General features: G+C 33.7%; 3 protein-coding genes across 3 annotated transcripts in view; 2 read left to right on the plus strand and 1 right to left on the minus strand.

The window, feature by feature from the left end:
• Positions 1 to 1,565: 1,565 nt before the first annotated feature.
• Positions 1,566 to 55,944, plus strand: LOC129217046 (vacuolar protein sorting-associated protein 16 homolog). Its single transcript, XM_054851284.1, has 23 exons — positions 1,566 to 1,842; positions 4,388 to 4,476; positions 4,569 to 4,669; positions 10,836 to 10,970; positions 15,236 to 15,383; positions 17,201 to 17,322; positions 18,032 to 18,151; positions 18,785 to 18,840; positions 18,921 to 19,007; positions 25,692 to 25,786; positions 28,354 to 28,430; positions 31,610 to 31,741; positions 36,058 to 36,185; positions 37,070 to 37,214; positions 38,150 to 38,284; positions 39,716 to 39,824; positions 44,559 to 44,656; positions 45,743 to 45,847; positions 46,214 to 46,291; positions 47,652 to 47,821; positions 53,010 to 53,106; positions 55,565 to 55,668; positions 55,742 to 55,944. The coding sequence occupies exons 1-23, from the start codon at positions 1,790 to 1,792 to the stop codon at positions 55,884 to 55,886; spliced, it is 2,529 nt and encodes an 842-aa protein (XP_054707259.1). The 5' UTR covers positions 1,566 to 1,789; the 3' UTR covers positions 55,887 to 55,944.
• Positions 55,945 to 64,293: 8,349 nt separating this feature from the next.
• On the minus strand, positions 64,294 to 233,479 carry LOC129235146 (uncharacterized). The gene is made up of 11 exons (XM_054868837.1): positions 232,755 to 233,479; positions 199,601 to 199,687; positions 90,199 to 90,387; positions 87,950 to 88,108; positions 86,256 to 86,633; positions 84,700 to 84,882; positions 82,664 to 82,833; positions 81,909 to 82,056; positions 80,392 to 80,537; positions 67,770 to 67,893; positions 64,294 to 66,072 (listed from the first exon to the last, which is right to left on the minus strand). Exons 1-11 carry the CDS (start codon positions 232,807 to 232,809, stop codon positions 64,541 to 64,543), a joined length of 3,171 nt encoding a protein of 1,056 aa, XP_054724812.1. The 5' UTR covers positions 232,810 to 233,479; the 3' UTR covers positions 64,294 to 64,540.
• A 45,640-nt stretch (positions 233,480 to 279,119) lies between these two features.
• The window catches only part of LOC129216319 (leucine-rich melanocyte differentiation-associated protein-like), a 154,512-nt gene continuing 145,273 nt past the window's right edge, over positions 279,120 to 288,358 (plus strand). The window contains exon 1 of the mRNA XM_054850529.1: positions 279,120 to 279,325. Coding sequence (XP_054706504.1) covers positions 279,132 to 279,325 — 194 coding nt within the window. The 5' untranslated portion in view covers positions 279,120 to 279,131. The remainder of the gene's footprint in view (positions 279,326 to 288,358) is intronic.

The following is a 288,358-nucleotide window of genomic DNA, read 5'->3' on the forward strand; positions in this document are numbered from 1 at the left end:
AAATGTTCGATTAAAAGAAAAACATGCGTTGGCATTCAAGTCGTAACGTTTAAAGCAGTCTTACAATGCTAAACTGTATCATTTTCCAAAAAATAAAACACTTATTTTCAATCTAACTTATTGTTTTTTTTTAAATGTTTGTTTCAATCGCTACGCGAGATCTTCATTCCTTAATCAAATTCCATGGGTTACGAATAATTTTAAAGCGAATCATGTTGGCTAATGACAAAACACAGAGGCATGGTCTTTTTTTTTGGCGGGGGGGGGGGGCAAAAGGCTTATGCTGTTTTTTTTTTTGCTGTTTTTTATTACACATTGCTTCAATGAATAGCATTGGAAAACGAAGGCGCAACAGCTCGGTTGGTTGGAGTGTCGTGCTGTTTATCAGAATAGCGCCAATTTAAATCCGTGCCAGTAACTATCTCTTTTTTTCCGTCAGATGCTAACATAGGCAGGACTGTATTTGCCACAACCCGTTTTTTTTTTTTTTCACATGCACAATTACTGCTTTTCTCGAGTCACTCAGTCACACTTTTAATGATATTTATTTTTGCATTGAAAAAACGTACAGCCAAAAGGTGAGCGATGATCACAAGATCACAACGTTGTATTTAGAAATGTTGCTGCTGATGTCTTCAAATTACATGTCTTCTTTTGTGTGTTTACTTTTTTCCGTTTACTTTAATCCGTAAACTTTTCCCGATTCTTCTTCATAATGTTCTTTCTCTGCAATGTTTAAAGAGCGAAATGCCACATAAAAGGATTCGAAGCACAGTGCGGAGTTCCGCACGGGTCGACTAGTACTATAAGTTTTGATAATGTCACTGAATAGCTTAAACAAAGTCTTTTCCTTCCCCGAACCGGCCTCCAATTTCTTGAAAAAAGAGAAAAAGTACTTACTAAGGTGTGAAATTTTTTATACAGTGAAAAACTGGATAATCGAATATTCCGGTTTAAATATGGCCTCTAGATCCTTTCCCCATCAGCTGTCCGTCTGCGGGTATTTTGACCAATTACGTAGTGTCAGTAGCGCTAAAAAAACTAGTTTTTTTAAAAGATTACTGGACTTCATGCACATAATGAACATGCTTAGAGCTTATACGGACTTACGACTGCATGGAAAATGCCGAGAAAAGGGAAAAATAAAAAGAGAATTCGAGTTTTCACCATTTTTCTGATAAGGAACCAAACAGGCTTAAACCCATGAAAATACGGTAAAAAAAGAGAGTAGTTTTTATCAAATGAATCGTTCATCATTCTTTTACAACGTTTCTTAGTTAAAAAATTAAAAAACCTCCCATTTTAAATAGAAAGAAGAGTTTATAAGCCGCACAAAAGCAAGTGTTATTATACGCTGTAGTATCGGATTTTCGTTTGCTACAGTTCCCACAATGCACTGCAGTGAGGGTTTTGACCCGCAGTGACGTCAGATGAATACTGTCCACTCTCAAGAACGATGCGGTTAGTAACCGGTTACTCACCGGTCGACCGGTGAGGTTCATCGAACGCAAGCGAAATGAAGTGACTTAAAAACAAAAATATGATTGCTCCGTTTTGTTTTGATTTGAACGGTGATTTTTATTTTTAAGATAGCCCACCCCCTTTGATTTTGACAGAAATATCGAGAAGATCTTGAATTTAATTGAAACACAGACCGACAAGATTTTCGTATATATTTACGAAATATTGTCTATGAAGATGATTATATCCATCTCATAATATCGGAAAAACCTTAACTTTTGCCTTTTCATTAATGTCTAATTTTGTACATAAAAACAATTTGTAATCAATGGCATTGTACACAGCTGATTGGACACCACTTGGGAAAAATATATATTATAGGTAGTTATTATAATAGCTATTTTCTCTAGGATGATTAAAATAAGGGGAACTTGCCAAGTTTTATGTACATTATATGTTTTTTTAATTTACGATCAGAAAAATTCTTGGAATTTAAAAGGCTTTACGAGTGGGTGCAATAATACATTCATCAGATTTTTAAAAGGTTCCTGAAACTTTAGGATTGACCTGAATTTTCAAGAACAGGCTCCCTCGGGATTTATCAGGAATGACCAATTAAATTTTATTCATGGCTCGATATTGTACCTATTGTATTCTATTGTATTAAGTATTTGAAAATGTTACATTGTATTCTTTTAACTACAGTATAATGAAACAATGGTACCATGAAGAAAGATGTTCTTTAAGTAGGGCCATTTAATAGATTTTTGATTCCATGGAGAGTTAGCATTTTGACATGTAAGCTAATTAGGAAGCATGTGTTTCATAAGTATATGACTACAGACGGCCTAAAACTGCATTTTGGACACTTCATTTTCGAGAAGTTACTGGGTAGAGCCTAGACCCTTACCTGTATGAAAATATTATATTTATGATCTCCTTCTCTAAGTAATGCAGTCAAAATATGTGGTGTTGCGCTAACAGATGCAAACGTACGAGTTTGTGAGATTGAACTGATCTTCCTCGGATCCTGATTTACTGTTGCCTCCCTACCTTATATGTCCACTCATATTTTTGTAATGATTCCCTGCAAAGCCCGGATCTGCCCTTGCATTTTAGTCACTGTATGTATCATTCTATTAAAATAATTGGTTCACCTTTCACAGTTTAAAACATTCTGAATTGGTAGTCCCACAGTGAATCATCCAGGTGCTGTGTTAAAGCTCTGGCATAACCAGGATTTGACTTCTGGGGAAGGGAGACCACTCCTAACTTGCGTGTCCTTTTTATGATAAATGAAAATTGATCAAGTAAAGTATTGACTTTATTAACACCTGTCCCTCCTGACTTAGTAGAGACTTTCCTGACTCCTGACTTAGTAGATGCTGTTTACACTTTCGACAAAACAGCATCCAGCACACAACAAACTTCCGCTAACGGTCCCTCCTTCTGGGTAGCGGGGTCCATGCCCTCTAGTCCATGGGCCTTAAACATGTCCCTCCTCCTGGACGGTGGCATGTGTGAGTGTATAGGTGCATGCAGGACTCGAGGTTTTTGAAAAAAACTAGTAGCCAGCAGAAAATTCTGGTAGCCAGCAAAAAATTCCCCCCCCTCCCCGCTTTCAAATTCTTCAATTTTTAAGCTACATTTCTGTTACTTTAAAAAATACATGAAAATCATATACTTACAACTTGAAATGACATAAATTGGCAGGGAATTAAATGTATGAAGCAAAAAAAAGGGAGATGCAAACAAGTTTTAAGTTTCTCTTGAATTCTTCCTCCAGTCATTGGTTTGTTTGCTGCTTTTTTTGTCATATGTCCTTGTGTATGTCTTGATTTTGTGGATTTGAAAAACCATTTGTCCATAGCTCTTTGCGGGTTAAAGTCTTGAATTGAAGGACCATTCATGTGAACCATCAGAAGGTCCTTCAGTGTTGATGCTTCCATTGTGGACCGCAGATCTGTTTTAATTAAGTTCATGTGACTAAAACCACGTTCACAAGATAATGTTGAAGTTGGTAGAACAGCATTGATTTCAAAGAAGTGGCTAAGATGAGGAAATCGTTTGTAATTCAGAAGTATATTTTGTTGCAATTCTTCTATTTTTAATCCTTGTCCCAACACTTTAAATTCTTACCATTCTTTAAATTCATACCATTCTTTTATAATGAATTCAGATTTATTTCATATGGAATTCCATTGTGGGAGAAAAGATGTTTTTGGAAGTGCTTGGCAAGAACTGTGATTTCTGTTTCCCCGAAATTTTCTATCGGCCAAGTAAAGGTGTCAAACACTGAGGTAGCTTTTTTCAGTTCAGTATCATCATCTACATATCGTTCCTGCAGATAAATTATTCCACCATTGATTATTTTCTTCCTATCAGTCTCAAATATTGTGGTATCAACATTACTTAGTTGAATGCCTAAATAATTCCCATTCAATGTAACTGTCTTTAAAGTGATTTTCAAATGAGGCTGAAGTAGATTCTAATTCATGAAGTTCATTTAGAGCATGTTTAACATACAAATTAATTACACAAACCAGACTGGGGAGAAAAAAAATACAGCATGGGAAAAAAATAAACTGAAAAGCTAAAAACATAGTCGCCAGTTAAAAATATTTGGTCGCCAGTGGCGAACGGACGACCGTGTATCTCGAGCCCTGGGTGCATGTGTGTATCAGACTTGTGTGTAGGCTATGGATGCCACCGCCTAGGAGGAGTAAATTCCAGTGGGCGGTGGTGCTCTTAGAAACGCAGGTCCGAAAATGAAAGGAACATCAACTTTAGAGTAATAAGCAAATTGATTGCTTTAAAAAAGGAGATTGGGATGTCTCCTGCATTAATAAAAATAAAATGGCTAAAATATTGTTCTACTTCACACAATTTAGAAGTCAAAACATTATTATTACATTTATTTTTGTAGGAAAATTGAACTGTATTCTATGCAATGGGTTGATCAAGTAAATCTCTCAGACTGTATTATTGTGGCAGCTCCTTTTGGTGGACCAATAGGTTTGATTTTTTTTTTCTTATAGTGATGGGATTCTTGATTTCTGTTCTATTTGAATATTTATTCTTTTAATGACAAATGAATTTGTTTTTAGCTGTACAACAAGATGCAAGAAAGCTACAGAAAACTCAATTTGCAAACAAGTCAAATATTTATATATTTTCAGCCTCTGGGCAAGCAATATCGACTGTAAAAGTAGGTTTCTTATTATTTCATTTTATTCTTTAAAATTCTGTGTTTTTTAGCTGTTCATGTGACTTTCATATTTAGCCATGAAAAGTTTTAAACTAATGCCTTGAATCATTTTTTTGAAGTTACGAATCTGCTCTTTGTGATTGTTGCTTATTGACAAGTCAAAACTGTTCTGGAGGTGGGGGGAGAAAATACACAGGTTTCTTTTGTAACCTAGAACCATATGTACATATGTATGTATGTATGCATTATTTTTGGATTTATAACATCCCTTTTATTATTTATCAATGTACAAATTCTCAGAGTATGAGATCAAATAACTATTTATATCCATCATCTATTTGATTTTTTATTACAATCACAAAACCAATCCAATTTCATTCATAATTCAATTGATTAAAAATTGAAGCTGACTTTTAGAAAGGTTGAACTTGAAGCTTAATGTACAAGTTATGATTCAGAAGTTTCAAGACTGATCTCAGAGCTAGAAATTTATTGGACATTTAAGTACAGTGAACTAAAATTCTTTAAAATATGATCCATCAGCACAGCACTGTCAGCACATCTTCCATTGTTCATGGCCCTTCTAGAAGTCCTCGGGCGACATGCTTTCTGGGACTCTCGTCGAAGCCTACTGGACTGGTTTTTTCCCGTCGATGGAGTTGAATCGCTTCCATTTTAGACATGTTTGATTAGGGGAAGATGAAAAAGTCACTTGGAACCAAGTCAAAACTGTAGGGTGGCTGCGCCAGTGTTGTCACGTTAAACTTGATCAAAATTTTGTCGTCGACAAACAATGTGTGAGCTGGTTTGTTGTCATGGAGGAGAATCCAATCGCCCTTGATAGCCAGGTGGACATGGCAGATTCGATTCCTCAAGCGGCAGAGCACTCCAGCGCGAAAATCTTTTTTAGGCACACACTGACGCAGCAAGCGATGCGCACTCTCCAGTGTTCTGAAGCCAACTACTGCAGCTTTTGTTCGTTCACCAACACACCCACTACTTTCCCAGCTCATCTGCACCAGTCCGCGCACGCTCCCTTTCTCAGAAAAAAATCAGTCTTGAAACTTCTGAATCACACTTTGTATACCATGGGGCCTCGGGGACTCTGTGGTAGAAGCTTTGCTTTTTAAGCCGGAGATCATGGGTTTGATTCCTGCTGGTGCCTGGGTGTTATTTCCACTCATAGTGCTGCAAATCTTTCTTGTGTTGTTTTTTTCTATAATGAATAAGGAAATCTGTAAATAGATAAAGAAATCCAACCTCTCAAGGCGATGCACCACTCTTTCTGTTGTATTGGTTAACTATTGGACACTTAAACATATACCACACGGTTCCAACATTTTGTATTTCCTTAAAAGAAATTATTAATCAATTTGCTTCATCTTTGTGCCTTATTGATGATAAGAAATGAAAGTTCCAATTTATAAGTTAAATTGCAGAATAGCTACTCAGACAATACAAAATTATTGACTTATACAGGGTTGCCAACCTTGAAGAAACAATTTGAGGAGCAATTGTGCTGATTTTGAGGAGCAATTTAAAATTTTGAGGAGCATTTTGGAACATTACTTAAAAATCAATAAAATTAACTAAAACCACTAATCTAAAATTGTTTTAAAGCTTTAATAATCATTTTTAGCGCTACTATAAAAATAATTATTTTAAAATTAATAAAACACCTTTAAACACTATTTCAATCTTATATAGCAACATTTAAGCTTGAAAGCGTTTGGCTGGGAAATGCGGAGCAAAAGAACTTCTTTGTGGAGCCTCAGACATGGGCGGATTTATGGGGGGGCCGAGGGGGGCAATGCCCCCCCAGTTTTGGGAGGACTTTATGTAGTAACAACACATCTTCCAAAAATTTTTTAACATTATTTTTTTCTTTTTTGACTAGTTCAGAAGGGCATGGGTGAATTTATAGGAGGGGGCCATAGGGGCAATGCCCACCAGTTTTGGGAGGACTTTAAATAGTAACAACACATCTTCCAAAATCTTAAAACAAAAAAATCATTATTATTTTTTCTTTTTTTTGAATAGTTCAATGAAAATGAAGAGGATAGTGAATGTCCTTTTCTGATGGGAGAAAAGGAAAAAAAGAACATTAAATACAAATAGTACAGCTGTCACTGGGGTGCTGAAAATATGCCTAAATTCACTATTTTGGGCTGAAAACCATTTGGGCAAGTATACAAATGAAAATATAGTCAAAACGAGCTATGCATTCAGCTGCAACACTTATAACTGACGATTATTTTTAAATTAGAACCTAAAACAAAGGGAACCCCCCTCTCCCATTTGCGCTAAAAGAACGATCTGCTCGTTATGATTTGTTTTCTTTCTTTTCAGAATGTTTATTTTCAATTTACGTGATTTCAAAAACTAGATATTTTGTGCTGTTACAGACGAGAGGTTTTGAAGAACCTTCTGGATTCACACGTTCAGATTGGTAAAATTGTAAAAATCCTTTAACCGTAAAAACTGACGAACTTTCGTAAAAATTACAAAAATCTGCAGATAATAGGGCCGGATTTGCCTATAAGATAAACATGCTGTAGCTTCGGGCCACTGCTTTGAAGTGGGTTCGTAACTCGTAAAAAATTGCATGATTTGTTCCTTGAAAAATGGAAAGTGCTTGAAAAAACTAATTTCATCTTCAAGTGCTTGAAAACCTAGAATATTTGAAAAAGCGTGGCTACAAAAAATAATTTTAAATTTTTAACAAATGGTAGGGGAGGAATGCCAAAATATGTCAAATTTAGCTCCTTGCTACATCGTGCATCAAAAGTGTAAAAAACATGGTTCTTACGTATGTAACATATTACTTGAAATAAATTTTTGTGACTCACATGTTTCATATCTTGCTATTTATTTAATCCCGAATGCAGTATTTTGGAAATTCTTTTGTATTGATTGCTTTTATCTTGCATTTACTGCATATTGTTAATCTGTTTAGCCCGGAAAAAATGATACACTACCTCTATTCCTTTTCGTTTTCTGCACTGCTTATAATTAAAAAAAAAGGTTGTTGTAATGAGAGAATTCTAGTTTATTTTTTCGTTAAAACTTAAAATAGCTGTTTTTTTTTTTTTACAAAGTTTGAATAATACTGTACAACTGTATAATATAGTGCTTAATTTCAGAGATTAGAAAGTGCAAATGAAGTGCCTTAAATTATTAAATGTTCTAAAATCCTTGAAAAAAATTGGCACAGTATAACCTACTAGGGCTCTTGGGCTAAAACATCCAATCTAACCAACCAAACCTTGAAAATAATTAGACAAGTCTTTGAAACTCCAAAGCAAAGTGTGCTTCGATTTTATTTCTTATCAAGTGTATAAATTATGAATTGTTTTAATAAGTAGTATGTTACTCTCATGTTACATATTTTCTAATCATGTACAACATTTCTTTTAAAGTATTAACATACATCACAAAGCACATTTAAATCATAAAACTTTAAAAAAAAAAAAAAAAATGTCTATTTTTTCCCGATATTTTTGTTTTTCCAATTAACCCTTATTAGGCTTCAAAATGCACAATTTTACATCCATTTTACAAAATTTCCTCCGGGGGAACCCCTGGACCCCCTAAATTTGGAGATATTCTTTATCCCACTTAAAAGGGAGCCCTGCGTCACTCTCTTAAGGTCAATTCAAAAAGGACAGCAAGAAAACACACATTAATGAAAACGACACACCAAAGAAAAAAAAGAGTAAAAGCATGGCCTTATGCATCGCAGGAAAACAGACCAAAAACATGGGGGGGGAGGGTAATTTAAAATGTTGCTCAAAAAAAAAACCCTGCCTCCCCCAGGAACTCGGTCCTAAATCCGCCTATGGCCTCAGAGTTTCGCTATTTTCGCGGAGCAGTTGGCAACCCTGCTTATAGCTTAGAGAGAATTATTTTCGTACTACTCATTTGGAAATTTGGAATTGGCAAATAAAATGCAGGCCATTTACTCTTCAATGGCATAAAAGAAATTGACAGTGATGTTAAGCCATTTGCTGGAATTTAGTTGTTTGTATGAACTGTCCCAAGCAGGCAGGGTTGGCCGGATTGGGTTGGACCCAATGGGTTTTTTTTTTTGAAAAACCCATTATTTAGCCCACTTTTGGGTTTTTTAAATTTTTTGAGAAGTTTTTAAAAAATTAACAAATTTAAATAATTTTCCAATTAAAACTTCTTTTTTATTTATTCTTCACCACAGACAATGGGCATAAAAAATGAAGTTTGAACTTTAATAGTATTTCTTAACTCTTAACGACATTCAAAACACACTTCAAAGATTTTAAATAAACATATTTAACTTTTTTCTTTAACTGGTTAATAAATAACTCAAATTATCTTGACTAAGTCCTGCCACGTCTGATTTTCTCAATATTTGTAGATTGTACAGAGGAAAATTTTTTAGCTAAAAGGCTTTCATGTGAATTATTTTCTGCAAACCAGCACGTCACAAATCTCGAATAAACAAGGTATATTTTTTAGAAATTAACAGATTTACGAACAGTCAGACAGAAAACAGAATAGGATGTACAGTATTTTCATTATCTTACGACAAAAAAATTTAATATTTCTCACTCTAAACACAGAAATAGAAAAACAGGCAACATAAAATTCATAGAAATGTCTTGATTAAGCTGGATTTCAGTAAAAAGGGATTTAAACTACTTAAGGTTCTACTATAGTTTTGCATAACAAAATGAAATGCAATAAAGTAAAATGCAAACAAAAGATGTAAAGATGATGTAATTAAAAACGAACAATAGATTTTTTCACTCAAGAAGTTATTTTGTCTTGACTGTTGGTAATCATGGAAACTAAAAATCTGAAGCTTCACTATTCTTGGGTTTTGTCCTCTTTTATACGTTTCTTCAGAAATTGCTGAATTTTCCAGCTTTTTTTACCCCAAGACAATTTTTGTGCTTTGTCCATATACTTATGCTACAATAGGCTACAAGTACCCCACATTTTCTCTAAAAAAAGACAAAAAAAAAAACCCACATTTCTTTTTAAAAAACCTAGCTTTAGTTGGGTTTTATTTAAAAAAAACCCTGGGTCCTTGGGCTTTTTAAAAAAAACCCGGGTTTTTGCCAACCCTGCAAGCAGGGCCCGACTAAAGTTTCTGATGACACTGGGCATGAAATGTATTTGGTGCCCCACCCCCCCACCTAAGCTTTTTATATGGAGAAGCAGTAAAATATCTTGATACTTGCATATTAACATATCTGTACTAAATTTGGTGGAACCTTATATTACAAAAAATAGAAGTGACATAGTATTACGATAACTAAACATGACAATGTAAGATTTCGTCAAGCTTTGCCCGTTGGAAAAAGCCATTAATCAGGCCCAGATCTATATATTTTGAGCCCCCCTGCAACAAAGTCTTTAGGGTCCCTTCCCAGGGGCCATCAGTGTATATTTGCAACATTAATAAGTCTTTGTGTTAGTTTTTTTCTATTTTTTTTTCAAATTTCTTGGGGCGTTGTGCCCTTTAAGGACGTGGACCCCTACTGCACTGCGGGGTCTGCAGGTACGCAGATCCAGGCCTGCCATTAATATCAAAATTATCTATGGTATAATTTTAAAAAGTGTTGTAAATGTAGAACGAACTTGTAGTGGTTTTGGGATTGGTGAAGGAGGTTAAATTTTTACAGGGATTTTCTTTTCTAGATTTAATATTTACATCTTGCTATTGTGCGATATGGAATGAGTCCAAATTAAAATTTTACCTACAGATTTGGTGCCGCCAAATGTTGGTGCCCTGAGCTCGTGCCCCATGTGCCCATGCCTTAATCTGGCCCTGGTCCCAAGGTTTCAAATTGTTTATGGGCAGTTAAAGCCAAAGCGTCTTGATTTTTTCATTTTTGTTGTTACAATTGAAAAAAAAAAAAAAACCTTGAGCTGCTTTTATTCCTTCCCCTTTTGTAAAAAAGTACAGATCTTTTCTTTTGTATCAACAAAAGTAAATTCATTACAAATAAGAATAACCCAAAAATACTTAATTTGGATTTGAAAAACATTTACCAGAAGTCAAATTCAAAAACCTATACTATTTAAAGAAAGAATTTTTGCAAAATGTCCATACTTATCATTTGTTTTCTTAAATTATGAAAAAAAAAAAAAAAAAACAAGATAATGCTTTAATTTTCAAATCCAGTGGAACAGTGGTCCAATAGCTCCTTGCGGTCTTGGATGGTCTTCAAGTGAAGATTTGGTCTGTGTTCTAGAGGATGGAAATGTGATACTTTATGATATGTATGGAAATATACAGAAAACTACTTCAATGGGCCAGGTATATTTTGAAAATTTTTTTGAAGAATTCAGAGTCATTATTTTTAATTTTTATTATGGAATGAGCTGCTGATAATAAAATGATAAATGACAAATTGACAAAATAGTTTTTTTACATGCTGGGTTTTCATCTGAGAAATCTAGTTTTTGAATCCATAATATAAGTTTGTAATTTAGTATAAATCATTTTTTTATTGTAGCAAAAGAAGTTCTAGATACTTACAAATTCACGATGAAAATTAGTGACTAACGCAGCCAGAATGTACCTTCTGGAGGAGGTAGTTTGGTCATAAGAGCATGGCTGCTATTTTGTCCTTTTTTTGTAAAAAGTCTGGGACGCCGGAAGAAACTGGACGAAAAGAAAAATAATCTGATTATACATACATACATTTATTGTTATGGTTTGATAATATTAGCATATTATTCTAATACATTTTCTATTATGAATTAATTATTTAAATAAAATAGAATCATTAGCTTTAGAATTTCATTAAACAAAAAAAGATTACACATTGGTGCGGCTAATTTTATATAGATCATAATTTACTTAAAAGTAATAAAATTTAACTATGTGAATAAGCTATTGGGCATGATTAGACTAGTATATACAATAATAGAAAATAAATTCATTGGGAAAGTCAAATTGAAATTTATATTTTTCAAGTTTTTATTGATGTCACCCCATAGTAAAATATTTATGTACTCAGCATATTTTATGGATATGTTAATGTAATACATATTATTGCTTTAGTAGTGTTGTGAGTACTCAGAACAGTGTACCGGAAAAGGCTATAATAGGCAAGAGGGTAGATAGCTTTAAAAAAGCTAATAATCTTCATGGGGGACTAATAAAGTGACTAGGAACAGTCTAGTCAGAGCTTGTTGCTGATCATCACATTTGTAATGCAGGAACAGATTTCACTTCATGCAAACATTTCTTTTATTAATATCAAGTAGTTTTTCTTTTTTTTTTTTAAAAAAATATGGTTTTTAATGTTTTGAAACTCCAACCTTAAAAAACTTTTTAATTTTATATATGCACTCATTATGGGCAATAAACCTCCATGCCACAGATAAACATCTTAAAATTTACAGCTGATGTGCTTGTTTTATAAATACTATTACATGCATTATAATTTATTTTAACACTCATTTGATTTATTAACACTTACATAAACTTCAACTGATCTTACTTTTTTATATTTTCACTTTAAAATATTTTACAATCAATTGTTTATATACAACTATTTTTATATTAAAATATTACTTGAATAGGAAATATCTGTACAATTATTTATAATTTTCAAACTTCAAATTTTTACCTCAAAACTTTCAGTTTACTGTTGAAGTGGACAAAATGACATTTTGTCTGTGACGTTTTTTTTTTTTTTCCGGAATGGACAAAAAGGGACAACCCTGCATAAGAGTCCTCACTGTATATGAAATGTTATGTTAAGATTGGCAATAAATGTTGAAAAACAAGGACTGGTGCAGGGCTCCCAAATGGTCCGCTTTTCCCGCCAAAGTCCGTTTTTTAGGGTAAAGTCCGCTTTAGACCGCTTTTTAACATTTTGGTCCGTTTAGTCCGCTTTTATATTGTTTTTACTAAAAAATCAGATTTTAAAAATTTTCATTACATTAAAAGATTCTGTGTGCGGACTTATGTTAAGCTCGAACACGCTGCCGCGGCGCCGTTTTTCTATTGAACTTGACTTTCTGGTATTATTTCGCTTCAGATTTACATCATTACTCCTCCTCCCACCTCTGTTACATGGAAATCTAGCAAATGAAGAAGTTTGGGGGAAGAGTTATGACGTGAAATCAAAGCATTTTGCTACCGATATTTTTCACGGGTGCGTACGCACTTGAAAAAAATCAAAAATGTTTCATCAGTGCAATTTTCTGAACTTGTGTTGTAGCATCGCAAAAAATTACTTTCTGTGTTTGCGAGTTCAATCTTTTTGCATCTTGTTAATATTTTGATGTTTTTGACAATCAGAAGTTTCTTTAACATTCATTAACTTAGATTAGCTTATTTTATGTTTAATTACAATAGATAATAAACTTTTTTTTTGGGAACCATGATAACATCAAACTTTCTTGGACTTCGCCGAAAATTGCTTGCTGGGTTTTGAGATTTCAATCTCTTTGCATCTTGTAAATATTTTGATATTTTTGGCAATCAGAAGTTATTTTGACACACTCCACCATAGATTAGCTTATTTTTTGTTTAATTTTAATAGATAAGAGACTACTTTTTTTTTCGAAACCATGGCAACATTGAACAACTTACTCGCACCTCGCGATCTTTTTGCATCTTGTTAATGTTATGATATTTTTGGCAATCGGAAGTTATTTTGACATAACACCTCCTTAGATTAGCTTATTTTTTGGTTAATTTTAATAGACAATTAATTTTTATATTTTTGGTACCATAGCAACATTGGACTTTCTCGCACTTCGCGGAAAGTGCTTGTCGTGTTTGAGATTTCAATCTTTTTGCATCTTGTAAATAATTTGATATTTTTGTCAACCAGAAGTTATTTTGACACACTCCACCATAGATTAGCTTATTTTTTGCTTAATTTTAATAGATAAGAGACTACTTTTTTTCAAAACCATGGCAACATTGAACTTACTCGCACTTAGCGGAAAATTGCTTGTCGTGTTTGAGATATCAATCTTTTTGCATCTTGTTAATATTTTGATATTTTTCGCAATCGGAAGTTATTTTGGCATACGCCACCATAGATTAGCTTATTTTTTGTTTAATTTCAATAGGTAATAAACTTTCTTATTTTTGGAACCATAGCAGCATTGCACTTACTCGAACTTCGCGAGGAATTGCTTCTTGTCTTTGAGATTTCAATCTTTTTGCATCTTGTACATATTTTGATATTTTGCGCAATCGAATGTTATTTTCACATATGCTATCCTAGACTAGCATATTTTATGTTCAATTTTAGTCATGTTTAGTTTTAGAGAATTCTTTTTTTTTTTTTTTTTTTTTTGAAACTATGCCAACAGTGAACATACTTCGCGAAAATTTGATTCTCTTGCGCAAGATTTCAATCCTTTTGCATCTTGTAATTATTTTGACATGTGCTACCTCAAATTTTTTATTTAATTTAATTTTATTTTTAAAAACTAAAAAACTTTGTATCCTTATTTTTTTAAGTACTCATAATGAGTATTTTCAATTTGAAATTATAGCTCTATGAATCTAAACTTACACATTTATTTATTACATTATGTTATCCAGTAAAAGCAGTATATCAAAATGAATTCTCTTTAAACTGGTTATGGGAAAAATTTTGTAAACTACTTTGTACTAAGGTGTTTACTGTATCTAAAAGGTCTTTATTAGGTATGCACTGATTGATCGGTCACTTGGGTGATTATTTTTAACTAGCCAGTTTTTACCTGTTAAGTAGTAGAAAATTTATTTTACAATTAAAGTTACTCTGTAAGATGGTCAGTCACATGCTTGCTTGTCACTCCCCCCCCCCCCCCCATCCAAATGTTTGTGTGAATAATATAATTCAATGGATAAGAAGTTCAGATGTACAGAAGGTGATAAGGATTTATCATTAAAAATCATTATTTTGGTTAATTAACGAATTATCTTCATGTATTCATTGCCACGCAGCTAATTTGCCTTTTGGTGCTACCCTGGGTTTAACTATGAATGGTGCTCCCAAGGTCCTCTTTTTAATCCTAACTGGTCCTCTCTGGTCCCCTTTTTGATTCAAAATGGTCCTCTTTTACCCTTTTCTATGGCTAAAATGTGTTGGGAGCCCTGCTGGTGGGTTGAGCCCCAACCTTGGCCTTCTTTGCACGCCAGATTAACACTACCTCTAAAATTTACACTAAAATGAGAATAGTGCTTAAGATGCATTCTTAAAACTAGTGATCAAAACATCTCAAAGCTTTATGCAACATGCTGTTGAATTATTTTTCTTCAAATTGTGCTTTTCAGTTACTTTATATGCTATGTAATTTATTAATAAACATTTTCTGTGTAAAATGTTTGTTCTTAAAATTTTTAATTTTATAAATATGAATAACCTTTCATTTTTTGTTCATTTTTTCACATGCTTGTTCAGATAAGAAAACATTTGTTTAGCACTCTGAATCAGTTCCTATAAGCTTTAAAGAAATTCCATCAAAAAGTTGATTTTTTTTTTTGAAAAATGTATTTCTTTAGTTTTTTTCTTTACAATTGTTTAAAACATTGGTTTGACTCAGTATTTCTTTATTCTCTAGGATGTTAAAGACACTGGAGTTTTAGAATGCAGAATTTTTAATAACTCAAAATTTTATACTGGTGTTGCAGTTCTGACTGGTGCATTTAATATATTTCTAGTCAATAATATCAAAGAACCAAGAATCAGGAAAATGGCGACTGTACCAGGTCTGTTTTAAAAAGTAACTTATGTATCTAATTAAATGTTATTTGATTGAAGTTTTATTAGAGAGATGCTGAATTCTTTTTAAAATTATTTACTAAAAGTAATTTAACTGTCAGGGTCAGGGAAGAAATAACTTCAAATATGAAATGTTTGAAAAAATTATAAAAAAATATTGTCATCACACTATTAGTGGAGTACCTAATAAGGGTGACACCCGGGACGGTAATTTTTGGTCTCCTCCTCCCCCCCCCCCCCCACACAAACACAAAGGGGAAAAAAATGTACTAAACATGAAATTCATGCAATTTTCAGAAACAACTACATTTATGTTATAGCAAAATTTTATGTAAGCTAATGTAAGAAAAACAGGTAAAATGGGGGGGGGAGGGGGCCCTCTAGGGGGGGGGCTATGAAAATGTTCAAATATGTAGATTCAAAAAAATGCATTTTAGCTTCATATTTTTCAAAAACTTGCAATTCCACTGGGTGTCACCCCCCAGATGGGTGACACCCGGGGGCGGACCCCCCCCCCCCTCCTGGTAGCAATGCTACTGCACACTATGATATTTTAAAGCAGGGCTGGATCTAGATCCATCTTACAAATTCTTCTACATTATAGACCAACAGTGCCTGTAATTAGCATATGAAAATGGGCCATTTCGGGCCATTTTATTCAGAATATGGTAGCACTTAAAAATTTGTATTGGAATGAGTGTATATGCAAACCTTTGACAGGCTATAGTAGAAAAAGGTGTGTCAGCCATGCAAAAATTGATAACCACTACACCAAAAAAAAATCTAGCATTTATAAAGTTTCAACCTTAGTTTTAGAGTATTAAAAAGATTTTCAGGGTTCATCCGCCAGCGGTGGATACAATGGGAGGGTCTTGGGGGTCATGACCTTCCTCCCCGTAAACCGTCAACAACAGTATCCGGTTACATCCTGTTCAAACACTTTATGCATAAAATGTAAACAATTATTGTATCTTTTCAATTCATTAATTATTTTTGAAAATAAATATTTGAACTACTACTTCGTTTTATTGCTTATGAAATCATTTGCAGCATTTTTCATCAATTAGGTGCTTTTTATTGACTTCAAGCAGTTTCAGAAATGTTTTGTACCTAAAACGGTACGTTTGATGATGAGGGAGGGGGGAGGGGATCTTTCTCTTGCATGACCTCCCATAAAATGGTTTTTTGTATCCGCCCCTGTCATTCACAGATGGTATCACGCTTTGAGGAGGAGTGGAGTTCATGAAATTGTGACAATTCTTAATAGATATGAGAGAGGAAGGATACAACAAGAGGTGTGACATCACGCATTTTGGTTGAAATAAAAGCATTTTTTACTATATGTTTATGTAATGTTTCATGACATGTGACGAATAATGAAAAGTGATACTATGTGGCAAGGGGAAGGGGAGGGGGCGAGAGAGGTGGAATATGTTCTTAAAAAATGTAACATCATTTATGGACAGTCCTTTATTCTCTATTTGCATTACAGAGATTTTATTTTAGTAAAAGATATTATAAAAATGATATTTAGTTCAGTAAACAGTGATATTCCCTTCAATTTTCTGAGGGTATACTCCCGGTAATCCATAATGCACAATATGTGTATGCGATCATATATACACTATATGTCTAAAAAATGTTTGAGTGTATACGACATATATGGAGTGTATATACCTTATGGAGCACCCCTGTCGGTAAACATCACAATTTCATGACATGAAGCATTATTTCATGAACATTTACTTTTCATTCAGCATTGTTTAATAATGAAAGTTTTATTTTCTTTCTTTCTTTTTTTAAGGTCTAAGTGCTCCTCCAAGCAGTTGGGCTGTTATTGCTGAAGAACGAAATACTAAAGTTCTTGTTGCTAAAGATGCAAATCTGTACCTTTTAAATCAAAATGAAGATAAGTGTACTCAAGTTGTAAGTTTTTCTATGTTGTAATAATTTAGATTTTATTTATTTTTTGCTAAAAATTATCCTATTATAAGCCGACATTAATGTATAAATAATATTTGCAGCACTGACAAGATATGTTTTTCCTAAGTATTATAAATGACAAATGGTAAATATTTATATAAATTGCAATCAAATAAGGAATTTTGGATGAAAAAAATTCAGAAATAGCTAATATTGTTTTTGTGTTTTTACTGATAAGAATGCTTCTTTTAAATAGCCTTGGATACTAAACAAAATATAAATGTGTCTAGGATAGTTTTATAACCATAATGTCTTCCTAAGCAGTAGTTACGTTATTATAAGTTATGTTTGTTTGTCATGTGTCATCTTGAAAAACTACAGCCTTTTTTTTTTTTTCAGATTGGGGGAAGGAGGAATAATAATTATTATTGTTTGTAAAATGGTTACCATGTAAACATTAGAAGTTGTAGTACACTCATTCTGGTTGTAACTTTATTCATGTAGCAATTTTTACATTGATTCTCATAGTAATTTTGATTCATTAAAAAAAAAAAAAAAACCCTACTTAGTTTCTATTTGATAACACTGTTGATGATGTTTCATACTGTGTGTTATGTTTTTAAAAATTAATTTTGTTTCTATTAAGCATCAAAGTTTTATCCCTAACTCTTCTTACAATATGTGTATTAATGCGTTTTTACCCCTTCATTAGTTTCCAAAATTCAACACCCAGATAAATGCCATTATAGAAATGACTGTATCCTGCAACAATCAGAACATTGCTCTTTTTTCTGATAATGGTGCATTGTGGATGGGATCTGCTAATTTAGAAGTATGAGTTATTGTCTTATTTGTCCCTAGTAAATAGTAAAATTTAGTAAAATTAAGTCTGGTGATACTTGCTTGTGACTTCAGTGTATTTTTTTTTTTTTTTGTAACATCTATATATATTTTTAGATAAAGTGACTAAGTATTGTTTTTCAAAAGGAGTGCAGATTGTTATATGTTAAATATAGTGTTCAGAATAGTTAAAGAAATTGCCTTCTCTATTTTACTCTATATTTATTTAAAGTAATATAAGATTACTATAATCTTTTGTAAAAATTTAATGATCAATGTATATACTCTACATTCTGAAAACATGTGCTCCATTATGCATGGCATTTGGTGTCCTGAATATTACTTAAATCTGGATTACCATTACAGTTGAACTTCTAAGGAGTGTGAAGGGGCCGCAGATTGCAGTTTATTCATTATAAGCGAGTTATGCTCCCATGCACTTGTCCCATTCAGGGCTCATTATAATAAAGTGCAATTGTAATAAATATTTAAAAAAAATATATTTGCATTAACTAATTACATTTTGAGTTTTTGTGTATTGTCCTTAAATTTTCATGGTCATTTTATCCTACAAATGTGCAGTAAATTCTATATTTATTAACCATTGTTTAATTTTTCATTTCAGACAAAATACTGTGAATTTGACACTCAAGCAAAAACAAGACCTCATCAATTAGTTTGGTAAAAAGTTTAAAATATTCTGTACTTATTTGGTCTTGTAAATGAAGATACTCTTGTTATTTCTTCCTTTTCTGTTTTAGGTGTGGAAATGGTGCTGTAGTTGGCTTTTGGCAGGTTAATAAGGAGAATATCATGATAGTAATTGGCCCCGAAAGAGATTACATGAAGTATCCTTAAATATTTTAAAAAATAAAACAAAATATGTGTGTTTGTATGTCCTCAAAACAAATCCACAGTTTATGTCCGATCTCAACCAAATTTGGCAGGGAGGTACATGGGCATCCAAGAAAGAATGTAAGAGGATTTTCAAAGGCCAAAAAAGTACCAAACCATTCAAATTTTAATTTTGGGACCCGAGAAGTGCATTAAATAGCTTTTCTATCCGAAATAGTTATCCAATTGGTTTGATTTTAGTCTCATTCAAAAGCCTGCAAAAAGTTCCCCTTTAGAAGATTTTTTTTTCTCTAGAAATGAAATCACCAAGTCTTCAAAATCACAAGGAGAAAGTTATAAGTATTTTTAGGTAAGCAAAATTAAATTTTAAATCGGAAGTTTATTGTCTGCCTTTACATCAGTTTTAATTAGCATGAATAAAATTATTGAGAAGAAAAATCTGTTGCAATTCCTTTCTCGACTGTGAACAAACAAAATTCGTGCTTTTGTTTTGAGGCTTTTCTTGTGATTGGGGGATTTAAAATGTTTCCTTTTTGGTTATTTTTGCTCAATCTGTCTGGAAATTTTACAGATGTTTTTTTTTCAAGCCTGATTAGTAACACGCATCACTTGACAAAACTGTTATTTTCAAGTCAGGCCGTGCAAAGTCAGCTGACACAGTTAGTATATATATATATATATATATATATATATATATATATATATATATATATATATATATATATATATATATATATATTGGGTGGTCCTTATTTTTGAAGTTGTAGTTATTTTATACGACGCCCCCTCAATTTGTTTCATTATACAAATAAATGATCCATGCAAAATTTTAAGTCAATCCATGAATATTAACACGTGCCCCTAGGGCCCCTTTTTTGAGTTTTGAAGAAAAAATTGCGGATTTTCTCATTTTTATGTAAAAATATTCTTAGTTTTCATATTTAAAGTAATTTTGAACATCAATAGATGTTGCTACTTCCAGACCAACCATTCTCTCACTTTCATTCTGTAAAATTTTACATATTACATAGTGTACAAGTACACCAATGGCCATGGGATAGGCATACCGCTATTCGCGCTCGTTTCAATCCAAGCGGCAGGGGAACATTTCTTTCCACCAAGATGGACACAAGGGATTCTAAAGGCCATTAATGAATGACCTAGGCCATTTATGAATGAATTTTGACAACAACAAATTGCCTCCTCCAGGCTTTGGATGTGTTGATTTAGAAAATTTTCTGTGTATGTAATAGGTGTGGCAAATAGGGTCACTAGGTTTCCATGCTATAATAATAAGTAATGACAATTATATTTTAATTCGCTGTTCTTTAGTTATATACTTAAATATTTATACATTCTCATAATTTAAATTTTGAAAAATCCTCGATTACCCTACCATAAGAATAAACTCTATTTTCCATATCTAAAATATAAATTTTAAAAAATTCCAGATCGGAATAATGTAAAAATCTATACTTTAAACTATCTTCTATTTCAGTACATAGTCCTTTATTATCATCAAATTCCTCTTGCATTTCACAAGATTTAGAAACCGAAATGGGTATCTATCCTAACCTGTTGAACTTTTTTTTCTATATCTGGTCTACCACAATGCAAAAAAGCTTGACAACTATTGAGATCTGCTCGTATTTCATCAATGTTAGACAAATGCCATATTAGGGACATGCTGCTCATTCATTAACAGCCTATGTAGATGCAGTAAATTTAAATCCAAATAACCTTATGATCAATCGTACATCCCTTAAGAGAGCAAGAGAAAATCTTCGAGAGGTAAAATCAGATTTCATGAATTTAAATTTAGGTTTTTTATTAATTCCCCGGATACAAAGCTACATCCAGATGTAACTGGAAAAGAAACGCTCAATAGGGTTACCATGATAGCTTCAGGTTCCAATGTTGAACAGCTACTCAGAATTTCTGAGATATTTCTTCAGTTGTATATGATATCTTAGATGATTGCTGCTTATTGCTAACTGTTCAAGCTGTAGTGTTTTATACAGCGGCTTACAATACCGGCCGTATAAATTGTGCATGTATTTTTTTAGAGCAAAAGCTGAACGGTGATATATTGCATTTGTATTGCTATCATCATGCACTTGAAATCGTACTGCAGAGTGTCTTTAAAGAAGTTCTTGCCTTTCTTAGTTCTAGACTCGATATTCCATTATTTAAGCGCTTCAAAATTCAAAAATTACACATACCACTTAAATTCTAAAAGAAGAATTTGATGACATATTAATTTTTAAAAAAAACGGAATTAAGAAATATTACAGAGAATTCTCATAACGTGTACTAGTATTTCTTGGTAAAGTCCTCGCTCCTACTGGGATATGTTTTCGGCAACCTGGAGCTTATCTGTGAGCCAGATGGGTGACAAAAGAAATTTATTGTTTGAATATTTATATATTTAAGAAACAATTTAAATTGACCTTACATGAAAAGATTGCCCTGCTGTTTTACAGTTAAATGTTGTATGAAGATATAGTTTTTTGCAGCAACCCTTTCTAGGCCTTTTAAATTAGTATAAAGTCTAGTGTCTAAAAAACCTGCAGCGTACAAAATGATGACAAACATGCAGCAGAAGCAGTGATTGAAAAATTCATAAATCACTTATGGTACTTAGGGGATGAACTAGTAGCTTTGTCCGTACTGAATGAAGGAATTAACTTCGAAGATAGGAAAAGAAGACTTCAAAAAAATGCTTGCTGAATAGGAAGACATGTCTGATGACTGTATAAAAAATTTCAAATAACAGTAGATGATTTGGAATACTTTCTTAGTAAAGATCTTCCTCTTTATAGAATCAATTACAAGTGAATAAAACTGTTTGATAAGTTACAAACACCAAAAGATGTTTTCCTTTTTGATCCTGATTCATGGCAAAATGAAGGAATCTATTTAAAGGGAAGAGATATTGTTAAAATGCTGAAAGTTGTGAATGATACAACTGAAAGAGGAGCACAATTAATCAAAGAATTTCACAATCAATTTACCAAGTATGAGTCACAAAATCAATTTAGTATTTTACAGACACTCCAAGACTTTTGGGAAAAAAATGCACACGATTGAGATACATTGAGAAAAGCGTACGATTAAGGTAAAGTTTCTAAAGCAATATTTCATTCTTATTCAATGTAAAAACTTTAGACGATATAAAGTAATTAAAAAGATTAATTTTAGTGCTACCTCGCTGTAAAAATATTTTGCAAACATAGGAGAAATGATGTACGGGGTCTGAAGTAAAAACTCGAAGATTTGTGGGAAAATTATCAAAAGTGTTAAAGTTCAACGTCCTAGGGGCACGTGTTATTATTGACCGATCGAGTTCAAATTTTGCACCGATTACTTTTTATTATAGAGTCACAAAACTAGGGGGCGTCATTTGTTGAATTCCAAAAAAAAAATTTCCCGTATAAATAAGGACCACCCTAATATATATACGAGGTGCGGCTAGAAAAAAACCGAACTAGCACAGGTGAAACAATAAAACGAATGCAATAAGGCTGAAAGTCGCCTGGCCTATCACGTGACTCTTGCTCCGCCTACTGCTCAAGTTTCATCTGCCTCCTGCACTCAGTCTGCCCGTGGCGTCTGTTCTAAGTAGTTGACGTTTTGTCTGTGCGTCGGAAAAATGTTGAGTGTACAGAAAGAACAGCGTGTTAACATCAAATTTCTTTTCAAACTTGGAAAATCTGCAAGTGAAATGTTTGTAATGTTGCAAGAAGTTTACGGCAATGATTGTTTATCGCGAATACAAGTGTTTGAGTGGTTTAAACGATTTAAAGATGGCCGCGAAGACACAAGTGATGACGCTCACACTGGCAGACCATTGTCAGCAAAAACTGATGCAAACATTGAAAAAATCGGTAAACTTGTTCGAGAAGATCGTCGTTTAACAATCAGAGCAATGTCTGAGTTGACAGGAATTGACAAGGAAAGTGTTAGGCAGATTCTTCATGAAAGTTTCAACATGAACAAAGTGTGTGCAAAAATGGTTCCAAAGTGTCTCACAATTGAACAGAAGGAACGCCGAAGAATGATTTGTTCTGACATCCTAGAAAACATTGAAAGAGATCCCACCTTTTTACAAAATGTTATTACTTGTGATGAATCGTGGTTTTTTACTTACGATCCCGAAACCAAACGCCAATCGATGCATTGGAAATCTCCTGATTCTCCACGACAAAAAAAAGCACGAATGTCAAAATCGAAATTCAAGGCAATGATGATTGTTTTTTTTTGATGTCAAAGGGATTGTACACATTGATTGGGTACCAGAGGGACAAACAGTGAATCAGCATTACTACATTAGCGTCCTGACTACCCTACGTGAGCGAGTACGGAGAAAACAGAACGATTTGTGGAAAAAAAAGACATGGATCCTGCACCAAGACAATGCCCCAGCACACAATGCATTGTCAGTGAAGACGTTTTTAGCCAATCACAACATTCCCATCTTAGACCATCCACCCTACTCACCTGATTTGGCCCCCTGTGATTTTTTTCTTTTCCCTAAAGTCAAGTCAGCTTTGAAAGGAACTAGATTTGAGAGTGTTGAAGCAGTAAAAGAAAAAGGGACGGAAGTAATGTATGGACTTACCGAAAATGATGTGCAGCATCGCTATAAACAATGGAAAATTCGTATGGAGCGGTGTATAGACTGAGGAGGAGAGTACATTGAAGGAGATAACATCAAATTGTAAATAATGGAAAATAAAAAATTTTTATAGCATCAGTTCGGTTTTTTTCTAGCCACACCTCGTACACACACACTGTATGACTAAAAATATTGGGACACTTTCAAAGATTCACATTTTTACGGCTTTCTTGAGAAATAAAAGACCAATTGCTCTGTAATTTTTCCACATGAAAAGTATACTCTAGCTGTCATTTTCCAATAACAATTCAGTCTGCTATTCATTTAGGGGACCAGCAACAAATTGAGGAAACAAAAAACGGTTTTTAATCATTTTTTATAGTAAATACCTGGGAATAAGCTATAAATTTCAGAAATCAGTTAAAAATCTATCAAAAATTTTAAAAAATATTTTCGTGAAAGTATTTTTTACACCCACGGAGATATAAGCATTTCTTTCAAAAATGCAAATTGGTTTTGAAGGTTTTTGGCTCATATCACCCAGAGTTTTTCAGCAAACGTTATTAAACTTTCAGAATAATTGACAGCATATTACAGAAATATAACAATAAAATTTGAAGCTAAAATATTGAAAATTTAATGAAATATGAAGGTTTAAAGCAATTAATTTTTCACTACACATGCACGAAAGATATCAATTTAAAACTTCTGTAATCCAAAGCTCAGGTATATCCTACAACTCATAAAAAAATTCTATGTCAATATCTTTAAAATTAAAAAAGTTATCAGTGACCTAATGAGCCGAATTTATAATTATTGCATAGGCGACGAATGACAAGGGATCGTTTGCAAACTGGCAACACTTTCCTGCTATCGTTGCAGAGTGATTCATGATAAGAACAAATTATTTGTGAACGATCCCTTGCAATTCCTCATCTAGCCAAGAATTACTAAAATTCGGCTCATTAGATCGCTGATGACTTTTTAGATTTTTAAGATATTAAGGTGGAATTTTTTTATGAGTTGTAGGATATATCTGATCTTTATATTATAAACGTTATAAATTGCTATCTTTCGTGCATGTGCAGTAAAAAATTAATTACTTTAAACGTTCATATTTCATTAAGTTTTCAATATTTTAACTTCAAACTTTTGTATTACGTTTCTCTAATATGTTGTCAAACCTTCTAAAAGTTTAGTAACGTTTGACGAAACACTCTACGTAACATGAGCCAAAAACCTTCAAAAAAAAAAAAATTGCATTTTTGAAAGAAATGCTAATATCTCCATGGGTATAAGAGATACTTTCACAAAAATATAAAAATAAATTTTAGATAGGTTTTTAACTTATTTCTGAAATTTATAGCTTATTCCCAGCTATTTACAATCAAAAATGATCAAAAACCTTTTTTTTTTTGTTTCCTCAATTTGTTGTTTGTCTTCTAAATGAGTAGTAGACTTAATTTTGGTTGGAAAATGGCAGCTGAAAAATGTGAAAAAAAATTACAGAGCAATTTGTCTGTTATTTCTCGAGAAATCTGTAAAAAAGTGAAATTTTGAAAAAATTCCAATATTTTTGGTCACATAGTATATATATATATATATATATATATATATATATATATATATATATATATATATATATATATATATATATATATATATATATATAGAAACACTATCATATATTGTATTTATAATCTGGACAAGTCAACCAAAATGAACTTCACTACTCAGTTCAATAGGCGCCACAGGCTGCTCTATGATACTGGTAGACAACACATTTGATAGGGGGGCCTCATCAGGGGGTGAGGCCCCAGGGTGTTTTGGGATTTTTTCATTTTTCCTTCTTTTAAAAGATTTTTTCGTTCTTGTTCAATCCTTGTATTGCTATCAAATATATATATATATATATATATATTCTAAACCTTTCGCACTCTGCATGTCATTAGACACGACAACAACAACGTATATATATATACATTTTTTTTCATCAGCTTCACATTATTTCAGGTATTTACTTGATCTTTCACCATTATGTATCCTTAATGAAGTATAGTGATATATTTTACAGTCCAATTCATTTAGTTCCTGAAATAGATGGTGTGAGAATAATTGGCAACAGTACACATGAATTATTACAAAAAGTTCCAGGTTGGTTAACTTTTTCTTAATGTCTTTTGCTCACTGTTTCTGGAGGAGTGATATTATTTTAGTTACATGAATTCTACAAATACTGTGCATACAAGGTCTAGCTTAGTTATAATAATACAAATAATGTTTTTATTTCACCACTTTTAAGAAGAGCATTGTGCTCCTGCTATTGATGTGGTACCAAAAAAAAAAAAAAGGCTAAAGCTTAGATTTTAGCTTTCATTCATTTATTACTTATTAGTAGTTTTTTATATTTTTAAAGCAGCAAGGACATTTTACTCATTATGATTGTTAGTTTGTTGCGATGAAATTGCCAAATTGTATTATAGTGTGGTATACTATCATTTTCTGTACAACATTTTTTTAAAAATTAAAACTCTTTCAGTATTTATCAGTCTATTTTCTTACATATTGTTTTGCATAGTTTTTACCAGTAGCCTTTCAAAACAATATATTCTTATGTGAAAATAATTGCAATTTATCGTAAAACTACTAAAGCAATTAGGTAATATAATAAATCATTATTTTTGTATTTCATAGCAAGACAAACGTAAGTCACATAATCACTACTTTACAGCAGAGAGAGAAAATGTTTGTCTGGCCCATACAGAGGATGGGATGCCGACTTTTTTTAAAACAAAATAATTAGGAAGGATTTTTTTTTAAAGAATTGCATTCACATGGCTTGATGCGGAATAGAATTCTACATACAATGCAGGAGTAAACAGAAAATCGGAACTTTTGGACTTGCGTTAGTCTGGCTCTGAGTAACAGATTTGTTAAGTAATTCTTCCTCCTGCTTACCAGTATGCTTCTTAATTCTATATATAGTAGAGCCTCTCAATAAGGGACACTAAGGGAGTTAGATACTTTGCCCTTTAAATAGAGATATCCCTTTTTTGAAGGTATTTGAGTTGATGTATTGATTGTATTAACTCGAAATAATTTTATCATAAACCGAAACTATTAAAATTTATGGTTACAAACTGAAGATGTGTTATATGTGAATGTACAGTCGGACCTCCATATATCAAAGTAGCAAATTGCCGGGGAAAAATTCGATATATAGAAATTTTGATATATATATATAATCTTATTTTATCATAAAAATATCCTAAAACATTAAAATTAAAACTAATTTTTGTGCGTGAAACCCAATTTCTTATTTAAACGAGCATTGGATTAAATGAAAGGTAATAATTAAAAATTTAACAGAAATTACATTTTTGCGCCGTCATACACTTTCAATCTTCGGCAATTCAACTTGAACCACCACATTAGGGGATTTTCGTTTTGACAATGTAATCGAGAGAAAAGTAAAAAATAAATCTACTTAACTTAAATGATTTTTACTGAAGCTAAAAATACTAGGAATGATAATCAACAGACAAAAGGGATAACTTGAAACTGATTTTACAGTGTTACTGGTTGTAACTAACATTTGAAATAAACTTGAGGGAATGTAAGAATTCCAGAACAGAACGACCCTATCTACTAGCCCCTGAACCCCAGGTTCCTTATGAGTTTCGTAGCAACCTTTAGTGATCATAATTTTCTCCGCTAACCTTCATTTTTCATGAGACAAACAGTCTAAAGTGGAAAAAAAACCTACGAATGTCTCGAAATTTTTTTCGATATATAGAGAGTTTTTCGATATATAGAAACAATATTTCTATGTAATGAACATAGAAATTTGCTGGGATTTTGATATATAGAAAATTTCGATATGTGGAAGTTCGATATATGGAGGTTCAACTGTACAATAAAATTCAGATTTATTTAAGCTTCAAAATGTATCTTTTTAATAACTGAAATTTAATCAAAAATTTAGCAATATAAGTTTTGTAACATACAAAAAATATTTTGTAGTAATTTGTTCCATGAGTTTACAAATACAAATAAATACAAATACTAATGTGATAATCAGCAACAGACTCTGGGCCCAACTAGACTGGTCCTTGTCAACTAATTAGTACCCAATGAAAATCAATGTCCGTCTTTAAACGTATCCGCCCCATTTCTTTGATGTGACGTAATTAACAATGTTATATAATGCGAAGTAAGTTGCAATTACAGTTCACATTTCAAGTTTTCATCATAAAGTTTGTTATGGACCATACACTAGCGGTTGAAAATGAGGCATAAGTGAATAAACGGCTATGGAAAAGCATGCATGTAAATCTCAGCAAGAATTTTACAATACGTACTTGCTTCATTGTACATGTTAAAGTTTTTAAAAAATTCATTTAATTTGAAGACAAAAAGTGAACCTTAAATTCCAGTAAAAATTCAATACTTTAAACTCATTTTTCATGAATTTTTGTAATTTTTTCTGAGGCCCTTAAATGGAGTGCTCCTTAATTGGAGGAAAATACATAATATTCCTATTCAAATGGGCTGGTACCAGAAAAAATATCCTTTAAATAGAGGTGTCCCTTAAAGGAGACACTACTATATGTTTTATTGCAAAATGTAGTTTAAAATAGTATTCAAAATATTTTCAAAATTATGTTCCTTTTTTCAATAGGATGACATGCATAAGCACAATTATTTTATTTTTCATTTAGATGCTGTGATTGATGTGTTTAAAATTGGATCCCTATCTCCCAGTGCTTTGCTTCTAGAAGCATCAAATGAATTTAGAGTTAGTAATTTTTTTTTTGTTTCATACTCTAAATGAATCGATTATTTCAGAAAGGGCGTAAGTCCAATAGATTTCCGTAGGACTTATGCCCTTTCTGAACTAATCGATTCAAACGAGGTCATACTAAACTTCTGTACATATGGTAAAAGAACTTCTTTAGAATTTTGGGAAATAGTCCTAACCTAGCATTAGTTAAAAGAATTATTTATTGTTATGCACATATTGTTATGCAAACTTCTTAAGTTCTTTATTCTTAACAAAACCATTGAAACAACCACACACAAAAAAAACCTACATGTGAGGCAGTGAGAAGCAAAGGGATGTAAGTAGACTTTTTAAAGTTTGTTACAAAACCTGTACAGGTTCTAGGTAGTCTTTCATTGGATTTTTTCCCCAAATCAATCTGTATAGCAGCACCTACCAGAGCTACTAGTACTATCTCTTGCCCTGACACAGAGGAGAGGTTCACCTACCATGTGTACTGGTTATGTCCAAATTTAAATTTTGGCACTTACATCCCTTTGCTTCTCACTGCCTCATGTATGAACCTATGTATTTTGCAAGGATGTGCACCGACAAGAGCTGTGATGTCCAATGTTTTTCATTCATAACTTAGATTTCATAGCATTTGTAGTATATATATATATGCCTATTTGCTGCAGAGTGAAGGGTGTTCATTTTAATAACTGTCATGCTGAATATAGCATTATTGACACAACAAACAGGATGAAAAAAAACATACATAAAATAATAGGGATTAAATTTCAAAACCACATTAGAAATAGAAAATAACAGTACTCTAAAGGTCTTACTACATGGTGCAACCATCTGCAACTTTTTCCTGCAACTTCATGTATTTTTACGGGGAAAATATGCTTAATGTTGCCAACAATTGCATGCAATAATTGCACCAGGTTGCAAGTGTTATCCAATGGGAATTCTCCTGACTGAATGACATCAGCTTTTTCTCTCCGTCCTTCTGCTTGACAGAAAAACTTGGCAGCATGAGACGGTAGAAAAAAAAGGACCATGCTACACAGAGCCGTGTCCAAGGGGAGGGTTTTAGGGGTTAAACCCCTCCCATTGAAAAAAAAAAAAAAATCAATGAATCATTAAACGATTTTCCAAAACGTATTTTAAGTTTTAATTAATTTTAAAGTTAAACTCTGATACAGTATTCACCCTCTTTAATATTTACCCATGTTTAACAATTACCATTTTCCTCAATTGTAGGATTCCCGAGCCCCTTCGCTTCTAAGTGCTTGAAAAAATGGAATGGCTGGAAAGTCCGGCAATGCTATAAGCATGCAAGGCAAAATTATCTAAACGAATATTAGACAATGACGTACCCCCCCCCCCCCACCCAAAAAAAAACTTAGTGGCATGGAAAATGGGTACTTTGCTTACTGTTTTTTTATGGTACGCCTTTAGTGTTGGATGAATTAGTCGTTTCACACATTAGAAAAATGTTTCTATGCGGAACAGCATTTTTTTTAATACAATTTTTATTTTCATTAAATTCCTGTTCAATGTTATTTGATGGAAAAACAAAAGAAAAAAAAACTAGAATTAGGTGGCATAAAAGAAATATGTGTGCTTTTACAAAATGTTCAACTGTACAAATAAGATTTCATTAAAAAAAAAAAAAACGCAAAACGTATAAAAAAAAAGCCTAGTTATCGAACTAAACCATTCAACACGCGTAGTTAATTTTCCTTTGACAACGTAAGTTACATAGGTAAAAAGTTTCAACCCCTCCCTTTATGAAATCCTGGACACGGGCCTGATGCTACATGGAGTAGCCTTTCTGTGCCGAATAAAGCAGCTACACCCACAACAACATTGTCCATAGAGATGAAGTCATTTTTAATCCAGTGTATAGAACAAAGAAGTTTGTGTTACCACAAAGATGACAACTCATAACAATTTTTGATGGAATTTGCCATAATCGAAACAAATAGTGCGTTTTCAACATCTTTCGCCAAGAACACTACCAAGTCCTTGCCGTTTTTCTTTTTTGTTCTTTTTTTGTGATCTCAATATAAATAAAGCAAACACTTAATAAATTTTTTCTTTTTCAAAACAAAAAAATTTAAAAAAAACTTGTTTTTGCTAATTTATGAATGAAATTAATACTGCCGAAAAATGTAAGCAATGAAAAAGTAGTTTTTATTCAAAACAAAGCTGAAACTAATTTTTTTTTAAATCGGTTGAAAATTAGTCGCCAATTTGGCGTGTTTCAAATTCACAATATAGTAATATCCATAAAATTTTCGTGTAGAAGGAAAAAAAGAAGTATAAATCTGATACTAAAAATAAAATACACTGGTTCAGCAATAACCTATAAATTCTGGACTGTGGAACGGCAATCGTCTGCTCCTTGTGGTAAACCTGTGAGTGGGCGGAGAATGTTGCTGGCATTTGCTGCAACTAAAGTTGCATCGTGTAATAACACCATAAGACATCAAATAACTAAAACTGGTGTCTTAAATAGGCAGTTTAAATGTTTTTCTAAAATACCAAAATAAATAAATAAAATCTTAGAAACAAGTAATGCAATTAATAAAATGATTTATTTCCAAAAGAATTATTTTTTCGCTCATTCAGAGCAAATTATTCGATAACAAAAAGAAAATGGTTTCTTTTCTTTCACAGCATTTAACGGCTTACATTCAATAGAAATCAGTCTTAAGATTCAAAACCCAACTTCTCATTAGTGTTTGTCTCCTTCAAAGAAACGCCTGCATGGTTTTGTGACCGAAGAATATGGGCTTTCCAGTCAGCTCTCACTGGATACAAGCTATAATTGTGGGTTGGCATGCCAACAGCCCTTCAATCATGCTTCTGCTCAGATTGGGTGGATTGATTTTGTCTTGTGGCTCCGTCTAATGGGAGAAATGTGCATTGGGGATCGCCATCGAGCGACTCTTGTCTTATTAGCCAGTTTTACAACTTTTATTTTGAGGAACAGAAAATCTATACTACATTCTTATTTCATGTCCTTTGTAAACGTAAAAATAAATTAAAATCTTTAAAATTTATTTTTACGAGTGCCTAAGCATCTCTTAGTTTGTCTGGGCGGACTGCACGTGGCTTCTATTTTGTATTTCACATTGATTATAAAGTTTCTGTACTGTAAATTATACAAAATGGTCATGCATTTTTTTTCTTCTCATTAGCGTCATAGCCATAAAGCTGATGAATACATTAGAATGATTCGGGAGAAGAGTGAATTAGAAGAAGCAGTTGAGTGCTGCTTAAAAGCTGCTGGACACGAATTTCAGCCACCAACCCAAAAGATGTTACTGCGTGTGAGTAAATATTTTTTGACAATGCACAGTGTGCCTGTTTTGAGAACATTGATGAAAAAACTCCTTTTTAAGTTATTATGATCTTAAATATCTCCATGAAAATGCAAAAAAAAATCAAGTTATTTGTGAAAAATTTAGTTTTGAAATAGAATTTTTGAAAAGTATTCCTACAATATCCTGATAACCAAGAGTTTTTTTGAGCAATCACGATTGCTTATTGTCCTCACTTGACCATCTTTGGCGTCTGGTTCCTTTTTCAGCTTGGACCAGCAGCACCACTGCCCACCGTCCTCTGCAGGCGCGGCTCCTCTGGTCCCGAGCAATCCAATCTCCTGGTCAGAGGCGTCCATGTCCTACACACACACACACACACAAACGACTTCACACACATACACTCACACACGCCCAAGCCTACACACGCACATAACTATGCACACGTATCCGCCCAGGAGGAGGGGCAGGAGCCGTTTCTAGAAACTAACTCCAATGAGTCGAGTCCTGTCGCAGTTCGTGATTGCGAAAAACATAATTTGAATTCAGAATTCAAATTAAATTTCTTTTTTTTTTTTGCATTTACAGTTTGGTTGCTATTTTAATACTTCAAAAATTATTTTTTAAAAATTGAATGAAAACTCATTTAGTTGCACAGAAATGACCTCATTAATTGACCTGCCCTCTTATAAAAAAATATTCTGTGGATGTTGTACCCCTAAGATCAAAGTCCAGTTTAAATGAATAACGCTACATTTTGGCAATTTATATTATAAGATAAAGCAGTGTTCTTCAAATCTCAAGCCAATTCTGTCAAAAAAATTATGAAAATAAAATTTTTGACTGAAAGGTGAAAACAAAATCTATAAAATGAAGCTAATTTTTTTTAATTTTATACCTTAGCTTTGTATTTAAAACATATAATGAGTTGAGCCAGGCTACAAACAGTTGAAGTATGAATATTGATACAGGGTGTCCAGGAAAGGACTTTCTGATTTCGAAATTAAATATCTACAAAACAAAGGCCGATATTGGAATAAAATATACGGTATGTTTATTGTGAAACCCATAAAAATCATGTACAGAAACTTGGAAATTAGAAACAAAAATTGCCAACAGGGGGGCACTGCACGCTGTAATTGCAGTACAAGTCCTCATAAATAGTGCTGCGAAGAGGTTAGACGATAATTTCTAGCGAAAATGTAAGTGTCTCTGAGAAGCAAAACTACTGCTGAAGCGCCTTACCCCCTTGCAGCACTATTTATGGGGATTTCCATTGCAATAACAGCATGCAGCGTCCCCTATTGGCAATTTTTTAAACTTATTTCCAAGTTTCTGTACGTGATTTTTATGGGTTTCACAAGAAACATGCCGCTTATTTTATTCCAATATCAGCCTTTGTTTTCGAGATATATAATTTTGAAATCAGGGAGTCCTTTCCTGGACACCCTGTATTAGTATAACTGTTGACTTTATATAGAAGACCACAAAGGCATTTTGTGAAGCATATTTTCTCTAATTCATAACCATACCAATAATCAAAAAGAAAGAAAGAAAATGTAAGATTAAATAGAGAAATATGTATGTAAGCTTTGGGGAGCTTTAAAGTCGAGGCCTGATTAGCATATGGTCCAACAGGCTCGTGTGTTAATCTGCATACCACTACTGCAGAGTCAACAAAATTGCATAAATTTCGTTCTTTCTGCCTTTATGTTTTTTTTTAGGACATCTGATGTGATAATAATTTTAGTGTACAAATGTAGCAGGTTTGATGTGCAATATATCGGTAGGAAACTTCAATTGATTTTCTAGTACACAACTATGAAAATAGTTTCTCTTGTGGGGGGTACTAACTTTTTCTCAGACCTGGGCATCACCTTGGCTTGATTGAGCCATGCTTAAAATAAATACTACTTTAATTGATTAATGCCCAACTTAATTTGAGCTTATATTTAGTAAAACTACAGTGAAGCACCATTTATACGTTTTTGAAGGGACTGTATGAAAAAGTGTATAAATGTAAAAACATATAATTGGTATAGGTTAATGTGTGTTAGACTCTGCAGGGACCAATTTTAAAAACTTATAATTGATAAAAATGTATGAAAGAAAAATATATAAACAATGCTTTACTTTATTTTTAAATATCTAAAAAACATCAAGAAATTAAGCCAATATTTCAGCTCAATTGTTGGGTAGAATGATGTAAATGCATCTACCATTAACAGGCTTTCGAAAATAAAATCATTGTAAAGCAATTTATTTTCTTACAAAAGTGGAACTTTTCCTACAAATGTGAAGCCGTGTATTAATAGGTTTAAATGAGACTTACCTGTACAGAGTTTGTAATGGAAAGGTAAGGAAAATATAAATAAAGGAAAATAATAAATTAATTAAAAAGATTAATTTTATCAGGGATTGAATTAAAATGTATACAGTATGAAATACTTAACATACAGTTTAATGTCGATAAGGATAAAAAGGCATTAACAGAAAATTTGTTCAGGACCAAGACAGACAAGCCCACTCTCTTTGAGCTTTCCCAAGGAGAACAAGTTACATCTTCATTACTTCTGAACAGAAGGAGATGGTGTGCGGGAAGTCTTTCATTATGGCTTCCTTGAAACGTTTTGACATTTATGCACACAATTTATCTTAATACTTGGCAGCACTAATTTTCAGAAGGGGAATCGAGCCTCCATGATGCCCATGAGAGAGAGGGGCTAACACGAAGCATGACATCCCATTTTTAATGAACTTATGTTTATGAAAAATAGGAAAAATGTGATGAGATGAGCAGGTAAGGCAGGCCCGGACTGGTTCCTTCTGAGGTGGTTGGCTAGGTACTGGAAAAGGGCCCTCTACTCGAAAATGTTTGAAAGCTATTTGCTCAAAAATTACCTTTTACTTCTTTCTTTAGACTTGGAAGTAGCAAAACTATAGCTACATTTTAATATAAAAATAAATGTGTCTTGAGGTTTTTGCTTAACTTTACTCTTTGTCAAGCCGAAATTTCACTTTTTTTTCACAACATCTATTAAAGACACGTTTGATGATATATTCGATCTGAACTGAAATCTTTTCTTTTGATTGACCTTGAAGGGGGGGGGGGAGGGGGGTTCTGATGCAGGGACAAGCCCAACTGTAGGAGGTTCAGGGAAATTATGAAAAATAGATATAAAATTCTGCATTTTTAGGCCTTATGGGAGAAGAGGGACTTAGTCTCTGAGTGGGGATTAAGTGCCAAAATTCGAAGTTTAGATGATCTTCGATTATAAGGTCAGGGGGTTCAAAGATTCTCCAGAGGAATTTTCCGAAAATGAAGTTGTAAATATTCTTTTTGTTATAAAACCTGTACAGGTTCTAGGTAGGCTTTCATTGAATTTTTTTTCTAAATCATGCTGTTTAGAAGCAACTACCAGGGCTACTAGTACCATCTCTTGCCCCAAGACAGAGGAGAGGTTCACCTACCATGCGTTCTGGTTATCTCCAAATTTTAAATTTTGCCACTTAAATCCCTTTGCTTCTCACTGCCTCATATGTGCAATCAAAAGTCAAGAAAAGGAAGTCCGTAAAAGTTCACTGAGTAGTATCTAAGCAAAATGCAAAAATTATGAAAATGGAAGCTGCTCTCGTATTGTGAATTTAAGAAACCAGGAAGAGGATTGTTGCCATTTATGGAAATCTTATGAAAGAACTAGTGAAGCAATTGTATTGTATATTTAAAAATATATAAGAATAATGGTTTGATTACGCAGCATAAATCATCATCATCTTCACTTTTTTAAGTTACAAATATCATTACTGGATCCACTGTACAGTAAAACGATAGTGCATTTGTTTTTCTTACTACATACGGTTATACTACATGCTTAATTACGTTCTTACTACGTACAAAAATAAACCAGTAGGGTAAGTATCGTACTGGTTTATTTTTTGTCTTTTTTTTCCATTAATCACTGATTTTGTGCATCGTAGCAGTATTTTTTGTTGAACAAAATGTTTTTTTTTCAATTTAAAATTCAGTTTTTTATGTAAGAAACAGTACTGTATAGTTAAGAAATGGTTTTAAACAGTTTGAGGTGGTGTTTAAAAGTGTCTAAAATAATTGGTTGTGTTTATAAACGTTTTTACACATACCCTTTTCCACAACACGAAATTTTGATTTACGCAAGGAGGCATCCCTCGCGTAAGTCGGGACTTGACTATATTGTTAATTAAATAAAAATATTTAACTGCTCACTACATAATATTTAAGATGTTCTTAAATGCCATTCATTATTTATGCTTAAATGCAATATATTTATTTGAAATTTCATTTTCAGGCTGCATCGTTTGGAAAAAATTTCATTCCAGATATGGATCCTGAACCTTTTGTAAAGATGTGTCAAACTCTCAGAGTTTTAAATGCTGTTAGAGTAAATGTCATTGGATTACCAATTACGTATACACAGTATCCTTCTGCTAGAAAAAAATCTCAAAAGTTTTTCTTTCTTTCTTTCTTTTTTTTTTTTTAATGTATTTCATCAGTGAATTTCAATCAAAAAAGATATTTTGTCTGTTTTGCTTACCAAATTATTGTAATTTTTATAAAATACCATAAAATTTGGGCTAAAATACAATTTTAAGTCCAACAGTTATGACCCATGACGAGAGTTATTAAAACATAATTATATTTTTATCTTATTTAAGATTTAATTGACTCACTGCGTGGGAGGAGGGGAGTTTGAAGGGGCCACCCGAAGAAATTATGACTTCTTGCCCAAATGTTCTCTACCCCCCCCCCCCCTCAAGAGAATGGTGGGCATATAAGTAAGAAAAAGTGCCGAACATACTTATATTAATTATTTCGTAATTGAACATGCAATCTGAAATCTATTTGTGTCATAAAAGACAGGAATTAAATTTAATGCTTTAGCATTTTAAAAACTTCAAAATTAAACAAATAAATTGGTAATGCAGCAAAAGCTTAGTTTGTGGAGCCCTTTCATATCTTGTTACCCTTGGCAATCACCCTGCTAGCCCCCGCTTCAGATAGCCCTCCTCTTTCATTCTCCCCTCTCTCCCTGACTGGGTTTTAAGCCGAATTGCTAATCATAGTGTATGGTTGTGAATGTTATTATTTAATTATTTTATCTGTAACTATGATGTAAAGCAATTTCTTGCCAAAAAGCATTTGCATTGTTTTCCAATGAAACTTCTGTTGGTTGGCAAATACTCAACCTTTTGTTTACATGAAATTAAATAACCTTCAAAACGTTTACTGCTATTATAATTATGTGGTAAAAAATATTTAAAAAATGATTCATGCAATGTATTCTCTTAATAAAATCATAGATTAGAATTTTTAAGCATTCCAGTTCTTTTGGATCGTTTAGTGTTAAGGCGTCACTATTGTTATGCTATATGCATTTGTCAGTATTTGAAAATTCCCGATACAGAAGGAGCTAGTCGAATTCTTGACCACTGGGCTTGTTATAAGGTAAAAATTTTTTTTTAGTTTTAATTTAAAAAAAATACTAAAAACAAAACCAATACATTACTATTGGCATTTAAAAATCTATTTGAGGTTCATGTAATGCCTATGGTAATGGCACCAGTTACAGACATGCCTATTACATTCCTCTTAGGTTCACTCAATTTCCTGAGCCTTTTAATGTATATAGACTTTTTAAATCATTTTTCTCCCATGCAACAGCATTTCATCCAACATTTTGCTGCTTTTGGTTTCTTTGAATTAATTAATTCTATTTCTGTTTGCTCTATTTCGAAAAAAGGTTCGACCCCCCCCCCCCCAATAACAGACTTCGAAAAATCTGACGATACCCAGTTGCAGATAGGATGAGGAAAAGATGAGTAATGGACAAAATTCCCTATTTCTCTTCAAAATGTGTAAAAGTTCTTGATTTTTAAAGCTAAAACCTTATTAAATTGAAATGAACATGAAACATCAGCTGACCTCGTGGTTGGCTGTTCGTAACCTTCCACCACTGCGTTGTAAATACCAACTGGCTCATGAAATTCACTCTGATAACACTAGATAGTTGCGCCGTATTCATGGGCCACTTTAATATCAGTTTTACCCGCCTAAAATTCTTATTATTTAAATCCAAACTTATGACTTGTCTGTTACTGGACCTTTGTCTGTTTCTGGTGCTGTTACCCTACTTGGTAATTTTGCAAATCTAGAAGTGATGATTGAAGAAATAACATGAAAAATATCTACATTTTCAAAGAACACTTTAACTTTAAATAAAGAGTAATATAAATGTTGCCAATTTAGTGTATTTTAAAAAACTTGATTTACTGTCTTTCTACCTTGGCTAAATTAATGTATTGTTTTCTGTATCACTTTTTATTTGTGCAATATACACACACAACTACTAGCAGAGTAATTATTACTATTTTCAAATCTAGGTAAAGCGTACAAAATTGGACCCTGAATCAACTGCAAGAGCTATTGCTGAAAAATTAGGAACCACTCCAGGGATATCCTACGCTGAAATTTCGCATAAAGCTATGGAATATGGGCATTCTTCTTTGGCAGTCAAGGTAAAGTACAGTAGTTGTTCAGTATTCATTTTTTTAATGCTTGCTTTATGGTGAACTGAAATTTTCATTACAAGAAATTACCAATTTTTATTATCCTAACTAAAAGTATATCTTTTTTACTGTCGAATTTACTTGATTTTACAAACATTGTTCTTTCTTAAAAACTTAGATATACCAAAGAAATATTTTCTCATTGTATAACACATATTAGAATGAAATTATGGTCTCATATTTCAACTGTATTTATTCTCTTGTATAATAAATCTTCAAAGTTGAAATATTTTAAGTCCTTCTTCATTAACCCAGGAGAACTCGCTCAGGGTTCCGGGTAACCGTTTCACTTAAAATCTCGCTATTTTCGAGCGTGCAGTTCAACTGATACGAACCCGAACTTCAGTAGCTAAATTTCTAATTGTTTTTTTTTCCCCAAGAGCACCTTCTGGTAGTTGGGGAATTTCATTTGTTGAGAAACTGCTTTCATCTTTTAGAAGGGAATCTGCAACTGAAGGCCTTATCCAATTGGCACCAAGTACAAAAAAATCAAAATCTCTTGTATTAATTGCGAACAATTATTTTCAAGGCTTATCCAATTATGTCTGTGATAAATGCATGTGAAATTTAATGTAATTATGTACTAAGCAGGGCCTGATTATCGCACAGGCTGACTAGGCTTGGGCATGGGGTCTCATCTTCCTAAGGGGCCCCAATCACTTGAAGAATCATGCATAACATTACAACTACACAAAAAATGCATGTATTTTTCAAATAATATTAAAATAATGACTTGTCAATTGGAAATAAGCTGCCTGAAAGGAGAATTTTTATTCATTTTGCCAGTAGCAACTTTACCATGTCACAATTATGAGGGGACTCAAAGGGTATTCATAATGCACATGATAATTGATTTACATAGTTCTGTGATAGACACAAATAACCACAAAAATGCATTCCGACCGGCCAGAAACATGAAAAACAACCTCTGTATTCCGTTACAGAGTCTTCAGCAGGCCTCCAAATTATTGTAAGCCTAGGGCCTACCTTTGAGTTAGTCGGGCTTTGATATTAAGTGACTTTTCAGTGGTTTTTCTTTATTTTGTTCTTTTTTCTTTTAAAATATAGTAAGTTGTTCTTTAAAACATGTTGCAATAATAAAGTTAAAGTCTTTTAAATTGATTTTAAGGTGTAAAAGTATCTATTTTACAAATTGACCATGAACTTTTGTTAAAATTTGCTTGTATAAATTGAGTTAAGCAAAATGAATAGATGGGGTCATACAGGTACCCCGTGTGACCTTTTGTGTGCTGTTAAACACGCAAGTTCTACTGTGTTAAGTAGGGTTAATTAATGCTGTATTTATAAATGAGTTAAACTGGTTGCATAAATAATTTCATTACCTATATGAAAATTGATTCAAATTTTAAAATTTTTTAGCTGTTGGACTATGAAACAAGAGCTTCTGAACAAGTTCCATTGTTAATTAAATTGAAACAGGAAACTCAAGCAATGATAAAAGCTATAGATAGTGGTGATACTGATTTAAGTAAGTTTCCTTTAGCATTATTCACTCAGTTGATAAAGTTCACTATGAATTATTTTGTAATTTGTAAATGTTACAACTGCATTGTTAATAATAGTGGTGATAAAAACACTTAATATTGATATAAATATTTATTTTAAAATTTTTTATTTGACTAATATTATACAGGGTGTTCGATTTTAACCTGCAAGACCTCTATTTTCGCAACTGTTAGTCCTAGATCCATACTTCCAATTGCAAAAATGTTCAAAATCAAATGCAGAGTTAAGACATTGAAAGTTTGAAGCAAAAATAAAAATGAGTCAAAAAATACTAAATTTAACTTTTTATATGAGCCCTAAGTCCCCTTACTTATATTTAGAAAAATAATCTTTATTGAAAAATGTTACTAGAACAAAAAATTTGACATTCGCATAGGCGGATTTAGGACTGAGTTCCTGGGGGGTGGGGGGGGGCAGTTTTTTTTTTTTTTTTGAGCAACATTAGTTGTAATCAAGGCTGGATTTAGACGTAACGTGACCCAAAGCTATTTCAGATTTTGGGTCTCTCTTGTGGTCTGGACAACTTCTCTGTTAGTGGCAAAAAAGGCCATTTTAAGGAGCCCCTATGCTGTTGTTTTTGTTTCCTGTGATGCATAAGGTCATGCTTATTTTGTGTCGTTTTATTAACGTGTTGCCTGCTGTCTTTCTTGAATTGAACTTAGGAGGGGAAATGGCATCCCTTGTAGTTAGGGTATAGAATGTCTCCAATTTTAGGGGTCCGAGGGTTTCTTCCCAGGAGAAATTTTTGTAAAATAGATATAAAATTCTGCATTTTGAAGCCTTATAAGGGGTAATTGGAACTAATTGGAAAAAAAATGGCAATCATCAAGGCCGTATCCAGAAATTTTTTTCGGGAGAGGCCCGGATTAGCACATTGCCCTAACACACACACGCACATATAGTATATATAGACACACCAAACGCATAAAAATGTTAACATAGAAGACTTTTTGTCTCGATTTTTAATGATTCCACTGTTTGGACTGTTGTTATTTTAATTTCTTATTATTTTTCTTATTCACCTTGTAGTGGTAAGGATAACAGGAGAGTGTCCCTTTAAGTCGGATGTAGAACATCCATAATTTCAGGGGGTCTGGGGGGTTTCCCCCCCCCCCCCCCCCCCCCGAGAAATTTTTGAAAAAAAAATGTATTTTGAGGCCTTATATTAGGTAATTGAGACTACAAAAATATGAAAAAAAAAATAGGCAAACAAAATCTTTTAAAAGTTATACATTCTTTTGCAAATCAAGATCAAACAAAATAAAAATTGCTTGCTCGACAAATCATGGAACTTAATGGACAGAGAGGAAAAACGAGAGAGGAGAAAAGAGAAGCACCCCGCCATCTGCCTTTTAGTAAAGTTTGTTTCTGATCACTCCCGCTACTCCCATTTTTTTTTCATTAAATGTGTTAAAGTATGAAAATTGTACAAAACAGTTTAAAAGAAATGGTGTAGACATTCAGAAAATAAGAACGGAAGAGTAATATTCTGGCCATTTGGACAATTCATACTTTATTTTCTTGATAAGATACAAAATTGAAGAACTTTTCAAGGAATTTCAAAAACTTAAATAATTTTCAAAGACTCTCGAACAGTTGAAATTATTTGAAGCTCTTTATTTACACTTTTCAGAAGTTGATTCCACAGTCTTACAAAATGATTATAACTTTGTAGGACACACCCGTTTTAAGTTAAAAATAAATGCAACGAAATATTTCTCGAAACAAACTTTTTTTCAATCACAAGTAGTGCAGAAAATGAAAGAGAGTAGAGCAAGTGTTTTTTTTTTCATACCTGAGGTATTAACAGTATGCAGTAGAAGTAAGAAAAAAAACAAGCAATAATAAAAGAACTTCCATGATACTGAATTGGGCATTAAAAAAATGCAAGACAAGAAACATATCAGTCACAAAAATGATCTTGAAAATTATGCTACAAAAACGCGAGAATCGTGATTTTTTGCATTTTTTACTCAGGATGTATCAAGGAGCTGAATTTGGCACATCTTGGTAACAAGATACTCTCCTAATCGGAAACTAGGGGCCCAGCCTTTGGGGAGTCCCCGGCTCAAAATCAGTACAGTGTAAGTTTTATAAGAGTTTTAGGGGGAGGAGGGCAGGGTCGTTCACAGAGGGGAGAAGCGACACCTGTTGGCCCGGGCCCCGAGCTTAAATGGGGCCCAATATTTTTAAACCTAGGGTTGAAAATATGGGTAAACAATATAGAGGGGGACCCAAAAAAAGCATTTGTGACAGCCCCAAAATTTCTATGCACGCCTCTGGTGGAGGAAGTGCACAGAAGTCAGTTCGGTAGACTTGAAAAGTCTACCGAACTGACAAAGAGCCTGCCTTGACCCTGGACTGCCCTGAATTGAATTGGGAAAGAGAGCAGGAAGTCCTATTTAAAGGTCTAAATTTCAAGTGTGCCTTGCAGCTAATGAGAACTAGAACTGCTTTTTCTGTATTTCTTCAAAATATTATAAATTTTGAATAGTAGCAAAATTAAGAATTAAAAAAAATGTTATTTCTATTTTCTGACATTAGGAATTAAAAAAAAAAGAAAATAAAATCCTTTTTCTGTTTTACGGTACAAAACATTTCGGGTTTCGGGGGGGGGGGCATTAGGGCCCCCTCTGGATACGGCCTTGTCAATCATACTGTTTTGCAAATTATGATAATACACAGCAAAAATTGTTTTTTGGGTCGACAAGTCAATGACAGCAGTTCTCAGAGAGAAAAGGCAAAGGAGAAGAGAAGATTATGCATTGTTATTTGCTTACATCGGCTGTTGGTTCAATTCAATTAATTTTTGATCATGCCTCCAACCCACCCACAAATACAAAAATTAATTAATACAAAATGATCAATAGTAAAAAATGCTTTAAAAGAAATGGTATACAGATTTCAAAAATAGGTAACAAGAGAGTAACATGCTGCCCATTTGGACAATTCATAATTTATACACTTGATAAGAAATTAAATTGAAGCACACTTGCTTAGGAATTTCAAAGACTGATCTAATTCTTTTCAAGGACCCGAGAACAGTTAAGATTATTTAAGACACTTCATTTTCCCTTTCCAGTCTCTGAAATTTAGTGCAAGATTGTACAGTTCTACAGTATTGTTCTAGCTTTGTAAGAAACAACTATTTTAAGTTTAAAAGAGAAGAAAAATTATAGATTTCCAATTACACTTTTTTTTTAGTTACAAGTAGTGCATAAAACAAAAAAGAGAAGTATTAATGTTTTTTTCTGACTAAATAGATTAACAATATGCAGTAGAAGAAAAATAAAAGCAAGCAATACAAAAGAATTTCCGAAATACTGCATTCAGGTAAATAAACAGCAAGATCTTTAACATGTGAGTCACAAAAAATGATCTCTAGTAATACGTTACAGAAACAGGAGAACCGTGATTTTTACATTTTTGATGCATGATGAGGCAAGGAGCTAATTTTGACATATTTCGGCATTTTTCCCTCTACCCCCCCTCCCATTTGTTATAAATTAAAAAAGTTATGATTTGTATCCACACTTTTTCAAATTTTTAAAGGTTTTCATGCATTTTAAATTGCAATTTATTTTTTAAGTACTTTTGTTTCTTTTTTTGGGGGAACAACTCATGAAGTTTTCGGGGGTTTAGGGCCTTCAACAAAGCGGGTGCCCTAAGCTATAGCTTATTAAGTTGATTGGTAAATTTGATCATTTTAAATCTTTGTTTTAGCTTTTATTTTGTTGAAATAACTGTTGATTATTTCAAGCATTGCAGCTGATCGTATAGCTCTTTCTGCCGATATTTTCAGTTAATGTACCTGCCCCAATCAATTTTAGTTCAAAACAGTCGTTTTCAACACATTTTCAGCAATCCAGTGACAGCTTTACTACTTTTAATACAGTGCACGGTGTGTCCCTTCCCCCCTCCTTCTATCAGAAAAGGACATTCGCTATTCTTCTCATGTTCACTTCTGAACTATTCAAAAAAGAAAACACACTGCCCCCTTCGCCCCCACTTAAATCCGCGCATGGACATTCGTACGACTAAAACTCAAACTCAAGGAGATATTTGAAATTAAAGTTTTAAGGGACCATACAAAGAATGAGATGAGAACTTATCGCCCTTTCAGAAGAATAACAGGTTGCCGAAGTAAAAAAAGCAAAGTATTTATATTTTTCATTGCTATTCCAAAATAAAAGCAAATGTTATGCCATGATAGGCAAAACCACCCTACAAAACCTCGAAAAATTTGAAAAACCACACTCTAGGCAAAAATGTAATTTTAAACCCTGTTTAATTGCTATATTTGCTTTGCCCCAAAAGGTGTTATTGAAGGCGAGTGTAAAGTGGTTTAAGTCGCAAAACGCTATGTTTCATATCTCAGTGAATATTGGCATATTAAAGTCAAACTTTTTTTGTTGGCATCATTCATCAATGGAGATTATTTTCCTAAATATGAGTTAGGGGACCTACGGCCCGTACAAAAAGTTAGTTATATATTTTTTGACTCGTTTTTATTTTTGCTTCAAACATTCAATATCTTAACTCTGCATCTGATTTTGAACATTTTTGCAGTTGGAAGTATGCATCAAGGACTAACGATCACGAAAATAGAGGCCTTGCAGATTAAAACTAAACACCCTGTATATTACTGTTTGAAATGAATAGCAGTACATAGTGCAAGTTTCGTTATTTTTTGTAGTTTATACTGTTATACGGTACTTGAAGAATTCCTTATCCAAAGGAGATTTTCATATGCGCATTCGACAGTTTCCTGCTGCTCATGATTTTTATCTCAAGGTAAAAAAAAGTTTAGATTTCATTATACATTTTCCTCCCTTTTTTAAATAAAAAAAAAGTTTGCATGCATTACTAGGTCTATATTTAGTGACAGACAAGAAAACAAAACTGCATCGCTTGCAGTAATTCACATTTTAAAGAATTTCTTGAGAAATTAGAGAACAGTTGTCCTGCAACTTTTGTCGCATAAAATGTATGTTTCAGCTGACATGATTCAATTAAAATTAAATTACCCATGCATTTAGAAGACCAGCAGCAAATTGATGAAACCAAAAACATTTTTTGATCATCCTTCATTGTAAATAGCTGGAAATAAGCTGTAAATTTCAACAATTAGTTTACTATGTACATTCTTTTTATACATTTTTGTGAAAGTATCACTTTTATTCACAAAAATACGAAGTTACCAATTAAATTTCAGTTTTTTAAAAGAATTAATTATTTGTGACAGTGAAACAATATATAAAGTGAAACTTCGACAAATCGAAGTTGCAGGGAATATGAAATGAATTCGAGTTATCAAAGGCCATTTTGGAGCCCACTTTTTTTTTTCTTTTTGAGATATCCTAGATCCTTATGATTTTTATCTTGGAAGCTGAAAATTTGGAAAGGTTAGTTTCAAAGGCATGTCTGCACCACTCTAAAATGTCTTCCAAATCAGATGGTTGGATGGTGACCACCAGGTCACATGATCTGGAATGAATCTATGATGTTTAGTTTTTTGCAGCAATTTTATGCACCTTTGCGACGTATTTCCTGCCAAAACTCAGCTTAAATAATTGTGAACCTTTCTTACCAGCTATGATGTGAAATGCAGAAATATTTTTGGCCTTTATACTATGACGTATTTCTGGCAATCATGGGCTCTTGGACTAAAACATTTTGATTCTTAGAACGGTTTCCAAGTGTGATTCATATTTATGATACACTTATATAGTGCGATTGATTTGTAATAAATTCTTCTACTGCTGTTCTTACTTTATGTGGCAATATGTTACACAAAAAATGTAATTTTATGCATTAAATGTCGTTAGACACAAATTTGGTGTGTAATACATATTTGGCCTTCTGAACATATTGCTTTAGCTCTGTAAAGAACAAGACCTTGAGTTGCTAAGAGAAAATTACAGTCAAGAAAGTGATTTTCTTTCTGAAGGGCATTGTTTTGTAATGGAAAGCTACCAAACCAAGGTAAGAAATAAACATTTAAATTTGCTTCAACCCACAAAATATACAAAATATGTATATTGCTTAAGATTATGTATACTTCTAACAGTGCCAATTAAAAATAAATTTGTTTTTAGCTTTATGTGTTTATTTAGAAAATAAGTTAAATGTTGTGCTTAATATTATGTATACTTATGGCAATGTTAATTAAAAAGAAATTTGTTTTCAGCTTATGTAGTTATTTGGAAAATGAGTTGAACGTTGTCACTAACTGAAGCAGTTTTATATGAAATTTAAGATTCTTAAACATAGGTGTTTTATATATTTTTCAAAAAAGAGTAATAATATTACTATTATAGTTAACTGTATTTCCTTTTTTTTTTTTTTCAGAAAGCGGACAAAAGAATTAGTTCTTTACAAGAAGCTTTAAAGTCATACAAGAAAGCTAAAAATGATTTTGCTGCACAGGTAGATTATGTAGTATCATTTTTTAAACAGTATAAAAATAGTAGAAATTTGCATGCACATGTTATAAAAGCACTAAAAATTCAATGTAGAATTGTGGTATTGATTTCTGCAGATGCTGCTATAAAATCTAATCAGTTACATGATAAGTTATGAAGTTGTATTGCTTTGTTTTGGAAATTTGATTAAGAACAAAATAACTCTAACTGTCAAATTTTAGTGTTAGCCAGGGTTAAATTAAAAAAAAAAAAAAAAACCTTTTCATTACAATTGCAAAAATATTAAAAATAAGAATGAGACAATAGAGCTTATAGTTTGCAATCGAAAAAAAAGTCATGTTATTTTAATCTGAAAAAAAATAAAAGTTAACTGTGACTTTGTACATGTGAGGGTTTTTTTTTTTTTTCATTTTCATAGTTGTGAATTTTGCTTGAGGTTTGCTTTTGGTGTTTCAAATATGCTCTAAATAGACCTTTGATCAATTAGGTGTATAAAATATTTCAATAAAAGTTCTATTTAAATTTTTAATGCACTAGAGTCTTGAAAATCCGAGTCTCGAAAGTTTGAGGTTCCATTTAATTCAAGGTGCTTACTTTATATTTTTGTTACATTTTTAGTTGCTAAAAAATAATTTTCATTAAAATCTGGAAATTGAAACATTTCACTAATGTTAAATTTATTTATAAAAAGTGCATTGAGAGGTTGGTGTCAACAACACTCCCTAATTGGCACGAAACATATATAGACTACAAAATATAGATTAAGAAATGCCTTAGGGAAAAAACCTTGATACGTAAACTTAACATTGATTTTTCACAAATGACCTGTAGACATGTCTTTTGGAATACACGATTGCAGTCAAATAAAAGGTTCATAACTTGACACTACACAAAACGTAAATACGAAATTCAAACCTTCTACAACTAAAGGTCTTTGTGTTATGCGAGATACATTTATATGCTCGCAAGCATATAAATACAGACAATATGACAAAACTGAAGGAAAAGGATTTGGGCATTGTCAAAATGCATGTTTGGTTGCATACAAATTTGAAGACATAATGGAAAAAAAAAAGTCAACATTTGTTTAGAGGGTTTAATTGAAAGTGAAATGTTGAAATTTCAGTGAATTTTTGTGACCACAATACTCTTTTTTCTTTGTACAAGGAAGTAAAAGGAGCTCCTCCTTATATCATCCGAAAACTGCAAAATTTTTAAATGGAAGAATTTTCCGTATAATCCTAGTTTTCAGCTATCCAAGGTTGTGAAAACTCCAAATACCTCAGATTTTCTAGACACCACTGTATGTACATTTTAATTTTATTATTCTCATTTTTATCAATTATTATACACTTTTGTTTAAGATAACTGAAGAACAGCTGAAGTTAATCAAGTATCAAATATCTTTTGAAGAAAAGTTCCCACAAAACTACCATAATCTTTCTTTGCATGAAACAATTAAGCAATTACTTACGCATCGAGAGTCTAGACTTGCTGATGATTTGAGAAGAGAATTTAAAGTGCCTGATCGAAGGTATGCAACTTAGCTCAATAGCTATTATTTTCCTTCTTTCTTTTTTAAAAATAATCTTGGATTTAGCATTTGTAATTGTTGTACATGTTTCATCTTTAATGTTGCAAAGCTATCAAGTGTGTGATGTATACAAAGTTATATTTTTTGAAATTCTTCTTCAAGTTCTCTAGATATGTAGTTGAAAAGATTTTTGACGGCTTATTTTGTTATTTTTAAGGAATTTAGATCAATTAAAATTCTAGTATGACTTAGCATTTTCCATTCAGATATTTCAACACTAGACAAATGATTTTAGAGAAAGAATTATTTCAACATTGTAAGGAAGACATATTTTTAATTGGGGGAAAAAAAAAGAGCTGCGGATATCTCACCATAAAAAGATATTCATCTACAAGCAGTATAGATAACAGAAAAAAACAGAAGTAGGGGAGACTGGGGATGATCCCCACTTTAGTTTTAAATTTTTTTCTAGGTAATTTTTTCCTTTATCTGTCAGTATTTTTTTTTTAGTTGAAATGAAAGATAGTTTTGGTAAAATAATTTGTTTTCAAAAGTTTCATAAAGGGATCATATATCCCCACATCTAGGGATACATGATTCCTTCATGGGGGATACTTGATCCCACTGAGAAAATACATAGACTTTTCATTAGATCTGCAATTTATTTATGGATTTTAGTTTTCTACATAATGTTTCTAAAAAAATGTACGCAACTTTCATGAACTTATGATGCTTTTGATCAGTTACTTATTATCCAATACAGTTGTGAACAATACTATATTTTATAAATAAAACTAACAATTTTTTTAAAGTAGCGTAATGAAGATAAATAAATACCTTTGTGCTGAACAGTAAAGTAAGAAAAACGTTAAAAAAAGCACAAATTTGCCAATTACAGCACACACGTGTTTCGGCATTACAGGAAACGCTTTTTTCAATGCAAAAAGTAATGAACTTATGGATGAAAAGACATCCGACAAAAGCCAAGAGCAGATAAACATGCAGCTTAAAAGATAAAAATAGCGGATTAGCCAAACACCAATAGAAAATTATAAACCGATCAGGAACCAATAGGAATGCAAGCAAAGACCAAGAGCTTTCTCTTAGATACGGAACCCAGAAAGAAAGAATTCAATTGGACAAAGATTAAGCCGAAGCTTAAACAAAAAGAAAATGTCCGTAACCGTGAACCGAAAGAAAGGAAAAGCTGAATGGAAGAAAAAATGAAGATAAATAGAAGAAAATCGGGAGGGGGATGTCAACAAGACAAAAAAGGTAAAAATAAACAAAGGAAGATAGATAAAAATGAATGGGGAAAAAGGGGGGGATGGGGAAAGGACAGTATTAAAGATATGGGAGCCAAATGTTGGAAAAATATGGAACTGCTTTAAGATCATTAACTAAGTTAGAACTGTTCCTCAAAATATGAAAAGATTCCCAAAAGTCAAGATCTGATGAATTGGGGCATTTTTGGATAATCTGATAAGAGTTAAAATCAAAAGAGTGATTCGAATCCCAACAATGTTGAGCAATACTAGACTTATTTAATTGTTGTTTTTTCACATAATTTTGATGCTCTTTCAAGCGAATTTTTAAAGCATGCCGAGTCTGTCCAATATAGGCAAGTTTACAACTACAATTAATTCTATAAATTCAACAATTAAGAGGGTGAATAGGATCTTTAAGAGAAGAGAATGAACGTTTATTAATAGGAGAGAACACCACCTGGAATTGGAAAAGTTTTAGAATCTTAGCAACCTGATAGCTTACAGATGGAAAGAATGGCAAAACAACCAAATTCTTTCTGATGAAGGTTCAGTTAAGAACATTAGTTTGGGATTTATTTGAAAGTTTTTTATAAATGGAATCAATCAAAGTTGGCGGATAGTCTCTATCAATTGCCACAGTTTTAAGATAATTAAGTTCCACTTTAAGAAGTTTGGCTAATCCGCTATTTTTATCTTTTAAGCTGCATGCTTATCTGCTCTTGGCTTTTGTCGGATGTCTTTTCATCCATAAGCTCATTACTTTTTGCATTGAAAAAGGCGTTCCCTGTAACGCCAAAACACGTGTCTGCAGTAATTGGCAAATTTGTGCTTTTTTTTAAACCTTGTTTTTCTTACTTTAGCATAATGAAGCTAAAATTACAGCAAAAAAAAAAAAAAAAAAAAAAATTAAAAAAAAAAAAAAATAGGATGACAAGCATGAAAATCATTTTATTTGCTTCTTGTCTTGCAATAATAAAATTAAGGAACCTTGTCACATTCAGACGATCATTTCTTGAGCTAAAACAAAATGGCTGAAAAAAACAAAATGTTGCCAGTTTTTATGTACAAGTATAACTTTAATATAATTGTCAGGTTTCAAATTTCTACTTAATGATATTGGTACATTTTTGACTGTGGGATCATGTATCCCTTGGGACCAAATACCCCTAGTCTCCCCTATTTTTATAAAAAGTTTTTTTTTTCTTTTGTTCATTCGAGCACATTGATAGTATGCTTCAGTTCTAACTCTAAGACATAGCTGAGAATATTGAAAGCTGCAAATTTGGGATACTTACAGTGGCAACCAAAAGCCTTCGTACACCTACGACTTTCAACGAAATAGGCCCCAATCCGTTGGTTAGAATTAATATTTCGGAATAGGTATTTAATTATAAGATCTGTGATCGATTTTTAACAAAACTACACGAAAAGTTTTTAAAAAACATTAAAACTTAATTTTTTAAAAATCAAAAACCAAAAAGTGCCGGAAATTTTATCTCACAAAAGTCTTTGTACACTTCAAAAAAAAGGTCTGTATATTATTGAGTAATCTAACTTTTTATTAAGTTATTAATTTGTAGAATATCATACAATATTCATAACACCTTTTAAACGTCTGGGAATAGATTTCATTCTTTTTCTTTCTTCTTTTTGCACAATTTCTGAGTAAGTCTTCAACCACACTTCAAGTCTTACTATTTCTAGCTCTATTTTCATTTTTTAGTCGTATTTTCGTAATCTAGCCTCCAAATACCTCTAAATATGTTATATTAAGTTCAAATCTGGAGATTGAGGGGGTATTTTCTAAACTTTAGGACAATTTTCGAGGCACTAGACGTAAACGTTGAAAACCGTGTGCTTCTTATCGTTATCTTGATAAAAAACAAAGTTGTTTCCAATAAGCAAATTTTTGGCTAATAGTTCAAAATTGGTTTTGAAAATATTTAAACGAATAGCATGATTCATTATTTCATAAAAAAACAACAAACTACCAATTCCTGATGCTGATATGCACCCTTACACTAGAACACTTCCACCGTCCTGATTAACTGTTCCAACTAAGTTCTTAAGATTAAGTTCCTATTTTTTTCTTCTACTTACAATTCTACAACAATTTAACCAAAAATGTTGAATTCATTTTTATCTGTAAATAAGACGTAATTCTAAAATGTTTTGAGCTTATTTATGATTGATTTTGCGACGAAAATCTTAAGCTTTCTGTTTTTTGCACGACCAAGAAAATTTCTGCGGGAAGAGGTCCCATTTAATCCAGTTAATCAGAGAACTTGGTGAAAAATTTTAGGTGAAAATTAAACATAAAATTTTTCTTTTAACTCTGTAGAAACTTTTACAGCACTCAAATGTGTATTTTTCATAAATTTTTTAACTTTAAATCGCCGATCACGTTTTGTCAACTTTGCCGGTTGAATTTTTCTTACCTTGTTTCCGCTCCGATTCCTTTCTTTAAAGCATTTTATTAAGCACTTTACTATACAAACAAATAAATTAACTATATTAAAGACATTTCAAACCAATTTACAGCTACTGTGGGAAAAAAATTCAAATTTCGAATGGTGTTTGCAGTTTTTTACGAATACCAGCCATTTTATAGCAATAAGCAGAATATTAAGGAATAAATAAACAGAAAATTAAAGCCCAATGACTTATAAGGGTCAACACAATGCAAAAATATTAATAAAACGGCATATGATAATTTTAATCATGAATTTATTCGAAAATATTTGAGTGTACGATGACTTTTGTGGCGTGTTACTTCTCTGTCTCTTTGTTTTTTGACCCATTTGATCCGATTGTGAATTTTGATCCGATTGTGAGCGTTTTCCTGTGAAGATTTTTCCCATTATTCTAATCACTAAAAAATCCTTTTATTAGGGAATTTTGTTGTTTTGATAAAAATTCGAGAGGTACCAGTCAGACCCTTTTTCACTCGCTTATAAGGTCACCCCGCATATAAGGTCACTTTTCTAAAGTCCCGGCTCACTGAATAGGAATTCTATGTTGTGTCTTATCGGATATGTGGTCAGGTTATAATACATTAATCGCTCATAGGTCACTTCTGTCTGATGTCTTTAAATAATATTTCAGTGCTTAATAGATTCACTTCCGAGAATTTTTCGTGATATACGATCCTTAAAAAGTGAAAAGTCTTATTCCTATTATGTAGCATTTAGTGCATCAAATGCAGTAGAAAGTGAGTATTACGACAGTGACGCTAAAATATGAAGCAGTAGTTATGAGGGCACTCAGCGTGTACATATCACACTTTTTTGCCAGTCATGAGAAGCCGAAGAAAATTTTCAGAAAACAATTAGAAACCATTGTGCTGAAACGAAAGAAAAATCCTATCAGTCCTGTATTTATGATAATTTTAAGTTAGGTAAGTTGCTCATCAGTTCTCTGCTTGGGCATATTTGTATGCAGCTTTACTGTAAATAAAAATTCTAAGAAATCATTTCAAAATGTCTTATTGCTTCCAAAAATTTTAATTGGTTCAAATCTATTAAACTATCATAACCTAATTACTTATTTTTTGAATGTATTAAATTAAAAAAAAAAATGTAATGTATATAACATGTTTATTTATCAATAAATATACATGGATCGATTATAAGGTCACCCCGCTTATAAGGTCAGTTTCGTGAAGCCCCGAGGGGTGACCTTATATCGAGGTCCGACTGTATTTACTTCATCAGGGAGTTTGGTAGAAGGCATTAAAATTCAGAAATCTCATGAACTAATCAGTAGAGTTGGCAGCTGTGATATGATATAAAAGCAGCAATAACAAAAAAAAAAGGGGGAACTATGCAACGTGTCACAAACACTAGAAAAGATAAATGGAACTGAAAACCAAAAATGGAGAGTAAAATTTAAAAAGAATTAATACTGCTTTTCCCCCCTAGATTTTGGTGGCTACAGATCACTGTACTCGCTGATGGTGGAGACTGGTTAGAATTAGAAAAATTTTCACGTTCTAAGAAGTCACCCATAGGCTATGAAGTATGTAATTATTAATAAATTTTGCTTTAATCATTAGAATTTATATACATAGCATTCCAATAAACTAATTGTGGTGTAATATTTTTAATAATTACTAATAAAAAGCCAAATATATATATGTTGTGATTGCAATACCGATATACCGAATACCGGTATTTCGAGCAAATTTGCAATACCAGTATCTGCTGCGGTAAAATACCGGTATTTTCGGTATTAGCTGAAAATAATAAATAGTTTCAATCAAAGAATTTTCAACTTATAAGCTTTTAAATATCAATTTATAATATCATTACTGGGGCCAATCCAGGATTTTTTTCTTGCTACCTATTTTTGTGAAAGTATTGCATCATTCTATTTTTGTGAAAGTTTTTTTTTTTTTTTTTTTTTTTTTTTTTTTTTATCAGCATTGTTTTTGTGAAATTTTAGAGGCATCCTAATTTTTGTAAAAGAGAAGTAGAACAAGTGAAATTTTAGTTCGAAAAGTGTAAATGTCATCTAGTATTATTTTTAACAGATTTCGTTTTTTGGGGAGGGGGGGGAGAGCTAAAAACCTAAGAAGTATGAAAAATACCATCGTAATTTCAGCTTAATAGGCTATGTACTGTGTACAATATAGGAAATTATGAGAAAAACGGTTTCCCAAAACAGATGTTGAAAGATTGCGATAATATTGCATAAATACGCTTAGGCGAGAAACAGCTAAAAATTAGTTAAAATACTACAAAAAGGTTGCTATTTAAGCGATTGTTCATATAAACCTGCTTAGAATTTTATTTTATGAGTAAATTTTGTTTTTAACAGAGAAACAAATTTTATATTTTAAAATGCTAATATTTGTGAAATTTTCGATGTCTTTGTGAAGCTACTGATTTTATTACTTGATTTTTGTGAAAGTACCGATTTCAAAACAAGATTTTTGTGAAGGTACCGAAAAACGGTAGCAAAATCAGCCTGTATTGGGCCCTGCATTAAATATCAATTTATAACGTACTTAATATCTACTTATATTTTAAATGTGCATACCTTTTTCCATGATACAGAACCAAAATTTAATCTGTTGATGTGAAAATTTGGCTTCAAAAGCACGAACTAATAGAATGTCATTAAACGAAAGTAGCGGTAACATTGCAAAATGATATTGTCATTACTAGATGGATCACATTTTCGTGTGCTTTTGTGCACATTTTTATTGCATATTTCCATTTTCCCGACCACTTACTTTCCCTTTTGTGAAAGTGAATTTCGAGTGTAATTTTTAACACAGTTGTCCTATGAACAATTTTATTCCAACTATCAATTGCAGTAATAGTTTGATTTCTTTTTTAATTATTTGACTCAACTGTACTAAATTTTGACAAAAACTTTTTCTTATTAGCATAACAAATAGTAATTTGTTATCATCTGTATAGTTTTGTTGTTTTGTCTCATTATTTGGCTTTATACTTGGTATATAGTGCCTTGAAAATTTGCTTAGAGGTAAAGCATAATGAATTGAAACATATATTCAGATATTTGCATAGTTATAATTGTAAAGAGTTTTGAAAAGGAAGCGAAAAGCAATAAGAAAAACTAACAAGATCAAATTTAGTCATGTTTAACGTAAATTTGAAACCAATGCCAGACTTAATGTAAGTCACATAATCGCTACTTTATAGAACTGAAAAATGGTCACTTAGGGGGCCATTCAATAATTACGTAAGGGTCTCGAGAAGGGGGTAAAAAAATCTCTATATTCCCTTACCTTTTTTTGGGGGGGGGGCTCGAACCGATTTTTACAGAATATTTTCCAAATCGATATTTTATATTATAAATCACATGGTCAAGTGTTTTGACTGGGATCATATTTCATTTGCATCTGAAAAGTAAAAAAATATTAGGATGAGCTGTTTTTTACTTGTTTTGCAAAGAATGAATAGTGTAAAATATAATAAAAGAATCGCACTATGTATGCCATGTTCTATTTTTAATTAGTATTGCATCATATAATATATTTGAAAGAAAAAAAATCTTTGGATTTATGTCAAACTCGGAGTTTTAGTGTAACTGATTCTTTTCTTACAACATTTTATTATTTTGAGAAACTAAATGGAATCTTATGTAAGAATAGGGGGAGGGTCTGAAAAATCTTACGTACCCATACATGGTGGTCACAAATCGCCAAAATCATCCTTACGTAATTAATGAGTGGCCCCTTGGTGCATGCAAAGGATAGGACTCTGCTATTTTAATGCTGGTAAATTATTAAAGAATTACATTTTTTGGAGTATAAATATATGAATATGGCTCGATGCGAAAACGCATTAATAAACAAAAAATCACAATTTTTGGACTTGCATTAGTCTGGCTCTGAGGTACAGAAATATGCATGTAAAAAAGAGCAAATATCTTCTTAAAATATTGAAACAACCCTGGTAGAGTCGATGAACTTATACTGCATTTATTGAAATTGTATTTTTAGCCTTTTGTGGATGTTTGTGTCAAACATGACAATATTTATGAAGCCCAAAAATACTTGCCAAAAGTTAAGGAAGAGAACCGTATCAAATATTACATTAAAGCTAGGTAAGCAGCTCTACATTTTTTAAATTACATTAATTAGTTCTATATCATTAACTTTTATTATTATTTTTTCCAGATTACTTGAGGATGCTGCAAAAATTGCTTTCGAGAAAAAGGATTTAGCAGCTCTGAATCAAGTTCAGAATATGTGTGGTGTCATGGATAGAACTATTGCAGACAAAATTACTACTATGAAATCCCAACTTTCATCCAAGCGTTAATGTATTTTTTCTATGTATTATATCATACTATAAAATAAAAGTTGTATATTTGATTTCATTTTTAAGGTCACTCAATCATATAGTGAAAACATTTTTCATTCTTTACCCATTAACATTTTGTGATGTATGCTTATACTCAAAGTATAAAACTCTTAATGTTTGGTATTTTCAGCATTAATATTGTTTTATTAAAATGTTTTCACTTGTAATGAACATTAAGGCAAAACAACGATTATAAACTTTATTTTTCTGATATATGAATTAGTTCCAGAAAAAGGAAATGGAGGGGCATGATATATTTTTACTGTGAGGAAATAGGCATAAAATATTGCCAAGAACAAACTCTGACAGTTGATTGAAAATAAGTATGTATTATGTAAAGAACCTCAAGATGGTGGTTCAACAAAACCAAGCACCGTGAGCAGAGGTCTATTGTACTGAAATATTTTTATAGATTTATTGTAGACTCTTATTTTTTCCCCAGTATGATTAGTACTATTTAAGTAAAATTTAGTTGCCTTTATCTCACTATTTGAATTCAAATTATTTTTCTAAAAAGCTAATGCGAGTTCATGTTTTTTTAATATAATTTAGCAGCTGCTTTTGAGATTTTTGTTTCTTTTGATACTTTTCTAATTAAACAGAATATAAAATGAGCTAATTTGTTATTCTAAACCTTTTTTTTTTTTTTTTTTTTGTAAATGAAAAACACAAGTAACACATCCATAATTTTCCATTTCATCCTGATTCCGTAGTTGATGCAGATTTTTTTTTTTTTTAAAAAGAAACAAATTTCAGTTAAATTGTTTATTTTTACAGGTAACTACATGTTGAATCATAATAGTAACATTTTGTTCTAACGACTGTACATAGTAAAAAAAGAGAAAGAAAATTACATTTGCAGATGTAGTAAAGTCCCACTCATTGAACATTTGTTGAACTGATTATTCAGCTCAATTCGATAAACGATCTCAACATATAAGAAGAAATCAAAAGAAAATTTATGACCCTCCCATAAAATTCTGGTCCAGTTTTTTCAAAAAGTAAAGCTTATCTTTTCCATTTTTTTCAACCAGTTGTATTTGATTGATGACTATTGTGTGTTCAACCTTTTCCCATCAAATCCTAGGTTAACTTTATTTTTAATTACAAAGAAATTACCTATTTAAACAAAATAGTATATTATGAAAGTAAACATATTTGAAACCATAAATATTTATTAAACATAAAAAAATATTACAAATAAAATATAGGTGAACTTTAATATCTACTTATAATAACATGTAGAAAGGTTTGATGATATGAAAGTGTAAAAAGTTTTTAAAAAATTAGATACTTTTAAAGAAATGTATCATCACATTGCATATCAATAAATCAAAAAATCTTTATTGATTTGCTTTTGCTTATCCATTGGGATCCTTTGAATATATTGGGATCTCCTTTGAATATTTATCCCAAAAAAGTATCCAGAGATCCTTTTCTTTTTACTGTTGCCCTTTGTGTGCCTGTATAATTGAGATCTTCTACAAGAGAGTAGCAATTGTTTTAAAATGTATAAAACTTTGATTTCTATTTTATTATAACTTTTCCTTTTCATTCAGATTTGGAAAGAAACAATGTAACCATTTTAATTCAGCAAGGCTTTTAGGTGTTGATGAACATTGCTTTAGAACTTAGAAATAATAAAACTCTTCAACTATTCTTACCAAAATATACTTAACAACTATTCTTAACGTACAAACCAATGCAAAAACGAATGTTGAAAAGTTTTGCAGAATGAACTAGAACTTAAAAGCAAATCGAAATATTTACCTAAGTCAAGATCAAGCAAAAGAAACTAAAATTTCATTTCATCCCAGTTTGAGTAATCAGGTTCTTGTCAGATGATTGGGACTTTACTACACTAAAACCTACAGCCAACCAAACGAGGGAAGATCTGATTAATATCAGTTTGTACTGCTGTAACATATATCTGTCATTTGTAGTTGGAATAACAATTATGCCATTTCAATTTGTGCGTTACATCACTGATTTAATGGGAAAATAACAGATATGAGAAGATATATAATATGGAACATGCACAAGGTTAAAATCATTAATCAACAGATTTTAGTGTTTTAATGAAATTAGTAAACTTTTTCAAGACACCTTTTTTAAAATACAAATTAATAGTGCAAAACCATTTGAAGCCCACTTCTGGTTACTTTTTTAGAGAATTTTAAATAAAAGCTTTATGCACATTTAAAAAAAAATAAAAATAGGTTTTTAAAGCCATTTTATGTTAGAAGTCTTCAATTTCTATCGTTCTAAAATTCAACATTCTGATAAAATATTTTTATCCATTTAAAATTCAATAGTTCTAAATTTGCCAATGCTAACAATATTTTTAAACATTTTAATTAAATTTTTTAATTGTTAAAAACTGTATTCTAAATTTAAAATACAAATAACTTATTGAGTTTTTTTTATTATTTTTACTTCCTTTTACGAAAAAGAAAGTATTGTATTCGTGAAAAAAATGTCACTAAAAATTCGGCCTTAATTTCCATTTTGCTCACCCCTGAATTAATGTTGAATTTTTTTTTCAACGCGACCACAAGTGGATACATGCCTAAGAACGTATAGACACCTGAAGAATCCATTTTGACGATCCCAGAGTTAATTACAGCGAGTTTTCTCGTGACGTCCGTATGTACGTACGTATGTGCGTATGTATCTCGCATAACTCAAGAACGTATGTCCTAGAAAGTTGAAATTTGGTACATAGACTCCAAGTGGGGTCTAGTTGTGCACCTTCTCTTTTGATTGCATTCGGATGTTCTAAAGGGGGTCTTTTACACCTCTTTGGGGTAAAATCATTGTTAATTTCAATGTAAACTCAAGCGGCGCTATAATTTTGCAAACACTTGGCAAGATATCGCCAAGCTTTTGGTCGCCAACTTGGCGACGAATTTGGCGATTTTTTAAATTTTTTTAAAAATCTGGTTTTAATTTGGCCATATTTAGAGAGTTAACCATTGAATCACTGACAGTATCCCATGAAACTGACAGTATTGCGAAAATTTATATGTATAAAGAGTTTTCTTTGCTTCGGTTCACAACAAACTTGGGGTGAAAATGTTTCTTTGCTCCCTCCGAGGCTTTAAATTGGAGTAATAATTGGAGTAACATAAATATCCTGCGGCGCTTTTTTTTTTTTTTTGAGCAATCACGATTGCTTATTGTTCTCACTTGACTGTCCTTGGCGTTACACTGATTTTATTCCCCCCCCCCCCCGTCTCTCTCTGCAGCACCACCATCGGTCGGCCTCCCGATGCTGCTCCTCTTGCGAAAACCGTGTCCAGGTTGCGTCCATATCCTACACACACATGCATGCATACAGACGTGGGCACACACACATCCACTTACTTATGCCTGCACTGAGATACAAACACACATTCATACACATACACACTCATGCATGCATACAGACGCAAACACACATACCCACTTACTCATACCTGCACACAGACACAAACACACACTAGTGATTGCGAAAAACATACTTTAAATTCAAGATGACAAAATTCTTTTTTTTTTTTTGTGATTACAATCAAACTTCATGTTGCATTGTGTCAATTTTTACTTATCTTCATACACTATTCCGTGTATTATTAATTTTTCAAATGTATACTCATTTTTTAATCACTCTGTACATATTTATTCCTTTTATAATATTTCTAAGTTCACAACTAGTTGAGCAATCACGATTGCTTATTGTTCTCATTTGACTGTTTTGATGTCCTATGATTTTATTTCCCCCCCCCCCCCCCCCCCCCCCCCGCTTCCCTCTGCAGCACCACCGTCGGCCGTATGCCTCACAATGCTGCTCCTCTAGTGAAAACTCTCTCCAGGTTGTGTCCATATCCTACACACATGCACGCATACATACACACTCATGCCTGAACACAGACACAAACACACACTCATGCATGCACACCCACACACAAACACGCATACATACACACACCTACACACACACATACCCACATATATACATACACACACAAACACACGCCTACATACACATACACTTGTGATTGCGAAAAACAACTTGAATTGAAGATGTCAAAATTCAAATTAACCTTTTTTTAATTTTTTTTAAAATTCAATGGCATCTTGACTCCATATTTTTTTTCTTTCATGGAAAATGAAAATGGTTAAAATTGTAAGCTTGTGAGCGAAATGCTGTGGTTATCTAATCTACATCAAACTGTACTCTCAAAACACAGAACATCAAGATTTGAGTTAAAAATTAGACACTACACAATTGTCACCATTAATATTTTACAAACACCAAGTAATAAAAAACTTTATAACAAAATAGTTCGCCTTGCCAGCAGTTCAAACATCACATTAAACTAAAATCTGCTACGACATGAAACACTAGTTTAGGAAAGTTTAAAAATGGCAGATGGAAATGCAAAATTTGAACAGATATTTCCTTCAAAATGTTATCATAAAGACAAAATTCAATATTTAAAAATGTTGCAAGAACAATAATTAAACATTTTTAACAGAAGAAAAATGGGCATATATATTTTTCTTTTCGTTTTTTTTTTGACAAATGTACGAGATAACAAATGTTTTAATTTTCAATAGTACCTTGATATCACAAATTTCAGGCACAATATTTTTACATCTAGATCATGAGAAAAACTTCAGATATTCCTAACGTTGGAAATCTCTGCATATGCTAACGCAATATGTTTTAATTTTCCCCAAATCATCATAATAAAAAGAAAATAATTTGCTTTTAGATTGGTGCACAAAAAATATTTTTCTTTGCATAATTATGCCATTCAGAAAATTTATACAATACATTTATTAAAACGTTTGGAAAAAAAAAACGAAACCAAATCTATTGAAGAAGTATGTTGAGAAATTATCAACAATATCACAGTAATAAATTTCAAAACATTAACCAGGTATTGTAACAGGTTACAGTACCATTGGAAACATGAAATATCAAAATACTTAAGGTTTTCAATTCAGGAAAATAAACTTCAGATACATATACAGTATAACTTCGATTTAACGATTTCCTCAATTGAATGATACATTTCACAGGTCCAGATTTAACTGCGTTGAATATATATGCTCCTTGATTTAAAGATATCCCTGATTTACCGATAACTATTTCCAGTCCTTTGGCAATCGTTAAATCAGGGTTATATTGTAATTTTTTTCTAATTAGACCTTCATTTCTACAACTATATATATATATATATTGATGTTTTTGTTTAAAAAAAAAAAGCATACATGTACCAATTCATGTTTAACAATGTAATTCCTTACAATAATTATTAATTATGTACCCAAAAAGATTTTAATTTTTTCATTAAAATAAGGAATTTTTATATGAAATCAAGTGTTGAGAAGAAAGGAAAAAAAAATTAGAAGTGTTTCATTAAATCACAAATGAGATTTTGATTTTAAAAGAAATTTTCTTCAGTTATTAAAACAATTTATCAATCCATTTTTAATAATCCTTACAATAATTGTCAATTACATCCAAAAAGATGTCAACTTTTTCATTAAAATGAGGAATTCTTTAATTTTCTTTCTTCTGCACATTTGATTTCAAATAAGTTTTTCATTAAATTAGTTTAAAAATGAGATTTTCATTTAAAAAGAAATATTCTTCAACTATTACATAACTCTTAATTTAAACAGTAATTTCATAACAAAATGATTGTTATCTTTTTCCATGCATCCACTCACATATGTAATCTGTAATTTAGTATAATTAAATGCTACTATTGTACAAATTGATACATTCAAGCAAGTTTTTCTCACTATGGTCAAGAGAACACTTGACTTATAATGGTTCAGGGATACTGTGTCCTAGAGCTGATGTAATTTCAATGCACTGAAAGAATTCAAAAGGGACAAGGGAGTATTTTTTTCCCATAAAATATTATTATAATATTTTATTGTAATAAATCGTTTAGTGTAGTGTATTTTAACTTCAACAGTTGAAAATATTTCTTCGACATATCTTAGTGAAACACTATTTCAACTTAAACAAATAAAAATGTTGTTCTAAAATAAACTATCATTTATCAAAACATGAATAATTAAGGTACACTATGCAACCACATGTACATCCAGTTTTTGTGATGTAGAAAAAGATGACTCATATTTAAATTCTTCATTAGCCAAAGTGAGTTTTGTTGTCAGAAATTTTAGGAGTAACTTAATTTTTAAAATAAGAAAACAGTTCAAATGGGTAGCATGTACTTGTAGTTTTTAAGTTTTCTTACTCTTATGCACTTTACGATTAACCTAGTGTCGGTTCAACATTGCAGACTATTTTTGGCGCTTTTAATCTGAATTGCAGACTGCTGAAAAAAAAGATCTGCTCTTGGGGCTGGCAGTAATATCAATTGGTTTGTTTAGAATGTTATAAGACATATTTTCAAGCATTTGCGCTTTTGCATTTTATGCCAACTCATTAATACTCAGTTTCACACAATAATTTGATGAATGATATATATTTCAATGCTAGCCTTTTTAATGTACAATAATAACTGGCTAAACTAAATTTAACACAATTTTACATTTTATATTACAACTAATCTTGAAGTATGAAGGTGCTATGCAACTGAGTGTCTGCTGTACATTAATATAGCAGTCACCAAAAAAAAAAAAAAACTTACTAGTGTAACTAAACTGCTTAAATCAGGATTATTAAAAGTACTTGTAGTCATAAAATTATTAGCATAGAGAAAGTCATGATTCAATTCTTACCCCAGAGACTTAATCCAGTTTTTACACAATATATCAAAATGTTTAAATTTTTCAATAAGTGGCACATAGCAAACAGCATATAGCAGTTAAATGATATTTCCTTAAAAGCTGGATTGTATTTTATAAAAAAGAAAAAAAAAACTACTTTCAGTCAACTTGTTGATAAAATGAAAAGGAATAATGATAAATCAACTAAATTGGAAAACTAAATATATGTACAATTTTTTTTTCAATCAATCTGAATATTTTTACAATGATATGAAATGAGAAAGTTGATATATACATTCACATAAATTTAATGAAAGAAGAAAAAACAAGATAAAAATAAGTAACATTTGAGGTAGGGCTTTATTATATGTGTACTTGACAAAATCAATTTGCAAGTGCAGTCAAACCTCCAATAAATTTCACTTTATATGTAGATGATTACTTCGATATTCTTACCATATTTATGTGTAGCAGAAGAATAATATTAAGACTTTTATATCACAATAAATGCAAAACAGACAAACCTAATTAATGATTTTAACAATGGGTTATTTTTATGAAGGTTCTTTAATTTTTAGAGAAATGTATTGAGAAAGTTCCTTGCAGAGAAGTGCTTTAAATTTTCTGAAATACAAGTTTTAATTTAGAATAAATTCATGTAAGAGATATTGCTATGCAATAAAAATTGTCTAATACAGGCAAGAAATTATTTTTTCCTTCACTCTCAAATGTTATTTGATTGTATTTAGTAAAAAAATTCCCATTAACTTCATGAACATTTAAATACCTTTCAAAGTCCTTTGAAAATTTAATTTATACAGATGTGTCACTTATACTACACTTCAAGATAAAGAACTTTTTGACTACTAGTTGTAATTTTTTGTTTTTTAAATATTTTAAAATGTACAAGTTAGCGTCTAAGTAAAATATTCAAGCAGCTTCTCATTTGGTTAATTGATGCAAAAGATCATTCAGGAATAACTGCTTCTATTGTTTTTGAAAAAAATGCAATCCAAGATATTGATCATCATACATTGTTAAACCTTAATAAGCTACCTATTCTAGAGGCTTGACTGTAAATTATTGTTGTTATTTTGGAATGCCAGTTAAAATATCAAATGCATGTGATGAAAATGATAAAATGAAAATAACACATGAACGAGATCTTTCACATCCATTGCAAAACCTTTTTCATTTATCTTTAGCTGTTAGATACATTAGCCTGTCGTTCAATTTTTAACACTGCAATTAAAAGTACAGTAGAACCTCCATTAACCGAGCCAATTGTTTTACATAACAAAAAAAAAACAACAACAAAGTAACATACTTTTTTTTAAAATAACGTAAATTTAATAAATTGATGAATTTTCAATTCGAAAATAAAAATGTTTTCTGGAAATTTGTGTTTTTTTTTTAAATATTTTTAAATAATAAACTTGGTATTGTAAAAAAATTCAATTTATTTTTGAAAATGTATTACAAGTTACTTTCCTACTTTAGTTTTTGAACTGTAAAACATTAATTTTTACGTGTTTGTTTCTATTGTATTTTCAATTAATACATCTTGAAAATTTGTGATCCTTACAAGTTGTGAGAAAAAGTTTTTCTTCTAGATTTCCGATATTCGAAGCACTAGCGGTCCCAAATAGCTCGGATAATCAAGTTTTTACCATACAAAAATTTGGTCTTTTTCTTTAACTTTTTGAAAAAAATCTTGTTTAAATATTTTTTAAGTATTAAATTGAAAGAACAGCAAGATATAATTGTACTAACTTTGCTAGGATAAAGGCAATGCACATTGATAGGCATGAAATGATGTTGCAGAATTAATCTACAAAAAGAATGAAAAGAGGTGAAGTAGCAATACCGCCAAGTTAAATGTCACATAATGAAAATAAATGATTCTGTACCGGGGCCTGATGTACAGGAACCTTTATAGGCAAAGGAAAACCATTCAAAGGCTTTGCTTTAGAATTTTCATTAAGTTCAACCTTTTCCTTTTGATTTGATGGCACATGGCAAGAATTCTGAGCTGAAGAACCAAGAGTGTTCATGTTTAAAGGAACAGATGCGGAAAACTTAGTACTGTTTAACTCCGAACACAATACTTGTGTTCCACTGGACGATAATAGATCATGCGAGGACATGATGGTATCATCGTGCAATGAAAATCGATTGTTAATCCTGAATGGAGTCTTCACCCTCTTCACAACTTTCTGACGGTTGCCGCTGCCTTTACGGCGAATATTAGACACAGTTTTATCATGAGATATATCAGGATTTGATAATTCTCCATTCATTAATTCCTTCGAGATGTCGGAATCCGACAGATCGAGTTCTATTTCGTCCCCGAAATCATCTTTGAATGACTGCACAGGCAAGGTAGTGGGACGTTTCAATTTATCACTCAGTTTTGTTTCGTCAGTTCCTTCATTGGTGGAATCATTTTCTTCGCTGGCATCCAATGTAGAAATGCTGCCATTTAAAATGGGGTCCACAGTTGAATTTGAAAGTTCTGCAGAAATTTTTGAAAGGGAGTCCTCTATTGGCATCACAATTTTTGTATCAGCACAGAGTGGAACATCTTTTCCATTAGTAACGAGCCACGAAACATCTACTGGATTTGTCTGACCCTGTGTATCATAAGATTCACTTGGTGTAAGAGGAGATGATATTCCTGAGTTTTTCAATGGCTGCTGCTCTTCAGGCAAAATATTACTGACTGTTGTTTTATGATCCAGAATGTATGAATCTAACAACATCCTTATTCTTGCTGTTATGCCCAACTTTTTGCTGTTGAACGAGCCTTTGCGCTTCTCCATGACATTCAAATAGTCCTTTGAACCTTTGTTTCCCACAGTATTGCACTTTTTAGGAATGGTTGGTCCAGAACCAACGTGGTTCTGAACGTATGGAATGTTGCAGCGAATGGCAGTTCCATTAGGAGTATGCTCTGCATCTTCAATGTTATTGTGCTGATCATAATTAAAGTCTCCATCGGAATAAGAATAAATTCTGTTGTCGGCAGCATATTTTGACGAACGATCACTCAAACTATTGCCATACACAGCTAGATCATCAGATGCTTCCTGCATCAAATTTCGTTCCATGCAAGGGTTACGCCCTTGGAAACTTTGCAAGGGAACTGTCACTTTTGTAACTAAAGGATTATTCTTGATCAGGCTATTTTTGTTATTTATTTCATTGCTGAGAGCATCAGATGGCGAAAGCAAAGTTTCAGTAGTGCACTCAGATACACTATTGACTCGATCACGAGGACAAATTAGTTCGTCATTATTTTCGAAGGAATCAATATTGCTGTCAAATGATTTTTTCAAGGAATTAGATGACTTCTTCACATCACTTGTATTGAGTGTTGGGCTTATGCTATTAATGCCAGTTCCAGCTGTAAATAAAGTTTAGACATTAGAATTTGAATTTACAAGTAAATGAAAAAAAAAAAAAAAAATTGGAAAATTCAAAGCACATAAGAAATATCATAAAGCTAAAGGACAAAGCTATTATTCTGAATTTTTGTTGGCTTCTGCTCTCAAGTGCAACCATAATTTTCAACTGGGGTGGAGGAGTGGGAGAGGGGGTCAATCATAGTATGTATATTAGGATTAGCAAAATGGCTTAAACCAAGGGTTCGGAGGGCAGTGGACTGATACCTCGCTGGGTACTAAGATTTGGAGAGGTCTAAATCTTGATTTTTAGCCATACAAGACAGATTCTATTATTCCTACAGAAAATATTCAAAATATACCTTTCTAAACTAAAAAGTATTTTTTGCAATTTGTGATTTCATTCATGATAAAGTTACTGGACGGTCAATAGAAGTTTTCTTGATTGATAAATAAAATTTATGTGAATAAATGTTCTACAACATTTGTTTTTTATTTTCATTAGAAATATGAACATGAAAAATACTTCTTTAGAAATAAATACAGCTGGCAAACTCAACTATTTTTGTATGAAAAAAAAAGTTAAGTATTCTCACTTTTGATTATTTTATTTTATTTATTTATTTTTTTGATACCATTTGGTGAGGTTCTGAGGCCCCCGCTTCCTCCAGACTTCTCTCAGCTACGTCCCTAGTGGTAAATTACCCCCCCCCCCCCACAACTGAAAAATTTGAATAAAAAATTTAAATTTTTGAGTTTTAGTAGAATTTAGATGAATTGGAAAATTTAATTTCTAGGTATTTAAAGATTCTTAAAGAATGCATAACATTAACCTCGTGAAAGTAATACAAACTAGGTAGTGAAATAATCAAATAAACCAGGGAGATATGCAAGGGTGCCTGTCTGCCTCAAAAGCGATGGTACACATCCGCAATTGCTAGGAAGTAGTGTCCCAAGAACAAGAACCCCACAAAACAGAGACTGAAGTAGTAGACTAACCCCTTACAAATTTCCAATGGCAGTCTGCACCCTGAATCCTTGGAAATGGGGTTTGCTACTACAAGTAGATCCTAGCTTATGAAAGTCATTGCATTTTTTTTTTTGGTTTAATAATTAACTTTTTTTTAAATTTAAAAACGTTTTAAATTTTTATTGAAGGTTATAAGAAATTATATAGAAAGTTAACAAATATTTTAGTAAATGAAATTAGGAAGAGCACAATCCCATTGCTCATTTTAATGAAACACAGCTGTGAACAGGAATTTCTCATTGGGCAACTTTGCTCGAGTCTAAAATTATAAACAGCACCTACTAAGCATACTAAATATAAATGCTGAACCTGCATTGCTAATGAAAAATCTCCATTCTGGAGGAAATTCCCGACTATCTTGCATTCCTGGATATATAAAACTGATCTATCAAAGAACTAATTCACTAATTTTTAGGTTCTTAAAAGACCTGGGGAAAATAGAAGCTCTGTTAAAACTAACCCATTTTCATTTTTTAAGATTTCATTTCTATATCTCTATAAAAACCAATTAGCACAAACTAAAAAATTTAGGAAGCAAGTGCTTGGCAAAAACACCTTTGAAAGCTTTAGTTAAGCACACTTTTTTGAAACAAGCTGCTATATCCTTTTGAAATGAAAACCGACAAGGAAAAATTTAAACTTCAAGAAAACTTAGTTCATGATACATACCTTTGTGTCGTTCCCACGTGACTTTTAGTTCAGCTATACGCTCTTCAACACAAAGAGTTGTTAATCTAGCCTCTGCATCTTGGTCCCAACAGTCTTCAATGGTTTCTTTTAAGGATCGAATTGCCTGCAAAAGATTAAATCACAATAATTAGAAGTAATTTGAAGAGTAAATGTAGGCAGGCCTGTTATCAAGGGGTGTAGGGAGGTGGCTATTGCTCCAACCCCAGCATTGAAAAATTAATGCATTCATATGAGTGTTTTTTTTTATATAAAATGTTCAAAGTTTATAACCCTTGTATAGTTATTACCCTCCCTCCCCCCCCCCCTCCCCAGAAAAAAAATTGAATGACAGTCCTTACTATAAGTATAATTATACAAGAAAAGAACATTGAAAATATGATTTAATGAAACATTTCTTAAAAAAGAAAAAAAAAGAATGTCAACAAACAGAACAGAAAAACAATAAAAGTATAATAATGCAGATGGTCTAAGATAAATGCATTACATATCTAACCAATTTTCTTTTGTAATTTTGAATTTAAGCTTAATCATGGAGATTTTTCAATTCAGAATTTTAATAGATACAATTATTTCAATAATTAGAACAAATTGGCAACATCTAGAACAATAATTGTCGTCCAACTTAGTTTTAAACTCACTGCAATGTTTTTCACTTCAACAAAATATCAGGGGCAGGCTTCTAAATAGGCATATTAGGCAAATTGTTAAAGATGGAAATGCTTGATGTTGTTTTAATTGTTACAATATCTGCAGAAATTGGACTTTAAACATTGCTCACTTTTAATCAACCATACGGTTAGCAAAAATATTCCTCATACTAAGATTATATCGAGGTTTATGCTGGGTTCAAAAGTTCTTTAGCACAAAAGCTGAAATTGAGGGGAACATTTTTATAAAAAAAAAGAAAAAGATACGTTTTCAGAACGTTGCAGTCTCTATATTAGGAGGAATCCTAACAAAGCAGTTATTGGGGGGACATAATGCCGGATACGACCAGTGGCGTAGCTACTGTGTTTGCCGCCCGGGTCGGTTTCTCAATTTGCCGCCCTTCCGTTATGAAATAGCTAATATTTAAAACTGTCAAGAGTGTTGAAATTAAAACTAGAAATTAAGAAAATTTTCATTAAAGAAAAAAAGATCCAATTATTTTCTACATACAGTGAAACCACTATGAGCGACCATTTCCCTTAACGACCACTTTTCTGAGGCACTGATTTCCCCCCGTATATGACTAATTCTAAAATACCTCTGGGAAAGACCACTGAAACCTATCACAACGACCGGCAAATCGTAAACCTCAGTATTAAAAAATATGGGAATTTTTGTTACAGAAAACTCAAAAAGAGAGAGATAACAAAAGAAAACAATAGAACATGGAATTCATACACCGATCAGTTTTCTCATGTTGACGAAGGTGGAAAGAAACCAGAATAAGGGATTAAAATATATTCTCCTTTGGGTCCAAATGTGTTCTTTTCTTGCTCTCTCTGCATTGAATTTCAAAAATGTCACAAAAAGGAGGGCGTTGTTTTTCGGACCTTTGGGAAGCTAAGGTGGCACATGCAAATCTCAAGGCAAGTCAAGCGTGCGCTTTTTATTGAGGGATGTTAATAAGAATAGAACTTCGTTAAAAGATTGTTTCTTAGAATTTCTTGGTTGCTTACGGGAAGGGGGTTAGAACAGAGCATTCCAAGTTCATCAGAGTGGACAAAATCTATTTTTCATGCCTTTGAGTAGCTGAAGAATTGGTTTCAGCGTTCACCGTTAACATTTCAAAAAAGCAAGTTATCTCAAGCTTAAGAAACATGTGAAAAGTCATGAACTTACATGAGAAAGGAAATTAGCAGTAAAAATATATTTTTGTCTTTCAGGCACACAGAATCCGATGAAGAAAATGAAAGTGATGAAAATGCGGAGTTGAGGACGACCAAAGCTGTCAGCGCAATAAACTCTAACAGAAATAGATAATCTTATCTTGTACTAATGATAACAAATTAATAATTTATTTTTTCAGCTGAAAACTAAACTAGAAACTAAAGTTGTTTCAGGTAAAACAAAGAATCTGAAGCAAACAAATCTCTTTACATCTGTTAAAGCTATTAGTTTTTAAATAGAAAATCATGTAAAAAGTATGTTTTACATTTAACATTATTGATTAATATACTGCAGGAAGAAGGTAAATAACAACTATGGTGCTATATTTGCATGTTGAAAAAGGACCTTTAAGAGCGACCAACCTACATTTACGACCACTTTTTTCAGGAACAGAGAGTGGTCGCTCCAGAGAAGTTTCACTGTACCTTCAAAAGAGAAAAAAAGAAGGGGGGGAGTGAGGGGCCACACTTGGAAAAAATTGCCAAACTTACATGAAATACGCCGCCAGCTCAGTCAATTCCAGCCGAGGACTGCAGTTTCGTGCTTATTAGCACTCATCAGCCCGGCATAGGACTAACTGAGCTGGAGGCGGAAAACCTCTTAAGGAAGCCAAGAGTGGCAAACAAACAGGTAGCTAACATAGAATTAGCAATGACCAGACGAGTGACGAAACAATGGTTCGGTTCAACTCGAATATTGCAGGCAAGGCATGTATATTCAGTAAGTTACCGCCCTATAGCCAGGGCTAAGGCAGAAATACATGAAATACGCCGCCAGCTCAGTCAATTCCAGCCGAGGACTGCAGTTTCGTGCTTATTAGCACTCATCAGCCCGGCATAGGACTAACTGAGCCATGGGCGGATTTATGGGGGGAACTTTATGTAATAACAACACATCTTCCAAAAAAAAAATCATTATTTTTTCGTTTTTGAATAGTTCAGAAGAGCATGGGTGGATTTATAGGGGGGGGGGAGGGACAATGCCCCCCAGTTTTGGGAGGAGTTTATACAGTAACAACTTATCTTCCAGAATCTTATAACAAAAAAATCATGATTTTTTCTTTTTTGAATAGAAAATTAAAGTTTATTTTTTCTTTTAAACTTAAAATAGCCGTTTCTTACAAAGTTTAAACAATACTGTACAAGTGTATAATCTACTACTCAATTTCAGAGATAGGAAAATGAAAATTATTGATAGGTTCTAAAATCCCTGAAAAGAATTGGCGTAGTATAGCCTACAAGGTTTCTTGAACCAAAAACCCAATCTAACCAACCAAACCTTGAAAATAATTAAACAAGTCCTTGAAACTCTTAAGCAAAGTGTGCTTCAATTTCATTTCTTATCAAGTATATAAATTAAGAATTGTTCAAATGGGTAGTATGTTACTCTCTTGATACCTATTCTCTAAATCTGTGCACCATTTCTTTTAAAAACTTGCATCACAAAGCACTTTTAAAGCGTAAAACTTAAAAAAAAAAATTATTTGCCTATTATTTCCAATTAACCCTTATAAGATTTCAAAATGCAGAATTTCATATCCATTTTAGATAATTTCCTCCGAGGGAGTAACCCTCGGGCCCCCTAAAACTGGAGATATTCTATATCCAACTTAAAAGGGAGCACTGCGTTACTCTCTTAATACCAGCCCCCTCTCTTCTAAGGTCAATTTAAAAAGGACAGCATGATTACACACAGTAATGAAAACGACACATAAAAAAGTAAAGAATGGCCTTACGCATCACAGAAAACAGACAAAAACATGGGAGGGCAATTAAAAACGTTGCTCCAAAAAAAATCCAGCCCCCCCCCCCCCCCAGGAACTCAGTTCTAAATTCGGCTATGGCTGGAGGCGGAAAACCTCTTAAGGAAGCCAAGAGTGGCAAACAAACTGATAGCTAACATAGAATTAGCAATGACCAGACGAGTGACCGAAACAATGGTTCGGTTCAACTCAAATATTGCAGGCAAGGCAGGTATATTCAGTACGAACTTACTGAACATATAGCTGAGACTAGAATTGACTGAGCTGGCGGCGTATTTCATGTATTTCTGCCTTAGCCCTGGCTATAGGGCGGTAACTTACTGAAGATTGCCAAACTTACTTTAAAAAATCGAAAATTGAGTCAGTTTTTGGGAAAGTGAAGGAAAAAAGCGGGTTGGGTTTGCTTCTGATTTTTTAAAAAAAACTAGTCTTTTTTAGTGTTTCTTTGTTGGCGTTCGAGGATTGGTGGGCATTGCAAGGAAATGTTTCAAAATCAATGTTTAGCTTAGGCTACTTTCTGGGGAGGTTAAGAAAATCGGGAACAGTCGGATACTCAATTCGAAAAAATTCAGCTCTGAAATATGCAATTTTACAGTATCTTTGACAACGCAATTGCATGTGTATTCTAAGACAGTTGTACAGGGTTCGTACTCAACTTCAGAAATAAAATGAAGGAGTTTTGAAGGAGTAAATGACATTTTAAAGGAATACTTTTGGGCTATCCTTAAATGTTCTCACACTTCGTTTTTGACAGATTTGACCCCCTTCCCCCTTGTTACATGTCATATTTTTCATAAACATACTGTTATAACAGGGTTCATACTCTATTTGGATGAAAAAACTCCATGACTTTTCCAAGACTTTTTCATGACTTCAATGAAAATTTTCATGGCCTCTTTACACGAAGAGAATAGCACTATTTAATCTCGAACTTGGTAATATTTGGAAATGAGCATTAGCAAAACGTCTATATGAATGTCACAGCCTCATTGAAGCACTTACTCGTAATGGAAAAAATATAAGTGCACACTTAAAAAACTAAACTTTTCTTATTTGTCTTCATCATATAAATTTTCGTAAAGTAAAAATGCAGTAAAACGAATATGATGATGCTTAAATGACTGATTTTTTTTTAAAACAGGCAGAATGAAATTGAATGGGACAAAGGTTGAACGAGTAATCACTAAGTTTCAATAAATTTGCTTCAAAAGTTACTTTTTAGAGCCAACAGTGCCTTTAATCATCCACGTAACTTGACAGTATTTTGGTTCTTTAAAGTAAAGCCACATAGTTTAGTTATTTATGTTTCTAAACCAGGTCTTTTTTGAAAAAAATTAGTCAGTAATGAATCAATCTCCTGATACAAAAGTACATTTGTTTTGTTTACAAATTTGCATATCTTCAAATGCATATAAATTAATAGGTTCAGAAATTCCAGAATACGTTTAATTCCCGACATTGAACGTAGTAGTGGGTCGCATGGATTAGTTTTGCGTGCCGTATGTTGGGCACTACTGTTTTAGAGCATTAAAAATTCCTCTTTTTCTGTATTCTATCGCCTGACTTAAAATCCTTATGTTCAAAACATTCAACAAATTAAGATAAACTCTGATAAATTTAATAATAAAGTCCTTACGAGTGATGGAATTGAACTTGCATGCAATTGAATTGCTTTTTTTTTTGAGTGGGCATGGCAAAACTAAGAATGTGAAATTTTGCTACTACAGAATATGAAACATAAGAAGTATTGAAAATAACAGAAAATTCAAAATAAGTGATGTCCAGGCAGTAAAATCACATCGCAAAAAATGGCAAACAACTGCTACAGAAGTGGATGTAAAGGGATTTCAAAATTCAGATTTGATTTTTGGAACGTTCAATTTTCCACTTTTAATAGCTTTTATATGCTATACTGTTAAATCACTCAAGAGTTCAAATGCTCCTTTAGCTACTGTTCCTTTCTCTTTGTCCAGGACATTTTTCCATGACTTGAAATAAATTTCCATGACTTTCAATGAAAATTTCAATTTTCCATGACTTTTCCAGGTCTGAAATTTTGTAATTTTTTTTCCATGACTTTCCAGGATTTCCATGACCCGTACGAACCCTGTATAATAACTGTGTGGTGTCACTTTTTGGCACCCTTTCTCTTCCCCTTATCACAATTTCATGACCCCGTCTCCTCTTTAAGGCATGACATCACTTGTGGACAGGGCCGGACTGGGTGATCGACAGGGCGCGGGAAAGCTGAGTTGAAGGGCGCCGACTGAGCCTCCATAATATCTAAGAAATTAAAATTTAGTGCGACCATTTTAAAAGGATAAAAAATCATTAGGAAGCAAATAAAGCCCTTTTTTGTTGCTGAAAATGTCTAAACGAGGTCATATTTTTTGCAAGTTCAAAAATAGAAGAGACATCCCCCCCCCCTCCGAAGAGTGTTGGTACATCCCCTTAAATATTAATGATTACCCCCTAGAAAGAGACTCCCCTAAAAAAAGAGAGGAAAGACCACCAAAATACACCCTGAAAATTTGAATAACGTCGCGGGGGCGGTTGGGGGGAATAATTTTTAATTTCGAAGAATGAGAAGTTTTGCTAAATGTTTCTCAACAGAAACTTTTTCCGAAAATTCATTGCTTGTTCGTCTTTCTTCTGAAATGCATCATTCATTGGTTCAATAGCATTAAGTAACAACACCTCTTGCAGTGATACTTTTTTTTGTGTTGTCGATTGAATTTTTTTCACTGGTATCTGCTGTTGTTTTAAAACATGACGCTATCATTTCATTACATGAATCTGTCGGTTCTTTAAGCTGACGAGGTTTTCTCCGTGCGATCAATATTCATGCTCAGGTTTTTTTTTTTCGTTTTGTCCCTGCATATGCTAGTTTGTCATTTTCGACAAAATGCTTCTGCAATTTAAAATTAAAAAGAGATGTATGTACATGACAATTCAAACTGTTGTCCGTTTTCAAAGACTGTTTTAAAATATTTTTTTCCACTTTATTGTGCTAAAGTTCAAAACTCAAAAAGAATAAATTAAAAATATCATTTCATAAGTAAATTTTTTTCGTTGGATTGTTAAAAATCTTTGCATCTCTGCATGGTGCTCTTTTAAAGCATTTTAGTTATGCAATTATTTTGAGAGTAGGAGCGAGTGGTAATGAATATCAGGCCGTTACTAGTTTCTATAAATGTACTTAAAAAAAAAAGGTATGTTTTTGGATGAATAGCAATACAAAAAAGGAATTCAGTCATGAAGGGGAAACTTGATTTTACAAATTGGGTAAATCAAGAAATATTATAATTTATCAAAAATGAAAATTAATAAAGAGTAATTAAGATGAAGAATTTAGTGCGGATATAACATGAGACATGACATTAGTGATTAATTGATTTCAGTCCTCAAAATCAAAAGATTATTCGAATTATGTTTACGGATTTGTTTTGTACTTATAGTATTGCTTGTTTTGTTTTGCTTTTTTTTTTTTTTTTTTTGCATCTCACATCTCAAATGTCAAATTTTATACGAATTATGCATTTGTAATGAAATTGGGTTATGTATGCTATAAAGTAACTGCTACCATGAAAATGAGTTAAAATATCATGTTTTTTTTTTAATGTTTGCAAGACATATTTTTTATAAATAAAACATAAGTAATATCTAGAGTCCTTAAAATCTATTTTTAAAGTCTGATTTTTTTTTTCAAATCCTATATTTATTTATTTATTTATTAGTAACATGATCATGTCATAGCAAATATCTTGGGGGAAAATACAACCAATCGAACTCTAACTCATCCAGTGCACCTGATCGCCTTTTTGCAATACGTAATAAATAATATCATTTTAATAACACTGAAACTATTGGGAAAAGCTTGAAATTAAATTATTTGAGAAATCATTTTTTATGTATGGATATACATTTAAAATTACTATTTTGTTTGTAACCATTATAAGGATTAAATGAATTGATTTGATTAATCAATAAAACTTTTGCAAGAAAACTCAAAGATTTCAGTTTAAAAGAAGAACAAATAAATTTCTTGACCATGTCCAATTTCCCCTTGCCTCCTTTTTTCATTTAAGAATTCCTTATTTTTTTAAAGTAAAATTAAAATTACAAGTTTTTTGTTAGCATAAGAAAACAAGAGAGTTTTTCGTAATGATATTTTTCCCTCCACATTCTTAAATCAGGATCTAATTTCTGAAAATTTATTTCAGAAATTCTCGCTGTCCAAAGTGTTATATTTTTAAAGTATATATATAGCAAAAACGAACATTTTAAACGTTGATATTCATTTTCATTGCATTGTTGTCTTAAAGTTTCGAGAACTTTTTGTTTTTGAAAACTGACGCGACCGACCTAGACAGAGCCGTCATAAAAACTACCAATCATATTAAAAACAGAGGGACGATGAAAAAAAAAAAAGTTCAAGGACAGGCTTGATTTTAGTAGTTTTTACTTTTTAAAATAATAGTTTTCAATTGATAACATAAGACCTTTCAACTTATCTGAGTACGTTGTTTTTTTAACCATATGTATTGTCGAAAATTTTGCAATATCATTTGTCATTTCGCAGCACATAGATCATAATGCCATTAATTATGAGTCATAGATTGTAATTCTATAATTTAAGATTATACATGAAGGAAAATATTTTCGCAATAAAAAGGAAATGAAAACTGAAACGAGTAACCTGCTGTTGAAAAGATCCTTGACTTAATATATCCAATTTTGCTGCCGCTTCAAAATTACTTGTTCACTAATGCAAAAATCTGATCCAAATGAATCTTCGATTCATGTAAGTAACGGCAATTGGACCTCTGTAGTCTAACTGCATAAAATTTATGATAGTTGTCCTCCCTTGTGCAACAGAAATCCACTGCTACGAATCCCCCAGGACCCAAGCATCGCAGATCCTTATCGATATAAAGCATCTTAAAAGGCGTTATTTAAAGCCATAAAACAAGTGTGTGGTCTACATGTATGCTCCCTTTTTTTCTGCTTACCAAAAGATAGTTAGTCAAAAGCTCTTGCACAGTGCAAGAATGCTTCCAAAGGCCCTCATAAAATGCTTTAATGGTTAGAATCTTTAGCTTTTATTCTGTGAAAAAAAAGTGCTGTTTATTTTTTAGGCTTTATACTATCCTGATATGTAAAAACTAACTGCAGATAGAAAACGAATAAGGTTACTTCGATATTTCTCACATTACATTTCTAATATAGTCTTTCCTGACTCTTATTAATATTTGTAATACCAGTAGCGTACCTAGCATGGGCGACACTCGGAGCAGTAATTAGTGATGTGTCACCCCTCCCCCCTTCTCCCTCTAAAGGCAAAAAAAAAAAGTTTTTAAATTCTATGTAAACATGAAAATATTACAATTTTCAGAAACAACTGTATTTGTGAAAAACAAAATTTTATGTGGGATAATATACATAAGGCAAATAAAAACTATGAATGCTTTTTATGTAACTTACCCAAGACGCATGTGTGCGTCGAGAGATCAAAAAAGTAAGGGGGTCTGTGAAATTGTTGGCCTTGTAATTACTTTGAACTTATTTTACACACATGGAAAGCTAATGGGTTTTCAGTTTTTTGTTATAAGAGGTCACTACTAGGTCTAAGTATTGACAATATGAACCTAATTCTGAGTATAGTAGTACGTATTGATTCCATGTTGTGGGGTGGGAAATATTGGGGTACGGGCGGGCCTATCCCCTGTAAAATTTTCAAATTAGAAGTCTTAAAAATGCATTTCAGCTTCATTTTTATCAAAAACTTGTAATTCCACTTTGGGTATCGCCCTCCCCCCCCACAGTCAAACCCGAGGCGGACCCCCCCCCCCCCCCCCTTCGCGATGTCACAAGTAATAGCTTTGCGTTTTACTTATTAACAACATCGTTATACATTCCTTCTTCAAACTCAAACTTTGTTCCGCTCATAATGAATTGCATTGTTTCATTGATGCAAAGTTTATCAATAATAACCTTCACAAGTCAACAGGATAGCGAGGGGTAGGGGGCGCGGTATCGAGCTTCATCTGAGGGAAAACACAGATTAAAAAACTTCCCAAAATGATATAAAGGCAGCATAAAATGTAATAATATTATGATTTTATGCAGGAATTCAAATATTAATATTTTTAAGGCAGTATTGTAGCTTTTACATAAGGGCGACAACCCCCCACCGCCAGGGCAATGACGAACCTCCTCCAAATACTACGCAGCGCTCCCCCTCCCGAGAACTTGACCCCCAAAATGAGATTTAAAAAATCTCTTAAGTTAACTCTTAACAATTTCAATGCCGAAGGTTATGCCATGACCCCCTTCCTTTGTACACACATCTGGCTAAAAAGACAGTGAAAGAATTAAATCCAACTAAAAAAAATGGAATATGTTTTGAACACAAAGATCTTGAACTTGTAATGATTTTAATTGACAAAACTTAGTTTAAAATCGAAAAATGTTTTATCTTTAAAATTTTTCGGCATCTTTATTGTATTTAGTCCAGTAATTCCTCAAATGTGCCCAGGGGAGCCCTGCAGTCCTCCTAGGACCACATCGAAAATTAACTATTTTTTCGCAATTAATTTAGACTTATTATTTGTGAAACTTTTTTTTTTTTTTTTTTACAGAGCCTCTGCAGGATAAATAAGGGCTATTCAATGCAGATACACGACTCGTATTTATTTTTGACTGCCAGTTACAAGTCATACTTTTATTTTGGGAAGGGCGCCATACAAATATCTTAGTTCCAAAAAGGGCGCCATGACTCCAAAATCTAGGAATCACCGTGCAGTCTTGTCCTAAAAGTTATTTTGTGAAGTGACAAAAAATACGACATCTGACTTCTGTCATCGTGTTCATCCATCCACTAAATTATTGCTTTTATGCGGCTTATTTCGACATTACACAATTTTTAATGCGCAGATTTCAAAAATTAACATTATTTGTCTTCTTGCATCTATTGCACTCATGATCATTAGCAGAACAGGGAGCAAAAGATAAGCCACAAACGATGCTCTGGTAGCAGACCGTTTACGAAACGAGAGGGGACTAATTGCCTTTATTGGGGGCAATGAAAGGGAACGTTTATATAAATAAGAAGACCATTGCTTTTGCATGTGAAAATATTCACATGCAAAATCACTTCTTTGTTCCACATAATTTATTTCCATTTTGCGAAAACATTGTTTCGAAAAATAAGAAAAGAACAGAAGGGCGCCTTTCGAGAGGGCGCCCCGGGAAAAGTCCCGGTCAAGTCTATGGCCAGTCCGGGCCTGCTTGTGGATGATTCTTTTTACAATGTCAAAACTGCAATTTGCTAAAAAAATTGCTTTTTTAATACAATCACTTAATATAGCACATCTACTTATGCATTTCTAAATATTTAAATATTAATTAGACAAAGCTTTTGCTGCTGAGAGTGTGGTGGAGGAAAAAGCAATAATCATAACTTGAAAAAATAGCCAAGCACCATTTAAACATGATTTACTACACTTATGAAATGTCTTTGTCATCTAATAATATTTTCACGTTCAACTTTTATGACTTCTATAACCAATTTGTAAATCATATCTTTATGGGGAAATATATATATCAAATTATTACATTAAAATCACTTTTATACCTTCGCCCATATGACGAAGTCAAGTTGTTGATTGAAGTATTTTTAAATTACTGTCATAGAAGATAATTATGGAGTCTAGATCTAAAAATGAAGGAGTTTTGAAGGAGTTAAAACCAAAAATGAAGGAGTTTGAAGGGCCCTTCAAACAAATTTCCTAAATGAAGGAGTATAGGAGGAGTTTTGAAGGAGCGTACGAACCCTGTTGTAAGCGTTAGGAGAGAGAGGAGCGCTGAGGCTCCTTATTGAAATATTTTTAAAATTGAAATCAATTTTAACGGTATCTTTGGTGATTTACTAGACTGGGGAAGGTTCGGCTTCTTTCTTCGAAATTTGTTCAACACCAAAGTCTCAAAAACGCAATTCTAGGCTATCATTGGTGACGTTCAAGGGTTCCCTAACATCTAATGGCATCAAAAATGTTGTGGAGCCAGGCGGCTCTCTAATGGAAACTTTCCGTAATTGATGCCTGACTTAAAAGCTTTGTTTGTTGCCACCCCTGGGATAAGCAATAAATTATTTCATGTACCATTTTTCACCCCCCCCCTTCTCCCTTTCTTACTCGTGTCACCGTTTTCTTGAAGTTGAAAAAAAGTTTATGTTTCACTAGGAGGTTTTCAAGAAACTCTCTTAAAATACAGTGTAAACTCTTTCTAATAATGAAAGTTGAAAAACTTCATTGTTTTTTTCCTCCTGGAGTTAACTTTTCTATATTCTAAAAAAAACATTGGTCCCATGACTGTCCTCTGCTGTGCCCTCAGAAACAAAACAAGGAATTGTACTGATATTCTATCTAGGAAGACTTTTGAAAGTTTTTTCTAAAGAAATCAGAAAGTATTGTATATGAGTAATTTTAATCTGGTAGCGACACTAAAGTCTTACAATTCGAAGATTTTCTTTTTGCCTGCAGAAACGGATTAAAACCATAATTGTTTGAAAAATACGTTTTTTTTTCCACAGCAAAAGGGTTAATTCGCTGCCCCTCCAAATGTGCCGCCCGGGGCCGACCGACCCCTCTGCTCCTCTCTAGCTACGGCACTGGATACGATTAAGTGTTATTGAACTCAATAGTAGTTTAAAGATCTTAGCTAAGATTCAAAAAAGATTAAGTTGATTATCCCCATGCATGCTTCTCCTCTAGGATCATACATTTTTTTTTAAATTAATTTATTTTTTATTTGAGCAAAAATGCATTGCTTTATTTTCACAATTGAGATAGTGTCTTTGCATTTTGCGAAAAATGCAACCATAGTGGAAACCCTGGATTATATTGGATGCTAATAAATGATACTGCAAAAGTAATACCAAAAAGTAAATCCATTTACACTTACAGGATTGCTTGATTTCCATATGTCTGGGAACCTTGGACGCACTTTCTTTTGGCAAATTAGAACTTGCATTTGCTCCATAGTAGGTGAATTACCAATTTCGGCCTCAAATGGCAATTTATAATCAGGCATATCTTGCAGAGGTAAGCCTGAAAGTCATAAAAAAATTTTTTCTTCCATTAATGCAATTAAAAATGCTTTGAAAACATATTATAAGAGAAAACTTTCAGTAAGCAATGAAATTTTAAAATCACATCTACAAATTAAGATTCAGAGGGCAGCAACTTTTGAAATTCAAAATTAGTAGCACAAGTGTTTGACAGTGATAAATAGGAGGGGGGGGGGGGTTATTTTGAGTTTTAAGAAAACCAAATAGTACAATTCTTTATTTTCCAGAGAATGTGGCAATAAATAATGGATGAGAGGAATGATACATTAAAAATAGCAAATATTTTTAAATTGAGATATACAGCTAAAATGATACATATAAGCTACATGATTGTGATGAATACCACTGTAATAAAATAATAAATAATCTCATCATCAACAACTTTTGTTTTCTGTCTTTTTGCAATCCTGGCATATTTTTATAAGTTCATATTTTTTAAGTAAAGTCTACACATTTGACAAAAGAGCACAAAAGGTTTAAATTGATGGTTTTGGAATACTTTCGTTTTTTGGACTTACGAACGTTTTTTGAAATACTTTCAGAGTGTCTTCGATTTTTTAATGTATGAAGAAAACAGTTCACAAATTCTTGACTTGACAAAACTCCAGCAAAAATAAGTAATTTATCAATTTCTCAAGTACCAAAGTTCTTTAAGCACTTGATGGCCAATACTTAGTGAGATGGAAAAAAATGTGATTTTTTTTTTCAAAGTTGGATTTTAACTCCTTAAGAACGAGGCCGCCCCACTTAAGAGCGGGGGTAGTGGGCAGAACTCCTAAAGGAAAGGTCCCTACTGCAAGGCCTTCCCAAGGAAGTTTCTTTTTCTTGTCGGTAGTCACAGTCTAAATGTTTTATTTGCTTGTCAACTATATATATATATATATATATAGGCGTACATACAGGCACCAAAAAAAAAAAAAAAAACTCAAAATATGTTTAACGGAAACAAGAAGGGAATTTATGTTGAAATTCCAGTAATAAATTTTTAATGCAGATTAATATTTCCTTTCTTTGTACAAGGAAGTAAAAGATGCTCATTCTTTATGTCCTATGTATAGTGTAAAATTTTAATCAGGATGGATTTTCAGGCTAATCCTAAGTTAATAATAATCCGAGAGGAGACTCGAATGCCCCCAATACCTTGGATTTTCGAGACTCAACTGAAATACTAAATAGTGTTATTCATAAAACCATAGGACACATGAAAAAGGCAAAATACCCTAATGTTTTCTGAAATGGAAAAGGGGTTCTCTGTAACCAAACATATGTCAGCAATAATTTGCAATTTTTATGATCAACATAAAGACATTGCTATATTTCATACGAAACCAAGGTACAGAAAAATATATACCTTGATACAAATCTGTACATCTAGATGCTACTTCCCACAATACTAAGCCAAGAGCATACACATCTATTTGTTTTAAAGATGATTCAATATCTCGAAGATTTACAGCGCCATCAAGAATTTCTGGAGCCATATATCTGAGAGTGCCAACCTAAAGATAAAAGTTTGGTAACATAGTCAGAAAAATCACAAAATAATACACCCAAATTTAAATCTGGTTTGTTATGTGACATTGAATTAATTAAAAATGAAAAAGATGAGATTTAAATGTTAAGCCATACATTCTGTTAAAATTATGCTAAGTGCCCATGTTTTTTTGAAAACTTCAAAAATAATGCAAGTGAATGTAAGGCTTTTTTAAAGTTATTGTAGCGACAAATGTTTTTTATTCCATTGATGGTTCGGTTAAGCTTATCTGGAAGTAATTCAATGTAACTCTAGTTAGATATAACATTTTTTACTTAATAAAATTTTTTTTTACCAGAAAAAAATTATCTAAAATGTTCTGAACAGAAGTCCCAACACAGAGCCAAAATCAGGGTTATAATAGAAATAAGTTAACATGATGTCAATAACATGTGATATGTGTTTACTTAAAAATCTTATTTCTACTAAGACATCATCAAATGTATTTTATTATACAAGAATACTTGAGAACTTACAAAAAAAACTGACTGAATTAAAACCACACATAAAAAATTAACTGATGCTTAAACTTAATGATAAGAATACTAAGTATGAAAGAAACTAAAAACTACCTCAGCTAAAGATTTTTTCTCTGCAATATGTTCTTCACCATTCATAAAATATTTAGAACCAGAAATGCAAACTGCAAAACCAAAGTCACACAACATGCAACTGAGGTCAGGCTTCACCAGTATATTTCGAGATGTCAAGTCTCTGTGAGCTATTGGGTACTTAAGTTTATCTGAAAAATATAAGAACACTTAATTTTTGCACACAAAGCAACCAATAAAAAGTAAGAACAATAAAAGACAATGCTACAAAAAACATCAAATGTTTCATTTTATTTAATAAACATTTTTTCTCTTCACCACACTAGCTCCTCATGAAATAAATATCTACATGAATAAATACTTTTGCTCCAAAAGCAGAATTAATTTGTGGACAAGTAATACAAGCTCTTCATTTGTTACAACTTGTGTTATGTTTTGATACAGTTTTCAATTATTTTTAAATTATTGTTTAATTTAAAACAGTTGATCACTCAGAGGTCATTTTCGTAAAAAATTCATGAACGAAAAATTAACATAATAAACATTCAAATATAAATAAAATTGCACACATGAATTTTGGGGATAAGAAAGAACCTATTTATCAATGCAAAATGTTAAAAATTTCGAGTTTTATTGATGAGAAAAGGTCATTAAAGTCATATTTAATGAAAAAAGTTGATAACTGCAGTAATTAACATTTTCAATGCTAAGTCTCAAAACTTTCATTTGGTGTTTAATGATCCCAACATATCTTTTCTGCAACAGTAAAACTGTGTTTCATTAGGAAATCAAGGTTGAGAGATCAACTTTTTGTTCGCTTATCCAATGCCTATCACAATTTTAGGTTTTGAGAGATTTACTCAATTGTAATGTAAATACATAGAACAGAAAAGGAGAATTTCTATTTTTTCTATCAAGATTCTTTAACCAGAGATTTACTCAAGTTCTCAAACAGACAAATAACAGAGTGTTACTTGGTTGAAAGAGAATAAATAAAAAAATATATATTCATCACTGAATCAAAGTAAGCAATTGCATTTAAGGTACCTAGTAATAACCAAAATTAAATTGAAATGGTCTTTAAATCTAAATCATTTTTTTTACATACAAAGCACCCAAGACTAAATCCTACAAAAAAACATTTAAAATACAGTAATCTGTCGATGGATTGGTTTTCTGAATTGCTAAAAAAGAACAAAATAATTTATGCTAATGGATAATTCATGCAAGATAAATCAGACTTCAAATATTTTTGCACATTAGATGAATTGAGTAAACTATTATTCTGACATATGGTACATGTAGTTTTTAAAATACCACTGCTTCCTTGCAGTTTTAAGTTGAGAATAACAGTTTTTTAAAACAGTATTTTCTTGATTATAAATTAAATATCAAAGCAGAATTAAAATGTTCAAGTTTACTTTTATGCTCTAAATAAGTACAGCATTTACCAAAATTAAAACATTAACATGTCAATTAATTGCATACTTAAATTTTGAGGAGTAAGGACCCTTCTAGTATTACAAAAGATGAGAGATTGAATATTGTACTAAGAAATGTAATTCCACGTCCTGAATTATGGTTAAAATTATCATAAATTATCGTCTAGTGTAGAAAATGATAAACGGATTGAAGCAGCTTCAAAAGAATAATGAAAAGTTTAGAGCTTTTAATTAATACTGTGATTCACATAAAATAGGAAAAAACCGAGTGGTTGCACATAATTCAGATATTTTATTCCTTTAAAATAAAAGGCATCAATGACCATGAGCTCAATGCAGGAAGGACAGGAATAGCAGGGGTAATTGTAGACTCAAGTAAACTTTTCTGAAGGCAGTGAAATTTTCGGAAACTGACAAAGCTCGAGATATTATTGGCTTTTTATGGACAAAAACAATTCACCAGCAAAGTCACACTATTCATTTATAAATCTACTTAACATGAATATCCTAAGTTTTCAGGCATCTTAGAACTCATGCAAGGCTTGAAAACTAGGAAGGTAAAGTTATAGCAAGAAATTAAATAAATTAATGAATAAAATCAAAAATAATTCTAACCTGCTTTTTTAATCTCAGTATGCAAATGAGCAAGTCCACAGGTTATTGATAGAGCCATTTTAGAGAAATGGTTCCAGTCAAGAGTTTTATCTCGCAGGTAATTCTGAAGACATCCTAGAGGAGAATAAGTAACAACAAGCAGGTATTCTGGCTTTCCATCCTCAGTAGTTCTCTCTTTTGATCCTAAGAAAAGATATAATGATGAACACCAGAACAACAGCAAGTTGAATTTTTGTGTATGCTTATTTCAAAATTAAGGCCAGACATATGGTAATTCTGAACTCACAAAAATGACAAATAAAATTGTTGTTTAAATATTTCTTAAACAACAAAACAGTTGTTTAAATATTTTTTATCTACGAATTTGATTTTTTAACATATTTTGTAAAGAGACATGTTTACAGTACTAGAGCATATAATAAAATAATAAGATCATCTAGTAGTTTGTAAAATGAAAATAAAAGTTTACAGTTGAACTCTTTATACTCCATCAGTTTTCTTTTCTTCCATAAAAATGTTCGACAATTATTTGTACTTGCTATATGATATGCTATGTTACAATAACTTGTTAAAACATTAGAATTTCAAAAAAAATATTTTATTTTCCAAAACTAAATAAAACAAAAAACTGAGATAATATTTTGTTGATAACTTATATGTCTTCTGTCTGTAATATTTCTGTTGAGCAAGTTACCTTTGCTCAACAGAAATATTACAGACAGAATAAAGAGGTTAAGGGTTGAAAAGCTATTTCTAAGAAAAATTCACGAAAAATAATGCCCTCACATAAATAAAATTATATATAATCATACTTTAAGTCTGAGAATTTTGTTTATATTTAATACCCCCCCCCCCACAAAAAAAAATATAAGTCCAGTATGGGTTTAGTTGGGATTTTCTTTAAATCCTGCCCTGGTTTTTCGAGTTAGTGGATGGATAGAAAAGTCCTGATTGTGAGTGATTGCTTGACAAGTTCAACCAATCAGTAGGCATTCAATGGTAATTGATAAGATTTTCGAAATCTTCTAGTGAAAACAGCAGGTTCATATTTGGGGGTTGATCGCAATACATTTGTGTGGCCCCTTTGTCTACATAAACATTTTATTATGTGCAGTTTTGGATCCCTTCCAGAGCCCTTATGTCGTGGAAGCCCACAGCAGTTGCAACATGGGAAATCCCCCACTCGCTGGAGCACTTATCAGGGTGATTTTTACCATCTCTCGCTTCAAAATAGATGAGCGTTTCACTTACCAGTAGGACCCGGAAGAGGTACAAGGTACCTCCAAATTTATAATTTTGGCATTCACACCTCTCCAATTCTAGGAGATTCATAAGCATGATTTGAATTTGTAACAAAGACACTTTAATCTCCCCCTTTTTAGCAATATTTTTTGCTTGGTATACAGTAAAACTTAAAGGTTAAAATGAATAAAATAATGTGCAGTGAAAGGTTTCAAAAAAATGCTTGATAAATTATTATCTTTGGATGATATACATTCCTATGGCATTTGCAAACAAACATATATATAACCTATTAGTCTAAGAAGACAAGTTACCTATATACTTTGCCAATGAAGTGTGATCCATGTGCGGCAAGATGTAGATATCTCGCTCATTATAAAAAAAATCTTGATTCTGGTGAGAGAAAATCTTCACAGCAACACTGTGCTCATTCAAGCTTCCGTGGTAAACGGATCCATAACCTCCTTGTCCAATTGCTTTGTCATCAACTATTCGCAGAGTGTCCAAGTCATAGTTTGGAGGGGGAGGGGGTGCTTCCATCAGGTGAAGAGACTCATTGCTCCTTTTTGGGCTGGTACAGTATATACGGGACAGGATGTATCCGATTGCAATGATGAGAGCTAATACAATTATAAGCGCAGCTATGAGTACCAGCTGCACCGGCAGTGGCATGTATGGTGGGAATGTTGTAACTGAAAACAAATGACACTTATTAATCAGCATTGGGAAAAAAAAAAGAGGAAATGAAATCTCAAAATCAACGGCATAACGAAGAATACATGTTTCAAGAGTAAAAGCACATATGCTGTACATATTTGTATGTAAATCAAAAAATCTGAAAGTTGAAAAGGTGAACTATTCAACTTTGTTTAAATGAGGTTTTATTCCTCAATCTTTTTAAATTTTGTATTTTCAATATTTTTTTCAAAAAATGGACTGTGATATCCACAAATCAATGATGTTGCAATAGGGGCTAATTTAGCTGCACCTTTGCAATCCATTGATTTGAGGAAAGAAAATATTTTCTTGAAAATTCCTATTCTAAACCTTTTTGTTGCACATATATTGATGATCTTCTATGTATCAATTTTGCTAACTTTTCTGAGCTTAGCAAAACTATCTATCACAACTCTTAGACACTCAATTAAAAAAAAAAAACATAATCAAAATAGCATATAGTTTAAGTTTTTTGATATCAATGACTAAATTGGAGGTTCTTATTGCCATACCACTATTTATGACAAGAGATGCAGGCTTCAATTCAAAGTTAACAACCTTCCTAGATTTTTCTTCTTGAATAAATAAAAAGCATTTGTTGGTATCATTTCTCAAACAATTTCATCATGAAGTTTCCTCAACATCATCAATGCAGGGGTGCCCACCTGGGGGGGGGGGGGGGTCATGGTGCAAAATGCACCAATGAAATTTTTAGGGGGTTGTTTTAAGGGCATTTTAACTTTTTAGGGGGGTTCTTTGCGATATTTAGGGGGGGGGGTGAGCATCCCTGATCAACGAATCATTTGGTGAATATATTGAATAAATTACATTTGTAAATACTTTTTTTTTCGACTATCTGGATTAAGTTATAGTTCACACTAACTCAGATAAATGGGATCGTGACTTGACTGTACTAGCATTTTTAGAGAAGCAAAGGTTGTGTTGCTGAAAAATACTTAATTAACATTAAAAATTTATATTAAAAAAAAAAAACTGGCGTAACTAGTGTGTTTCCAGAATAATTTTTCAGTTTTTATTATTTTTTATGGCATATTTCTAATATTCAGTAATTTTGCAATATATTAACGTAATATAGAAAAGAAAAACATGCTCTCATGTGTTTTGTTTGCATTACTATTCTGTTTTAATAATTAAAAATATCAAGGCAATTTATGGTCCCCAAAACTGATAAAATATCTGCACAACATTTGACCCAAGCTGTGTGGATTTTTGACTCTATACTGTACTACAATGCAATGAATTCTCAAAAAAAAAAAAAAAAAGTACTTACTGGTTGGTTCTGTGGGTCTTGCATAATCTACTGAGGCATTAGCATTGCAATAATTTCCAGAACAACAGCAAAACATAGTATCAATAGCTGCTGTGGTAGGCTTTTTGACTGCCACACATTGTGTCTGCTGACAATTTGAACCAGATGAGTCCCAACATCCTGAAAGAGATAAATTTCCATTGAAAACACACATTCAGAATTTTGAATTGAAAGAAGTTGTCTCTATTCCATCATTAGCAGACATGATGTGTCTTTATTTTGAGCAACTATACATAGAAAATATGGATGAAGTTACAACTTTTCTGCAGATGAAGTTACAAACCTTTATTAGGAATGACATTAGATTTTGAGGACAATCCTTGTTCCATTTTTTAAAAATGTTTTCATTGAAATAGTAAAGTTACCAATCTGCATCAAATAAAAAATACGAAATGGAAAGTTTGTATGTAATTTAAATTATATATGATTAATTTCCTTCCTCAATAATGTTTCAAAAAATTAAAAGATGCGTAAACACTCTTTTTTATTCATTTAATTTTTTTTTCATTAAAATTTAAGTTATCATGTTTTTCTTATTAACGTTCACATGAGATAACAACCATGAAAAGGGAATTGTTCGAATGTTATGAATGAAATTTGCAAAATTTTGCTAATTTATAGAAAAATCACAGGTATGAGTAATATCAATAAATATTAGTTAAAGTCCTCCTAAGATGACTGGGAGAAAGCAGTGCTTCCCTGCCATAATATTATGATCATGGAAACAGAACATAAGTGCCAAATGGTCGAGGATACTGCACGAACTTCATTCTACAATATTTATTCAAAAAATAAAACAACTTTGGGTTTAGGAAAAGTTTACATTTATGGTTCTTTTATGTCCAATTATTTAAGTTTCCTCTGTTTCTTGCAGAAGTTGCAGCATTTACTTTCTTTTTAGTGTAAGGATGTTTTTGTAGGGGTGGTTGATCACTGAGTAATGTATAATTCTTAATTAAAGAACGAAATACAAAAAAACATTTTTTAAAGTCCTAAAGATATTTCTAGGAGCTTGATTTGCACTAAAAAGCATGAAATGAAATAAAATATATGATTTCTTCATTGCAACATTCAAAAAATGCAGTTAATCTTATTTCATTTCCAATAAAGCAGCTAATAAAGTTCAAATTAAAAATTTGAGAGAAAAAACAGGAAGTATAGTTTTGTGTGAATAGCTTTTACTACACAAGCTATATTTCTTCTTCTCTCGAATTTTAATTTAAATTTTATTGCCTTCTTTAGAATTAACTTAAACACTATGATTTTTGACTGTTGTGTAATCAAGAAATCATGCACTTATTTCATTTCATACTTTTTAGTGCAACCAAGCTAATAAAATATCTTCAAAATGAATAAACATTTTTCATTACATATTTATTTTAAAGTGTTTTTGTTTTAAAATTATTTGAGGTGAAATTTTTTGAAATTCTAAACATATTTACCTCAGTAAATAATTTTGAACAAGTATAGCGAAAAAAAAAATATAAATAAAAACTTTAAAAAACACTTTTGAAATTGATGACTTGACTTGAATCAAAGAATGCTTGCAAGCGCGTTTTATTTGTAAGGTTTAAAATGTCTAAAATCCAAATATATCTTGCTTCAGCTTTGTTTTGAAAATGATTTGTTAAATTTATTTCATAATAATAATAAATTTTATTTGTTAAAACCAACTTTATAATTACTATAATCTTTTATTGTTTTTGGCAACAGGTAAAAAGCGGAACCAAAGCGCAGGCATTATGACAGAGACATTAACTTAAGAAATATGTTTTCAAAAAAAAAAAAACACCTCACTTTCAAAAAATAACAACAAACCATTCACTTCTCCCCCCCCCCCTCCAAAATTTATCAATTACATTTCAATTTGAATAATTGACAGTAGTGATTAAAATGATTTGTACAAAATAACTGAGTTTCAGATACTTTCCCTCCTTCCAACCATAAGTAATTCATCTTTTACTACTCATAAAACATTTATCTCATCACAGCAGTTTATAACACTGCTACAATGTAGATTTTGGCTGATTTAATTGAACAACTCAAGTTAAATATGTAGCTTTATGCTTCCCAAGGTTCTATTCTTTTATAACCACAGAAAAACCAAGACATTCTTAAAAAATATTAATTGGTATCATAAGTCCCGAAGAAACCAATTTGTGTCATAAAATCAATTCATAATTACAAATGAAAGCAATATAAATTCTTACCTTGACCCAAAAATATTGTGCTTTTGTTCTTTGGATCAATTTGGAATAAAGCATAACAGGAATCGGTGGTCTTAGTACAGTGCTGAGTGTTATTTTCTTTGTCTAAATGATGTCCAGCTGTTACATTGAAGTCTTTTATAAAATTTGTCATCAGGTAGGCACACAATGTATGACTTTCATCATGAGCTTCTGAAAGAGAAAGAAAGCATGATCAGACATTTATTTGAAAAGCATACCAGACTTTTTATAATCTGTAATCCGTAATTTTATTTTTCTTTTGTATGATTCATGTATGACTGAAATAAAACAAAATATAGAGTGCTTTCCTTTAGTTTAGAACGTGGACACCAACAGAATCCTTGTCCTTTATTAAAAAAGTTGTGAATTTGAATTTTTAAAAGCCCAAGAAGTCAGTTTATATTAATTATGACCAAATGAATTTTTTAAAAAAAAGAAAAAAAAAAAGACATTTCTTTGCAGGACAAAAAAGTGCTTAGAAACCACTTTTCTTTAAAATTCCTTCAAATGTACATTATCTTTTCAGTTATGACTCAACTATTTCGATGAACGCCCCCCCTCCCCCCCATAGCACTGCACACAACATCTCATACATACATACATACATTGCCATAGCTGGGGGGGGGGAATGTTTGGATCGACCAAAAGAGAAGATGGTTTGAAACCAGTTTACATTACAATTGCATTATTTTTACAATAAAAAAAGAAATTATCCCACCCCCCCAAACCAAATACAGCACTGGGATTAATTACATCAAATAAAAAGAATGCATAAGAGCTGTTGTTTTTACCAAGAACTAAATGAAGAAATTATTCAATGATCGATAAATGAAGAAATATGTACAAAAAATTACTTTCTTCGGTAGCATATTACGAATATGCACAACATTTAAGGACCAGTAATTATGAAGGATGTAAGAGTTATTATACAAAACTACAAAGTATTGAAGGTTGCAAAATTAGTTTTCAGGATTCATTTGAAAGTTGGCATGAAAATTGATCCTTGATGGCAATTCCATGGTCAGATTCATTTGTTAATTACTACCTGATAATTCTTTTATTTCAATTTCAAGCAAAGTTTTCCCACAAATTTGCCATCATAGAGATGAGAAAATTGTAGCAATAAAAATTTTATACCAATAAAAAGTCCGATTTTTTTCTGTATAAAATGAAATTTGGTTGATATTTTTGAGTTGATTAAAAGCTCGCTAAATTTTCACTAGAAAAATCATCTAAATAACAATAAATGTTAACTTTCGCCGTTATCTCCTTTGCGCATTTGGATTAAGTCGATATTTTATTTTATTTTCCATTTCTCCTCACTTTTGATGAAGATCTTTTAGTGATCTTCATCGAACCTATCGAACATTTTTCTCGACACTCTCCACTGTACTTTCATAGGCGGAAATTTTTGAACAACGATGTAGCTGACTAACCCAAGGAATATTTTAAGTTATACAACTGTCCAAACGTGTTTCTGAGAATTGACGGAAAATGTCAGCACCATAGATAGAATCAGAAATCGGCAGACACTGGCGTCTCAGTAATTTTTTTCTTTCGTAACAGGAACGTTATGAATGAAAACCTAACAATATTTCTTTTCCTTTTACCAATCAAAAACAACTTCCTTCCGCAAGGACGGAAGGAAATGAATGTATCAGAGACGCTTCCACTACAACTGATACGCTTTTTGGACAGTGGTAAACCTACACATTCGTCATTCATGAACATAACTTCCACGCGAAAAATAGTAACGAAACTTGAAAGCGAAACTTGAGTTGCCATGTAAGGATATTGACGTTTATTCAACTTTTTGAGGAAAATTGCGGACTCAGCAAAAGCTTCTGATTGAGTGATAGCAACAAGCATGGATGCCATTCTCAGAAAATTGACAGACGGAACCTTTTTTTTTTTTTTTTTTGACAGTTCACATTTTCTACCGCTGTTTCCATTTGTTACCCCCAAAAGAAAAATTAAATAATACCCAAATACATAGAGTACTTTCAGTATTTAAATAACTTTGAATGATTTCCAAACTTGTGACTGAAAGAAAAGATTGCGCTTTTGCGATCGTAGTTTTTGAAATTGGTCGATTTCACGAGTACGCCTTTTTATTTCAGAATACTGAATTGATACTGAAAAACTTAGCTTTTAACTTCGTGTTACAAAATTTTTTAAAAACTTACTAAGGTCTATTTTCCACACAATTAAAGGCACCGATTCGTTAACTTAAAATTCGGCACTCACATAGTCGGGATTTTAGAGCAATAAGCGTCTTTAATAGACTGTCAGAAAAGAAAAAGTACGTGAAAATGTGTCAATATTTATTTCTTAAGTATTTAAAAGCTTTGAAGTGAAATCGGGAAAATGAAGACTGATGCATGTCGATTGGTAATTTTAAATCTCGTTCGTTGTGCGTATAATAACCGAGTAATTAAAGAGACATTCATCCCCCCCCCCCCGCCCATGACTACTTAAGAAGACTATGCTTTCAAACAATGTGAATAACTAACAAAACTAGAATCTCTATGCAGCAAACTCTCGATTACCCGCGAAATAAGGTGGCACAGTACACAATAGCCGCGAATTTGCCTATAATCCGCAAACAAAGTTAGCGCGATGCTAATGTTTGCAATTGCTTAAAAATACCAATAACACTTGCATAAATTAAATCGTGCAAACAGATTACCTGCAACAAATGGAACTAAGTTACACCAAAAACGCACAGGAGAGGAGTGGGAACTTTTTAAAGACTGGTCCAGTCACTCACTTGCGCGCGTAAGTAGCGTAGTTCTAAAATTCAGTAAGTGGGGTGAATCTAAAAATCAGTAAGTAGTATGGATTTAAAAATCAGGTTTCAACAGATCAGGTTTCAGTGACCTTTCGAAGGTTTAATGTCATTTGAAGGGAGGGTGAAGAAAGAAATATGAATCTCTAAAAATAGATTTTACGCCCGTTAAGTTGAAATGTGTGAATTTATCTACATTCAGTTCATCATCGCCCAATTTTTCTTTTTTTGAAAGTGAATTGCAGTGGATAATCGGGAGTTTACCATATTAGAAAAGTCGCAATTCCCATCCGAAGAATATTAGTTTCCCGTAACTTTAGGGTCTCGTCAAATGTTTCGGCGCTCTCTAGCAGAAAATTATAATTCCCGTTCCCTACCTCTGTACACATCATCACTTGTGAGTAGTAATAACTCTTTTTGCGCAAACAAAGGTACAAGAAGTTTTTCTCTCCCCTAGGCAATTACGCTGGAGGTAATTTACTGTACAGTAAATAATTTCGGAGGAAGAAAGACTGAAGGCGTTCAGTCAATATCCACTAAGGGGGAGGGAGGGAGAAGTTTTTCCTATCGGCCTTATGGTTCGTTACTGCAGAGATGTTCTACGACAGTTAATAGCATTATCACATTAAAAAAATATCGTCGACTCATGCTCGGTTTTCTCTAGAAAAAGTGATAATGTTGGCAATCAACCGGTTATTTTGATTTAAAAAAATGAGGTGGGTCAACATTTTGCCGCCTCAGAGCAAAACCGAGACACCTAATCCCAGGAATAACACTAAGATATCCCACCAAGGGCGCCCATATACAAAATGTTAAGGGGGTGGGGCTCAGATATTTTCCACATGGTTTAACAGGATATTTTCCCCATAGAAACCGATTTCAGTCGATTAGAGTTATTAAAATTTGACATTTTTAATAACTTATTCATTTATTGCTGGAGAAGAAATGTTTTTACATTTTTTCAAAGAAAAAAAGTATTAATAACAAGGAAGTTCTAATTTCGAAAAAAAAAGGGGGGGGGGCTTGAGCCCCTCCTTGTCCTCCCCCTCATATGGGCACCCTTGTATCCTACTGTACTGTTGCTCTGAGGCGACGATTTAAATTTTGAGTAAAAATATCTTGGAAGTTCAAGAAAACCAAAACATTATCTTGAAAATTCTTCGCTTCCGTCATTTTTCACAATTACTCTTTTTTTCCTAAGAAATTATGGGAAAAATTGCAAATGTATCGGTTTTCAACTTTTTATTCTTACAAAATTAAGTGCGTAATACGCACATAAACATTTACGTATTACAGTAATAGTGCACACTAGTAAATAAAAAAATGTTTCCTAGGGGCCACGACACACGATTCAACTATTTTTCGCTGGCGTTTCCGAGTTGGAAAACTTAAAATTCACCCGACACCCCCTTATATTATATAAAACAAAAACCCAGAGGGTTTTTTTTTTCTTTGTGCGTGTGTGTGGAAAGGGGGGGGGGAGGGGATCTGATTAAAAATACCCAAGTGGGTTTTTCTAGGTTTAACTCAATTTGCCAGTCCTTTTTTTTTTATTTTTTCTTTTCAAAATACAACCAGCCCAAAAAAATTTTAAAGTTATAATCTGATATCTGGCTTAAAAAAATTCTAACTTCAGAAAATCTTACTTTTTGAATGAAGGCTCTTTTTAGAAATGTCACATCACAGAGACAGTAACATCAGATCCGAATTAACAAACATTTTGTTCAATAAACATCATTCATTTTATAACGAGTCGACTACGCTCTTTTTTTTTTTTTTTTTTGTTGCCTTCAACAAAATATACTGAACTGCATTAGTAATGAGATCAGCTGAGAAAGTTATACTCCCACCTGTGACGTTGCACAATATATGCTTGTTCGAATTGTTAATGATGTTGATCCACATTCCTAATGCAAACAACCATTGCATTTATGGATAAGGTGAACAAATCGCGTAAGCCAACGATTCAACAATTAGCCACACTCGCAATGTTCATAAATTTGAAACATAATATCATTCGTTTCATTAGTAAAAATACATAAGAATACATTTAACACACTTCTGTAGAAGTTGACTCTTCTGCAGAAGATTGAATGAAAGAACTGGTTTTCGTAATTATAGTGTGTTTTTTTGTGCATACTTAGCAGGGTTCGTCAAATCGGGACCAGCCATGACCCGGCTGGGTTTTCGCGGGCGGGTTGTGTATCAAATAGTTAAATATTGTTTTAAATATTGGAACTTCGCGGCGAGGGGTGATGCGAAGTATTCACCAAATGAGTTACCATGAAAGACCGAAATTGGAGAATATCGACTTTTATCGGTGGTCTCCAGAAATATTTGGTCTTTCACCAAAGTCTATGTGAATTCGGATAACCAACGCCCAGCGGCTAATTTCGACATTTAGGGGAACATGGGGCAAAATGAACTAGCGGGGCAAAGTGAAAAGGTGAAATATTTACTCTGCGTTTAGCGCCACCTATCTGGTAACATTGTAACAATGTAGTTGCACATGTAGTCTATTCCAGTCATGAAAAAAATACCACTGAAGATTAAAGCGTAAGATAATACAGGCAATTTTCAAAAACTGATACTCTTATTGTAATATTTGTTGTATGTCAAAGATTATTTTTGATATTGTAAAATTATAAAGTTCTTGTTATTAACATTTGAAATATTAATTGTGACCTTCTAATACGCGGTGCAATATTAATTTAGTTAATATTAAGCTTATATGTATTTTAAATATTTTTCTCAAGTAGTCGAGTCCACGCGAAGCAAAGTGGATGGGACAAAATGAAATAGCGTATTTCGTTTACTTACTCAATCATCTAATAATACACTTACATATTCATTTATTAATTAATTCAATTTAGTTCCTTCAGTTAGTAATTCACTTATTTATTCATTCATTCACTTATTTTCTTATTCATACACTCTTTTACTTACTCATTTATTTTTCTTCATACATTAATTAGTTAACTTATTCAATTATTCGTTTATTTTTCTATTTTCTTTTCATTTATTCATTCAAAATTTTATTTACAGATTTATTTGATCAAGCATACTTTTTCCAATCAAATAGAAAATATTTCTTTAGAAAAATATTTCATTTTTCACTTTGCCCCATAAAAAAATGTGAAAATTTTCCAATTTTTTTTGGAGGCTCCAAATTACTGCCAAAAATAAAAAAATGTTTCAATGAAAGTTTTATTATATAATACAGAGTTTTTTGTACTGTAATTTTCAAAACAAATTTCCAATTTGTTCATTTTGAAAAAGCTCGGCCACTTTGCCTCGCATTATCCTACTAGACTTCGAACTTTTATAGTCATAAAAAATGGATTAGGGTGCCGTGAAAAAAAAATTTAATTCTTCAAAGGGTGCCGTAAATCGGAAAAGATTGGGAACCCCTGCTCTAGCTTACTAGAAAAATTCATAGGCTGTCGGAGCATACAAATACAAGAATCTCCACTGACCCAATTAAAAAGTTAACTGTAACAGCAATAATATTTTTTTAAATATTTTTTTAAAAATGGATGAAGTACATTGAATGATGAATTGGGATGAAACGTGCGCTATTTTAAGCAAAACCCGCCTTAATATGTACTTTTCCCCTCACCCCATTTTTTAACGTGTAGAGTTAAGTTGTACCACACGAAGGACCGCGAGGCGGGGCCCCGTATGGCTGAGTTCGGAGACCGACAGCGGTCTGTGGAAGTGGTGCATTGTGTCATCTATTTTTAACAAGCTATTAGATCTAGAATAAGGTACTTAAAATTAGTATGAGTACTTTTCAACATTTAAAATACACCACATATTAAATGATCGGTCGTACGAGAAATGTGAATCCTTTTCTTTGACCACAACAACTTTCATCTGCTGCTATTTTTGAACACATGAAAAATTTTTAACTCTACGTTTGCGGGGGTAAATCAAACTACAAAAATGTGAAAAGTTAGAGAATTTAAACATTAGTTTTTTAGTAAATGTATGTAATGGAAAAAATCAGTACCGCCAAAAGTTCGAAAAACTGTAGACAGTTTGAACATATTTATTTTATGCATTTTAAAATAGCATAGAAAATTCATAGATGTCCATAGATTTTATATGCACAAATTTTCAGATTCAAGCTAAAACATTCTGCATAATTCTTATTAAAACGTTAGGGAGGTGGGGGAGCCACAAACGATATTAAAGGGGAAATAAACCCCCAAAATAAAGGTTTTTTTTAAATTTCATTAAAAAAAATTTAAAAAAAAAAACCGCTGTCGGGTATTTTTTTAAACTCTTTTTTTTTTTTTCTGAAGAGGGAGAAATGTTTTAACTACTACATACTAAATTTCAGAAAGAAATATCTCATACTTTTTGCGGGATAGGTTTAGAAAAAAGTTAAACCCGGAAAAAAACACAAAATAAAGGTTTTTCAAAAATTCAAAAATCAGTCAATCTTCAAAATTTTTCGGTCATTGTATTTTAAATTAAATTCCCTACACTACAATATGAAAAAGATTTGCCTGGCGCGATTGGTTGGGGGGTTTGTGACAAAACAAACACAAAAAAAGGGCTAAAAAATCACATAAAACATTTATTTGAAAAAATTAATTAGAAATTTAGAATTTGTGCTTCGAGATCCACACCACCGGGTATGTGTGAATTTTGAGCCAAGTTTCAGAGCTGTAGGTGCTATTGGGGTTTCTAGCCATCGAGTACAAGAAAAGAAACAAAGAAACAACACCGTCGCTTTTATATGGTACTAGCTGTACCCGACGCGCGTTGCTACGCCAACAAAAAAATACATCATTATACTGATTTTCATGACAATCGGTTGAACGGGGCAGAAGTTGCTACTCTGCAGTGCCAACTGGTGGCGAATGGCTTCAATGAGCATATTATGCACTTTCTCCGTGGAAAAATACATATATATAGCAATTTTCATAATAATCGGTCCAGGAATCAAGTGAAGCCGTGACTATACTCAAATTTTCTACTCACGCAGTTTGTAAGATCAATCAATCGCTAAAAATATCAAATAGAAAAAGTTTTAAATCCCCCCCCGTTGCATGAAAAGCCATAAAACAATAAAGAAAGAATTTATTTGTTCAAACTCAAGAAAAATGGCAACAGCTAACTTCTTATCAATGAGATCTTTCACGCGAATTAATTTCTGCAGCCGATAATTTTATTCGTATTTATCCAATGGATTGTGACTTAAATTGGAATAAAAAAGGAACTATCGATCGGATTTTTTCGAACTGGTCTATAAACATTCCCAGTACCAAAAATAACAAACGGTGAAAGTTTCAGCCAAATCTGCCGGGTAGTTTTTGAGTTCATGGATGACATACAGACAAACATTCATTTTTATATATATAGATATAGATTATGTGAAGTGTTCATTTATAATCGCATTTTTAATGAAGGGAATATTTTGGAACTCACAGGTCCTCTCAGACCTAACGTACCCTCACGCTAAACGTAATTTTTGGACGATTCCCTGCAAGGTGAACAAGTGATGCTTCACTGTAATTTAAAAACATACAACAATTCAGATTTCAACAAACCTGTTCGAAATGGCTTTTCCTGTAGCGACAATGGTAATAATGGAAACGTCTGATTAAAATTTCATTTAAATTAGGCCATTTCAACCGAATTCCTGAAATAACAGAAAACTATTCCACTGCTATAAAAAATCCCAGAGGTGCGTAATGAACACTTAGTTCAATATCTCGGGATGAAATGCAAACATAATTTTTAAGGATAAGAATAAAACCATCTTTCCACATTACATATAACAAAAAATAAAATTACCGATTTCCGCTGAAATATTCATGACATGCTAGAAGTTATTTCAAATCATCCATTTGGAAGCACAAAGTATTTCGAGCGCAGAACTTTCACTCATTATTTCCAAAAACAAACTTTAATTACCTCCGGTGAAATTGGATTGTGAACAACGTGGGCTCACACAAGTCGGCGAATTCTTCTGCATCTCAGCTAAACATGTAAACAACGAATAGAAATCACTTGAGCACGTATTAGAATTAAATAAGAAAGCAAAAGACAAGTCTTTTTAATGCCATAATTTTCCGAAAACGAAAAATTTTATTGTTCCAGAAAAGCAAGGGTGCACTAATGAATAATGTATATGACAAATAACTGAATATTTTTACACCGATAATGCAAATGTACCTCAAGTCAATTGTTTACATGGTTGCTGGAATGTAGAAATGCAGTATGTTTGATCCAATAATTTATGGTAGTAACTAATTTGGTAGTCTTATATTTTACAGAAATTCCTGTAAAAATTCAAGTTTTTGCATCAGTTGCAAAGATTTAAAGCAATGCGAGGAATAAGTTTTCGTTAAACTTGATCAAAGCTGTTTTCTAAATTTTATTTGAAATAAATCTTCAGTTTATCTGTGCATTTATAAATGCGTGCATGTTCGTTACACAAATCTACAATTTAAAACGTTGTCTTCAGCAAAACTAGCAGACTAGCACTGTGAATAGAAATTAACAAGAGTGTTTTTGAAACGAAGTGTCTAAGCATTCAAATTTTAATATCACAAAATCGCCCTCGTCCAACGAATTTCTGTATCGTTTCAAATTTTACACCACTGGAAAGCACGCAAAAAACTGCACCTGACGATGCTTGTTCGAAGTATTTTCTGTTAGTAAATGCCTTTATGGAACAATACATTTTATTGTAAAAGTTACATTTGCAATTACAAAATCCTGATTTTGACCAAAGGTATTTGTATCTGGTTACCTTAGGTTCAAAACAATCAGAACTTCTTTAACTCAACCACTCCCATCTTCTCTCCCTCAGAAGAGTCCCTCACATTTCGTTGAAAATGCGTCAAAATACTATGTTTCAAGAGACTTCTGAACGAAAACAGGGTGTAGTATTTGAGGGGGGAGGGTTTTGGTAAAATACACATACACAACGGACATATTAGATATCAAAACGCAATTAGAGCCATTTCCGTAGTTGAATTATTGTGGAATAAAATAGGTTAACACGTTTACTCTTTAACTCTATGTAAATAAAGCGAGACGGTTCGTTAGCATTCCGTAGCTATTTTCAGATGATACATTCGCACCGTTCAGAAAACAACTTTTTTCAACAAACTGTGTTAAGAGAAAGCACTCTTCAGCCTAGATAGCTCGATCTTTTTTTTTTTCTAAGATACTTAACATGTTACTTTTTTTTTAAAAAATGGGATATTTATAGTTCAGAATGTTTACACAGTGTCAATGTCGGTACAGAAAAGAGAAAATCACATTTCCACGCCATTAAGTCATCTTCTGCGAAGACAAAAAAAAAGTGATTGACGGAAGAGAGGATGCCTGCCATGAAACATTGCTCTCTGAGGCTCATCACATCCCTTTCACACATTCACCTATTCAGTGTTTTAAATTGTTTGTTCATATTTCAAGTTCTCTGAGATGAGATAGGCACCAATCTATATCTGAAGAGCCGGAAGGAACATTCTTGAAAAACACAAAATACGAAGTGTACGAAAAGAAAATTAGTTTATTATGGTTATCTCGATGACGCTTAATGTTTATCACTTCCTTTCTCGTCTCAAAATAATTTCAATCTCTACATCAGCACCAGGGGCGGATACGGGGGGTGGGTCATGGGGGTCACGACCCCCCCCCCAAACGGTCGACAATGTTATCCATCCACATTATGTTTTAACACTTTATGAATACAATGTGAACGATTGCTGTAATATTTTCAATTCATTATTTATGGACACTTTCAAAAATTCATTTTTACGGATTTCTCGAGACATAAAAACCAATGGCTCGGTATTTTTTTTCTCATAAAAGGTATACTCCAGCTGCCATTTTAAAACAAAAATTAAGTCTACTATTCATTTAGGGGACGAGCAACTAATTAAGGAAACAAAAATTTTGGAAAAAAAAAATAGAACCGACTTCAAAATTGCTTTAAAAAGGGAAAAATAATTTTATTCTTTAAACACCATCGATAATATTTTTAAACATAATTTTTGAAGTTGGCGCAAAAACAAAAAGTAAAATCCAGTGTAACCATGCTTCATATTTTTTTCAGAAAATCATCCAATGTTAGGAACAAAACATTTATATCGTTACTCAAATATGCTGTTATCAATGTTTAATGTGTGTGGTATTGAAGAAACTTGGCCTGGTTAAATTTATAGTTGTAGTTGAGTTATGGCTGTGAATGATTTTATCTATCGTTTTTGCGCCAGCTTCAAAAATTATGCTTAAAAGTATTATCGATGGTGTTTAAAGAATAAAATTATTTTTCCCTTTTTAGAGCAATTTTGAAGTCGGTTCTATTTTTTTATTTCATTCTTTTTAGTGTAAATTTAGATATTTCAGTAAAAGTAAGAAGTTACCTTCACAAAACTTTACCTTATTTTTTCATACAAATGCTCCATACTAAAAAAAAAAAACTGTAAGCACGCCTTAAACTTTAAGCGATTGGCACTAAAAATTTATCTTTGTTCCTCTCTGGAATTCATTTGTGTGTTAATTTAATTATAACCATTTAAATATCCCTAACTAATTTGCATTTCACAGCATACCACTTGCTTGTGATGCAATCCTGTATAGTTGAGGCAAACATAACCTGGTAGTATTGTGAAGGCTCAGCAGATCCTGATCACTGCATCACCTCACTTCCAGGTTAGCTTTACCACCACTATGAAGCAATGACACTGAAGAAACTTGATGCTTGCTTCAGAGAAGCCTTCATTCAAAATTATCATTACAATTACTATTAATGTTACTGTTATATGGCACCAAACTTTTATAACAACGGGTTTCATATTTAATCATTTAATAGGGAAATTGCATGAAATTTACTGTTTATGCCAATAACTTTTTTTCTAAAGAACAAATATGGTCAAACAAAGTAATGGGACCTAAGTTGAGCCATCCCCTATCCAGCAAAAAAAAAAGAATCGTCAAAATCAGTTCACTAGGTGAGACGCTGTGAGTGGACAAACAAACAAACAAAAAAAAAAAAAAAAAAAAACATACATACGGTATGAACTGATAACCGCCTCCTTTTTGAAGTCGGTTAAAAAAAGGTTTTTGATCATTTATCATTGTAAATTGCTGGGAATAAGCTATAAATTTCAGAAGTTAAAAACCTATCTAGAATTAATTTTTATATTTTCGTGAAAGTATCTCTTATATCCACGGAGATAGAAGCACTTCTTTCAAAAATGCAAATTCGTTTTGAAGGTCTCGGCACATATCACACAGAGTTTTCCGTCAAACGTTACTAAACTTTCATAATATTTGTCAGTATATTAGAGAAACATAGTAATAAAAATTGAAGATAAAATGTTGAAAATTTAATGAACGTTTAAAGCAATTAACTTTTCACTGCACTTGGGCGAAAGATAGCAATTGATAACCTTCATAATCAGAAGCACAGATATATCCTACAACTCATAAAAAAATTCCACCTCGATATCTTTAAAATGCAAAAACTTATCAGCGATCTAATGAGCCGAATTTTAATAATTCTTGGTAGAACGACGAATCGTGAGGGATCGTTCGCAAATAATCCGTTCTTATCATGAATATCACTCTGCAACGATCAGGAAAGTGTTGCCAGTTTACGAACGACCCCTCACCATTCGTCGCTTATCCAAGAATTATAGAACTTCGGCTCATTAGATCGCTGATAACTTTTTAAATTTTGTATTGAGGTAGAGTTTTTTATGAGTTGTGGGAAACATCTTAGCTTTGGATTATGAAAGTTATAAATTGCTATCTTTCGCGCATGCGCAATGAAAAATTACCCGCTTTAAACGCTCATATTTCATCAAATTTTCAATATTTTAACTTCAAATTTTATTATTATATTTCTCTAATATGCTGTTAAATATTCTGAAAGTTTAGTAATACTTGAAGGAAAACTCTGCGTGCTATGAGCCGAAAACCTTCAAGCAAAATTTGCATTTTTGAAAGAAATGCTTATATTTCCGTGGGTACAAGAGATACTTTCACGAAAATATAAAAATAAATTCTAGATAGGTTTTTAACTTATTTCTGAAATTTATAGCTTATTCCCAGCAATTTACAATGAAAAATGATCAAAAACCTTTTTTTGTTTCCTCAATTTGTTGCTGGTCCCCTAAATGAATAGTAGACTTAATTTTTATTGGAAAATGACAGCTGGAGTATACTTATTATGTGGAAAAAATTACAAAGCAATTGGTCTTTTATTTCTTAAGAAATTCGTAAAATGTGAATTTTTGAAAGTGTCCCAATACTTTTGGTCATATAGTGTACATGCCGCATCTCAATGTCATACTTACAAGTGTGTCAGCTGAACCCTGATAGGGGCAGCAGGGTTTTGAGAGCGGCATTTTTTTTTTTTTTTTTTTTTAAACTCCACCAAAAAAAAAAAAAAAAAAAAAAAAAAAAACATTAAATCTTGACTCTTAGCGGCCCTGACCGTGATATAATATTGCTTAGACAACAAAACGTCAAAGAAGCCAGCTCGTAGTTAGGACTTCCCCTCCTATTAATTACTGCATTTAAACCATTGCAGTGCTGGACTAAGTACTCCTTGACAGTAGCATGAAGTTGCAACAAAGAATCTACTTTTTGTATACATTTTTGGGAAAGGTTCTTTCACCAAGCAGTTTCCAAACAAGTTTCTTTGAAGAAAACCTTGAAAGTGTAAACAGAGGGAAAAGCATCTCAGGGCATAGGCTTTCCGCAAATGATGAAAAATATCCTCGACATTGATGTTAATTACTTGGGTAAAAGAATCATCGATACGACTAAACTGTCGAAGGATAAAATGTGTTGTGCCAGGACTCATAAATTCATGAAGAACCCCCCCCCCCCCCCCCCCCCAATTCTTCAGAGCTCAAGAGCAAAAATGTGACGCATAACAGTTGCCAAGTAGAAAGTTTTGTTTTAACCATGCATCAGCTCTCCCCCACCCCTTTCCCCCGGGTTCATTCACAATTTAATGAAAGACGGATAAGGGGAAAAATTAATACGTACTAACTAACATCGAAAACGGTTTGAGGAATCAAACGAATAATCAGAACTTATTTTCGTTAATGAGGTTCAGTTTTATTAAATCGTTCATGAGCATTTTTCAAAAAGTTTTTAATTCACATCGAACCGGAGATAAGACTTGAGACATCATTACCCTTCCGTCTAGCCTCAAGGGGGGGGGGGGTCTAATGTGTCAGTTTCTACTGCTGCAGCGTAGTACCTATTTATAACTTAGTAATTGCACGTAGAATGCAGAATAAATTGGCTCACTGCATATAGTTCTTAGCGAGCTCATTTTCTTTTTACTCAAAATTACCAACGTGTTACCTTGAATTTTTGTTTCTTTTGAATTTTCAATGAGTTAAAGATCAATTTCAAACAAGTGTGTAGCCAGCAGAAATGTTGACCTTCCTTTACATTTTATTTGAAGCACGGGCTACAAATCGATTTCAAGCATACCATGCAATACACCGACAGCCCGGTTTCCTCATCCAGAAATTGCAGTTTCATCGTTGGTAATGGACTCATCAGTTTGAAATAGGGAATAACAGAGCTGAAGGCGGATGTCATCTCATCGAAGCAAGGAAGAAACTGCGGTCTCTGGATGGGTGTATGTAGTTCTGCCTTAGCCCTAGCTTAGGGGCGGTAACCAAGGGCGTGCACAGAAATGTTGGGACCCGTCACAAATGACTTTTCCGGACTCCCCTCCATGTTTACTTTTATATTCCATGCCAAGTTTTAAAAATATTGCGCCACCTTCAGGCTCGGGCCAACAGGAGTCCCTTCTCCCCCCTCCCTGTGCACGCCCCTGGCGAAAAATTATTACTTAATACACTGCAGTCTTCTAATTTGATTACAAGTTGTTATTGATTAGTTTATAATCGGCTGTCTTTAAATTTCTGTGAATCACAATCATTTAATTACACGATATCATCAAATACTACGTTTGCAACAAAATTACCAAGTAAGAAAATCGAGTACATGTAAGCTCTCAAGGTTATAGAGCGTTTTTTTCCCCTTCTATCCATATGCAAGAAAAAAAAATTAAAAAGCGGAGGGAGGGCATCAAGACTCGGGTTTTGCAAGTGGCATAGAATATATGCCACGATTTGGCGAGTAAGAACGCGTTTGGGGAGAGAGAACCAACCATTTATCTAATGACTTAAATAACAGCTGCCACGAAATATTCGTTACCTACGCCCCAAAGAAGGTCATTAGGAAAGTCTTTCAAGAATGTGAAGGTCGCTTGATGACTGAAGTCACTAACTAGATATGATGCTACGCTACTGCGAAATTATGATCGGATGTAATTGTTAGATGGCAAAGCAGTTTAATATAAAATGGAGTTAAATCTCTCCCGAAAACGAAGACAGAAGCTTCCGTTATATACTCAATTGTAGAGATAATGCTGAAGTTACAGTGCTATTTCTGAGCTTAGTTATTATGAGAGAAATTGTATTTCATTTCGCCTTTTAATCCCCCCCCCTCAGAAAATAATAACATTAAGTAGATTTTTTAATTTTTGCAACGTTCGGATAATATAATATATTAGCATTTCGGAACAAAAATCCGTAAGTTGCTCATTTGGCATTAATATATAATATTGTGATTCACGTTTAAAGAGAAGTAAAGAAAATGTGAGAGTGGGAAAACGAAAGGGAGGAAAAAAAAAGTTTGTAAAAAGAAGAAAACTCATTACTATCTTCAAAAAGAGAACATTAAAAAAAAAAAAAATCAGCAATCGAATATAAGTACGACAGTTTTTGTGAAAAATGAACAGGCACAACGTGACAGTGTGTCGCACGAACTGGAGCAAAAAAGCAGTGGAAGTGCTGTAAAAAGAGAAACTGGTGGGAGGAGGGGGTGGGAGTTAAAGTTCTAGCGGTGTGTATGCCTGCTATTACAATAAGACTGATTTTGTTTCTTCGAAGATAACGCTCTCATCAGTGCTCACTCCCCGAAATTAAGGAACTCAGCTCAGGGGTATCTTTTATAATTATGAGAAATCATTGAGTTTCTCTTTAATCGGCTATCTTCCTAAAGAAGTCTGGACCCTAGGGGCTACCACCACTTGTACTTCTTCGCCAATCACCGAAAAGAAGGTAGTCGGCAAAGGAGTCACTTTACGGGTTTCGACCCCCCCCCCTAAAACGTTTTATTTAATTTTTTCTTAAATAATTGCGTCAAAAGTGAGTTAACTCTCCTGTTGTGAAGATCCAAACAGGAAATTTACGGACAGTGCAGCACCGTTTATTCGTTTTTGAAGGGAATGCAAAAAAAAAAAAAAAAAAAAAAAACCGTATAAAAGGGGGCACGTTCTCGGCAGAGAAAAATTCTTAATGACTGCCAAAAGTCATAGCCAGCTCTTCTTTATAAACAGAACACGAAATTAGTTTGTTTTCTTTATGCATGTTGAGCATAAAAATCGATATAAGTACACATGAAACTTATTATACAATTAGTCATCACTAGAATGATTTTTTTTTTTTTAATCAATGGAATCTAACCCCTATTTTAACACTACTATTAGATCTCAATTTACGCGGTTTTGATTTACGCGGCAATTCCGTGAAACGTAACCCCCGCGTACAACGAGGATCTACTGTATTTGTTAAATAAGGAGATAACAAGTAAATGATAAATGTAGAAAAATACTTTGTACCAAAAAGGATTTTTTTTATGTCATCGAATAGAATGCATTTGCTTAGTTAAAAAATCATAACGAAATCAAAGCGGTTAAAGCATTTAGAAGTAATTAGTTAAAATTACACGTGTATTATGTCAGGGCGAAAAAGAAGGAATGATTAGTTTTAATTTTTCCTTGTTTGAAAACAAACATTAAATTAAGATTTACAAATGAAACATAACAAGTGATTGAAATTATAACTCTCATCATAAAATTTTAGAGCTACTATTTTTTAACGAAGGCCCAATCGATTACACAATACACAGTAACACAGTTCAGTAAAAGCCTGAGGCAGATTTTATAGAACGGAAATCTATCGACAGCGGACGAATTTTGAAGAACTCATTAGTAGCAAAATACTAATACTATTTTTCAAGGAAATGACGAAATCATTTATTAGTTGAGTTCCTTGTTGAGAGTAGGCTGGTCAGATTTCTGAAATGTTCACCGGGACCCCACCAGAATGCCACCCCCCTCCCCTCCAGCATCGCTAGTATTCAAAAGAATACACAACTGTGACTGGTTTTTGGAGTGTTTTATAGGGCAGTTTATTATTAATGCTATGAATAAATGGTAACTAATTATGAAAGTAAAAGAGGGGGAATAAAAATGACATGAGCAGATACAATTTTAACATTTTATTTCTTAGCGGCAAATAATTACAATTTATTTTAGTTAAAAAAAACACTTTGAATGAGGAATAAAAAAAATCGAACAATATTTAGCTATACTTTTCATTTTACAGGACTTTTTTAGATAGTCTCTTTTGACTTTAACCTTATTGTAAAAATCCTCACAAGCTAATCCGGTAGGAATTTTACAAGTAAATGCTACAAATGATGAGGTAATTATCCTAAATAATTCTGCACAGTTAAATTTATTTTTAGACCTTTTAGGTCATTTGTCCGGGACGTGCAGCAAACCATCCGGGACACCGGGATTTTGTCTGAAAACCTTGACTATTCCTGTCAAACCGGGACGTCTGGCAAGTTTAAAATAGAGCATAACTCGATTTGAAGTAATTCTAGCCAAATTAGTTTTATTACAGAAAGGTAAAAAGAAATAGGGTCTCAAATGAAACGATGACTAATAAATATCCTGACGGAAGTCATAACGACAAATTTAGCAACTAAGAGGGAATGACGATGTTTAATTCCATTTAAAACAAAACTAAACTTCCACCCAAGCAAAATCATCCTTTCCAAAATGCTCAAGGGCAGAAAGATGTCATTTTACGCTATATTCCAGTTGCATACGAGCTAACAAGCACGAATTGCATTACGTAGAAAAATCAAAGAATTACTATGATTAGATTTCAGTATTGTCCTGTTCATTTCACCAAATCAATCTGTTGAAAAATAAACAGCTTAATAAAAAATCGTTTGGCGCAGTATAGCCCTCAAGGGCTCTTGCGCCATAAAAATCAAATAAACCAAACCAACCAAATCAAGTTCAATTATGCTTCCTCTCATGTTAAATATACATTCTTTCGTTATTTTATTAATATAAAAGTGAGTTAACGGAGTATTATAAGATAAACTGAACTGAAAGTGTTCCTAACATTAAATAAGGTGAGTTTGCAGGGCCGTCCGAAAAGATGATGGTGCCCAGGGCCAATAATTCATGGTGCCCCCTCCCGTACACAGATAAAAACCAAGTTAGTCATAACATCAATGCATTATACGCGTGAACGCGTCATACTTGCTTTTTTTACACATTAATGAACAAAACAATTAAGAGGGCTATGGATCATACAAATTATAACGCAAGCAATGAATCTCTTTCTAATATTTATTTATTAATACCCCAAAAACTTTTCGAAAAATGAAAATGTTAAAAATTTAAATATTTATCTTGTAAAATGTTACCCCACAAGATAAAAAACAAATAAGTAAAACTAAAATAGTTACTTATATTGATCAAATTAAGGACACGGATACATAATTTGTAGTATAGATAGAAAATGCTTTTCGAAAAAATGACATCAAAATTAAATTTCAACCTGGATTCATCCAATGATTCTTTTCAAGAGTTTTTTTACTTTTACTTGTTCCAACTATGTAAAAACAAAGATGTCATTTTTTTTTGCAACAGTGCCGAACCGTCACAAACTAAATGAATTTTGGAACTGGCTCCCAATGAATCAAAATGATCATCCTTGAGACCTTGGTTTATGCACATTAACTTGTGAAAAAAAAGGGGATATATAACTGCGTTACTTTCCTTGTAATTTCAATGTAAAATGTATTTTTTACTCCATATTTCAAATGAATTTAACGTTTTTATTTTAAAAAAAGAATAAAATAGTAACGACTGAAATACTGAAAATAATAATTCAGGGCCAGATTAAGGCAAGGGCACATGGGGCACGGGCCTTAAAATCAAATTTAACTTTCAATATCTTTTATTTCAATATGATCATCTTATTTTAAAAAACGCTTCGCCCATTTAAAATTAAAAAAAATAAATAAATAAATAAAAAAAACTCTAAAAAATACAAACATAAAGGCTCACATCTAAGCTAGCAGAATGGTAATGGCTTCTTAGCTACAGGATATTGAAATTACTTGGGTGAACTGAAAGTATTTTGTTCTTGACGCCATGGGTCAACCCAAACCCAACTCCTGTCTTGTCCCCAAGCATGACCCCCCCCCCCCCCTCTCCCCAACTGTAAGCCTTTAGGCTATCCACGCAGGGACTGAATTCCAAGAAATTTGGTGAGAACTATGCAAAAGAGTAGTGCCTTTTGTTTGATTCTAAACAGGTATAACCTCAAAATTTATATCTGCTTCAATGATACAAAGGGAACGAATGTTTTGGAGTCTGGGAGAGAGGAATATTTTCCTGCACTAGGATAAAATACATATATTTGTCAGGCCAAAAAAGGAGTTGAGATTACTTGTGACAACTTTAATTCAAAAGTCAAATATTCATTTTTTAAGAAAAGATGAATGTTTCGAAAAGGATTTCGTTGTATTGGTATTCATTGTAATGGGATTTCACTGCAGTAGCTCTGGTAGATGCTGCTAGCGATACTTGGAAACAAAATTCAATGAAAGCCTACTTAGGATCTGAAATTTAAACGCGTTTTACTTAAAACTTTGATAAGTCCACAAACATCCCTTTGCTTCTCACTGCCTCAATTAGCATCGAATTTGCATATTTTTTACAATAATAAATTCAACATATCGGGAGACGGCAGCGGTGTTCCCCTCCAATTACAGCACTTCTGACAGCCTATACATAAAAATGCGGTCTTCACAGCTAAATTGATCTGTCAATAGGAGAAAAAAAAGTGGTAAATATTCTCCGGGGAGAGGATACAGAAACGTAAAAACGAATTCCTTCTGGCAGTAAAATAAATTGCAAGGAAGACCCGAAGATGTCGCCAGCTGGAGCTTTGGCTTTTTTTCATCCACTCAACTAAAACTCGTCAAGGCGATGCGACAATGGCGAAGCCAGCTTCAAAAAAGCGCGACACCGTGACTAGGAAGCGAGGGAGGAGCTTTGCATCCGAATCCTTCAACAAAGGAAGAACGTCTCCCAATCTTTAATATTACGCTGTCCGTTAGCACAAGAAAGGAAAATCGATAAGTACCACGAATAAATCCTCGGCTAACAAAAGGAATCGGGAAGTCGTATCAAATATGTTATGCAGATTGTAGTCTTTTGGCTAAAAGCAACATTGCTAGCTTCTTCCTTTTCTTTTTTGGGCGGGGAACAAATATTATTTATCCGGGAAAGTAACTCAAGGCAATGAGTTTGGCCTTGGCCTTCACAGAAAGAATTCTTGGATAAGTTCTAGCAAAAGCAAGGCTGTCGCTTCCATCAAACAGAATGGAATAGAGGAAATTATATGGTAAGCAACATCTTCAATTTGAATCTCCAAGAAAGTTCAGAGAAAAGATTACAAAGTATACATCGTGACGAACTCACATTCACTACATTCGTACATATTATACTCGATTTCATGTTTTACTCCACCCTCGACTGGGAGTCTCTAAACTTTCAATCTGAAGCAAAAATATTCTTCTAATAGGAGTCATGCCAAGGGAATAAGTTAAGGATAAACTAACAAAAATCTTGGTATACTTTTTCCCCAGAGAAAAAATTTTGATACACTTTTTCTCCTAGCGAAATCTTCTTGGGATTGCCGACTTCAGGATCAATGTAATGGATTAATGTAATAATATAGCTTTTAAAGAACGCCTTCGTTTACAACAATGAACTTGGGTATCGCCAAGGAGACATAACATTTTAATGACCTAGGCTGACCACAGCATGCCCCCAGAACAAAACCCTGGATCCGTCACTGTTGTACCTATCATACACTAGCCTAGCAGAAAGTTCTGAAATCTTCAAACATTAATAGCTTGGTGACAAGTCAGAGACGTCCACTAATTAGAATCGCTGCCAGACTATGTGGGATCGATCACTATTCCGTGCCATGCGGAAAAGCAGAATAATCCTATGATGTTAAAATGTATTGTAAGGAGTTGAAGGAAAAGTCAAAGCGATAAAATGTTCTACATGGCTACCAAGAAATTAATCATGTAGCAGTTGAGGATTTCCAATTATAAACAAGGAATCAATTAAAAATAGGTACACTAATGTGCAAAGTTTAAATTTCTATAGTGCATTTCGATATTTTTTAAGTATTAAATCTTTAGAGCTAATGTATAGAGGTTTTCAAAAAGAAACTGGATAATGTTATTCCCTAAATCGTACAACATTTTTTTTTTAATTTTTATTTAAATCATTATTTTCTGGAAAAAGTAAAGAAGTCGAGAGTTGTGTATTTACACAACTATCTAAAATTATTGTTGATAAAGAAAACGGATTTCTCACGCGTTATGTACAAAAAACATTATCTACAGAAACAGTCTTTCACCCACAGAAGTATTTTAAAAATGCGTCATTACTCGACTATTTAAAGACAAAAGAGTCCGCCAAATGATTTGGCGACAGGACTTGTGTCAAATTCTCTGTAGTCATCGAGGCTTCAAAACGTGTCTTGGCATGGGCCCATTGCTTTTCTTAGGTCAACCATTTTTCAAATACAGTCTCTATACTACCAACGGCTAATGAAACATTTGCTATATTATTTCAATTGCTCTAATCTCATCCTCAATTTTTAAAAACTGATATTACTGGCCTAAACTGCTGTAGCTGCGAAGGAAAAAAAACCTTGGGGGAACTCAGCAAAAGAAAAGGTGATTTTAAACCGTTTTCCATTACATTTGCATCATTTTTACTTAAAACAAAACATATTTCGAGAGACAGCGTCAATTCCCTCTTACTACAGCACTGGCTTAAGAGTTAAATTTTTTTACTTGAATAAGCAACCATTGAGAAGAGATAAAATGCAGGGAGTGAAGACTTGCATTCGCGTGAAGGAAAGACCCCAAGTCACCCGATAGATTAAAAAAAAAAAAAAAACATTGGACGAAATCAGGTTTCCTTCGCTAGTTTCATGCAAAACATGTCAACCATTCGTCGCGTTGAGTCACGTGACTTGAGCTCTTTGCCCAAGCTTTTGCTTAGCCAATGATTGGACTAGCTCAATACATTAACTAATTCCTGCTCTAAGTATGCAATCGATAACATTGAGGGGAGATAAAATAGAGGGGAGGGAAGACTTTCCATTCATGAAACCAAGACCCCAAGTCACGTGATAGATTTTAAAGCAAAGCATTGGAAGAAATCGGGTTTCTTTCGCTTGTTTCAAGCAAAACATGCCAACCATTCGTCGTTGTTGAGTCACGTGACTTGGGGTCTTTGGGTCAGCTTTTGCTGAACGAATAATGGTTTAGCGTGCTCCCTCCATTTTAATTCCTGCTCTAACATCGATAAGTTTCTGATGGGTACAAACACTCCTCATTGCTCTCGTCGACGCCCCTACACTTATGGCAGATAACAAGTTTTAGTTTTTGAAGGTTATAGGAGGAATTTCCAGGATCCTTCTCATCAGTTATTTACAATTTCTATTATGTTACTTTTTTCTATATCTAAAAGAATGATCTTCAAAATTTAGATTACATAGAACATACAGAACTGTGTAGTCGTTGAGGGTAACTTTGATCAACAATTTTGCAAATTTTTTACTGCCACTCACATTTTGATCGCTTTATTGCGATTATTGATACAAAACGGGAAAAAAAGTTCTGATCCAAATTAAGAAGTAACAATCATAAAAACCATTTAACATGAATAAAAATAGGAACACTATTTTTTACCAGTCTTTTGTTGTCATGGACATGACAGAAAAAATGTTGCAAGTGTCAATATGCAAAAGAGATCGAAGAGAAGGAAGGTTTTTAATTGCCAGTTTTCTGTAAAACCAGTGTATTAACTAATATTTAAAACATACAACAATAAATCAGATCCCCGCCCCTGAAAGATTAAATTTACAATACCAGTAGGTGAACTTTCTTCCAGCATTCTACTACGGGACAACTCACCTGGAAGAAAAAAAAATAACAATAAGAATTTACATCAGATATAGCTACTGAAGATTTAAGATACAGTAAATATAATACAAAATAATTGATTCATTACCAAAGCAAAACAAGTAATTGAAACAAGAAGGCGCGAGCAAGAATGCAGAAAATATGTTTGGAGCTGTCTTTAAAATTTATAGACAGTTATATAATAATAAAATAATAGTTTAAAAACTAAAAAAACACGCTTTCGTAGCAAAATGAACTAAAAAGTGAAAAATAATCTTTGGATGATACTAGTTGACCAATCACTTAATTTTAATGTAATACAAAAAACCGTGGGGTGCTGTCTATTTACATTTTTGCATGGACAACAAATGGAAGAAATTCAAGACAACTGATAAGAAGCCCCCCACATCATTTTGTATTACATCAAAATTAAGTGATTGGTCAACTAGTATCATCCAAAGATTAATTTTCACTTTTTAGTTCATTTTGCTACGAAAGCTTGTTTTTTTAGTTTTTAAACTATTATTTTATTTTCTTCTTTTTAGTTTAACTTGTTTTACGAAAAAATATTCATTTCAACATTGTTCAAAATCTTTTATATTCATGAAATTTGCCCAAAAAAAGCTAATCCATCTCAGTCATCGATGTATGTGAGCGGAAATCATATCTACATTACTTTGAAAATTTGAGATGCATTTAAATAAAAGTTTTGTTCAACAATGGTCTAAAAGGCTCACCTAAATTTTGTCATGAAATTAGTTAAAAACAATTATATTTCATGTTCTAATTGCCTTGGAACATTGGAACAAATTTTGTCTGATGCAGAAAAATTAAAGGTTTTCGTAGATATCTTTAAATATTTTTTGCGAGCATTTTTTAATGTATTTTTTAAAAATTTTCAATTTTCACATTGTTGGAATTATGCCAAAATATTGATTAAAATTGGGGGAAACTAACAATCAAAAGAGTTGATTAATTAATTTGATTATAGAATATTGCATTGTCATCGGGTCTGCGGACGCGTGCCAAATTTCAAAAGAATCCGATCGCAGGAAGTGGGCGAAATTTGAGCTGCAAGATTCCGTTACAAGATACATACATACATACATACAGGTGAAGCTAATAAAAGCGTGTTAATATTTAGTGTATCATCTCAACTCCCCGTTGATAGCGAAAATTGTTGTATTGTTGACTATTTTTGCTTTTCGTCTGACTGTTCAGGGCTTTTCTCAAGTTAAATCTTAAAGTAAGATTTTTGCACAAGATAGGCAAATAATACATGGATTTGGCTGGTTATTTTCCAGTTTAAAGCAACTTCGAGGCAATTAATGTTTCTTTTTAAATTTATTTTTTGTTGACTGGGTATTTGATCGACCAGCAGGGATCTCGCCAAACTCTTTTTGCGGAATCATTTCAATAGCTAAGGCATTAGGCAATTTTTTCAATTGCCACCGTTTTCGAAGCTAAAGATCACGCAATACTGTTTCTCGGTTTTCTCCATGTAATCAAAATATCGCCATTTCTTTTTTTTTTTCTTAAATCAGTTGTTAATATGTAAAATAATCCACCAACTAAATTAAGCAAATCCATAAACAGCACAAATTTGAGCACAATTTCAAACAATTGCCAAATTTTACTACTTATTTTGGAGACATTTGGGGTAGCATCATTTTATCGTCACCAGCAGTTTCTCAGTATTTGGCGACACTATCTCTTCGATGAAAATGAGTAACACACAGTTTTACAAAGTAGGGAGGGGGAGCCTTATCCAAAGTATCCCAAAACGATTACCGCAAATTTGGTAATATTTTTAATCGCAGTAAGGGATTACGGGTGTCTACATTTTTTAAAAGTTTGTCTCCAATAGCAATATAGAGAGGATTTTAGAATATGTTCAAAAAAAAAAAAAAAGGAATAAATCTTTTTAAACATGTGAAGTTTAAATTCATATTTTGGAAATTCCTCAAATTTGTATATGATTAAATGTCGTTTTTTCGTTTCTAAAAGAGTACTATATTGTTTTTCATACTTAGTGCCATTTTACTTTTATGGGTAAGGAAGAAGCTTGATTTTCAATCACGTCAAAGCGGTGTGTTTTCAGTTATTTCAGTTACAGAAAAAAAACGAATAAAATTAGCAATAGTTTCTCATACAGACCCAGGCAACGCCGGGTATTTTTTTTTTTTTTCTGTGTACAATAAGATTTTAACTAAGTAAAGAAAGTTATTAAATAGTATCTGCCCCCTACCCCAGTTACCGTCGAAAAATATTTATTTTTCGCCAGGAACGGCCAAATACATGCAAAGCATTTTCTTTATAGCATCTTCTTTTCGGAATTAAAAATCGTATCCTATGAATATATAGAGTGAGCAAACATTTTACGCAGTTTTATAAACTAGGCAAGTCTCTGGCGAATGCATGGTACTGTGGTTCTTTGCGATAAATAATGGATTCGGATTTATCATTTCACATTTTACGCTGCTGTTAATTGCAAAAATAGAAAATGAAATGATACAAGATGACATTTTAAAAACTTACTCGATAGGCAGAGTTATTATAACGCGGTCGGGATGAGTGTTCAAAAATTCTTTCGCTATAGCCATTGTAAAAGTTGCATTAAAATGTAAAAATTTCACCAAATTAATTTTGGTAAAAAGATTATTAAATACTATGTATAAGGTATTGAAGTTAAAATTAATCCGCCAAATTAGTGAAACAACACGCTCATATAACATAAACTACTATTAAAACGTAAATTAATTCGCGAAATCCATTTTTTATCTCCAGTCTCACCAGGTGACTACGTTAGCGCATTGGCGAATTATTCTTAATTTTTATGAAACTTTTAATTTCCTTTTTTCTTTTTTGTGTGTGTTTTTTAGGATTAAGGATACTAATTAGGATTTTGCGGAGGATGTTTTGCGGAGTAGGATGTTCCTACTTTAATGGCGACAATGGAGAACACTGTTCTTTCTTTCTTTTTCCTCTTTTTTTTTTTAATTTGTTTTTTATGCTATCGGAACTTGTGCTGATGAAGATTTTTGGAATCAATCACGGCGGAGATCTTCACAGGGAGATGTTATTTGAAAACGTTGGTATCACCATCCTCATAGAGACTTTAGGGAATGTTTCTCTTTCTGAAATGAGAAGTTTTTTGAACAATTGTCCTCATTAAAAAGGGAACTTTAAAAAAAAAAAAAAAAAAAAAAAAACTGCTGTGCTTACTCTGTTTTTAATGGTATTTTTACTGTGAAGTTTTTGGTATTTTAATGAGGACCGTTTAAGTTATTTAGAAACAGTTGATTTTTTTCTGATGGGGGTTTTAAAGGTTTGATGTTCTCATTTTAAAGATACATTATTATAATCAGGATATATAGTGACCGTTGACCCTATTTTGCAACCATTTATCAGGTAAGAAGCTATACAACAATTTAGATAGCCGGTGTAGCGCTGGACATCATTTGAAAGAGATCGAGATGATAATAAAAATGTTTGACTTTATTTAAGGATTGCTGACCTCACTCGAATTGGAATTTTTGAGAATTACCCAAACTAACTTCTTTACAACGTTTTCCTGATTTATGTTGTGTGATTTTTGGGTGTCTTCCCAGTTTCGCCAACATTTCATTTACCCCCCCGATTTTTAGTTGATATATTAAAGTGGGGAGGCCATTTGAAGTGTCGGCGAAACTGGGGACAAACCATTTTTTGGTAACTATTTGACCTCTGCTTCTGTTGACCATTAACTTCAATCGATTGAAAAAAACTACATCAACGTGCGCGAAGCCGCGGGTAAAAGCTAGTATTATTATATAACTATCTAATAAATATTTTTGTTTATAATAAAAATATTTTTAGTAATAAAATGTGAATGGAACTTCTCAATTTAAACCAACGGATTTCGACCTTTTTTGGGTGGTGGCATTTTGTCCTTTCCATATTTTCTTATGGCCCTCGTGTGTGATAGTATCAACCTAAAGAAATATAAAACTCCAACTTTACCATTTTCAAAACAAACAACAAAAATAAGATTCCACCCATCTTCCACTGACTCTTTTAAATGCAGCAAAATTTTAAAGCCTCCTGCAATAAACTAGGGCTTTCCGGATTGAAAGAACTTTCGCTTTTAGTACTTCTTTTGATTTTACGAATTTTTAAATTTACAAGCTTTTCTATTTCGTAAAAATCAGAACGGAACGGATCTCGAAGACATCTTAAACAATATTCGTAAATCGTAAAAGCAAAACAGTTTTACTAATGGCATAGCAACAGAGGAGAAGCAAAAGATAGGAGAATCGGGGAGGCACTGCAAAAGGATCCACAAATCCTTGCATGTGATAAAAGTCAGCTGAAAAATCGGTCCGAAGACAACTGGATAATGTCCTAAGTGGTTTCATACCCAGTTGGGCCCCAGACCTTTTATCGGCGTCAATGGAGAGGTCACATGTGGTTTATATACACTATATGGGAAAGAGATATAAAAGGGAGAGTAGAGGACTTTTTTCCCCTTGTTCGGCTTCGTTTGGAAAAATCTTTCACAATGAGTTGCTGTCAAGAGCAGTCAGTATGACTTGGATAATATCTGAGCGATTGTCATCTGCTGTGTGAAAAACTTATTTCAATTCCTAATGGAAAAGCTAATGAAAAAATAGGTTCATACCAGGTGATGAAAAATTTGGGAACAAATCATTTTTTTTTAATTGTCCTTTTTTTTTTTTTGAAAAAAATAAAAATATAGAAGCTATCGACTAACGAATACTTTGCTAGTGAAAAGTTCACACGTTTTCAATCTTTGACTAGTAACATTTTTATTTATTTATTTTCCATGCTTCAAATTGCTTGTTCCAATGTAACGAAATACTTATGCATCATTTTTATAAGTATTCGGCAAAAGTATTGAAAGGATAACAATCAAAAAGGAGGAACACCCCTTTTCCCTTTCCACAAAACCATATTTAGTACATATAACAACTAAGTTATCTTTGAGGGGGAGGGGGGGAGCATGTTACTTTTTGAGTAAAATCATCAAACACCTCGACTCCTTTTTCCGCGTAGCTAGAGCTAAGAATAAACATAAGGTCCTCAGGGCACACTAGAATTGCAACACATTTCTAGGTGTCACAAAACAAGAAAGGATGTGAATATCTATCTACATAACCATTTTTATGCAAGATTAAGTTCGTAACAAGTCACAGAATTTAAAAAAGAAAAGAAAAAGAAAAATTTTAAAAAATGTCCAGAGATAAATCACGAAAATTCCGCCCCATAAGGACCGCCTACGGCTTGCAAATGTATGTATAGATAAAACTGCCCTCTAACGACCTTGAAAGCAAGGCCTCATCGAGTATATCTCTTTGAGATGGAAACATCTGCAAGAAGCCGATTGCTTATAAATAGTGCACACCACTTTCTAATGATGAATTACCGTTGATATCTAATTAATGATTGCCTTTTGTAGTCAGGAATACAAAACAAGAAGGTTTGAGATTTTTATTAACAGGTCTTAAACAGGTGCATAGCGAAGATGGCGAGAAGAACGATTGTTATCTGTGTAACTAAGTATAACATCTAATTCTGAACACCAGAAAATAATTTTAAAATATGCAGATATTTGATGTTAAATGGTTCGTGAGAACCAATGGGCTTAATCTCTTCCCCAACTCCCTTTCTTTCAGCATGGAATCTTTTGGAATTACTATCCGGTGCCATATGATGCGGAAGAAGTGGTTACTACTTGTCATATCGGGTGACAGATTTACTATACCGCAATTGCGAAAGTCCCCACGACATAAGGGAATTCGAAAAGGATGCGCATTAAAAATCGTTTACGTTAGCAAAGGTGAAGATTTTCCAATATGTATCTAATATTCTACGAAACTACTAATGGGCTTTAACTAGGCTGCTATACGGCTCTCAAATAAGGATTTGCAAGAAAAATACTCCTTAGTTAAAGTATAGAAGAATTAAGAAACATGTTGTAAAATAAACATATATCGATTGATCCAAAAACAAATAAAATTATGAAGCCTTCGAAAAAGTTTCATAATTCCCTTTCGTTTTTTTTTCCTCTCTATATATACGAGTATATCAATGTATTTTAAAATATAATTCTTAACATTCTCCTTACAACCTAATTGCGTGGAATATTTTGAAGCTAGTTAGGAAAAAAATACAGTCAATAGCTCCTCCCAGATTGTAATGAAACAATAAAGATTGAAATTAATTACTAACAAGTGCCAATATATTCAAATTCAAATGAGAAAAAAAAAACGTTTGAGTGGTCCACCGCCAATGAGATATTGGCGCCAGAATGGAATCAAACCCGGTGCAAACTAAGGACTTAATTGCTTTGGGCGGAGGAGGGATCCATGAGGACTAATTTTTGTCTGAATCTCTATACTTCTTCTTGAGCCAGCAGTCACGTGAAATGTGGAAGTGGCTCCAAAAAATAATCAGCAGCAATTCACATGGGGAACATATTTTTTACGTAATTTCGTTCAATTCTATGCAGTACATTTTTAACTAGAGTGGTCGCGAAAAATCGGCCACGGGCTCACATGCATTGTTTTCAAAACTGGTCAGAGTGGATTCAGCACACCTCAAAACGTGCCAATCCGTCGAAACTCGAGAATTTCCACGAATCCGACATTCCACACATTAGACACAGAATAAAGTAAAACTGATAAGCCATGTCGGCTACAAGTTTTAGAAAGCCACTTCTAATCCATTCAGTATGAAGATTACAGCGATGGAATTTTCCCTCGCGCTCCAAAAGAGAAATGGGCAAATTTATCACTAATGGAACATAATCAAGCCAGGAAACGTAATCTTCTAATTCCAAGACGCTTGGTCTCGGCACGAATGATGCTAGCTCAGATATAATTAACAATGATAAGATATTCTGCTGTTAACGAGGAAATGCAATATGAAAAGAGATATAAATATGTTTCCTTCCAAGTCGGAAAGTACCGCTTTTAATATCACTAAAAGTTTTGAAGGGAGAGAGATATAACTGATAGGGGGGGGTGATCGGAGCACCGTTCGAGTTTAACAGTTAAATGTTATGACTGGGAACTGATTTTGTGAAGCCGGTAAATAATACAGCATACAGTGAAACCTGTGTATAACGATACTGTCTATAACAATCAGTCTATAACGATATTTTCTTTGGTCCCAGAAAAATGTCAGTATGAATGAATAATCAAACTGTTTATAATGATAACCTGTCTTTAACAATATTTTTTAGGTCCCAGGTCCCTAGACAGGTTTTACTGTATTACGCCGTTGCCTACAACGATGAAAATCCAGTCGAATCTCGTAAAATCGAACTCAAAGGGCACTTTAAAATTAATTCATCTTAACCGTAGTCCGTCTAGTCCGAAAAACAACAAATAGCGTTATGTGTAAATACAATATGATGAGGTTTGCAGAAGTAAAGTATTTCGTTTCTTGCAGCAGTAGTTCGTTTTAAGCGTGTTCGAATAAATGAGGCTCGACTGTATTATACAATGGAAATTATGCTTTTATCGGAAAAAATTGAACTGGTGACATAAGATAGTAGTGCTGAGTAAATATCATAAGAAAATATATTTTAAAGGATACTTTCCCGCAAAGTGCAAATCAATTTTCCTTCCAACGCAAGAGAGAGAGAGAGATAAATAAGTTTTCTTACATTTTCTTTCCCTAAAAATGCAGCGATCGCTAATACGTTTTAGCTAATATTTTTACAACTCGCGGATCGAACAAAAATCGAAACTGATTCAACTCTAGGGTTTTATGTTGTGAAAATTGGTGCATTTTCGAAAATACAAATTCTTTTTAAAAGGTATATAATTTCAGAACAAACCTATAAACTAGCAAGAGGTGCGCCCTACTCATCTCCCCAGAGTGATGGCGCAAGAGCACTCCCCCCCCCCCTCCAAAAAAAAAGAGAAAAGAAAAGCACTCTTTAAAAATTTCAATGACGCAGTTTGCGCCATGCCCCCCCCCCCCCCTCCGCCTACGGACAACCCTAAATTTGCGCTTAACTTGGGGAGCTATTTACAACTTAATAGACGGAATACTGTCAATAAGCCAAAAGGGAATATGTTCATAGCATTACTTAGAGTGGCGAGTGGCTATAGAAGAGAGGGGTGAAAATAGGAAATACAATGAATTAATGTAAGAAAATTTTCCATATAGAATGCAACACTTGAAAACAACAGTGAATATATTTTTTGTATCTAAGGAGACTTTTGAAAATTCTGAACGAATTTCGATAAATTGACGACAAGAAGCCTTAGAAGAAAGAATTTTTCGCAACTTTTTGCAACACTTTGACATTCGGATCGAGTAGCAATCATCTTTCAAACTGCACTTGCTGAAGCCCCACTTGGAATTGAATAAGCATATCGCAAGCAAAACTTTAATAGTTTACATGAAATATAAACGTGTTTGACTTCAAAAATCTAACACAGAAAAGCATTCAAGGGCCTAGTAATTTGAACGCATTTTAGAGGAGTGCTTTCTCAAAAAAACAAAACTGAAGAAGAAAAGTAAATGTTTGGTTCCATTCACATCTATCAAAATGACGATAAAAGTACGAGGGCAAGTCGAAAGTATTTACACTTTTCGTTCTACAACTTTATAAAACTAAGATAGGTGTATAACAGGTACATTATTTTTTGACTTTGTCTCCACCTTTAGCATTGCACTTGGTCCAGCGAGCCACAAGCTGTCGCATGCCTTCCTGGTAGAATCTTTTCAGTTGGTTATGAAGCCACTTTTGTACCGTATTTTTCCCATGGCTGAGGCAAATCGACGACCTATGGAAGTCTGAGGTGGGCTGTTGGGAGGGTGTTCCATATTCTCAAAGCCCAACCTGTTGATCGTTTTATGGGCCGTGTGCGGCCGGGCGTTGTCTTGCAACAACAAAACTTTCTTTCGAGTTCTTCTACAGTAGACCACGGCGAGGGTTTTGAATTGCTCGCTTCAGTTTATTGGCCAACAAAAATCCGACCACTTCTAGTTGCTCCACTTATGCTGTTGTAGTTGGCGACAACTGATGCGATCGTGATTAAATGAACGAAAAGTGTAGGTAATTTTCGACTTACCCTCGTAATTACAAGAAATATGCGTGATGGTAATATCTCTAGTTTTGCAGTATATTTTACTTGGTTCTCACTCTCTTGAAAAAAAAAAAAATCTAAATAAAAAATGAGATTAATTCAATACTATTCATAAAATTACTTAAAATTTTCGCAAAATTTTTATTATTTTTAATTTTTGCAATTACGATGGGCTCTTGAAAATCAAGGCCTCACGAAAATAAATTCTTTTAGAGTAGTCTGATTTCTGTGCTCGGTACTATCTTGTATTGGCGTATTGAAGTTCTGGCACTTAATCAAAAAATATATACTACTTCAATCAGAGGTGTACATTGTGAAACTGTAACAGAAAATGTTTACTGTAGCAGGTTAAATGCTTAAAAATACATTCACATTTTTTAGGATTCTCGTTTTGCTACATGGTGTTGTTGTGGTAACATTACAATATTTTGGATGAACAAATATCACATTAAAACTGAGACATTGCACTAGCTTATAAGTTTTTAAAAGTTAGCTCAATTGCCTTATGATGAGCTAGATACTCGTTAATTTATTTAGTCATAAATTATAGAAACAATATTCATTAAAGAAAAACGATACAGGGCTTCCCAGTCATTATTTGCGAATTGAAGTGAGGCTTTTATGAGACATTTCATAGAGAAACGGCACCACTCTCATTTGTTGTTTATTCATTAAGTAAAATATCTAGTGAATATAAAATATAGTGAAAATTTTATAAGTTAACATAACAGTTTCTTGCTTCGTGGCAACAAAGATTTGATGCCGTGGGCACTGGCGGCACCCCTCGTCTAACCCTATGACACCCTACGGTTTCGAGGCACCCAATTTGGGAACACCTGTCATAATCTACAGTCACATCATCATTTATCTTCAACGTGTGAAAAAGACATAATAGAAAAAGAACCCAGAAGAATTTTAACATTTTCGCCTGGTGACTTTTTTTTTCATTGTCATACCGCCCCCCCCCCCCCCCCCCTCCCATCTTTTTTCAACAAAAGAAAAAAAAAAGGAAAGGAAAGAAAACATGACTCTTGTTCTCCTTTAACATATCGAGCAACGTTCCCCCACTTGAATTATTTTTTTTCGAACAATTCATATCCTTACTATTTCTTTGTTTTCTCAATATCGAAAACTAAATCGTTCCGAAGATGACATGCGAAATAGATTTTAAGCTCAACTGATCAAAACTACATTTTTGCTGAAGATAGCACTTTTTCCCAATTCTCGACAGTCTGGAATCGCGTCTGATCGCTCGCATTTTAGACACATGCTGCAGGGCACGAGTATGTATAATTTCAAAAAACTCAATTGCCTATCTGCACAAGGTCATTTTCCAGCACGTTTAAGGGTGCGAGGGGACACTGACAGCTACACTAAATCAGATTTTTTTCATTTAAAGAGATTTTTTTTTAAAGGAAAAAGATAACATTTTGTACCATATTAAATCATATTGCTCGATGATTAATGAGGAATAAAAATCGATGTATTTTATTTAAGTATTAGACAAGCATCTGCAAAACGGAAGAAATTCCAATCGCATATTGAATTCTTGAATTAGATATTAACTTAAGCCAGATTCAAGAACGTTCCTTTTAACTTTTTCTGTTATGAAGACGATAGTAAAGCGAAAATTACTTGACAAGCATATTAATAATATTAAATCCTTACAGCTTAATTAGCAGAGAGGCAATCAAAGACAGATAAACTCAAACGAACTTACATTCTTCATTGTTATGGAAAGCTAACATCATTTTTCCAAAAAAAATAACATCAGTTCTGAGAAAATAAGAAACTCGAAAAACTAATATTCTAATTTCGCACTCCTGGCTTCCTTAAGAGGTTTTCCATCTCCAGCTCAGTCACTTTCCTATGCCGGGCTGATGAGTGCTAATAAGCACGAAACTGCAGTCCTCGGCTGGAAATGACTGAGCTGGCGGTGTATTTCACGTAATATTCTAAAGGTTCTTTTAATGAGTTTCATATACTTCAAAATTAAATCCTAATCACAATTAGAATAGGAAACCCTCCCCCCACAGCGGAAACTTTTGCCCCATTTTATATTCTTCAGTTGTAATTTCCATCATTATATAGAAGTTAAGCAAAATATAGTTAAAACACATATAAGTTTTTTTCGTCCTCAATAACTACTTCCAACAGGAATATGTTCCTACGAACTGTTCGCTTCCTTTGGTAGGTCCTTTCCATGCCGCATTGATAGGAAATAAATAAATGCTCTACCATTTTAAAACTCCACTTAAAACTCTTCCCAGTCTTTTTTAAATACACGTGGAAACTTTCGCCCAATGGCATACTTTTTTATATTAATGCAGTTGCGTTCCTGGCACTGGTGTTATCCGGGGCGGTATGACACTTTTTTTGTTATAACTTAAAACTGTTTGATTAGTACATCATTTTAATTTGAGTTTGTGTGTTGGTAGGATAAACTCAAATAATAATAATAATAATGATGATGATGATGATAATAATGTGCTAATCAAACAGTAAATTAAATAGTTATGGCAAAAAAAAAGTCATGTTACGGACTCTACATTCGTCCAAAATAATGTGAAATGACCCTTATTCAAGGACTTGTGTTGCTTATTTTCCATAACAAGCCGGATTTTCGTTTATTCGGATTGCCATTGGTTCCAGTTAGTCCGGATAAACGAGGTTGTACTGTACGTAAAAGAATAATTCCATTTAGCTTAATTTAAAAGAGAAAAATAGGAAGCGACAAAATATGGCACCAAGCCAGATTCTAGTTTTTAATTTAGTACGTTCCCCGCCAATTAACTTAAATATACATTATTCTTAAAATGTCATTTCACAAAACTAATAGTATACGTGCAAAAGGAATAAATTACGAGGAACATAAATTATTTTACAAATTTCCTGGCTAACTTTACTAGTTTGTCTCACTTTACTGTACAAAATATCCCAAATTCAAAAATGTTTCAAATATGCAAATGATACCAACTTCCATTTAAACATGGCAATGGATAGTTGAAAAACGCACGAAAACATCTTAATAGCACTGTTAAGATTGCAATTTACGTAAGTGTCATTTTCGAAACGAATTTATAAATTAGGCGCCAAAATATTCTTCGATTTTAAAAATGTCCAACTATTTTTCAGAGAATAAGTTAAACACAAGCGAAAAATTTAAACTGAAATATTCAAAATTAAAATTTATACAACAACTTCGTTAAATTTCGACAAAACGTAGCAACTTATTTACCGTAAATATTGAAGGGGGCGAAAATAAATAGCACCGTGTTCATTTAGAAACAACGCAATAAATGATTAAAGTCTTAGATGACATTGCCTTGAAACTGGCAATATAATTTCCGTTGGAGAAAATTAAATATGTCACGATAGATATTTCATCCTAATTACTACTACCAACAAATAAAACGTTGTACAATAAGCTAAAACATAATAACAACGTAGAGATTGCACAAATAGAATTGGAATTGCTAACGCGTTTCGGGGTTACACAGAATTTACTTAACAACGCAAATTTTTAAAAATAAATATTTGCATTACACTACTTTCTTTAGTTTATTCACTAAAGCATAAAAATTACTTAAAATGTAAAAAAAAAAAAAAAAAGAAGAAGAAGTTATAAATGAAAAGACACCTGAAAAAAGTTCTGAAATATATTCTGCTTTAAAATACAGATATTTAAGTGCAAAAACATCTCCACAATTCTTATTGAATTTTATGCCATTTTAACATAGTTATTTTTTTTTACTTATTACCTTGTTGATATTTATTTAAGAAAAAAATGTGCTTCATTGACAGAATATAAAGCATTTATTCTAATCTGAATTTCTTTGTGCTCACATGATTTATAATCTTTGTTGTTATATTCCACCAAGGCTGCAAGTTTGGCACTAACTTTTTCTCTTTCTTTTTTCTTTTCGGGGGGGGGGGGGGGGGGGGGGACAGAAATACGTTAAGTATTATTGTAACGAAATTCGAGTTCGTAATGAGACTTGAGACTTTTTGATTCTCACAGTTCCATCACCCGATCTCTTACCTCTGACAGTCACTTTTTCTTGAACTTGAAAAAATATTTGAGGAAAGCTATCCAATAGCGATGAAGATGCAAAAAACGGTATTCAACATTGAATCAGGAGTAAAACTGCATAAGGTCATAAAACCCTGAAAAGTGCTACATGTACGTAGAATTAGGACAGAACAGGTGCATTGTAAATAGAAAGAAGAATTGCTCTCGTCGTTATTCACATTCTACAACATTCGTGGGGAAAATGTTATCCTATTTATTTATCATTATTATTTATTCATTAGAAAGTCGCCCGTCAAGATATGACGGGTGAAAATTGCTTCTACCATTTGAACGAAGCCATTGCCTGTTTGGTGATATTTTGATAGTTGAAATTGTAACCTAACTCTAGTAGCTTTTTTTTTTTAATATATAGCGTTCATTGTTGACCATTTTTTCGTTTCTTCATTCCCCTGAAATGACACAGTCTCACCAGTAAAATAATCAAGTTACCGGATCGAGTTCGGCCTTGTCACAATAAAATCTTTACTTGCATGTTAAACATTTACCAAAACTTATCAAATAATCATGCCGTGGCGCAAGTTTCGTTGTTCCGTTGTTGAAGCACGCGGGTTACTCGATCATCGGCTATTATTCATATGAGGATTTATTTTTTGACATTCTTAACAGCTGCTAGGAAATAATCTTCATGATATATACATTTATTGTACATCATCAAAATTTTAGTGCTTAAAGAATAGCCACTTTTCTTTGGATGTCGGTTGACTAATTATAGGATTTTTTTTTTTTTTTTTTGAGCAATCACGATCTCTAATTGTTTTCATTTGAGAGTCCTTGATGTCCGGTTCCTTTTTCAACCCCACCGTCCTCTGCAGGCGCGGCTCCTCCGGTCCTGAGCACTGTCCCCCGGTTGTCGCTGCTCCTGGTCGGTGGCGTCCATGTCCTACACACACGCACGCTCATACACACTCACACGTATACACACACGCCAGCACGTGCATATACACAGGTCCATGCGCGCACACACAAGCCTACACATACACAACTATATACACGTAACCGCCCAAGAGGAGGGTCAGGAACCGTTTCTAGAAACAAGCGAGTGGAGTAATAACCAATGAGTAGGGTCCTGTCGCAACTCGTGATAGCGAAAAACATAATTTGAATTCAAAATTTCAGAATTCAAATTAATTTTGGAAATTCGAAAGGGTTTCTTTTTTTTTCCTCTCATTGTCTCACTGCATTTCCGGATCCGTCAACTAAAAAACACAAGGTAATGCTGAATCTACAGTTAATCAAAAACCCGGAATGCTTGTGCAGGCCCGGAAGAGTTTCATTCCTGATTCCTGATTGGCAATCTTCAATGGCGGCTGGCGGCCTCATTTTATGAAGATACCATAGAAACGTTAGTTTCCAGCTACGACTAACGTCTGAACAACGATGGCAACTGTGTTAAAAAATAGTTTTTATTGTTGGATGCTCTTTCTCGAAAAAAAAAAAAAAAAAAAAACTGAAAAAAAAAAAATGTGTACCAATTTTCAAATCGGTGCATTTTTTCCGGACAGCTCTCGTACTAAATGTGAAAGCAAGATATTTTAATGAACCATTAATATTATTATATTTGGCATTGCTTTGAAAATTTAAAAATCTTAGTCATCTTTATACATAAATGGCTACTTCTGTATGTATGTGCGGGGTAATCTTCAAAACTACCTGACCGAATTTTAACAATTTTTTCATCACAGATATAGCTACATTATCAGGGAGCAACTTAGGCTATAATTTATTCCTGAAAAACTTAGTTTAAAAACATTATGATGGAAAGCAGTAACCCGGCGTTGCCTGGGTCAGTAATAATTGTGAGAAACAATCGCTACTTTCATTCGTTTTCTGTTTTAACTGAAAGAACTCAAAACACACCGCTTCGACGTGGTTAAAAATCGAGCTTCTTCCTTACCCATAAAAGTAAAATAGCAAGAACGAAAAAGTATTCAGTTAGATACGAAATCACAACATTTAAGCATATAAAAATTTTAAGAATTTCCAAAATATAAACTAAAAAAAAAAAAAAACAAAGAACACTAAAAAAAACCGTGCGCTTTACTTATTTAATTAAATAGTACACACACATACATACAAAAAAAGAAAAAAAAAACATGTTTTCATTAGTGTGCAAAAAGTAGAGTTTCCAAATATTTAAATGACTAAATTCATGTTTGCTCCTGAGAAGCATTGATTCAAAATTTTTATTATGATTACTATTACTATTGCTGTTGTAAGGCAACGAATTTTTGTAACAATGGGTTTTATATCTAATCATTAAACGGGGAAATTACATGAAATTTACTGTTTTCCATCATAACTTTTCTAAACTAAGATTTTTAGAAATAAATATTAGCCTATGTTGCTTCCTGTTAATGCAGCTACCTGTGGTGAAAAAAAATGGTTAAAATCGGCCCAGTAGTTTTGAAGTTTACGCCGGACATACTTACATACAGAAGTAGCAATTTATGTATATAGATAAGGATGTAATTCCTAAGAAAGCAATAAATTTCATGCTTGCTCCAGGGAAGCCTTGAATCAAAATTTTCATTATGATTACTTTTAATATTGCTGTTGTAAGGCAACGAATTTTCGTAACAAGAGGTTTTATATTTAATCATTTACTGTTTTCCATCATAATGTTTATAACTAAGTTTTTTATGAAAAAATTATAGCCTAAGTTGCTCCCTGATAATGTAGTATCTATGGCGAAAAAATGGATTTAAAGATTACCCCGGACATACATACAGAAGTAGCCATTTATGTATAAAGATGGCTAAACGTAGAGAAACGCTACACTAAAAAATATTTAATAGCGAATGATCGAGTAACGTTGACATCACCAACAATGAAACTCGCGCCACGAAATGATAAATTTGATGATATGTTTTGGTAATGTTTAAAATGTAAAATGCAGGCAAACGCTTTATTGTGACAAGGCAGAACTGGATCCGGGAACTGAACTGTTTTACTGGTAAGACTCATTTTATTAGGAGAATGAAGAAACAAAAACAATGAACGCTATCTACTGGAGTTTAGGGTTAATCCATTGGAGGTAGGGTTAAAATTTCAAGTATCAAAATATCAACAGGTTATTGCTTCGTTCAAACGTAGAAACAATTTTCATACCATGACGGCCGATTTTCTAGTTATAAATAAAAACTAACCATTTTCTTACATATTTCAATTTGAAACAGAGAGAGGAAGGTAGAGAAAAAAATTGATGAATTGAAATTCCGCAAGGGCTTCAAAAAGAAAAAAAAAGGGGGGAAAGCAAAAGCGGTTGGTATGATACAGAAGTTGGAAGGTATGTAAGAGCTGGTGCTGAGATTTCGAGGATCTGTAGGTCAAGTGGACGGGGAAGACGGACTTCTTATCAAGTGGATACGCGGGCTTCTGAAAGTAAACATATACTGCAAGCAGAAGGCCAAAAAGCTGGTGAACGTTTTAAATCGCTAAACACCTGATGAGATGTTTAGAGCAGGGTTGGGTTGTGGACTGTCCAAAACTGGTTTAGGACAATACATGTGGTTTTTACCGTCCAAAACCGTTTTAAAACTGTCCAAAAGTGTCTTTCTTAAACTGTCCAAAAGTATGCTAAAGTCAAAGGGATGTAATCGGTGTAATCTAATCAGTTTGTATTTACTGCAATATTTGTAATGCATAAATATCAATATTAATGAGGTTTAATTAATAAGTATTTGATAATATTTTTCTCAAATGCTCATTGAAAAAACATTTTGCTAAAAAAAAAATTGCCATAACTCTATTACATGAAAACTTCCGCATGTAACAGTTGGTAGAGTTATGAAAGGAAATTCACAACACTACACCAAGACAACTAATTTCAAATTCCGTTTATAACTCAAAGGAATGTAATTAAATATGCAATAGTTAAGTGCAAATAATAATAATAAATAAATAAATTGTTTTTATGGTCTTTGCAAATAAGTTTTACATGATGTTTTGACGAGAATTATTTAAACCACAACGAACATAACACATAATAAACATAAAGAACAATAAATTGATGATAAAATATATGCACGTGTATTTTAAAACTTGAGCAATTTCTTTTTTTAGTTCGTATTTTTAATAAATACATTTTGTAACTCCCCCCCCCCCCCTTTTTTTTTTTTATTTTTTTTATTTTTTATTTTTTTTTTTTTTTATATATATATATAATTTAACTTACAAGCATAAATGTCCCAATCCCAATATTAGGTTGCTATTATAGAAAAAAAACTTATGCATACAAATTGAAATTTTTAATGAAGAATTCAACTTCTACGTAACTGGATTAAAATCAGTTTATTTTTCTTTTACAATTTGGTTCATCATAAGTTGATTTTCATTAACACAGCCTTTTCATTTGTCACTTTCATTACTTTCGCCCATTTTTGCAAAAAGAGTTGCCGGGCCGACCTCTCATATAAATATAATACGATTTATATTAAAAACCAATTTTTGTAGATCCCGATGTTAAAATACGCAATTTCCTCATTTTGCACCAAAAATTAATGTATTTTTCTTCAGTTAATTTCCTCACGGTAATAAATTAGAAAACTAGGAAAACTAAGTCACTATACAATAGCTGAAGTAATTATTTCCCGAGTACAACCAGCGGACTAAACACTGTCCAAATCCCTGCCCCAAGCAACGTAAATGAAGAAATAAGATTTAGCGGCTCAATTAAGGAATAAAATGGAAAGAATTGTTCACAAAGATTGGGGGCTCTTGAAATTCGATGTCTTTTTTTCGACACAATAATTGGGTGCCGGATACAGAGCGGTGTGTTTTTTCTTTAACCAAAAGCAATAGCTACAAGGGGGAAAAAAAGAAAGACAAATAATTGGACAAAGGGGCCACTGAAGAAATTGATCTGAAGTCCCGATTACATTCAAGGCATATATAGTTCTTTTTTGTTTTGTAGTTTTTCCTTAGCTATAGAAGTCAGTGATAACGATGATTTTCGTAAGGAAAAAAAGTGTATATATAAAAGGAAAAAGGATATGTTATTTTACTTGACTTCAAAAAGCACAAAAACGAACTGAAACGTTTAAAGTGCTGATGCGGAGAAAAACTAAGCATGTATGAAATCTTGAAACTGAAACATAGAACATATTAATGTGTAACAATTTGGCTTAACTTATGCAGTAACATGATTTCTTGCAAAAACAAATAAAACAATTTCCCAAAAATAAAATCTACTCTGTCAGTGATATTATGACTCACCATCTTTTGTGGTGTGCGTTGGACGATTTGCGCAGATAAAGATAGTCTGCCCTTGGAATCAGCTAAGAACCGTGGTTCCCAACCTGGAGCTTGGGGACGATCACATCGAAAGGAAAAATTTGGCTTCTCAAGGCGGCGATAAATTGTCGAAGGGTATGCGGGAAGAAATTCCTGTTCTGCCTGAGCTCAAACAGTTGCTTTCCGATTTCTAAAAACCTGTTAACAACTCAGGGGTGCCCTCTTAAAGGCAAGGGCACACACCCCTCAATATCACTGAACCCTCCCTCCCCCTTCCAAAAGCAAGAGTCCTCCCCCCAGAAATGAGAAAATACCCCTCAAAACAACCCTCTCCCCCTCAAAATTTCAATGGTGCAGTCCTGCACCATGACCCCCCCCCCCCCCCAGGTGGGCACCCCAGAACTGACTTCCTGCACCTCATTCTGGGACATGAAAGTCCCCAAAAAGGTTTTTTCAGTAGGAGCTAAATCTGCTATAAAAACACAAAGGGATTCTTTAAATCCTTCAATTTTATTCTGTTATTTGCAAGCAGGATCTGATTCGATGCGGTAAAGATTCACTAAGTATTTTAGCTGCTCACACATTGTGGAAATGATCAATAAGGGTTAAATAACTTGTCAAATTTAAAATAAATAAATTAACAATGCAAAGATTGGGAAAATGAGCAAACGTAAATGCGTTTCACTTAACTTTAAAGAATCTGAAGATGAGAAAGATTTATTTTGGAATAAGTGCATCAAAATTGATTTGATGGCGGCACAATTGTCCAATTACAGCGATCATTGGTGATTCGAATAGTTTTGCTAGTAATCTTCTTCGGAATGACACTAAACCCTAAAACTCTCTCTCCGCACCTATCGAGATCTCTGCATCTCAAAAAAAAAAAAAAAATCCCCAAGGATCCACAATATTTCAACGGAACATAAACACATCAGTAACACAAGGATGTGGTAGGGGTATGACGATAGATCCGGATGCATGATTACATTCAGCATAACGACTTCCAAACAAAGTTCCTACTGTTTCTGCACACAGAGTGCGATGATCCACGTGTTACGCCATAAAACGCATACTTTGTTTCAATTTATAGTTCCCAGAAGAAGCTCTCTAAAATAAATAGTCAACAGAAATCTGATTGACAAAAGACCCTGATACGAACACAGAAGTTCACGATCCACACAATGTCAATCATCTATCAGAGAAGAGAATCTGTGCCTACACGGTTGATTCCAGATACGAATTGGTTATCAGTTCGAACGATCTTCGTAAAATGTTGGGCCATAAAATGAGATTATCGAACTGTTTTTTTTTTTTTTTCGCATTAATGGCTGCGATGAAAACACAGTGCTACCAAGACATGGTTTCAAATGTCGTTAGAATAGAAAACATGAGATCTTATAACGGTTTTTATGATGAAATAGGTTATTGTCCTGAAGTGTATGCGATTGCGAAATCTTAAACAAATATAACGCAGTCAGGTCTCGATAGCTCGAATATTTCTTTATCTCGAAGTTTTCTTTGGGTCCCAAACTCCTGAGGCTGTTGTGAAAACTTCCCATAACTCGAACTACCAATACTCGAACGTTTTAGTCCCTCGGGACTTCCGAGTTATCAAGAGTTGGCTGTATTGTGGATATTTCACAGAGACCACTTTCTCTAAAAAGTGTTTCTGGCAACAACACTTATTGGTGATTATTGACAAAGGAAATTCAATAATACGGCGTAAAGCCGGCAATGGGGATTTTTGTTATCATCCGTGTACATTCCAACTTTAGAGCAGGAATTAGTAAATGGAGGGAGCAAGTCCGATCATTTGCTTGGCAAAAGCTGAGGCAAAGACCCCAAGTCACGTGACTCAACAACGACGAATGGTTGACACGTTTTGAGTGAAATTAGCGAAAGAAATCCGATTTCTTCCAATACTTCGCTTTATAATCTATCACGTGATTTGGAATCTTGGCTTCAAAGTCTTCACTCCCTCTATTTTATCTCTTCTCAATGATTCCAACCTGCAGTTGAGCAATACCACAACTGAACTATTCGCTTTCCACATCAGATTGCATTTTTTGCTATATTTTGCTAAATACGTCCTACTTAGCATACTTCTTTAAAACATGAAAGACATGAAGAATTTTCCTCGTCTTTTCTTTTTTCAACTCACAAGAAAGAAATCGCTCGATATCAACAGCAAAAAAAATATTAAAATTATAAATAAATAATGAAATCAGTTTTACAAGTTGCAGTAAATGCTGATTTTCTATATGGCACCTACACTATGGCTGTCCACTAAAGCAACTGTTGACGCTGAGTATTTTTTCAAACAAAATTAAAATAAAATCTAGAGTAAATAGCTGGACAGTTTTCGTCTAGATAAAGTTCTTATGCTTTCGATACTACAGAAGTTACTAATTACCCATTCGCCCCACATAACCACCCCACCTTACCAGACCCTATCTGTTAGGACAGAGGTTTGTTCCACTGAAATCCGAATCAGCAAGGTCAGATTAAGGTTCCTGTGAAAAAAATGCGTAATAAAATCTCATTCCGGCAAGAAAGAAGCGCAAAAGACCGCTTCACTAAACCAAGTTAAAAGGAAGGACAAGTTAACGATTCACTTGAGAGCATGCCAATTGGTTGTCAGAAAAGAAGAAAAGAAAAACTGATAGTAAAAGAAGGCATTCTCCACCCCCTCCAATGTATTCCACTACGACGCCAAGCCATCATTTTTTTACCAAGCGTAAGATGGATATTTCAAAAGCGGCGAGCCAGAACGTGTCAACAGACCGTAAATTGGCTCTAAGAACAACTTTTTTTTTTTGAAAAAAAAAAAAATATCAGAAGATGTCTGCACTGACAGGATAAATATGCCCAACAGGTGATTCGGTGGTAGGGGAGAGTGGGGCTAAAAGTTCCGCGGGCAAGTTGTTCCCTTTGAAATAGCTAAATGAAGAAAAAAAAAATACATGTATTTTGTAAATACCTAATAAAATGGAATGTTGCAGCGCACCGATGGCAGTCATATTCAGGGTTGGCTTTCTGCCTGCAGAAACTAGTTTTTGCCGTGCCAGTGGCAGAAACTGGTTATAACCGGTAAAAACCGGCAGAAACTGGCAAAAACTTAAAAGCATCTTTAATTACTTAAGTGATTGCTGAATGATATTCGTTTAGGTAAACTAAAAAATTAAACTTCATTTCATCATTTAAAAAAATAAAATCCTATGCTAATGCCCTTTATTTAGTTGGAGAAGGGAACTTTTCAATTGCAGATGCTCGCAATGTTTGGATTAATCTAACAAAAGACGAAAAATCATATAGGTACTCAGGAAAGAGGACCGACATACAAAATTAAAAGGCATTTCTGATTTTAATTTGCATGCTTTATCTAAATTGTTTGTGATTGAAATTATCACATGCTTCAAGAAGAAAGTGCCAGAATTTTATTTGCCAATATTAGCATAGATTTTGTACCTAATCTCACAGCTTTGCAAAACAAATTGGTCCTATTTCTCGAAACATTTTTCCAGCTGAATTTATCCCACTACCCCAGTTACTACATGGTGGACCAGTTAAAAAATATATATATACAATAGATGAAAGTTTCACGAACATTGCTTGTTCCTTTATGAATTGCCTGCTGGCCCTTCTGTTGCAGGAATATTCTAAAGTTTCTCATTTGTACATATTAGATTGAGAAACTGTTTAGATTTTAGAAACCACATTTTCTAAGAAGCAACTGCGGGGTCCAAACAATGTAACATTTGATTTTAAATTGTGTTTTGGTTAATAATTATTTTTTCCATGGGTTTTGGTTAATAATTATTTTTTCCTATTGCATGTCAATAATTTAATTTTTTTTTTTCATTTAGTGAGTTTTTGCCAGTTTCTGCCGAAAATGTGGCAGAAAGTGGTTTTTGCCATGCCGGTTTTAACCGGTTTCTACCAGTGGTTTTAACCACCTTGGCAGAAACTTGCCAACCCTGGTCATATTAGCCAGGCGAGTGGCGTCCTGTAAAATAAAAGCTGAGCACGTGCATCACTGATCAACTTTTGAAAATATTTCCGTTTTTGAACTTTTTCACAAAATTTAAATGATAGAGTTTAGTTCTTTGGTGTTTTATGCAAACATCTATTGTGCATTCTAAAATATTGCGCTGAAACGATTTACGTTTCGTTATCTTACCTATAATTTAATTTTTAAAGGACATGTGCTTGTGGGGCTAGTCGTTCCTTCATTGTGGGGCAAGTTGTTCCGAGGAACAACTAGCCCCAAGGAACACCTTTCCCCTATTTATCTATATCAGCAGTGAAGTAAACAAAAGCACATACAAATTAGTACTATATGTGTATAATCGTTACCGTGAAATATAGAAATTGGAGAATATCGACTCGTACCGACGTCATCGGTGATCCACCGAAAATAGATAGAAAAACATGAAATTTTCGAAGCTCAAAATATGAATCAAAATATCTTTCATACTTTGATGTAAAACTATAAAATTAGCAGAATTTGTTGTTCTAGAGCTTGATTACGCCACCTTGCGATGATTTGCGAAAGTAGCCAAAGAGGTAAAATATTTCAATGTTGCTCAGACAAGGCAGATTTCTCATTGGACAAATCATATCCTACGCAAGTAAATCAGACTAGCCTTTACCTGTATAGTTGTCATTAGCCAAAGACGGCAGCTTCTCTTTTGTGAGTTTAGCCTGGTCTAATCTGCGTAGGACTTTCATTACCGAAGGTGTAAATTAAAAACGCAAGTAAATTAAAATCTCGTAATCTAGAGAAAATAAGTTGCAAGAGTCACTGAAAATGGTAATTCGAATATCATGCATGTACAATAAACTCCTGGTTTCCCGCAGAATAGGGTGCCACGGTAACCACGAATAAGCGAATTCAACGGATAATTGTTGATGTTTCGCAATAGGTTAAAAAAAAAAAAACAATGCTAGTACATACAAGAGTAAAAGAAAATCAAAAACACTGACATACATTCAAACTCTCAAGTAATGACGGTAGAGGCCAACGATTAAACTAGTAAGGCTAAAAGTGATGATTGTACTATGTAGAAAAGAAAAAGATGTACGTAAATGCAAAATCGAATCGCTCATGACTGAAAACGGACGCAGAAAGTCATGCTAACAAGTCAACCATATCACGATACGTTCGCCAAAAACGTGTAAAGCAAGAGAACTTTTTCTAACAAAACTGTGTCCAGGCACTCGTTTAAGGGCATAAGGAGTGTAGATGCAAAAATCGGGTTTGAATTAGTTAGGTTTCGGTGACAGAGGTGAGTTTCATGTCTTTGGGAAGAAAGGAGAAGAAGGAAATTGGAATGTCTAAAAATAGATCTTGACCTTGTCAAATTAAACTGGGTATTTTCTATATTCAGTAATTAATAAACACAAAAATAACTAAATAAACAAATTCGCAATAACAATATCTGCCGGCGAGTAAGCGGGAGTTCATTGTAATCATTTGCACTAACTTCTTTTATGGATCGTCTGCGAAGTATCGTATCATTTACAGTCAAATATGGTTTTCTGTTATGATTGTAGAATGAACTAGTTATCATAGCTGATTAGCTGTTAAAAATTTTGTTAAATTTTGCTATATTATTCTATTCCTACTATATTTTACTATGTTAATGTATTATAATGTTACTATACGTATTAACTGTGCCTTACATATGTATTTGTACTTTAAGGGTAGTGATCAACCTTAAAATTCAAATTATCAATGCCAAAATGAAAAATAAGTTAAGTTTGTTTTAGGTTTGAGAAAAACATCTGATTATTCCAACGATATTGCTTATTTTAGTCTTTAAATAAACTTGTTTTTAATCAACAATTTTTTTTTTAATCACAACCTATACCTTTAACAACTTGTCTCGAAACGATGTTCATCTCGAAATCATCATCGCTAAACATCATCAGGTTAATATCGGAACAACTTGCCCCACCCGCGGAACAACTAGCCCCAAAAGGGGCAAGTTGTTCCTTTCCGATTTTTGGTACTATAAAATGAATTTTTTAAAAAATCTTACGAAATACTTCTCAAAAAACAGTCGTTACATCAGAGGGGCATACATTACTCTATTTTAATCTCAGAATAATTCTAGAACTAAGTTCATGTAACAAATTTTGAGCTTGTTTGAAAGACGGAACTTCTAGCCCCTCTCTCCCTATCGCATTTGGCTCGATATATAAGGCCCCCACGATTTTTAATCCCGGTATAGCCGCTGCTTTGAGAAACGAAGCACTGTTTCAATACCAAAATGCAGGGCAACTATCCTCAGAACTTGAGGTAAGCGGCTCTGCTCCCCCACCCCAAAAACAATCATACATCTTTTTCAGTATTCTTCAGTGTAACAGCTTTTGAGTTAATCAGGATCATAAAACTAATCTCAAAATTAACGGTACAAATTTGATGGCACGTCCTTCTATCAGCCTCTTATCCGATATCGTTGTGTTCAAGTAACAATGTTAGTTGGCCTAAAAATGTTTTTGATTGTAATTTCTTTTTCCCGTAGAATGAAACTTTAAATTAAAAAAAAAAAAAAACAGTAAAATTTCGTCACTTTTCAACTAGCATTTAATACTGATTGGCCTTTCGTTTCATAGCTGGACACTAGTTTAATGCGTCTTAGTGTTACTTGAATAATTTTAGATTCTAATGATGGAAAATAATAATAATAATACTATAGTTGTTACTACTATCCAGTAGTTGTAGTAATTGTAGCAATTTATTTATGATGAAAATATGTGCAAAAAGCATAAAAATGAACAAGGGAAGTGGTTGAAAAAAGGGGGTGGTGGGTGGAAGTGTAATAAATTATTCAATACAGGTTCACAAACAAGTAGTCACAGCAAAATGAGAATGTAAAAAAATCTTACTCATAAATATCCCACCCATTCACTCCCAAACCTACTACTTCTGGGGGTGGGGGGGAATCTGCAAGAAGCAAGAACGAGGAATAGTAAAAGTAAGAGGTCCATCGGCATTTCGCACAATATTCTTTCTTTTTTAAATGTCAAAACAAATGACACGTTGAAAGAATTTTACGTTCGAGCAAACTACTCACATTATTAAATGCTTGGATATAAACCCCTGCTCTTGACAGCGCGTGATTAATGTCCTCTTCGATCAGAAACGTGAACCGCTTGCGATTGACAGAAGCAAATGGCCCATTAATAATTCCGAAACGAAAAGAATATATTGGGGAAGCTCATATGTTCCTAGAAAGTTAACTTCCAAAAAACTTTAAGTATGCAATTATTCGCTGGCCAATGAAATAGAAACCCAAGACCAATATATTTTATTGGACCACCTTTGCACGGATAACTGCTCTGATTCGTTTGGGCATCGAGTCTACGAGCTTCTGGAGCATATTTACATCCAAAGAATATTGGCTATTGAGCTGTTTAGATCTTGTAAATTAGATGGAAGAAGAGAGTGCTGTCGGATGCATCTTTTCACTATATCCCACATTTGATATGGAATTAAGATCCGGGCTATGCAGTGGCCAGAGAATGTGTTGGAAGTTAGACTGATGCTCAGCGAACCAATTTTCAACACTTCTGGCACGATGTATAGTTGCATTATCCCCATGAAGTATTTATTGCCATCAGGATAAAAATGCAACATTGCAGGGTGCACTTGATCTGCCAGTATATTTAGGTATCGTATGGCTGTTTGTTTACTCTCGAGGAACACCAGGGAACCACTTCCAAGCCAGCAGAGCAAGTCCCATATCATGATACTCCCTCCAGGCAAGAAGTTTCTCTCAAAAGTTTGTAATTCATTGGCCAATGAGTGTGTATAAAGCAGAAGTCCCCCTCCCCTTAAAGGCTATTTTTTGAATGTTGGAACGAAAATAGAGCAAGGGTTGTTCCATTGAACCAACTAAAATATCTAAACTGTGCAGTATTTGACTCAGAATTTTTTGACAGAAGTATTACTTTTTTGCCTACTTTTCCGCAACAGCTAACAGACAACCAAGAATAAATTTGCTCCGAGGAGCCCAGTCTCCTGCACTTTCTTAATTTTGGGTGAAATTTTACACATTATACGAGGTTCAGACGATTTACGCATTAAAATCTTTTCTGAAGACTTAAGAGCTCCTACATGTCATTTGGTAGATATTAAGCCTTGCAGACAACGAAAACAAATGGTGGTTATTTTCATTTCAACCAATGTACGTTTTTCGCATGAGTTGTCCATTGGGAAATAGCAGTACTTCATTAAAACTTTAGACATGAAAAATAAAATGCATTCATCAGGGAAAAACGCATCCCACACCAAAACTTCCGAATTCAAATGATGACGGAGACAAAGCAAAACTGCGAATAAAAGCAATAAAAGCGGCCGAAAAATATAAATTGCGATGGCAACTATACAAAAACACATCCGATGCTCTTCAGCAGCAACAAAGCATCTCTTGACGGTGAGAGCAGCAGCCTTCACGTAAAAGCAGCCGACACCGAGACGCCCGATTTCTTCCAGGATCTATTTCCCGAGCTCTGGTGGATGGAGGGAAAAAAGTCGAGTCAGTTATGTCTTCAAAGAAAATAAGCAAGACAGAAATCAGGATTGAAAATTATATCTGGAACTAAAAACCAACTCGCATAGACTTGTGCTTAGGAAGATTAATGTACCATGAAGTTCTTATAGAACAATAGAACATTTTAATGCAATCAGAATTTTATTATTTCTTATTTTTTAGTCTCCCCTCTCTTTGAGTGCTTCTCTAGCAGCTTCGAATTAATGCTGTGCAATTCGAAATTCGAGGTCAATTTTGGTAACAAAATAATCCCGGGTATATATCATTGTTCACTGGTAGCTTTAACCGCTTGATTTTTAACAAACGACAATAGAACAAAAATGCAGAAGAGCGGTATTAGGGGAGAAAAATTACCATAATAGGTAATAATCCGTTAATACCTACTGAATAACGGAACGAATTGAAAACAATTTACATGCACATCAAGTAGTAATACAGAATCCATTTATTTACACTTTCATAAATACTGTCCAATGGTTACAAAATTGCCGTGAAAGAGTGTTTGTTCTCACATTTTTTTGTTAAGTTACATTGTCCTACTTCTAAAAATTTTAGCATCAGTTTAAAAATGTTAAGTGTATGCGAGTTAATATGCTAACTAAATTTATTAAATAAAAATAGCTAGTGTCATTGCCAATTTGAGTACAATGTTGTTCGTCAATGCTATAGCGAAAGTAAAATTTAATTTCTAAAACTATGATTTCCTTTCATATTTTTAACGCTATTGTAGTCAAAAACGAGATAATCCTGTCAGTTATCATGTCATCAAAAAAAATCCAACAGTTGGATTTAAGTCCTGTCAACATAAAATGATTTCCAACCTGGTAACGAAACAAAATAGGTGTTCCTCGTTTGGACATTAGGAAACGTCTACTGAGCTGGACTAGCAGAATCTCCAACTTGCTCACTATGCTCAACTAATTCCGATATGAGTGGTGACCACGAAAAACTCCGGTCGTGGACCTCGATTAGGTAATCGTTGAAAATACTAATGATTTTAATTGTTTGTTCTGGACTATATTGAGCAGTCGTCAAAGACTGTTGGCTAGCAGTTATGCCAAGTCTAACGTAAGTTTGAAAAAAAAAAAAAAACATTAATAATAAATTAATTAATTAAAATAAATAAAAGCATAAAAAATATTGACGAGGTGGCCGCTCCAGAGAGGTTTCCCTACCGCAAAGATAGAAAACCGCTAAATGCCAAATACAACACCAATAAAAACTGAAGATATTTTGTATGAAAGCTTTGAATAATGAGCCACACTGTGAGCTCAGAAACAGGTAAATTGTTTAAAAATACGCCAAGAATGTTTTAGAACAGCAGTAATTATCTTAGATTACATAACTTTTCACTCATTTCTGTCGTAAAGAAGAATAATGTCGGTGTGAAGAGTTTTTCTTTCTTCTGTGAGGCTGAAACCGAAATCTTAACTTCGGCTGACGGCAATGAAGGGAAAAAAACGTTCCCCTAAAATATCACTGTCTTTACAAAGGATACGGCTTGTTGACACTGTCACTTGTTCACAGCATCGGCATCCACATGTGCCAGTTGCTGCACGATGCCAAAATAATTAAAAACAAAGAGTGCCTTTCTTTCTAAACAGGCCGGCGGGCCTATTTTTAGATCAACGGGACATTGAGCATGCGGTTTTTTGGCCAGCAGTTCGTGACCATCCAGAGAGTTGAACAAAAAGCATTCTTGAATACACCCACCCCCCTCCCCATACACAGTTGCCAAGGGAAGTTACGGTGGTGATTTGATTCTTAGAGAGACGACTCATTAGGGGCAAGAAAAAAAGCTGCAACAAACTAACTGAATCGACTTCTACTTCGACGTAACTGCCTTTTAGGGGTACAACTCCTTTTTGTGCGCTATGACTTAGTACAGCAATAATGAAAATTAAGCCAAAGCTCAGTAGCAGGAATTTCTGTGTTAGTCTCATGGACCTCACATTTAACACAAGGCGCTCTTGGTAGCCAGATCACGCCATGGGTCCCTTTATAACCCTATTTTTGCCCAAAAATGACACTTTTGACCCCCTATCCGCCCTTGGCAATGCATCCTCTAGCCTCCCGCAGCTCACGTATGGACTCGAAGACACGAATAGAAAAAAGTTAGAATGTCGGACAGTTTTTGCTTCTAATATCATTGGTAACTTAAAAAGCTTTATTTCTGCACCTTTTTCCCCCCCATGCTGAGTTTTATGTATCAGATTGAAGATCAAGATGCAGCGCGATTTTTGATCCATTACCTTTTCGAAATTCGCCCCATAGACTAAGTATCATCTCGCAAAATATTTTCTTTGATTTTCTAAGTTCTGCGCTTTATAACAATATTGATCTCGGCCCTACAGTCTTGAAGTCACGTCTGATATCGGGAGAAATTTGTCTTAGTCATGGATAAGGAAAGAAATTATTCGTCTTAGTTGTTTCAGGATTAACCGCTTGTTGCTACCAGTATTTTTTTGTTTTTCTTATTCTCAATGCAACCATTGCTTCATTTATTAGAATTTTTTTCTTTACGCATTACCATTTTTCGTTTGTTCCTTCCGATTACTTCCTTGATTAGGGAGTAATGTCCTAATTAGACACCAATGTTTTTGTCCCCAGTAGCTACGATTTTTACTTAGTTTTGTGAGGGACTGAAGGGGCTATTAACGATTTCTGCACCAGTCATTGTTTGCTCACTTATTAAAGCGGGTTTGAATGCCATATAGAAAAAGAATGAAAACGGAAATGTGGTTAGGACATAAATATTTCAAGAACTCAAAAAAGCTATTATTAATTTTTTCAAGTGTTCGGTTGTGATTTCGAAGACTAAACAAAAAGGCTCTTAAAAAAATTCTTTTACTATCTTTAGCTTGAATAGATAACAGCGTTGTTAGAAACTGCGAACGTAAGACCTCAGGATAACACACGTCTAATGCCATATTAGCTTCGAGACGAGTCGATCTAGAAAAAAATGTCTTCATTTTATGATCTAAATTACGTACGATGGCATAATTGCATTACCCTGCACTAAAGAGGTTCCTCAAAACCAGTGCATGCAATCCGTATCCTAAATTTGCGTCTTATTTTATGCAAATGAAAAATTTCGAAGTCCATTATCAGCTACCGGCCGCTGTCATGAGAAGGTCACGGATTTCTGCTCAATTTAAATAATTTTGTCCATTTACTGACGAATTTTATGGTTAATGGTAGTTGACTAATGAACTAGCAGATACAAACTATTTTCAGTAAAACATGCGAAACAATGTATCAGAATGAACAGTAGGAATCATTAACTAATTGCTGATAGGAATAACTCTTAACATAGAAATCGCCATTTGGCGGAGTTAAAAACTGGCTATACATCATTACCAAAGCATCTTAACTACCTAGATTAGTGGCTTAAGGCGCCTGACAAGAAGTCAACGCTCTCGTTTTCACAAGTTGATGATTGTAGCCAGGAATGGAAGATGCAAATATTATGAGAGCAGTGCGGGATTTGCAACAACTTTACGGCAGTTAAATGCTTCTTTAGAAATCGCCAGAGTGTAATTTTTAATTGCTAAGCGTACAACCCAAATTCAAAATAATAGAATACTTCTCACTTTTGAGATAAAAGTTTATTTTAACCAAATTTAAGTGCAAATTAGGTATTTAAATGAACGTGCCACTTTTCTTAGACCTTAAAGTGAGCATTCCATTTCAAATATATTCAGCTAAAAACAATCTTAGACACAATAATCTAAACGTTTATAGTGATGAAGGTTTACATTGAGTCAAAAAAAAAAAAAAAAATGCTGGATTCAATGTTTTAATCCTTTCACGCACGAATTCTACCACCTGTTTACATTAATCGTTTCCCCGACGCTTTTTTCATACCCTCTTCAATGTGGCAACGAGTTCAATTTTGTTGGCGGGCACCAGGTCTTGAACCGCTTCCTTTAGATTTGACGGTACCACAAATTTTTGGTCGTATTGAGATTGGTAGATTGTCTTGACCAGTTTAATACCGAAATTCCTCTTTCTGTTTAAAATCTGTGAGTCACATGAGTGTATCATGCAGTATTATTGATAATTAGCGAAAGCCACGCATTGTTTTATTCTAAGATATATATAATTTCCCAATTCCAGCGGCCCTCATGAACCCACAAACCAAAAAGGATGTGTCAAATTGGAGAAAACGTCTTACACAAGATTCCTCATACGCTTTTTGAGAAACAAGTTTTATTCTTCCCAACTGTGAACACAATTTTCATTACAACCATACTGATATAAGAACTAGAGACGTACCGAGTACTCGGTAACTACCCGGTACTCGGCCAAATTTTGATCAGATACTCGGCCAATACCGAGTAAATAAGTAGTAAAATAAGTAGTTGTAAAAAATTGAATATTGTTCAAAGCAGATTTCAAAATTAATAAAAAAGTGCAAGCATATAATATACTGCAATCATTTACAATTCAAATTTACAAGTCAAATTCAAATTTTGAGAATAATGAAGTTTGTTATGCTTCAATGGGGTAAATTTTATATTTTAATGTGCCAAAGTTAATGAAACTTATTTATTAAAAATGGGGCAAAAAAGGTAAGTATAAAAAATATGAAATTTTTTTATTATTAAATGGAGTTTTGCAGCAAAAAAAAAATGTTTACAAGAAGCATAAAAATACCTTTTCTCAACTGTGCTTCTAACCTTGTTTCATTTGCTTTAAAAATTTATTTACGTTTGGCGGATTAGAAGTACATATTGATATAATTTGTTTTAATTCCAACTGGATTAATCCTACCTTTTATGTATTTGTTTATTTTTAACTTTAAAAAAAACTTATTTGTAAAATTATTGACACAAACAAAATTTTTTAAATAATGCTTAATTAAATTTAGCTGGAATTTTGTTTTAAAAACTATTATTTGGACATAGAGGTCTATACTACTATCCAATGAGTTCAAAATTCGTCACTTGTGTGTCGGTGGTTCTTAAAACATAGTTGGAACTCGGTACTCGGCCAAAGTGCTACTCGGTACATCTCTAATAAGAACACACTTTGGTTGCAATACGGCCATGAATTTGATGAAATGTAAACTTTTAATTCACCATAATATCTTAATGGTTTTTGAAAAAATATCGTGACTTTTTGGATTAAAAGGTTTTTTTTTTTTTTTTTTTTTCTTTTGAGGTGGGGAGGGGGGTGTAATTTTCGGTGTAAGATCAAAGAGGTTTCCTAACATTCAGGACATAGTCTGGATTTGAAGAGTCACGCGAATCTGTAATTCCCCTATTCCCACAAATCATCTGTAAACGAAGGAAACAATATGCTGTATATACCCACAGTGTCCCAATTATAAAGTATTGAAAAGTTCACAAAGCTTATCCTTGGCCCGGGACTTGCTACATGGGTGCCGATAAGGCTGGATGGGTTCTCGGCACGACATGAAAATATGCAACTTTCTTGGGGGGAGTGGAACTCATGAAAGGGACTCGATGATAAAAAGTAGCAGTGCTAAGATGAAGAAGCTCCGTTTTGCATGCAGACGAAAAAGCTGTAGGATGATATGCTAAACGAACTTGGAGAAAGTAAATATGCTTTTGGCATACTATTTCTTAGATGTAATGGTGATAGGCTGCTGAGAAGATATGTGCGCCCAAAAGTATCCGTTGAGGGAACTCCCGCTCATATCACGCACGCACAAAAAATACGCTCGTATTCAATTCCGTCTGCCACGTCAGTAGGCATTTTCAAGATAGCATTCCCTGTTGATTGGGAGTCTTCTGGGTGTAACCTACCCCCCCCCCCCCCCCCCGACGTTTGTAACATCTTAGCTGGGACACCTTGTATATAAAAAAAGTACGATTCCATTTCTAAATACGTGACTTTATGCAACGTGAAGAATTAGACAATACAATTACAATGTTCCGCAATCAGAAGCACTTCAACATCAATTTCCTGGGAGATCTTCGAAAGTACATTGTGCAGGAATTACGCTAAACACAAAGCAAATTTAAGTCTTTTGTGAGGAAACTAAGTAGTGTGTTACGGTGGAGGGGATGGAAAGGATAAGAAAATTACGGCAACGTGCCAAACGCGAGTTAAACATCCGATAAATGGATCCACAGAATAAGGAACAGCACCTAATTAACGCATTTGAAACAACTAGAAGCGATGGGTATAAGGGCCAAAATTAAAAATTTGGAGATAACTGTACCAGTGGTAAGTGAATCTCACACCTGTTTTGGGGCAAGAAAATGGTACTAGTAGCTCTGGATGGTTCTACTATGCTCAGGGGCAAACACAGAAATTTTGGGACCCGTCTCAAATGACTTTTACGGGCCCCATCTATACTATTTACCCCTATTTCTCTACATATATTTCACCCCCTCATCTCGGACCCCCTTCAAGCTTGTGTCCGAGCCAACAGGTGTCCCCCTCAGCCTCCCTTCTTTGCACGCCCCTGACTATGCTGTCGTGGGCAGGTTAACGGCAGTAACTGCTTTTTTTTCCATCAGTTGTACAACTTTGCTTATTTGGTTCCCGCTAAAAAAATAAAATTAAAAAAACCACCTTTTTTTTAATTTCAACATTTCCCTACTGTTAGTATGGAATTCAAAACCAGTTTCTTCAGACATTGCGAAAACTCACTTCTGCATATACTGTATCTACGCCTACAGCCGTATGCAGCATTATTTAGAAAAACGTTTGAATAAAAGCCTACCAACATTTTGAAATTTTTACTTAAAACTTTAAGGTCCACTTACATCCCCCTTGCTTTCTCACTGCCTTTCTTCAACTTCCAACAGTTTTCACACTAGATGTTTTGGGACAATCTAATCTGAAACACAGTAGTGCATCAGTTATCAGTTGCGCAACCAGGTTTTTTTTTTTTTTTTTGTGGGGGGGGGGGGGGAGCAGCTTGGTTCATAATAATTCTGGATATGTGTCTCTTACACATATTAGGATTGGTATTTATGGCTTGAGGCCAAGAGTTCAGGGAAGACGTGACCCTAAAATCCCCTTCTGGTTGAGCCATCGCTGAAAATACCAGTGTTGTAGTTGTAGGGGAACGCAGGAGAAACCAACGTTCCCCCGAGATATTTAGGTTTTTTCCGCAAAACTTATGAAAATCTAGTGTGAATTCATTTCAAACTACCTTAAAAAAATATTAAATGCCTGAATTTTGGATTAAAGCTGTAAGTATAAGTTCTATAAGTAACCTAAAATGACCTATATTTGCTATCAAAAATTCGTCAACCATGACACCTACCGTACAAAAATGCCTTCTTCCTAATCTTTTCCTCGACTGAAGCATGGATTACCACAACAATTAAGTAATGAATACTGCACGCTCCAACCAGAAAGAAATTTAAACGTTAAAATTATAGAAAGAAGATGAAAAGCTTCTTGCATTGAGCGAAAAGTTTGATCACAGTTGTGAAAATACTAAAAATCTGATGATCGACTGTAAGAAAATCTTAGTTTTTAAGTTTTTTTTTTTTTTTTTTTTTAACAAAGGAGACTACCATTATTAAATAAGGAAAAATCTTATTCAGGGAAACCCAAATTCAGAAGTTAAAAGAAAAATGTCTAATAAATTAAGTGAAGAATCTCAAGAGAAAAAAATACGAACTGTAAGAAAACATTCAAACTGAGGCATAGCACAACCGAACATCAATCTGAACACAAACGAAAAGCACAGTACAAAATAAAATTTAATAACAAAATAAATCAGTTTAGTGCGTAAAACATGTTATTACAACACTAGCCATTTTAATCATAAACTTTTAAGATTCATCTCTTAAAACACCACTTAGTGATTTATCGAAGCGAAAATCAACTTTTAGTTCGAATACAAGTCCTCCCGATTTTGTTACGTGGCGATTTCGAAGTTACAAATAGGCTATCTTATGAAAGTTAGCTTTTAATTAGAATTTATTTCACTTAAGCCAAAAAAAAAAAAAAAAAAACTGCCTGATGCAGAAAATTCTACACTTATTTTTAATACAATTGAGATTAAGAATTACGCTTAAAAAACTAAATCATTCTTTTAAGATTTTAAAGAAAAAAATTGGAGGGAATTTAACACCATAGTCAAGAATATTTTGGTAAAAAAAACCGGTCTAATAATCAAAAGCCTTATACTTAATACTGATAAAAATACTTATGATTCGTTTTATACTCTTAGTAAAGAATCTTCACAGAGAACACAAGCATTCTTACACATCTGTGTATGACGTAGTTTCAGGCGGGATTTCCCTAGAGACTTAATAGTTCTGTGGGGAAATATTTTAAGGTTAGCTCAATTTAAACTGTGAAAACCTAAAAATAAAATTGCATAAAGGAAGAACGGAACAACACAAACAAACGGGAGTTGCGTTGACATAGTAATGGATGAAGTTAAATCGGTAATTAAAATAAATGGCAATCTCGTAACCACAAAATAAAAGATAAACAAAATTGCTCGTTCGTTCCAAAGTTGATTCTCTGAAAGTGTCTCTTCCTTCATCTTATTTGTGACAGAAAAAAAAATTGAAGATTTAAAAATCAATAATAAAATCTATACATATAATAAAATAAGATGTTTGTGTGTGTGTATGTGTGTGTGTGTGGCGCGCATCCCGGGAAAACGGTAAGGCCTAGAAAGATGAAATTTGGTATACAGGTGTAGTTTTTGCTGAAGTTGAGCACCTCGGGCTTCGATTTTTGATATTTTAATTAGAAAAAAAGTTATTTAATGTTTTATGTGATTTTTAGCACTTTTTAGTGTTTTAACCTCACAGACCCCGAACCAATCGCGCCAGACAAATATTTTTGGTACTATAGTGTCGGAAATTTAATTTTAAATATGATGAACAAAAAAATTTTGAAGATAGAGCAATTTTTATATTTTTTATGAATATTTGAAAAAACCTTTAATTTGCATGTTTTTCTGGGTTTTATTTTTTTCTAATATCATCCTGCGAGAAGTATCAGAGCCTCATTTCTGAAATTTAAGTTGGTAATAGTAAAAACATTTCGCCCTCTTCAGAAGAAAAAAGTTCTTAAAAATACGCAATAGTTTTTTTTACAATTTTTTTAATGCTGAACACATCATGTCCTTTCACGCATCAGTCGAAAAAAGCGTTCTTCAATCTTTTATGCCTGTGACGTCACTACTTGGGTTTCGATTCGATATTTACGATGGAATCTTAATCGCAAGCAATGTTAATCTTTTTTTTTTACTATATAGCTTACTTCTACATTTTCTGACGTGATGATCACGTGTTTTTTCGGCAGCGCTTGCTTTTTTCTTTCCTTTTTTTTTTTGTTTTATTTAGGGATTGCATTTATTTCTTTTTCCATCCCCCCCCCCCCAAGCTGGACCTTTCGCTGTATCTATATTACGTTACATTTCATAGTTGTGCGCATTAATTCAATATAAACAGCGATATTTTTTTTTTATCTTTGTCAAACGCTACTTTTTGCACACTACGGGGACTTTGAGCTTTTTTTTTTTTTTTCTTTACTTAAACAAAAAAAAAGCGGTTTTTTTGTTTTATTAGGAAATGGGTGAGGAGGTCAAAATAAATAGAGATGGATAAGAAAATGTAGAGATAGATTGTAAAGGTAGATAGCCGCCGAAGGCGGCAATCTTGGCGTAAAAATGTGAATGGCATAAAAAAAAGATAGAGATGGATTGATTAATACTGCTGCCAAATTTATTTAAACAACCGCCGAAGGCGGCAAACTTGAAGTAAAAAGGTAAATGACAAGTTAGCCAAACAGCCGCCGTACGTGGCTGCTTGCACATTGGATGTCAATGCCCCCCCTCCTTCCCCCACATACACCATGACTTTGAAAAAACAATGCCTTCACATAAAAGTGGAAGTGCTTTTTGTTATTTTTCGACAAAATTTGCATGAAGAGTACGTCGTTTGTGTCTCCCCTCCCCCTCATTTAAAAATATTCCAAACGACGAAACTGGAGACAAATCTAGAAAATATTTTATTCAAATTATTAATGATATAGATAGATATAGATTGATTGACACCGCCACGAAATTTATCTAAGCAGCCGCCGAAGGCGGCAACATTGGCGTAAAAAAAAACGAATGATAATACTGATTTATAGAGAAAAACATTGATTAATGTCGTCGCTAAATTGTTTAAGCTGCCGCCGAAGGCGGCACCCCTGGCGTAAAAAGGCGGACCAGCTGGTCACCGCAGGCGGCTAGTATAAAATATGAGGGTGAGAGGTGAAAGAATAATTTCGGAAAATTGTCAAAACATACAAACGCGCTTTAGGGAATAGAGGAACAAGCGAGCTCAAAGCTAAAAATACTAGGAAGTGTATCGCGTGAAAATGAAAAATATTAGTTTCAACAAATCCTAAAAGCTAAAGAGTTTCTTAGAGTTGGCAGAAAATCTTAATCGGGTAATAATAACTACTAGAAAAAAGTAAAAAAAGAAAAAGAAAGTCTAGGACCAAGAGAAAAATGCTAACAAAAAAAAAACTTTTTAAAGCAAAAATCATACCAAAAGCTAAACCATAGGAATCGGCAAAAGAACAATCAAATGGTTTCCTTTACTTCCGAACATGGGCGTAGCCAGGATACTTGTTAGGAAGGGGCAGGCATAGACAAGACAAGATAGTGGTTTTAAATTATCACCCCCCCCCCCCCTAGTACAGAACTCAGAAATTACTTGCAATTATAGTCCTCTTCTCCCTCTAAAAAACCATTGTTCTGTTTTTGGTCAGATGAGGGCAAAAAAAGACGGTTTTTTGACTCTCCCCAGAAAATGTTTCGCAATTGAAGTCATAAAACTGCTATTTCAAATTCTTCTTTGGTGACATTTGGAAAGAGCATCATGGGAGTCGGAGGTTCTCTACTATTGAGGGACTGTTGCTCCTCCCTGCCTACGCCCATGCTTCCGGACAAATAAGGAATGCTAGAATGCAAACAACTTATCTTGTGAGAGTAAAAAAAACGAGGAATTTGAACTGTTTCTTTAATGTTTGCTAAAGAGGTGTGCTAGTAGTGCTCACGAAGAATTGTGACATCAAGCACGTTTTAGTATGCTTAGAACGCAGATTAGCATGAAACGTGCAGTGCATTGGGCAAACGAAAACAGGTTACATATAGCAGTGGCGTCGCTACGGGGCGAGAGGCTGGTCGGCCCCGGCTGTCACCCGTCTAGGGGGTAACGCCCAAAGTGGAAAAGAAATTTTTTGAAAAATATGAAGCAAAAATGCAATTTTTAAGACTACAAATTTCAAAATTTTCGGGGGGGGGGGGGAATCCTTGGATCCACTTTTATTTGCATTTTGTACATTAGCCCACTTAAAATTACGTTATAACACAAAGGTAGTTGTTTTTAAAAAATTGCATGAATTTAATGTTTTTAAGTTAACACATTTTTTTCCCTTTTGCGTTTGTGTGTGGGGGGGGGGGGTGACAGCATAGATTACCGCCCCGGGTGTCATCCATGCTAGGTACGAAACAGTATATAACCATTATTGAAAAATAAGCGCATGACCCCTAGCCCCCCTCGGTCGATTGGTTTAAGCTTCAGGGTAAAATAAGAGGTCGCCATAGGCTGCATGACTGAGGGGGGGGTCTTTTTTTTTCAAAATGGCGATCCATCTATAAATTGCCACCCCCCCCCCCAAAAAAAAAACACACACACACACACACACACACAATTCCCACCAAAACCAAGACGCAACTTTTTACGAACTAACCTATGAAAAATTATGATCATTCATTAATGCATTTGATTATTAATTTCAGCAACTTGAAAAGCAAAAATACAATCATTTGCACTTTTAGAGTGAAAAAAATTTTAAAAAGTGACATCTATTGAAATAGTTGACTAAAGAGTTTTCTCCCGTTTTACCCTTTAGTTTGAGCGAGAATCGCAATTAGAAACCTACTTAACAAATTTCAGTAGTTTGCCATTGAGAAGTGAGTGTCACGAGATTCGAGTTTTTGTAGCGACCCAGATTTCATGGGAGAAAGGGAAAATAAAATAATAGTTTAAAAAACTAAAAAAACATGCTTTAGTAGCAAAATGAACTAAAAAGTTAAAAATAATCTTTGAATGACAAGTATATAAAGTAATTGACCGAACACTTAATTTTACTATAATAGAAAAAAAGCGTGGGGTTCTTAAGGCGAAAACCTTCTTATCAGTTGTCTTATTTCTTCCACTTGTTATTCATGCAAAAATGTAAATAGGCAGCCTCAGCACGCTTTTTTTTTTTTATTGCAGTAAAATTAAGTGCTTGGTCAGTTACTTTATATACTTGTCATCCAAAGATTATTTTTAACTTTTTAGTTCATTTTGCTACAAAAGCGTGTTTTTTTTTAGTTTTTTAAACTATTATTTCATTTTCAAATAAGATTTAGATACTAAATATTGCTAACACTTTTACTAAATATTGCTAACACTGCACACACGATTTTTATAATGGAATGTATCTTAGTATTCTATTGCATTATTTGCATCAGACATTTTGAATGCTTTTCTGGTAAATTAATATGCAAACATTGTTACACTCCGCAGCTCTGATTTGTACGTTATAAGTAATTCTAATAAGCCACTGGCTATTTGTCCGAAGGAAAGTTGGACCCACAAACATACAAGTTAAGCTAATAAAAGCGTGTTGATTATAATAAACTATAATAACTTATTGTTAATAAATTAATTTGCATTGTCATCGGGTCTGAGGTTGCATTCCAAATTTTAAAAGAATCCGGTCACAAAAAGTGGGCGAAAATTGAGTTGCAAGATTATGAATTTGATTTCGGTGTAGACGGGATTAGAACTTAGAACGCATGCCCAATGATTCCGGGAGGTGGACGTCAGCGAAGATCCGCGCCTTAGACCGCTTGGCCACGAACGCTCATTAAGTGGTGGAATGTACTAACAGTAATAAGCCACTAGCTCTTAGTCCGAAGGAGAGTTATTCACAAACATACAAGTGAAGCTTATAAAAGCGCGTTAAAAAAGAACAAAACTTTGAATCCGTCAAATCCATCTCGTTAATGGAAGTTTAAATTGGCACCGCTCCCACTACCGACGCCAAGTCTGAAGTTTTCAACATTGCATTTAAAACACCGTAGTAAGAAATTAACAAAAAGATTTTTAGCACAGATTCAGAGTGGCTAAAATGTTTTCTTTCAGGCGAGAGCATGTGATCGCCAAAAATACGCGATAAGGCAAAATAAATTAAGAATGAATGGATCCCAAGGTTCGAGCATGATCCTACTTTTAAGCCATTTAAAAAGATAGTAAAACACTTTCGTGGGGAAAGAATAAATTGAAAAAAAAATGTAATTAAAGTTCAAACAGCGAAAACACTACAGAAATGAGTGTTACTGTCTGACCACGGATTGTATGGAAAGACAAACATCCGTTTTACAGCTGGAAATGGACAAACCTATTATTTTTAGCCATGTCAGCTTTTGCAGAAGCTGAGTCTCATTTAAATAAGCGGAATACGCGCATCAAAATTTTTTCCCCCTCATTCAGATAGATTCGTCTCATCTGGACGTTTGAAAATTCCATACAATCCGTGGTTGGACAGTAGAGTTACAAGCATCTCTTTCTGATCCATGTATAAAGTTGTGAGTTTCATTCCCATGCAGGAGCGTGCACGGGGGGGGGGGGGGAGATGAGACACCTGTTGGCTCGGGTTTGAGCCGGAGATTTTTAAAATAAGCGGTAACATCTCTCTCTCTCTTATATATATATATATATATATATATATATATATATATATATATATATATATATATATATATATATATATATATATATATATATATATATATATATATATATATGAACGTAGGGGTAAACAATATCGAGGGCCCGTAAAACTCATTTGTGACGAGCCCCAAAATTTCCGTGCATGGGCAGTTCTCAAAAAGTGGGAGCAAACAGACCTCAACTTTGAAGCTTCAACACCAAATAACTTTCATTTTAATTAACTCATAAACACTTGAGATAAATTATAGAAAAATTGCTCTTCAAATACCCTTAAAAAATATTTTCTTCACTAAAAGGCACAATTTCGGACATTCAAAACGTTAACTGAGCAAATGTACCATCAAAAAAAAAAAAATATTACATACGTTTCAAAAAAAAAAAAAGGGTATAAATCTCAAACTGAGTAATTTTTTGATAATATTTTTCACAAATTACAAAAGCAAAGACATTTATTTTGTAAACGATTTTAGAAAAAAAGGAAGTTGGAAGTTTGATGTATGTCTAAAAGTTACGATCTGGACAATGCTATTATTTGAGATATGATGTATATGTTTTAAAGGTATTTTTCGAACCTAAAAATAAATTAATTATTTTAAAGTGTTTTCATACGTTTTTATGCAGTATCTTTGAAGCAAAATCATTTTTCTCAATTATATATGAGAGATGTCCAAATTATGTTACGGTCTAGATCGCCGATAATTCTGTCCATTTTTTTATAATTATAAATGATCTTCTGTCTTGTAACTTTAATAACAAGAAGTTCTGTCTAGAACTATACGAGCCTACTTTCCAGTATACCCATACTACTTTCTAGTACCTGATCAATATTCTCAAAAATAGCTAAAATCGCAAATTGTTTCAAACATATTTTTTTAAATATTTTAAGCTATTTTCTTGGAATAAAATATTTCTCATTCATCTAAAAAAATTAGATGCGTAAAAAATAAATAAATAAAAATAAAATAAAATAAAGTAAAAAACTAACAAATAAAAAGCAGCACCTTTTAAACAAAGCAGCTAATGCACTTTTTTCCATTAAAAAAATCTTTAACAGCTTTCAAAACGAAAAAATAATTAAAATTAATAAACTCATTGAAATAAATACATCATATCCAAAAAAAAAAAAAAAACGTTTCTTTTTTTCCTGTTGCCAAAAATAATTTTTTAAATGAATTAATGCACTTACCAAAATAAATAAAAACAATAAAATGTCAACTTAAAGAAATACTTTTCATTGTCAAAAAAAAAAAAATAAATAAATAAATAAATAAATAAAGTAATAAAAATAATCGTCTGCGTATATCTTTATGTAGAAACATAAATGACTTCGAGTTTATTCCCCGAAAACTAAATACCTAAATTAAAACTTTAGCGTGAAAATGAAAAAAAACTCATATCAACAATAATTATTTCGCAGTTAAAACCATAGCTGCGGAGTCGGAGTCAGTCTCATTTTGAGATAAAGGAGTCGGAGTCGTGTATAAATTTTTGCCAAAGCTACGAAGTCAGAGTCGAAGTCGGGGAGTCGGAGTCTTATTAATTGTCGGGTACAGGAGTCGGAGTCAGAGTCAGGTGCCCCCAAATTCTCGGAGACGGAGTCTGGAGTTTGGCGTCAAGAGCTATTTCCAACAAAATTTGTTTGAAGTAAATCCGCCTTCAAGTACGGAATCTACATTGACTTTCAGTTTCCCCGTAGGCGCTAATGTTAAGGGATTTGAACTGTTCAAAATTGAACGGAAAATTGTTCAAATCAAAAAGATATTTTATATACAAGTTTTTTATCAAAACCTCTTTCCTACAAAGTTTTTTTTGAAGCAAATTCGCCTCACAGTTCGAAATTGCCTTCAATTTCCCCGTAGGCGCTAATGTTAAGTTTTTTTTTTGAACTGTTCAAAATTGAACAAAAAATAGTTCAAATCAAAAAGTGAAATATGGGAATGAGGTTTCCTCGCCGAGATCTTTCGAACAAAAAAAAGTTTGTTCGAATCGGACTATTAATTCAAAAGTTATTAGGGAGGGACAGACAGACCGACATTTTTCCCTATCTCAATACCCTACTTTCCAATTTTTAATTTTTTGATATTTATTTAATTATTTTATTTATTTTTTAACTTTTTTTTCGCGATATTTTTAAGATACATTAAGCCTTCTTTCATGCTTTTTTCTTCTTTTTCTGACTTTTACTGGGAAAGTAGGCTAAAAAGATATTTTATATACAAGTTTTTCATCAAAAGTTTTTTCCTACAAAGTTTGTTTGAAGCAAATTCGCCTCACAGTTCGGAATTGCCTTGAATTTCCCCGTAGGCGCTAATGTTAAGATTTTTTTTTTTTTTTGAACTGTTCAAAATTGAACAAAAAATAGTTCAAATCAAAAACTGAAATACAGCCCAGTCAATGAAGGTAAAAAAAATAGGCTTTGTCGCAACTAATTTAGGGAAAGCTGAATTTTTGCAGGTTCTTAGCAAATAAAGTATACACTAAAAAAATACAAAATCCCGACCCCCACCCCTCTTGCTTTCCCCTCTACCCCCTCCGAAACATTGCAAGAGCAGTACTATGATTATACGCTTTTCGTGTCGCAACTAATTAGGGGAAAGCTGAATTTTGGCAGGATGTTAGCACATAAAGTATACACTAAAAAACCACAAAGTACCCGACTCCCACCCCTCTTGCTTTCCCCCCACTCCCTCCGAAACATTGCAAGAGCAGTACACTATGATTAAACGCTTTTCGTGTCGCAACTAATTAGGGGAAAGCTGAATTTTGGCAGGATGTTAGTACATAAATTGTACACTAAAAAACGACATAGTTCCGACCCCACCCCTCTTGCTTTCCCCCACCTCCTCCGAAACATTGCAATAGCAGTACTATGATTATACGCTTTTTGTGTAGCAACTAATTAGGGGAAAGCTGAATTTTGGCAGGATGCTAATACATAAAGTATACACTAAAAAACCACAAAATCCCGAGCCCCCACCTCTTGCCTCTTCCCCCCCCCACACTTGCTCCAAAACACTGAAAAACAAACCACTCACGAATTTCCATGCATGCAGTTGTCGAGTTTCATTGCGTCGGCCATTTTCCCTCCAACTCCGGCGTTAGATTTTTATTATTTAATTTTCTTTTCTCTTATAGGTATGTCCAAACTTGGTGAAAAGAACAAATGTTAAAGAAAATTTCCTTTCAAATCTATACTTACAACAGGAATATACTGTTTAAAATTTTAAATCAGCATCGATATTTATTGATTCAAAATAAAATCAAACAGAATACAAAACAAAATCATCGTAAAAATATAGCATTTATCACCTTGGAAAAAAAAAGCGAGATGAAAAACATATTTTATCTGTAAAATTTAAATGCTTTTACTTCACCCAAAATGCGCGTTGTCACATGCACCTTTGCTAGCCTTGTCAACAAGTCACAATTTCAGAAAACTCTGTAACTCAATCAAAGCATGCCACAATTTGTGACGACCCCTAAGATGAAAGCGCGGAAATTAGAGAGTGGTAAAAAATCGCGACTACGGAACATATTAACCGCTACGTATAAACTTCAAAAATCTGCCAGACTGAACATAAAAAATTACAAAAAGAAGACTTTAAAATACAAAATTGACTGTGGGAAAAAAAAGTTGGCTATCCAATTACTTCCCATAATGCTTCACTGCAGAAGGAGAAGTGCTCAAAAGAATCGGCAGGATTAATGGGAACCCAATTGTGTGATTACTTGAAGCATTCATACTGCCGCCATTATGACTCCAGAGATTACAGCATTAAAAAAAAAAAATAAAATAAAAAATAAATAAGCAAAAACCCTTGGAACTAATGAAGTAACAGTCACTAAAAAAAAAGCAGTGGCTTCGAAAATAATGGCTGGCACACTTCCAAGATTAAGAGAAGGATCAAGAAAAAGTTGAAAGGCTTTCTTATAAGCTGCAGGAAAATTGCTGAAGACATTACTTAATTGGTTCTTTTAATGTTTGACTAAATTTCAGATACTTTTTGTTTGGCACTTAATGAATTCGCTATTCATAAGATTTAAATCTGAAACTGAAGGAAAATTAATGGGCATTTCAAACATGTTAAAAAGACAAGAGTTGTTAAAATATCTGAGGAGATGAAATGTTTCGGCGTTGTCTTGTATAAAATGTTCAGAAATGTTACCTGTTACAAAAATGAAAAATTAAATGAGAAGAATAACGCTATGACACGGGAGGCCATTTTAAAACAATATTTTTTGCAATTTTAAAGTATAATTCTGATTGCAACTAAGGAATTCTCTGAAGCAATATCAGTTAGTTAATAGTAATAATAATTGTGACAGAACCAGGGGCGAACACAGATTCCATTTTTTTTGTGTGTGTGTGTGTGGGGGGGGGGGTATTACGGAAACTAATGTTGGCGATTAGGGGAGGGCAGTATCTGCCCCTGGACATGACTGCTTTACTGGTACTTCACACACGAACGAAGTAGTGACTGTGGCCCTGCGGTTTTTCACACCTTAGGTTTAATTTAATTCCACTTTCATTCTAACTTATTCACTTACAGGGAATGGACTAGTTAATAGGGTGGTTCGAAAGAATCGATTTCTTTATTTCGGAATAGCGTTACCTCTCAAAAGTTGTAGCTTGGTATCCTAAACGGAGGGAAAATAATAAACAAAATTCTTAAGTTGACATCTGCAGTTAGCGCATGAGGCTTAAAGTTTGAAAAAATATGATAAAAACTGAATTTTTCAAAAAATAAAAGAATTAGTTCTTTTGTATTTTTATAAGCAACAGCCATAACTTGTCAGTATATAGCGTAGTTTGGACCTAAAAAAAATACAGCTTTAACATTAGATCTTTCGCTTGCGCACACAGGGGCGGCATTTCAGCATTTCATTTGGGGGGTCGAGATTCTTAAATACGTACTACCACAGTGCGGTACCAAGCACACATTAGCTAACAGAAAGTTGTCATAAAATCGATTTAATATGAATAAAAATTAGTGTTTAGAAATAATTTAAATTTTGATTCACTTTCTAATAAGTTATACAAAACATCTCGATACTAAAGTTTTTATACCTTTTGGAAAAGTTTTAATGCATGATTTTTGGAATTCGGAAGAGCAGGGAATCGTGTTACTAATCTATCAGTGCCCAGTGTCGTGCTGTTTTGCCAGTACAGCTAAATATAAAAGATGGTGGAAAAGCTCATGCCCTTTAGCATGTATGACTTCGTTTGAATATTTTGCCCATTGTGCTTCGAAAATTATTCTCTAACCTCCTGAGACATAAAAAATCTTTCTCTACTAGCTGAGATAATTGAAGTAACAAAGTGATGTATGAAAACCCTTTTTATATCTTGCTCTTCAAAATCACCCAGAGCAACTTCAAAAATTGTGAGTTGCTTAATTTTTCATCAGTGAATAATCTAGTCTCTTCGGCGCTCTCAGCTGCAGTGAGATGTCATCTGCGTCCAGCTTTGTTATTCACTATTCAAACTTGATGAGTCCATAACAAGGACGAAACTGCAGTCTCTGGAGGTGATAACCACTCTGTCGCTATATTGCTTGTAATTTTTCATGCCTCGTGCTAAAAATTTTACTCATAACTGAAACATTTTATTTTTTGTTTCAAAAATCCAATCCAGATAATATAGAGCCAACCATACAGAAAAATAATTATCATTAAATCTTGTGTTAATTTCATTCAAAACTGAATCTATTGTTTCATACAAAATTTAAAAAATCAATATTTGACTTCATATCATCATGTGGATTTTTGTCTTTTTTTTTTTAAGTTTTACGTTTGATTGAAACACACATCTATGTAAATCTATTTTCTGTTTCAATTGTAAATTGAACTATGGTAGTGTGGTGCACAGATCAGTTGTAGATTGAACTGTGGCTTGAATAGTTCGAAAATTAAGGGTAACGGATTGAAGATGTTTTAATAGAGTAAAGTATTTTTCAAAAACTTTCCTCAGTACAAAAAAAAAAAAGAATAAAAATTCAAACGGAGTCAAACATGCTAAAAGGCATGAGCTTTTTCATCATTGAAAGAATCGTTTTGTAATGATTCTTCCAGTCGTCAAATCACTGCTTTGAAGGTATAGAGAAATATTTTTATGGTTCTAACTCTAGAAGACCATTTTGTGTCACTCCGAGCTTGAATAATTATACGCATAACAGGTATTTGTTGATATGTTTTTTTTTTTTAAATTCAATAATCACATGCACTTTTAAGAAGTTTTTTTGAAAGCATATAATGCATTGAGCAGCTGAAACGTGTTTCTAGCAGAAGAAAGCGGTGGACACTCATTAAATAAATATACATTAAAAAATGAGCGTAAAGTGAATGTAAAATACCAAGAAATTTTCTTGTGAAAACCATGCAGCCACACCACTTTGCACGAGCCTCTTATATTGGACATACCATCGTTACACTGGGCACACAAGTGTGAAATATTTAGCCTATATGAGAAAATGTCTTCTTTGGTTAATAAAATTAACCATGGTTCTCTATCAGTTTTCCATATTCTGAAAAGGGCGGAAAATACTTCAAGAATTCCTAAGTCATTATCCAAATAACGAAAAACACTTTTTATAGTCTGGGAATGTGTCGAGTTTCATCAAATAGTTACTGAGAACCAGCGAGATTTCTTTTAATGAACATTGATTTCCGACTTACATAAATTGAATTCACCCATTTTCTATCATTCTGCGCAAAAAATTTGAGGGTGCGACCGCCCCCTCTTGACCCCCCTATTTGCCGCCCCTGCTTGCGCATACCCCTTAAATTGGGCTAAAATCTCCTGCAGAATCTGAGGCGAATGCGCGAAATAAAGATTTTATGTAAAACCTATAAAATAATTTTTAGGTTCAAACAACGCGAGATACTGACAATTTATGGCTGTTGCATCATAAAAAATACAAAAAAAAAACTGATTATATTAATATTTTTGAAAAAATCAAATTTTAGCATATTTTTTCAAACTTTCAGCCTCATGCGCGAACTGAAGATGCCAATTTAGAATTTTTTTTAATTATTTCCACCCAATTGAGGACATAAAACTACAACTTTTGAAAGAAAACGAGATTCCGAAATAAAAAAATCGATTTTTTCGAACAACAATAATAAGGTTTACCTCATGCGCATCTTTCAGCCTCATGCGCGAACTGAAGATGTCAATTTAGAATTTTTTTTTTTTTTTTGATTATTTCCACCCAATTGAGGACATAAAACTACAACTTTTGAAAGGAAACGAGATTCCGAAATAAAAAAATCGATTTTTTCGAACAACAATAATAAGGTTTACCTCATGCGCATCTTTCAGCCTCATGCGCGAACTGAAGATGTCAATTTAGAATTTTTTTTTTTTTTGATTATTTCCACCCAATTGAGGACACAAAACTACAACTTTTGAAAGAAAACGCGATTCCGAAATAAAAAAATCGATTTTTTCGAACTACCCTACTAGTTAACAACAATAATAAGGCTTACCTTAAAATTAAGTTGTCAAAATATATGATGTTAAAATATTTGCTAAAAATTGCCAAGGGAAGATTTCGATAATTGGGAATCTGGCGATTTTTCTTCATTGGCGTCAATTTTTGGCTCCAGCGCCTGCGCGAGAGGTATTTTTCTTTGCAAATCTAAACAATGAGACCGGAACATAGGGTTATTATAAATCCGCAGGGTTACCAAAATCAAATTATTTACGCCAAAAGTGGGACGACTTATAATTATAGTCTATGATATACCCCAATAAAATAATTGCAGTGCCAGTTTTTAAAATCTCTTTTTACTGAATATAATATTTGAATTTAATATTTTTATTTCGTTATAACATTTTTAATAGGAAACTATAACGAGGCTTTTCTTTTACATTTCATTCTCCGGTACAATACGCTGATAGGTCGAGTTAAGCCACAAAGGTGTAATATTCGTAATGAATCATAACAAACAACCGGAAATAAAAATAAAATTACTTAGAAACATCTACCAGAATTCATAGACAGACATTTTTTCCAATGAAAGGATCAAGCCAGAGTGATCGAGAAAAAATAAAACGTGAGTTAGAAAAATTGTTCAAAAGCACTATTTAAATTACTTGTCCAGAATTTGCTATATTAATCTTTGTAATGTAAGTCTGAACTGTTTAATTATAAAAATAATAAGTCTCTAAAAATTAATGTGGAAATAACTATGAACAATTTAAGTATAGAAAACCCAACTGATAAAGACATCAGTTTAATTAATGAAGCCATAAAGACGAAAGTTGTAAAACCTTTTCAGCCAGTAAATGTAAAAGAACTATTAGAAACAACTCCCTGGTCTTTGATCCTGAAACTTGGCGGTAATTTAAAAATGTTTGCAGGCTTTTTGGATTATCCAAATGCAAAATACCATCACACAACATGGGAAAAAGAACTTCAACGCGAAAACGAAGATTTACGATATGATGGAATCAACACGCTGTTTCTGAATGTTCTAACATGCGACTCAGACGAACAGTCATTTTTAAGCGAGATTCTAAAAATTACTTTCCAGAAACTTGCATCAATAAAATGGTGTTGTATGATAATTGATGCAGACGCTGAAGTGGATCCATTACTTCGACAATGCTTTCAACACGATGACCAGGTAAAGATGGAAAAGATTCAACTCTGGTACGCTCAACGAGATACCTACTTGCCAATTATTGGTATTCGATCCAAGCGTTGTGAAGACTATGTTTCCTTGAAAAATATATTCAGCCAAATGTACACAAAGCTTTCTGATGAAAACGTCAAGAGATTTACGTTGGATTTCTTGGACTATGGCGAAGAAAGGTGCCCTGTTTACAAATATTTCACGTACGACGAAGACAATACATTTATAGGGATAGCCGAAAACGAAAATGAAGAAGCAGTTGGACTAATATACGCTACTCTACAGAGAGTAGACTTGGATTTAATGAATGATAATTTCCAACTAGAATGCGTGTACGGTTTAAGAAAAACGCATCCGTCAGATGCTAACTATATTTCATTTAACGCAGAATACATGCCTTCAGAAGAATTAAATTCCGAAGATGAAAATGAAGATACAGCAATGACATCAGAATTGGCTGAGAACGCTGTTGAAAAACATGAAGTTGTAACATTTTTGAATAACATTGTTCATCCAATCTGTCATCCGTCGGATGCTGATAAGTCCAATGACAGATCTGAAAGCGAGTTTGAAAATTTCCACAGTGCGACGGCGGCTTTTATGAATTCCCAAGATTTCGATCTCAGCGAAGAAGAATGTCTGCTGCAACTCAAAAGGGAAAATTTAAAATATTTTTCGGAAAGCAGTCTGCTGAGAATTATTAATTCACCTTCGTTTGAAGCAACAAACATTCAACACATGATGTTGGTTCCGTTGTTAAAAGATAAAATCAAGGGCGTGAATGATGACCGCATAGTAGAAATTACTGAATCTGATATATTTGATCCAAGCAAAGATGACTTCGCGGCAGTGACCATTCATATCATAGAAATATTGCCATCAAGGAAGCTATCACTGTTTCAGAAATCTTCCATAGGTTCTAAAATTTATGAGGAGATAAAACGAAAGAAAGCGACCGAAAAATTAAAAAACAAGGAAAAGTTGTCATTTAAAGACAATCAAATTTTACAACATAGTCAAAAATATGATGAAAATTTGGAAACTGAAAAAACTACAACCAGTTTTGAAGCAAAAAACTATAATACATTTAAAAGTATCAATTACCGAAATATGGGTTTTATTTCGGGATTAGCAGTACGAGGGAAGTACAGAGTTCAGGAAAATCATAAAACACCCAAAATAAGAGAACCGTTCGTGTATGACGATGAGCAAAACAAAAGTAAAGTAAAAGGCAGCATCCAGATAGACACCAACCTAGAATCTTACGAACACTACGAAGTTCCACGTTTAGGGGAAATCATGTACGTACAGCAAGATATTCCAAAATATCACGGCAGAACAAACTGTTATTTTGTGGAGCAATATGCAATAGAGAAAGAATACGAACCGCAAACCATCAACCTTATGATGGCAGCTTTCGAATATTTTCCAAGGGTGGACTATAGCGTAGTGTTATTACCATACGGCACTGAGCAAGTTCCTTATCTCCGACGATATTTTACTTCAATACCAGCCAGGCCATTCAGTGCGTATACAAAAGAGCTTTTCGTTTTTCATAAATTAGCATTTGGTCAACAATTCAAAGCTAGAATGTATCAGCCAACCGATTTAGCAAGTATCCGAAAACTAATCCAGGGAAGTTGTTTAAAAGAATACCTTTTGAGCGACTTGGGAAACTTGGCAACCGAAAAAGAGGATATGAAGGCAGTAGTTTTGCTTTGCGACGGCCACGTTTTTGGAATAGCAATCGTTACCGACATTAAAGAAGTTGAGGTAGTTCGAAAAAACTATGATTTAACAAAGGTCATTAATGCTAAGTATCATAAGTACAGGAGCTATGGCTTGCTTTTACACTGCGTGGTGCATCCAATTGCTAAATTTTTATCGAATATGTTTCTCAAGGAAACGCTTAGGCTGAGTAGTAAATCTGTATTGCTCTACAAAATTCATCCTACCCATGTGATACCTTACAATCCAAACCTTTGGCAATCATTGTGCAATGTTTTAGAAGATTTGTCACCACTCAAGCCAGTCAAGAAGAATCCGCACAAACTTTCAATTACACTGAATTCCGAGGAAACGACAGATAATAATTTCAAATCACCTGATAAAAATAAATATTACAGTTTATGCTACATCTCTACCAAAAGCATACTAAAAGACAAACATGTCAAATCAACAAGAATTGTAATAGTAGGCGATTCCGATGCAGCACTGGGCGTTTTGGAAAATTTAATCTATAGATATGATTTCAGATATACTAATATAGCCATCATCTCGAAAATGCGAACTGTAGGAGAATTTTCTCTGAATGACAAATGCTATTCATTTCTTCCGAATACTATGAATTACGACAAGAATAAATTAGACAGTCTTTGTTTATCGGTGTGGGTCACGGTAATTTATGGGCAGGTAACATCAATTGAACGCAATTTAGTTCGAGTAATAGCCGCAAATGGAACAAAAGAATCTTGCTTTTTCGTAGGCTTTGATTATCTTGCATTGTGTCCGGAACTGGAATTTCAGAATGCTCGAGTTAAAATCGCAGAAGATACCAATAAAGAACTTAAGCAGCAAAGACGTTTTTCCATGCTTGAGAACCTTTATAAGCATTGTTATGTGACTTCAAAACCAGCTTCCAATGTCTTTTGCATAAACAACGCAGAAGACGCAACCGAGGTCCTCAATTGGCTATGGAGATACTACTTAAAAAAAGCAGAGGCTAAACGGCAACCGAAAAAAAAGTATAAAACTTTAGCAGAAAGGAGGAGAATTGAAAACGAAAGTCGTATAATAGTGTATGGAAACTGTTTAGAAGCTTACACTACTTTTGCATTTTTATTAAACGAAAATTTCCCCGATTCTATAGTTTCGTTCGTCAAGAAACCAAAAGTGGGCAATGTTTTTAGTGCTATAAGCGTTCTAGAAGAAGCCATGGATTTTTCTATAACTGAATCGAAACTTGAAATCTATCTCGAAACTACTTTGGAGTACGATCCTGATTTGGAAGAAGTATTAGCTGTTGATTTGATCACAAATGAGGACACTATTCGTTTAGACTGCTGTGCATTAATGATATTTAATGACAAAAACGTAAATTACACAACGTTTGAAACATTACATAACAGCAATTTATCAGTCGCTTTACCCATGACACAAAGAAATAGTTATCCATATCTGCTGACGAACACGCATTTTCAAACAAATGTTGGAAATATATTTGCAGCAGGAAGCATTACAGAAATTTATAATGAGGAAGGTAGTAGTATCTTAATAGAAGACTGCACATATAATTTCAGAGAGATGGGATTAATGTTAGGGGAAAAGATTAATAAGGCAATAACAGGTAAGCTACATTTTGACAATAAAATATTCCCCAAGTTCTCTCAACCAAGAATAACTTATGCTAAAATGCCTTGCGGATATTTTTATATTTTAATTGAACAACCAAGTTCATGCTTTAGAGAACAAAAAGAAGATAAAATACCAGAGATTTATTTGAAAGCATTTGTCCTGGGAAACTTGAAAGATGGGGCAAAAGTTATTCCTAAACCGGTTCCTACGGAAAATGAAGAAGACAACGAAGATAACGAATTTACCGAAGAAGATTCAAATGATGATGTTAGAGATCGGCTAGCCACGTCAATTGGGGAAACTGAAACACAGAGAGAATATGTCGATGAAAACCAAGTACCATCAAAAATAACGAAGACAACAGGAGAATCTGATGACGTTTTGAAGAGCATAAGTGACCAGGTGAGCAAATCTACTTCAGACGACGGTGCTCAAAAGGAACCTAATACCCAAGCACCTGAAAGCAATCCAAACGATATGGTTGATCAACAAGATAAACCAACCGTGGAATATGATGTCCCGGAGAAAGTAACACATGAAGCCGAAGAAGTAAATGAAAGAGGAAGGGAAAATGAAAGGAAGAGTGATGAAATACTAAACAAGGAAAATGAATTCCAAATTAAAGATGATGAAAACCACTTTCATGATGAAAATCAAGAAGGTCCTGGCAAAATAAAAACATTTCCAAAGGAACCAGAATATTTTTCTCTAACTTTCGACGAATATGAAACCGTCAAAAAAATTGAATGTCTAACTAAGAAAAATGTACAAATTGAGAGCCTTATATGTTTTTACGACTGCCACTTAACTCAACTTTTTAAAACATTTAAATTGCAAATGGAAGAAGACTCCGAAAAAGTGTCTTTTTACATTGCTGATGGCTGGAATTTGTCTCTTGACTACTTAATGTTTGGATATGAAAAAGGAGCTGAGGAAGCGATGCAGGGATATGACGGGTATTGGAGATCAGAGTATCCAGAAAGTGTAGCTACAAAGCTGAATGGATTATTGGATTCTTTTGATAAGTTAAAAAACAGTAAACCTGAGAAAAAAGCATCTATCACAAACAAATGAAGAAAGCTCTTTCAAGTAACTTTGAAGCAGATTTTATGTTCTTGCAACTTTAAACAAAACCGAGATTAAAAAAAACTTTAATAATAACACTTTTAAAAAAATTGAAAAACTAAACTTTATGAATCGCATTAACAATAGTTTTCGGAACTTCAAGAACTGCCCCCCTCTTTTCATTTACTTGACCATTACTTACAAAATTCATATTGTGTTTCTAACTAAGCATAAATTTGTGAATTTCTGTTCAACATCTGCTCGTTTATTTTTGACAATTATGCACTTCTAAACGCTAGATACACAACAAAAAATTTATTTAAAATTCAATACGTTCAATCAATTTATCCAGAAATTAAATTTGCCATAAGAATCACATAAAAAAGTACCATATTCTCTTATTAAAAATTTAAAGTTTGCCTTCAGTCATTTTAAAAATTTAGAATCAATTCAATTCAAATAAACTAACACAGACAAAAATGTATAGATAACTGTCATTTCACACTAATGAATTAATTTAGCGGTCAAAAACGGTTAATAGAAATTAAGTCAAAATGATTTCTAATATTTCGCATATGTATATATTCCAAAAGTGGGAAGGGTTTTTCTCATTAAGTTTAAATAGCCTTTTCGATCTTAGCCAAATGTTTATTCATTGAGCAGGAATGCTAGCATTTTATGTAAGATTTACTTTTGAGGAATAGAAGTTTTGAAAAGCGTAGAAAGCAGCGAAAAAAAATTACCGACGCATAACGGTGAAAGTAACGCATGTATTGAAGTTAAAGAATATCAATACCTTAAAAATCGACGCATAACAGGGGCGCCCAGAAATTTTTGGGAGGGCAGAAATCTCAATTTGCCGAATAGAACTCTACATTTTGCTGAATGATGCTAGCTTTGCCGAATCGTCAGACAAAATTTGCCGAATAAGGGAATTTTTGGAAAGTGCCCAGGTGATGTATTACGGATAAAGCAAGAGGAGATTCTACATCAAAATAAGAAAAAAAATATCAGGAATTTTTACGTATTATAACCTCCAGAAATTAACAATTCGAAATAAAATTTACAGTTGTTGTACATTAGTTTATTGAACAACCTTGCTTCTTTGGTTTCCACTGGGGGGAAAAAGTACGAAAGAAATGTGTCGGGATTCCAACATTCCCCTCTTGTTAGTATTGAACACAAAACGCGTTTCCTCAAATATCTCGAAAACTCATTTCCGCAGATACTGTCGGTTACCTGCAGTACCACGGCAGTATAGATGAAGGCATGAATACATGTAAATGAACATGTCAAACCAGCAATTCGTCACCAATGCTAATAACCGACATGCTTTACATATGAACGTGTACTACGCCTCTATGTAATGTAAGAAAAAGTGATAAAAATTCGTTTTCCCAAGAGCTCCCATTTTAATCCAAAATTTTTGAAGCTTATGCTCTTTTCTTCGGTTTAATCCAAAATTTTTGTACCTTATGCTCTTTTCTTCGATTTAATGGGCTTTACGCTCAGTCAGAGCAATAAATTATAAGACAGATTTTTTTACAGACATTTGTACTCCTTAATTTCGGATGAAAACCATCCACTCCCAACCAATCAACGAAGAAAGTGAAGACGAAAAAACACTAGGAGTCATAACGAAGAAAGGTATTAGTAAACATATCACGTTGCATTTCTCCTACGGGTATGCAACATAACATCAGGCGCTTTCAAACTTAGATACTAGTCCAACGAATCGGCGACATTGTTGTGCACGTGAGTGATAGACCAACCGTGAGTGATAGGCAAATCAGGAAACATTTAAAAATTATAGTTTTCAATTTTCAAAACTACCTTCATTAAAATAAATTATTTTACATCACGTTTCTCACATGATTCAAAGTAAGGGGCAGGCAGGGGTGCCCACATTGATATTTTAAAGAGGTTACTTTAAGAGTTTTTTTTTTTTTTTTTTTTTGGAGGGGGGGGGGGTGCTCCGTAGCATACGAGAGAGGTGCACCATCGGCCTTGGGAATAGGGGGGGGGGAGCAACCTTGGTGGCAGGACAACTTTCAACCTTCAACCAAGTTATGCTAATGGGTTTTAAAATATGATTTCTTTTGGTGAATAATACAGTACTTGGAGTTTTTCTTCAGTTTTATGTCAATGAATGCGCAGTTAAAATAGAGAAATTATAGATCAAATTCACCTTAAATGACTGCATATATTTCCGAAATGTTTTGAGGAAAAAAAATTATAAGCAATGAATGAAACAGTGAGTAAAACGTTTCCGGTTCCTGCTACCACTACTGTTTTTTTTTTTTTTTTTTTTTTTTAATACGCTTTCTCGTCGTGTTTTTCTCATTCATTTGACTCTCTGACTTCATTTTAATCTCTCGCTATGTCTTAAAATGTGGAACTTTTCTTAGTATTTCGGCCGACTTTAAGACCTTATATCTCGATAAGAGGGAGCATGTGGAGGCAAAAACTGTTTGCGTCAAAAAAATTTCAATGTGCTCTTTAGATTACTACCTTTTATTTTTTCCATTATTACACTAGTCGTGTCGTTCCCTAGTTAGTACAGTGAAACCTGTGTAAGTTGACCACTTGCGGTGCAGTACTTTAGTGGTCAACTTAAACAGGTGGTCAACTTACAAAGGGTTTGTTATATGAATGTCAGCCAAATTTGGTGCATATTGGTGGTCAACATAGACAGGTAATCAACTTACAAGGGTGGTCAACTTTACAGGTTTTGCTGTACAAATTTTTTGATTGCGTTTTTGCAAATGAAATCATGGGCGTAGCCAGAGGGGGGCAGGGAGGGGCAACTGTCCCTCTCTAGAAGAGAACCTCTGACTCCTACGTTCTTTCCAAATGTCGCCAAAGAATTAAAAATTGCGATTTCAGGACAACAAATTCGAAAAAATTCCGGGGAAGAGCCGTTTTTTCTGCCCTCAACTTACCAAAAATAGCATAAAATATTTTTTAGGAGGAGAGGAGGATTATAATTTCAAGCAATTTCCGAGGTCCGTACTAAAGGGAAGGGGGCAACTGAAAACCACTATCTTGTTGAGCCTATGCTTGCCCCTCCTAAACGGAAATCCTGGCTACATCCATGAATGAAATAATCCTTATTATTCAACAGAAAATACCAAAATTCAACTGAGGTTGAGTTTATTAATCAACTCGGGACAAAAATGGTGGGCATTTTAACTCTCTCTCCCGAGATTTATTTCCAACCGGTTTGCATGCTGCATCAGAAGCAAAAATAAAGCATCGGATGTAGTTCTCAAAAGAGAGTGCAATCAATCTCGAGATGTTCGATGACCATTTAGAAGCTTCTTTCAAGATGGAAATGTTTTCTTGTTTACAGAAGAAGAAAAGTAACATCTAGGTTTTCAAAGCCAGACATAAGTTTTTTGTTTCCTACTCAGGATGGATGAAAAGTGGGACACGGAATTTTCTTTTTAAGTAATTTATGCATTTGTCAGATGAATTCCACAAGCAGAAATAAATATGCTTATTCGATGTAAATATTTCTTAAATAATTCTTAATTAATAATTCCCTTTTGACATAACATTAAACATTTCGCAGTCTTTTGTTTAAATGATATTAAAGCTACAAATCTTGTACTAAAAAAAAACTTGCACTGGCCGTTTGTAACACGACATATCTACCTTGTAATATATTTCTTTCCACATATTTTGGAGCATCACACTGTCAATGGTTTGTGACGCTTCCCAAATGTGTTCTCCAAATTTTTACAGCGTTTTCGGCATTGAGAATAGATCAAGTGCCTTCCTTTTTGCCTCAAAAAGAAATCACAACGCGTGTGCCAACAAGTGTGACATCACTATTCACACACATTTTTATAACAATAGGCTTAAGAAAACACGCGACATGTGACAAAAGGGGGTAAGAGAAGTGTGACACCTTGTGACATATGGGGGTTGATGGTCAAACGCTTGTCGTGTAACAAAGGGGTAACACATCGAACATTTGCAACTGAATAAAGCTTGATACATAGTTCCAGGGACAGAAATTTAGAAAAGTACGACACTGGGCCAAGGGCCAGTAACTACAAAATTTCTCTGGTCCATACGAGCTTCCAGTGATCCAGTCTCGCGCATAAATTTTAAATAATAAAAAAATAAAGAACACAAAGCAAAGTAACTTGACAATATGGAGTCAATTAGCAGTTCTCAATAGACAAGAAAGAAGAGGGAAAAACAATATGTTATAATGCTACGGAAATTTCTTAACCTTTCCTTTATTGCAAAAAAATAGACATTGCAAAAAAAAGGTACAGTGGACCACTGTTAATTTTGAGCCCTACATAGCTCCCTTTACAATCATTGATCAATTTTTGTAATAAGTGCATAGCTTTAGATACATGATTTTTAAAAAACGGGTCAATCATTCATGCTCACCTGTATAACTTTTGACGGAACAAACTTACATTTCTAAAACCTCCCCTCCCCACACCTTAAAGCTCTGTTGCAGTTAAACGGAGTCACCTACAAAATAAAGAACTGCAGAAAACAGGTGAGATAGAAATGATTTAGGAGAGGCCATCATCCAGCAGTGGATTGACAAAGGCTGGCGATGGTGAGACACGGTAAAAATCAGATGAGATATTGGTTTTACCTAGAATTCCCAAGGAGGATCTTTGGGGTTGTCCACAGATGATGTCACACGTTGAAAGAAGGAGGGAGGTTTGAGAAAATGTGACAAAGGGAAGAGAGGAGTTAACAAGAGTGACATCACACTTCACACATATTTTTATAACAATAGGCTTAAGAAAACACGCGACATGCGACAAGGGGGGTGAGAGAAGTGTGACACCTTGTGACAAATGGGGGCTGAGGGTCAAACTTTTTCGATAAATGGGTAACACATTATGGACAGCCCCTTTTGGGGTTAAACCAAGATTTTGTTTTCTGAACTTTCTTCTTTGCCATTTAATGCAAATTCAACCGAAGATCAAAAGCACTTCGAATTGTCTTTAGTTCTATTTCAGGAAACTTTAATGTAAAAGCACACATAGTGTATGATTAGAAGGGGGGGGGGGGCATTGAAATGGCGATCCCTTTTCGCGTTAGAATAACTCTTTCGAGTAGGTTGGCTTATTTCGTAGCCGAAATTGAGTTGGAAAACTTGATTGCGACAACATTTCTATGAGTGAGGGAAAAAAATAAGAAAAAATAAAGTTTACCAAAATATAGGAGCTAAATTGGGATGATGAGTCAAAAAACGTTGGTTTCATGTTGCGTCACTATCAATCAAAAGAAAATTAACCTATAAATAATAAATTAGCCTCCAACCAGCACGAGATTACTATAATTTACTTGTAGTATTTTGTTTACATCCGAATTAGCAATTACATATTATATTTTAGTCCGCTTGCCTCACAATTTGTCGATAAAATGACTGGGCGGAGAGAGAAAAGTCAGTTCCTTATGCAATAGAAATCTTGTTCGACTTTCCAAACCTCACATTTTATCACACTAAGAAGACATGTTAATTAGGCAGATTATTTTCTTCTAAAAGCAGCTTATTTACTTCTAAGAAAGAACATTGCAAGCGTATTCACGACAAAATAGTTTTATTTCTTTTTTACGTTAAGTTTCCATTTAATATGCGATCTTTAATGGCTTCGCTGTAACAAAAATTTATCGCTTGGCATCACCTGCTCGCCTTGAAACACGAATATGAAAGTTACTTAACTGCAATTTTTCCCCCTTTAGGGGCGTATAAAAAATTAAGAGCAAGAAATTATTAAAATTCAAAATATATTGCTCGATTCTTGTTCTCTGAGTACAAAAACACCTGCTGAGAGCTCGAAGCTGAATTTTACATTATTATTGGGTTTTTAATCGCGATAAACACTGAGCAGATGTTATGTTGAAAAGGTAATGTGTGCACTTTACATAGAAAACGAATTCTTCACTTCAACGTGTTATGTTCTCATTATGTATTCATAAGTCATACGAAATTTCTTTACCAAATTTTTTGTTACATTTTATAAAATGAAGGAAGATTACTGCTCATTCTTTAAAGTACATCAGATCAAATTGGTGGTTTTGTTGATTTTGTTACCGTCAAAGTTTTTTTTTTCCCCGCTATCTAACCCCTCCCCCCCCCCTAGCTTTTTCTAAAACTACAATTTTTTGTCTAGTTAGGGCTTTTAATAATAGTTCGGCGCAGACAATAGTTAAGCTTGTCAAGTATGCCAAAAACATTAACGCAACCAAAAAAAAAAAACTACATTTGCGTCAGATATTTGAAAGCAAGTAGACTAAATCTTACTAAACGTTAATTTAAATGCTTAAGACACTTACAAGTTAAAAAAGTAAAGCAACATTGTTGCAACTTTCAATCTTATTTAAATAGAAAGAATTTTATTCACGTAGTTTTACTATCAGAAGCAATGAATTTTAAGTGACAAACCTTATCAACTCCATCAATAAAAAAGGAAAAAGAATTTTTTTCTCTCTTGGAATTTCTCTCTTAACTTTTAGCTCTGGTATACATTTTTTTTAAAGCCAAAAACGAGTTAATTTTATTTTACAAATCTTGGAATGTAAACTGTTTGACATGCAGGTCCAACCAACACATGAGTGTCGTTGTCAAAAATAAAGAACAATCACGCCGTGATTTCCTCTGAATGATGAGAGATTCAGATAAATATATAGACTTAAAAGAATAATTTATTTTACCTTCATTCATGTAACGTATAAATATAAACTTAATCAGATTAGCATGCCAAGTTTTGTACTTCTGGCTCAATAATCTCTCGGTACACATATTTTTTTTTGTAATTTTAGACACATCAATCACATTCAAAAAAGGAAAACTTATTTTTATTGATTTGTACTTTCAAATTTAAAATACTACTACTGTCCAACCACGGATTGCATGGAATTTTCAAATGTCCAGTTAAGACGAATCTATGTGAATAAGGAGGAAAAGTAAAAAGTGCGTATTCCGCTCATTTAAATGAGACTCTGCTTCTGCAAAAGCTGACATCGGTAAAAAATAATAGATTCGTCCATTTCCGGCTGTAAAACGGATGTTTGTCTTCCCATACAACCTGTGGTTAGACAGTATGTATATATATATATATATATATATATATATATATATATATATATATATATATATATATATATATATATATATATATATAGTTTTTGCGGGTAGTACTATTTCATTATTTCTTTACAACGCTACGTGTACGAATTTCACAGTTTGACACGGCATATCCAGTTCTCTACTAATAAGCCAAGGAAGCAAGAGAAAAATCAATTGCGACAAAGGTGCCGAATCAAGACGTGCTGCGTTTGTACCACTCAAAATGCTAGAGGAAGCTCACATTTGTGAGATTAATCCACATTACTTTTGGGCAATTTTTAAGTTTGCACTCATACCATATAAAAAAAAATCTTATAGCTTGAGCCGCGACACTTGATTTTCAAATCCCGCCACCACTGAAGAAAGCCGTTTTCGGCATCATTTACCTCAAAAAATGAAATAGAATAAAACCCCGATTTTTACGTCCCCCGAATCTATGTTTTCCCCGCAATTCATGGTTTATCATCAGGTCCCAGTTTTCCCGAAAAATAACATCGCTAATTTAACCCGGATTAAAAGTTTGTTGTTTATTAATTTCCGCACTTTACGTTTTCCTTATCCTGGGAAGTAAAAAATAAAATTAAAAATTTTTCAAAAATAAGCAATATGTTTGATTTGTGCTTTTAAAAAGATAATACATCTTTTTGAAAATTAATCTATAAAAACAGAAATGCTACTCTGTTCTATCCGAAGCCTTACTTACAGACTTCTCGTACGGCAATGAAGAAGAACAAGAGGAATCGAAAGCACAGCCCGTCCCTTCTTTCAATATTGCATTGAAGAGCTTAGAAATAACACAAGACTTTTCTTTTGTCAAAGATCGGAAAAACCTTGCAAGTATTTCAACCTTATTAATTTTGAACTCAATGCAAAAAAAAAAAAAAAGAATTCTAATTTGAATTCCGAAACTTTTAATTCAAATTATGTTTTTCGCAATCACGAGTTGCGACAAGACTCTACTGGTTAGAGTTATTGTTTCTAGAAATGGCTCCCCCGCCCAAGCATGTCCCTCCTCCTGGGTGCTTACGTGTATAATTGTGTGCGTGTGTGTGTAGGCTTACGTGTGTGCACGTAGGCGTGTGCATGTGTGTAAAGGCGTGCGCGCGTAGGCGACTGTGTATGAGCATGCGTGTGTGGGACATGGACGCCACCGCCCATCAAAAGTGGATTCCGGGGGACAGAGCTCAGGACCAGCCGCGCCGCCGCCGGTGGACGGTGGTGCTGCAGGCCTGGTCCAAGCTGAAAAAGGAACCGGAACATCAAGGACTGTCGAGTGAGAACAATAAGCAATCGTGATTGCTCAAAAAAAAAGTACTATTATGTACTATTTTCAACCCGGATTAGCAATTAATGTGTAAAAATGGCCTAAAATGACATGTATAAAATAATGGTCTTTTTGTACAGTGATGTTCCCATAGAATAAAACTTCATATACACCATATACTCTCAAACATTTCTTAGACATATGGCGTATACCCTCAAGTTTCAAAAAATTTCATATTATGTATATGATCCCACACACATATCACATATTGAGTGTAATGGGTTACTGAGAGTCAACCCTTAGAAAAATTGATAGAAACATCACTGTTTTTGTAAAATATGTATAGTATACGTTTTGAAAGAGTTATCTTTACTACTTATAAGTTTTTTTCTATGTGATGTTTGCTTTATGTGTTTTCCGTATTTTATTTTTTTTTTAACCCAGTCCCTTGAAAAACGTAAAATCGGGTTCACTGCACATTACATTTCATGGCGTTTGACTGAAATGTGCTACAGTTGTGTATGTATTCGCGTGTGTGAAGGATATGGACGCAACCTGGAGACTGTTTTCGCTATAAGAGCAGCATCGGGAGGAGCCGGTCGGCAGAGGGAGGCGGGAGGAAAATAAAATCATAGGACATCAAAACAGTCAAGTGAGAACAATAAGAATGTGATTGCTCAAAAAAAATCTTCAAATTGAAACAAAAAATGAAAAAGTATTGCTGTTTGCTGGGAAAAGTAATGATACATTCACCAATCCAGTAATCTTGATTACCACATACCAGTCAACACTTGTTATCTTGACTGCATTTAAAGGTAATGATTATAATTTCCAATCATTGATCTCTTGCTTCAAAGCCTCAAAACTGGAAGCAACCCCAATTCGCAAGTGGAAAACAATAACAAAAGCAGACAGAATCCGTCGCGCGGATTACTGAAATTAACACCTGTCCATTAAGAGCAGCTGCTACACAGACACTTGATAACAGGTGCATATACGGCGGCTAAAGATTTACAATCATATATTTTTGGAACCATTTTAATCCAAATGAATAAACATACAGAAAAGTTTTAGCAGAATTTATGAAATAGTTTAAGACCGCTGATTACGAAAGGACCGCTGATTACGGCTGATGTCCAATCTCGATTTCATGACATTTTACTAAATTGACGCAAATAATACGCATGGCGATAATCAAACTTTATAAAATAAAATTCATTAAAATCTTATTGCAGTACTACGATCTTGGACTTCAGAAACAATCAGACGGAATTTTGCACGTCTCGAATTTAACTTTGCTATCGTTTTTAAATCGGACACGAGACGAATCTGACATCTTATTGGTGAATTGAATGCGCTTTTGTCCACGTGTCTGGTCAACATTCGACAACATCAAAAAAAAAAACTCGGACTGGTACCGAAAATCGCACCATTCTTAACAAATTCTTGGAAAAACGAATCTGACGATCTTTGTATTTTATTGTTTTTATGAACACTTACCCAGTGTTTTTTTTTTAAATATACAAATTTTCTCTGCTTTTTGTTTTATGGAGTTAATCGATTTGGCAAGTGAGGCATCCATGTAATGAACACCACTGTTTATACATTAGGCATTATGACTCGTTAGACAAGTAACACCTTCATACAATTGGTCCAGTCTCAAATGTCTCGAAATAAAACGGGCCGAAAAAAAATTCAAGAATATCCTTAGAATGGACCAGTGCAGTCGCGTGGAGCGTCTCATGTTCAGACTACGAGGAATACAAGAGTTATTAAATTACAAATAACATCATTTAAGTTTTGCGAATTCAATGAACGTCTCGAACATAATAGGAGCAATGACATCAATCTAGTTAAAATGATTACTTTTTGCAAAACTAGTGGCGTTAGAGCAAGTAGAAGACCTAAGAACAGCTGCCTTTGATGATGTCAAATGCAACCTTAAAACACTTAAAAAGTTGTCGAACATCGACAGGTGATACATGGCGATGGAGTGATAGGGTTAAGTTAATGAGTTTGTGGGGTGAACGGTGAAATGGTAGTTTGATGATTTTGGTAAAAGAAAAAAAAAAAAGAGTTTTATCCGTGAAAGGAAAACTATTTTATTTCTTACAGGTTTGACTTTTGGTTCAGGAAAAATTGTACGACAAAAATCAGGCAGCCAGCTTTTATTTTTCAGGATTTCACTTATGTAATATTGTTGGTACTGGGTATAAGATTAGACTTAAAGAAATTAAATGACATTAAATATTATATGAATCGGCAATTAAATCTATCCTTAAAAACTTATTATCTTACGTAATTTTTGATGCTTTAAAAAACTCTTATAATATATGAAGTAAACCAGCATGGACACCGGGACAATCTGAAAACCGGGACGTCTGGCAAGTCTATTTATACATATATATTTCTAGGTTTCGCAAAATTGAAAGAGAATCCGCGTCATAATCTGGCAATGTTGTTTCTAATGTCGGGACCCATGACAGTGAATTATTGAATTGTTAAAAACTCAAAACACTGTGTTTGAATATTAGCGTGATAATAATTTAAAATACATAAGTTCTTTTTTTTTTCCATTCCACCCCAGATCACATCTGACCCTATTGTAAAAATAGCCAAAGCCTGCGGCGGTCTGGGGAGCTGCATTAGCAAAGAAAACAGTTATTTTCCATACAATGAACTGGAATTAATTAATTGGGCGAAAGAAAAATGTTCCTGAACAAAAGGGCAGAACTTTTGAAATTACTTCAGAATTACAAACAAACAACTTAAACTTCAATCAGAACAATCTGTTAAACATATACGCCATCTCAACAATTAATACAACAATCTTGAAATCAAGTCACAAGCTCAATTGCCACCAAGGACTTTACAAATAAGCAATTCAAGTAACTACTGAATTTCGAGTCGGCTGGCGGTAGAAAATCCATCAACGAGACGTCTCTCGGAGAAATTCGAAGTCGGTACAGTCTCCAGCGATACAGGTTCATTGCCCCCTTTCTTCAAGATACATGAAAAGGAGAATTGCAGAAGATTCTCTTTAATGAAATTAGTTCTCATTTTCTATTGCTTTAATCACTTTCATTTCGCCAATTCTTTCCATCGCAGAAAAATTAACAACAGTGATTTACCCCGAAGTGCAAATAAGGAGTAGTCTGGGAAAACGGAAATTGTAATGTTTCACATTTACAATCATTCAGTATGTTTTTAATTTTATTTCATTGAGAAAATACTGGCAGAATTTGAAATGAAGTATATACGAGATTGATTTAAAAAGAAATCAAAAACATTTTTGAAATTTTGTTTTTGTGGTTCCGATTTTTCTGAATGAACATTTGCAATCTTGAGCTTTGTGAATGGGGACCTAAAGAAATGCCTAATGGGGACCGAAAGAAATGCCTAATGGGGACCGAAAGAAATGCCTAAAATAAAAAATAACCTATCTGCTAATGAAACTGTTGATATGTTTATTCTCATTTCTTAAAAAAAAAAAAAGTTTTAATATACGCTTTGTTTAAAGCTGTTCAATTCCGTTTTAATTCTGATCTGAATTCGATATTTCTTCGAAAAGAAATTGACGTAAAGTTTTTGCGATTCAGCTCTAACTTGAAATCCCCATAGTAACATTTGACAAATATTTTAACATTTCTTTTTTGCCTCTACAATAAAGCTCACGAAAAGAACACACAAAATATGTGCAGAAAAATTTAGTGTAATTAACATTTTTAAAAAATGAAATGTATTTAACTTTTGCTTTAATAACGACCACACGTAAAATTTAATGCTTGAAATGCACAGATAACTTTAGTTTAAAATACATAATGGTAGGAAATAGTTAAGGTATTTCGTCTAATTACTAACTATTTAATGCATTTCACTTTTGTGCATCTCGTCGTGTAATTGAAATGAATTGAACGAATTCGAAAAGTTAAGGGGTGGGGAGCGTAATGAAATGTCACGAATCATCATAATATAATTTTTCAAAGGTGTTTTTTTTTATTTATTTAATTAATTTATTTATTTATTTGTTTATTTATTTATTTATTTGTTTATTTATTTATTTTTTGGTGACAACGCCATAATTGAAACTACATATGTAAGGCATCATTTTAAAGATTTTGTTCCCCGCTTTCGGCGAAAAATAAACAGAAAACTGACATTAGCCGCATTTACATGAGACTTTTGTGCCTCACATTTCCCCGCTCCAACTCCGAAAAAAAAAACGGTTGGAAAATAAATACACCGTTCACATGCAAAAAGAACCTGCAACATGTGTCCGAGAAAGTGGATTTACCCAGCATCCATAGAGGCAAAACCCAGCTAGTAAACAAACTCGTTTTGAGAAGTGCATTGTGGGTAAAAACTCCGCATTTGCTCCAGTCGATAGCAGGAGGAAGAAAGATCCATATTTACCCGGGAAATAACCGGAGTATGGTTAAAAGCAGGTTTTTCACGAAGTAGGAATGGTCCATTGTGGCGGTTTTTTCGAAGAACTCGGTTTATTCTGTTTTTTGCTAAAAAACGTTGTGCTAAAAACGTGAAGACCGAGGGTTCTGGGGGAACGTGAGTTTTTTTGTTTTTGAATGACTTTTTTAGAGACACGTTTATTCAGCAAGGATAAATCAGTGGCATTAATATTTTTAAGAGTTTTTTTGGGAGGGGGGAGGGGTTATTTAAAAACTTTATAACACTATAAAAATAAGGAATCATTTTCCTTTCCATCTTCTTTCTCATCCGCTTTCGGCGAAAAATAAACAAGCAGCATAGTGCTGGTGTGTAGCAAGGGCGACTGTTTTAAGTTAAATTAAAGTTAAAAGTCAGCTTTTAGAGTTTTTGAAAGACCAGTAACAAGCAAAACAGAGAAACGATCCACGTCGTCAATGGGTAAAAAAAATTACAACAAAGAAAGGTAATAAAATCAGTTGGTTAAGCTTTAACTGAAAATGGTGTAATTTATGAATAAAACTAAATAAAATGTTTAAATTGTGCTAGCAATGTCATATGTCTTAAAAAATGGTAATTAAACCAGCAAATCCGGTTTTAGAAATATATGTCGTTAAGCTGCTAACTTTGACAACAAAGGAGCTATTATATGCCAGCAGGTGGTCTACAATAACACCAACAGCTGGAGACACAAAGAATAATTAAGAAGAAACTTTGAAACCCAATTAATTTAATCTTAGAATCATTACACAGATGCAAAATCCGAGAATCTTTTCATAATAATATCGCCATAAAAGTTTGTCTTAAAAAACTCACTCTAACTTCATATTACCCATTAGTAATTCACTTAATTTATTCTTTTTTCTTTTTTTTTTTTTCATCTGACGCAATAAAATTTATTTAAATACCCAGCAAAAAGCTAAAACACATTTTCCCTATTCTTTTGGATGACGTCAATCCGAAACTGCACAGTCAGAATTTACAAACTGCAGTCAGTGACTGCAGGAAAAAAATGGAATGAAAACATTATTGAACTCACCAACGTTGCAATATTTTTAAAAAACACAGCAACTTACCTGGAAAACAAAACAAAATATTATTAGCCTATTACATACAAATGTACAAGAAAATATTCAAAACAACGAATCATTCGATACACAGAAAAGAAATTTTAATTTCATGTACAAAAAGCAAATTTTCCAACTGTAAAAATTTTTTTGGCTATTACGGTGTCAATACCAAGCAGAAAATGTAAAACATCCGGAAATTTTGAAATGGGGGATGGAGAGAAATCTTCCAAGTTTTCTTGAAAATTAAAAAGAATATTTGTTTTTTAACACATTTTTATTAACAATATCAAAATATATTTCCTAAAATGCTGAATATTTATATGCCTGCCGTGTAATTTTTTCTTCACAACAGGAACTACATAAAAGTTATACAATTTAAAAAAGTAGCTAGTATCTTTCTTTGTTCAAACCATCAAAAATTATCCATACGAGTCAAACCATTAATCAACCATTAATTTTGAGAACGATATGTTTTTTGAAAACTGTTAAATCGATTTTTTTTTTTTTTTTTTTTTTTTTTTTTAAGCACAGTGTGAGCAGGACCGAATTTAGCTCCGCCCTTAGGCAGATTTGAAATCTGCCCCCCCCCCAAAAAAAAAGCAAAAACTCAAAAACCTGCAAAAAAAAAAAAAAAAAAGTGTTCCCGAAGCTCCCGTCAAGCTTATGAAGAAATGATGACGCGCTCCGATGGGAGGTCACAGCAATCTCCCAAAAACCTCCTTATTCGACAAACTTTGCTCTCGATTCAGAATATTTAGAGATGTCATTGCAACATATTCTTTTTTTTTTTAACTCTAAAAATTGTTTTTTAATGATACCTAACGTTCCTTCTCATTAGATGTTATGTACGTATGTATGATATGCGTGCAAGCTCGTGTTTTATCAATCGGTAAAAATTCCCCCCCCCCCCCGGAAAAAAAATACTTCGATGCTCCTCCGTTTATATTATTTAATTTTGTGCATTGTTCATGGATCAAGTACTGCTCTTGGGCTGGTATCAAGCGATTCACATAAGATCAATTTAAATAATATTTACAATATGTATGGTATTTATTTGCAATTATCAATTAATAGAGCAAGGTTTTCTTTTTTTTTCTTTTTTTTCATGGCCCTATAGTTTCATAAAACATGTTCTCTTTGAAATTTTAAAACATTTTTCATTTGATCGTCCTTGATGTCCGGTCTTAGTTGGGGTCTTAGTTTCATGAAAGTCTACACTCCCTCCATTTTATCTCTTCTCAATTTATTAGGTCTAGTGAGATATCGTAGAAGAGGAGGGGGCTTACAATTTTCGTTTTGGAATTAAATTTGTGTGCTCTAATTGCAATTGCTACTTAATTTCACATTTCAAGTCGAGATAGTTTCTGTAAGATTTCGTGCATTAACACTTTGTTAGAAATATCACCGCTGAAACTTGAGTTTGAAGTACTACTTTGGAGAATGTAGGAGTTATACGAACTTACATAAAATGCAAGCATTTTGCTAACACTCTTTTTCCGAGATTCGCTGTTTTCTAAAAGTTACCTGGTTTAACCTTAGTAAATCCATGCAACTCTGATTGCTAACGAACAAAAAAGCTGTCTTCATTCTTTACTAATCAGTTTTAGTCATCAATGTCATTAAAGATTAAAAAGAAAGTTTTATATTTATCTTACAGACGAGTAATAAAATAAACAGACGGACTTATTTGAATATCGCGGAAGAGTAAGCGCACATTGAGTTCGATATCTCTCATAGACAAACAGAAGCGCTGGTGTGGTGTTTCAAGGACAACCGTAAGACTCGAAAGCCATGTTTCCGGCAAATATAAATAATGAAATAGTAGACGCTTTGTCATGGAATAATACGCCATACAGCAACAATGAATAAAAGAAGGGACAGTTCGGAATGAGTCTATGAAAGAGGAGGATATTTTCACCGATGGATATGGCGTTTTACTATAAAAAAGTTCTTACAGTCATGAAATTCTTATTTTTTCCTTACCTACTGTATCGATTTAGAAAAAGAAGGGGGGGGGGGCATATTAGAAAGTCGATTGCTCAGGATGGATAGACTATCCTGCGGCTACGGTGTCACTTTGACAACACATCAAAACGGGAGTTAAAGTGGGTATCAACAGAAGCGGATCGAGGGATGGGTGGGTCATGGGGTCATGACAGCCTTCTAAAGCGATCGAAAATAGCTTAAACCTGCGTTTTGCAGACTTGAAATTCAAGAAATTACAGGGGCTTAGACCGCCTATTTATACCGACAATTTCTTACGATCCATCCTCCTTTAGATTTGTGTGCTAACACTTCAACAATGTTCGCCTCCAAAACTGAATATACAATCAAGGCTGCGGAGTCGGAGGGAAACTCTGGTTCAGATTCCGGAAATTTTAGAACCTTTGATGACGTCGACACCTGAACTCCAAAATCCTTAGGCTCCAACTTCGCAAGCACTGGCAGAGTTGTAGAGAAAAAAATGACCGACACCGACAGTTTTAAACCTTCGACTCTCGACTCCGATTCCTTTACCCCAAAATCAGGCCGACTTCAATTCCGTAGACTTGATTACAATTCAATATCGTGCAAGATAATTTTCCTCGTATGCATGGACTTTTTTTTTCTTTCCCTCATCTCGCCCAGGGTTGCGGAGTCGGAATTATTTGAGTAAAAAAGTCGGAATAAAAACTCTGGAGTCGAAGATTTAAAATCCTAAGAGTCGGAGTCGATTATTTTCTCTCTGTCTGCGCAACTCTACCAGAGCTTACGGACTCGGAGTGACTTTGGGGTAAAAAAAAAAGTCGGAGCCGGAGTAGAATGCTCTAAAGTTATCGGTGCTCTCCAGTCCTGATCTCATCTACCTACTTAGAACTTTTTGTTTAAGGCCTGCTTACTTTAAGTGTTTTCTTCGATTGGACTGTTTGATAGGACACTGCTCAAAAAAAATCCTGAAATTTTACGGTAAAAGTTACTGGAATTCCAGTTGCCAGTAACTTTTACCGTAAAATCCTATTTTACTGCAAAACATTAAGGTAGAACAAACGAGAGTTAAAAAACGTAAAATGCGACCAGCAGGTTTTTACGTCGGGACCTTCGGATTGTTAGGCGGCTTTGCTGTCCACCATACGAGTTGGGACACATTGAGTGAGGGGAAATACGGTGTTACCTGCTTCGCGTTGTAAGTCACGTGGTGTATCAATTCGCACTGCAAGTTTTTTTTTTTTTTTTTTTTTTTTTTTTTTTTTTTGCGGTACAATTTCCTGTAATTTTTTTCTGTTCCGATAACACTCCATTTGATAGTCATATTTATCATAAAAGTTTCCTAAATTTTTAACAGTATCAAATTCCTGATAATTTCAAACGAGTGTATAAGTTTAGTTTTCCTCTAACTTTTGTGCACGTCAAAGGATTTCTCTCTTTCTCTCTCACTCGATTATTTTAGCGGAATAAGCGTTCTGAGTCACTTTACATTTGCTGGTTTATCAAATACTGTAAACGTTATCAGCAATCATACATCAGTGAATCACTTCTCATTCTACAAATGAAACAGTTGTAGAATTTTTCACAAAACGAAAACCGTTTTACATGATTAATGATGTGGACGGAATAGAACAATTTTCGCACGTTTTAATACTCTCAACTCGGAACTTGTTAATGTTGTTGACAGAGGAAGATTTTCTATCCCGTGATTCTCGTTGAGAAACATTTCATCTATCAAAAACAGATTCAAAGAGTTTTAACGCCGGCGAACATTTAGCCTGTGTTCAAAAACAAACAGGAAAGTATGCGTCGATTCCAAAATGTGAAGTTTTAAATGTTTAATTTAATGTCTTTTTTAACAAGAAAAGATTTTCCATGTTTTTTCAAGACTTGATCATGCATCTAAAAATCAATCAAAAGTGAAAATTAGAAAACTACGGAATTTCAGAATGAAAAGATTTTAATTTCATTTCATTATTTCAGTTAAAATTAAATGTATGAGTTAAGTAAAAAAAAAGAAAACTGATACTAAGGACTTATGGAAAGAAAAAAATTTCGCTGTCAGATAAGAAACGTTTAATGTCAGAATGAATTCTTCTGCAGTGAAACATCTTGACAAGCGAATTCAGGGGGGAAAAGAAAGAGAACGTAAAACGGGAAAAAAAGTCCCCCACCCCTCCCCCATATTTAGTTTGATGAAGCACTTTCAAAATATGCTTGAAATAAAATCTCAGAAAGAAATATGGCACAAACGATTCTAGTACTTATCGTCACAACTTTTTGAAATATTTTAAACGGAAAGGAAGTTTTCTTTTTTTTAACGTGTAAGTGTTAATAAAAAATAAAATAAATAAAAAAAGATGCTTTACAAAAAAAAAAGTGGAAATGATTTTGCTTAAAAATGCAATAAATACCGAGTTTGAGAGACATTTCCATAATTAAAAAAAATCACGAAATAAAACAGAAAGACTTAGAGGTTCCACTTATGTAAAATGAGCATTCTTTTTAAACGACCCATAACAAAGAATATAAGGAGAAAAACTAATTGGCAATATCTCATTGAAATAAATATTACATTTTTTAGCAGTATAACTATCTTTTGTTTAAAATAGTGATTTCAATCAATTGAAATTAAAATACAGTAGAGTTCTTGGAATTCGTAAATTACTCTTTGCTCTTATTCATTAAGATTATCTCACAACCTATTAAAACACCCATTAATTAGCGAAAAGACAGTTACCCCCACTTTTTGTACGTCAAGCGTGTAACAAAATGTGAAAAATGTAACCCCACTGGAATACACCATTAACTAATGAGATAAAATTTGCACATGAGCAACAAAATTAAGTTGTGAAGTGATTACAGTGGAAAAAATACAACAGTGCGAATCACCTCTTATTGGCCGTTCTATTAAAAAATTTCTATTCGATTCTAATAAATTGAGCTCATTTAATTTGCAAACGACATTCACAACAGTTATTATTCCTTTCCATTAGCTGGATTTAGATTCAATTAGTTGTAGATTTCGAGACGATACAATTTCAAGACAGAAATGGTCGAATTCAATAGATCGAAGTTCAATGCACTCTAGTTCAACAAGTGAAGCATAAATGATTTATGAAAAACAGGGGAAATACGTGAAAACAAACAACTATTTCACACGGAACTTAAATGACTTCGAAGATTTTTCCTTCCTTGTTTAATTAGAGGTTTTTTTTTAATTAATTTTATTTTTATCTATTTATTTATTTGTTTATTTTTAAGAAAATAATTTTGTAACATTGTAAATGTTTGGTGAATGAATTTTTTTAATGCATGTATAGAGAGCTTTTCGTTTGGTGTAGGTAAAATTTCCACATAAAAACTAATGTAACGAAACGCAACTGGAAATTACGTCATAGATGGGTAATCATTTGCAGAAAACTTGGGGAGCGAACCGTCAAATTTAGTGTCAAAAAGTGCAGTGTGAGTTTAGCAATATTAGCGACATCCCCATAAAAAACCCATGGCCCGTTAAAATCGAAATTTTCTGTAAAACAACCTCTGTAAAACTGTCTTTCCTGCATCAGTTAGCAGCACCACAGAACAGCGGTATTACTATCTTCAAAGACTTTCGACCCAATAGCTAAATATGATGAGTTAATCGTAACTAAGCTACGAAATATTTAAATTGAAACTATCATTTGCAAACAATACTTGATTTTATTATTTTCTCAGTAATTTTACAATCATTCGTTGAAAGTTTCCATTCTCGTTTTAGTAACACATAATATACTCGCGTTATCACACGATAATGCTTCATGTATTTTTACGTTCACGTATTTTGTTAAAACAAACAGTATTGTTGCAAAAATGGATGAAAACAATCAAAATTGGCATGGAAAATAAGAACATCAGGGGCATAACTTCGCGCATGCTTATAAGCATCCCAACTGTTAAAAATCGATATAAATTGGGGTTCTTTGCATTGGGATCACAAGAACATCCACTGGATCAACATGGATGAAAATTTTAGTGATCCATTTACGAGTATAGTCTAATTCTCTACTTTCTCTTAACGAATTTCGTCAGTACTTCGCTCATGTCTAAAAAGAAATTATCAATTGCGAAGGTCCGACAGCAGCATTTTAACTAGTTGATATTTAAAGGGGGGGGGGAATTCACTTCACAAAAAGTTTCCGTTTTATTTTAAAATTAGTTTAGAAGCAAAAAAATTATTTTTTTTTTAAATAAATTAGTGAAGTATTTTTTTAACTTCTAGTACGGACACACAACAGAACCAGCGAATAATCTGTTTCACTCTCTAATGTGGGTATTACAACATATTCGTATACCCTTAGAGCCGTAGCATAACCCATACTGCAACTTTTACACCATTCAACAAAAAGAAGGTCACGGTCACATTTCATACGTGAAGCATCTTTTTATAGCTCTCTAACAATAGATGCACCCAAAAATAACCGCAGCAGTCTGACGACAAATTCAACTCAAATCCGCATCAATCTGACCTGCCACTCCCGACCATTAATTCGGGAATCAATGGAGTATACTGTTGATAGCTCGTTTTCTAAGCGAAGCAATTAATAAACACTAATAAATCTCGAATGCCCGATGATTGGCGAGAAACCGCTCATGAGTGGGCGTATATGATGCAAACATTACCACTCGGAACTCTCTCGTGTTCTAAGCGCAACTTTTGTCTTGTGTCTTTAAAAACACTTATAGCCCAGTCAATAAAGGTTTCGTGTCGCAACTAATTTGGGGAAAGCTGAATTTTTGCAGGATGTTAGTACATAAAGTATACACTAAGAAAACACAAAATCCCGACCCCCATCCCTCTTGGCTTTTTTCCCCCACACCTCCGAAACATTGCAAGAGCAGTACTATGATTATACGTTTTTTGTGTCGCAACTAATTTATGGAAAACTGAATTTTTGCAGGATGTTAGCACCATAAAATATACACTAAAAAAACACAAAGTCTCGACCCACATCCCTCTTGCTTTTCTCCCCACCCCCTCCGAAACATTGCAAGCACAGTACTATGATTATACGCTTTTCGTGTAGCAACTAATTAAGAGAAAACTGAATTTTTGCAGGATGTTAGTACTTAAATTATACACTAAGCAACACCAAGTTCCGTCCCCCACCCCTTTTGCTCCCCTCCCAAACCCTTCCGAAACATTGCAAGAGCAGTACTATGATTATACGCTTACAGCTCAAAAATTAATGATGTTACCGAGGAGTTCCTTTTATTTCACTCCTGACAATGTGAGAAACCAGTGGTGCCCAACCTATGGCCCACTGGACACATATGGCCCGCGAAGTTGTTCCACGTGGCCCGCTGTTTTGTGAAATGTTACAACTCGAAGAGCACGATTAATGACAATGTTCCAAATTTGGAGCCAAATATTTAGAAAAAGGTTCATGAAAAACAGGTTGCATTTAACAAAAGAAGCATCAAGTAATTATAAGAAAAATTTGTTTGCAATTTTCCTTCCTTTTTCGTATTTTCCCATGTCATTTAGAAAAGAGTAAAACATTTTGAAATATTATATGTGCTTCAACCCGCGCGCGAGAACGATTTTAGTATGATCTGCGGCCTTTATGGGAAGAAAAAGTTTGGGGACCACTGTTATAAACAAATTATGTTACATACACTTTTTATATAGATAACTCAGTTTCACTGTTTTACTAACTTAATCACATACAGAAAACTCACTACATAAAACAAAAAATAAATTCAAAAAACAGCTTTTTGTCATTACGTCTTGGGAAGAAATGTTGGAACAAAACTTATAGATAATAATACAATGATGATTTGCAATAGTCATTTAGTTGAAATGGAGCCTCAATGTAACTACGTTCACTTTAATGTTTTACAACGAAAATGCAATATTTTGTTACAAAAGTTTATAGTTAGTTTGTGTCGCTGATAGTCTACAGAATAATGTTTGGTCCAAAAATATTGTTACAGTGCATTCCACTACAGTATTCATAAATAGACGTGCGATCGAACCCAGCTTTACGACAGCTAGTTTGTAACACACAATGTTTTACAACTGCAAGATTATTTGTAGGAAAAGTTCATTTGGAGCAACGGTAATTGTTATCAGTCAGTTGCTTGAAGTATATTGCCAACCCCCTTCTTCTGCTAAAAGTTTAAAACCTAACCAAGTTTGAATAAAAGTTAGTGCATAAGAAAGTAATAGCAAAATGTCTCTAAAGTCAAATTTTGATTTAGCAAAATTTCCACCAACTTCAGACGCCGCTGGTCAACATCTTTTTAGGGTTTACCACCAGATTCAAACTTAGTTAGGTTTTAAACTTCCCCCAAAAGAGTCGAGTTGTCAACATACTTCAAGCAACAGATTGATTCCTAAGCTCATGGCGATTAGCTCTGCTCTAAATGAACTTCTCCAACTAATATCTTGCAATTGTAAAACATTATGAGTTACAAACTGTATCTGTCACAAAGCTTAGTTCGATTGCACGTCAATGTATGGACACTGTAGTGGAAACCACTGTAACAATATTTTCGGGCCAAACCAACGAAATATTAGAAGATGACCCCGTATATATCCGCTGCGAGGAAATAATCAGTTGAAATATACTATTCCTGATTTACTTAATGCAAGACTTAAATAGTTAGTCAAACATTGACATTATTTTGTACAGTGGCGTAGCTAGACCCGACTTTCGGGGGGGGGTTTACTTCTTTTATATATATCTATCTATCTATATATATATATATATATATATATATATATATATATATATATATATATATATATATATATATATATATATATATGTGTGTGTGTGTGTGTGTGTGTGTGTAATCGCTTGGAATTTTTTCCTTTCTCTTCTCTCTTCTTTTTCTCTTTTTTTTTGAGACTAACTTTTCGGGGGGGGTTTTGTCCCCAAAACCCCCCCCTTAGCTACGCCCCTGATTTTGTAGACTACTATCGGCGACACAAACGAACTATAAACTTTTGTGACAAAACATTGCATTATGGTAGTAAAACAAAGTGAACGTCATTATATTGTTGTTCCATTTCAACTAAATGACTATCATTATATTATTACCTATAAATTTCGTCCAAACATTTCTTCCCAAGACGTATAGATAAAAAACTATAATTTGTTGAAGTTACTTTTTGTAGTGAGTTTTCTGTATATGATTAAGTTATTAAAGTGGTGAAACTGAGCTATCTACATAAAAAGTGTATGTAATATAGTTTGATCATAAGAGTGGTCCCCAACATTTTCTTCACGAGAGCTGCAGATCATACTAAAATCGTTCTTGCGCACGGGCTAGAGCACATATAAAATTTCAGAATATTTTACTCGTTTCTAAATGAAATGGGAAAACACGGAAAAGGAAAGAAAATTGCAAATCAATAATTATTGTTATCATTACTTGATGCTTATTTTGTTAAATGCAACCTGTTTTTCAGAAACTTATTTCTAAATATTTGGCTCCTAATTTGTAACATTATCATTAATCGCACTCTTCGTGTTGTGACATTTTAAAACAACGGGCCGTACGGATCAGCTTCGCGGGCTGGATGTGTCTCGCGTGCCGTAGATTGGGCACCACTGGTTTATAATATTGTTAGGAATGAAATAAAGAAAGGAACTCCTCGGTAACATCATTCATTTTTGAGCTGTAAGCGTATAATCATAGTACTGCGCTTGCAATGTTTCAAAAGGGTTGGGGGGGGGGAGAAAGAGGGGAGGACTTTGTTTTTTTAGTGTATAGTTTAAGTACTAACATCTTGCAAAAACAACAGCTTTCCCCTTATTATTTGCGACACGAAAAACGTATAATCAGAGTACTGCTCTTGCAATGTTTCAGAAGGGGTGGGAGAGGAAGCAAGAGGAGTGGGGGTCGGGACTTTGTGTGGTTTTTTTTTTTTAGTGTACACTTTAAGCACTAATATCCTGTAAAAATGCAGCTTTCTCTTAATTAAATGCGACACGAAATATTATAATCATAGCACTGCTCTTGCAATGTTTCGGAGGAGGCGGAAAGGAAAGCAAGAGGGGTGGGGGTCGGGACTTTGTTTTTTTTTAGTGTATATTTGGTCTGCTAACATCCTGCAAAACTTCAGCTTTTCCTAAATTAGGTGTGACTATTTTTTTTACCTTCATTGACTGGGCTATTACGATGATGCGTCAGATAATGCGTAAGTACGATGGGTCAGCAACAACATAATTAATATCATGAGTAATATGACATACCGTATTACCCCGCGTTATCCGTCATGCCGCAAAATTCGGGGGTCACCAGATTTTCAATAACACTTGCCTGGTCCTTTCCGGCACGATGGAAAAATCGAGGTTAGGAAAAAAAATAATACCGTAAAAGATATATGTTCAGAATAAAAATGAATATAATTTCTATGCATATCTTATTAGTATTAATAAACGTTTTAATTTTGTAAAAATATTTACTTCAATGTCATTTGTTATTTTAACAAGAAAAATATTGTTTCATAACGAATAATTTTATAAAAATTAAATTAAAACTAAGTAAGCAAGTATTTAAGCAGTAATTTACTGCCCGCTAAAGAATTTACCATAGCTATTCAATAGTTAAAAAATAAACTTACCTCTCTGAAAGGAACTTAAAATTTATTTTAAAAAATTATAAACAAATCGCAGTGACGATGATTGCTTCTGAATTGATTACTTTATTGGCATATAATTAAATCCATTTATAATGACCTACTATAAATAACAAGCACATATTATAGGCAATACATATTTTTTTGAAAAAAGGTTACTCTTTCGGGATTTATTTATTTTTTTCCTTACAGAGGTTTGCTTTCTGATTGGAACTGAATAGGGAAATTTACTTTTGTTTTGTTGCAAAATAAACCGCAAATTATCCGGCATGCCGGTAAAATCAAATTTCCCGGCATGCTGGTGAACCTCGCTTTTTTCCGGCATGCCGGATAATGCGGGGTAATACGGTAGTACGAGACATGATAAAGAGTTCATACTACGATGGCGGCGTTTTGACTAATATCAAACCCAAACCCTGTGAGCCAAGGCCTAAAGCGCCTAACTCTGTTTTCCTGACCTGGGGCTCTGGGCCTCAAGACAGATGTTCCGATAAGGTGGTCAGCCTAACGCGGAATCCCAAGTGTTTGGTTCCCAAGTAAGCTTGGTACTTATTTTATCGACCCACTGAAGGGCTGAACGGCTGAGCCAACCATTCCCAGCCCGGGAACAGAATCCGGTCCTGTTGCGTGGCGCTGAGCCATTGGGCTTTTTGACTATTACCAGTTGACTTATTTCTTGGACATTAAGATCCAGCGGCACACTGCGTAGATTGCCTATCTTAAATTTTTTGCTTTTTAGTAATATTTTTCTCTTTCAGGGATCTTGTTCGATCTCAGAGGGGGAGGGAGCGCTCCGTAGTATTAGAGAGATGCGCCATCTCTCTTGGGGGATGGGTATCTCTCGCTGATGAATTGCATCTGGTATTTCATAATTATGTAACATAGTAACTAACTCATCAATACTCGACTACTGATTCGAGTTTAAAAAGCTAAGAAAAACTACTGATAAATTTTCAATGTTAATATCTTCACAAACGCTAAGATATAAAATAAATAACTCAATCTCTGTATCTAAGAGTATAAGTATTTCATTTATAAAAATGCGTAGAATTGGTAATGCACTTACTGGCTATTGGCAGAGCACATATGCTTGAAACGATCCGTGAGAGATTCATTTGTAAGCACTTATTATAGTCAAAACTGCTTACTCTAGCTGTCGAGCATGACGAGCAAACATTTAAGACTTGCGCCCCACTTATACGAAGCTCAAAACATTAGATTTTTTCAAAGATATTATACTTGACAAAACGAAAAACGAATCACCTTTTTTGAAGGGAAAAAAATCTTCGCTCACTGAAATTTAGATGACCATTTCTTGAAAATAGGACTTTTTTTTCAGAGTAAAAAATATTTTGTTAGTTTGTTTAATTCATTTCCCGAAGCACTTGATATATTCTACTAAAGCAGCATGTTTACTAATAAAATATGGAATTAGGTTCACATAAAAAAGAAAAAATAAATAAACTTTGAAAAAATCGAATTTTCATTTTTTCCCCCTCCAGAAATGCTTAACATTTTGTACAAAACCCAATAGATTCGAAATCACTCTGAATTCCAATCGGAATTCACTAAAAAATAATTTTAGAACTATAGCAGATAAACACCGCAACAAAACAGTCATTTAGAGACTCGATCCACCAAAAATTTACGAGCGACTCACCAGCGGGTAGTTGACACGCAGTTGTAGAAATTTTCATCAAACCACTAGCCCAATTCTTACGAAAAGGAGCAAATTAATAACCACTTGTAAACTAAGAGGCGATAAATATGGTAACGTTCATGTGTGGGCGCCACTAAACAGCGGACGTGGAGCAAAAAAACTTATAATTATGGTGTTTTTAAACTTACACTAATGATGACGAATTAAACTATGCCCGAAGATGAAGCTTCAGCAAGGGAAGTAATTATCATGAGTAATGCTCGTGTAAATGTGATCGGTATGTCTTTAAACTTTCGTCACCACAACTCAATGCTACTTATTTTTCTCCAAATATTTATGAGATTCAGTTTCTTATATCCGAAGGTTTGGGAAAACTAAAAAAACGTATTTCATCACGACTGGTAGAAGATTTTAAAAAATGAAACTTTCTTTCACATCTTTCATATAAATTGAATACTTCAACTCATGATTAGAAAATGGAATTTTATCGAAAAGTCAAAATCAAGGTAAATAAATAGGCTCTCGACTATCCGACCTACAGGGGTAGAAGTGATCGACTTGTCACATATAGGACATTTTCCACAAAAAATATAGGACAAATATAGGACACATTATATGAATAGTTTCGCTATGAAAAAAGAAATAATACTTACATATTATTTATTTATTCTTATCAATGATTTTGTTTAAAAAAAACCTTCAAACAAAATTATAACTTACACCTAAAATGACTTTCCTGTAGTTGAAAGAATAATTTTTGAAAAAGTGTACTTTTTTTTTTTTTTGTCTACAAAGTGAAATGTATTGTTTATTTACACAGCAACTCACAATTTTTGCAGGGATAGAAGTGTCACAAACATAGCTTCTATAAATAAATAAAAACAGTCTTTGTGTTTAGAACTAACAGGAAATAACCAATGCTTTGTAGCATAAACATACAGATCTTTTGTTCTATAAAATTCCACAAAAAGAAAAGATTGCAAAAAGACTATTATAACATTCCGATCAGAAAATGCACTGAACAAAAAAATATACCCGCGAAATCAAAAACCAAAAAAAAAACCAAAAAAAAACCCCACTAAAACAAAACCAAAAAAAAAAAAAACCACGCTGGAAAACAAAACAAACTGCTGTTGCCAAACGCAAAATTCTAAAACCAACTTCAGAATTCGTTCTCGAAACTCCACCCACTACAGTGACGTCATATTGCTGTGACCAATGAGAGAAGTTTCCTGTTGCAGAATTTAGTGAGTTGTGTTTTTTAATTTGAAATTCGTTTACACACGTACTTTCGACGAAAAATCCGAAGTCAGATAGTTTGTTTACTGTTGTTTTAAAGAAATAAATTGGATAAAAAACAGGAATATAGGAAATATAGGACATTTTCCAAAAATATAGGAAATATAGGACGATTTTCATACTTTTTTTGAAAATATAGGAAATATAGGATATATAGGACCACTTCGACCCCTGGACCTAGGATAAGCCAGATAACAAAACAGTCGGACAGGAGGTTCCATATACTACCCCTTTCCCATATGTAACTAATAACACATAAGATAAACGATTAATGTAAGAAAATGATTAAGTTTTTATTTGAACTCCAAAAATAAGAAGAGTTTCAACCAAAAAGGGTCAAAAATGTTAAGTTTTTACTCTGAGCCTAAGTCATTCATAGATTAAGTTCTGCTTTTGCCTTCTTGTCCTAGATGCTATGCAATAACGCGCGTGTGTGTGTGTGCGTCCCAATTCCTTCCTTTTTTTTTTTTTCCAGTTTTTATAGCGAATTTTCCTCCTCCTCCTACTCCTAGCACGACGAGATGTAGAAACGGTAGGTTTTCCAACATTCTTCATTTTCACGAATCCGAATAGTAACGGAAGCCGAATAATCACGAGCCGGATAGTTGAAGGTCTGCTGTAAATTGAATTGAAAAAACTTCCGAGTGCCTATTACTGTATGTCTTGCAGGGGCGGATCCAGAAATTTTTGTAAGGGGGGGGGGGTCAAGTTTTAATGATCAGCGTTACACCTCTTACGTAAAATGGTATCAGTTAAGCAGGGGTGCCCATCCCCCAAGCACCCCCACCCCCCAAATGCTATCGAAACCCGGTCAGACCTTTCCCCCCACATTTTTCAATGCCGCAACCTGCGCCATAGATTATATTCCCTCAAATTTTTATCAAAACTCATATTTCTTTACGTAGACAGGCTAGTCACATTCCCAAGCTCTGAATACAGAGATTACAGTTATTAAATAATTGAAAAAAGCTCAGACAATGACAAACGACATGTGGTTTGAGTTGGCTTGAGAGTGCTGTGAAAAAACTTAAAGCTCGTTAGAAATGGTTATTCTTTTGAAAATTAGGAAAAAATTAAAAATAGCAAAGGCCCAGTAAACGAACCCAGTCAATACTTTGAATTATGACGCGCTGAGAAGAAATATCGAACAGAACCAAGAAAAAAAAAAAAAGATTCATATCGATTCCATGCAGATACTATTTTTTCGGATCTAAAAGTTTGAAGTTTAATAATAATCATAATATAAATCTTGTTACAAGGGGGGGTGGGGGATCAGCTAACCCTTTGACCCTCCCCTGAATCCGCCCTTGATGTCTTGCAGAGCTAAAAGTGGTCAAAACCTTACAAATCGTTTAAATGCCGAAATTCGAATAAAAAATTTTTGAAAAGAAAATAGAACCGACTTCAAAATTGCTCTAAAAAGTGAAAAATAATTTTATTCTTTAGACACCATCGATAATACTTTTAAAGATAATTTTTGAAGTTGGCACAAAAACAAAAAGTAAAATCCAGAGTATCGATGCTTCGTTCATATTTTTTTTCAGAAAATCATCCAAAGTTAGGAACGAAACATTTATATCGTTACTCAAATATGCTGTTATCAATGCATAATGTGTGTGGTAGTGAAGAAGTTAGGCCTGGTTAAACTTATAGTTGAGTTATGGCTGTGAATGATCTTATCTATCGTTTTTGTGCCAACTTCAAAAATTATGTTTAAAAGTATTATCGATGGTGTCTAAAGAATAAAATTATTTTTCACTTTTTAGAGCAATTTTGAAGTCGGTTCTATTTTCTTTACAAAAATTTTTTTTTTCATTCTTTTTAGTGTAAATGTAGATATTTCAGTAAAAGTAAGAAGTTACCTAGTAAGAAGTTCGGCTCTATAACACTGTATTGCTTTATAAAAGCCTTTATTCAAAATTATCATTACAATTACTATTAATGTTACTGTTATATGGCACCAAACTTTTATAACAATGAGTTTCATACTGTCGCGCAGATGAAGATAGCGAAGACAATGTGAAAGCTAAATGAAGCGAATACTCATTGGTCTCAATTCGAGATCTTTCTTCAGAACCACGAATGAACGTTACATCTCCTTATATGCAACTTGAGAAAGTGCTGGAACTTTCTAGACTTGGAAAGATACAGAAATTAATAGAACATTCGAGAAAATAGGGGAAACAGTTGAAACGAAATTTTAGTAAAATTCACTTTGTCCTAGTCGGGATTTGAACCCGGGTCGCTTGTGTGGGAGACGAGAATTCTACCACTGAGCCACCGTTATCCACGGATGATAAGTGCGAACTTCGCTACAATATCATTTTAATCATTTAATAGGGAAATTGCATAAAATTTACTGTTTTTTGCCCATAACTTTTTTCTAAAGAATAAATAGGGTCAAACAAAGTAATGGGACCTTAGTTGAGCCATCCCCTATCCATTAAAAAAAGAATCATCAAAATCGGTTCACTAGGTGAAACGCTATGAGTGGACAAACAAAAAAAAAACATACATACGGTATGAACTGATAACCGCCTCCTTTTAGAAGTCGATTAAAAAAAGTTCCCGTATCCACCACCTTTTTCTAAATATTTTGGCAAATACTGAAGAAGGTAAAAACGGCAGCAAGCATAAGGAATATCAATAGTTGGTAAATATTTCGCAGAAGCATGACATCCTCGATGCTGAGCAGACGCAAGCATTAAAAAAAAAAAAAAAGCAAGGCGATGACAGTTGAAAGAATGCATTTGCCCTTTCATGCAAGCGGACGGAAGCAACCTGCTATTTAAAGCCACTTCACAGCTTTCCGATTAGCTTCCAAGAAGGCATGATCGCAAGAAGCACTGATAAGTGCAGTAGTCTTGAGACAATGAAAAGTAACACTCGCCGAACTTCCTCGCATCCCTTTATAGCTTAAGTGGGTGACAGAACGAATACGTAACGATGTGGTACCCAATGATCGATCATAAAATATTTAGAAACCAACTAAGATAGAGAAAAAATTGCTACACGAAACTATAGGCACTAAAACGAAAAGTCTGCTGTGATAAACCATGCTCAGTGTTGCCAGATGGTCAAATCCAGATTTCCCCAATTCCCTTCCAACTTTTCCCCAAAAAGCGATGTTTTCTACCAAAAATTCCCCAAATGCAAAAATTATTTTTCCACTATTTTCATAAAATGAATCGACTTCCTCTAATATTTTTGTCTCTTGAATAATTTTTTTTCCCCAAATAGCCAAATTCCCCAACTTTTTTTTCTTCACATTTTCGCTTTTTTTTTTTTTTTTTTTTTTTTTTTTTGTCTTCTTTATCTTTACTAATAATAAAGCTGAAAGACTCTCTGTCTGGATATCTCTCTGTTCTGATCTCTTTCTGTTTGTCAGGATCTCTAACGCGCATATAGCGCCAAGACCGTTCGGCTGATTTTCATGAAATTTGGCAAAGAATCAGTTTGTAGCATGGGAGTGTGCACCTTTAAGCGATTTTTTGAAAATTTGATTTTATTCTTTTTTTATTTCAATTTTAAGAACATTTTCCCGAGCAAAATTATCATAAGATGGACGAGTAAATTACCAAGTAATCATAACGTGGGCAAGCCAATTGGCGAGAAATTCATCATGCATTAATTGTAAATATACAGGGGGACCAAAAGACCTTTTAATTTTTTACTACGGGCAAAGCCGTGCGAGTGCCACTAGTCATAAATACAAGCGCCTGACCGAGAGATAAGAAATAACCAAATATTTTCTACTCGCATTTACGACTCTGCTTCTGTATGTCGCATAGTCATAAATACAAGTATTCTAGTCATAAATACAAGCGCCTGACCGAGAGATAAGAAATAACCAAATATTTTCTACTCGCATTTACGACTCTGCTTCTGTATGTACATTTAAACTATGATTTTTGTATATATTTATCCAAGAACACTCTTCATCACACTTATTTTTACCTATTTCACGTATCAACTAGTTACTCACGCAGAACATTAATGCGAATTCCATAGCATAATATTCCACATAATGCGAAATGCGAATTCCATAAAGTTGAGCAAAGCTAACCCAACCCTGTTTAATACAAACAATGTTCCCACTACTTCTTGACGCGAATTTAAATACGAAAAAAAATCTTTTTTCCCCGAGGTTTTTTCCCCCAAGGAAAAAAAATTTCCCCAAAGAATTCCACTCAAAACCCATTTCCCCAAAATTTCTCCAGAGAGCACCAGATTTCCCCAAAATGGGGAAATTTCCTCCAATCTGGCAACACTGACCATGCTGTCATCAACTATCGTCGAGTTTACGTTCACCAACGAGGCCGTGTGCTAATGTTGCAGAATAGACAAAAAACTAAGCAAATTTTGGCAAATTTCAGGTCAGCCATTATAACTCTATTTTATATTTCTCTTGGAAGAGGGGGGGGGGGGTACTATCAATGACATTATTCACTAGTCTGCAGTAAAAAATCTAAAATCAGTGCTGTGGCTTGGGGGGGGGGAACGCGAATAAACTCCGAAATATTTGGATTTTTATTGTAAAAATAATGCAAACGTAATGTAAATTGGTTCCAACCTACCTTTTCTTTCGTCAAGACCGTTACAGATCCCAAGGTGTGTTCGGTGCTCAGTCATTTTTTTTTTCCCACATATATTTATATTGCACTGAAACAGTGTAGTATAAGCATCATTTAACTTCGTCAGTCAGTATAGTGATTGTACAGTATGAAATAATAACCGAGAAGGGAACTGTTTAAAGATTTTAAAGGAGTTCTTTACGAATTTATTTGAGTGTGGCTAAGGGTTCAAACGTTTCAACGCTTTACAGATATCATAATAGTGAAAGTAGATCCTTCACAAAACTAACTATTCATTTTCATAAAAGTGAAAGCCAGAATTCCTTTTGACTACATCATATATATTTACGTTTTTAGATATTACAAGAAAAAAAATCATGTAATCATACTTTTAAAATATTTCACACCATGCAACAGTATTAAGAGATGGGGAAAAAAAAACATGCAGTGCTGGCTAGTCGGGGACGTAAATCCCGCACCTGAGAAAATCCGTTTAAGGTTAGACAGTATTTAGGTTAAATGGGAAGACACTAGCAGATTGGTTAATCCTATTTTAGGTACGAAAGGAGGAAGGTGAAATGTGAGGGCACCGAGATCACTAACTTCTAAGTGACAAATGATTACCATTTTTATTTTCGTCTCCTTTGTAGAGTAGCAGATCCGTTCCCCCTGAGGCACCGGACACCCAATTGGCTGATCTCTGTTCTACCCCTATCAAAAAAAAAAAAAGGCCTAATTAGTCCAACTTGGGTCAAAGAGCTAAAAATAAAAATTATACATTGGTCCGCACTTATTTTTATCCATTACACAGTTTTTAGAAGTAAAATACATTTTTTTCTCAATTACATTGCCAATCATTTACGTTAAAAAACAATATTTGTGCACTCCAAAATGAAAATGACTTTTTTGTTCTTCATGGTTTCTTGTTTGAAAGCGACAGGTGAACTATTTGCCACCCCAATACTGCGGAATGAAACGCAATTTTTGGCACTTCATGAAATACGTTTGTGACAAAAAAAAAAAAAAAAGAAAAGAAAAGAGAGAGAAGAAACAACATTAACAAAGCACTAATTTGCAAAAAAAGAAAATCATTACAAGAGATTTAAAAAAGCCTTTTTCGGATGTCTTTATAGTATTCATACGATCACGTTGCACAGCTTTCACAGCAATGAAGCTCCTTGTTAGCCCGAAACCCGTTTTTTCTCCAACCCCCCTAGCCCCAAATGATACTTTTCTTGAAAATGATTTTTTAATCTCTTATTTTGCCCTTAGTAGCAGTAGTCCTAGGGTAGGCCACCCTGATTATCCATAGCAAAACAACAATAATTAGCTTAACAATCGAAAGATGGCACTACTAGTTATCCTCACTCCCGCAATTTAGATATAAGGCGGATGGGGAGGTAAATTTTCTCCAGTCTCCTGAGCCTGCAATAATTGCTCAACAATTGAGACAACAAGATGGGTTCCCAGACTTAACCAGCACGCCGTGCGTGCTGGTTAAGTCTGGGTCTTAAGCCAGTGAACACGCCGTTTTAAAACATATTATGAATGAATAAGTTTTAAAATATAAAGTGTTAAATACTTTAAGAAACAAAATAGCAAACTGTCGAGGCGTAAATAAGTTTTAAAAAATTAGGGTTTGTAATGCAAATGGTATTACATTTTAACATTTTTATTCAAGCATAAGAATGTGAAATACGTAGAAACCAGCTATTAAAACATCACAAATTTTCTGCAATGTGACAACAGTGCGTAAAACAAATGGTCCAGAGCTCTGAAGCTAGCGTGTGAATGGGGAACGGAAACTGAAATATCTACTACAACAATAGAGTAATGTCTGGAGCGACATTGATCACTTTTTTTTTCTGTTGCTGCAGTTGGTAGATCCAAAAAAAGATCTCAAGAGAGGCCCCATTCCTTTAGCATAATTAATTTCCTTTTTACGCTCATTCGACCACAAAAGATCGAGAGTGTGTGTTTTGGGATAAGACGCCAACTGGAAAGTTTTTTTCAAAAAAGCAATTAAACAACACTACCTTTATACCACGACCGAGGCGAATGACATTAGAGAACCACATATCTGAAAATACGAAAACATAATGTATTCAATTTCGATAATAGTGATGGGCATAATCGAATTATCATAATCAAATCACTCGATTATTCAAGATCACTGGAGAACTCGATTATCACGAGTTCTCGATTATCAGCTCTAGAGTTCTCGATTCTCACATCTCGAGTTCTCGATTCTCACATCTCGAGTTCTCGATTCTCACATCTCGAGTTCTCGATTCTCACATCTCGAGTTCTCGATTCTCACATCTCGAGTTCTCGATTCTCACATCTCGAGTTCTCGATTCTCACATCTCGAGTTCTCGATTCTCACATCTCGAGTTCTCGATTCTCACATCTCGAGTTCTCGATTCTCACATCTCGAGTTCTCGATTGTCACAGTTCGAGTTCTCGATTGTCACAGTTCGAGTTCTCGATTGTCACAGTTCGAGTTCTCGATTGTCACAGTTCGAGTTCTCGATTACCACAGCTCAAGTTCTCGATTACCACAGCTCGAGTTCTCGATTACCACAGCTCGAGTTCTCGATTACCACATCCCGAGATTACGATTCAAAATAATCAATCGCTAGAGTTCTCGTTTTCGAAAGATCTCGATTGTCAATCACTCGACTATGAGCAGTACTAGATTCCCCGAGATATCGGTTAGCAAAAGTTCTCGATTATGTCCATCACTAATAAATCGCAGCTGGACACAGAAGTGGCAACTCAAAACTTATCAATTCCAACCAAATAACAAGTCCCCCCCCCCCCCGGCTGAAACTCAATATAAAAAGGAAGATGAGCAGAGGCGGCAGTTTAGATTTTCCCCACCTCGCGTCGCGGAAAACGGAAGTAAAAAACAAGTGGAATTCTTAAATTGCTGCTACGTTAAATTACCAAATGTCAAAGACTTTAAATGTTTAAAATCGAAACAGTAAGCATCTTTTCCTTTCCTCCCCATCATTCATTTCATCCATAGAAAGTTAAGTATCTTTTTTTATATAATATGAAATTAATCACTTATACGGTCTTTACCGTTTTCGAATGTATTTCACTCATTTTAAAAATGCCAAGGAGTACTTTCATGTTTTGAAAAAAAAAAAAAAAAATCCTAACACAATATCTCTGTATATAGTCATTGTGTACAAGTATACTTTTTCTGTTGGCTGTAGAACAAATTCATAACTAAATTAAGTATTATGTATTTAATGTACATTGCTCACAATTTTTGAAAATATATAAATATATCTGGTGTACACAGGTTTATGTAGCTGGAAACTTACATGCTAGACAAAATTATAAACCCAAAACTTTTTAATTTTTTAAGCCATCGTTTCTTCAAAAGAGTGTATTCAACAGTAATTTTTTTTTCTGCGGAAATATTTAACCAACGTGATAATTTGGCCCTGAGGGTTTTCGAACTTCTTTCAAGACCTTTTTTTCCCACTTGTTCTGTAAGAGTCGAATCTGGAGGCAACAAATCTTTTGGATTTCAATGCACGAAGAACAATATTTCTGGACAGAAAAAACACATTAAAATTATACAAAACCTCAAAATCATCTGTTCATAAAATAAGTCATTAAAAAGAGTTTTATGTGACTAATTCCAAGAGAAAAATCGTATGTAGTGAAAATAGCAAATTATTAAATTTAGAAATCGTTTTTGAAATAAAAATTGAATCGTACTTTATCTTTTGACATAATTTGAAACAAAAACAAATGACGATAACTTTTGATAATTCCCCCCCCCCCCCCATTCTCCAAGGGAATTTATGAGAGAAAAATCTGAAAATGTATTCAATTTTCATGTGCATTCAATTTTTATTTAAAATTGAGATTTTAAAGCTTGTCAATCTTGAAAAATAAAAGAACTAACAATCACATCGTTTGGCTTTAAATGAACTTATTCAAAGAAAATTTTGCCGTAATGTAAAGTTTTTTTACTTTTGAGTTTAGTCCAGATGCAATGTAATGATAAAAGAAGTAAGAGTGACGCATTGTTTCAATTACGTTGATGTTTCGACTCAATGACGAGTTGTACTGATATTGGGTTCATTTTCTTTTATTATTCATCCTTATTTTCATGAAGAAACATTAAACTGAGTTAAATTATGATTTTTTTAAAAAAATGAGTATATAATTTTGTCCAATAATGTTGAATAGTACTAGTAAAACATGAAATCGTAACAATAAAATAGTATAATTGCTATTAATAAAAATAGGGCTAAAATTCAAAATAAATAATTTTTTCAGCAACAAAATAACAGAGTATTCCCCGAAAGGAGATCGTTCTCATCAAATTAATGTATGCATCTGTAACCCCCCCCCCCCCCCACCAGAAGTGTTCATGCTCATCTAGTATCCAATCGAAAGCTATTTTGCATTTCAAAACCCAATAGGCTAAAAAAGCAAAAATAACTTCAGCACAACTTTTATCACAATTATTCAGAATAGTTATACAAATAACCCATTTACTTACTAAAAAAAAACATTCGTGTCCACAGCTACTGTAAACAACTAAGCTTAACGTTTCAGCCTTGTTTGATAAAGAGAAAAAAAAACGATAAAGATATGAAAAGCGTTAACATATAAGAAAACAGTAACTGATATGAGGATGGCAACACTTAGCCTTCCTACTTTGAAAAACTCATACACTTCAGCTATAATACTCCGCTAAGATAAGATTTAGAGGACATCATTCATAAAAATAATTTTCATGAATAAACTTCATTATAATTAAAAAAGGGGAAGTAAATATTATCTAAGATATCTGTTTTAAAGGCATCCCTACAAGGTCAGATTACGAAGCGAAAATTAAAAAAGCGAAAGACTTTTTTTTTTTTTTTTTTTTTTTTTTTTTTTTTTTTTTTAATGCATTTACTCCAAACTTCAATTCAGTAGTCTGTACAGCAAATGTACAAAGTAAGAAAATTATGAAGTATTCGGCTAAAACATATTTGGGCAATTCAATTTCAATAAACTTACCTTTTGTTGCATAAAACACACAATACAAAAACTCCAAAAAATGTTAGATACTAGTTTCATTGCATAAGCTTCATGAACTCTACTCCTAACTCAGTGGCGTAACAACCCATAGGGGCCAAGGTAGATGCTCCGGTTAGTTGATCTGGTCAACCAGCAGTCGAACGCAACCCCCAGGGCTTAGTTCCCAAGCACGTTTGGTACTCATTTTATCGACCCACTAAAGGGATAAAAAGCTGAGTTGACGCTAAACCCGGGGAGCTGCCACTAAGTCACTGGGCTTCCTACTTCTATATTATGAGATTAAATTTTGAAGGTTTCGAGTAAGAATATTTATACGGCACTTTTTTTTTTTGGCTCGGGACGTATCTGAAGACTTTCATTCGTGAAGGAAAAACCCCAAGTCACGTGATAGATTTTAAAGAACAGCATTGGAAGAAATAAGGTTTCCTTCGTTATTTTCACCCAAAACGTTCCTTATTGAGCCACGTTCCTTATTGAGCCACGTGACTTAAGCTCTTGGGAACCAATGATTGGACTAGCTCCCTCCATTAACTAATTATTACTCTAAGGTAAGGAGCGGTATGCAAAAGTAGTACGGCAGAAACTGTTTCTTCGTAAGTTAACAAACAGTAGAAGTGCTAAGAGAAAAGTAGTAATAATAAGACAAAAAACTTGCAAGTCTTAATGTAATTTTTAAAAATATGCAAGTTTAAAATATACTAATTCCAAAACAAACTTTCTAGAATTGATGAATTCGGCCATGTAAGTGAAGTATAATGCAATACTAAGTTAATTAGTGGTGCTCAATTAAAAATAATGAAAATTTTAATTTGAAGATTTCAATTGACTGCCGGAAAACCTCAGAAAAATTATTATTGTATGGAATTAGAGATGGAAAATACACGGGTATTTATTTTTAGGGGTATATACTTGGGTATATACCCAAAATGGGTATTTATCCGGGTATTTATTTCAAAAGTTTATACTCAACTTTAATTCCTATCTATGTATTCCACTATGTATATATAGCCAACCATATACAAAACAATAAATTTTTGCCTAAAAATTATATTTATCACATATTTAAAGAATTATTGTGTGAAACAACTCAGCAATCTAATATGATATTCACATTAAATGTGCTGGATACCCTTACTTAATGTTGATAGCCAAATTTCAGATATAAAAAGCCATTCTACAAAAAAATGAAAGCTTAACTTGTTACAAAAAAAAAAAAATCCCATTTAAGTTTTAGAATACTTCATTCTAAATTCTGACAGTTATTTTGATAAGATTTCATTAAGCCTTTAATTAAAAAAATTATAATACATTAATTTTTATATTTTTAATCTTTCATTTCATGGTTTCTGTTTTTTTTTTTTTTTTTTTTTTTTTTTTTTTTTTTTTTTTTGTAAAGTGCGCAATTACTAGGGAATTTACCTTGCCTTCGGATGAATATCCAAAAAAACATTTACCTTCCCACTCTGCATCACTAATTGCGTGTATTAAAAATAGCTTGAACAAGTCTTCATCATGAAGTACCGGGGAGCAAATGCAAATGAGCTTAGGCAACAGAAAACAATGATTTTTTTTTTTTTGCTTATTAATGTGAAAACTGTTTCTATATTTGCCACGTTATCACATAAATAGCAATAAAATAAATAAATAACATCACAGTCTTAATAACTTCTCAGTTTATTCTTCCAAACATCCCTCATGCTTCCTTTTTTTTTTTTCATTTTGGGTATGACTAACCTAGATTGTGATTTTGAAATTCTGAAGTTCATCATTGAATTGCTTATACTTCTCCAATTATGACATTGAAAAGAAAGATTCTTTGTTTCACGATATGTTTCTTTCATTGTAAAATTCAGTGCAACTCAAATGGTATATCTTTCTCCCAGCCAGACTATACTAACACATAATATAGCTTTTTTTTACCCCTTTTCACTAACCATCCAAGGCAATGTAGTACAAAGCACTACTTTATTATTACATTGCATTATTGTTTTACATATAACATTTAAAAAAGAAAAAAATAAGTAAAGATCTGCAGGCTAATGGATGATCCTCTTGGTTTTTTTCCCATTTAAATGGATATTTAAAAAAGAAATTGTTTGTAATTACCAAAACAAGCTACACTCGACCTAATTTCGTTAGCAGCCATTAAAGAAGTTCTAAACTAAATGTACACCAGTACAAGTTTTCTTTCTTTTGAAATATAAATTTATATTCACTGTTGCCAAGTTTGTTATCTGTACTGATCACTATTCTTTTAGAAATTGCTCATTCAGTGTAAAAGGCTTATCGAGATTACAATTCATTACTTTCAGACCATTTTGTTAAAATCCCCTAAAATCCTTTAGTAGATCTTAATTTTAAGGAAATTCTTTTTATTAATGGAGCACATTTTAATGCTCTCAATTAAAAACAAAAATTTGAGAAAACTAAGATAAAATATGCAGACAATATTATTATTATAGCTAATCTTTAAAAATGCATTAAGTTTCATCATAACTACTAAAAGGATTTGAAATCTACCAAGTGTCATAAAACTGATCTGTCATAAAAATTGAATTTTAAGACAGAATAAGACTTGCAATGAGAACAATCAACAAAATAATCACGTAATCAACAAAATACTGACGTGCTATTAAGTTGAATTTTAGGAATATAAAAACTATATAACATAATGTCTATGCAAGCGCGGATCCAGGCGGGTGGTCATGGGGTCATGACCCCCCCCCCCTTTGGCCAGACCAAACATTACACAACAGGGCCTTTTTAATCTTCCTGTTACTGAATTTTTCGAAGGAGAAATTGAGGACCACCCAGTTTGTGAACAAATTTAAAGTATATCCAAGCACAAAATTATGTGGGGGGGGGGTAGTGTGGGTCAAGGGGGAGATCATGGGATCATGACCCCCCCCCCCTCCCCAGCTAGACCAAACATAGCCCAACAGAGCCTTTTTAATCTTCCAGTTACAGATTTTTTCGAAAGGGAAATTGAGGATCACCCACTTTATGAACAAAGCTTGGCTTCTTTTTCCAGGCACTACGGTGGGTCTTAGCAGGCATTTACAAAATCCAGCACTCGATCTGAGTAAAACGCTTGAGTACATCCAAGACACTCTTAGCATACTGCAAAACAAGAGAGAGAATGCTTCGTCTATTTTCAGTCGACTTTTTGCAGAATCTGCAGAAACTGCTTTGAAACTGGACGGACACCGAAATTAAGAAGCCTAGAATAGTGTCTCGTCAAACGCAGCGAGTAAATGTGCCCGCAAATAGCCCAGAAGAATATTTTCGAAAAGTAATTTACATTCCCTTACTGCACAATTTAATTTCTGAGCTTAAAGACCGGTTCTCCTCGGACATCATGGATATTTTCAATCTTAAAGCATTTTTGCCGCAAACTCCGCTAGCAGGTACTAATAACGAAGTTTTATACAAAAGTGGGGGATTTTTATAAAGGACTTTTGCCAGTTAATACATCATCGCTGCAAGTTGAATATCAACTGTGGGTCGTGAAGTGGACACGGGAAAAGAATCAAAATCTAGTTAAAGATTTCCCTCCATGTATCATAAAACTTATCGAAGAATGTGACAAGGACATGCATCCTGGAATAAATTGCCTTCTTCGACTCATAGCTACATTGCCAGTTAGTATTGCCACAAGTGAGCGAACCTTCTCGACATTGCGGCGTTTAAAAACCTGGTTAAGAGCCTAAATGTGTGAGGAACGCCTTGTGGGACTTTCTCTCTTAAATATCCACAGAGACATTGATGTAAACATTGACCACATAATCACTAGATTCGTAAAGAAGTCGAAAAGGGAGTTAAACTTTGTCTTGTGAGAAAATGTGTGGAAGAAAACCGTTCAGAAATATTAAAATAATGTTTGGAGGGGACCCCGGAAATTGAAAAGCGCTCACCTTCACCAATGTTATTTTTCATAACAAAGTTTTCATGAATTTATTTTCAAATGTTTTTTAGGATCCCTTTAGGTTAATTAAACTACTTTTTAATGCAGAAATATTACACATTAACACACTTTTGATGTGGAGGTAAAATATGTTTAACATTCAAGCCAATTTAGTAGGAGAATGTGGGGCGAAGTGAAATAGCAGGGCAAAGTGAAATGGTGAAATATCTACTACGTTTTTAGCGCTACTTAACTAGTAACATTTTAACTATGTAGTAAGATGTGTCATGTGTAGTCTATTCCAGTCAAGAAAAAATTACCTCCGAAAATCTAATCGTATGATAATACAAGCAATTTTTTAAAAAATGATGCTCAAATTGTAATATTTTGTTGTAACTCAAAAATTATTTTGATAATTATCGAATGATGAATTGGGACCGTCCAATATTCGGTGCAGTATTTATTTAGTTAATATTTAGCTTACTTGTGTTTTTAATATTTCTCTTAATTAGTCAAAGTCACTAATCAAAGTCATTAGTCAAAGTCGCCGAGATGCTATAAAATAAGCGGTTTTAATTAGAAACATTGTCATAATGATTATAACACGAGGGTAAGGTTTTTAATTATACCCATACTTCATTTGAGTTTTTATAAATTAATTTATGTGTTAACTATAAAACATTATGTAATTAAGAAAATCATACCTTCATAACGTGTAAGTTTTATTGCATTTAGTTTATAGTATATTTACATTAGTAGTATTGTATTATATTTTATTTTATGTAGAAATTATTTCTTTCAAAGTAGTTGTCGATTTGTTCTTAATACCCTGATACAGATGACATACAATTTTGATACTAAATGCCGTTTCTATTAATATTATATGGCTTAGCCAAGAAACTACCATGCGACTTTTTTCATTCTACATTTTTATAAGCTAAAAAATAAATCTATTGTTTCCAAAATAGCTTCTTGGATAGAAATGACTCTTCTAGGCTAGACATTATTTTAAAATGTTAATAGTTGATTCCCTCAAAGAGGAATTAAACAAACGAAACGCGGTATTAGGTTCTTCGATGAATTAAATGTATTCTGCCGCTCTGGCCTCTAACTCCTGAAGTACAGTTGACTCTTTTACCTGAACATCCAGATATTTTGAACACATTTTGATGGTCCCGGGAATCATGTATGCAATACTTCCGTCTCCCCCTATACTGAACACCCTCTTAAAGTGAAGACTTTCGTTCGGTCCAATGAGTGTTTAGAATAGAGAGAGTCTATTGTACTTCCTTAGCAAACAAAATACTTTTAATCAAATATGCTTTGTGTGATTTGTGTTCTTTATCATGACCGAAAGTTTTTTATTTATGTAAAAGAGAAGTCAATTAAAAAATTAAATGAAATAGTTGCATTAATTTATTCCTTTGGGAGGTGCCTGAACCCCCTGGACTTCCCCTAAAATCTGCTACTGACTATTCAGTATGGTATATGTAAAATTTGAAATTCTTGTTCGTTTTATAATTTTTTCATTTTCATTTTAGTATAATCTAGTGCGTTGACCAACATAAATGACTGCTGCTGCTCCTAGTTCAAATAAGAAAAATCAGGTCTCCACAAAGTTTAAAAATTGTAACATTTTTTAGAATATACATAATTTTCTTAGAAGCACTGTATTTTTTGTTTTATATATGCTAATAATGCAACAACGATTTGTTGGTAAGTAAGAAACAAGCACAAGATTTCAATACCAACGTTTTCAGCTTCTTCACACATAACGAAATATGGTAAAACTACGATTTAGACCGAAGAACCCCCCCCCCCCCCCCCTTTTTTTGACGAGCATGTCGTAACCCCGCCCCCACCAAGATACCATTGTTTGTGGGCACACGCTTGGTGACCCCCCCCCCTTTAACCGCAGCCTGGATCCGCCCTTGTATCTATGTCAAATTTAATGATAGAACTTGACAAGAAAAACTACACTCCCAAAAAGTTATATTTATTATTGTTATTTATTTCCCAGTTTTCTACATTTATTTTTACATCGTGCAAGAGATTTTCTTCGTTTCGGTAGTCCGAAAATCCAAGAAAAATTTAATGACACAACTACTACTTATGTTCAACTTATGTCTTGGACAGTTTACCTCTAGGAGAGGCGTATTCTGTCATAAGTCCTTACATAAAAAAATACGACACTAGGATTGGTTATAAGGCGCAATATCAAGGGTTTGGGGGGATTAACGAACTAACGGTTAAAACAAACCTTTTGTTAACTAAGTTTAGTTTGTTTACATCAAAAATTTCACGCTTTTTACGCAGAATAAAATGAAAATTTCGGTTAAGACGAACAAAACTGTCAAACCTCTTCACGGAAAAATTTGCCGACGGAATACTCTTCTTTTTTCTCAACTTGTTTGTGTCATTGTAGAAGCTGTGCCGTGAAGCATTTGTCGAATATCTTCTCATTGAATATAAAGCTGACACACCTTTGGAAAGGACAGCCTGCTTGCTTCCTTTGGGTATATCCTATTGGGTATACATAAAATCCTTTGGATACTACCACCTGTCCCCTCACTATCAATCGCCCTTCTTTGAATGGGTTCTTTAAATATCGCAAAACAGATTCGCACATTAAAGATGACCTTCCCACTATTTTAGGCTCTTTCGTTTAATCTCTCCTAGAAAGCCAGCATAAGTTATATGTTATTTCATGTTTTAAATCAGCTTAGCTTCTGGTTCATTCAAGAAAAATATCGGTAGTATTAGTATATGGTGAGAATTATACGTTTCTTCTAAATGAAATGTTGCTTTTTTTAGTTATGTTTCAAAAACTAATGATGGCAAGGCGACCACAAAAAGCCATCAGTAACATAGTAACATTTCAGTTATAATAGTAACCCTGTTTAAAAATAAACACATGCTTTTTTTTTGTTTTTCCCCATTTTACTAATTCACGGTTGTTACGAATAACGGCTAATACGTACAAAATGCGTGAATTTTTGGCATTTCGAAAGTTCGACTGTATCTTGAAAATTCCTTAACTTGGCGATGAATGATGAAATACTTCTTTCCATTTCCTCCGAGGTTTAAGGAGGAAGCTCCAGAACAGGGTTGCCAGACGTCCCGGATTTCAAGGGACAGTCCCGTATTTTGAAAAATTGTCCCGCGTCCGGGGGAACTTCCATACGGGACGGCTAAAGTCCCGTATTCAGGCTAATAAAAACGCGCACCCTTTCACCTCTAAAACAAGCTATTGGTAGATGACACACTGGATATCGTGGATATCACAATGGACGACGAAGTGTCTGACTGGGTTCACACACACACAGTCCTGGATCCGATAACAACATATTAGCTTCTTCAAAAATGGAATTGACCGCAGTGTTGCAACGGGATAAATGTGCCAAAAGTTTTGGCGATTATTTTTGAGTTAATAAAATCGTAACCGTTACTTTGGGCTAGTCACCACGTTTCATTTGAATGTCCCTCATAAGTGTAATGTGTACTTTTATCGATTTCTATGCACAACATGCATAAAGAAAACATAAATTAATTTCGTCGCAATGAAAACGATTTTTATACTTTGATCGACGACATTTTGTAAGGTTTGATGCTTTGTTACGATTGAATTTTTCAGATTTATCATGAAGAAACGTTCTAACGTTGGAAAGCATCCCTAAAAAATATAACAGATCCAGTAATTGCCCCCAACCTCATAATCCTCCCCCCCCCCCCCCCCCCCCCGCTTTCACTCCTAGAAGTTTGTCCCGTATTTACTGTTCTTAAATCTGGCAACCCTGCTTCAGAACTTAAATTCGTTTCTTTTTTTTTTAACTTATGATTCCTTGTTTGAAGTCTGAAACAATTGGTTTCGAAAACGTTTTCAAGTTCGATATTAGCCAGGGCTGGCAAGTTTCTGCCGGGCCGGTTAAAACCAGTGGTAGAAACCGGTTAAAACCGGCATGGCAAAAACCACTTTCTGCCATATTTTCGGCAGAAACTGGCAAAAACTCTCAAAATGACAAAAAAAAAAAAAAAACTATTGACAGACAGTAGAAAATGCTTGGAAAAAATAATTAATTGTTAACCAAAGCACAGTTTAATTCACAATATTATCACAATTCAGAATCAAATGTTACACTGTTTGGACCCAGCAGCTGCTTCTTGGAAAAGGTGGTTCCAAAAATCTAAATAGTTTCTCAATTTAATATGCACGAATGAGAAACTTTAGACTATTCTTGCAACAGAAAAGCTAGCAGGCAATGCATCAAGGAACAAGCAATATTCATGAAACTTTCAAATTGTATATATTTTTTAAACTGGTTCATCATGTAGTAACTAGGGTAGTGGTAAAAATTCGACTAGAAAAATGAGTTTCGAGAAGTGGGGCCAATTTGTTTTGCAAAGCTGTGATATTAGGTACAAAATCTAGATTAATATTGGCAAGTAAAATTTGACACTTTCTTCTTGAAGCACATGATAATTTCAATCACAAGCGATGTAGATGAAGCTTATTTGCCAGCAAATTACAAACAGTAATGCCATTTTAACTCTGTATTTCACTCCTCTATCCAAAGCACCCATATGATTTTCGTCCTTTGTTAGATTAATCCAAATATTACGAGCATCAGCAATTGAAAAGTTCCCTTTCTGAACTAAATCAAGGGCACTAGCATAACATTTTATTTTTTACAATGATGAAATGAAGTTTAATTTTTTAGTTTACCTAAACAAATATCATTTAGTAATTACTTTAATTTTTTAAGACGATTTTAAGTTTTTGCCAGTTTCTGCTACTGGCATGGCAAAAACTAGTTTCTGCCGGCAGAAAGCCAACCCTGGTATTAGCAGACTTCTCATTCTTGTTCTGTTTTTCAAATATTCATCGACCCCCCCCCCTCTTATCACCCCTCACATATTTATCACCCCCTGGGGGGGCCAAACTTTTCCTTTGGGGCGATCGAACCAGATTGAGAACCACTGTTGTATAAGATATTAATGCCAAAATATAGGAAATGTTTTTTTTTTAAAACAACCTAAAAATTTCAGAGAAAGCTATACAACACCTAGGCTTCAGCTTCTAGATTCGTATTTCCCAAATGCTAAAGCATTTTTGCGAATACAATTACTGTCAGCAAACACTTCCCGAAGGATGTAGACCAATACGCATTTTCTCAAGGAGCAAGAGGGATTAAAAGATGAAGAGACAGAAACACTCATCCTCAGATTCTGTCATCACCATCTGGGAGCACTCGACAGAATATGAAGTTGAAAAATGCTCTTCTCAGCAAACCCTTCAGTTTTCATCATGAGCTTTAAAAAAAACCATAGCTCTCGGCCAATAACAAACGGTCGCTAAGTTCTATTCGAAGACGAATGAATAAGTCGTAATGCAGAATGATGACCATCATTATTAATAATATAACAGAAAGTATGCTTGTCTGTCTGAATTTCGTGCAAATACAGACATTCCATCAATCGAAGAACGTTCCACTATTTTTTTTTTAAGTTGGCATAAGAAATGGGGATCTTAAAGCTTTTTCTAAATTCAAATTTCGTAGAGATTGCCAGTTTCTAACGTTACTTCAAACTGAATTTAATTTTAAAAAAAAAGAAAAATTAATTAACTTGAATTTTGACCTCTTGAAATCAAATTATGTTTCTCGGAATCCCAAATGTGCGTGTATGTAGGCGTGTGTGTATGTGTGTGTGGGGGGATATGTGTGTTTGTGTGTAGGGGTATGTGTATGTATGTGTAGGCATGTGTGTTTGTGTCTGTGTGCAGGTATGAGTGTGTGGGTAGTTGTGTGTATGAGTGTTTGTGTGTGGGGGAGGGGGAATGTGTATGTGGGTGTTCGGTGTTGGCATGTGTGTTTGTGTTTGTGTGCAGGAATGAGTGTGGGTAGTTGTGTATGTATGTGTAGGTGTCTGTATGTATGCGTATGTGTGTATGTGCATGTATGTGTATGTGTGTACGTGTGTGTATGTATGCGTGTAAGTGTAGGATATTGACGCAACCTGGAGACTGTTTTCGCTAGAGGAGCAGCATCGTGAGGCGGCCGGTCGACGGTGATGCTGCCGAGGGTGCGGGCGGGAAAATAAAATCGTAGGACATCAAAACAGTCAAATGAAAGCAATAAGCAATCGTGATTGCTCAAAAAGAAAGAAAAAGACATTTTTCAGAGAGGCATGCATGCGCACGTACAAACGGGCGGAAAAAACTACTTAACATTCAATCGGAAGTGAGAACACGGAAATTTATGCCGAAATTTGAGTGCAAAATCTTCAAAAATGGAAGCAAAATTTACCAGCATGAACTCACCAATTTTGTCAGTAGCATAGAAAGGAAGGGGTGAGGGGAGAGGCCCGACCCGGGTGGTCGCTTTGGATGGGTTGACGAAAACAACCCTTTCTGTTTTTGTGTGTATGTCTGTTACAAATAATAATAATAATAATAATAATAACACTTAAAAATCTAGAAGAATTTTTGCAACAGTTTGTAATACTAATTTCAGAAAAATTTGAGTCTGAATGTTGTGACACTGCATTATCTCTTGTTGTGTATTAAAAAGCAGCTGCTGATTGGTCATAAAGCCAAGAAGCAGCAAGCCCTCACTACCATTCAATCTTTCATTGCGTGAAATTTACAACGTAGGGCAGACACCAGAAATTCTCCAACTAGGGGTAGTGACATCTTGAAGTACCACAGCGACAGCGAGAGATGAATATTTGTTGCTTACTTGATCATCTTTAAACTATGACAATATTTTGTTCTTACTTTGTCATTTTGTTCCTTTGTTTTAAAAAAACTCTCAGGCAGGGGTGCCCACAGGGGGGGATTATGGCGCAAGTTGCGCCATCAAAATTTTTGGGGGGGATTTTTTTTTCTTGGGGGAATATGAAATTTTTTAATTGCCGAAAGAAAAAATAATTAAACTCATTCAACAAGATATATATGCATTAATAATACTTTTTCCACGTACTCTTCAGGGATATCGCGAAGGGGGGATGTTCATCCCCCTCCCACAGTTTTTCAGAAGTGGGGTCACCAATATCATTTTAGAGATGCAAGTAACGAAGAAAAATTGAAACTCTTCGTTGTTTTAAAAGAAATAAAATAGTAATTATAAATGAACAATTGAAATAATAGTGACAAAGTATTTTTTTCTGTAAAATTTGAATAGAAAACGGAGTCTTAAAATACAATTTAGTAGCATCCATGATATCCTTTTACTAAGAGTATCTAAGTAAGGCCCGCGGAAATATACGCTTCAAACATTAAAAAATATATATATATATATTCAGTACAGTACATTAGGCCGCAGAGTGAGTATGTCTACCTAGTTGGAAACTGTGGGATCGGCTTAAATTAAAGTATTGTGCATAGAGTAAAATTAGCATAATGGGAGGGAGGACCGTCTACAAAACTAACATGGTGCACGCCTTGTCTCTCGGCGGCCCTGGTCATAAAAAACTATGCTTCATGGTTCTTCAGTTAAAAAAAAAAATACAAAAATAAATAGGACAGCTTCATTAGGACAGCCCTTAGGGCAGTGGTCGCGAAATATTCCCGTATGTTTTTATTTTTTTATTTTTTTTAATGACAAATATTTTCTTGAAAATCATTGCTAAGTGGAGAAAAATGTATGGGTCGTCGAAATAAATTTGAAATAGACAGAGAGAGAGAGAGAGAGAGAAACACTTAAATACAAAAAGAGATTAAAAAAATATTGTAATGACTACTCACACCAAAAGTTCTAAATTTTTGAATGGAAAAATCGTAAGTAAATCAAAACTTGATCAAGAGATGCAGGTGGCATATTTACAATAACATGAAGTGGAATAGAGACCTAAGGTATCACAGAAAATTACTACATCGGTTCAAACTGTTAAAAGTCCTTTCTCTAAGGCCGTAAACACTTGTATTGCAAGAAAACAAAAATATTAGGCCGGGAAATTGAAAATTTTACTAAAGAAAATCCAAGTAAATAATCGTGTTTGGCAAATGAAAATTGGAAGAAAATATTTCCACAATATTTTTATCAATAATTAAAATTTACAATGAAGATAGGAGGAACGTAGCCAAACTGAAAGGAAGAGTGGAGAACTCCAAACCCTTCCTTTTACATCCCCAAAGCTGGCCTGGAAGTGAGTTTTTAGAATTTAGGTTTTGAAAAAAACCGGGGAAACTTTCTTAAACCCCACCCTTTTCCCCTTACCCTAAAGTCATTAAAGATGGCCTACATCTGAGGATTTAGGACAGTAATTTCGAAAAACCATGAGAGTGCTCCCAACGTAACCTCCGAGAAACGCCCTCTCAATTAATCATTCATCATCATTCAAGGTCGAATAAATTTCGTCGTTTGGACTTTACTTTAAAAAAACTCCCTGAGGTGTCCCGAAAATGTTGTCCTCCAAATATTACCGTAGATCCTCAAAAATTTCATTTTTAAAGTTTCAATTCAGAAAAATTTTCGGAGGAGACCAAACCTTCTATTCCTCCTACAGTATTGAAAATCGTCTACGACTGCGTTAATTAAATTTTAATTTTGAAAATTTGCCAGGGGAGGACTCCGAATCTCTGCACCCGTTAACATTACCAAAAATCTTCTGAAACTGCGATTTCTATAGATCGTATTTTTTCCGAGAGAATGCCCCCCCCCCCCCCCCCCCCTCTCGCCAACATCATCGAAAAATGTCTTAAACTCGGTTTTAGTGCTTCAATTACGGAACATTTCTGGTCGCGAGCCCCTTCAAAACTCCCCCCCCCCCCCACTTTTCATCGAAAGTTGGCTTAAATTTCGTTTTTGAAGCTGTAATTTCAAGTAGCTGGTAGTGCACAACATTTTTACAAATTAAAAAAAAAAAAACTCTACAATCACATTTTTGAGCCTTCAAAATTTCAAAAAATTTCGGGAGAGGGTCGCCTTTACCTTTAATATTACCATACATCGTCTAAAACTGCATTTTTCGAACTACAATTTTCAAATTTTTCCCGAGGGAGAGCCTATGAACACCCCTTTACGTTTGTGTCCCAATCAGAAATAATTCACAATTAGGAATGCGTGCTTGAAGTTTGCATTTGGAAAAATTATAGAACGATGCCCCAGAGTCTCTTTCTTCCTTAACATCACTATAGATCGTCTGAAACTGTGTTTTTTAGATTCCAATCTCGGAAATTCCGGGGGAGAGCCCCCGGACCCCCTCTTCTGAACATAATTAAATATAACGTATGATTGTGTTGGGAACTTAAATTTGGGAAAATTATCGGAAGAAGCTATCCTGGACATCCACTCTCCTTCTTCCCAAACTTAAAATGTAGTCTATAAGCCTGCGTTTTTATATCTTAAATTTTGAAATAATGCAAGAAGGTAGCCCTCCGACACCCCCTAAATCTGATTGAATGTTATCCTTGCGATTAAATTTATATTGCTAGTACTAAGGTCGAGTAATATGACTATCCCTGCTAAACCAGAAGCCATATTTTCTCTCTCTCTCTGCATATTGGAACATGCGTTTGAAACAATTAAGGAGCCACCAAAAGCTTACAAACCCCCTCCCCCCAGTTTTGTGACCTGGCGACGGCCCTGGTACTCTTTCCAAAATTTAATGACCGTGTCTCTTTTTTAATGAAGGGAACGTCCCAGACGGCATGGAGTTAGTGTCCGTTTTAAAACTGGATCAGACGATTTGATTTCTTTTAAATTTTTTATAAATTTTCTCGAAGTAGCACAATTCTGCATGATGAATACGTGTGACAGTGATGAGAGGGAGAGAGGTCAAAAATGTTTTATTCTTTGTAATAATTCTGACCAGTGTGCTCTTGTGGTCTTTCTTTGAAGTTTACGAATAACATATTTTTTATCCCTCCAATCGACAATTAATGTATTTTCTTCATTAACTAGCTTAAGCTTATGAATAATTTTTCATTTCATTCCCATTTTTAAACTGATTGTTTTAATTTATCATTAGATGATTTTTATTAAAACTTTCAGTGAGGTTGGTTTTCGCTGGTGGAAGTGGAACAGTCTGTTCTTAAAGTGTTTATTTTCTTCCATCTCTGATATGTATAGAAGGATATTTGATTTGTTAAAATTCTCGAGTTCTGATTTTTGATGTGCGGTGTATAGCTGAATCCATTTTTAAGAATTTCCGAAAAATATCTGTCACGGTGTGTGCGATCCATCTTTTTTGGCTATGCGACTTCAATTTTGGAAAATTTTCAGGAGGGTGATCCCACTGTAAGGCCAGAAGAACACCCTCATTATCATCAAGAGTCATCTAAAACTGCGTTTCTAGTACTGCAATTTTGAAAAATTTATAAGAGAAAGCCTTCTCCATTTCCCCCCCTTTCCTTAACACGATCAAAGACAAGCCTGGAATTGCGTTTTTGGAGTATCCATTTCAAAAAATTGCCGGAGGAATGGCATCGAAATTCACTTTCCACAAACATTATAAAGATCGATCAAAACTGCATTTTTAAAGCTACAAGTTCGAAAATTTAAGTGGAGCGCCCCTCTTCCTCCCCCTCCCCCATTCTCGTCAACATTATTTAAAAATAGTCTTAAATTTGGTTTTCAGGGCTTCAATGTCGAGAAAAATTCCGGATGAGCTTCCGAAAACCCTTTTTCTTCACGTCACAAGGGTCGGCTACAATTCCGATTTTAGAACTTCAATTTCAGAAAATTGCTTGTCCCCCAATCATAGATAAGCGTTTTTAAAACTTTAATTTTAAATATTTTACTAGAGCGAGCCCTAGGATCTCTTCTTTCTCTAACATTACCACAGATTGTCTAAAACTGCGTTTTTAGAACTACAATTTTGAAAATAAAGTAGAGCCCTCCTTAACACAACGGTAGACTAACCACAATTGTGCTTTTAAAGTTTCAATATTGAAAAATTACCGGGAAGGGGCCACCAAACTTTTTATACCCCCAAAATCACCAGAGATTATCTAAAACTGTGGTTTTAAAACTACAATTTAAAAAAATTTCCGGGGAAAACCCCAGGACCCCCTATTTAAGTGACAATAAATTTCTGTTTCAAGTTTCATATTGTATACATCTCGTTATGCTTCCATCCCAAGCCAGAAAGTTGAATTCAATCTATCCGTAAGTATCCATACACTTCAAAAAAGAAAAATGCAAATAAGGTGTAGCAAAAAACAGGGGTACCCAAAACTAGTTTACTCAAGATCCATATTGTAAAATTCGGGAAAGCAAGGTGGGTCAACAATCCAACAATATTTTAGTTCAAATGGTATTTGTTAGCGCTACCCCCCCCCCCCACCCCCCGAGTAAATTTGACTGGAAATTAAACACTAAAAACTTATGTTTAACACGATTCGAAAGCAAGAAAGTTTTTGGGGGGGAATTTGCGCCATTGAGCTTGGGGGGGATGGGCACCCCTGCTCTCAGGTCAGGCCAAATATTACCAAATAATTATTTAGAGGTACCTAAATAGTAGTGAAGTTTCTATAATATTGTTACAAATCCTGTAAATAGTAACTATTGTAGTAACGTAACCTGTAAATAGTTTCCCGTAATGAACATACAACCCCTTTTCATATGGCTAAAGTATACGATCCCCCTATTTCCTTTTTGTTCATTGATAAAATTTGAAAACGGTCTACTATTTTCCAGAAGCGTGTGGAATATTTGAGAGTTTCGATTGAGATTTCGAACTGAGAGCGTATTTGCTCTGTTTATAGCGACGCATTTCGCTGTGTTGTTTTCGTATTTGGAAGTAAATACGTGTGTAACCGTTAAGTTTACGGTGTTGAGTGATATTTGCTTAATTGCTGATGATTAATTTAGCAGTTGTTAACGATTTCTCCTGTACATAGTGTAAATAAAGAACCTGTGTTTTTATCAAGAACTGTGTCTTCATTTCAAGAAAGTGAAAGTCGCGCCGGAATCCGTTACAATATGCTTGAATTGTTTCTTCGCAAAGCAAAGTACAGTCGAATCCCGACTTACGCTAAAGATGTGTTCCAATACTCCTCGCGTAAGTTGAAATTTCGCGTTATGGAAAAATATATGTAAAACATTTTTTTAAAGCATACCAAATTCTTTTAGACACTTATAAACACCCCTCAAACTGCTTAAAAAAATTCCTTAACTACAAACTACAATTTCTTAAATAAAGAACTGAACTGTCACCGTACTTAAAAATTAAAAAAAAAAAAAACTTATCCAACATGAAATATTTTAAATGCTCAAAATGAATGGGAGATATAGACATAAAATAAAACTACACGGTACGCAAAGTATGGATTAATAATAAAATGCTGAACTATAATAGTACTGCACAGTAGATACAGTAATAATATTTATGAATTTAAAATTAAAATAATGATGATTTATGCTCCATGATCAGATCGTTATTCTCATCTAATGCATTTATAAATACGGTTGCTTCGCCTTTTCTTTTATAACGTTTCAATTTGGGGCAACAGCCTCTCTTTCTCGTCTCATTAATCTACAATACAAGAACAACTTCTATTTTAATAATATTTACTTTGCTAGACTGCTCTGCAAGCTTTAATATTGAAACTAAGTTCTGAACTTTTACGGATATCTTTTTGTTTCGACTTTTAACTGTACGTATGGAAGATTCACTCATATTAATGTCGTGCCACCGTCGACGTTTTGTAGTTGTTCAAGCATATCGCGAATCTAAGGCTTTTTTTTTTAATCAGAAACTTTCTTTTTCTTCCTATCTTCACAAATTTTAGATAAAGGTGCCAGAAATTTCATACACTTTAATATTTAGAATGAAAAAAATGAATAAATCAAAGATGCTGAGTAGTTTTTTGATGCACTAACAACACGATGCGTAGATTAGTTTGGTGTGAGAACTTTCGCTGTCAGTGATGCTTAAAGGGATGTAATAACATTTACGAAATAAATATTTTGTAACCAATAACGAAGCAGATACTTCCTTCCAAAAAAAATTCATGTTGTGGACGAAAATTTCGCGTTAGCTCTAAAATTCGTTACTCAGAAAAAGTTCGCGTTGTAGCCATTTCGCGTAAGTAGAATCGCGTTGTAGCGGGAGTCGACTGTATAAATAATACAGTGTGCATTCAGTAAGTATCGGGACTGGTTTCAAAAACATCAAAATTTATTCCATGTATCATTACAATTACTTAATAACTTGCAAAATACGTTTCTCCTGCATTGATACACTTAGTTCGGCGCGTCTGCCACTCGCCAAAAGCCCGCTGGAAGTCGGTTTCCGGAATATTGTTGAGAATCTTTGTCGTCACCTCTTGAACCGACTCGAAGGAGTCAAACTGATGTTCTTTGAGCTTCATTTTCATTCACGGAAACAAGAAAAAGTCTGGTGGAGCCAGGTCTAGGCTGTAAGAAGGGTGAGGCAAAATTTCCACCCGCGAGAGTTTTTGTTCCTCGCTCATGATTTTCGGCACCAGCTTCGCGCGCACTTTCCTCATCGCAAGATCCTACGTTACAACGGTGTGGACGGTTCCAACTGAAAGGCTGGTCGCCTAACTAATAAGGTCGATGATTAAAGCCTGTCAGAGTCCAAAACTGTTTTCACTTTGACCACCATGAGCGGTTCGAGCAGTCGTCGGGCGTCCGCCGCGGTGATTGTCTTCGACGAGCTCCCGGCCTTCCTTAAACATTTTGTGCGCCTTAAAAACAAGCCTGTTTAATGAGTTCAAGTGTCTCGGCCGCGGATTTCCTGAGTTTGAAGCAAAATTTCACAGCGTTCCATGATGGCACGATGTCATCATAAAAAATCACGCGTCACAAAAATCCACCTCCTGTCTCAATGCGTGCCCGCAGACGACTGAATTAAAGTGTGACTGAGCATCCCTCTACCGAAGCCAACCCTGAACAAACCCTGTATTGTCAAATAGAATACTGTGTGGTCATAAGAACATTTATTTTAGCGCTTTGTTTGTTATTTAGTACTTCCCATTCACGGCCAATAATAGTTGTATCTAAGCCTGCTGTATTAGAAGCAAAAAAAAAAAAAAATTCATAAATTCTAAGAGCGGGTGTTTTAAGGGGTATTTTATTCTTTTTGGAAGGGATCTTCACGATTTTATGGGGATATTTGGGGGGGGGGGGGGGTGCACCCTTGCCCTTAGGGGGAAGGAGAAATACTAAAGTTTTCACAAGGAGCAAGAATCTCTCAAGGAGACGAAGTAAAATTGTCAAACAGAACTTGAAACACTTTTCAAAGAGTGGAAGTTTTAAAAGAAAAAAAAAGCTTGAAATTCATCAATTCAGGAAGATAATGAATCAGCATTTCTTTTTAAAGAAGACGATCTTTTTAACATTGCTCTTGCTGATGAGTTAACCAATAGATCAATCTTGAAAGAAGACAAAGACATTTTAATAGCACAAAGGAAGGAAGGTTATGTGGATTAATGATGGGAGTTGATGAAAAACGCGATATCAGCGGGGAAATGGTTCTTGAAAGGGAAAAGAAGGCGAACGCCCGAAAGCAACAAAAGAAAATTAGAGATTTTTAGAAGACTTAAGCCATCTACTGATACTGCAGCTGACAACTCAAGCTAAGTAGAAAATGGTACAAAATAATGGAAAACAAGAAGGGAATGAAGAAATAGAAAACAAAACAGAGGTGAAAATTTAGTTACCCCGCAACTAGCAGCAGCTTTGGACAGAATAGAAGTGTCTAGACCAAAAAGGTGTTTATGTAATAGTAGAGTACCAGGAAAAGCTTTGGAAACAATCTTAAAAAAAAATTCCCGAGTCTCAATTTGCCGCAACAAAATGAAACAAGACACTTTCAAGCTAATGTGTCTCTTGTTGCCCACTGGGATATAGCAATTGATTCCTGATGTTACTGGTGAAGAAGGTTCTTCTGCCCGTCTAAATCTAGGTAAACTAGATACACAACTTCGGCTACCACTGGCCGCAACTGAACTGGCAAATCTTGAAGTAAACGGCAAAAGCGTAGCCTACGAAAATTCAATGATCTCCAGGGTATGCAACGCTGTTGTTATTATCCTGTAGGCTACGACTAAAGCTGTTTGTGCACATGCGCTAAGCTGCGCGCAGATAGACGAAGAACTAACTACGAAACTTACATTTTTTTCTTTTTATAACGAAAAAAAAAAAAAATGTAACGAAATAATATTAGTTGCTCAAAAACCAACAGAAAAAGTAAAGCCTACAAAAATCAGAGCGGTGAGAGGAATAACAACCGACCCTGGCTTCCTAATTCGACTAATGTGATAGATCTGGGTTTTCGAGTTATCCAATATAAAGGATTAACTTTTTTTTCGTCTAAAACCATGTAAATTTTCACAACAGATGGAAGACTTGCAACATTAACTTTCATCGTTGTTAATCAGCATGAAAACACATGACTGAAAGATTTTCTGTTATGAAAATCACTCTCAACATATAATACTTGACAGGAAATTTTAGGTCTTCTCAATTCTATTTTTGAAGATAATAAAATGTCATGATACAATTGTGTTCAGTGGCGGATACAAGGGGAGGGTCATCGTTTTACATTGAGAATTCAGCGTGTCAATTTAACAATTAGGACTTCAGTTTGAAAAGTCAGTTTTTTGACAAAGTATAAACTGGCTAAAATTGTCTATTTCATAATTCCATAAAATTAACGAGCAAAGTTTTTATCATCAGGACGAAAAATTTTCTGCTGAAGAAAAAATGCTGTATTTTCGAAGGGATTGGGGGGGGGGGGGGGGATTTAGGAGAACTTGATTGTATCTGAATGATTTTGATTGTTTTCCAACGATTGGTAGTTTTTTAGAAGAGGAAAAGGTTGAAATAGGGGAGATATTTAATTAAGATTGAACACCTGAAGGTTTGAATGAAGCTTTTACTTAAGGTTTTCTGAATGAATTTCAGAGAAAACATAAAAAATGAAATATGTGGGATTAAAATCCCATATATTGCAATGATTGATCTTCTACAATGTCAGCACAAAAATACGAAATGAAATAACCCCTGATTCATCCTTTCAACAATTTTAAACAAATCACGTCGTAAATGGAATTCTGTTGCAGTTGAAAAGATAAATATTCCTTAATTGTTACGAAAAACTGTTATTAAGTTTATCACTTGCTAATGACTACATGTGAGTGAGAAAACTAGGTTCTCTATATATGCCGGGACAAAATATCGACCGCAATAAACGAGATGCTGAACTTACACTATGAATTAAACTTTGATCCAAAAGCTTTCTGTGAGAAAAAAAAAGTGTCTTGGATCTCATTGTGAAGAAATTTGAATTTTTTGTTTGTAAATACACTGTTTAAAGTTGATTTTAAAAAATTGTAATACTTTATAAAATCATTTATTAGTGGTACTTCATTATACATTTCCATCTCGCCTTCCCCGCTCCACTCCCCAGCCCTGAAAAATTTTCCTTTTTTCAACCATAGAAATTAAAACTAACCATATTCCCCTCCGAAAATAAACAATACCTCTCCGATTTTTTTTTCTACATGCGCAACTGTCTACCACGCCATAAATAAATGTTTGCTTACCAACGAGAAGGGAGGAGGCATAAAAATCTTTTTTGAGATCAGTAGGTAATATGAGTTAAAACCAAGGTCATCTATTTGCTTTTTAGAGGTCAATTGACAGAAATATTTTGAATCGCCCTTTTCGTTTCAATCTGCTGTCTGCCCTTTATTTATTACTAGTGGTACCCGCACGGCTTTGCCCGTAATAGAAAAATTAAAAGGTCTTTTGGTTCGCCTGTATATTTACACATAATGCAAGGTGAATTTTCTCGCCAATTGGCTTGCACCCATGTTACGATTCCACGTTATGATAGCTTCGTAATTTACTCGTCCATCTTATGATATTTTTGTTCTTAAAATTGGAATCGAAAAAGAACCATATCGAATTTTCGAAAAATCGCTTCGAGGTGCACACCCCCATGCTACAAACTAACTTTGTGCCAAATTTCATGAAAATCGGCGAACGGTCTAGGCGCTACGCGCCTCACAGAGATCCAGACATCCTACAGACATCCTCCGGACAGAGAGACTTTCAGCTTTATTATTAGTAAAGATAAGCTAGGGCGCCCCGATGATGGGAGGTTACTGTGACTTCCAAAAAATTTCCTTCTTCGACAAATTTTGTCTGATTATTCGGCAAAATTATCGTTCGGCGAAATATGGATTTCTCTTCGGCAAAATTTGGAGTCTTATTCGGCAAACTGGGAATTTCTGTCCTTACAAAAACTAACATCGGGGCGCCCTTGTATATAAGAAGCCCAAATGCTAAAATAAAAACATGCACACGTAGTTTTTATTATGCAGCACGCATCAACTTATACCGGAAGTGTTCTGGAACGTCATTGTTAAAACTGACACCGTGAAATGCAACCTTCAATTGAGCACTAAACATGTTCGATAAAAAATAAATTTAAAAAAAAAATCGCACACGCAAATAATAACAATGTCTGCATTATCGTGCTTCGACTTTTCTCTTGACAATTCACACTTTTTATTTAATGCAGCGATAATATTCGTGAGCAAAAGAACGCGTGATGTATTGTGCTGCGAGCGTTTTATATTATAAAATAAAATTCTAAGCAGGTTTATATGAACAATCGCTTAAATAGCAACCTTTTTGAGGTATTTTAACAAATGTTTAGCTGGTTTCTCGCCAAGGTGTATTTATGCAATATTATCGCAATCTTTTAACATGTTTTGGGGAATCGTTTTTCTTATAATTTCCAATATTGTACACAGTACATAGCCCATTAAGCTGAAATTACAATGGTATTTTTTGTACTTCTTAGGATTTTAGCTCCCCCTCCCCAAAAAACGAAACCTGTTAAAATAATACTAGATGACATTTACTCTTTTCGAACTAAAATTTTACTTGTTCTACTTCTCTTTTACAAAAATTAGGATGCCTCTAAAAGTTCACAAAAACAATGCTGATAAAAAAAAAATCACAAAAATAGAATGATGCATTCACAAAAATAGGTAGCGAGAAAAAAATCCTGTATTGGCCCCTGATAATATTGGACTCTTTATTATCTTCATATCAATGTTCGATACATTAATTACAAGTCGTAATCAAGTTTATGGGTGCGTTCATTTTCTTTGTACTGGAAACACTGACATAAAAAAGACAAATGGAAATTGCGGAACTCCCTTTTTTCGTTTCAGGTCCCTAAAATAACTTTTTTTTTTAGCTACCACGAACTGCTTGTTATATTCACTTGACTGTAGTTCACGTTGGTCTGATTTTTGACATTACCGTGAGGACGAGAATAAGTCTAGTCCCTTGTTTTAATAAAAAATTTCGCGAGACTGATTCTCGTTGTCATGGTTAACAACCGTCTGCGTTTATTCAAGGCTTAACTCGAGCAGATTTTACATTTTAAAACCGTTTTTTTTTTTTTTTTTTTTTTTTTTTTGGTGCAAAATCAGGGTTCTTTTTCAAAAAAAAAAAAAAACATCTACTGCTGTGCTAAGCACAAAAATCGTGTCTGTACTTTTCATCAAAATTGAGTTCCGGTCAGCAAGGAGATTTGTTACATATTTCACCTAAATACAACGTTTTATGGTCGGTTGGCAATTGTGAAGTTTTTTTTTTTTTTTTTTATTCTAAAAATGTTGCATTGGCATCAAATACATGGAGGCGTTAAACTTTAAATGGCAATTTCTCGTTTTGAACTCGGCTGCATATACGACTTTGGCGCTTAGCACGGCAGAATATAGACGAACTTAATTGCAAAACTTCATCCAATCAGAAAATTTCTAGATTATTAATTCCTACAATGAAGATTCATAAAAAATAAATATATTACGATATATGCTGTACGTATAATCTTATGACCCCAGCCCCAAAAAGGTTGTTCACTCTGGTTGATAACACTTTGGGAAAATTGTATTTTCCCATTTTCCCAGGTAAATAAACTTACTTGGTTTTAAACAAACTTATCACATACGTAATTTTAAAAAAACACTAATACATCACATTCATGGCGAATGATAAAGGTGCTATTTCTACCAAAGCATGTTTAAAACCTCAATAATCTATTTTGTGAAACTCCCAATTGGAAGCTCTCTTATATATATCTCCTATCCCTTTCCCCCTTCACCACTTGACCCCAAATTGAATGTTTGCCTTTTCCCTTTCTTCCACTATCAAGTGGAGAATCGAAAAGAGCGTCCTCCCTTACCCCAAGAGGTTTTTTTTTTAGGTGCTAAAATAAGAGAATAAAAGTGAATACACCAGGGAGGTTTAGTTCATAGAATAAACCTAAAATATGCAATATTTTTATTACATTTCTAGCACTTTGGATAACTGAATGCAGTGAGCTTAACTGACCCCCCCCCCCCCCCCCCATTGATTTGCAAAAATAAAGTATTTTTCTTTAACTCAAATTTTGCAGCCGACGCCTGCCAGTGAAGAAATTTGCTCTCGCGATTTTCTGCGACCCAGCTAGCGACCCTGCAAGGTCACAAAATTCGCACTCGGAAATTTGGGGTAGTAATGAAAAAAAAACTGTACTCGGATTTATTTCCTCTTAGTTAAAATTCTAATTTGTTAAGAATAACCTTCTAAATGAATATGGCTTTTGCTCCATTGAAAATAATGCAAATTTCACGTAAGTAAGGGCGGGGGAGGTTATGGCGCAGACAGCGCCATTCAAATTTCTTTTAACAATATTGGAGGGACTTCTGATTGGAGAGTTCTCGGCCTTGAAGAGGAGGTGTTCCGTAGCATTTGAATCAGTGCACCATCGTTCATGGAACTGGAGAACATGTCATTAAAAATCCCTCTCCTTAATGTTAAAATATAAATCATATCAAATGTGCTCTGAAATAGTTTGAATTTTAAAAGTTAAGCTGGAACAACGTAGAGGCATATTTTTGAGCTAATATGAATTGTCATGATCGAATTTCTCAGTCATTGGATATTTCCTTAAAATGCCATTTTGCAAGAGAATCATTCGTTTTAGAAGTATGTTTTGGCACATTATCATAACTTGCAATCATTTTTCAAATATTTCTACTGTTGAAGTACGTAAGATTAAAAGCAAAAGGACACATGGGAACATATTCAAGCGGATCTCCCGATTGGAATGCGTCCGCCTAGGAACACCGATATTCAAAATGATGCAGATATACTAAGATGCTGCGGCGGGCATTTTTAACCACACATAACAAATCTATGGATTTCCCCCAGAGTACCTCTTGATCGTACAAATAAAATCGTAAAAAAAATATGAAAGCGATGGATTGAAAAATAAAAAAACAGCAAAAATAAAAACAAACGACCGTGTTTCTCCTCCTACTGAATGAATGAAGGCAATAAAAGCTTCTAATGAAGGCTACAGAATAGAGCAATGACATAATGTAGCATTTAACTCCACAAACAGTTTATTATTTACAGCTGTGGTGTTATTGCAAAGATCAACACTGTAGTGGGGATGGGCCTTCAGTTGAAATATTAAGCTCTTGTAAAAATATTGTCAGTTGGTTCCTTTTTTCAACAAAGAAATTAAAACACTATATTTCGTTACTCCACTGCAATATATAATTTAAGAATTTCTATAATGCTTAATAACACTTTTAAAACTATGCTCAAATACAAAAGTAAACCCAACACAAATATTAGGCAAAAATAAATGAATTAATAAATAGGGAATTAAAATCATTTCAGTCATAAGGGGTTGAATGTTCACCAACCTAGATTTTAGAAACAATGTTATTTTGCTTGTGCATGTATTTTGCAGTTTTTCTAATAGAAAATTTACTAAGTATGAAAAGGCATAAAGGGATGGTGCCCCACCTTCCCCTTATGCCTTTGTTGTCATGCCCAAGTTGTTAGACCAATCTCTATAATCTTAAAAATTTATATTTTTTATTTTTATTTATGAACAAATAGCCCCTATAATAAACAACAAATAGCCCCTATAATCCTATAAATCATATTAAAATCACATGGTTCAGTTAATTGAAGAAATTTTATTGTTATTTTTTCAGTGCTGAATAATTTTTATAAATTCTCAACTTATTTTTTTTTTTTTTTTTTTGACGAACAGAGTAACCAATTGAATTCATCTCCTAATGTAAGTTCTTTTAGTTCATAATTATTATTAGTTTCTTTATATTTTGTCATAAAGAAACAAATTATCCCAGCATTTCGTCACACCAAGAAAGTGGGGTACGTTAGTCTACTTTTAGAAAGTCCACAAAGAAAAAACAATTGTTTTTAAGAATTAGAAAAGCAAAAATTATCGTAATAACAACAGTGAAATTGATGAAGATCCAAGTTGTGCTGATTCTTGAAAAAAAATAGATGTTTCTGGCATTAATAATGCAAAAGTACAAATTGGAAAAACCTCTACATATAGAATTTCAGGCAGTCATTTTCGAATTTGAAGTCCAGTCATCTTCAAAACAACCAACACCACCTTAAACACAGAAACAATAGTATTGTCCTTAAGGGCAGTGGGAAAAAAAGGAGAAATTCCAGATAGACAGGTTCGACTGTAATATGTTATACAGGTCGATCTATTATCTGTTATGTTTTTGCGCGCTAAACACAAAAAAGCATAGTCACAATAGAGTGTCATAGTAGAGATATAAAATAATAAGTGTGAATGACGTAACATTTGAGCTGTGACTAACGTAATAGTTTAGATGTGACTAACTTAACATTTTAAAAATGACTGCTTTACTTAAAACTTATTTAGTTTATTGCACATTTTCATTAATAATTTTGAATGAGTAGACATTTGACATTGATTGAAAATTTTAGGCTGAAAAATACCTCTAATAAAGTTACAATGCAGACCTTCTGTCTAATTAAAAAAGGCTTTTTTAATGGTTTTCTTTCAAAAGAAATTCTTCCAATTTAAAGAAGAATAGTTATTTTTTAAAAAGAAGGGTGGGGGTAAAGCAAAATGAGTAACTACTCCGTTGTTTATGCGTTCAACACAAGAATCCAAGCTAAAGAATTAAGAAAATAGAACGACGATCTTAACAGGAGAATGCCTATATTATTTAGAATGTATCTTTACTAATTATTAAAATGAAGTAATGGCAACTAATTAGAAAACATTTGAAGATGTTAGATGATAGTAACAAAAAACGCTGCTGTTACGGAAAATGCATGAAAGATGATTTAGAAAGTTAAATGTTTGGGTTGATATCTAGAATTAAAACGCATTCTGCAAAATGCTTGAATACTTTTTTTTTTCAATATTACATTTTAATTCTAGATATACAAGACTATTCGTTCGATGAATCAGTAAACCTTGAAGAATAATATAAGTAATTTGTCTTTGAAAAGTCCTACGGAAATTCTTATATGATGATAACTAGTGTTTTGGCAGGACACTAGAATTTGGTGAAACTATCAACTTGTATAACGTTAACATTTTAAAGAGATCTTTAGGATTTAATTAGCCTGAAAATGATGTTACTCAGGAGGTTTTTTTTTTTTTTTTTGGCGAATTCAAATTGAGTTAATTAAACTGAATCCTTCAATTCAATTTCTTACACTAATGTAGAAAAAAAAGTAAAGAAAACCATAATGCAACATAAAAAAAGTTCCTAAAAAATGTGAAAGTAATGTAAGTGTAAGAGATTAATTAAGGAAAGTGTTTTATATGTCATGCATTTCTTGTTATTCGATGCTTACGTTAGTCACACAGTTTTTCGTAAAAGTACCACTAAGGACCAAAAAAATTCAGCTGTAAAAAATATGTAGAAATTTTTTTTTTTAATAGACTGTCCTTTTACAAATAGATCAGCCAATTTTAAATGCCTGCGTAACTTTCAGAAAAATCTGCCTCGTAACAGAAGCAGTTTCTCAGGGTCGCAAAAATGTTACGTTAGTTACAATGCCTTTTTTGCTGAAAAAATACCTAACAGCGATCATTTTGCTTCAAATTCTTGGAAGATATGAAAATAGTCACCTTGTACATTTTAAATCTGCATATTAAACTAAAAAAACTGTCTTTTTACTTCAGGTTTTCAATAAAAAGTTAGAAAATCAACTGCGAATGTTTATTAGTCAATATGGAATGACTTATAATATTTATTCTAAGAATTTTTAGAGAAGTTGCTTTTGTAATGTGAACCAAAGTACAATGCAATCAGGGCATGTTGGACAGCATCAGAGTTCTGTTAAAAATTATAATGAAAAAAGTTAATAAACTGAAACATTTTCAAAAAAAATTTGGGATCATGAGAATTATTTAATGAAACTCATGGTAGAAAAATACAACAGCTCATTAATTCATTTTTTCATAAGATAAATAATGAAATGTATAAAAAGGGACCAACGAGCCTCGCCCATGGAAAAACTTTAAAATGACAGTACAGTCGAACCTGTCTTATCTAAAATTTTACGGGAGAGAAGAAAAGTTCGAGATATGGAGGTTTCGAGATACAGAGGTTTTGGAAAAAGTTCTAAAAATAAGTAATTGGAGCAATGACTCGAAAGTAAAACTTAGGAAGCAATTTTACTAATCAACAATGTCCCCTTCCTCTCAGTTTCCAAATGGATATAATTGCTAGAAAACTTGCTTCTTGTGCATAAAGTTTTAATTCTGGAGGATTATGTGACTGCTAATATTAATAAAAATGCTTTTTATCTCCAGATTCCAGTTAATAAAGATCGTTGGGGATCGAATTCAAGAAAGACACTTTAGTCGAAATTCGAGATAACAGGTTTTCAGAAAATTTCATTCGAGACAAACATGGAGGAAAACATTAAATTAATACTTTATGTGCAGGGAAAATGAAAAACTTCGACATAGAGAGGTTTTCCGAGATAGGCAGGTTCGAGATAAACAGGTTTGACTGTAGTATTAATAAAAACCTTTTAATTATTATTATAGTTTGCCTATTCAATGTAACTTTCCTGAAACAAGATTATTTTATCAATAACCTAACTCCATTTGAAAACATCTTTTAAAAGATTTCATTGTCAAATTTGATAAAATATTTCCAAGAATTATTGATAATAGTTAAAATCTAATACATGTGCATGCTCTATTATCTTTTTAAAAGAAAAATTATTCTTAAATACATAGTAAAGTTAGACTTCTATTTCTTATTATTTATTTCATAATAAATCAATATTTATACCCAGTGGCATAAATAGCACCCCCGCGGTGAAGGGGGACGCAAGAGGTGTGAGGGCGCACGCTCTGAAAAAATTAATACTGTATTAAAATTACATTTAAAAAATAAAATCTTATTGCCCCCCCCCGTCCCCCATAAGAATTTTTTTTCAACATCTAAATCTTACGTGGGTACACCGAAGTCTTTGTTACACCACTGTCTATACCTATGGGACATCTTTTTCAAGCATATACAAATCAATTAACTCTAATAGCTAATTACATAAAATTTTCTTTGCAGAATTGTAATGATAGATTTAATACAATATGCTCAAAAGAATTTCCTTTTTAAAATTTAAAGATCAACACATGAATCAAAAAATTTTGACAAAATTTTCTTGTATAACTACTGCTTTATTAGTCATTACATTACAATGGGAAAATTATCAACTGCTTTTTAAATAGACATGGAAAAAATTGCTGATTAATATAAAAAATAGTTTATTTCATTAAGAAAGCAGTGATTTTTTTAACGTAAGACAGACAAAAATAAGGCAAAACGCTTTCGAGATTTTGCATGGTCAAATCAAAATTTCGCACTTTCAAATTATTTTTTAAAAAAACTGCATCTTTAAACACCGTAACATAACTTGTAAATAGTAAACATTAGCTATACGAAAGTGTTCAAAACAAACATTGTTAGAAAAGAATAAAATAAATAGAAACGGTATTTACCTAGTCCATCCGTGAACAGAGCCAGAAGAAACACTATCAACAAAGAAGTCGACATCCTTGCTGTTAAAATGTCATATGTTCTTTTAAAGCCCAGTTTGTGAAGGAATTCTAGTATTCATGGCGACAATATTTTGACAAATCAAATAGGTTTATAATTAATATTCACTGATGAATGAATAGTTATTCGATATTTATAGCTCAGGAGAAAAAACTAATGCGATTCACATACGTGAGCTCACAGATCAGCAATCACATCTACTTCTTTTCTTTTTTTTTTACAAGAAGCGATTCGAATGTAAATACATTTTTATCACGTTAAGCCTAACTACTTGTTAGAAGTTATAAGGTTGCGCGGCAAGAAGTCTCAAGTCGATATAATACAGCAGATCGATAGCCATCATTGAATAATACGATAGTCATTCTGTGTACATGTCCCATGCATTTTTGCAGAATGCAACGCTTTAAACGAGGCAACCTCGTTACACGGCAAGACAAGTAACTTTTCACCGCTGACAAGTAGCAATGTTTTGAACTCCCCAATGTTGCTTCAATAGCTACATTGAAAATGAAATATCACGTTCTTCTAAATATGCAAGGCGTTACATATGGGATGGATGAGTGCATGGAAAGTACCGTCGATAGAAAACAATCAACACGGCGAGCAACAACACATCATAACTATGTAATTTTTTCCGTACTGTGGAAACAATTATTTGCGCGTCGCCAGCGACTCACGACTCTCGCAGCAGGTTTCTGAAGGGACGCCCAATCAAGCCAGCTTAAACAGCTGGCCGAGTCCACTGAGTCACAAAGGGGTGGTGCGAAGTGCCGCCGCGTCGGAGGACGCCGATAGCAATAAATGACAAGTCGTCGGACGCCATTTCGAACCACGGGAAATTCAAAGTTGAATTCGTATCTCAGAGAATTTTCACTGAAAGATTTTTGTTTTAACCAGGGGTGCCCACCTAGGAGGGATCTAGGCGCAGACTGCGCTTCCAAGGGAAGTCTTTTTTCGGGGTGTTTTAAGGGGTATTTTTCCCTTTTTGGGGGCTCTTGCGTTTGGGGGGGGGGGGGGTCTTTGTGATATTTAGAGGTGCGCCCTTGCTCTAAAGGGGGGGGGGGTGCCCCCGTTTTAACAATTCGAATCAATTTAGTTTCGTTGTAATTGGAAACATTTATATTATTAGAAACATTTTTAAAGCATTTTTTTTAACTCAATGCATGAAAAAGTTGAAAATCCGCCTGAAATTAATTAAAAAACACTTTCCTTTTTTCAATTTGTTCAAAAATTAGGAGGGCAAAATAATTCATAGTTCTTATTTTACACGGTTGCTTGTAGTTTACACGATTGCTTATTGTTCTCACTTGACTGTTTTGATGTCCTATGATTTTATTCCCCCCCCCCCCCGCCTCTCTCTGCAGCACCACCGTCGACCGGCCTCACGATGCTGCTCCTCTAGCCAGGTTGCGTCCATACCCTACCTACACACACACACACCTAAACACACACACGTACACACACACGCACACATACACACATACATACACACAAACACACATGCCTACACACACAAACGCACATACACACAACTACCCACACACTCATGCCTGCACACAGATACACACACATACAGATACCCCCACACACAAACACACACATACAGATACCCTCCCCCCCACACACACATACAGATACCCTCCCCCCACACACACAAACACACACGCCTACATACACACACACTCGTGATTGCGAAAAACATAATTTGAATTCAAGATGTCAAAACTCAATTTTTATTTATTTATTTATTTATTTATTATTTGTTTTATTTATTTATATTATTATTATTATTATTATTATTATTTTGCTGAATACACATTGGAAGACTCAGACAAAACTTTTTTTTTTTTTTTTTGGAGAGAGAGCCATCGTTCGCTTACATATCATTTCGAGACAACAAATTAGTTTACTGTGAGGTTCTGAGAAGTTGAGCTCCGACTATGACAATGTTTACCTCTGTTTCGGAAAATGGGGAGAGGTAATTGGCGCTAAATTGAGTTGAGAAACTTTCTTAGTAATTCTTCAAAAATATTCCAACTAAAATCTCAACTAACCAGAGATGCACTATAGTAATACACACCCAGGTACAGGATCTTGTGACAGCAATTATTTTCAAGCATGATCTCTCACTCTCTTCTTACAATGGAGACAAGATTCTGTTTAAAAAAAATTTGTTTAAAAAAAAAACGTATGTCGCAGTAGCGGATTTTAGGGGTGGCACAGGGGGCCCGTGTCCCCCTCCCCCCCAGAAAGAATCCTAAAAAATAAAAAATAAAAAACACGCATATTTAAAAATAAAGTCATGTGAAACATCGAAGCTTGCGGCGCGGCGGCGGGGGCGAGGGGCATTCAATTTCCCGTGCCCCCTCCAAAAGATTTTTCTGTATCTGCCCCTGCGTATGAGGCCTAGAAGCAAAGGCAAAAATGAAAATTTGCAGGCAAGATTTTTTTTCCAATGTCTTTTCATCAGTGTCGGATCTTCGATTTTTCCCAGCCGGGGCAAAAACCCGAAACTGCCACCCTTATTCATCTTCCTTCAAGTTTTTATATCCATTATCACACAGAAGTAGGGTAAGTTTGCCACACCCTGAAAGTGGCCAGCCGGGCAAGGGCCCTGGCTTACCCCCCCCCCCCCCCTCCCACGATCCATTTCATCTATAAGTTCACATCTCTTCCATTGAAAAGGAATGCGTTGTAAATTCGAAACACGGGTCTGCGATTAATTTTGAACATTACTACGTTGTTTAATCCACCGTTACATTTTAGTATTTATTTCAGTAGTATAATATATATATATATATATATATATATATATATATATATATATATATATATATATATATATATATTCATAACATTTTAGAATACATTTTCACAAGTAAATGGTGTAACATTTTTTAATTTTTTTTTAATACTTCCAACATACTTTAAATTTTCTCAGACATACAAACCAGACAACAACAAAAAAAAAAGAGGGAGAGAGAGAGAGAGAGAAAGAGAAATTGGGGAAAAGAAAGAAAAAAAAAACTTTAATATAGTTTTACTTTTAGCTTCACTGTACCACACACTGATTCAAATGCTTTAAAAATTTACATTTTTTTTTTTTTTTTAACGTATTCGTAGCAAGTTATGTTCCCGTCGTGGTGGATTTGCCATCAGGGGAAAATGCTGCTCATGCATCATTCCATAACCAAGGAAGAAAAATGAGAGCCCACGTAACTAAAAACAGATGTTTTTGAACTCATCCTGTAGTTTAAAAATTTTTCATTTTTCCCTTCATCCAGCTTGCACGAGAGCACGTCCTAGTGTATTTATGGAGAAGGAGGGGATGGGGGCAGTGGTTGGGGAGGGGAGCGTTTACCTCCTAGTGACTGCCTGCAATGCCAACAGCGAACTCTTGATCACACTGCTGGACAAAAAATATATATTCTAGCTTTTTGATTTAATTTTAATCATAATTTAACACTGTTTAATAATTCTCTATCAAGATAAAGGTGAATAATTTATGAAATGGTCCTGAATTCAGTCTGCAACTTTAATATTTTATCATTACGTCAAAATTTTGTTCGATTAAGTTCATTTAAAGCCAAAACATGAATTAACGTTGCCCTTAGTGAGCAGTAGCTGCTTTATTCATTTAAATCGATCATGAAACTTTATCAAATCCTCTTTTGGCCTCAAATTCTATTTTGACTATTTTTCAAAAATGGTCAAAACAGATGCCGCATACCTTGAAATGTAAACTTCGTTGAAATTCGCAAATTGAAAAATTTCAAATATATTCTTCTGTATATTAGATGAAGAAGAAAGTGTAAAAAAGGCTTAAATAAGACAAGAATAAAAAATATTTTTATACATCAAGCATATACCATATTTATCTATAAAATGTGCAGATGCCTTATCTTGAATACAGGAGTAATTAGTTACCGGAACGACGTACCGGTTCTACTTTTCTGGAGAAGTAAATTTTTCTTTCTCATTATATTGGTCCCGACTCTGAATTCAATTGGTGTTCTGGAACTGAAAAATTACCTAACTCACCCCAATTGAATACCTTATTTATAATAGAGAAGCTAAACAGCTTCACACAAACACGCCTTGCCTACCGACATACACAGGAAAGATATGCAACACGAGAGAAGGAAATAGCACCCGCGGCACCGGCAGGAATCGAACCCACGACCTCCGGCTTAGAAGGCGAAGTTTCTACGACAAGGAGGCAAAGGAGGTCCTTCTGCTTCTTTACGATGAGAACAATTCTGTAGGCAGATATCGACACATTGCACGAAGAATTTTTATAGTTTTAACAAGCAACAACATTATTATAAATAAAAGAAAAGAAAAGAAAATAACAAATAAATACAACAAAATAATTGAATAAAGTGAAATTAATAACTGAAACTAAATACCTAAATAAAATTAAATAAATAAATGAAACAAATAATTAAACAAAGTAAAATTAATAAATTAAACTAAATAACTGTAAAAAAAACAAATAAATTAAACAAAATAAATAAAGAAAAAAAAAATAAATGAAGTAAAAGAAATCAATAAAACTAAATAACTAAATAAAATTAAATAAATAAATAAAACAATGCAATTAAATTTATAACAAACATATTCCAGTTCGACATTGAACTGAGAAAAATTGAACTAACTAGAGTAAGTGAACTTCTTTCTTCGATAACATTAGCTCACTTGTAAGCAACACGTGATAAAATTTCCAACAAGAAGCCTACTTTCCTTCTTGCTCGACAGTTTCATTGTAGAGAAACCTCGAACTGTGAGACAGACGTTCATTAGCTGATTTTTAAATAAGTTTGAGCATCTACTAAAGACATGAGATGCAAAAGGTAAACAAAGAATTGAGAACGATAAACAAGTTTTTCGAGCCTTTAGTTTCGAAACGATCGGTTGTGAAAAGCCGAAAGTATGAATACTCGAGGAAAAGTTTTAAAGTTTTCGTCTCCGAAAAAGTAGGTAATGTGTTTTATATACGTTATTCATTAAGTATGAGTCCAAATGCTTTATATTTAAGCTAATTTGTTTCTTTTCCTCCTGTGAGAATTACAGCTAATGGTGGAATGTGGACAAATTGTGGAATCGGCTTATGGGATATTTTAAGCAAGTTTAAATAAGTTATATTTCTTATGCTCGTTTTCATCTTGTAGTACTATAAGTTACAATAGATTTAAATATAAGTGCTCACTTTCGACAGTAATAATATCTCTCAAAAAGCAATATTGGAGAAAATCAAGTTTTTACGTAATTTTCTACTTTTAACTGATTTGTTCCCAAATACTACATCATGCGCAAAACATTTATGATATTTTGCTTTAGTAGTCGGTTTTTGTGCTCAAAATTAAGTGTCATAGAAAAGTTTTTTTTCAGATTTGTTAAACTGTAATGGTATATCATTATTCATTATAGCCTATCGTTTTTGGCCATCAGGTACCGGTTATATGAACTAGTTTGTGTGCAGGGTTCAATTAGAATATCAAGAGGCCACAGGTTAAATCCTTTTCCGGGGACTATTTGTAGACAAAACTTACAATTTTATCCGGTGACTAAAACAGTTTTAGCCATTTGGGGGCTCGTGGAAAAGTTGTGGACCCTATAATAAGCCGCGGCCTATAAGTCCTATTTAGTAATCTATCTTTGGATATGTGCGAATATTGTAGTAAGAGAAATAATTAAATTCCGATTTTAAATCACTGCGTTTTTTACGTTTCCCAACTTTTTGAGATATACAATAAAATATGCAGTTATTGCAAGCACTTGGTAGTTGTTAAAATTGACGTGGTAAAGAAAATTAGATTTTTTTTTTTTTTTTTTTTTGGACAATTTAAACTAAAAAAATTTAAAAATGTAACTTTTTGTTAACACTGTAAAGGCAAAAGACTATAAAATAAGAGATATTGCAGATTGTTACAGACACGTGTTATGGCGTTAGAAGGAACGCCTTTTTCAAAGCGAAAGAAATGAGCTTATGGATAAAAAAAAAACATCCGGATTATTAAACGAACTTCACACATATGTTTTGATATTACGCATTTAAGGGGGGGGGGTTATATACTTACAACTTCAATGATAGGTTAATTGGATAACAGATGAGGCAAAATTAGTGGTGTCTAAAAAATAACAGCAACAACAATTAATGAAAATTCTTTTTTCCTAGTAGGAAGAAGAATTTTAGGTCTAATTTACGTTTCAAAACAATGACTTACGATTGTAATTATGAGGTTTCTTTATAATATTGTAGCTATAGTGTGACCATTGTTTGGAAAACTTATTAGCTACTAAATGTCTATTTAATAACAAATTTTACTTTAAAATCTTCCTCATTAGAAATCAGCGAAATGTTTTTTAGATCGCTTTTCCTTCCGAATATTCCAAAATTATTCACTTTCCTCCCAGTATCTTGGGCAAACTAAAGCTAGAAACTGAGTTACAAAGATCTTGGTTATTTAAATAAATACTTTTGTGCAGAAAATTAAAATAAAAACATTACACGGTTAAATCGCAGACACACACACACACATTTGTAGAGTACGTAAAATACACCGCCAGCTCAGTCAACCCAACAGAGGACTGCAGTTTCGTGCTTATTAGCACTCATCAGCCCGGAATAGGAAGTGACTGAGCTGGAGATGGAAAACCTCTTAAGAAAGCCAAGAATGCCAGGCAAAACTGGTAGCTAATATTTGTAGTATAGTCTCGAAACACGTGTGTGCAGTTTTCTGTAAACTTGTGCAATTTAACGTAGTAACACATATTTGCTTTTATCTAGGTTATTTTCACATTTTCTTGGATTTATCTTTCGATCCTTTCATATTTTCATGTCATTCTCAATATTTAAAACATTTCAGCCGCCCTATTATTTATAACTTCTTGATATAGTGATAAACAATGGCTGGGATGCATCCCCATAAATATAAATATACATTAATTAATAACTATATTATAGTATACTTAAAGTATACTTAATAGTATACTTAATTTCATTTTTAATCTTAATAATAATTGTGAATGTTTTTTGAATAAACAAGAATTATTTTTAATGAAGATCTGCGGTCAAACTCGTTTGTAACATGCAATTGCTTCCCAAGATTTTCAAAAAACATTTTTTACAACGTCAAAATTTGCTTGGGCTTTGGTTTCGTAGAAGTGAAACCGTTCCTCTGGTCTTACACCGAAATATAAGTGAAAATGATGTGAAGAAAAATTCTAGAAGAAAATATCGTTCTTGATTATATATATATATATATATATATATATTTAAGGGAGTGTCCCCATAAGTCTCCCTCTTTGCTGCAAATTTCTAAGCTTTTGAACTTTTCACTTCTCTAAATCCTCCAAAAAGTGTTAACTCTGCTAATATAACGCTCCTTCCTCTATAAATTAAAATAATGGCTGTGAATCTGTTAACAGCAGCAAAAAGAGGGAAGGGGAGGAATCACAGAGGAGCCCACGGGGGGGGGGGGATTATGTCACAAGTTGCGCCATCCATTTTTTTTTTTTTTTTGGAGGGAAGGGGGCGAATGTTTTAATTTTTTTTAATTTATTTATTTAAATTTATTTATTGATTTATTTTTAATTTAAATTATTTATTTTACTTTATTCTGTTTATACTTTATTTCATTTATTTACTTGGTTCGTATGTGTGTATGTGGTGTGTCATTGCGTAGCACACAACTTTTTTACAATAATTAAAAATAAATAAATAAACAAATAAGTGAATCAAAAATATTTAAAAAAAATATACTAAAATTCAAAAAGAGAGTTAAAAAATAAAAAATAAAAAGGGAAAGAGGATCGAGAAATTTTTAAGGGAGGGGGTGCCATTGAGCTTGAAAAGGATGGCACCCCTGCGGAATCTCTTTATAAAAAGAGGTGGGTGGTGGGGTATCTTATTGAGATTCAGGGGGTAATTTTGCATAAGAATCAGACAGAATAGTGTCAGAAACATTTCGAGACTTTTTTTTTTTTTTGCCGTGCAGTGCAATTAAATACTGAAAAATAAAGATCGAAAGTAGGGCTTTAAGATGTGGAAATGTGTGTCTGTCGATCTGTCTGTCTTTCTCGCCCTCTTCCCTCTCTTCCTGTTGAAAATTTTTAAGGAATGTTCCAATAAATACAAAAAATACTCTTTTATAATTACTGTTTATTTAAAGCATTTCAAAATCATATTTTTAATAGAAATATGTTTAAAAAGTAAACTTTTGTTTTTTCTTCTTGAATTTCTTCTGTATTAATTACATGGAAACTTGCTCTTTAAATCAACGTCAGCTATATTAAAAATTTTGTTGTTATTTACGAAAGCTATATTTACCCCTGCAGAATTCTAGTTCTAATTGAGTTTGAGAAATAGGATTCTGGAAACGAGATGGGTGGAGTGAAAAACGGAGCGACGTGTTTTCTCCTACAATTTTAGATTAAATTCTGTGAAAGTTTCAATTAGCGATAATTCTTGGACATTTTAGTAACTTCTAAAACCCATAGAAACGATCTGTGACTCTGTTTGGTACTGCACAGTAAAAGTAATTTCCCGTTTGATCGTTACATGGTATAGCAAAACTTATCTCTGCGTTAATTATAGAAACGAAATCAAAGTAAATACAACATCACCTCTCTTCGAACTGATATTCGACACGAAGTGTATGCATTTGCTAAAAAGAGGCGATAAATAAATAAATCTGAAATGAAACAAAATAGTTTAATTCAAGTATGTTACTGAGGGAAAAAATGCAATGTAAGCAATGTGAATATTTTTTAAACGTCGAGTAAGGTAAAGCCATCAGTAGTTGACACTGCACTGCGCACGTATTCAGCTCAAAATGGAAGGAGAGGAGGGGGCAGACCCAGGGGATCCCCGATGGGAGGTCGTTGTGACCTCGCAAAATTTTCCTTATTTAGCAAATTTTATCTGATGATTCGGCGTAAATATCATCATTTGGCAAAAGTTGGAGTTTATTCAGCAAAATTATCATCATTCGGCAACAATTTGGAGTTTCATTCGGCAAAATTATCATCATCCGCCGAAATTTGAAGCTCCATTCGCCAAATTGAGAGTTTCCGCCCTTCCAAAAATTTGAGTTCAGATCGCCCCTGGTGGTCAGGCTCATCATTTGGACAATAAGTGGACTGATCCAACGCCCCCCCCCCAAAGATTTAGGAAGTAATGTAATTCTAAAATGATAACTGTATTAATCCAACTAAACACTAACAACTTCCCCTTTTCAATGGGCTCCCAAAAAAGGAAAGTGTAAACACTTTCAAACTCAGTGATAAAGTAATTACTGCTGAACTCATTGATAAATTTAGAAATTAAAGCAATCGTCAATTTAAAGTTTTTTTTTTCTTTTTTTGGCTTTTATTTTAAATTTGTTTAATTTTGGAAGTGGAGGGGGTGCAGGTGCCTTCCCTTGCCCCTACCCCTTTAAATACGACCATGACGCTGCAACTATAAAGACGTTGCACTAGTAGTTCAAAAGAGTTTCGAAAGGAACCAGTGAAATCCGTAGTAGACCGCGAAAGCCTTATTAAATTTTGAAGAAATGTCTGCTGCTTGCCTTGTCTAGTGGTCAGAGAAGTCTGACTGTGACAGGAAGGTCCGGGTACGAATCCCGGCTCGGGCATAGACGTCCTTTCTCTCTCCTGTCCTTGTCCTTTCTTTGTGAGATTGTGTTGTTGTGCTGTGAATGGTTGTCTACCCTATAAACGGGTCCTTATGGCATGTGTGTACGTGGAAGTCGGACTTCACACCAAATTACGGTACAGTTGGAAAAATGAAGCAGCGCACTCCAAATTGCCTTCCTAGCTGGCACAAGAAATGTCTACATTGATTGCAGCACAGAGGTGACGATTGGGACTGAAAGGGAGGGGAGGGGCGACGAGAAAGAAAAACGGCAACAATTTTTAGAACGATTTAAAAAAAACGGTTTTTAGTGGCAGCAAAAAAAAAAAAAAAAAAAAAGAATTAAAAAAAAAAGTACAAAATCTTGTTATGGCTGGTTTTGAGAGCATATGAGTGATTGATGCGAATCGAACAGCTTAACTCATGTTTTTCTTAATATTTTGATGAATTATGTACACAATAACTTTCCCCGAAGAAACACGTAGACATGAATTAGACTTACATTATTTACCTCAAAGTATTTTGAGACGTCGCAAACACTTGGTAAAAATTTCATTAAGCAAATATGGCTTGTCAAAGTAAAACAATTAATTTACTAATATCTAAACAAACAATGAATACATAAACTACAAGTTACTGCTTGTGCTAAAAATGTTTCGTAAACAGATATACAAAGTAAAACAAATAATTATGATCAGAAAATTTCGACATTTCTGCTTTTTTTATTTCTAGTTTTGGCTCCTAAATTGGAAAATAAAATAAAGAAATTAACCATAAAAAATGGGGGGGGGGGGTAGTGCCCCCCTTGCTCTCTCCAAATCGACGCCACTGATTGCAGAAGTAGAAACGGTCCTCAACATGCGACCGCTGCGCTAACCATCGTCTACTATGAAGAGATCCGGACAGAGATCCAGACAGAGAGACTCTCAGCTTTATTATTAGTAAAGACTAATAATAAAGCTCAAAGACTCTCTGTCACGATGTCTGGATCTCAGTGACGCGCACAGCGCCTAGACCGTTCGACCGATTTTCATGAAATTTGGCAAAGTTAGTTTGTAGCATGGGGGTGTAAACCTCGAAGCGATTTTTCGAAAATTTGATTTTGTTTTTTTTTTTCTATTCCAATTTTTTAAGAACATTTTCCTGAGCAAAATTGTCATAAGATGGACGAGTAAATTACCAAGTTATCAGAACGCGGAACTATAACATGGGTATGCCAATTGGCGAGAAATTCACCTTACAGTATTTGTAAATTTACAGGTGAACCAAAAGACCTTTTAATTTTCTTCTATGGGCAAAGCTCTGCGGGTACCACTAGTAGAAAAATAAAATTAAAAGATAAAATATTTGTGAAGCCCTTCAAAGCAACAGTGTCACGAGAGGATTAACTTATTCTTTTAGGAAACATTCGTGGGGAGTAAAATAAATGCTACAATGAGAGAAACTCAGATTACTATTACTTGTTATCTGCAATCTCAAAAGATTGGATTTTGACAGAGGGGAAATTTTTAGCTATTTGGGCATTGCAATGCCGCTTCCGCGTAAAAGCAAAACTCATCAGCGTAAAATAGAATAAAGGTGTCAAATCTTAAACCGCGTCTAATCGAAACCGCGTAAAAACCCGCGTAAAACGAGGGTCTACTGTATTTCAATTTTTATTTCCATTTTGGGGTTATTTGCTACTTTAAGATTCAATATTTTATTCGTGTACTTAACGGCACCAATAGGTTTTAATAAAGCTAAGTAGTACCAAAAAATTATTTTATATTTTTTTAGGAATGAAATCTTTGTTTTTCGAAATGCAACAAATACTATGATCATGATCAAACACGTGAAAATGCTATTTTCTCCAAATATTACCGTAAAAAAGTAACTTGATCGTATTTAATGTTTCAAAATTTTGATATTTCAATAATCGTTTAGCGTGACAAAGCATTTGCAGTATGAATTATCAAAACTAATTACATTGGACTTTGTGTCTGCTTTGTGTCTTTTAGCTGGGATTTGACTAAATCGCTAGAATAAATCTCAGTCAAATTTTAGGATAAAAACATTTTTCCCTATCCAAATACTGAAATAGAATATTTGTAACTAAAAATTGCTCAAATACTTTTAATTTAAAAAAGGAAATGCATTGAGCACAACAAAACAAAACCAACAAAAAATTTGAATAGGTCAAAATCTGTACAGACTACGCATTCATATTGTTGATTTCAATTCAGATTCGCGATGATTGTAGAGATTTTATAAGTCTATCCACATCTTTTCACGTCACCAAAGGTAACCTAAAATTGCATTTTCATAATCCGCTTCCACCTTCCACTATCATCCTCAAAGATTATTTAAACTTGCTTTTTTTATGAAACATCAATTTCAAGAAGTTTCCTCAAAGAACCACATCCCTTCCCACAATGTCATCAAAGATGATCTTCAACTGCGCATTTAGGACTTAAGTATCGAAAATTTCTGGGGAGGGTCCTAAAGACTAATTCTCTCTCTCCGTAACACCACCGAAGGAAGCAAACAATTTCGAAGAAAGCGAACATAGCAAACAATATAGGACCTCTCTAAACATTTGTACAGGAGCGCCTCCCCCCCCCCCCCATCCCGCCCTCTGATCCGTTCCCAACATTTTGAAGATGGTCTAAAATTTCAAACATTTTCAGGAGGAGATTCTCCAAACCCCATACAGTCGTTCAGCATAAGAGGTCCTACAAATGCATATTTAGAGTTTTCATTTCGATTTTTTTTAAGGGAAAAATGTCTATAACGCCCCACCTTCATATCGTATCAGATAGTCTAAAATTTTGTTTTTAGGATCTTAAATTCTAAAACTTTCCTGGAGAGTGACCCTGATTTCAGCCCTCCTCCTACCTTATTGAAAATCGTCTACGATTTTGTTTTTAAGACCTCAATTTTGAAATTATTTCCTGAGAGCGCCCCCCGATTTCAGACCTTCTCCAACATTGCTAAAATCGTCCAAAAATTTTTTTTAAGACTTCAATTTCGAAACAACTGCGGAAGAGAGTTACCGAACCCTATTCCTTCTCGTAATGTTATCAGAGATGGTTTCCAATTGCGTATTTAAGTTTTCAATTTCGAAACCTTTCTGGGGAAGAACGGTTAAACCACTTCTATGTCCGGACGTCATAAAAGATGTCCTACAATTTTTTGGTTTTCAGTTTCGAAAAGTTTCCTCGCTAGAGTCACCAATCGCCCTGCATCAAAAAAAAAAAAATCGTTAAAAGTTGCGCTATGGGATATCAATTTCAAAAACATTTCAGGAGAGCTCTCCCGACTCCCACCGTTCCCCAGCATCATTAGTAAACATCGTCGAAAATTTCGTTTTAAAAACTAATTTCTACGAGGGGGAGGGGAGAGAGTTCCCGAACTCATCCCTTTCTCTAACATCATCAAAGATAACATACAATTACGTATGTAGGACTTCCGTAACGAAAACTTTCCGGGACGAGTTCTAAATGCCATTACTTCCCGTTAAATAGCCTTAGACGACCCAGAATTGCATTTCTAACACTTCAATTTCAAAAATTCTCGGAGGAGCACTCCCTAACCCCCCTATTTGAACATCATCGAAGGAAAACCACGTAAGAAACCCATCCCTCATTTCGTCAAACAGGTAGGAGCACGAAATCTTCAACTGTCACTGGACGTTACTACGCCTTTGGTAATGGCTGGGAGGGGGGGGGGATACGATTTCGATAGAATTCGGATATGTGAGGTGGGGCGTAATCTTTAAATTTGGCCTAGGGCGTAAATAAATGTTAATCCGGCCCTGACCGTATTTCGGGGTTTCAAGGAACCTCTTTTTCAATGCAAAAGCTCACAACTTTTGCATTGAAAAAGGGTTCATTGAAACCTGAAACATATGTTTGCAGCAATCTGTATATTTGTGCCATAAATACGTTGGTTTTCTCCAGTTAATTTGTACTTTATTTATGCTATTTCTTCAATTTAATCGTTATTACCTCAAAACATTTTTGACAGAGGCGGCGATTGGAACTGAAAAGTGTGTAGGGGGGGGGGAAGGCCACTAAGAGCCATAGGACTGTTAGCGGCAGCAAAAAAATTTAAAAAAAAATAGGAGGGGGGGGGGGAGTACAAAGTTTTTCTAGGTTTTTGCTGGTTTTAAGAATTTTGAAACAGATTAGTAGAAATTTATGTAAATCTAACAACTTAACTCACGTTTTTCTTAAGATTTTGATGAATTTTGTACACAATAACTTTCCCCGAAGAGACATTTAGATATGAATTAGACTTACATTATTTACCCCGAAGTGTTTTGAGTGACACAAATCTTGGTAATAATTTTATTGAACAAGAATGGCTTGCTTAAGTAACACAATTATTTACTAAAAATCTAAACAGTGAATAATAAACTAAAAGTTACTGCTTTTGCTAAATAATGTTTCATAAACAGATATACAAAGTTAACTAAATAATTATGTTCTGAAAATTTTGACATTTCTGCTTTATATATATATATATATATATATATATATATATATATATATATATATATATATATATATATATATATAGATAGATAGATAGATAGATAGATAGATAGATAGATAGATAGATAGATAGATAGATAGATAGATAGATATATATATAATTTCTAGTTTTGGTTCCTAAATTGGAAAAAAAACCATAAAAAGTGGGGGAAGGGGGCGGTTGCCCCCCCCCCCCGAATCGCCGCCACTGATTTTTGATCATTTTCCTTTTAATGTTTTTTCTCTTAATTCTTTAAAGTTTTAAAGAAACAATGAATCTAGTCCGTATATTTTATGAAATCAACTAAACAGACACGGTTACACATTTTTACGTACATTTATTGATTTTTTCAGAATTACAGTTCTGTATAAAGCTTCTAAATTCACAAGCCACCCTTAGCAGCAATTTAAATATAAAGTGAATGTTGTTCCAGAGTAAAGTTTTTCATTGCGAATGACAGATGTATTTACTTATTTTAGTCTTTTCTACTTATTACGGGCCGAAATATCGCAAATGGTGCCTTAAACGAAAGCTCAAAGAAATAAATGTTCTGTTCAACTATGCAAATCTTCTTCAGCGTCAGTAGAACTAAATTTTTAAGATACACGCTTCAAAAACCATAAGGTGTACAAAAACTTTTTGGCCACTTTATATGCATAAAGCAAGAATTTCAGGTGGTTCTATAGAGTTCGTTTCTCTCTTTTAAATCATAATTTCCTTTTTCTCTGCGAAACAAACATCACGTACTATAACATTTATTTTCCTCCAGCCACGAAAGTTTAAAACCGCCTTTCGCATACAAGAAATAAATCGCAGGAAGTTTCTTCTTTGTTACATTTGTGGTAATTAGACACGTCGAATCCTATCAAGGACTTAGAACATGAAAGAAATACGACGAAAAATCTCTTTGAAATTTTCGAGGAAGTCTCTTTTTTGACAAAAAGAGAAATCGATAAAAATACCACTTCCACCTTTAGCAAACCAATAAATCGTGGAGGTACTTAGTCTCTTCAGCAACGCCTACTTTGTTCACTGTCTCCACTAGATACAACTTCAATGTTTTTTTTTTATTTTTTCCACTTCTTCCCTGGCTTTGTCACGTTTTTGAAAAGAAGAGAGCAAATTTAATGCTGATTCTTAAAAAGAAATGATGAAAAAAAAAAAAAAAAAAACCCTTCACCATGGCACTTCGCTGCTGAGACCCCAGTCGTAACTTGTTCGCAAAATTTAGCGCCAAAATGATGTAATTACTACCCCACTTGAAATACGGCGAGCGTTACTGTCGCGGTTCGTCTACAGTTGGAGCTCATACAAGAGTTTTAATGAATGGGAAACGTTTCGAGATTTGAACTTTGAACTGAGTGACTCGAGCAGAAAGTGGGCGGTCCGCCTAGATTTTCTGAAGCTGTGAAATACTGAGTTCCCAGGTGGCCATTTTAAGACCACTAGATCTTGGGCAATAAAAATTAAAAGAAGAAAAGAAAGAAAGAAACGAGGCCTTTAAAATTATTGCTGCTTTACTATTGGTTGACTAATCAAGCGATCATGACGTTGATTGCTTTTTCCTCCCAGTACCTGTCGGTCTTTTGCGAAATCTACATCCCAGTGCAGAATAATTTGTCTGTATACTACGTGAGTACCGGCATTGTTGTACAGCCCCGTTTCAATGAGCAAGCTCACCTGAATGTGCAAGATCATTTTAGTTTGTGTTTTGAGGGTATTTTTTCGAAATTTAATTTTTCATTGAAGTAAGAGGAGTTTTTTTTTCTTGGAGAATTTTTTGTGAGTTTCTACTTATGTAAGTAATACTGTTATGCAAAGCCCAAAAGCGGTATCAGCAGCTGAGTTCAAAATGAGAAATAGCCGTATAAAGTTTGGCATCTCCATCCTCATAGTGACCTCTTGGTTATACGCGACCAAAGGGGACAAAGAAATTTTTTGCACACTAGTGACATTCGCGCATAGGCGAAAACCCAAAAAAATTCCTTAAATGCCATAAGTTAACATCAGTTATAGTACTACTAATAGTAGTATTAATGAATAAATGCGCACATAATTTCCGTTCATGAATTGTAATTTAATAAAAATGCCAAATTTGAAGTTGTACGTTTTGTCATTTTTTATACACTGTACACAACGTAAGCAAATTTCCCAAAACCTTTAAAATGTCGCGTGATCAGCGTTTTAGTCTACGAGGATGCAAAAGATCCTCGATAGGCTACGTTAGTGCTTACCGCTTGACCACGACTTTTAGTAATGTCAACCTTTTCATACGTAACCCGTTCTCCCCTCTCAATGTCAATCACAAAACTAAAATTCCACTCCCCTATTGCACATTTGTGCGAAAAAGAACGCGTTCTTAGAAGAATCCGAACAATGGAATAAAAGCGTGTAAATGCATTTCAAGAGACAGAACAAGAAGAGTATAAATCTTCGGATTAAGCAAAGCGTGGATAACCAATTTCACTAAAACTTGAAAAAAATTTATCGCGCATAAGTGAAAGGTGCATTTTAGGTTTCGCGTATAAATGAACAATAGTTAACATTGTTTTCCTATATCGCTGGTCGGACCCGTGAGAAAAACGAGCATGAGTGAAAAACGCGTATAATAGAGGTCGCGTATAAGCGAGATATCACTGTATATACAGTAGTCGATGATCGAGTAACCAACCCGCTTGTTTCAACAATGAAACTCGTTCCATGGCATGATAATTTGATAATATGTCTTGGTAATGTTTAACAGGCAGGGAAAGGCCTCATTGTGACAAGGCTGAACTCGAACCGGTAACTTAACTGTTTTACTGGTAAGAGCGTGTCATTTCAGGGGAATGAAGAAACGAAAAAATGGTCAACGATGAACGCTACCTACTGGAGTTTAGGGCTAAAATCCTCCACTGGAGTTAGGGTTACCATTTCAACTATCAAAATATCACCAAAAAGGCATTGGCTTCGCTCAAATGCAGAAGGAATTTTCACCCGTCATACCTTGACGGGCGACTTTCTAGTTCATAAATGAGATTCAACTTTTCAGAATTTTTAAAAAAATACTTCCCATTGAAAAATTAACACAAAACAATGAATGTAAGTGAAATATGTGACAAAGAATCACCTGGTGACTGTAAATTGTGATAAGACGTGCAGATACGACTTTTGTGCTTGGCGGCAGAACACCTAAAAGAAATTCGGTCCGTCCAGACGTTTTGCTGAACGGATTGTTTTTATCTTCTCTCTCTCCCTCTGGAATTCCTGATTAGAAATTTGATATGAAAAACGCTGGCGGTCACTGGAAAATTTAAAGTTAGCATACACATTTTAACGACTGTACACGACTCAATTTGTGCAGTAACACTTTGGTGTGTGTTTAACTGTAGTAAATATGAGACATGAAAATTTCTCAGTTACTTACACAGGATAACGTAATTTAGAGCCCTGTATTTCCAAAACAATCAGTCCGTTCTCACTGACCTAAAAGTCAGTTCATTGTGGATACCTTGAAGAAATCCTTGACCGAGATATAGACGTAATAAAATACATTAAATTGCAAAGAATGGTATGGGCAGGATATATTCTCTGCATGTCCCCTGAGTCCATCCCAATTAAGATCCTAAATGCAAGACCAGCAGTCCTAGAGGAAGACCAAAAATTAGATGGTTGGATTGTTTGGAAGATTTGGATTGAATTGGAGAATTTAGGCAAGAAATCGGTCCAACTGGAAGAAACTTATGGAAAGTTATGTAAAAGAACAGGACCCGCAATTGTTTTGTCGAGCCGGTGATGATGATGATGAAATACGAGTCATGGTACTTTCTCAAAAAGACCTGCACCGAATAGCAAATTTAGAGCCTTGTATTTCCAAAACTATGAACCCGTTCACTCACATTGATCAAAAAGCCAGCTCATTGTGGGTGCCTTGAAACATCGCTTGTTGGTAATAAAATTCCTTGAAGAAGAGGAAACATGTGAATCAAGGATCACTGCAGGTAGAATTTTGCACGTACTCCTTACCAGGTCAATTGAGTTATTGATCAATTGCAGGGTTTAATGTAAACGGCTGTTATTGAAGATCCTTGCTCCCGGTAATAAGCTGGTTCTTAGCATTTCCTTTATACACGCGCCCGTTAAACCAAAACTTATTTTTAGATTTCCTTGGCTTTAAAGATCGTTTTCTTGTTCAAGAAAAAAGACATTGCATGCAAACTGATATCTAACTTTTTAAAGAGACAATCCACTTGAACTAGTATCGAAGCTAGTTTTCAGCCGATGTTTTCTCAGAGGGACAAGGAATGCTCACTGAATCACGAATTATTACTTGTGTGAGCATCGAACCATAGATTTGGTTTTATTCCTATCAGACGATTTTGAACGCGGTTGGAAAACTGACCTTTTTGCATAGTAATTCCCCAATAAATCATAAAAACTCACGGAAGCCGGAAACACATTTCAGACTTCGCTCCGACGTGTTGGGTTATTTGCGATAAAAACAAGCAAACATGGGAAGGTTGTAGGAGCGAGTGGAGTGCCCCCATTGAAAAGAGCCCTGCTGCGAACTGGATCGCGTGTGTCTCGGAGACGTCTCATGTCGTGGCACTGGACGACCTTAAATTTTCGCTTGGTGAGGCAAAAGTGGTAGGAAATGTAAAGAGGAACTAATTTATTAAGCGTTGACTCAGCTATTTGGTGTTTTTTTTTTTTTTTTTGAAGAAAAACATACAAATTTTAACGAGAACACGTCTGCCATACTTCCAACGCAGTTAGTTAAAAACTCATGATACTGCTATTAATTGAGCGATGTTTGGTAAGAGCTGTTGACAGTTGTTTATAATCCCGACTTGACAGATAGTCGGATACAGAGACGCCCCGAAGTTAAATTTTTGGAGAGGGAAAATTCTCAATTTGCCGAATGGAACTCTAAATTTTGTCGAATGATAAACTACGAGTATGCACACATACGTACATCTAATGCAGGGGTTCTCAAACTTTTAGACATTGTGACCCCCTTTTTGGACTAAGTATTTTGGCTACCCCCAAAGTTTTAGCTCTGTCTAAACCTTAAAACGATAACTAAAAACTACACAAATGGCTAAGTTTCATTCTTAGAAACACAAGTAACTAGTAAAATAAATATGAATTTTTGTCTCTTGAATTATTTTATAATAAGAGACAGTAGTAGACCTTACTGATTTTATAATCTTGGTCATTAGCGCAGCCAGAAATACCCTGAGGAGTTTTTTGATCAAAAATACCTTCTGGAGGGTGTTTTTTAGATGAAAAATACCTTCTGGAGGGTTTTTTTTTCTTGAAAAATGCCTTCTGAAGGGGATTTTTGACCACAAATACCTTCTGAAGGGGTTTTTTTGTGATCAAAATAGCCCTTAGATATGCATAAACTACTGTATTATAATTTGCATTTATGTTAAAACCAAATGCTCTGAGGGGTGTTTTCACCCCTCCCCCCTACGCTGCACCACTGTAATCTTGCAGTTAATACAGTTTTTGATCTATTTTTGTGCTTTTTTGTGTATTTGCTGTGTTTTCATTAAAACACAGCAATAAATTAATTTTCTTTAAACTTTTATTCCACATCTCGCGACCCCCTTGGACATATCCCGCGACCCCCGCCCCTCCTTGGAGTAGCGACCCACCGTTTGAGAACCCCTGACTGATCTAATGAAAAGGCGTATTCGAACATTTAAAAATTGCAAAAGTGTATTTATATCCCTAAACTTGCCGAATCGCCACACAAAATTGACCGAACAAGGGCATTTTGGGGGAGGTCACTTTTTAGCAGGTTAGCACCGCGGGTCTCTTAATATGAGCTCGCGAGCCCCTGGGGATCCGCATCCGCAGACCTTACTTTGAAAAACTCTGTTCTACAGATAATCCTGCATGAATGAACTGAAATACAGATAATCCTGCATGAGAAATCCCAATTCATGGTTTGAAAATGGATTCTGAAAATGTCTTAAAATAAGTTCACAACATTTGAAAATTACGGAAAAATATTCAATCACATTAAATTAATTTGATTCATTTCAAAAAAAAAAAAAAAAAACTACTGGTTTACCGAATGTTGACCGTGTTTGCGGATAACATTTTTATTTATTGTTTCCTGTTCAATTCCTCCTTTACTGCTCAATCATGTGGAATTGAACGTTTCGTATGCTTTCCGAAGAATGTTGCAATCGAGCCACTTCGGGGGGGGGGGGGGGCTTGTTTTCATAACGTAAACAGGAACTCATTTTGCCTTCAACTCATACTTTTCGGTTAATGAACATTTAAGACATTTAGAAAATAGTTATTTCTTGAAGTATCGTTAGTTGAAAAAGAATTGAAGAATACAGCTAAGTATATACATAAATAAGGTTTGTGGGTGCTAAACGCGCGCGTAAAGCTCTACTGTGTTGCGCCATTTCCTTCTCTTCGACAGACTTCCGCGTAATTTCAAAATTTACTTAAGTTTGATGACTCGGAAATACTTCTGATTTTTAAATCATAACTTTTGATGGCGCTAAGCAGAAAAACCGAAAAGTATTGAAAATATTTTGAACAATATTTTATTTTTTCAAGAAAAATGCAGCGCAAAGTATTTAAACATCTTACCCTAAAATACTTTCTTCTACAATTCCCTAAGGCAAAGGGATATTCATGTGGGGAAAATGAAATCATATCTGTTGTGAAAAACACAGGGAAAAAAAGAAAACAAACAAACAAATAAATAACTCTAATTAGATCTTATATCGCGTGAGAGTGACGTCACTTCAAAAGGAGAACATAGAAAATCTTGTATGCGCCTGAAACTTATAGATACAGTCGGACCCCGATTTAATGAATTCATAGGGACCGAAACTTTTATATGTTAGATCGCGGTTATTCGTAATATCGGGGTGAGGGAAAAAAATGCATTTGCCTAATCTGAATGCCCTAATAAGTAACTACAAAAATATCTATAGTTTGAAAGTGTATTCTTTTTATTCAGCATTCCCCGGATTATTACACGCTGGTTAATTTGAAATTTTTAAGTACAGTGAAACCTGTGTAAGTTGACCACTCGCGGTGCAGTACTTTGGTGGTCAACTTATAAAGGGCGGTAATGATTTTTTTTATTTTTTGTCATTTCTTGCACATGTATTCATTTTTTGAGGAATTCACCCTTACTCTTTCTATTCAACTCACTTTCATTGTTTAACATTATTGAAAGTAAAACAAGAATTAAAAATGCTATTCAAATAATTTTGTTATTTTTTCCTTGTTTTTAACTATATTAGACACTGTAGTTTTAGAAATTCCATATATGCCAGCTAATTTTCTCTGGCTTTCTCCATTTTCAATTAATTTTAATATTTCATACTTTTTATTAATCTCAAGTTCAACTAATTTTCTTTTTGAAGCCTTTTTATGCAAATCTAATAGCACAAAGAGCAACGAGCTCGACTCTCCCAGTTCATAAAGGCAAAAATAAAATGTCCCCCCTCTTAATCCTTTGCACTAGAAACATGTAACTTTACTCATTAGCAGGCCCAGATCTGCGTACCCGCAGTGCGAGGGGTCCGCGTCCTTAAAGGGGTTAACGGCCCTAGAAATTGAAGAAAAAATAGAAAAAAAAAAAAAAAAACTAGCACTAAGACTTATTCACTTTAGTAATAGACACTTTTGGCCACTAGGGAGAAGCCCTATATATTTTGTTGCAAGGGACCCAAAATGTATAGATCCGGGCCTGCTCTTTTTAACACAATCCCTGTGTTGTCACTACATATTGCAATTGAAAGAAAAGACTTTGAACTTTTCTACTGACATCTATTTTCATTGAACAGAGTGCAAAAAGCTATCTCAAATAGAACAACAAATGAAAAACCAGTTTGGAGAATAAAGAGCAGCATAAGCTTTATGCTGCTGTTTAGTTTGTAAAATGCTAGTCTGTCATCAAAGCATTAAAAACATTCTTGGAAAGCTATCAAAATAATAATAATAATAATAATAAATAAATAAATAATAAAATAAAATAAAATAATTTGCTGAAGAAAGTTTAATAAAATAAACCAAGTGGTCAACTTACAAAGGGTTTTTTACAATACTCCAAACCAAATTTGGCGTACATTAGTGGTCAAGATAGAGAGGTGGTCAAGTTACAGAGGTTTTCCTTCATTATAGGACTAATTCCGTTCCTGACAAAAGCGGTCAACATAGACAGGTGGTCAACTTACAAGGGTGGTCAACTTTACAGGTTTTACTGTACTGAGTATAGATGCTAGACATTTTCCTTGATCGCTGACTAGTTCTCTTTCGACTTAATGGAGAGAAGAAATTTCCGTGTCATTTACAGCCTGCTGCATGAGGTATGTTTTTTTGTTTCCAGACCACATACAGCATTAGAAAAAGTAACAGGTTTAATGGGAGTTTCAATATCGCTTTCTGCATCAGAATCGCTATGCTTTGGTTGCCCCCTCGCCCGTCAAAAATTGCCGATTCCAAGAAAAGTCTTTTTCTGCTTCGGACAAAGTAGATTTTTCGGACAAGGTGGAAGGACATTTGGGAAAGAATCCAATATTTCCTAATTCAAATTTAAAAAAAAGGTTGTTAAAAGTTAATTCGTTAATACGGGGTTTATTATTCGGTAAAAAGGGGTTTTTGCCTTCATTTCAGTCGGGAAAAAAGAAATATTCGCGAAATTCGTTAGAGGTTCTTTAAATCGGGGTTCGACTGTAGTTCTCCATTTAAATGAATGTTAAAAGAAAAATATTGCATTTGTTTCTTCTTTCTTTCCTCCGAAGAGGGCGAAATATTTCCAATTTTACATACCGAGAGATGAAAAAAAGGGCTTTTACACGTTTTGCTGAGTGTGGTTGGAAAAAAAAAAATATAATCTTGGAAAAAAACGCAATTGAAAGGACTTTTTCGCAAATTCATAAAACAAATTACAAAAATCTCTCTTTTTCCATCAAGTTCAAAATTCAATTTCTTACACTCGACTACAAAATTATTTCTCTGGTGTAATTAATTCGGGATGCAAAAATCACATGAAACATTAAATAATTTTTCTAATTGATTTATCAAAAATTGGATTTTGGGGTGCACAACGGGGGAAAAAGTTACTCCTGCATACCAAATTTCTTATTTTTCTGGGAAGATCCACAAACACGCAAACCACTCACACCACATACTTCTTATTTTAACATATGTGGGCAATTCTCCAAAATCCTAACAATATTATGCCCCAGGAGTCTTACACAAGAATTGTTTGACCTAGAAAGTTTTTTTTTTTTTTTTTTTTTAAGTTAGAAATAACTTTTCCGATGTTATTCCATTCTTTTTAAAACAGTAACTCACTTATTTTTTCCCACAAAGACTTTTTTCTCACCAGAAAGTTACTCTCTTATCGTGTCGCAATCCGTTTCTCAAATGAACTTAAATTATTTAAAAAAATTATATCAGTATTCCACAAATTTAATTTGTAGTACTAAATAATTCATACTTAAAGGTGTAAAATAAAGAAATTTAATCTTTCAAATAACCAAGGTACATCATTTTAAATTTTTCCCCAGGTTTTCATGTCACTCTCCTGGCCTAGGAATGAGTTCACTTTTTATTTTTATAGATTAAAAAAAAGAAGTTAATTAAGAAGTTAATTTTTTTATCTGTTGTACTACAACACTTTATTATCACCATTTCCTTGAGTATAGTATTTTATTAATATGATTTGTCTGCTGTTCTTGTTAAAATTTGGAAGTTCAAAAATGGAATATGTAACATTTTTGCTGTCATTCTCCTGAACAACATTTTTGTTTTAAATAAAAGGAAAAAAAAATATTCTACGCATAGTGTGTAGTTGAGTTACGAAACTACGAGGTCAGAAAAGAAAAACAACATTTTTTCCCGAAATTATAACTCTGGACCAACATAACAGGCAAGATGTCAGGAAAATGTCATTCTCCTGACGCCAAAAAAAAAAAAAAAAAAAAAAGTCGCACTCCTGAGATTATTCATAAAGCACTAGTAATTCATCCAGTAGAATAGGATTTATTTCCAATACAATAAGAGTTTAGAACAGCGTTTCTTAAATTGTTCCGTCGAACCCCAGGGTTCCATGGAGGCGTTCCATGAGACTTTCATGTTTTCTTTTCACACCCTTCAAATTTTTACTTTAAACTCATCATTCATTTTGACTTATTTTTACCCATTAGGTTTAATCACTATATAGGAATAATTTTGTTTGTTGCCTAAAATAATGCAAATTTGAGGTTATCAAAGATAGTCTGAAATTTTGCCCTTAAGAATTGAACTTCGAAAATTTTCCAAGATTAATCCCAAAACAACATCTAATGCCTCCAAACCTAGCTTCAACTTGGGTTTTAAAATCTTCGATTTTGAAAAATTTCTATAAGAAGCTATTGCCCCTCTAATATCACCAAAGATAGTTTAAAAGTGACTTCAATGCTAAAAAAATTCGGGAGGACAACTCAAACACTCTATTCTACATTACCTGTTGCCAAAACTTATGATTTTGCACGTCAATTTCAAATATTCTGCTTGTAATACTAGCCACTCTCCAAGTATCTATAGCAGCAGTTGAAAGGACGATTTCAACATTTGACGAGTGAGAATCAATTAAGGAAGAAGTTAGTACTGGTCAAGAGCGTCTAAATGGTCTAGTTCTGTCTGACGTCAACACACAGTGACTTCAAAGTCTCTAATTTATAAATAAGTAAAAAATTGTGAAAAAATAAAAAAAATAATTTTAATAAAAAAAAATCTGTGTAAATTTAAATGAATTATTAACACTATTGTTGGTAAAAGACATCTGTATTTCTTTTGATGTTAAGAAAATATTTTAATCTTAAACTCATGCATTATTTCTGAGGTTACTGATCACTTTTAAAAATACTCAGAATCACAAATAGGAGTGTATACACTTAAAAATAATAATTAGCAGCTATTAATAATTAGCATGATCCATAACGAAGTCTAATTAGCGTTTTAATTATAAAAAAAAGTTAACGTGATAGTACCTTTGAGGTAAGAACCTCGACCCCCTCCGAGACAGAATCCTGGCTACGCAGTCGCTGAAAACTTTTGACGAAAAACCAGGGGTTCCACGAAAAATGTCAGCATTAAAAAGGATAAAAGGATTCTAATAATCAAAGAAATGAAGAAAACCTGGTTTAGAAAATAAGATTGTGACAAAAAAAGAAAAGCTGAATTTGGCAAGCGATAAATAAAAAATGCTAGCAGCAGAAAAATTCTATTTGTTTAATTTTCTATTCTTTTGTTCTTGTTCAGAAAATTTTTCAAAAAGAGATTTTTTGGTTACTCATTGTTTAATTTTAATGTTGCTCGATGTAAATGAAGTTGCTTTAAATTTCTGACTTAAATAAATCAGAGCACATTAGAAGATACTCTCTATTTTATTTTATTTTTTTTTTTTTGTTAAAATAACTGTCCGTTATTCGGAGGGTGTGCTATTCAGACTCTAATAATGTGGAAATACCTATACATATAAAGGGACTGGGACTTGGAAGAAATGTTTGCTATTTGGGAGGTTTTACATAGATTTTGTTTTGTTGTGCAAAAAAACATACTTTTTGATTTAGGTTACAGTTATTTCTTAATTGTTTTTGCTAAATGTTTGATAACCTTTGATGAAACTCATTTTGTCACTCTCTTGGTGTGTAAAAATTTGACCACCTCTTTTGAGGGGTGCAGCATAGTTAAAGTGAGTTTCCTATATTTTTCTTTTAAAAAGTTCCTAACAAAGTGTAAGTATAATTAGTTTCAGATTTTTTTTTTTTTTTTCAGAATTTTTATTTTTTTTTTTTAAATTGTTGATTGGAAAATGTCAGTTTTTGGAAAATCACCTATGTATTAGGAAAACGGTCATTTTGTCCCGCACGTGACGCCTCATATATTTCATTAAAAAAGGATACTTTAAAATATTAATGAACAAATTACAAACTAATGTGTGATTTCTTAAGCAAAACATTTCGCCATTGTTATTTGAAATTATTACTCTTTTAATGAAATCGTCACGTGCGGGACAAAGGGTTGTTTTTTTTTCGTGGAATGGCCTATTATAGATAGACGAGAAAGACGCTCGTCAAAGTATGACGGGTCAAAATTGCTTCTGCATTTTTACGAAGCCATTGCCTTTTTGGTGATATTTTGATAGTTGAAATCTTAACTCTAACTCCAGTGGAGGATTAGTCCTAAACTCCAGCAGGTAGCGTTCATTGTTGACCATTTTTTCGTTTCTTTATTCCCCTGACATGACACAGTCTCACCAGTAAAACAGTTACGTCATCGGATCGAGTTCAGCCTTGTCACAATAAAACCTTTCCCTGCATGCTAAACATTATCAAATTATCATGCCGTGGCGCGAGTTTCATTGTTGAAACACGTGGGTTACTCGATCATCGACTTGTAGAATATATTACCGCTTATAGTGTTTATAACTTACATCCATCATGATAACTAAATAACAATTTCCGTCTGTTGAAATCAGAAGACACTTATTTAAAAGCAAATCTTTTATTGAGGATGTTATAATGTACAACATGAATTTCATGGCTACGAGCTTTGTAGCTAACAAAATTAACGGCATAACCTTCTAAAAAAACACACCTAGTTTCCTTACCTTATAAGTACGGAACATTTGCATAATTCAGAATTTTACCGTTCACGGTTTACAGTGATACTTTTCACTTTAAATATATAAGAAAGAATATGCAAATGTGTTTACTTTCAAATGTACGTACGAAAAAAAAAACCCAATCAAATAAATTAAATAATTCTAACACGGCTATTATATATATAGGAGGATATGTGCAGATTTCAAGCAGCAAACACCCTCTAGAACCCCCACCCCAATTCAAAAATCTTCGAAAGCGCAGTCAATATCATGACCCGCCTGGTTTGCACACCGCGATAAATATTATTACTGGAGAAGGAATATCCGAAGATGAATTAAAACCGCGGCGACAACAAAGGGCTGTCGAGTCTCCGTCCGTCTCAACAAAAAGTCGACCTTCCGAAAACAGCTGTTATTACAAATTTGCATCGAATGACCTCGCCCTTCATTGTGCTTCATCTCGTCAAACAATAGTCGAAGCGGTGACGCTCCAATGACAACTTCTCAGAAGCGACACATTTAAATCACTTGAAAAAGAAAGCTTCGGAAACCGGTTCACCCATCTGGCTCGGATATGCACATCACGACGGGCTGTTTTGTTTCGAATTATTCTCTTATTTTTTATGCAGGCTTGATATTATGGCGATCCCTTTACTAGTCCCGGCAGATGATCTGTGGCGGATTTCCCTAACTAATAATAACCCTAATGGAAGAGTTATACAATGTAGCAGATGTTGATATAATAGTAGCTAAGATAGGTGTGAGTGATGAAACAGGTTTCGCAAAAATTAATGTGTTTTTTTTTCCCTTTGTAATTTTTCACGGAACTTTCAGTGATGTATTTTAACATGCTAATGAGTTGAATCTCGGTGTTCTCGCCGTGAATACGGAAGCTTCCCTTTCTTTGCGGCGCAAAAAGAAAAATACTAAAATACGAAAAGGAATGTTACACGAATCCAGTTTGTTGTTTTTCATGAGTCGCAGTAATATTGAGGTAATTTTTTAGCGGCGCTATAACATATAGTAAAGACGAATTAAAATATAGCTAGTAGAAATATTTTAATGGATATTTTGAATCAGAAGCGATTTGCATTTTCTGGGAAGATTGATGAGTCAGATAACATTAGAATCATGCTCACCTTTTTGTTTTTACTAGCAATGTTTTGTTTTACTTACTAATGTTTGATAATGAGAGTGTAATGAACTTTCCATCCAGATGTGTCCCGAATTTGAATGTGTATATGTATGCACAATGCCCACACACAGTGAAATTGTATCATATACGCACATATGCAGGGTGATCCAAAAGTCAGGACCAACTTTAAAAATGAATAATTCGAAAACGAATAAAGATAAAATGATTCAGTTTGCATTACACGGATGGAACAGAAACTGGGTTTTGTGTGAAAACAAAACAAAAATAGGTCTGTTTTCGACCAACAGATGGCGCTCAGTGGCGTAGCTAAGGGGGGGGGCAGAGGGGGCGGTCCGCCCCGGGCGGCACTTTTCTAGGGGCGGCAAATTGACTCTTTTGATGTGGAAAAAAATGTATTTTTCAAATAAGGAAATTATGGTTTCAATCTGTTTCTGCAGGCAAAAAGAAAACCTCTTCTTGAAGCACTCAAAAGGGCAAAATAACTTTTCTGGGGCATAATGAACAAGTTAATTATTCCTGAAGTTTTCAACTATTCTAAGAAAGTGACACCACAAACGAAGAAAAGTGCGGCTCAAGTCATTTCAAAACAAAATTTCCCAGAAAAATAGGCGTGTTTCAACACTCAAATTTATGATTGAAAGCTTGATAATAATAAAAAATTCTCTACCTGACTTGAGCCGCACTTTTCTTTGTTTGTGGTGTCATTTTATTGGAAGAACTGAAAATTGAAGGAATACTTAAAGATTCCATTCTGACCCAGAAAAGTTTTTTTTGTCCTTTTGAGTGCATTATGAAACGTGTATAGTACTTTTTTTAAAAATTTGTTATTTGGACTGTAGAGGTTACTTCAGAAAGACGAAAACAATGAACTTTTCCAATTTTTGTTATAAGAAAAATCTAATGCAGGGTTTTGTGGGAGTTTCTTGAAAGCCTGCTCGTGAAACAAAAACTTTTCCCTTTTTTTACTTCAGAAAAATGGTGACAAGAGTAAGAAAAAGAGAAGAAGGTATAAAATGTTACACGAAACATTTTATTGCTCATCACACTTTATATGTGTCAGAGTTTGCTTTCATTTCCCACTCCTTACAAGAGTTCTCTTCTTCAAACGAAGTATAAGTGATAAAGATAGTTCAGAAATACGTTTTTAGACCTCAATGTTGAAAAAATTTCTGGGCAGAGCCCCTAACCCTGCCATTTCCTTTAACGTAGCAAACACAGCCAAAAAATAAAAAACAATATCTTTAACTCTGAAAACTTTCCTGAAGAAAACCCCCACCCTCTCTTGTAAAGTCTCAACATCTAGCTTAAAATTACGTTCTTAAAGCTTTGATACTTCAATATCAATTTGTAAAAACAGCATTTGAACCCTGACTGTCCTTGATTTTCTAACGTGATCAAATATGACCTAAAATACGTTTTTAGGACTTCAATTTTTGGAATTTTTCTGACAGAAATATCTTAATCACCCTCCCCCTCTCTCCTAACGTCTCCAAAAATTAAAACTGCGTTTGGAAAACTTCAATTTTGAAAAATTTCCGGGGGAAGAACTCTTCACCCCTTTTCCTAACGTCAGCAAAGATAGCCCAAAATTTTCTTTCTTAAAAATTTGCGTGACTAGGAGAGCTCGCTAACCCTTCCTTCTGACAGATAGTCTAAAATGAACTTCAGCTTTAAGAATGATATTTAGAGAGAAACATACCTCTCTCCCCCTCTTCGTTCTAACATTATGAAACAAAGACCAAACTCTGACGTCAACTACGGAAATTTTTCAGGAAAAAACGCCTGGCTTCACAACATTTTTTATGCCATTAGAGAACCCCTCAACGTCACCAAAGACAGCCTAGAATTGCGTTTTTGAGACTTCGATGCCGAAAAATTTCCGAAGAAAGAACCGGAACCTTCCCCTTTTAACCAAACCACCAAAGATTTCCTTAAAATTGATTTCAATTTTAAAAACATTTCAGTAAGAAACCTCAGCGTCCCTCTCTCTCCTAACGCCTACAACTGCGTTAAAATAAGCATGAAATTGCGTTGCCAAAGATAGCTTAAAATTGCATATTTCAGAGCTTAAAATTTTCGCATTAAGTATCCGACCATTCCCGATTTTCATGACTTCTCATAAGTAGCCTAAGCTACATTTTAAAATTTCGTAAAATTTTCTTTCGTTGCCCATCGATCCCCTAACGTCAACATAAAAACACTAAAAAAGACTAGTTTTGGAAAAAAAATCGGGAGCAAGTCCGACGAGCCCTTTCTAATAACCTTACTAAAATTGCGGTTTTTGACTTAAATTAAGCAATTTTCTCCAAGTGTGGGCCCTTCCCCCCCCTTTTTTTCTTTTGAAAGTATATAGAAAGTAATTAAGTCTTATTTTTCTTCAATTAAATTTCTAGTTTTAATTTAAAACCTTTGACAGTTTTATGTTTTTGCTATTTCACAACGAAAGGGTGGCAAATTGAGGTACCGCCCCGGGTGGCAAACACAGTAGCTACGCCACTGATGGCGTTATAACTTTATATTTCTCCATAATTCTTATAATAGTAGTTTAAGTAAGAGGGTTTCTCAACTAGAGGATTTTCTCAACTATGGAAATCATTTCCATGCGTGTAAGCTTCGAATACCATTTCCTGCTGCCGTTGCTTATTTTTATATCGTTTATGGCTTTGCAAAATCCTACATCAGAAACCCGACAGCGCCATCTGCTGGTCGCCAACAGAACTATTTTTGTGTTGTTGCCAGACAAAACCCGGCTTCTTTTTATCTGTATTCGTGTTCGAATTATGTATTTTTAAAGTTAGATCTGACTTTAGGATCACCTGGTATATAGCTCACCGGTGATCATTGGTGGCATATTTAAAAAACGTAATGATTTTGATTTAAAACCTAAATTTATCATTTTCTGACTCCAAAACTCGCATAAAGTTAGTTTAGATGATTCGCGTGTGTTGGCGCATAAGTCATGCAATTAACAGTGACGCATCATTAAAACTTTATAATTTAGAAGAAAAAAAAATCCAAACTACTCTGCGGTGGGAAGGTAAATTACAGTATCTGCAAATTTTTCATTTTTCATATTTTTGAATTTTTATCATCTATTTTACTTTAGCTTTATTATAAAAGCTTGATTATTTGGTTTCTTCTGAAAATAAAGCACTAAAAAAACGTTAAATTACAACATCTTCATATTCTTAGTCTGGATCCCGAAACGTGTTTCTTCAAATATCTCAAAAACTCATTTCTGCAGATACTGCCGTTTATCTTCTCACGGCAGTATTAATTTAAAGTACACAACAGGGTCGCAGCCGGAAAGGAGGACCAAGTCGGCCAGTGCCCGTACTGGAAAAAGGTTTGCCCGAGCAGAGAGAATCCTGCATTTATTCTATTTAAATTGATATGTCTTCCGATAAGAGATAATGAGACTAATAAGAAACAAAAAAAATTTTGCATTTTAGATTACCAATTTTATAATGTCCCAAGACATCGGTACAATTGCAGCTTTAAAAACTCCACGCACGCCTATGCCTGCAGTTATTCTTAAGAACTCTGGAGCAACAAGTTATAATCGTAATAATTCAACCGTAACAAGCAATGGAAATTTTTGGTTGCACATAAGAGCGTTGAGAGTTAAGTAATTAGATGCTGCTAATTCAAAAAATTTCTGAGGGCCAAGTGAAAACGAAAACATCTTTTACACCCAACAATTTTAATAATAAAATGATAAATTTCTAAATTTTATACAATGGAAATTTTTATTCATACATAAAAGTGTTGGGATCTTGTGGTTCAATGCTGCTAATTCGAAACCTTTCTGAGAACCAAGTAAAGACATCTTTAATTTTTTTTTTTTTTTTTTGAAAAACTATATTGCTGCAGTTTACACGCAACAACTCGAAAAACAAAATGAAAAATTAAAAATTTCTTAATCTTATGCATAATTTACTTTAACGTATGAGTTAAATCTCTGTATTCAATTAAACGAATAGTCGACGTAATGATTTAAAAGCAAAATTTTGATTTAGAAGCTAATTTTCTATCGCCCCTCCTATAACCGACCAATTGTTTATTGGTACCTCCGGGCCTGCTACACAAACCAACTAGTAAGTACTCGAAAAATATCATATTTTACGTGTACTGTATTCTTCGAGACTAAACCAATTCAAAATAATGTTGTGTAAAATCTTGATGCGTGCGTGTTTATTCATTTACTTGTTGCTAAGAGTGACTTTTTATTTGTGACTATCTAAGAGTTATTGAGAGAGAAAGAAAGAGAGCAAGGGCAGATTTTTCAGCTCGGAAACTAGTCTCACTTAAAGTTTAGATTAGACTTTCAGATATCTGCTTAAAATTTAGCCATGAAGCGTATAAACATTACTGAGTTATTTAGTTGCATTCAAGGATTTGTTGGTTACGTTAACCAGAATTATTAATATTCAAGAAGATAAAATTTCCTTAACGTATAATATTACATAGTTTCTTGTTTATATGTTGCATCAATAGGGTTGAAACATTTTAAGCAGTTCTCTTTTTTATATATGTATTTCGGATAACATATATAAATACACAAATATATATTTCTTTACATACATATTACATATATAAATATAGATTTCTTTTTTAACTTTTCAAATTGAAACTTTGAAAGTTTCCCTTTGAAAGGTTTTTTCATGCTTTAATACTTTAATATGCGCATGTATAACTTCAGAAAATTATGGCAAACATTTGGTGTCATTTTCAAGTTTTCTGCTTTCAAATTTCATTTGCTGACTTTTTAATGCAAAAAAAAAAAGTTTCGCGATACGGCATTAAATACAATTCTGTGGTAAACATGGCGTATGCAAAACATTGCATCCAACTATGATTCAAGTATAAAGAAAAAGTATTTAAAAACATGAGTTCTTTATTATCACTTTAAGAAAACTTTTCGAACTCCCTTTGATGTCGTGTTTCACTGCCTTTACTGAAAGGAATCCGCATTAAGTGGTTTTTTCGAATTCCATAACTTTTAATTAACGTCATGCCCACGAGACATATATCTGTTTAGCTTTTAAAATTTTTTTAAAGTTTTTAACTAGTGTAAGTAATGAATAGCTCAAGGTCATGTAGCTAATCAATGCTTCTATGGCTGACAGCTGAAGATACCAGAATGTTTATGAATGATTTTAATAATTTTAATAAAATAAGAGAAAAAAATTGAAAAAGTTCTGCTTGACGATGGTGCCCCCCCCCCCCCTCCCGCTAAAAAAAAACCCTGACAAATTAAATTTCTGAATATCCGTGTACAAATCGTGCAGTTCTAAATACACTTGATTGCTCATTTTCTGGCCATTGAAAAGCCCTTTCAGAAATTACTCCTTAAAAAACTACTTTCCAGGAAAGGTTAGCATAAAAAGGAAAACAATTATAACTAAATATTTGCGACTTAATTTTTATTTGCATTAAAAAAAGCATTTGCAACTGCTTTTGTGTGAAAACTAAAGCACCAAAATATAGGGGTAGCAATTTACTTATTTTTTTGCAGCTAAAATAATATGAATAAATAAAACTAATGATTTTAATCTTAAAACTTTAGGACGGGAGTAAGAAAAAATAACCATAATAATCATTTGTAACAAAACATTGTTTGCAGCTATTATAGTGCCAAGACAGCTATTAATATTCTATGAAAAAGGAAACCATTTGAATTCACAATACTTTGATTCAATCAATCCATGTATAATTTTTGTCAATGATAACTTGATGGCGAAGTTTTAATCTCATAACTTTTCTATTTCTTGAGGCAAAAACTAAAAGTAAACACTCTGTCACAAAAAAAAAAAAAAAAAATATGCATCCAGAATAAAATAAGCTACCTTCACGGAACTCGACAGGAATGTATAGTCTGGTAAGAGACATGCATCAAGTTTCAACGCCACGGAATTAAGGGTAAGCACGCTATGCGCATATCAGATGCGCAGCTAGGAGAGTTAGAAAGTAGAATTGATCATGCTGTATTGCTATTCAAAAGAATGTGTCGACTTGAATGGACACTATTGTGACCCGAGATACCTTTAAGACGTAACCAGTAGCAATACGAATAGTTGTTGGACTTTGAGGAGGGGTCTCAGGTCGATCGCACATGCGTATCGGCCACCATCTCAGTCGAAGCGGTATGGTAGTTGCTCAGTATTGGCGACTGCTGACCACATAAGGGGTAGTACAGCATTGCTTAGATTATTAATTAGAGAATCCCAAGAACAGAAAAGAGAGCGAGGACCGCGCAATTAAAAAAGCGTCACTTTTGCGCAAACAATGTCGCCAGCGTCCGTTGTGGGTTCGATGCCAGTCGATGGAAGATCTTTCGTGTTCGTTAAGGGTTACTGGGGCACGTTAATTATGCCCTGGTCATAAAATCCTCCAAATGGGGTGCTGGACCAGGGATAGCTCAACTTTTGATTTGGATCAAAACACAGAGCTGTCTTTAGGGACCCATTCAACCGGGTAAACCACAAATAGTGGCCGGTACGAGAGATCCTGGATTGCGATACGATATGATATCCGGTGGTTCCCGGAAAATCATTCGGAGACGATTGGCCGGCGCTGGCATTCGGAACAGCACCCACTAAGACGCCTACCACTGATCCCGCATCAAGGGCAGTGTCGATTGGTTTTTTGCCGAACTCGGGCAAGGTGGAATGTGACTTACTAGAGACGTGTGATCTTCAGCAATGACTCCTAATTCAGTCTCAGTGCCAATGACCTACGCTCACGCCTGTGGGAGAGGCCAGGCGAGCGGTCACCAGTCCTCTCGCCAATCGAACACATTTGGGTCGTGCTTGGAAGGTAGCCGCAGCCATCCCAGAATACTGGTGCTCAAATGATCTTCTGCAGGGGTCCATAAGTGACCTACTAGCTTTGATTCCACGCCTGTTTCTGCTTGCATAGTAACCAGAGATGACTTCACAAGTTACTGATTTGTAACCTTTTAAAGGTCATAACTTCTTAATAAAACGATGTTTTGTGCAGAATTTTTTATCTTTTGGCTTATCTCCTCATATACCACATACAGGTTAACATTCATGATAATATCTCGTTTCCTTCTGGGTGCATATATATATTTTTGGTGACTAAGTTTATTTGGAATTAATGTAACTTTTTCCATTTTTCTTTGCCAAAAAAAAACCGAGCTGATGTGTGCATCACATGACTTCCTTTTACTCCAATTTAATGTCATTTCCTCATTACTGGCAACTTTAATGTGATTCAATCAGTGGTTGGAAAAACTACTTTTTTTTCTGGCGAACTACAACTACAACTACTTTATTACAAATGTAGTTAACTACAACTACTTTTTTCAAAATGTAGCAACTACAAACTACTTTTGAAAAGTAGTCGCTACTTCGCTACTTTTAAAAAAATAAATAAATAAAAATCATACACATACACATCGTTTGAGGACTGAAAGAAAAAAATTAAAAAACTGGTTTAGTTAATAAATTGGCTCATTTGAAAATGGAATATTCCTAAGAATTACTTATAATTTCATTCCTTTACCGAGCCAATTTGTCATTCCAAACATTTTTCACGAATATTTGCTGCAAAAAAAGATTTAAAAAGTTGAAGGAATTCATCCTTCAAGTTATTAATTCTTGACAGTGAATATTTCATTCAAGAAGTTCAACTCGGCTACTTGAAAATGTAAATATGTTGATTCAGTCATAATTTGATTAAAATTTTATATAGAAATACATATATGTCCATAAAATTGATTTAGTTGGTGAAAAACATCTTTTAAACAAAAGAGAAAATCTTTAACTTTCATTATAGGAGTTAATTTTACAGGTACTTATATTTTGTAGGAACTAGTTAATTAATTTTGAGTTTCAAGCTGGGGTCAGGATCTGGATACGATCTCCTTTCTTACGTTACTGATAAAATGAAATAAGAGCATTTTTCAATTTTACCAAATGACCTCAAAAACTTACAATATTTAATAATTGACATTTATTTTGTTTATATATCGACAGTCAATCAGTAAAAAAAAAAGAAGAAAGAAAAAAGAAATTTTAAATATATCCCAAACGGTACGAGTGCTTATAATAAAATATCTATAAATATCCGAAATATAAATAAAAATGCTTACTTTACTTCAATGTGCAAGAGTCGACTCGCACAAAATGTCTAAATAGCGAGTTTTTCCCGAGCAACGATTTTGGAGCTAACGCGAATCCCTCACCCCATCACACGAAAATTTTCGGAAGGGAATCGCAAGGATTAAGTATCAACTTCTTTATTGGGTACTAGATATTAGTTTCATGAATGGACTTTCCTTTTAGCATCACTGAAAGCAAAAGTACTCCACACTGTACTAGTCGAAATATCGCTTTGTTAATTTACAAATTACCACTCCGCATCTTTTTAATTCTAAATATGAAGTTGATGAAACATTATTTCGCATAAACGGGCTGTTTATCTAAAGTTTTAAAAGGAATGATAGAAAGTTTCTGACAACTAATGAAATTTAAAGATTTCCAATATTCTTGCACTACTAAAAAGTGCGTCGAATATAATTACTGTATCTACTGTACAGTACTGTTGCAGTGCTGCGTTTTATTTTTGCTGCATACTATACGTACCGTACTGTTTGATTTTATGCCATTCTTTCCTATTGATTTTGAGCACCCTAACCGTATTTTTATTCAATAACAAAGTTTCTTTTCAAATACAGTAAAATTCCAGTTCTCTACGTTTAAATTCGGAAAAATGAAGTTAAGAAATGGGTTAAAATAGTTTGTGTGTGTGTGTGAGGGGTGTTTACAAATTTCTAAAATAATTGGTATGGTCACAAAAAAAAAAAAAAAAAAAAAATCGTATCGATACTCTTTTCTTCAATGCGAAATTTCAACCTAAGTAGGGAGTCTTGGAACGCATCCCTCGCGTAAGTTGATATTCGACTGTAAATACCGATGACATTCATACCTTTTTGCTTAGCAGGCAAATTTTGCACGAAATGGAAACATTTCTGTTATCGTACATTTCTATGACATTGTAATATTTATTGTTAGCCGACCAGGGCAGTTCAGTGTCATTCTCTACAGTAGCTTCCACATTAGGAGGATATTTTGGCACAATAATCTCATTGACATCTAAAATGTTCATCCACAGGACATTCTCTGCTGACAGAAAACACAAACGGGGTACTACTTGGCAGTTATAGCTTATTCTTTTCTTTCTAAGTCATACTCTACTGAAGGCAAATATTGGGGAAATGTGAACATTTCGATGCCAAAGGGGTCTAACAGATAGAACATATGGCGTCAAAATATGTCTGATGTCAGCTCGTATTTTTCAGATTCTTTTTTTTTCGAAACTTTATTTAAAAGTAGTTTTCAGAAATCGCTACAAACTACTTTCTTTTGCTGCGAACTACTCGCTACTCTACTTTTTTTCAAAAGTAGTGCGCTGCACTACAAACTACTAAAAAATGTAGCTACTACAATAGCGTCGCTACTTGTAGCGCGCTACTTCCAACCACTGGATTCAATAGTTAACTTTCTAAATATCACCAACATTGGCCAAGTTGAAACCAGATTAAAAAAAAAAATATCACCAAATTTGTCGCCAAGTTGCGACAAAACATGGCGACCAAAAAACTGGCGATATATCGCTAAGTGTCCGCCAAATTATAACACCAGTTGAGTTTACATCGAAATTTCCAATGATTTCTCCCAAAAAGGGGCAAAAGACCCCTTTAGAAACACCCGAACGCAATCAAAACGGGAGGGGAACAGCTAGATCCCACTAGGAGTCTACGTACCAAATTTCAACTTTCTAGGAGTTACCGTTCTTGATCTATGCGACATACATACGCACATTCGCACATCCGCACATACGCTTATACGCACATACATACATACGTACATACAGACGTCACGAGAAAACTCGTTGTAATTAACTCGGGAATCGTCATTATGGATATTTCGCGTGTCTATACGTTCTTAGGCACTTAGCCACTTTTGGTCGAGTTGAAAAAAAATTTAATATTCATTTAGGGGTGAGTAAAATGGAAATTAAGCTCGATTTTTGAGTGAAAATTTTTTCGCGAATACAATACTTCCTTTTTTATAAAAGGAAGTAAAAAGGTGTTATTGGTTTAGACATAAAAAAGTTTTAATTGCTTCCGTAGGCACAAGAGTTTCTATTAATTTTTATTTTGAATAAAAAAAAAAATAACAACATAAAAATAACTGAACCGAAAACCCCTTTCAGTACACGTTTTACAACAAAATCTCTTCTCAATTCGAGTTTTCCGATGCAAACCCGTTTCTAAGATCAGGTTTTACATATGCTTCAAATTTTTCCATAGGTGCTAATTCGCAGCTTTTTAAAACTCAAAAATGAATAAATGCATTTTTTATAATAAATTAAATAATTATTTTTTTTCTTTTAAACGAGTTTTCTTATTCAAAAACGTGCGGTATCTCCTCGGTAAAATCTCTTGGTAATATCAGTCAAAACTGCAATGGATGTACTAACACATGTTGGCATTTTCATGACTTTTTTATTTATTTAAAAAATTCAACCATTGATTCTAAAAAATTTTCGTCGTTAAAGCTTGGGTCAATCACATCTCACATAAAAAGAAAACGTACAACAAAAGAAAGCTGACATGCTTATTCAACCTATTCGAATGCTTTTGTTCATGTTAAAAGGAAAAGAAATGTGTTATCGGCTTCATCTTTTACTTCTTTAAAAACACACAATAACAAAGACGTCAAATCAACTCTCGATTCCATCTGATACTTTTTGAAAGGAGCAAGTGCCTTATTGTTTGTACAGCCGTAATATGAAAGTCGTTCAACTTCTTCAAAGCCCGGATCACGCGTATTTATTTGATTTAATACCGTAATAAGTTAGAAAACATTTCTTAAGCTGACCACATGTTTGTAAAAATTTTGTAAAAATTGCAAATCAATAACTTTAACATGAGTAATTTTTGTAAAAATTTGGATTGAAATGCTACCAGTAAGTAATCAATTTATTTTAGCTATTTTGTTTGTTATGGGAACACGCTCTTTTCCGTGGACAAAAAGAAATAGTTGAACTTTTTTCCTGACAAATTAAAACTTTCGCAGTGAAGATTTGCTGCCAGGTTTTGAATTTTGAATTTTTTTATTATTATTTTTTTTAACGAAGAGAAGTCCTAGTTTTTCGAATTTTCTATGTCCTATTACTCTATGTTTCTAAAAGCTGCATGAATCAATCATTTATGGTTTTTGTCAAGGTAAATATCATGAAAAAAGAACCCATTAATCGTTATTTTTAAAAAGTTATGCCATGATATATACATGAAAGAATCATCAAAAAATAAACAGTAACAAACGTACGTAACTGCATTGTCAATAAATAAAGGATGCTGTTATAAAAATGAAGCATTATAAAAATAAAATCTTTTAAAGCTGACAAAATTAAAATAAAAACACTCCAAATGAATTTAAATAGCATTGGAAAAGAAATTCTCTAGTTAGATATGATAATACAGTGCCGCAACCAGAGGAGGTTTTCCTCTTTCCTACGACATTTTTTTTCCTTAAAAACTATTTTCTAGTTGCAACATTATGATAAGCAATTATCATTCAGTGCCTCGGAGCAGAACATACCGTTCACCACATAAAGTAGAATTATCTACCTTCCAATCACAAAGCAAGAAACGGACCACGTGACTCGCAATCTACCAATCAAAGAATAGGTTTTGAGAAACGCTATACTTTAGGCAAAGTGCAGACAATAAGCTAACTTTATTGCTTTAAAAAAAGGTCTAATGTGTTAGAAGACATTAATATTCATTGAGCAAACAAATACCTTCAAGTCCCTCATCTGTGTGATTGTGCAACATTCAACTTGTATAATTTAATGTCTTGGAATGGCACTCAGAAAAATTGAAGCAATAGAACAGAAAAGGTAGTTTTCAAGAAAAATAGTTAAAGAGAAAAAATTGCGTTTTACAGTTGAATGAATTGAGTTTGATGCATGAAATCGAATTTTAATGCCTTTTCTATAATTTTTTTTCTCTAGTTTTTTAGCCATGCCCGTTATTGAGAAAATAATGTTTTGTTCATTCTGTTTTGTTAAAAATAAGCAAATGCTAAAATGATCAAAAATCCAAAACATACAATATCCTTTACGTAACAGCAAAACTCTACCCATACCAAACTCTCCACCCATTTGATCCATTATAACTGTGTCTTAAACTAAATTCTGAAAGGAAAAAAAAAAAAAAGAAAGAAAACGGATGTATGTGCTTACATTACGCACGTTAGAAGTTGTAATTCTTAACTTCATATTATTTGTATGATTTTTCATTTCATGGTTTAACGGAAATTATGCATCTATTGACACAACACTATAAAGTAAGATTTTAACCACTCTTTTTAAATACATAATAGAAAAGAAATATTAAAATGCAATTTTTCATTGGTTCCATCTTTGAAAATAAATGATTTCAATAAATACGAATCAAATATTTTCTCAAGTACCCTACTTGCCCTTGCGGAAATTAGGGCCTGAAAAAAAAATGGTGTTAATTATTTAAAAATTCACAATGAGACAAAAGTTCAGTGATAAGATTGAAGAGAATTACCAGAGAAACAGAACCAGTTCTCACAACCCGCCTCATTGAAAGTATAAACTTGAGTATTAAAAGAGATTAAGCATAAAATTTCCAATTCGTAACAAAAATATATTTACTATTATTTACGTTCAATTAGTAGGTAAATACCTAGTTAAAACAGAAGTAAAATACGTAAAATCTCTCTTTACAACGATTACATCAACGTTATGAGTACTCATGTTTCCCAAGTTCAAAGTGCTGTATAAGAGGCATAAAAGTGGTATCTGGAAATTTAAATAAAAATGTTTCGTTAATGGGGTCTGATATCTTAAATTATGTGATGATATTAAAAAAAAGTAACTCTTTAATTTACCAAATTATAAAATTAAAAACAAAAAATGATTTAAGGTGATGAGAGGAACAATTAGCAAACACAACCTTCTTCTAAAGGTATTGTTAATACAATTCTAATTTGAAACTAGGTAAGAATGAGTTGCTTACCCATTTAGGCTCGTTTTCTGATGTTCTTCGCAGTAGAATAACTAAATTCCGTGGGTGTTGAATAGAAATACGCCTATCATGACAGCACATGTATTTCAATGATATGATCACTCACACATAACTATGTGTACACTTTTCTACAAATACATTTACAAAATTAACTTATTTTCATGATAACACATAACACTTCGTCCCACGCTCACAGTTCAGTTTTTTATTTATAGTTCGCTAAGTCTCTGATCACGAGAGTTCTTTTTTGGTAGGAGCTAGTTTAGCGCCTTCTACGCGAGGTCGTGATAGAACATTCAGGGCAATTTTAGTAATCGAGTGCAACTTCTTTCGATGTCTTTTTCGAAAGCGACGTGCATAGAAATCGCCTTCGATTCACTAATCGGCTATGAATTTCGTCACGTGACTGAGTTGAAAACGAGTATGAAGTTAAACCCGAGACGTGCTACAATCGAGCTGATTATGTGTACCTAAACCATGTTGTCAACAGGATTGTGAGTCGGATTGAGTTTCGGGAAAAGGCACAGCCCGATTAATATTTTTGGTGACCCTAGGCCAAACACTTCTTAACCCCCCCCCTGTAACCAAAAGTTATAATTTTATCCATTACAAACATTGCAATTTGGGGTCCCCTAAACTCCAGGGTCCCTAGGCCAAGGCCTAATTGGCCTATTCAGTAACCAGGCCCTGGGTAAAGAAGTCGACGGCTTTAATATTCCAAGAGTTGGAGTATGTTATTTTCCTTTCGGAGTCCGTAACTTCACCAGGATTGTGGTGTCGGAGTCAGACTGAGTTTCGTGTAAAGGAATCGAAGGCTAAAAACAGCCAAGAGTCAGAGTCTTTCATTTTCCGTTCGAGTTCGCAACTTTCCAGGGTTATGAAGTTAGAGTCGGAGTCGGACTGCTTTTAGAGTTAAGGAGTCATAGTTCGAAGGCTTTAAAATTCCAAGAGTCGGGGTCGGTTACTTTACCTTCGATTCCGCAGCCCTAGTTGTGAATACGCAAGTATGGTGTAGCAATTGTAGAGAATGTAGTTTCAAAACTTGAATATTTTAAAACCTTTATTTTTATTTATTTACCTATTTTGTTCGCATCAGTAATCTCAAATTAGTAATGCCACTGCATGCTGGTAAAGACGATATCGGGTACATTGTATTTCTTTGAATTAGTAGTTTTCAAAGATTTCTGACTTTTGGCAAAAGGTGCCAAAGTTGCATTAATTCGTGTCACGAACTACACATACACAGATGCGGTGCTTCTACTTCTGCTACTGGAGGAATGTGCCAAAGAAGCCAAACGATGGATGATGATGAAGTGTTTAAGATTTGGAGATAACGCGTCATTCACTCTGGTGACATTTAAAGCCACTGGATGAACTTTTTATGGAATTATTGGCGTCAATTTGCTTTTTTGAGTAGTTGGCTTGCGTAGTTTCTTACGGCATGAATATTATTGTCGTATGCGATGAATATACTGATGGAAAACTAAACCAAAATACATAAATAGGGAGCGTAACTTCAAAGTTAACACAAGATAACATGATCTCGGTGTTAATATTAGATAGAAATCAGACAGACAGTTGACGAAAATTCATTAACTTAACACTATGAAATACCATTTTGGCAAACATTCTGAGTTTTTTTTCCAGCAGGCACCCATGCTTTAATGTGGAGTGAAACTTTTGGCAATTGGATCTGGTAATGTCATGCAAATTTTTAACTGAAGTGAATCATTTAATTTTTTTTCGCGTTGTTAGGGTAAAGTTTTTTTCCCCCCATGATTCACCTTTAAATTTCTACGTTTAACTTAAAGTCCACTTTTCATTTTGATGATTTTCTCAGAAGTTACTGGTCTATCAATTTGTTTGAAAATTACAGAACTTAACTTAAAATATTACTCCAGACAAAAATTTAGATTTTAGATACAACTCGTAATACATCATAAAGTTAAGAAATATTCTTAGCAGTAACTTCATGCTTCTTCTTTGGCAAATTTCAAGAAGTAAATTTTTACTGTGCAATGTATTTCAAGTAGATATTTATTTTCACAAAAGCCGTGTTTTACTGACAGGTAATTAAAATGATTTATCCCAGACCAAATTTTGATAGTGAATTTAAAGTTTTTATCAGTCGTTAACAGCATGGTTCGTTCCTGCTTAAAAACAAAGTTATGTAAAATAAAACTTTGGTTTTATAACGAGTGCTTTTGTGGTTCAGATTCTTCACCAGCCTAAAATAATGAATTTGTTTGAACTGAAATAAATTTCCAAAACTGCTTTTAAACTTTTAAAGCAGATGTCAGAGATAAACAAGAATAGTACATGAAGATTTCCATAAGTCGCAACAGAAATGTAGGAAAATGCGACAAATCTCCTTAACAATTAAAAGAAAAAGGATTGATTTTTTGTAGGATTTTTTTTTTAATTAACCATTTTCAATAAAATTTGAACATTTAAAAAATAAACTAAACGAATTGATAAACATAACTTAATGTTAAATTAATAACTTCTTAAAAGTACATTGAAGCAGTAGTGCAAAATTTGCCAACAGCACGCCTACAACCTTTGACAATAGTAGAGTGCCGGATATACCATGTGGCAAATGCGAGGGATCATAATAATACACGTTTCTCAAGTTCTTGTTTTAAAAGCGACGGACTAAGAGGGCTCCAAAAATGCAGTGCACAAACCTGTATATCCACCACTGTTGATGAATTACTTACCTGTTATACCTAATGGATATCTATAAATTGATCAATTTGCATGCTTCAAAACAGATAATACCATCAACTTCTCGATATTTTCTTTTGTTAGCGCTTACAAAACCAATTGTTAGAATTGAGTTTAATCTACGTTGTCTAGTAAGGTTGCATTTTAGACGGGTGTGGCTTTATTTATGTAGGTAGATAAATTATACAATGTGCTGCATTTCAGAGCTCTCTGCAAGGGAACAAAAATAATACACCAGCGATTTACTACGTGAACGTTTTGCATACAGATTTGACTTTCAGTTTTGCAGTGTGTGTCAAAATCTGACAGATATGAGAAGCACGGAAGGAAATCAGTTTTCTCTTTTTCTTAGAAGTAACAAAGCAAGCTGAACCAGATATTGTGGAAGGATACGTGAGAGGCCAGATTCTGATTTTGATTGAGAAATATAAACTTTTAAAATCGTCATACATTAGACGCTCTGATGCTCTTAAAATGTTTCGGAAAATTCAAGTTTTTCCACCTGGAAATTGATTTGTTAGTTTGGATTGATATTTAAAATTATTTTGCAAAAAATGACCGTATGATGATTACAAAAGAAACTTACTACGACGTACATAACGCATTTTTATTCGATCTTTTACTAAAGACATTCAGTTACAATTATCATTTCCTTAAAAGCTATACTTAATTTCATTCTATTCTATTCAATTCTTTCCTATTCAAACATTTAAATATAAGTTTTTAGTACAGAATTAGTGCTTAAAATTGAGTGCTTATGTCATGAAAACTAGATGCATTGTAAACACAGTAAAATTTGAAATAATTGCACAGTCCATCTCGTGGCAAACACTCGACAAATTAAGAGAAATCAGTTATTGTATAAACACGCCACTTGGAAAAATTGTAAACAAATAATGATTATTTGACAAAGAAAGCTTGTTTCGACAACGCTAGATTTTAGCAACCGTGGTTTCTCGTTTTCAATCGGTTTTGAAGTAAATTCTTCCTAAAAAGTATGCCAAGCGTCGTGACTTGGATCTCTAGTACATCTTCACAGATATACAGCTACAATTAAATGACAAGCAATACTATGTCAAGAGCACATTGTTTTCAGTAATTAAGAAATGCAAATCAAAATTCATCAACTTCTACGTAGAATTTTTGATTCTGGATTTGGTTTACCAATGCGTCATGAAGAAGAAAAATACACTAACAAATTTGATAAAATAATTCCATTAACTACTTTTAATGCTTAACTAAATAGTTAACTAAATTTAGTGCAGTAACTTTTATGTGTAGCGACAGTAACTGAGTTTTCAAGATGAAACTGAAAACTAGTTCTGTAGCACTGGCAGAAACATAAAAAGTGATATCGTGATGTTAAGCCAAACAACGATGCGTATGCGTAAGCAAAAAATCATCCTAAAATGAAAAATATGTCTCCTACCCACCCCTGATTTTGTTAATTTTCGTACTAATGTAATTTACATCTCGCATTGTTTTGTCGTTTCAAATCCTTAATGTCATGCTCAGTACTGTCTGACCACGGATTGTATGGAAAGACAAACATCCGTTTTACAGCCGGAAATGGGCGAATCTATTATTTTTCACCGATGTCAGCTTTTGCAGAAGCAGAGTCTCATTCAAATGAGCGGAATATGCGTATCAAATTTTTACTTTTCCCCCTTATTCACATAGATTCGTCTTACCTGGACATTTGAAAATTTCATGAAATCCGTGGTTGGACAGTAGTTTGAGTAAACGAAATGGGAAAAATATAATTTATACATTATTTGTTTTCTAGATTTAATAAATGAATTTTTTGAATTTAAGAGACGAAAATGTCCTATGGTTTATAAAGGGCTTGGTCAGATTGATTTTGTCTCCCTGCTGATGCATTAGAATTTTAAAATGCGTTAAAATAATTTTTTAAAAAATGTGAGAGCCGTTTCTTTGTTTGATGACAAAACTGAGAATCGGTGATTTTTACCTCCGCAAGTGCTGTAGTACTTCAGTAACTGTACATACGTCAACAATCCAGTAATAAGTGATCAAACAATTCTAACGTATTACAATATGAGAAAAATATAATTTTCAACATTATTTGTTTTCTACAGCTTATAAAATAAATTTTGAATTTAGGGGATACAAATGTCCCGTGGTTTTTAAAGTAGAATTTAGAAATGCGTTAAAAATAATTTTCTCAAAAATATAATGAGAGTTGTTTTTTTTTTGTTTGGTGGCAAAACAAAAAACCGGCGATTTTTTTTCCTCAGCATGTACTGTAGAACTTTAGTTACTGTACCTAAAAACGTCAACAATCTAGTGATAAGTGATGATAAGAAACAAAAGCTATTTACCTGATAATAGAATTGGAATTCCTACCAAAACCGAGCAGTTGACATCACGTTTATATCAATATTAATTCCTATCATGTAATATTTTAATCTTATCTTGAATGAGCTGATAAAAGAACATTGGACAATTGCTAATCATAATGAAACAAACTTCATACATTTCAGCAGAAGATTCAGGAATCTACAAAAGGATTTTGAAGCTTGTCAAAAAACAAAATTGAAGAACTGAAATGAAAATATTAGCTAAAAGGATGATTACTAACGTGCAGGTCATGTTTGATGATCAACAAAGCATTAATTTCAAAGTAGATTCTGAAAAAAGAATTTGTGCTGTTTACCAGAATATGCGAACGATACCAAGGGAATTGACAGTTAATTATTTGCAAGGTGTGGAAATATTGGATATCAGTCACAACAATTTAAGGTTAGTATTACTTACTTCATATAAATAAAACTGTTTGTGTGTGCATGTATGTATGTAGCTCATTGCTCATCTACGTTATGCTTCAAATATTCAACATGATTTATAGCACGGAAGCACTTTGAACGCTAAGAGTTTTTTTCGATATTTAAGACGATTTTGAACCTTTCGATTTTTAATTTTAAAACCATAAAGTTGCTAATACTAAAACTAATGAATTTGGTTGATTTCAATTTTTGCACAGCTTTAAAGCGCGTAAAAAATGCTTGAGATGTGATTCTTATTGAAATTAATGAGTAAATTAAAACGCTTAACCCATTTGTTTCTAACTAAAAAACGTTTGACTCCATGATAGATTCTGCTGTTGACAAAGAATTCTGTGAGGGAAAAATTATCAACATGGAAGACGAATGAATGAAATTGGAATATTTTCACAGCTCATAAAATTTCGTCTGCTTTTGGTACTTAATGAAATTGTACGTTTATTAAATAATAATTTTAAGAAATGCTCTAATTTGCAGAAACAATTCTTTAAAACGTAAGCTATTTAAGCAATAAATAAATACCTTTGTGCCGAAGAATAACAGGAAATATCCAACGTTTTTTAGCACAAATACACAGATTACTATCTGTGTATTTGTGCTAAACCAACGTTGGATATTTCCTGTAAGCTATTTATTTTTATTCTTCCAAAATTGGATTTTATTCTTCTTTGAACCATTTATCGTGCTTCATTGATGTGCAAGACCTAATAATTTGAAACAGCAGGATGTTCTTAAACAAAACGTTTAATTGGAGCAACTGAGTAAGTCATTTATTTGTTTAAAAGTGTGTAATATGACAAATCATTTGATTTCTTTTAATGGCTATGTGGTTGAGATTTTTTACTGTCATTTAATAAATTGTTTTATTTTATGATTGTAAAAACTAAAGATATATAACCACGGTACTTTCACATAGTAGGATAATTAATTATGACTCATGTTTTTATGTCTTATTTATCTTTTATATTATTGGAAAATGATGATAGGCCAATGGGAATTTTAGGCTATGGACGCCCTGTTACAAAATTTTATCTTTTCTTAAAATTTCTGTTTTTTTCCTTCTCTACATGGAGGACTTTTGTAATTATGCTTTTCACATGCATCTTAAACGAAAAAATGTATAGGTTTTCACGAGTAACATTTTTACCTGAATTTACAAATTTCTTAAATGGGAAGAATATATTTCTAGAAAATTTCTAACTACTAGACATTTTTTGATAAAAATGCTTCCAGTAATAAGACAGTGATTAATAGTTTTGCTAAAAACCAGGGAGAACATAAAAGATAAATAAGATGTCATCATGACACAAGGATCGTTTTCCCGGGTTTGACAAATTTGTTGGAACAACAGAACATAGTTATACGTTTGAATAATATTTATGTCTCATAATTTTTCGCTCCTGGTGAGAAAAATGTATTCTTGGAAATATTGTATCACAGCCAAGTTTCCGTTAAGCCTAACCCAAAGGATTTTTCATCTGAATAGTAACGTACAGAGGTGGAACCAGAGGGGAAAGAAGAGAAATATTCGCCAGAAAATGAATAAAGCATAGCGTTTCTGGAAACTGCGACGGGGTTTTTGAAAACAATCTCACGTGAGCTGCTGTTCCCATGAAAAATGTTCATAAATTGCGGGGATATGTTTTGATTATACATGAACAGTGTCGTGCTTATCCGTGAAAATTGCTTTCCTAGGCAAATATATTTTTAAACCTTGTATTTTCTTTTGAGTTACATTGTTGTTGTGCCAGAAGTGTCCTAAGATTAATGGAGATTCTTGATTTTTTGAGCTTGGAAGAAGGTGCGATTGGGTGATTATACTCAGTGTCGGATCTACGATTTTTACCTGTACAGAACCTTGAAACTGCCTCCCTTGCCCTTACTTATCTTCCTTCAAGTTTTTGTATCTAGAATCAATGAAAAAGACACACCATAGAAACGGGGTGAATTTGCTGTCCGGGGCATCGGCTTGCTCTTCCCTTGATTCGGCACTGACTGTAATCCAATGTTATGACCAGGTTCCGACAAATCCTTTCGCCAAGTCGCTCGGGTGACAAAGAAGCCTTGACGACTCTTTCCTTCAGAACGAGAGAAAGTAAAATGCAGCACGAGCAAGATTTTTAATCTAGCGAATTATCACTCTTTCTGTTGTCACAAAAAGAACAAGTAAATTGATATTTTGAAAGTAAAGTAGGTGCAGACCAAAGCATAATTGCGAATTAAAAAAAAAAAAAATTAAGGGTGTAAATTCAGTAGAAAAAAAAGTTTGAAGTTGCATCGAACTCGTAACAATATGTTTATCGTTTCATAGATACCTTCGCCAATTATGTCTCATTTTGATTGAAACCATAGACTAATAATAAGAGTAGACCGAGCTATGGCAACCCTTTTGCTGCTCATAAACCAAACCATGTGACTGGTGGATATCCTAGCAACAGCGGGCGTTAATCGTAGCAGACGACCAACGCCAACGCGAAATAAAATAAATAGAATTGATGGAACACGGAAGAATGATCTTTTATGGAGTCCGATTTGTAAATTTGTTATTCTAAGTTGTAAATATTTCGTTAATATAGTGAGTTTTTCGTTTAGATAGTATTGTGCATTTTCTTTAGTCAATTTCAATAACTCTCTAAGCAATAAAAGATGCAAGCGACCAAGAAGAATCAGCAAACGGTAAGACTTTTACCTACAGTTTCAATTTAAAATACCGATTAGTACATTTTTGCGTTAACGCAAAACGTTTACGCCATTTCGTTCACGCCAACGCTGACAGCTCCAAATGAAATAAAAGTTACCGAAAACTGATCAAAAACTATTACTAATGTCAAAATAATGCATAACTAAAAGAAAAACAGTTCAATCTCTGCACCTGGAAGTTTTTTTTAATGAAAACACATTGTCTTAAAATACATGTCGAGTGCCAATCTATAGATAATGCTGCCATCTAGCAACCATGCTGCCAAAGTCTTCGCCAAGCCCTTCCACTAGTCACATGATACATCTATGAACCAATTTTCTTCATCAGCAAGAATGAGAAAGCTCGGTCTACTCTTATTATTAGTCTATGATTGAAACTTTACATACCGCACAAAAAAAAAAAAAAAAAAAAAAAAAAACGTCTTACACAAACACACGCACAAAAATATCACCCCGCGCAAAAAAAGAGCGCACAAACACAACTTTGAGTGTCAACATAAAAATTAAGCACTGAGTTCATAAATGTTGTACTGATAAAAAAGTTCAGCAAAAAAAAAAAAAAAAAAGATTTTTGCACTTTTTGCAATTCTGAGAAGATTTAGATAGGGACTAGCTAAAATACCCGGCGTTGCCTGGGTCAGCAATAATTATGAGAAACAATCGTTACTTGCATTTTTTTTTCTGTTTTAAGTGAAAGAACTTAAAACACACCTTTTTGAAGTGATTTAAAATCTAGCTTCTTCCTTACTCATAAAACTAAAGTAGCAGTAAGTAAAAAGAGCAAAATAGCATTCATTTAGAAACGAAAACACGAAATTTAAGCGTATACAAATTTGAAGAATTTCCGAAATATGAAATTAAACTTTACATGTTTAAAAAGATTTATCTGTTAGTACTTTTTTTTTAAATCTAAAACCTTCTCTATATGGTTATTGATGTACGAACTGTTTTAAAAAATGTAGCCGCCCGTGTTCCCCTTACACTTGCTTTAGTTATTTTGGGAAATTTCAATTTTTGTGGGCACTTGGTGCGGTTTAAAATCTTACCAAATTTGCGAGAATCATTTTGGGACACTTTCGATAATACTCCCCCTCCTTACTAATTTTTATTATAGAAATATTGTTGCCAGATGCTGAGATACTTTTGGCCAAAATAAAATGGCGCTAAACGGTTTCATCCGAAATGTTTCCAAAATAAGTAGTAAAATTTGGCGATTGTTTGAAATCGTGCAAAAAGAAAAAATAATGGAAGTTTTTGTGCGGTTTATGGATTTGCCTAATTTAGTTGTTGAATTATTTTACACAGTATTTCTTTTTTTTTTAAGTATCTTTGATTGGCGATATTTTGTTTATATGGTGAAAGCTGAGAAACATTATTACGTAGTCTTTGGGCTCAAAAACAGTGACAGTGGAAAAAAACTGCCAAATACTGAAATCTATACTACTGAAATCTTTTTGAAAAAATTCTGGCGATATTTCTGCTGGTTGGTTGGATATAGTGAGCAAGTGTCCAATCAGCATAAATAATAATAATAAACCACTAATTACATAAGTTCCGTTTAAAAGTAAAATGATCAGTCAAATCCATTTATTTTTAGCCAATCTTGTGGAAAAACGTTACTTTAAGATTTGACTTCAGAAAAGCCTCAAAAAGTCAGACGAAACGCAAAAATATTCAACAATGCAACAATTCTTGGGAGTTGAGATGACACACTAAATAATGACTTGGGTTGATGAAAGCCTTCGAACAGGGAACAGAAAAGCTCATAACTCGTTTTTTATACAACTTAGAAACTTCGAACAGATGCTATCTTCAGCAGAAAAATTGGCGCTTTCGATGGACATATAATGTTAATATGTGCACGTTTTTTTCCACCCCCCAATTGGGGCATTTATGCGAAAATTGGGACTAAAATTGGAATAAAAAGGGAACTATCAATCGGATTTTTTTCGAACTGGTCTATAAACCTTCCCAGTACCAAACTGAACAAACGGTGAAAGTTTCAGCCAAATCTGCCGAGTAGTTTCTGAGATCTTAGGGAACAAATTTACCAAACTCCATTTTTATATATATAGATGTGTCGTTCATGAACGAACGGGTCAAAAAGAGCGAATCCTTGAAATGAACGGATCCGTTCGTTCCCGTAAAAAATGAACGACCATTCTTTTGAACGGTGAGCAGTTTGGAACATCGTATTGATGCTCTTGTGATAAAATAGCATTTTATCACAAGCACATTTGTGCTTTAAATTTTCAACTCTTAATCAATCGCAAATTTCCTTTTTCTCAGGACAATATATTCATTTTTGAAAATTTTTATTTTCTGCTTTATTCATCAGTTTTATTTAACCATTTCAGTTCATTTGTAATTTTCCAATGTATCCATTAGTAATGTTTTATGCAACTTGTTTGGAATACTAACAAAATATTTGGACTTTCCACTCATTTCTTGTCCCAAGCACCTGTTAAAATCTTTTTCATGCTTTCTGTTGCCAAATTTTTTCTAAAAATACTTTTTATCACTTTTCTGGCGATTCTTTTGTCTTCTATAACATCCTCCTATCGAGTACCATCTAGATTGATTTGGGTTTATTTTTAACTTGCTTGGGGACATTCACGTCACTAATTTTACATTCGATATCCAGATATTTTTAATAAGGATTATTACTGTCGAATTCCCCCCCCCCCCCATCTAAAAAAGTACTGCGATTCTTTTTTTCTGTTCTCATTGATACTGTGGAATAATTTTAAAGTTCCCTTATATTTAGGCGGGTCGTCTTTTTTTTTTAAATTAAATTATCTAGTACTCCGGCTGAGCTACCAATATATTTGTTGTTTCTTTTTTCGCTATACATGGGTGATTGGTAATACTATATGTATATATGCAGTAAATATGCCCCTACATATGTAAATATGCAGAACCGTAACTCGAAAAAAATATTTGAAGGAACGCACCTCTTTCTTTTCGGTACATGTCATGGTTGACAGATGTTTGCTTTGGGGTCATAAGAAGTCAGTTTCGACAACTTGTGCCATTTTTTTAAAGCAAACGTTTTATGATTATAATATTTTTGTTAAGTTTATAATTTAGAAACGTACATAGTTTTAATAGACATGTCTTTATTCTCGTGTTTTACATAATAGCCTGTTTCGTTTTTTTTTCTTTGTAGTTCTTTCTTTACATTTTTTGTGTGATTTACATTTCTTTCAAATGTAACCTAAAGTACACATTCAAAATTGTTTGGTATTTTATTTTCAACTGTGAACGTACTACTCTTAGATATACGATATTTCTATTTAGAAATTGTGCACTATTTAACGCAAGTTCAATTAAAAATTTTTTGACGTCAAAACAGTTTATTTATTCTTTTTATATATTAAAATTTAATGACTTAATTTTGTGACATGCTGAAATGGAACCTGCAATTTTTGGAATGGAAAACGTATCTAACCATTCGGCAACTGAGAAATATCTCACGAAATGAACTATAATCGCTTCGTACATCCAAACCTGAATGACGTTTTTTTATTCATTTTTCATAGACATATTCTCATATATTTAAATGATTTTAGTTATTTTTCCTTCAAAGAATATTACTGGTCTAATGAAACATTTCGAGTGTACGTGAGCATATCGTGCAGAGAGAGATCACCTGCAACGTTTTAAAATGAACGAAGTTGTTCAAATGAACGAGTTGAATGAACGGATCAAAGGAATGAACGATCGTCTGATGAACGGATCACTGAAAAGAACGACATTGCCCACCTCTAATTTAGATGAGCATTTCTCAACCTTTTAAGACTCGCGGACTGGCAAGAGCTTTTAAAAAAAATCGCGACCGATGATGTTTTTTTTTCCTTTCTCTTTTTTTCGCATGTGAAAAAAAAAGAAAGACTTTTGCAATTGACACTGTGAATGAAACACATATGAATTCTGTTTAGTAAACAGAACTTTCATAAACTTTATGGACCCTTTACGAAGTCTTTAAACTGTCGGATCGGTGAAGTGGTTCCTTTTGTCATTTTCTTTCTTTCTTAAAAAAAAAAAAAAAATAAAAATGTAAAATAAATTTAAAAAAAATAATTAAAAAAAATTTGAATTCTGAAATTTTGAATTCAAATTATGTTTTTCGCAATCACGAACTGAGACAGGACCCTACTCATTGGAGTTATTGTTTCTAGAAACAGCTCTTGTCCCCCCCCCCCCAAGCCTGCCTCTCCTCCTGGATGGTTACGTGTGCATAGTTGTGTGTGTAAGTGTGTAGGCTAGTGTGTGTGCGTAGACCTGTGTGTATGCACGTAGGCGTGTGTGTGTGTGTGTATGTGTGTGAGTGTGTGAGCGTGCGTGTGTGTAGGACATGGACGCCTCCGACCAGGAGAATAGCTCAGGACCGGAGCAGCCGCGCCGCGCCACCTGCAGAGAACGGTGGGCGGTGGTGCTGCAGAGGCTTCTGGTCCAAGCTGAAAAAGGCACGGAACATCAAAAACGGTCAAATAAAAACAATAAGCAATCGTGATTGCTCAAAAAAAAAAAAAAAAAAAAAAAAAAAAACCACTTTCTACATGAGGACCATTAAATACTCGTGAAAAACTATTGCGAAGGACCGAGGTTTTTTGTTCCTTTTTTACAAACTATGATAATGATAATATACATGAATTAATAAATATATAAACAAAGTTTACTTGGTGTTAAAGAATGTAACAAGAAATATTTAAATGTTAAGAATAAGATAAACAATTATTGTAATAATTATTCTTACACTAAACATTGCTGAAAATACATATAAAAGTACAATAATTAATCATAAATTTCACATAAAAGATGCCATATATATTTTCTTTTTCCAAGTAAGGAAAATTTTTTAACGTGGAAGAGCAAAAATCTCTGGGGACCGGTCAAATTTTGCGGCGAACCGGTGCCGGACCACCGTTTGAGAATCGCTGATTTAGACGGTTGTCAACTTTACGCCATGTCGGAATTAACCTCTTTGTGGTTGAGATTTTGATCATATTGGTCCTTATATGGGTCTATTTTTGGCCCTTATATGGGTTTTATTATAAACTGTCCTATCAGAACTGACAACATGTGTTAAAATCAAAGATCCCGGGGGCCAACTCACAAAAGCCCGTCGTGGCACCCCCGAGAAATTGTTTTCTTTCATAAACGCCATTTTCAGTTGTCGATGTTAGCGACACCCGGATACATTTAGCTAATATTGTACCAATATTAGCTAACAACTAGAATGAACTAGAAACAACTAGATGAGGTAAGAATCAAAGCAAAAAAAGAATTCCGTATGAATCGTATTTGAAATAAATTTACTTTGTCAGTGCAAGTCTTTATGAACATCTTTGTACTTTGTAGGATGGTTTTAGGTGTGTTCGAAATGTGACTTTCATACACAAAATAGAGTCAAGATTTTGCAGATTGCGTTTCTAATGAAAATGTGTTCGCGTCACTTAACTCTAATGCCTTTTACAATGTGTCACTTGATGCACATTTATTCTTATTAGAATCAATAAATGTGTTGAGAGAACGCTTGGAGAAAATCATTGTTCCACTCTATAAAATGGCATTAGGGTCCCTAGAGCACAATAAAAGCAGCTTCGTTTAATTGTTACTTTAATATATTTTTATTGTTTAGTGTCAAAAGTATCACTCTTTAAAGAAATCCAATTTTTGTATTTTGTTTTTTAGTATTCTTACTTTTAATAGGGGTTGTGTGAGTGAGACTGCTAGGTGTACTTTGCACAATCTATTTGCTTGAATGTGACGTTTTTGCGAATATATTTGCACTTTATTTCAGGAATTTTAAACTTTAGTTTTTTTATTAAAAATAATGTAAAATATATTTGAAAAAGGATCCATTAAGCATCGTATTACAAAGTTGCAACAAAAATGCATCGTATTACAAAGTTGCAAAAAATGTACTTGAAAACCAAGAATTGTGTGTCGTAAAGACACACTATAAAAGTTAAACCGTTATCTTACCTTTTTTTTTATATTTTGAACTTTTACTTTACTCGCATGTTTTCTCTCACGCAACGCCCCTGTTTTTTCTGCTTCCGACTTCAGCATATTCACAGCAACATTGTATATTTCAATGAAGAAAATTGATTATAATCAACGAGAAATCTAAACAACACTCGAAATCCGCTTCTGAATTGTTGCCCAACAATGAAAAAAAACATCAATTATAAAGTTAATCTTTATTACTAATAATAACGCTGAAAGTCCCTCTGTCTGTCGAGATCTCTGTCTGTCGGGATCTCTGTCTGTCAGGATCTCTGTG

This window comes from Uloborus diversus, chromosome 2 (assembly GCF_026930045.1).
Source record: "Uloborus diversus isolate 005 chromosome 2, Udiv.v.3.1, whole genome shotgun sequence".
NCBI lineage: Eukaryota > Metazoa > Arthropoda > Arachnida > Araneae > Uloboridae > Uloborus > Uloborus diversus.

Coding starts and splice junctions, on each gene's coding strand:
- LOC129217046 (XM_054851284.1), top strand. CDS start 1,790: ATGGCATTGTACACAGCTGATTGGACACCACTTGGGAAAAATATATAT. Junction 44,657..45,742: donor CTCATGATTTTTATCTCAAG/GTAAAAAAAAGT, acceptor ATATTGCTTTAG/CTCTGTAAAGAACAAGACCT. Junction 46,292..47,651: donor AAAATGATTTTGCTGCACAG/GTAGATTATGTA, acceptor CTTTTGTTTAAG/ATAACTGAAGAACAGCTGAA.
- LOC129235146 (XM_054868837.1), bottom strand. CDS start 232,809: ATGTCGACTTCTTTGTTGATAGTGTTTCTTCTGGCTCTGTTCACGGAT. Junction 84,883..86,255: donor TTCATTGGCAAAGTATATAG/GTAACTTGTCTT, acceptor ATCTTTTCTTAG/GATCAAAAGAGAGAACTACT. Junction 82,834..84,699: donor TACTGAGATTAAAAAAGCAG/GTTAGAATTATT, acceptor TATATTTTTCAG/ATAAACTTAAGTACCCAATA.